Source organism: Camarhynchus parvulus, chromosome 14, assembly GCF_901933205.1.
Source record: "Camarhynchus parvulus chromosome 14, STF_HiC, whole genome shotgun sequence".
In the NCBI taxonomy this organism is placed as follows: domain Eukaryota; kingdom Metazoa; phylum Chordata; class Aves; order Passeriformes; family Thraupidae; genus Camarhynchus; species Camarhynchus parvulus.
Window position 1 is genome coordinate 6,316,793 of NC_044584.1, and position 284,282 is coordinate 6,601,074.

General features: G+C 48.9%; 6 protein-coding genes and 1 long non-coding RNA gene across 9 annotated transcripts; 3 read left to right on the forward strand and 4 right to left on the reverse strand.

The window, feature by feature from the left end:
• Nucleotides 1-2,568: 2,568 nt before the first annotated feature.
• USP22 (ubiquitin specific peptidase 22) lies at nucleotides 2,569-92,103 on the reverse strand. Of its 2 annotated transcripts, XM_030957862.1 has the most exons (14): nucleotides 91,367-92,102; nucleotides 59,885-60,017; nucleotides 51,014-51,127; nucleotides 50,423-50,467; nucleotides 45,667-45,768; nucleotides 27,027-27,196; nucleotides 20,229-20,376; nucleotides 14,196-14,301; nucleotides 11,844-12,002; nucleotides 10,336-10,462; nucleotides 8,920-9,011; nucleotides 7,421-7,483; nucleotides 5,405-5,554; nucleotides 2,569-3,471 (listed from the first exon to the last, which is right to left on the reverse strand). In XM_030957862.1, the coding sequence occupies exons 1-14, from the start codon at nucleotides 91,490-91,492 to the stop codon at nucleotides 3,429-3,431; spliced, it is 1,578 nt and encodes a 525-aa protein (XP_030813722.1). In that variant the 5' UTR covers nucleotides 91,493-92,102; the 3' UTR covers nucleotides 2,569-3,428. The 2 variants fall into 2 exon arrangements, with proteins under 2 accessions (XP_030813722.1, XP_030813723.1); XM_030957863.1 differs by lacking the exon at nucleotides 50,423-50,467 and having other exon boundaries at nucleotides 91,367-92,103.
• An 8,031-nt stretch (nucleotides 92,104-100,134) lies between these two features.
• Nucleotides 100,135-107,427, reverse strand: LOC115908922. Its single transcript, XR_004061132.1, has 4 exons — nucleotides 107,251-107,427; nucleotides 105,700-105,763; nucleotides 101,481-101,634; nucleotides 100,135-100,256 (listed from the first exon to the last, which is right to left on the reverse strand). It is a non-coding gene; the product is annotated as an uncharacterized LOC115908922 (long non-coding RNA).
• On the forward strand, nucleotides 107,330-119,070 carry DHRS7B (dehydrogenase/reductase 7B). Its single transcript, XM_030957868.1, has 7 exons — nucleotides 107,330-107,443; nucleotides 112,067-112,242; nucleotides 114,098-114,213; nucleotides 114,845-115,055; nucleotides 115,682-115,774; nucleotides 117,045-117,197; nucleotides 117,537-119,070. The coding sequence occupies exons 1-7, from the start codon at nucleotides 107,424-107,426 to the stop codon at nucleotides 117,740-117,742; spliced, it is 975 nt and encodes a 324-aa protein (XP_030813728.1). The 5' UTR covers nucleotides 107,330-107,423; the 3' UTR covers nucleotides 117,743-119,070.
• A 2,433-nt stretch (nucleotides 119,071-121,503) lies between these two features.
• On the reverse strand, nucleotides 121,504-130,464 carry TMEM11 (transmembrane protein 11). Its single transcript, XM_030957870.1, has 2 exons — nucleotides 130,363-130,464; nucleotides 121,504-122,424 (listed from the first exon to the last, which is right to left on the reverse strand). Exons 1-2 carry the CDS (start codon nucleotides 130,425-130,427, stop codon nucleotides 121,908-121,910), a joined length of 582 nt encoding a protein of 193 aa, XP_030813730.1. The 5' UTR covers nucleotides 130,428-130,464; the 3' UTR covers nucleotides 121,504-121,907.
• Nucleotides 130,465-132,288: 1,824 nt separating this feature from the next.
• On the reverse strand, nucleotides 132,289-143,077 carry NATD1 (N-acetyltransferase domain containing 1). The gene is made up of 3 exons (XM_030957871.1): nucleotides 142,858-143,077; nucleotides 136,333-136,451; nucleotides 132,289-135,620 (listed from the first exon to the last, which is right to left on the reverse strand). The coding sequence occupies exons 1-3, from the start codon at nucleotides 142,952-142,954 to the stop codon at nucleotides 135,504-135,506; spliced, it is 333 nt and encodes a 110-aa protein (XP_030813731.1). The 5' UTR covers nucleotides 142,955-143,077; the 3' UTR covers nucleotides 132,289-135,503.
• A 3,021-nt stretch (nucleotides 143,078-146,098) lies between these two features.
• On the forward strand, nucleotides 146,099-176,096 carry MAP2K3 (mitogen-activated protein kinase kinase 3). Of its 2 annotated transcripts, none has more exons than XM_030957866.1 (13): nucleotides 146,099-146,171; nucleotides 162,800-162,832; nucleotides 163,211-163,280; nucleotides 165,043-165,091; nucleotides 167,386-167,499; nucleotides 168,147-168,266; nucleotides 168,428-168,544; nucleotides 168,674-168,725; nucleotides 169,507-169,634; nucleotides 170,204-170,281; nucleotides 172,151-172,290; nucleotides 172,958-173,003; nucleotides 173,397-176,096. In XM_030957866.1, the coding sequence occupies exons 1-13, from the start codon at nucleotides 146,156-146,158 to the stop codon at nucleotides 173,478-173,480; spliced, it is 1,047 nt and encodes a 348-aa protein (XP_030813726.1). In that variant the 5' UTR covers nucleotides 146,099-146,155; the 3' UTR covers nucleotides 173,481-176,096. The 2 variants fall into 2 exon arrangements, with proteins under 2 accessions (XP_030813726.1, XP_030813727.1); XM_030957867.1 differs by lacking the exon at nucleotides 146,099-146,171 and adding an exon at nucleotides 157,908-158,259.
• Nucleotides 176,097-211,932: 35,836 nt separating this feature from the next.
• On the forward strand, nucleotides 211,933-240,743 carry LOC115908916 (ATP-sensitive inward rectifier potassium channel 12). Its single transcript, XM_030957864.1, has 2 exons — nucleotides 211,933-212,014; nucleotides 239,296-240,743. The coding sequence occupies exon 2, from the start codon at nucleotides 239,454-239,456 to the stop codon at nucleotides 240,741-240,743; it is 1,290 nt and encodes a 429-aa protein (XP_030813724.1). The 5' UTR covers nucleotides 211,933-212,014; nucleotides 239,296-239,453.
• The last annotated feature ends 43,539 nt before the right edge of the window (nucleotides 240,744-284,282 follow it).

A 284,282-nucleotide genomic window follows, 5' to 3' on the forward strand; every position in this document is an offset into this window, starting at 1 on the left:
AAGAGGAATCAGAGGATTTTGGCCTTTTACAGCCACTGGCCAGCAGCTCTGAATGATCATACCTGGAGATATCAGTTCCAATGTTATAGGGACACCATGAACAGGACACAGCAATTCCAGATGGGATGAGTCCAACCCCATTGGGATTCTGAGCAGGATCCCCCGCCCAGGGTTTAACCAATTCTCACATTTCTGCCTTTTCTATCAGGCACCAGCATCAGGCAAAGCTTTATCTCTACTCCAGAGGCTGAGGGACATGAAAATGTAGCTAAAAGCACTTTCTGGCTATTTTTGTGTCCCCTGTAGAGCTGTGTTCACTGCTGGCAGGTAACAGAACACACCCCACCGTGAGCCTGCATGGCTGCACCACTCTTTGTTTCCAGTCATTTCTGCAAATGCCTCCTCCCAACAGACCGAGCTGTGCCGACAGAAAATGTACCTCCAAATAAACAAGTCAAGCCCAAAGTGCTCCCCTGGATGAGGAGCTGTCACTGCTGGCTGTCAGCACATCAGGGAGCCTTTGCCTCACCCTCCCTTGGGCTGTTCCAGCGTTTTCCTCCAGGCGATGCTGAGGGAGTTCCACGGAGGAACCTCCCGGGAACAATTCCGTGCAGGAGCTGCGGGGCTGAGGGGGAGAGAGGGCTGTGTGTGAGAGAAAGCAGCAGGAGGGGCAGCGCTGCTCGTACGCCAGCAGCTGCTCTTCCATTTTTATAGGAAAAGGGAAAATGCCGTCCCCTCCTCTCGGAACCGGCGTGGATTTACTGCTGCTGGAAATAGAACCTGGTGTGATTCGGGCAGGGACAGGGGGGTGTGCTGCTAGGGGGGAGAGGGGGGAAGAAAAGAATAATAGACCTTTTAATACCCTAAGAATTCTGCTTTTGAAACCAGAAAGAGAGCCTTGAAAGCTCCCCCCGAGAACCATCTGCGCCGGTGCAGCCGCACAGAGCAGAAGCCTCTCCACCAGATGGGCGGGGAGGAAAAATTAAGGGTGATTTATACGGCTGCCTCGTCCCTAAACAATTTGTTCCTGAAGGCTTTAACAAAGCCGGCTGCAGCAGCTCCGCCGGCTGAGCGTGTGCTGTGGAAAACAGAATTCATTAAAAGGGCAGCCAAAGGCTCAGAGCTCGGCGCCACAAAGCGAAGGCAGCGCCGGAGTCATCCTCATCCTCATCCCCATCCATCCTCATCCCCATCATCCTCATCCTCATCCCCGGCTGCCGCGGGGTGGCAGTCCCGGTCCGGCCGGGATGCAGTGCAGCAGCGCTGGGGATGACGAGGGCTGGCTCGTTCCTGCCTCCCTCCGCAAGCTGCTGCATTATTCACCAGCACGGAAAGCATCCGCACGGTGCCGTGCTCGCTCGGGGAAGGAGGGGCCCCTCTCCTGCGGCTCCTGCTCAGGAATGCTCGGCTCAAAGCGGGCGGCACCGAGCACAAATGGAAATTAAATTGTTACAGGCAGGGAACGCGATGGTCTCGGCAGCGACGGGGCACCCCCACATCGCACCCAAGCTCCTGGGTCTGGCTCAAGATGTTCCATTTGTCCTTTCCTCCTCCGTGCCCTGCCACAGATGTACAAAACCTCATCGAACTGCTCCAGTCTGTGTGCAAATCAAAAGAATTCCACCTGTTCAGCTGGTAACTTAAAACCCAAACACTCAATTCCCTTATTTTCCTGTTTTATCAGACTGTGTTAGACACCTGTACCTCATTCCTAGAGCACAGAATGAAAGGCTTAGATCCCTCCCTGCCTTTCCACACTGGCAAAGCTGAGGAATGCTGGCTGGGGATTTATGCAGAGGTTAAAGATCAGAGCAGCTCTGGCTGCCCCTGGATCCCTGGAAGCGTCCAAGGCCAGGCTGGATGGGGCTTGGAAATGTGGAAGGTGCCCCTGCCATGGCAGGGGCTGGAACAAGACGATCCTGAAAATCCAACCCAAACCATTCTGTGACTTTTGGTGTGACACAATTCACACAGTGCCCAGCTGACACTTCACCCTCTCCACACAGGAGAACAAAGCTGGTTTTGCTCTTAGCTCTGTTCTGAAGGTTTCCTCTCCCAGGCTGCAATTCCACCCCCAGCCCAAGTTCCTGAGAGTGAGATCCAGCACGAGCAGCTCCTGCTGGTACCTCCCCACAGCAAGAGAGAGGGAGGAAAGGCCCCAGAGCTGAGCTGAGAACACCAACACACAGACTGTGCCACTGCAAGAGGAGAAGAGCACGTGAAGAGTTAATCCATGTGGGAGGACACAAGGAACCAATACCAGCCTAGCACATACCAGGAAAATGTGTTGTTTACTTAGAGCACTGCAGAAGGGCTCAATAGCAGCAGATCCATCGCTCAAAGCTGCCCCGGCAGCGACCATTCCCAACAGATGGTACATTTTTCACCACTGAGGTTCTCTCAAGTGTCAGATATATATAAATCCACCTTTGGAAAGCAGCAGGGGGGGGAAAAAACCAAACCAAAACCAGCAACAACAAAATAAGCGCTTTTGAGAAATTCAAACTTATTCACAAGATTAAAAAAAAAACAACAAAACAAAACCAAAAAGAACCAAGACCACTCTTACAGTATAAACACACCAATTCATTCATTTTTACTGATGGTTGCATTTATGAATTTCATTCTCGTGAAAAAAGGGAATAAAAGGAAAAAAATTAAGAAAATAGCTATTTATAGAAAACAAAACAAAAAAGGGCTCAAACAACAGAATCTGTGCTGATGCTTTTGGATGAGCAGTCCGATGGCATTGAACATTACCTGTGCAAGCAGGCATGCTTGAAAACCTGTCTGAGTACTGCAGCTTCAGTCCCACAATCCAGGATTTCTTTTATGGTTGTTGGAAAAAAAAGAGCCTAATAGTTTCATACTGTATTTATTTAATAACTAAAATTCACAAATAAAAAGATACTTGCAAAGTCCTTTAGTTGTCTCATCCCCTCCTCCTCCACTCTACTGCTTTCAGACCCATATGCATAAAAAAATGGGTTTGGATTTTTAATTTTAACTGTTATATGATTGGTCGTTGGAGCTGAAGCACCAAATGGAGAAGATGCTTTATGGAGATGAGGGTAGAATCCTTTGCCTTCCCACACACATTTTTGGAGGAACACAGGAGATGTACCAGTGCCCGGACTCCTCTGCTCCCATTTCCCCCACCCAGAGCATTCCTTTCATTTTATATTTCCTCTGTTAAGTGACTGACTGCAGCCTCTTTTCCCCCTTTCTGTCCTCGTGGGACTGCACACACGTTGGACATTGTTCATTTCTCACTCTCCAGGCTGTGAGTCAGTGTCAAGTAGGTCCTGTTACAGCTCAGTGCGAGTTGGTTTGTAATGGGTCTTTTCATTTCAGGTAGGTTTGTGTGTCGATTCAGAAGGCTTGAGTTGTTTCTTCCTTGTTTACATCTGACAAGCTGCTGGATAAGGCTATTCATACTCCAGGAACTGTTTGTGATAGAACAGCAAATATCTGCAAGAGAGCAGAGGGACAGTGGCAGTTCTGTGCCAAAGCAGATGAGTTTCCAATGATGCAACCATAAGACATGAGGGCTGTTAATTTTGGTTTTCTTTTCAATTTGAGGCAATTCCAGGGACACTAAGCAGGAATGAGAAGGAGGGAAGCCAGCTGACATAATTTTACCAGCAATTCAGGGAACTGAACAGCTGTACACCAAAGAGGAATCCCATGGATGCCCCATCCCTGGAAGTGTTCAAGGCCAGGGACAGGGCTTGGAGAAACCTGGGATAGTGAAAGGTGTCCCTGCCCATGGCAGGGGGTGGGAGTGAGATGAGATTTAAGGTCTTTTCTTAGCCAAGCCATTCTATGATTCTGTGAAAGAGTCAAACCTTGTAAAATCTACTCAGGACCTGAAAACTCTGGAAGATTGGATTCTGTTGGTGCTCAGACAGGCAGCAACCATTTAACACTAATGTGACACAAAATAAAGGTGCTTTTAAGGTACAGCTGTTGCTTCAGAGTCACACTACCAGAGATCACACCAGGATTACTGCAAACTGCCTCCCCTTTACTGGAACAGAAGCAAAATGAAGCAGCAGCCACGTGGGTGAACACTCATGTCCCAGTCAAATATCTGATGTGTCAATCTGCACTCAAATCTGGTGTTTTAAAGGATGAAGCTCTTCCTGACCCTAATTGCTGTGTGTGTACTGGTACAGCAGGGAGCCCAGCCCCTCAGCAGCCACACAGAACAGGGGACTGATCTCCACACAACCCTCTACCCACCCTGACACAGCCTCAGAGCACTTCTGAGACGTTCCAACTGCTATAATTCCGTCCAAGCCCTATGGATTCCCTCACAAGATGCAGAGCTACCGTGTCAGCCTTTATCTGAACCAGGGAAATGCATCAAAGCTCCAACCAGCCTTTATGGGCAATAGCTGTGCTGTACATCCTCTCCTCCGTGTCTCTGGCAGGTTCTTCCATGGGCAAAACCCCACCTGAGCACCAGGCATGTGTTACTGAATTACAACAAACTCATTTCTCTGCTCACCTCAAAGCAGAAGTTCCCTGTCAAGTCATTTAACACTAAAATTCAAGTATTATAGATTTCTGTTTTTACTTCCCGATTGAAGTTTAAAAAAAGGAAAAACGGGAAAATCTATTAAAAAAATTACAACCTGAACATTGTGCCTGCAGCAATCCTTGAAAATGTCATGAATAATTAAAACAAGAATGGTAAAGACTTATCTCTGCAGTACCAAGTCCATAGTGGAAAATGCAAAGTGAAGACTTCAGATTTTAAGTTGCTTTTTTCTTGGAACATACACCAGTCCCCAGTGCTTCCCTCAAATGAGGAACACCACGGTGCTCCCTTGAAAGATACTGCTCTGTCTTCCCAGAGCTTGTGTAATATAAATATCAGAAGCCATAATGTCAATCTGAGATTAATTTAAAGCCATGAGCTAAGAAACAGCTCATGTTCTCTACCTGCCTCCCATAGACCTTTGCTATTCAGGGTCACAGCACTTCCTTCATGGCTTTTCTTCCAATCTTTTGCACTCATCATAATCCAAAGGTTCTGCAGGCACAGACTGGATTGTGTCGTAGAGCTAAGCACTGCTCCTGCACTGGGTGATCACATCACTTTGGTTTTCTGAATCCCTTCCATTAGCAGGAGTTTGACACGAGCAGTAGCTCCAGACATTGCAGTCACCTGATGTCCCTTGCCCTTCCCCTTCCTTTCCTTCAGCAAATCCAGGGTTATAAAGCAATCATAGATAAATGTAACTGTGCAGTCCCCATGCTGAAGCACTGAGCATTACAGGGGATATTCAAGAGAGAAATGAGCCTTGTCTATGATTAAAAGGGGTTTTTTAAAGTAAGGAAAACCCAACAAAGGTCAAAATTTGCCTTCCTTTCCCCTTCCCAGGGCACCACTTACCCTTCACTGTCTAGCACATCCTTAATGCTTGCCTTGGTGATAATGGCATCATCACACTTGAACCACTGGTCCTTGTGCTGCCTGATGAAGCTGGTATAGTGCCCACTCTCCAAGGTTCCCTGGTGATTAACTACTGCAAACAAGGAATACCTGGGACAGAAAACAGACCATCAATATGTGCATCCAAAGGGGGAAAGAACAGACATTTCAGCCAGGCAGAAACTTTTGTTCATAAGCACATATAGCAATAGTAAAGGATCTGATCCATCATACAACACCAGCTCTAACACTAGCTGGGAAGAGGGTGGCCTTGCCCAGGGGAAAAAAAAGAAGAATTTTTCTCTTCCTGTCTTGCTATTTCTGCAACTCTCTAGTCTGGTGATCACTGTCAGCTTTACCAATACTGGCTACCAAATTTGCTTCTAAAATTGACCAGTATTGGTGCATTCCTGAAGAGGAACACTGATTATCCAGTCTGACCTTCTACTTCCCTGATTTACTCTAGTGAACCAGAAAAAATGCATTTGAAGTATGGGGAAGGAGGTAATCTTAGATATTTCTAATGATAAACTGCTGAACTGATTAACTGCCCTTAATCTGCAAAGCCTGTACTTCTTTTGAAATACTGAATATATTCAGCCTCAACTTCCAGCTCTCAGATGCTGCTGTGTATTTGCCTGAAAACTTGCAGGCCTACCTCTGTTCCAAAAAAGATACTGATAAGCAAGTTGCTCTCTTTTTTTTTTTCCTTCTCTTTTTTTAAAAGTGCAACACTGAAGTGTTTGGCTCTTTTGTTCTAAGGTAAGATTTTGTTTCCAGTCTTAAATACACTAGCGGCTCTTTTTCAAGCATTTTCCACTCTCTTTAACTCTTTCATAAAATGCTGCCCTCACACTTTGAATGTGATACAAGCACAGTTGCACAATGGTAAAATAATCTCTCTGATCTCACTTGATATTGTCCTACTCAAGTTGAAAATTCACAGAACTCTTTTGACACAGTGGTGCCACAACAAGGCACCTATTCACTGACTGCCTACAGAGCCACTGATTTAGAGCCACCCTCTCTAGGGGAGCCCTTGAAACCAACTGGGATGGACAGCACACTTCAGTCCCAGCTGGAGCCTTCTGACACTGCCCCAGCTCTTCCCTGGCACCCAGATCCCTGAGGAATCCAGACATCTTTGCTCTCATTACCTGCCTAATTTTTAACAATTTCTCCAAGTTAAGGCCTGTGCAAACCTCAAAAGTGATCAGCTGTGTTACCTTCAGACTTTTCTAGCACTACTGAACACTCCACATCTAATGATTCAAGCTGTAGGCCCACACAACACCTGCCTGGTACCTGCCTGGTACCTGCCTGGGTGATACCTGCACTAAGACCTGGTTAGTTTGGTTTTACATCTTTGTGTGATTCCAGTTTCTTACTGAAACTTTTAGTGGCAAACCAAGTGCCTTGAATTTAAATACACAACAGCAGAAATGAAAATTGTAATCTTATTTAACTGAAGAGGTAAGGTTTGTGTGACCATTTCTATTCCCATAAAGCAAAGGATACTGGGTTCAATTATGCCCTCTTGACATTCTTAAGCAAGTCCCACACCAGTCCATCATTTATTCTGACTGGAATTAATATCTGCCCAATAGACCTCAGGATAACTGGGATCATCTGCTCCTGACTTTGAGTGTCAGTGTTCTATTAACTTTCTTTGGTCCCCTGGAACTCCCTTTGCCATTGCAATAGGAAGAGGAATATTTCAAGGCAACACCCATCCCTTGTAATAAACATTGTGACCACAGCATTTCATTTTGCCCATGAACCATTTGAGGGTATCACCCTCAGCTCTGGAACAGAAGGGCAGGAACTGCGGTGAGTGAAGCTTTACTTTGCAACATTTCAGACTTACTGTGCTGGCAGATACGGTAATGCACTGGCACTGCAGCATATAAAGCAACACTATCTCCTTCTAGAAGGCAACTACCTCTCACAATAGGAGGCATGGAATGTACCACTTACTTATTATCGTTGTTTAGACTATCCGTCGGCTGCTGGTACTGCCCGTTCATTCTGCTCTCTTTACTGCAACACACACACACACAAAAATCCAGTCACTTAAAGCAGTGGCTCCCCAAACCCAGGAAATTGCTCTGACATGACACACAGCCTGTTTTCCGAATCCAGGTCCTAATTCCAGCTGAGCAGCAAAGGGCTGATTAGGATGCTAAAGATGCTTTATTTGCTCTCACAGCAGTGCTACATCACAAACATCATTTCTCCTCCTGGTCAAGGCTCCAGTGCTGCAAACACACATCTGTTTACGTCAAATGTTTTATCCAAAAAGCTTCAAAACAGGTTAAGAAAAGATTTGTATTTGAAACCCTGGAAATTATCTAATTACATCAATCCTTTATCTTGTAATGGGTCAATCATCTTGGCTCTGACTTCTGAATTCATTTTGTGTTTTGACAGCAGCAACAGGATTATGCTGTTGATTTCCTAGCTGGTGAAATTCAGACTACTGAGTTATGCTTGCTGATTATCCCATCTCTATTCCATTATGCTGGATACCTTTCATCAGCAGAGCCTGTTCTATCCAGGGAGAATTCACCACAGAGGAACAAGGAAGTCTCAGGAATATATTGGAATAAACCATATATTCTTAATATAACAGTATTTAACAAAGCTTCAGGGCTCTTCTTTCTCTCTTGGTAGAAGCATCTACTTTTTTTCCTGGGAAATAAGGAGTGCAGGCAAAGCTTGAAATTATAAGTAAAATTTCAGCATCAAACAGAGTCTCTCTGTTAGGAGATACCATGGTTTGGGGCTTTCTGCACTGCTTCAGATATAAATTAAATCTATATGTCCTCCTGCATATTTGCATGAATGTCTGACAAATACTTTTTAATTAAGCTGATTAAATTCCTTTCATAAAGGTGCATTTATATAAATGCCACGTCTTCCACAAACCTGGGAGGTGGGAGAAGTCTTGCTGTTTCTATTTTAACCAGGACTGGTTTTGCTTCTTGCAGCATTCTCTAAACAGAACTTGAAGGTACTAAACAAAAACCCCCAGATTTGCTTATGTGCAGGAATAAAAAGGAAGGATTTTTATAACTTGAGGAATACTGGTTAGGGATTAGGCTGGCTCTGTTCTGGCCAACTGCACAGGATGGCAGGTGGGTGGGCACTGAGGGGATGGGACCAAAGCAGGGATCTGAAGGCAGGATGGATCTTGGTCTATAAATTGAACAGGCAACCAGAAAGGTAACACACATTAATTAAAGAACCCCACCAGAATGTTTAAATATAAATCCTTTTCAGGCACATGAAATTGAACAGTTTATCTAAAAATGGGTTTAGACAAGCTACACCTTCCACAGAGAAGCTCACGGCAGAAGTGGCACCACAGACACTGTTCTGTACCCTCAAGTTTGCTCCTTGCTTTGTGCTGCACATGTGTGAAGTGGGAACCAGTTCTGCTCGGCTCTGTAGGGGGTTCTGGACTGGGAACCCACCTGGAAGCCATGAAAGGCGTCATGTCCAGCTCCAGTGGAAACGAGACATACGTAGTGATCTTCCGCCTCAGTTTGGCTGAGTGTTCAAACCGCTGCAGGCAAAGGCAAGAGGTTTCTTCTTTAGAGAAAGGGTAAATTTTATCTCTTTTATAAATGTCCTAAGCTTAGAAACAATAACATGAAAGCACATTAGCAGTCACTATGCAGGGACAGCCCCAGAGTTTTCCTACCAGCTCTGTGGGAATGTCCATGTAAATAACAACACTTTTCTAGCAGGAAAAAACCCATCATTTGTGGGCTCAGTGTTAACACAGTATTAAATTAGATTATTTACCTTGATATCTATGCATACAAACCTATTCCCACCTGACATCAAAGAAAAAATATATTAAACAAGGAGAGCACACAGAGCCTTTACCCAAAGCAGTGTTCATTTGCACCAGGGCTATTCAAACCCATAGCTGCTGCCTACCCTGCCTCACAGAACTGGTGATAACAGAGTTTGCCTTCAGATTCACATTGTGAATCCACCCATCCCATCATCTCAAATGACAGGAGTCAAGCCTACACAGGAATACCCATTCAAATTAAGGCAAAAAATGGAATATGCTAACAAAAAAAGCCTTGTGCCTCAGCCAAAAGGGGCCTGCAATACCCACCACCCTCTCCTGATCTCCTTCATTGAACATTAAATTGGATCAGGAACAAATACCAGAAAGAGATGAATGAGTTTCTATTTAAAGGCAGCTTCCCTCTCCATTTCTCAGAAATTTTTCTCTATTTACACTTCAAGTTAATTATTTTCCAATTGTGATGCTGTAACAATTCCCTAGCAACAGATCCAGATGTGAAAAGCTGAGACTTCTGTAATTCTTATCTTTTGTGTTTCTCTCTTGCGTTAACACACAAAATGAAATTTGCATTTTGCATAGATAGGACAACACAATTACTTAGGAAAAGTAATTTATTTCCCCAAAAATCTTCAGTCATTTGGAATAACACAAATACTGAACTAAGTATAGGAAAGGAGTGGAGCACATTTGCCCTGACTTGCCTCAGAACTTTTCCATGCTTTTCCTTCAATACAATGGCAATCTTTCAGTGAAAGTGTAAAAATTGTACCATGTAGGATGAGGGGTTGTAACTGGAGATTGGTTTCTGTGCTGGTTCAGGTTTTGGACCAGCCTTCCATTCTGTCTCTAGATTCAAGCTGGTTAAGTCCCCCCAGACACACTGCAAAGCTACATCAGAGATAACGTAACACTATCTTAACAGAAAACCTAGCTGGCAAGGCAAGATGTTCTTTGTATTAATTTATATCATAAAAGTTTAGTCAGTGAAAGCCAGAAGGCATGTCCAAGAATTCAGCTCATCCTTTCAGATCATCCTCTGCTCTGTTGGCCCCTGTGAACTTACTTTGAGATGAAAACAGGCCACAATGGGTAACTTCTTCATAGTGAGTTGTTTGGTAGATTCTTGGTAGCTATGGCAACCACTACATTTGATTTTGGCACTGCTTCCTAGATGTTCTGGCCTTGTAAACCTAAAAAAATATTGAAAAGCAAAGGAATGCACAAAACAATCAGATGGTTTTTGACATGTGCTGGAAACGCTTTCACTTGTGGGTCACTGGCATCACAAGAGACAAGAGTCAGTGCGTTTTATGCAATATTTTGGAAAAACCTACAATCAAACCAGAATAATGTAAAGTGCTATGGCTCAGATATCCAAATGTGACATGGATCATTGCTCTGACTTGCACTGAAGTGAATCAGTGGCTGAGAAAGGAGCTCAGTGTCAGCTCATCTCCTGCAGCAGAGCAGCTCATTTTCATACAGAAAGCAAAGAAAGATCTTTTGTTTTCAAACCCAAAAACATCGATATGGAAGACACTCTTCTGCAACACACTATCCTACCTTGTAGCCCTCCAGGGCTGGGATCAAAGCTCTGAGATGGAAAGGCCTGTAAACACAAAGTTCTTTTGAAAATACAGATACCCTTCTAAAAAACCTTTGTTGACAAAAATCTTTTTCAAAATTTTCAGACAGAACTGCTCAAAGGAGCCATGGGAAGAAATCATTGGGGAACAGGGAAGTGCTCACAGAAAATGGACTACCTCAATGTTCTCACTACAAACTAAAGCAAAATCCCTCTTTTCCAGAAACTCAGCACAGAAAGGCCAGGACCATGGACTTTCCTTTCTCAGTCCTCTCCTCCAAGTTTAGATTTTCAAAAAGCAAATCAACCGTTTCCCCAGAGGCTGCCTTGTAAGTAAGATTTTTGAGATGAAATATTTCCAAATATAGATTAAAATTTTAATTTTAAATTTCTTTATTAAATGAAGAATGTGAGGGCAACACTGTGTCAGTTTGTCCCTCACCCTCACTCTGACTCTGACTATGGCCAAAGCAGCACTAAATGACATCATGGCTTCCTGACTAATTAACAAGATTTTCTTTACCTGGCCAATGTGCCATCATTCTCTGGTTTTTCTTTTTCTTTTTTTTTTCTTTGTATTTGTTTAACCATTTGCATTTTGGGTATTCAATACTTGTATAGATAAAAGGACTCTGTAATCACCTGTAAATTGTGGTGTGTATTTAGGAGCTATCCCACAATAAACATACACTTTCTAACTTCAAACTGTTAGAGAGTTTTTGTCCATCACAGTTGGATATCGGTACTAGATCAATATCTATACTGGGAATGGGCTGTACCAGAGTTATCAATATGTATTTGTATTTTGGGTGTTCAATACTTGTATAGATAAAAGGACTCTGTAATCACCTGCAAACTGTGGTGTGTATTTGGAGCTATCCCACAATAAACACACACTTTCTAACTTTAAACTGTTAGAGAGTCTTTGTCTGTCACAGTTGGCTATCGGTACCAGACCAATATCCATATTTTTAATAAATCAATACCTTCTCAAGCAGTCTGTGAGGGTGGTGGTGCCCGACACGTGGCTTTCCCCGTTGACCACGCTGCCATCGCTGCCCGGACTCAGCGGCCAGAAGGGGGTGGAGGAGCCTGGCAGATCCAAACTGATGTCCCAGAACGGGTCTATCGTCGTGGAAACGCCACTGTGGGGGACACAAATGGTTCCACACATTGTCACCCTCGTATTTTCTGAAAAATCCTTTTGCCAGGATTTTGCTCCTGAGAAGCTGAGAAGCCTCAGAGAAAAATGAAAACAATAATTATCTGATTCACTTCTCCTGTGCTTTGCTGCTTTGGAATGTGGTTGGAGGTTGTTTATCCAACATGTGAATTGTTTTTACCTAATGACCAATCACCGTCCAGCTGTGTTGAGGCTCTAGAGAGAGTCACAAGTTTTTCATTATTATCTTTTAGCCTTCTGTCTGTATCCTTTCTCTATTCTTCAGTATAGATAGTATAGCATTCTTTAATATAATATAGATCATAAAATAATAAATTAGCCTTCTAAGAACATGGAGTCAGATTCATAATTTTCTTTCCACGACAGGGGCCCCAGAAAATACCACACACACACCCCTAAAGGAAGCCAAATGAACAGTTTCTTGCTTTGGGGTGCACTCCAGGTGCTTAATTTTAAGGACTTTGGGATCTCCATCACCCCTAGAGGGCACTCAGAGATGACAGAAAATAGAGCTGCTCCAGAGTGTTTGCCCACAATGGATCGTTTCCCTGCATATTTAAAAGCTGTATGTTTGAGGAAATGTACGTGATGTATGAAATGCAAAATAAAAGTATTTAAGACATTGAAGCCCTGAGACTCAAAGCAGAGCTGCTGTGAGACAGAAGCACCACTGACCAGTGTAAACCAGTTAACATCTGTGACAACAGCTACGTGCCATCCAACTAGTTTACAAACTGGTCTTGTCTGCTCAAGACACGGAAGATGGTGCTTGAGGCTACCTCAAAAAAGAGAAGGCTTTAAAAATACTCTTGCTGTCCAGCAGTGCACTGAATTCAGCTTTGCAGTTCCTCTCAGCATCTCCTACAGCCTTTGGGATTTGAGAGGCCGAAGAGTAACTGCAGCAAGCAGTAGCTTGTGTTCTCCATCAGAGTTCTCTAAAGACAGCTGAACATAAGTCAACAGCCAGAGTCTGGAAAAAGCTGCTCAAAATTTTAACTTCTATTGACTCAAATCTTTCCTTCTAGCATCCACATTTTTAAGTGAACTTCAGGGGTCTAAGCTCCTTGTTATGTTTATTTTTGAGTTCTCTCTTCCCCTAAAACCAGTGTCTTTCAATCTGAAATTTCATTAAGCCTTCAATATTCTGCCTTTTCCCTCTACTTCATTTTTGTGAAAGTTGTCAATTTCAAAAGAAAACTTCTTTTGTCAAAGTTTCATCAATGTTAATATTGTGTCATAACAAATCAAGCTTTGCATTATCACATAAGGATTCTGTGGCTCTACCAGGCAAAGAACAAAATTTCCTATGTTTTCCTTAGAGTAAATCTTTTGCAAATCCCTCCAGGAAACTGAGAATAAAAGCAGATTCAAACAAGCCCAGCCCATGTGCAGGACAGCAAGAATGTGAGGCAGAACAAAAAACAAGAACTCTGACTTCTGCACTATGGCAACACCAAACATCTCCAAAGAGAAGTCAGCTTGTTCCAGTACAGAGTAGGACAATAAATAAATTTTTCCATACTCTTGTAAAGGCTTTTTTCTGGTACCTGAGATTACATTAGGCATCAGCCTCTTTGAAACCTCTCCTGACAATACATGAGGCTCCTGACTGAAAGAAAATGTGGTTCTATATCAGAATTTTCTTCAAATGTATTTGCAATGATGTATTTTGAAATTCAAAGAGATCTTGGAAGTATTTTTTTATGAACTTGGAAAAAATCCACCTCTTCCAGACTAGTAAGAGGTTTGTGTGCATAAACCTGTAGTACTTCCCAGGCAGCTTTTTAGGTATGTCTTAATACATAACAGTTAACTGGTAACTGATTGCATTTAGCTGACAGAATTAGAGAATCTCAGGATGGTTTGGTTGATGAGACCTTAAACATCATCTCATCCCAGCCCTTGCCATGGGCAGGGACACCTTGCACTAGACCAGGCTGCTCAGAGCTCCGTCCAGCCTGGCACTGAACTCTGCCAGGGATGGGGCAGCCACAGCTTCCCTGGGAAATCTGTGCTGGTGCCTCAGGGTGCTGCACTACCACAGTTCTTGTCTTTCTGGAGTTTTGCAGTATTTATTGGTATTCAAGAGAGGAAAGGTTCAGTGCACTGCACTGGAAGGGTGCAGGTTTGAATCAGGATAGGAGAAGTGACTTACTGGCAGACTTGACAGGTAACATCCGACTGCAGTCCGCCTGTGAAGATTTGGTCTATGATGCAGTTACAGTGGTTGGGGTTGTTGGCCTTCTTCCCATTATCATCACCTGCAGGAATGCAAACACAGGCTCAGAAGTCAAAAATCCTCTGAGGGAACAGTGGTTTGTCTTGGACTGTGTCTCCAGTAACTCTTTCTAACTCCTACTGCAAGTTCACAAAGATAACACAGAACCCTGCAGAAGCTGTGCAATATAGAAAACAAGGAAACAAGATTGGAATTCCTTGAAAAATATAGAAGATAACCAAAAGCTGACTAAATGTACAGGCGAAGCTTTAAGCTATAGCAGTTCTTAGCTAAACCCTTGCTCAGGGTATCTCCCTTTACAGAGGTTTGCTTTGCACTGCCTGGCATAAAGATCAACTCCTATGACAAAGGAGTTGCCAAGGTGGTTCATGAAAATCAGTATTTAAACTTCACAGCAGCAAATGTTACTTTTTTACTTCTATCCCAGTCAACTTCTGTGAGTAGAATGAGGGGAGAGGGTTTGTTAAGAGCCCTTCACCCCCAGCCCACTGCCTCCATCAATGTGCACCTTCCATGCAGGTTTTCATCAGCGGGAAAATGAAAAATGTCCTGATCTGAAGGGAGGAGGTAATGCTGCGTCCTCCTCCAGCTTCTCCAGAGGCACAGTGAATACATTCCCATCTTTGAGGCATCACACACTGTCACTGCAGGTCCCAGGAGGAAAATGTCATTTTTAGGACTTGATTGCTGAGATTAGGCCAATTCAACTTTCTCACAATAACCAGAGAATTAAATAACCAAACACTTCTGCACACAGTTCTCAGCTTCAAAGCCCTCTCCCTTCATTCCCCAGGGTGAAGTAGGAATGACACTCTTTTCCTTGGATTTCCAGACTGTCCACTGCTTATTTTCCTTGGGCAGGACAGATGCAACTGGGCTTGCTTTGCAATCAGAGATGCACACACCAACTACTACACAGCACCAGCTAATTATTTTTTAAAATACATCTCAAGATGTTTTTCCATCTCCTTCAACAGCAACTGCTACAACAGAATTAAGTTTGGACAGGTTTCCCAGTGTACTTAACTTACTGGGAAGTATTTGATTTCTGAAACTGAAATGCTAAGATTGAAATACTGAAATACTCCTCAAATCTCTGCTACTTCTCAAAACCAATTATTTTCTACTCAAGAATGTCCAAAAAAACCACCTGAAGAAATGAAAAGTTTCTAAAAGCAGTGCAATAGACCATTTTCATGTGTTTAAGGTACTCTAGCTGGAGTTTTCTTGTAGTAGAAACAGAATTCTATTTTTTTTTCCAATGAAGCTTTAGAATTATGCTGAAAAGTATTATATAATAATCTGGCAAAGGTTCTACTGGATACTAAGTGTGGAAAAGCAGTCATAGGTGATACCTACTAAGCTGCAATGGGCCACTTGAGTTAATTAGATTCTAAATGCCTCAGGAAAGTTCTCCCTCAGCTGCCAGATTTAGGCTTTAGAAACTTTTGTTTGAATTGCCAAGAAAAGCACATTGTTTCCTTAAAAAGACTCTTGAAGAAAATGCTCTAAAATTAGACTTCAAGTGTATGAGGTTCAAGCTGGGGGTTATCACACCCAGTCTGAGGTGTTTCTTGATGGGAATTTCAGCTAAATCTCACTGAACTTAAGAGCTTTTAAAGGGCTCAATTATGCTAAGCTAATGAAGAGGGCATACAGGATAGAGACTGTGCAAGGCATCCTTCACCTACAGAAAAAGCTCCACTTACGCTTGCTTCACAAGCATTAAAGAAAAAATAATTCAAAATAGAATTAACTGGGTTTTAGCCAAAGCTCCACTTTTCCTTTTTAAAGAACTACCACATCCTTGTAATCTCCCCATTTCAAACATTGTCTCTGCTTTGTTTTGAGGGGGCAGGAGGAGGAAAACAGTGCTGAGAGCTTTTCCTGGATCACAGGTACCATCCCAGCTGGACACCTTCAGCAGACAGGCATTTCCTCCCACAGAGAGAACTGAGCTCTCCCTTTTCAATTACACAAGTCAATTAGGATCAGTGATGAGAGGGTCTCAAATGAATATCCTGCAAGCTTGTTCCCAGCAAAACAGAAGGGTATTACCCACTCAACATTATTTCCCATGACATTTGGTTGGAGAGGAGGGAAAAAAGAGTAAGATTACCACCTACACACACTTGTCAATATGGAACAGATGCTGAGGGGAGGTATATTATGCAGCTGAGAACTAGAAGCTGCTAGATTGTTGTGCTCAAGTTAAGGTTCCCTTCAATATTTCTGTCTCCCAAATGAGGTTTTAATTTCAGATATTTTTTTGGGTTTAAATCCAGTCCAGGGAAATTAGTAGCTTTTCAGAATGGTCAGCACAAGACTAAAAGCAAAAATTACAAAATACATCAATGTACATATTAATGTGATTATGAGAATGGCTGAAAATTGAGTTTAGGAGTTTGCATTCAAATTAAATGCAACTGTCAAAAAACCCCATACAGGTTACTTCTGTGTCTGTGAAATAACTAAGCATGTTAATCTATTTCAAAATAGGCATTTAATATACCACTAAAGGTAAATAATATACAGCAACAGTAAAAACAGCTTAAAAATGCACAACTTTTTAAGACTACTTTTGGTTTTGATATAAAAATACAAGTTTTGCCTCAATCTTTCATTCTGTATTTTAAATGAGAAATGGGAAGTCAGGAATTGTCAGATTTTTAAAAGAGGTATTTATCAAAACAAGACATTAATGTTATTATTTCTGCTTTGCTTTGGTCCCTGGTGTTCTGAACAAGTGCTTGTTATTTCTGACAAAGCAGTGTACACACAAATCTATATGGATCAGAGCAGATGACATGTTTCAAAAGCATATGCTCTATCAATTCCTAAGAATATCATACAGAATTCACAGAGCAGGGCAGTGTTTCCCTCCCAAATCTCAGTACACCATTCTTTTTCTGCCTGCAGATTTGTTTTGCAGCACTCCTTGTTAAAGGTGAATCCAAAATGCTTCAAGAAATCCAAATAAATGAGGAATAATCAGCTTTAAGGTACTACTTTTCCATTTTAAAAATTATTTAATAAAGTCTGGGATAAAGCATAGATTACTTCTGTTTTTTTATCTTGCTTTTTGAACCTTCCTGTACCAGTGCCCATCTCTGCCACTTGAGTGGTGTTGCTCCTGCAACAAGTACAGAAACCCCCACAGCAGTGATGCCACTGGACAGAACAGTAATTTTTGACTTGCAGTCTTGATCCTTTTAAGAGAACAGTAATTCTGGTCTAAGTTTCCCCAAGCTTGAAGATGTCTGAGACAAAGGTGGGAAACTAAAAAGTGTCTGCATGATTGGAAGCTCACTGGTGTGGAAGTTTGCAGAATTAGAACCCTGAATTTATCCCAGAGCACTGGGGATAAAGATGCATCTGTCATGTTGACTAAAAGCTGACTTAATGCTTTACAGCCTGGGCAGAAATACAGATAATTTACACTATTTCTTCCACTAAAATACTGCTTTCCAGTTAGATCACCTGCCTCCAGCTGTTGAAATGAAAAAGGGATGCAAGACACACTCGACTCCTTTTATTCAGAAATATTTTCTATTACTCCAGCAGCACAGAGGAGCCCATTGAGGGTTTAGAATGTGCCCTGCCCAGATGCTACAGCTCAACCCAACAGTGCCAGCACATCTATCACACCTCTCAGACAGGATTTACACGGACATCAGACAGGTATCCTGGCCTTCCAAAACTCCACAGATGCCACTAAAACAAAGTACAGATTCAACCACCATTTAAAATACCAACCAAATCAAAACAAAATTACCTGGGCCAGCCTGCCCACACAGTCATCTCAGGGCAGTTGTAGGATTACAAAATTTATCTTTAAATGGACATCAAAATCAGGTATTTTTCTTAATTTAGGCAGTGACAAATCAACAACAAATATGCACAGCTTTGTATTCACTTGCACTAAGACATTTCCTAGACAGCTGAGTACACAGAATGGAAAAGGGATAAATGACTAATGGCAGCCCAACAAACATCACTGGGTATTTATACATAAGGAATACTTTCATTTACTTTGGTGCCTGAAGCCTTGGTGATCATGAATAATGTCCAAAAACTAGAGCAAAATTTCCCCCATGACTTTATTTTATTTCACTGTGTGTTAATTGCAAAACTTCATTACTACTGACTGGAAGCTTTAAAAGCTTTTTTCGTTCATTAAAATAAATATTTAATATTGGCAGAGGAGGCATTATTGCTTACTGTAGCTGTAGGACATATTCTCACTATTAGTAATAATATTTTTACATCTGCACACTTCACATGCAAGTGTGGATACACAAGTGGGAAAACTTTCTCATTACACTGAAAACTAGTTCAGTCCAAATGTGGTTTTGCATGACTATACTTGAAATTCTGTTTTAGATTAACTTGTTTGGTTCCCACACAACTGCTCAACCACTTATTTTAAATTACCTTGATGTGGTATAGATTATTTACTATGATTTAATAAAAGCCTCTCGATTTCTTCAAAAACAGAAATTTGAAAACCTGGCAGAAGAGATATCAAGGAAGATTCTTAAAGCCAAACCACATTTTTTTTTCTAAAGTATTTTCAGATTCTTTATCAGTTTGAGAAGAGCCCAGGGACCTTTACTTTATTGCAAGTTTTTCTTTTTACAATTCTGAGACACAAATACTACTTCATTAATTAATGAGGATGTGTAGAAGAAATATGAGCATTATATCTTATATCAAAGATGACAAAAAAAAAACCTTCAAGATTTGTTAGGTCAATGGTTCATAAATTTAACATGAACAAAGAAGTGCTTCTGTTTGCAGCTGAATTTATTCAGTGTTAAGAAGTCAATATTTGGTTAGACTTTGTTCCTTACTGGACTTCCACACCAGTTTAATATGGATTATTGAAATCCAGTTAGTGGTTGTCAAATGATAGATATTAATAACTACAAAGGAACTGCTCTGTGTACTCCTGTCCTTAGCAATACTTTTTTGGAGAAGATTTTTTTGGAGGCACCAATTATGGATGTAAACAAACCCATCTGCTGCCATGCAGGACTACCTCAGAGATAAAAGCAAGATTCACAAGGGTTCAGAGAAGCAGCAGCACCCTTCCCTTGGACAGTCCTCTGATAAGCCAAAAAACTAAACCCTAAGTGCTTTTCCTAAGAGCATTTGAGCAAAGTTGAGAGCTTAAATCTTCTTTTTGATAACCAAGGACTTTTTGTTTGTTCTGTTAGTATCAGCCCTACTACTTTTCCCTTGGAGGAACAGTAAAAATTTCACTGCTGCAGTAAGTGAATCAAGTTAGAGCAAACATTGGCAGATTGGGAAATTTTCAGTTCAAATTTTGAGTTCAGCTAACAGACAGAAAATACATAATTTCATATGATATTACAAAATCAAGACATAAATACTTCATATCAAAAAGAACAACACTGAATATTTTTATTGTATTGTACAATTATGTATTGTTCTATACAGACTAATAAAACAAGATACCACAGCGACCCATTGCTTTTCCTTATTCACATTTCTGTAAGCAATTTGGTATCAGAAATACAATAGAATCATATTTAAGCAGAATAATAGTATTAAGTATTAAGATATAACCTCTCCCCTACGTTATTTTCATCAGTCCCATGACACACTGAGTAAGAGTTCTAACTACTGAAAGTATAAATAGAATTAAAATGACAATTTAAAAGAAAAGACAGTGACTCACAACCAATAAGAGAACATCATGATGGTGATTCAAACCAATGTACAGACTTGTCTGCTTCTAACTCTTGGTACTTTTTGACAGAGGGAATGGTTTATTTATTTCTAAATATTTTAAGTCTACCGAACATTTTTAAAGGAATTTGCTAAGAGTGCTGCACTGGCACTAGACTTGGTGTAAGAAGAGATGGTTCTACCTCCTTTGGCTGCAATAATCCTGGTTGATTGGAGCCTCAGGACAAGCCTTACCTTTGCAGTGTCTGTGTAGCACATCTAATGCAGCAATGAGGAACTCGTGTGCATCTTGTTGCTCGTACCCTGCTAAATGCCGTGCGTGAGTCCATACCAGGTGCAATAACCTATATGGAATGTGAGGAGATCGGTGCCCAGAGTAAAACTGCTCAAAGCAAAGAGAAGGACATGACTGTTAACAGCTTGCACAGCCTCAGTGCATTGCATTATTAAAAAGTCAAATTAGAGCAATTAGTCAAATCAATTTTAAACCGTTTAATTCTGATGGCCTTAATAATAAAGGGTAGAGACAGCTTTTGTCACAGACTACTGGAGAAGTAATCTCAGAACTGAGCAGCTCAGTTTTCTCCCCTGAAATTCCATCAATTTGTGATGGATTAGCCTGAAAAATGTGGGGGTGCAGAGAGTGGGGTAGGCAGACACAAACATCACTCACAATTTGCTTACTGATACCACTGGCTTTTATTAAAATAGCCTGGGGAGGAAAGAAAGGAAAAAAATCCTGCATTTGAAAAGGAGCAGCAATTTCATTCACAAATTATGTGAATGAAATGCCCCCCCCATATCTGAACAAACACTGAAGATGAGAATATTAGATGCTGACTGTCAGCCAATCCCTGACCCATGGCAACTCTGCATCCAAATGCTGTGCACATTCCAATTTTATGGAAAAATTTCTAAGCAGGGCAGCAGCCTCATGCCAGTACTGGCCTTTCACTGTAAAAGGCTTTAAAAACAACTTTATTGAGCCAGCTGTTTGCAGAGCTGAAGGTCCCCATTCAGTCAGTGATCCCCAAAGCCAGCTGCCATCCCTGCTCCAGCAGGGTGTCCCCTGCCTGGGAATCTGGTGCTGGACCAGCTCCTGCATCTGCTCCTTCATCTGCTCCAGTCAGAATCTGATGTACTGGCTCCAGAGTGACTAAAACTGCCCCAGGTGATTCTGCCAGAGGCACATTAGAGAGTGCAGAGATGAATTATTCAGTCAGCACAGCCTGACGTGAAACACTGCTGCTGCTGGGGGTGACACAGCTGGGGAGGGAAATCTGCACCGGGCAGGAGGACACTGCCCACAGAAACTTTTTTTAATTCAAAACTAGCCAGGTCCCACTTGAAAAAACCCAAACAAACAAAAATCCCCCCAACCAACCCACCCCAAAAAAACAAGTCAAAAAGCCACCCATGCTAAGGGTCTGTGTTTCCCTGGGTTGAGGTTCAGCCCTTCCTTTATCCCTGCACAGTAATACCAGTTCTAAAAGCAAAGCAGGGATGCTCGTGGTATCCCCTACAGGAGTCAGAAAAGGCCCAGAAGAGTTTATTCACTTGACAGAGTAACATTTTATTTTTAAGAAGTGAACATTTTTGAGTCATTTTGCCTTCCCTCACCTTCAGCAAAGGTGTCTGCCAGTAAATGCTGCCTGCAACACCACAATTATGTTTTCCCAAGATCCTACCAAATCCATGGCGGTTTCTTTTCAGTTACTCTTCCCAAACAGAAGACAGTAAGTGGCAAATACACAGAACAAAAAACAAGATTCAAACCCCCAGCAGTATATAATTCTCATCCTTATTGGAAAAGTGAGCTTCCTTCCCCAGCCCTGAGTTTCTCCCTGCACAGTCTCTGAGCATTTTATGTAAGTCCAAGTACAGGCACTGTGCTACAAACCTGCTGAGAGAAAACACTGTATTTTAAGGGACAGGTTGGAAAAGGCAGCACAATCTTAATCTAACCCTCATATTGGTGGGGTTTCCTACATGATTTTAGTGTATTTCCTCCCACAGAAATTTCTTCCTCACAAGCTCCACTTTTCCCCACCAAGAAGCTGCACCTCTGCAGCCAAGCACCATAAAATGCTCCTATAAATACAAAGATCAATAGTTACTCTGATGCCAACAAGGATGACACTGAGGGACTGGAGCAAGAGTGTGGTAATTGAAATCTGCTGATGCAGCTGCTGCTCAACATAATTCAGGGAACTGCAGCAATAAAACTTCCCTGTTCTGTCACTCCTTACAATTAGTCCCAGAGCTCTCTGGTCATTTTAACCACCAGCACTCCATGTAATTACTCCACTGCAGACACAAGACCTGCCAGCAGATTTTACATTCTCTGCTGCCTCAGTAGGATGACAAAGATCTGACATGAAGTTTTATCAAATTATTAATTATTATCACACAAAAAACTAGAAACCTGCCTGGTAAGAATGTGGGGTGGGGGAAAAGCTCCACTGCTCAAGTAAGTATTAAATATAACAAAGAATCTGAGCACATTCAATAACAATATTTTAACTGGAATGTATAAAACATCCATCCCATCTCTGTCATTTCCTTGCTGCTGAGAAAATCAGCCTATCAGAGCAGTTCCAGTCCACAAAAAGGAAAAGAGTCCATGTAAGTTTTATTCCAACCTTTTCACTGAAGTGTGCAAATATAAACAATGATGTATTTGCAAGTCACCTTTAAAACACAGCTGTTAAACAACTCCTAACTGTTCCAAACATAATTTAAACTTTTTTTTTTGTTTAAATTTGTTTTCAATTCAGCAGTATCAGTTGTTTATATTGGAGAGAACTGGTTTGAGCAATTTCAAAGTGCTGGGTAATACACTGCTTAATTGCTATTCCAGGAAAAAAAAAGGGAGGGGGGAGAAAGGAACAAACCAACCAGGATTCAAAGCCTCTATTCTTACACAGCCCAAGTAAAACTAATTTTGTTTTTCCACTTGAAACACTTGCTGTTGCATGATAGAAAGAATCTATGGAGGATTTAGAAGACTATAGGCTTTGTAATTTTCATTATTGTTACCAAAAATATACAGAAAACAGTGAGGCTTTAAAACAAAACAAGACCCCACTGTACACATCTGTACTTATTTCTCCTCCTCCTCCTGCCAAAAACATGCACAGAAGTTTCTCAATTATGTGAAAAAACAGATTTATAAATTTGATTTATCCTGCACATGTATCTGCTGAACAGTCTCTGAGCTTTGTAATTATGAGTTCATAGGCAGAAATCCTGTACCAGGTTCAAGTCTAATTTGAGAATTCAAAAACTCCTCTTGGAAATTGGTTCTCCGTAAAGACTTGAAATTTTCTGGCAATTTACAATGGATTAAAGGACTGGGCAACACATGGAACACATGCAAGAGAACACCTTCTGGAGGCTTCCCAAAGCACAATGGTTCAAACAATCACAAAATACATTTTTCTTGCATGAACTCTGTATGTTCTTCACTTCTTTCAGAAAAAAGTACCAAATTTTACTAAACCAGCACAAACTCTATTTTCCATGATAAAATTCAAGCTTCTGTCTATGTAAAGAGCCTAACTGCATTTTTCTCCCTTCTAGTACTTTTGTTGTAACTTATTTTATACATAAGTCACTTCAACAGCAGCACCTTCAAATATCAAAGCCACAAATCATCTCCTTTTCCCTCTTGGTCCTCACTTCTCAACTCTTCCCCTGCTTGTGCTGCGTGCTGTGCTAGGCTCACAGGGATGAGTAATGATGGGAAAAAGGAAGGGTTTGTTCCTTCCACCTCTGAGTGGTTGCACTGCATTCTGCTCCACTCCCATTCCATCTATTCCAGTCACAGAGCACGTGAGGCACAGATCTAATCCCACCTTCCTGAGTGGTCACTCTGGAAAGGATTTAGATAAACCTCAGGGAGTGGACCATCCTGAAATTCATTTTCATTGGTGAAGCAAGATTACAACACAAACACCAGTAGGTAAAAAGGAGTGCACCAACCCAACCCTTTCAGCCAAAAGGCTCAATTAATGGATTCTGTGTGTTCCATCTTCCCCCTACCCAGCTTCACCACTATCTGTTACTCCCAAATCCTTTTCATGCCTTTTCTTATGCAGTGTAAGTCATGTCATGATTCTATTGAGAAATGGGTTTCATGTAGCACAAAGAAGAATGTTAATTGATGCAGTCAGATATTTTTAAAACAAACAGAGCTCAATGCTTGGTGTGTCTGCCAGAAAAGCTACCAGGAAAAAAACACCTCAGTCCTGAGAACCATCTGACAGTCATTACTCACCACCAATCTACTTCAAGGTGGAAGAACTTTGTAGCTTCCTATTTATCACAGAGAAATCACTCAACCTATATAACTACATGATCTTAAAAAAAAGAAATAAAGTGGGATGGGTAACTTCTGTTTAAGAGGCAAAAGAGCAAAACTTGCTTATTTATATATAGTAAGTTTTATTTAATGTTCAAAACAGTCTCTCTTTTCCTCCCCAAGAGCTCCCACTCAGGCACTCTGCAGATCCCCTGGCATTCCATTTGCCTAAGATCACACCTTCAGAAAAGAAGGGTGGAGGGGAGATGAAATTAACCCTTGCCCTGATTGTTTGTCCCTGGGTAAGATGCTTTGGGATAACCACACCAGCTAATCCTGGTGGGAAAGCTATGCAGAAACAAGACAGAACCTGAATCAAAGTTTCCCTGGTAATTAAATTACAAAGGAATTCTCGGCCATAGCACTGAGATCTCCTGGTTTGCCCTCCTTTGCTCAGACCTCAGCTCTGCAAAGGCAGTGACAGACTCTTCACTACAACCACTGCAGAGAGCTGGGACATGAAACATAACCAGTCTGCTCCAAAAATTGCAAGATTTTTGTTTTAATTCTGAAGGCAAAGAAATTAAAACTCATTGGGAACAGAACTGTACAATGGGTGCTGACAGAGCCACAAGCACAACAAGGTATTTACTGCTTGTGAGTTAAAATACACCAAGTTGCTTACAGACCCAACAGCTATGCTTAGGAGGATTAAGCTCCAGTTTTACTTCTAGGAGGTTGAGTCACTTTCTGTGTCCTCCCACAGCACATGGCTGCAGTATTTAATGTGAAATAAGGACAGGGACTATTGCTGTCTGCACAGTCTGGTGTCACAGATATGGCTGTTCCCTCATCCATACACCCTCATGTTGCAGAACAATTAATTAATAGAATTAATGCAACTGTAGGCATGAATTTTGACTTGAAAATGAAGGCTGAGCTTCCCAAAGTTGTGTATGAAATGAAACTTGATTACAATTGAAACTAACACAATAACACAAATGCTGTGTTTAAGCCCCATTTTGGGTAACAGCCTGTTCTTTGTTCCATGCTCACAGTAGAGCAAAAGGCATCCTGAGCCATCAACAGGGCTCCGCACACAAAAATGGGAACAAAAATCATTACCTGGAGAGTCTTGATCTTTCCTGCCGCCTCTCAATCTGTAATGTAACACTCATTTCCCCTTTCCCAAGGGATTTTTAAAAAAATGCATGTGTAAATAGAGTGTGGTGATGTTCAGCAGTGTGAGACTTTATATCACTATTTGATGAAAGGATATTGAGAGTAAAATAGTTCCTTATTTTTAAATAAGGAAATAGGTTTCTCCATTAACAGTGTACAGAAACTGGTATTTCTATACCATGACTGATTTTTTTATCTAGGCATTGTGGTATTTCCCCACTTAACTGCACATCTGGTTTCAATAATCCTACAGCTGCTACCTATTGGTCTGCCTGCCTTTTGTTTTTACCTCCTTTCCTGACAGACTCAGAACAATTGAAAAATAGAACAAAAAATAAGAAATGTAGCATACAGCTAATGACTGATTAGCAGAATGAAATGTTGCAAATCCTCAGAAGTCTTGAGTATAAGCAGAAAACAACTTTTGTACTGGAACAACTAAGGGGGCTTTACATTCTTCTATATATGTTTAACTCACCTGCAGTGACCAAAAAGAATCATCTCTGGTGAAAAAGGCACCGGAGTAAAATCAAATTGAAAATCACAAGATAAAGGTAAAGCTATTTTATGTTGGTCCCTGTCAGAATGAACTTCCATGACAGCACATCCACAGAAAACCTGCTCTGTGTACAGACATCTCCAGCAATTTTAAATGCTCCATGACAGCATGTGCACTACAGCTCTTTCTGTTTTTTTGGTTGGTTTTATTTTACTTACCAAGAAAGCAGATTTACCACTGAGGGAAAGGCACAAACCTGGGTTTGTTTTGGATGACATCTTAAAACTAGGAGCCCGTGTCCACCCACAGTCCTTACAATACTGATGTGGAATTAAGACAGATAATAAAGCTCTTGGACTATTTATTAAGGAAAAGCCTGTGCTCGTCTCACACAGCAGGAACCAGACCTACAGAAAAAACACACTGCAAAGCCAGGTTCCTGAATGGGAAAGGGAAAGAAGTGCAGCTTGTACAGGGAAGACAAACTGTAGCAACACATTCACTTCTCTTAATCCTCCTTCCTGGCCCTTACTGGGTTTGCACATAAGAGATGACAGAAAAGATGTTCCTGCTGGTGAACAAGCACTAAATTGAGATCATTAAAATATTCATACAGACCTACATAATCCAGTACCTTAAACCACAAGGATGTATACTACTGCTTCCTTCTCACTCCCATTATCACCTGAAGAGCTCGTGACATATTTTCCAGTTACAACTTGCACCTTTAATTAAAGCACACATTCATCTTTAAGACTAAGGATTCCCAGATCAGTCTCAGAAGAACAGGCAGCACTGTAATTATTTCCCATACCAGCTTTGCCTAAACAAGGGTGACTTCACAATAGGACTTAAAAGCCATTAGTTTCCCTTTCAGCAGCTGGGTATTTTTGACAGCCAGGTCTCAATCTTTACTGCTTTGTATTACTACATTTTGAGGGGAAACACAACTTGCATTCCATTTATATTTGCAAATAGAACACAATTCCTTTTGGGCTAAGAAACAGCATCTGTGGCAAGGTGATGCTTTGTGGCAAACAGCACTCACCTCCTGAAAAAGCGTAGACATTTCACAGACCAGACATGAGCTGGGGCTTTGCATTTCACATTTGTGCCTGTCGGAGAGGAAGAAATCTCGCAGCAGTGGAGTGTGGGTAAGTGCCTGGACAATACAGTTCATAAAACATGTGTTCCCAAGATTGATTAGCCCTCGTAGACCTATAAAGACAGAAAGGGGGAGGGGATGCATAAGCATTATCAAGTTAAAAAAATGGTAGATTTGCATTTTTATATAGTTTCCGCGATATTGCCATGGATTTACTGTATTACATGCACAGCTCCAAATACAGTTTTATACTGGTTTAGGGAGGCTATTGATAATTTTGTACTCAAGTCACAAGAAGCTGTAGAAGCTTTCTGAACTACACTAGGATTTTTTTAAATTCTAAGAAATAAGGAAACCTAGAAGTTCAGCAACACCAATACCATTATTTTGCAAATGGCTGTCGTGCCACATGTCACCAAAACATTTCCCTCCCCAAGACTGATACCAAAGTGCAATGACAACAACTGCTAAGTCAGTACAATAAGAAACCAATACATTTAAAGAAACCAGTGAGTAAGTTTTCAGATTGCTTAAAAAGCTTTCCCCCATGCAGGTCATGAAGCCAGAACAAGGTTCTTGTACTGTTATAATCATCATCTTTCTAAGACAGGCAGCAAAGGAAACAGCCCTGACGAACCAAGTCAAACTGTGACATCCAATGCAGACTTCAGACATTTTAAACCCAAGATCTGAACAGAACAACTTTAAAAAAAAAGAAACTCTGAACAACACTAATTCCACACTTGTTTTAGGTAAATTAAACATTAATCTACAGCATACATCAAAAAATTCAACTTGGTATAAGAGGATTCATCACACCTTAAGTCAAACGTTCAGTAATGCCCAGAGACGATTCCTTGTGCTTGGAAACCAAGATGCTTAAAGGAAAGCTCTTTTGTTGCACAACAGAAGAGAGGTTAGGAGTGGGGAAAGCTTTTCAGTCATTTTGCAAGGTCTAAGTGAGAAGAAAAACATGCTCAAATCCTTGAGTATTCTTCCAAAATATTAACATAATACCACCATACAGGAGCACTAAACAAGAAGAGCATCAGGTGGCCAAGAATGCTTATTTTTAATCAACAACTTACTTTGAAATGAGATAAAATGCACCGATAGATACAACTCTGGTATTGATTTAAAATCAACACAATCCTCTTCTGCAATAAAAACAGGATTACTACAGAAACATTGAAAGAAAACACAACAGGATTACTAGTCACAGAACGAGGAATTTCCTAGTCATTCCATGGGATGAAAAAACCTGTCAGCTGGCAGTGCTGTGGTAATTAGAAGTGGTGCAGTTCCCGTGCAGTACAGCAGATAGTGCTCCAAGGGCTCTTTAGCATCCTGCAGCAGGAGGGGGTGTGGTCCAGTTGCTATGTTACCACTGAGAACAGGCACCACAGCAGCTTGAACTGCACCCAGAGCTGAAGGCAGGGACACAGAGCACTCCTGAATCCTTTTTCCTGTATCTAAAGCAACATCGACCTGCTTCCAACAGCTTCCTGTTCCTTCTGTGTACTCACAGGACAAAGTTTCTCATTATATTACAGTGACTTCTACTGGGCAGAAGCTTGTTGCAATTATTTGCTTGATTTTCATGCTGGGAGGCAGTAAGTGTGTGCACAACATTAGCAGAGTGTTAAATAGTTAATTTGTTGGAGCAGCTTGAAATACTGTGTGATGCTTCAGCTCGGTCCACAATCCTATTTCAATTCCCAGCCTGTGTCTCTGCAAACAATGTCACAACAGGAGGGGGCTCGTGCTGTGCAAGTGGAGAAACATTTTGGTACCTCTTGCTTACCTCTCCCCTCGTTTTCTGCCATTTAAAATTGACTGGATTTATTTAAATCACAGGCTGTGCTCACAGGAGGTTGGGAAGGCTCCCTGACATGCATTTTGAGAAGCACAAGATTCTATTCTCTCCCTATTTCTCCCTCTGGTTAGCACCAGATTTCAAAGCCAGCCTGTTCAGCACAGAAAACTAGAGGAAAACCACTAGTAAATCTAGAGATTCCCCCTAGCACTTTTTGGTGTCTAACAGAGCAGTCACAAAAGCAAACACATAAAGGCAGCTTTTTGGAATCATTTATTAAGCATCATTTATTACATGCCTGTGGCTGGACCGTCTTTCCCTGTGACCACAAGAATCAAATCTTCCTTAGAGTTGCCACCAGGAGACAGTTTCAGGCATCAAACTCAGAATGCTCTTGGCTTACTCTGCTTGCTTGGTCTTTGCTGTCAGTTTTTCATGGATCTAAATGGAGCAATTCACGTGCTGGGACTTCACTTGAATGAACCAAGACAAAGCAACCTGCAAAACAGACAAGGCTGAAATGTGAATACTCCAAACTCCAATAAAAATCAGAAAATGGTGATTTGTAGCAAAACATGAGAACTTACTCAGTTGAAATGGGAAAAAGGAAAGCATGACACATCAGTCTTATCCTTGTGGGAGCAATGACTGCAGCTGCTGTACAGTCTCTTAAACTGGTGTTTGAAATGAAACAGGTATGAGGAACTACAGCTCGGGTACTGCATAAGTAATTGCAGCACACTGGAAAACATCAGAATTTGATGTAGGTAAACTAAAGAGCTGACAGAACTCAGAACAAGACATCCTCTTGTGCTTAACTTTTATGAGGAATAATGAGTTTTGTTGGAAAGAAAAACAGCCAAAAATTAAAGCCTGTACAGCGCTCTGGTCAAGAACATACTGAGAATGTAAAAGCTTTGTGCCTGCCACACCTATTCCCTCCCCTTTAATAAAGCCGGGCAAGGTTTTGCTGGAACAGTCAAGCATTGCAACATGTGGGTCATAAATTAACAGAAAAATAATGTGCCAAAACCTCACATGCAGCAGTCCATTTGTGCTAGAGCACCAACAGTGGTCTCCACCAGGCTCTAATCAGAGCACAGTGTCACAGCCTAAGGATTGTCAGCAGGCTCCAACCTTGACTAATAGTAAAGCTCTGGTACTTTGCAAAATTCTGCTGCGCTTCATAGTGTTGTCTTAATTTTTGCTTCTTATGAATTGTTCCGAAATGAGCAAGGGCAACCTGTGAGATACTTAATATTTTCTACACATGCATGTGTGTTGTTGTGGTAAATGTATTTCACAGGAAAGAAGTTTTAGCTCTGAACCATGCTGATACAATTGTTAGTATTGGAATAAATTAATGTTGCTGAGAAGACAAAATTGTCATGTATGGTATAATCATAAAAGAAGGAAATATCCTTTAATCATCATGCATGGAATACAAACACTCCTCTCATTCTGCCAAAAGCTGGGCAGGCAGGACATAAGCAAAGGCAAGAAATCTACTTTTGCAATGCGTTGAGCACAGGGAAACCCATTTGGGAAATTCTTGGTACATTTGGTCTCAAGACTGGATTCTGGCTGGCTTACCTTTGTCAGCTTCAAGTCTTCCATCTTCTTCCAGGAATGGGTTCTGTTTTTCCACTGCTCAAAGCAATAGATCTGCAACACTGGGCAACAATGGTTGTTGGGATGCAGGGAGATCCAGAGCACTGGTCCTGCCAGTACATCCACGCAGGGGGGATGAGAAATCCAAGACAAGATAAGGAAATTCCACTTCTCCATGAAATGCAACTCTACAGCTATTAGAGGTAGGGAAGCAGGGAAATGAGAGGACCACATATGAATATAAAATACAGAAAACCCAGTCTTGCCCTCATTGATGAGGTTCTGTTTGCCTCTAAACCCAGGCTTCAGGCTGGGACTGGAAAGAGCAAACAAACCAGTCTGAACAGAAGTTCCCATGCAGAAACCTTGGATTTAGTGGAATGAAGGTTCTGGAAGGAAGAGCAGCAGTCACTGGACAACGCACCTTGGTGAGACAACCAGGAGATGATTCAGATGCAATGAAGCACAGCCAGCCTGAGATCCGCTCTATAGGAAGCCCAGGTTGGCAACACCTTAGAGCAATCCTTGTCCCCTACCCCCAGCTCCCCATCTGGTGTTGATGCTTCCCTGCAGCTCCATCAGACAGTGTCACAAGTCAGTGCAAGCTGAGGAAGAGCTCACTGAAATATTTAAAGACAGTTCAACATCACACTTGGAAACAAACAGTGCAGCACAGCAGTGAAGATTTCTAGAATAATTTTGGGTATTCACCCCATGTCCATCCAACAAGAACTGGCAACAACATTTAAGAGCATTTTTCTGAAAGTATTTCAGAAGAGGACTACCCTACTTCCCAGCACCTAAAACTACAACCAAATTCTCTCCCAGCTCTCAGGTTTCAGGTGTAGAACATATCACACATGACCTAAATGGAGCTGCCACAAACACTGGCCCAGTGAGACCCAGAGCTGCTGTTCCACCTGCATGCCAGGAGCAGCAGTTTTGCTAATGGGGTTAGTGACAGCAATTATTTTCCAAAGCTAATCCCTTCTGAAATGTTAATACAAAAATACTCATTTCAGAAAGCAGCAGTATACAGATATGTGAAATTACAAGTCTACACAGGAAAACTCATCACATTCTGTGACACCAGTATCACGTGAGTGACCAAAAAGCCCCAACCATGCAGTTTTGGTTAATTTATTCCCCAACACTTCAGCTAAGCATCCTTTCTCAGGGACTGAAACCCACAGTAACTACAGAAGCAGGAACACTGAGGCAAATGAATGATAACTTTTTCTTCAGATGTTCTTACAGAACATTTTTTACAAACCTACCAATAACACATTTAGGTATTAAATTGTTTTGACAACTGTTTAAGAAAAAGCTACAGAAACTTCTGCCACAGCCAAATTAAATGAAGAAATTTCAACCACATGATCTTAAAAACTAACTGAACAATTCAACTACTTCCAGCAAACACAGAACATGCAATCTACCCAGAAAGAAAAAAATCATCATGGTAGGGAGAAGAGGAAGCAGAAAATATTGGTTCATCAGTAGATCTTTTTTTCAATAGAGTAGTTTTGACAGCAATGCCAAGCAAGGGATTACATGACAGATCAAAGAAGTGGAGATGAACACTCAGGGCAATAATCTTCCCTTGTTGGGTTACTGCTGAACCAGGTGAAAACATGCTCATGCTCCCTCTTTTTTATTTTTCTGACTTGACTCCTTTTCTCCAGCTGTTCAGGGCTGCCAGGTCAGTCACTGCTCAGTTTGAATCACTGTAAATCCCCCTGAAAACAAACCACCTTCCCTGAGCTGTTCCACCAGCACCACCCACCCACCTCTCACCCCCTGAGCTATTCCATCACCAACAGGCACAGCCTGGAGGGCTTCACTCACTCTTCTGTTCTACCCAACTTTTAAGCTAAACCTTTTAAATCACAAGTCAGAATAGAGTTCTAGACCAATACATCTTAATTTAGAAAATAAGATCAGCAATATATTTTTTCAATTTTTTCTATATATGTTATATTCTAGACATGAATATTTCACTGTACCACTCCATTATCTAAAAATATTTCTTGAATATCATATATATGTGTGTGCATATCAAGATTCATAAGTCATGCTGCAGTTTTGGGAGGCTGAGAGGATGACAGGGGACATTGTATTTAAATAATATTGTTATAAAAATTTGGATTTTGTTTTTCCTGTTTTAACTATAAGTAAGTATTTTCATTTGTCACCGACAGGAATGAAATAAAAACCAGTCCCTTCATCTAAAAGCCTTGATAATACAGACAACATAATATAATACAGAAAAGACACTGAGTCCAGAAGCAGTCAGCATAAGACTATGAAAAATAACTCTTGTAAACAGAGAGAAATAAATTATAGGACTTTTTAGATACACTTCATTGTGCACTGCATCAAAACGTACAAGTTTAGCCACCCCTACACAGCAGAAAGGCAAATAAATCAGAAAAGGCCTTCTGGAATGAAAAAAAAAAGTCATTATAGGAAAAAGACATTTGAATTTTAAATAAAACCCCATCTTTTTCCCATTTTCAGCTAAAAGTTTCTGGATCACTGCATTTTTTCTATTGCTATTTAAGTAACAGATTGTTCAACAGCAAAAAAATTTGCCTTATGTGTACAAAAGGAAACTGTCCATGAGTTTGTATCTGGTTGAGAACCCTGGAGTCCAACTACAGGAGCTGCTACACTGGAGGGAAGAAGAATATGCCATGAGTGGCACAAGTATTGCAAAACCATTAACTGTAGAGAGAAAACAATATAGTCATTATTCCTCCTTGGATGTATCAGCAGCACCAGAAGACAAGGGCTGTTTATAAGGCTGAATCATCAAACCCCAAAGTTCTCAGTCTTGGTGTGTCACTGCTGTACAGAGTTGGAGGAATTCATCCTCATTACTGACCTGTTTCACTGTTAACACAGCTCTACCCCGAGGCAAAACCAGTTCAGGCAGTCCTTTTAAAGGAGTGATCCAGACACAATTCACACTTTACCTGAGCAGCTGACAAGGCAGACCCAAAAGGGGAATGTGTCCCAGCACTGAATGCAGGCTGGCACCTCAACCAGGTGCTTGGCATGTACTCACTTTTCCTAAGGTACTCGCTCCTGACCAAGGGTGGTTTTGTTTTTCTAAAAGAGAGTTAATTTCCCACCTTCCAGATTTCAAATGGTTCAAAATAAACAAAACAACACAGCCGTTCGTATTTCCCAGTCTGTAAGAAAAATCTTACCTTATGTGTTTTGATTTAAATCCAACACTTAAAAGCATGTTCAAATACTTTATTCAGGCTCACAGGGCAACTTCAAGTCTTTTTTTGGATAATTTCTGGCATATTTGTGTGCAACTGGGCAGTCCTAGAGTGACCTCAGCATTCCTAGGAGACTTTCCAGATTTATTCTTTATGTTGTGTTAGAATTGCCATTCAAAAGTGAATGTTTTTGTTCTTTTTCCTCCATTAAAATATCCATAAACCCATGAAAAGTTACCAAATGGCAACAACCCACCTACATTACATTGCCAGGAGAGATGCACAGTGAGATTTGCAGCAGTTCAGCAGCAGAGATTAATGCATTTTCTAGCACATCTATGAAGAGGACCTAGCTCATCCACACCACATGGAAACAACAGCACTTACTGAGACACCAAATATGTTTTTCCAGCATTTAGTTTGCCCCCACCCCTCTTAGTTGACAGGGAACTGATTGCATTCATTATTCTTATTCAATAGCTTCAGTGACATCACATAATACATACTTAGAGAAGGGACAAACCACATCAGGACAGTGCAAATGTAATTGGAAGACAAAACAATAACTCAAGAGCAACTTGTTAAAGGGGAGAAATGATCTGAAATCAATTAAATTCAATAAAAACAATTGTGAAGTAGGAAACAAGGAAAAATTAAGCGGACAAACAAAATAAGGAGCAATGGCTACAGTAACTCAGCCTCAACAACTTAATCTTGAGCTGTAGTTCTTCTACAAACAGCATTTTGGAACTGAGCAGGAATAGGAGAAGGCCTGGAAGTCATTCTGCTCTGGTGACAGGTAAACCTCAGTTACATGATGTCTGGAATTGAGCACCCATTTTAAAAAGAAATTATGCAATGTCAAGAACATGAGTAAAAATTTGTATGGAATTAATATCTGAGACTGGAGAAACAACTGAAAAATCCACTGGCTGAGTTAATTAATTACAACCAGATAGTGTTGGTGGAGGAACAGCCAGGCTGACAATTTTCAAGTATGTTACAGGCCACTACAATGAGGACTGTAATTAACTCTTGTGACCTACCAAAGCTATAATAAAAAAAGACTGAGCTCACAAGAAGTAAAATTTAATTAGATATTAAAAATAATTGTCTCAGTTAGAAAACACTGCAATGAGGGAGTCTGGGACTCTGAGTTGTTGGAGTGGTTCCAAAGGCAGCTCTGTCAGCCCAGTGCACCTAACTCACGAAAGGTGTTTGATATCCTTCCCTGTTTCTCACCCCGAGACTGCTCAGCCATTCAGACTGGTATTGCAGCTGGTACAAAGCACACAGACCAGCTCTGGCAGGAAGGGGAAGGTGAGGGCATTTCCACAGACAGCTCAGCCCACCTGATGCCAACTGCAAAGTGGTGTCACAGAAAGGATGAACTGCACTCACCCACCCCCTGCACACAGCAATGAGTGTCTGAGAGCTTCACCCAGTTCACAGCAGGCCAGGACACACAGACAGTGCCAGAACAAGAGAGGGATGCAGGAACTGTCAGAGCCTCCCAAAACCAGCCACCCCTCACCCCCTCTCCTGTAACAAACTCCCAATGCAAGCAGGTGGCTAAAAAAGCCACAGGCTGAGCAGTGAGCAGCCCTCATTCCTGGATCCCTACTCGGCCTCATGGCTCTGGAAACCAAAATTACCTGCCCTGCTGCCACTCAGGCAAGGTTGGAGAACAGGTAACAACTGCTGCTGGAATGAGGGCTGCTAACTCTCCTCAATGTTATTTTTAGACTGCATAGGTATTCTGTGCATGGGCTTCTGCATTTGTGGCTCAATGCATCACTCTCTCCATTTAGTAAAGCAAAAGAAGAGTCACAGGATAATGCAAAGAGATCCAGGGGCTCTGGTATTCATTACCTTTGTGTCACACATGCTACTGTGTGTCAAGGAAAATTTAAGTTTGCAACTAACAAGAAAGTTTAAAATCAATTCTGGAGGAGCTCAATGGAGTCCTTGTATTGTGCTGCACCTTCAATTAAAATCAACTCCACAACATTGACACAGCACTGGACCCAGGGTTCAGCATAGGAGATATGTGTTTGTAACTTATTTAAACAAAGAATTTCTAGCAATGACACAGAAATAACCAGCAACAAAAGGAGATGAGAATCAAGACAGGTTGTCCTTTGCCAGGTTTAGGAGCAAAATGACATCCCTAAGCAGTGACTACCAAAGATGGCTTTACTACAGATCCTTCCCCAGAGCAACAGCTTGGCCCCTCCACACATCCTACTCGGACACATATTGTTGGAAGAACCTAAGGGCAAGTGACATCGTTGGAGCAAACACATCAAACAAGTTACCAAGAGTATGAGGCAACACCGAGTGTATCATTTTATATTATTAATGCTCAGATGAAACCTCTGAGCCAGAAATGACTCCTGAGTGTGCACAGTGTGCCAGACACACAAAGTACTCTCCACACTCTACTTCCAACACGTATATCTTTGAGCCAATTCCCAAACTGATGATGCCAAAACAGGAGCCTTTCCACTGCCCAGATGAGTTCCCATTCCCTGCCTTAGGGCACACTCCCTGAGATTTCATTTCCTGGGGTTGCTCTGTGTGTTCAGCAGTGCGCAAGAACCGTGTTCCTGATCCTCTGAGGGCTACTGCTCAGCTAGGATTGGTTTTATTCCTGTTTCTCCAGGCTAAGAGCACTTCACACAAGGCAGGTGATCTCCCTGGATGGTGTGGGCTGTGAGGTTACAGCCTGTCACTACTTTGCAGTGGCTGCATGCCCAGATTAAGACCAAGCACACAGACAGGACAGGAGCACTTGATGTCCTTTAGGTTCTCCTCCTGATTTGGTGGCAATTGGCTCCTGTGTGCACACCCTCAGCTTGGTAAAATGAGTCAGCAATCCTAAAATATCTGGCAATACAAACAAACAAACCCCTTAAGGTTAATTTTTCATATGGCCTGTGTAAATAGAGAAACTGTTTCAAGCAAGACAAGGGATTGCAAGTTATCTCTTCCCTCTGAATTTAAATTAAGAAACGTGTTTCCAAAACAAAATAAAGTAAGGGGTTTTGATCAAGCCACTGAAAAGTGCATTGAATCTTCCATTAAAATCATAGGAAACAGCTGTAGAAGTTCTTGAGATGTCATCTGATCTGTCCCTATACCTCAATACAGATTTAACAGCACCTGTATTATTCCTGACAAATGTTTCTCTGAATTGTTCTTAAATCTCCTCAGTGATGAGATTCTGCAATATTCTCTGATGCCTCTTGTATTCTGAACTGCTCCAGGGTCTCATCTTTGTAAACAAACTAAGAACAGCAGCAACCTTAACATGGAAGATACACATACAATAGGACCTACAGATAAGCTCCCCTAGTGCTAGAGCTTCTGAATTAGAATGAATGTAATGCTGCAAACAGCAACAGCTTTACAAAAGCTCCAAACATGAGGGAGGAGATAACTTGTCCAAGATACTGGGTTATCACTGTTTTTTTCTATCTATATGGATTTACTGTCTCCCACAGCAAAGTTTAAGTTCAAAATAAATGTGGGGGAAAGGAAAAGGGGAGTTAAAGGAAAGGATCTCTGCATTATGTGAGAGCAGTTTGGAACCTTTTGGTAAGTCATTTCACAACATGAGGACCCAGGAGCACCCTACAAAAAAGGCTTTTTTTTTCCTTTCAAGGTCATGGAAAATGCCAGTTTTTGTATCTGTAATTTTGTATTTCAGCATTTTTATTGACCATCTGCATTGTGAAATTGTTTTTCTCTCTCAGGTGTCAGGAAGAAACCAATGCAGCACGTTCTCAAACCCAGAAACCTACACAGCATGTAATCATCCACAGCAACAATCTCTCTGTTTGATTCTCTCAGCTGAAATGAAGAAAGCTGAAAAAGACTTTAAGTTCTGCAGTAGAACTTGAACCAAACTTCTATGAATTCCTGTCCTGGCATATCAAGACCTGCTGAACAAATTTTTCCTGTCGTGCTTCAATTCGATCCAATCTCTGTCAGGATCTCAGCATTGAGCAAGCACTGGGGAACGTACACACAGGAGAAGGAAACATGTCACTGGAAATAACCACATCATCAAATCTACTACTAAATATCAAAGCATTATATGATCTCTGTAGAATATGAAGTGGAGGAGAAAGACAAAATCATAGAATCCTGGAATGGTTTGGGTTGGAAGAGAGCTTAGAGATCTCAAAATTCCAACCCCCTGCCATTCATTCCACTGGAGATGTGGAAGCATGTCACAACAAGAGCTTCAGAAACAAAAAGGCACCTATTCCTGAAAAGCAGAAAGAACAACATGAAATGTCACATTTAAGCATATGCATTGAACAAAATGCCTTCATTTACTGCTGAAGCCAGAGACCTTCTCAACGGTGGTGCTTGTTGTATATTCAGATATACAAAGCTGAACAAATTTAAAGTTGAATAAAGCTACGGAGAAGCTCTCAAAGCAACCAGGAGCTGCCCTGTCTCACAGACTTTATAAAGTTCAAGACATTGAAGTCCTAAGAACCAGAGCATGAAAAAAATGATTATTCTCATAATTGCTGGAAGGTCAGGAAGAATAGACAGAAGACATCCAGCATCAAAAAAGTAACAGTAGCAGGCAAAGAACAGGAAATATGTTTGTGAAAATGCCTGAATGATGGATCCAGAGCTTTATGACACCAGCCTTTAACAGCCAGTTAAGCTGTAGACCCTTCAAGGTGTTTTCCTCTGGCAAAAGAAAAGCTTTTACACAAAACAAAACACTTCAAAAGGTGGCACAGAATAAAATATTCTCTTTGCCCTCCCCCAAAGCAGCCAAAGTTAAAAGCTCAGCGAGCTCTTGTGTGCTCTGCACAGAGCACAAGGCTTGCAGAGAGAGCCTGGTGCAGATGGCACCCATAAAGAACAAGAGGTACTCCCACCAAACTGACAAAATAAAATTCACACCCGCAGCCGTCCTTTCCCCCCAATATCACACCATATGCTGCCTACAAGTTTTTACCCTTCCTCCGAACAGATTTCACAAATTAATAACTTAAGGAGCAGGCTAAGTGCCAATGAAATTAAATGCATCCAAATATATTAATATGCACAAATTATTGTTGATGAACTGGCACAGAGCTCGTCCAACAATCCACAACACACAAACCATGCCACATGCTGTTTATGCATATTCCTGTTTGCAGTATATACTGTATCTACCTTCTGGCCACATAAAGCCAACTCTGGAAGCAGACAGGAAAGAGCAGAATGGAAGGTCAGAGTAAATATAATCCAAAAGCAATCCACAAAAGAACAAAACTGAGATAGGGATGATTGGCCTTGTTGAAAACACCACGCTTGCTGTGCTGACACCGAGTTAATCAGGTGAAAATACAGTGGTAAATCAAGGTTTATTCAAATTCTTGGCTAGAGAGATCTATGGATGTCCCATCCCTCCAAATGTCCAAAGCCAGGTTGGACAAGGTTTGGCGCAATCTGGGATAGTGGAAGGTGCCCCTGCCCATGGCAGGAGATGGAACTGGATGAACTTTAAGGTCCCTTCCAACTCAACCCATTCTGTGATTCTATGATTTTTTTAAACATAAGAAAATGAAGATTCTCATGCTAAGGACACAGCTCTGCCCATAGCAAGACAACAGGCACTTGTCTATAACCACTGCAGCTCCATGGGCTAATTCTCAATTCCATATCTGTAACAACAAATACCTCATCTAAATAAGGTATCTGTTCAGAGGGCAATAAAGAGATTCTGGCCAAGTGCTGCTGTTGGGTTTTCCAGATTCTGATAAAAACCCATTCAAACAGATGACAAAGTCACTGACACCAATTGCATTTTTTATTGAAAGGCTGCTGTTTTGTCTGCATACTGAAGTTTACATAATGACTTAGCGAAGAAAACACGGCACAGGAAAAAAATTAACTACCAGTAGAGAAAGAGGTAAGACAAATAATTGAGTCAGAAAACATTTTACACTTGAAATCAGCATCTATGAGGGGAAAGAAAAAGAAGGGCTTTTTTGGGTGCTTTTCATTTAACTGGACTTAAGTGGTGAAGTTTCACCTGAAGAAGTGCAGAGCACAGTTTAGGAAAATCAAATCAAAACACTGTCTGTAAACTAAAAATAATGTGTCTGGACTAGTAACAACCATAGATCTACTTCTAAAAAGTCCAGAGCAGGAAAATCAGGTTTCAGTTAGAAGTTTGGAATATGATCCAAGCCCTGGATCAACAGCCTTGTCTTCTGAGGAATTTCCCACTGTGCAAACACACACAGGATATCTTCCTTTGCCTCCAATCCCCAAGAGCCACCTAGAGTTACAAAATTAAAGTATTTTCTATGCAAGTAGGAATGGCAATTTTCCAAGACAGGATAACAGAAAAATTCAACCCCAACTGCAATTTTCTGATTTCACATACAATTTGTACACTCTGCAGGGGTTTTAGCTGATGTGGAATGAAAACATCAACAGGACAGTTATACGCTGAGTGACATCAGCTCCTGATCTCCCTGAAAGAGGGTCTAAAATTCAAACAAATATTGAGGTAATAAGATCAGAACCCCCCTCATTCCTCATTGGAGCTGGCCAGGTGGCAACAAGGCATTATGAGGAAGTGTTCATCAGTCAGCTCTTCAGATGCTGACTGATCTTTGTCTAACAAGTTTCTACAACAAAAGTTTGCTCACTCTAAGCAGGAAAATGCTGCAGGGACTTCACTGATAACTCTGATGTTCCTAATCTTATTCAGGAGCAATTAAATCACAGATAATCAACTGCTGTGCAGATAAACCACACACAGAGACATTACTGCAGTGATGCAAATTGCTTTCTGGCACCAGCTTTGGAAAACCAGGTGACAAGTTCCCAGACAGTCAATACACAAAAAGGCAACTGCAGCATCCAATTTGGAATTTCTCCTCACAAAGCCTTTTGTAGAGGAAAGCTTCTATTTTATATTGATAAAGAGCTAAATTTAGGAAGTTTAACAAGATTTTCTGAAAGTACAGCTCTACAAACTTCAGAGAGCAAATCACTACTTGTGTTTTAGAATTCTTAAAATATTCACATCCCTCTAATTTTTCTTAGAATTCTCTGTAGCTTTAAGAGGAGAGGGCTTTTAAAATTTATTTTTAGGATCAGTTTTATCAATTTTAGACCTAAGAAATGTATTACACAATGGCCAGACATGCTAAGCTCGTGACAAAGTAAAACAGGAACAGAAGGCTCTCCCTATTGATATGAAAGTAACATTTTTTTTTATTTTACCAATCCAACCTTTCAAGAAACAATTTTTCATCAAGAAAACCATTTTAATAATGAAGTTAATACAAAGAAAGCCAAAGAGGAAACATTCACCTGAGTAGTCTTAAAGGTGGTTTTCTTTCCTTCATCACACAGCAATCTAAAGGAATTTAAGAATCAGAGATTTCTATTCAGGATGCACTTTGTGCAGTCATAACTTCAAATATCAAAGTATTACTCCTTACAAATCAGTAATTTAATTTTAAAGCCATAGCTAAAAATGTGGTGCTGTACCAAACCATATTTTTCAATCCACTTTTCCACTTGAGCTACCTTAAGTGCCATCCAAGGAGAAAAAGCACACCTGAGTGCTGCTACATTCACAGAAAACATCCAAGTACTACTGCAGCCTTCAACACTTCCAAGTTAGAGAAGCAAAAATGCTTCTGCTGGCTTGCCTAGAGAACAGAAATATTTTCCAGGTCACTGTTCCTCTTCCCTTGCCACCTTCACACAGGAGCTCTGCAATATTTATTCCATTTATGCTGCTCTTTGGCCCATCAGGCTGCTCAGCACTGCAGCTGCCAAACCCACCTCTAATCCCAGGCAGTTTTGGTTTTGCCACCTCTCCATCCCATCACCCTGGTGAAGAGGATTTGCTCAGTCTCCTGGAAAGGTTTGTCTCCCCTCTGCCTTTTTGCAACCCTGCAAATGGGAATCCCGGGTGGCTGCTGCTAATTACCCATGTGCATTGGGAGTCTAATTCTGCCTATTGTTAATACACCCATCTTTAGCCACAAAGTCACTTCATATGCTAATCAGAGAGCAGCTGATCCCAAGCTAATATTTCATACACTCAGGAGAATGGATCTGCTGGGGGTATTAATGACAGCACAGCAAGATGAGCTTGGAAAATAGTTCCCAAAAGATATTGTATCACTTCTGGTTCAACCCCCTAACAAATAATTTGCTTGTGAATGTGGAGCTTTGTCCCTTCCCTCTCCTGCAGAGGGAGGCCACTTTACAGACAAGAGGAGACTGAATAAATTAGATTTTTTTTTTCTTTTATGATGTTAGAATCTAATTTAATAGCTGTTAAGTCTTACCTAATTTTTCCATGTAAAAGTTTTTGTGTTTATGGGATGTTTGAAACATCAGTTTCAAGCCAAAAGCAAGATAAGCATTTCTATGAATATTGAATAATCCAGGACACTAATCAGTCCTGCTGCTGAGAGCAAAATAAAGTAACTTGGGAAATGTCTATGTTCCCCACAATATGCCATCCTTTCAGTCTGATCTGTGGAAAAAGCTGCGGCAACACAATGAAAAAAAATCAACATTCAAATGTTGGAGGTAGAACAAGGTCTGAGAATGTCTTGAGCTGACACAGCTTCCACAGAGCACATTTATGGTCTGAGTGGACGTGACATTCCTCCTGAATCTCCTGAAATACAGAAGCTCCATCAAAATGTCAAGTCAGGACACCAGAACATGCAATGTCCCACACAAAATCCACACTGCAAGGATTTCTCATCATGGCTTTTTGCCTGTAAGACAAGTCAATGTTTCCACTTGGTTAACAGTGTGTTCCAAGTCACTTTGAAGGTCCTTATGTGCAATATTGGGAACAACCCTGTACATCCCAAAAGACAGGAATCAGCACAGTTTCCACAGCCTGCAGAAGTGCTCAGTGTGAGTTCTCATTTCAAGAACAATTTGCTCAATGGCAAAATAGAGATTCAAGTCAAGTTACCTGCACTATCTTCTTACTAGATGGAAAAAGTATCTAGGAGATGGAAACACAGCATTTTAAAGAGAATCAAGAAAAAATTGTGGATTTCTGTTAAGTTTTTTCCTCATTTTTTTGAGGATGTGAATAAGAAATTCCTTCTTCAATGGGTTTCAAATTGTCACTCAAGTAGAAAAATCAAAAGCTGTGAGTTTTGCACATTATTTCCTCTAGTGAACTACCAGTTCAAGTCTCCATTATAAGATATTCATCTCATGTCTGAGTATTCTTCAGTTTTAATTCATGGTGCTGATCAAAGACAAAAAATCCTGCAGCTGTACAAAAGTTCAAACAGCTCAAAAAGCAGCAGACACATCCAGCTGTTTTGAGAAGCACCATGAGATTGCTACAAATCTGGGATAAAAAAATTCCCTTCATGTACCCAGAATGTTCAGCCATGGAGTAAACATCCACCTAAATGAGTGTCATGCACATAATACAGATGTGACAGGCAACTGCAACAAACATACTGTACCACCTAAGTGTGGTTTAGATAGGAAAAACATCAAGTTTAATGTATTTTATTGTCAGGGCTCAAAATCATACGCAGATCCTTCAAATACAAGTTCTGTACATCCTTTCAAGGCCACACCTGCCCAGGTTTCAGTCCCTTGTCCCATGTATTTTAGTTGTAACACTGATACAATTGTCTTACACAAATGCTGAAACAAATGTTGGCACAACCACCATTCCAGGTCATGGCAGAGCAGCAAATTGTTCCACACCCAAGTGATATCTGTGGATCTCTGGGGTAGGATAGAAAGCCACAAACCTCCCCCTGGCCCTCCTCTTAAAAACAGCTTTGAAAAGAGGATTTTATGCATAAAAGGCAGCTGGTTATGTTTTAACAGACTCTTGTGTAAACAGAAGTGCTCAACAGATGTGCAGCGCCTATCAGAGATGGTTATCAGCATCATTTTCATTTCCAGAACCAATAAAACTGGACATCATGCCTATTCTCTGAGCCATTTACCTACCTCAGAAGATAAACTAGATTCACTAATATCTGCTATGGGATTGATAAAAACCTGATTTCAAAAGAATTGAGTATTAGAAAAAGAGAGAAATGAGACTGTCCAGCTACTGCAGCATTTCAGTCTGCAAATAGGCTCTTCACTGATCTGAAACTGCAAACAGACAAGTCAAAGTGAGGGGAGGGAAGGCAAAAAGACTCTGAAGCAGATTTATATTTAGCATCAGGTTAGGTGGAGAGAAAAGGCTCAAGGACAATGGCAGGTCTTTTCTTCCTTGAGCTAAACCCCCAATGCATTTTTGTGAAAGAAAGCAAGTCTTCTGCTTTTAACTGCAGCCCAAAACTGCATTATGGCTCCTGGGTGCTTTGATTTTTTTCTTTACTTTCTAAATCTCAGCACACAGGCAGCTCCAGGGCTCAGGAGGAGAACTCTTAAAAGCAGGCCTGCAGAAGTGAGGAGATCAGTCACTGCCTTGTCCCCGTGCTCCCGGAGCTCCCCGCCCAGGCAGCGCAGATGAGATTTCACACCACCAGACATGGCCTTTTTAAACAGCCTGAAAGATTCCAAATCCTCCAAGAGCAAGCAGAGCAGTCCTTCTGATTGCAAAGAGAAACACTGAAATGTGCTTCAATTCTTCACAAAGGTCATGGTAACCTTCAAAATTTTATCAAACTTCTTCCCCCCCTCCCCAGCTCTATTATCTTTACGAATTTGTAATGTTCTTTACAAAATATACTGGAGTTTCTCAGAACACAAATCCCAATGTGAACTTGATGCAAGCAATCTTTGCTTAGTTAATTTTTCCTAGGCTGTTTAAAGTTTCCAAAGTCCAGATGTTTTTCCAAATGTCTTCCCTGTCCCACGACTGCAAAAACATAGGTTCTTTAGAATTACCATTTTATATACATTTTCAACTTACTCTGTGCTTCTCAGTCCATTTTTTTCCAAATAAATATACACAGACTTTGGATTAAATTACTTACTGCATTAGAAACATGACATTAGAAAGCTTTAGAAAGTATGTTCAGTGTGTTTTGACAAATGCAAACGTGCTGGAAGCGTGATATGTTCCATGAAACAGTACAGAGCTTTAAAACTGTGGAAAAAATTCAGTTTCCTGCTTGCAATGTCTATGGCTACACCTCCAACCTGGTACAATTAACAATCATGTACCATTAACCATTTTTTTCCAAACCTCACCATTAAAATGTTATTGTGCATTTAACAGCATAGGAAAATGCCCAATAATCTTAATTAGACCTTGTCAGGGAGCTAATTTTAACCCCCTGCTACCCAACCTAAAAACAGCAGGGAAAGCACTGGAAGAACTGTTAATTTTTATCACCTTTACCCAAATATTGTCCAGCCAGAAGCAGATGCACACATTTCAGAGAATTCATTGCTCCAGACCACTGAACTCTTAAGCATTAAACCTTTGAGATGCATTTCAAACCTGCTATTTGACACCACTGGAGAAATAAAATTACTTTCAGAGCTCATATGAAATTGAAGAGATCTCATTTAGAGTGTAAAACATGAAGTAGGAATGTGCTGCTTCTGCTAAACCAGATTTACCAATAGACTGCTCTGGTTAAGGATGCACCAGCTACAGGATTTCCCTTCACATCCCTGCACAGGATCTCTGATGAAGGCTGAATTGAGACAGTATCAGTGATTTCTCATTACAAGCATGTTGTCAAAAAAAGGATTGTGTTTTGTAGCTGTTACACAGCTCAATCATCAGCAGTACCTGCAGTGACAGAGCAGATATCCTTCCACAGCAAGAAAAAGGTAATGTAAAATAGACTGACTTTGTTATTCTAAAGCTTACAGAAATCCACTACAATTACCAATGGAAAAACCACACAGAATTTTGAACATACAAATCAGTGACAATTTGGCTCCAGGAGGGATTTCTGGAACTCACCTATGGTGCAGTTTGTGGTTATTTTTCTTCGCTTGGGGTTGTGTCGTAGCAATTCTAACTCTCTCTTGGTCGGCTCCCATGTTGAATACTTCTCTCCAATGCCTAAGCAGATAAAACAAAGTTTCAGGAAGTTCTTTAGTAAAAGGATGAAAAATTCTGTTCAAGTCAAAGCTTTCAATGTGCTGTCCATTAGGTTAGATTCAATTTATGCACAAGTTAAGGACACTGATTGCTTTTTACTCCTTCTCAAAAAATATGGTTTGAAAAGGTATCACCAAATTTTTGAACAAAGAAGAACTAACATAAGAAAACAAAGGTACTTCTTTACTTATAAAGAACAAATAGGCCAATAAACTTTCCATTATTGAATTATAGTCCTCCTTTCAGTTAAAAAAATAAATTCCAGTACAAGAATAAACTTGCTATTACTCAAAAATATATTTCTTTGTGCTCAGAGGAGGTTAAATGACACAACCAGCATTGATGAACTTGCCAAGTTATTTAATAAATCTAAACGGATCCAACTTAATGGACAGATAATCTTTAGAGAACAGCAGAATTTAATAATTCAAGATACTGAACAGTTACTACATGTATATGCTATTACACAGAATGACCTCTCCTTATACTATTAATGAAGGATTAGACAAGTTTTAATTTTTGACATTCACTTTGTTGACATATCTAATGTTATCTAAAAATGAAATTAGTAGTAGATTTAAACACCACCCTCCCTCCACCAACCAGTCAAAACTCTCCAAATATTAAACTACCATTTCTCATGAGCTAAAATGTGTCATTTTTCTTTTTGAAGACCAACACAGCACTTCCAGAAGATTTCTTTTGCTCAAAGGAAAGTGCAGTAGAAATGAGTCAGGTCAGTAGTATAGAGACCAGATTTTAAATCAGCACAGAGCTGTGTTCAGTGTAAACCTGATACAAGAAAACACAACAGTGAAGACTCATGTGCTGACCAGCTCAATACTGCTGCAGCTTTCTATGTAGCACAGAAATCACTGTGCAAGGTCAATTATTGTGAGTCACAAAGGCATCTTGGCATTAAAAATAAAGAATTATAAGATGGCAAGCAGTCTATTCTAAAACTGAGAATTAAAGTCAATTAAGAGTTATTTTTCACAGAATGCGTGGAGCAGAAGCAGCACTTTGCTACAGAAAATAAATTATAAATCATACATATGAAAAGGATAGTAGAAAAATATAGCTGGAGGCTTACACATTCTGCATAATATACATTAAATTTTAATAGTTCTTTGATCTTCATTTTCAGAAATAGCTATGCTTGTCAGAAACTACCCTCCCAAAAATGTTCAATTCATAGTTACTACTGACCCTCCAGGTTCTACTAACAGAAGGTCTCATTTTTAGATTCTCAAGGACTAGAGAATTCTTATTTACACAAATACACTCGTCTCTCACTTTATTTGATTCAACAACAGATTATGCAAGGAACTTAAGGAACAATACCAGAATCCCTTTCCTTTATCCAAGGTTCAGCATCAAGCTACACACCCAGGAAAACAGAAAAGGCAGGGAATGACTGAGACTGATGAGATAACACAGCTGCAATGCTTTGGACACACTGCACGTCTGCAGAGACCCTTTGGAGATGCACAGATGGACACTTCACAGGGATGGAACATTGGCTTCCAACAGCTTTGGCACTGGATGTCTCCAGCAACCCTGGTCATATTTGTAATGCTCCCTTAGGAATTTATATAAATTCATTGGTAACACCTTGTTAGTAGCAGCAATTGCATTGTGCAGCTGTAAATTGCTGTGCTTGTGTTCACTACAGTTAAAACATGGCCAAACACAGCCAGTCAGTGTGATGAACCCTGATAATAATTTAAAAATACCCTCTTGGATATGTTTAAATCCTGGTTTAAGTCAAATACAACAAAATTCATACCTGGAAACACATGTGCACTTTAGGCATGCAATAGCTCCATGTATATCAGCAGCACTATTCATATATATTTATATATATATATATATAATTATATAGTTTAAATACTGTAGAGGATGGGACTAAAGCATGTCACAAGAGCAACTCTTAATTAAGGTTAAACATGACAGACTGGATTACTTTTAAGGATTCTGGGTGAATGAAATATTTGTTCAATTTAAAAGAAATGAAAGGAAACAAAACACCATGTGCAATTAATGCCACAAACAGCAAAACAGACAGAAAACATTCTTGCAGAAGCCTTTCATTAGAAGGAGCACAAGTTAAGTCAGACACAGAAATTAAAACATGTTCCATTCCAACTATATAACTTAGCAGGAATGCTGAGGTTATATTACTCTTGAAAATTTGGAAAAGGCAGAGCCATTTATTAGGAATGGTTTGATGTTTAAAAATGAAAAACTACAACAAAAAATAAGCAAAAGACAGAGAAGGAAAGAGGTTTAATAAAAAGGTTTTATAACACTCACAAGCATGCCAAAAACTCCAATATAAACTACCTTAAACAAAGATTTGCAAACCATGCACAGGTCACCATTTACAATTAAAGGAAAGTAGTGTTAGATAAGTGAAAATTAGTAATTTTTAAAATGCTGCTATAAAATAGTCAGATTCAAGTCAGCACGTGAAATCTCCATCTAAGAAATTATTTTATTGGGTGAAATACTCAAATTGGCATTTCTCAGAGAATTCATTAGGGGCATAGGGATGAGTGAAGGAAAAGGCAATGAAGGCTCAGGTTTATGAAAGTCACAATTTTTCAAGCATTGTTTACTTTGCTAAACTTCAGCAAATTCCAATTTTTCCTCTCCCAAAAATTCAGACATTAATTAGAACAAAGGGCTCTGTGTATTCTTACCTCTCCTGTTATTAATAATCAATACCAAAGGAAAAAATACTGGCCAAGTTGCAACATTCAGAGTTACATCAGATAACCCTGAACTACAGCTGGACTGGGGAACTCAGCACACTGGGAGTTAATACTACAGGAGTATGAAATGAATCTCATGATATTTGGGGGTTTTCTTAAAGTTGTTTTTTTCTCCAGGCATCATGTTGTTATGTGAGCATCTATTAAAGTATAAACTAACACCCTTCAAGCACTGTGGAGAGAAATTTGAACATTTCTGCATTTACCCTTCAGTTTGTGAAGCCAATCAGTTTCTGCAGACTGGATTCACTTCTGAAGTTCTTAAAGTTGGCAACGAGCTCTGAGGTAAATGAACACTGTGGTAGCAATATAAACCCAAGACACTGAGTTTGGGGTTTATGCTCCTCTTGACACTGAGTCTGGAGCAAGAAGGGATCTTTGAGATGACAAGAGGGAGGGAGCACAGAGATTGGAACAACGGAGAGAGAAGGAAAAAAACCAGACATAGTTCTCCATTATTTTCTCCCATATACATGTCTCATTCCTTAGATAAATTTTGAGGAAACACATGGTTTCATAATAAAATGACATAAAAAAGAACCTACGCCACGACTTTAGAGAAAAAAAAGTCTACATTGCAGACTCCAGTAATTTGAAGTGTTGCTGTCTATTCCATGATTTTCTGTGTTCACTGGTCACTGCAGATTTATTCTCCAGGGACAGAAGATGGAATGTGCAGATTCACACAAATATGCATTTGTGTATATATTTAATGTACCATTCAATAGCCAGTTAATCACTACAGAGCATTCCTGCCTGGCAGTTCCTCTGGGTGATTCTTTGACCTTCTCTACACAACTCTGTGGTCCAAAATGACCAGTGGAACAATCCCGTAGCTGTAATTCCCTGGAATATAAATGACAGCAGGCTGATGTCCGTGGCAGGACAAAGTGGCTGCATCTCAGTCCACAAGGCACAAGTGTATCAATTGATAAGGACAACATAACAAAGACATTACTCTTTAAATCTGCATATTTAAAAGTAAGGAACTGGGGGAGGTTTCCTCTTCTATGGAATAATGAAGATCTGTTGTTGCAGCTGATTCATTTGGTGCCCCAAACACAGATTGAAGGAGTTTCTAGAATAGGTGCAGAGCTTGAATGAAAGGTTTTTAAATCTATTCCCATTTTGTCTTGCTTTGAAAACCAGTGCTTCGTGCTAAAAGATTTTAAGGTGTATTTCCTTGTTCTAGGACTCACTATCCTCCCTTTCCCCTGACTCCCTTCCCTCAAAGAGGGAACAAGCAGGAAGCAGGCTGGGATGTGTAGTAGGAACCAAGTGAAGGCAGCTATCTTTTGAGCCAGCAGAAAAGCTCTCGTTAATACGATGTTAGCTGCTATTTTTAAAATTGGAAATGAGGTTAAGAATGGTTTGAAGTCATATCAGCCCTGACTAAGGCTGTCACATTGAAACAGGATGCCATGGATTCCAGAAGAGACATTACTAGACAGAAGTCATCTGTCTTCAAATACAGACTTTCCCACTTTAAGAAAACATACCCCCCAGAGGCCACTGGAAATGAAAGATGACAAGCTTTTAAAACTGATGCTTACAAACTACTCAGTTTAGAATAAATGATATTTCCTTTCCAAACAAAAAAAACCAAAACAAAAACCAAAAAAAGAGAAAAGGTTTGTTTTGGAGGAATTCTATCAAGGAAAGAGCATATGAAATCAAGTCTGCTGCAATTATTCAATCACTGGAACATATCCAAACAAGAGGAAAACGATTTGCACGATAAAACTGGCATTCTTAACTGTGATTCATGTCTAGAATGGCAGGATAATCAGCAAAGGGACGCTTGTTAGTGAGGTGCGTCGCCAGCCCACGCCTCTTACCTGTCATTGTACACTGGTAGTGAGAAACCACTGTTGGGGTGAAGGCTAAAAAAGAAAAAATTAGGGAAAGCAAACTGAATAAAACAAATGTGTGTACATATATTTGTGTGTAAATATTTCTACATAGATACTGTGCGTGTACCCTGAAAGCACAGGTGTGTAAGCAAGCTGGCATGATCTATTTAAAAAAAAGTTAAAAAAAAAATCACACACAAGGGGGGCATTTCATGTGAGGGGAACAGATTTCTTGCCTGTACCACGTAAATAAGCCTAAAGGAGCAGACTGTTACATTCTCTACCTAATACAGATCTAACTTTTGATATTTTGCAAGTTTTTTGCAGGATTAATGTTAGATATTTCTGTATTTTTTTGCAATTAAAGATAAAATATTTTTGCTACAATTAGGTGTGGTGCATGTGTTAAACCCACAGTCTGACTGCTGGAAAGGAAGAACATCTCTCTCCCATGGCCTGCACTACTCTCTCTAAAGAACTCTTTCTTCCCCTTAGGTTTTTTTTTGCCACTGAACAAATGGGAGGGACAGGTATGATTAAAAACAGAAACAAGAAATTCAGGCAGGAAAACCAAACCTTGTAATTTCCAAGCTTTTCGTTGTTCTTCTTTGGCAATTTGTTCCATGTCTTTGTCGTATATGTAATCTTGACACATAAAGCAGTATATACCCCCATACAAAAGGTCTATGGCTGCAAAACAGAAGGGAAGTTGGGGAGGAGGAAAAAAGATGTGAGTTCATAAACCAGAAGGCATTTTAAAGCAGGCTTCCAAGTCAGGCACTCCTTCTTCCAAGCAGTCCACAAAAGAAGAAAAATCTGTACCTTAGAATCTGGAAGGGAAAAAAAAAAAAAAAAAGAAAAACCCAGACATTTTTCCAGTTTCAGTGTGAGTTATTCAGTTGCTTCTGGCACAGCAAGAAAACTGTGCAGGACAACAAAGCATCAGCTGCCTTTAGGCTGTTTGTAACCCACAAATTACCTCTCAAACACCTGAGTTACCAAGAGGCATCAGGACAGTGACTGACTAACACACACACAGAACCAGCCCTGTAAGAGTTGATGTATGAGTTTGAACTGTCTTCTCCTAAGACTTCAGCCATTTCTCTTCAAGGCCATTAAAATAATTAGGAAGCACCTAGTTAAAATACAGATGAAGGCTCCAACAGAAGACAGCACAACAAATTCAGATCTATTTCTCCAGGGAAAAGGTTTTCCAGGGTAGTTTATGCCACAGGTTACTTCTGTCTCGATTTTTCATTTCACACACCCTTTCAGAATAAACAAATGAACACTGACCAATGTTAAAAATATTTTTCTTGCACAACCTTAAACAAAAGAAAGCCAAGAAACAAAATAAATACCTAACTGAGAAATGTCATTTTACTCCAACATATACCACAGAAAAGGTGCAAAGTAATCATAGTAAACTGCTGATTTTCAGTACATAGATATGAAAAAAAGCCACAATCACAGGAAAGTTAAAAATCTGTGAGCACTAACAAATCTTACTAAAACACAATCTGCACCAGCAAACAACTAAGAAATACATCACCCTTCTCCCTCAAGTGCAGAGCTTTCATTTATTTTGTTTTTTAATTCCTTTTATTTCCAGATAATAGCATTATTAGAATAGTCTTACTGCAATGGAAACTTGTTTTAAACACAGGAAACCATTACTACATTAGGCAGCCTGCAAGAAACAGCATGGAATTACTCTGAAGTGCTCAATAAGCCAAACCACATGCCATGCAGCAGGAATTCTGCCATGGAGCTCAGCAGGCAAACACAGGTGAGGTCTCTGTGCTGCCCTGTCAGTGGGGCAGTGCTTGTGGTGAGGTTTTTTGGTAAAGTTCCTTTCTAATCCCATCTCCTCCATCCTTCACAGCCTCTACTCCCTCACAACCTGCTGTCCCCCTCTCCTTTAGTGTATTGCAAGCTGCTTTTTGTCCTCCTTCCTCTCTTTTAAAGTCACCTTTTCAATGATTATGGCAACTGTTTGTTAGTTCCCCTATTATTCAATAAATCCCAATTACTTTAAACAGTTTTCATCTTGCTGATGTGCTCCATTCTTCTGTTTGGATCACACTCAATTTGTGGAAGAGGATAAGGACTGTGTTACCTCATGTAAAGTCACAAACTCAGGATTTTCATTACCTTGTGTAATGTCCCAACACCAGAATATTTCACCCTGATGCCCAGAGGACTGAATAAACTCCTTTAGCAGAATACTCCAAAAGGAGAGAAGACTGAGCTGTGGTGGAGGATTAGTAATGAAACACTATGCAACTGCAGGGGTGGTATATCACAACAACAGAGTATTAAGAGTTCTACAATATTTACTCCATTACTTACTGCATTACCACTTCTGCACAGTTTTCTACAAAAAAAAAAAGCTTAGAAAATCCAAAATATTGGTCTTAAAACACAAACCCAAATATTGTTCTCCACATACTTTTAAGAGATCCCACCAACAGGCCCATAAATAACAGAACAGGGCTGGCAGAATATTGAATAAAAAGGACTCTGTGAGCACTAATAGTTATCATTTACCATCAGAACATGTAGGCATAGCTGTGCTCAGAAGATTCCTTACTTTTCCTTTCTTCTCCCTTCTTCCTAGATTTACATGCCTGAGCAATGAAACAGAGATGTCAAGATCTAAACCAACAAGAGAGCAGAAGGAATTTCTGGTGTAAAGGATCAGAAAGTTTCACAGAAACACTGGTGGAGTTAAAACTGTAATTGTCCAGCATCTGATTAAGGACTCTTGAGGAAATATCCTCTCTCCAACACACTTATGGGAACAATGCAGTTGTACATTTGCCAACACTTCCAATGTCTTTTTAATGACTGCAGGGGGTTTTGGACAAATTACCTCAAGCACCAGTGCCAAGGCAGCCACACAGGCCTGGCCACAGCACGGAGCAAAGGCAGGAGCTTCTCATGGAAAACACGAACACGGCTGCTCAGGAAAAGAGTCCACTAGGAAAGTTTGGGAGTTAATTGCTTCAGGTTAATGTAATTTGAATTTTTTCCCATTAAATACACTTAAACTTTCTTATGCTGGTTGTCTTGAGGTGAAGAAGAACAGAGAAGGGACTGTTTTACCGACAGAAACTCTACCCAAGCAAGCAATTCCTTAGCACTGACTGAAGTTACCACACCCAAAGGACAAAGTCCACACAAAACTTTCTCCCTCAGAGGAGTGGGGGGAATTAAACTAATTTCACCTCATTGTTAGGCTAAATCCTTTTTGTTTTAAACTAAAGTGTCCTGAAGCTCTATCCCAAACTGAAACACCTAGCCAGAAAATTCCATAAAAAACATGACAGTGAAGCATGAGAATGCACACGTAGCAAACTTCACCACTGGTATTTGTGTTGATATTTTAGATCACAAAACTAACAAAAAGGCCTCAAATTCATAAAAAGTTTGGGAACTACCAACCTAGGAATAGTGCCCAGGTGTTTTGGATTAACCCACTGCCAAGCCTGCAGGATGCCCCACATTCCTCACAATGAACATAATTTTAGGGAGCTCCTGTGGAATGGCTGCTACTCCCAACTTCCAGGATCTGCTTTTCCTACTCCAACCTTTCTCTCAGGAAGGTACAGAAAGAAGAAATCAGTGAACTTCAGTTTTAGCTGAATACACATGCAGAATTTATTACCCTTGGAAAATAAAATATACAGCAAGTAGAAATCTACCTTTCTTTCACAAGGAAGAACAAAAAGCAATTTAAAAGAATCACAATGTCATCTTATGAAATTTGATCAATCTAGATTCCTGGTTTAGGAATTCAAAATACCTACTTGGTGATCACAGGCAGAGCAATTTAAGAATGAAAAGACCTCTTGGAATGTAACATTTTTCTCTGCTTTTATACCTTCTGTCCTGACAACAAGCTTCTCCTCCTATAAAGTCTGATCTCCTTGGACTCCTTTACATCCAAAATTATAAGCAGCTGCAACCCAAGAGAGGAATGCAAATATATTTTATTTTTCATTTAAAAATAAAACTATCAGCCTGGAGAAACAAGGAGGCAGCACAGAAGATCATGCAGGAAAGACAACTTTATCTACGGTGCAAGGAACACTAAGCTTTAAAAAACAACAGCTCTGGGGTGAAAGTTTAAATCTGGCAGCAAAAAGTCTTCAAACTGCCTCTGGGAGCCAAGTAAAGTGTTTTAGTTAAGCCCAAGTGCTTTATTTTTCCAGCTATATCCACTGATGTCCTTGTGAAAAGATGGGAATCTTTTCAGAGATGATGGGAATACAACAAAAGCAGGGAAGTGCGCAACATCCAGAGTGTGAGTATCTCATCCAGGTAAAAAACCTTGGATGTTCAGTTTTTGAAAGATCCAGGTGAAAAGAACTGACTTTGCTTAGCTGGGAATGGGATACTTTACCATAATATTAGATACCATTCATCAGATAGGAGATATTTGTGAATCATGTTGTGGTATCATCTCCCTTGGATCACTGGGTGCACTCAAGTAGAACAAAAACCTCCAGCAGCAACTCAGAATTCAGGTCAGTTTTTACCTGTACTGAAATGAATTCCATTGTGAATTTCTGTGACTCAGTCTTGGCATATTATCAACCTCAAATCAACACTGTCTGTGTTCTATGCAAGAAACCTGCATTTCCTTCAACTTCTGTAACAAAAAGGCTAAATTTGCAATTCTTTCAGACCATTTTAAGCCAACATCCAAAGCTAATTCATGCTCCCTGATTTCTCACCTTGAGTGTTAATCATTAAACCCATTCCAGGTAATTGGCTCAGGTTCCCAAGAAGTGATTTGTTAAACTTCAGCCAGTTCTCCACTGGATCTTGTCTCTGATCTATCAGCACAAAGCAGGCATCTGATTGCCTTCCTCCTGATTTCCTGGCACCTGGAACCTGCACCACAGCTCAGAATTCCTGAACTGGTAAGAAGGGAGGAAAAGAGGTGGAAAAGGGACTACTGCTGCTAATTTATGACCCAGCCATTGAGAACTCCAGATATTTACTGTCAGAGGAAAAAAAAATAAACAAACAACAAAAACAAACCCCAAACTTCCTTCTGTTGCCAAAATCTTTTAATCCACATTAAAAACTATAGTCATAGTCAAGCATTATCCTTCCCTATCAACATTCAGTATCTTCTCCTAATACTCAAGGTAGAACTATTCCATTAGTGCTGCTTTTTCTTCTTTTTTCAAACCAGGAGCCAACAGGTGAGAAGTGTTTTTGTGGCTCTGAAGTCTTCAAGATGCCTGTTGGCCCCATATGGATCTAGAATTTTAATGTTTAAATTCATTTTGCCTGCAATCCAAACATGGCAAGCACCCAATATTATCCTGCAAATCACTTAACACCAGGAGCCAAATGGGCAGCCCCTGTGCTGTACACTCTGTGATGGTTTAGAATATCATCCTACAACTCCATATGAATCCAAGCCAGGAAAGATAAGATGAAAAAAAAATGTCCTGGTGTCCCTATGGAATCTAGATAGAAAATGTGCTTTTAACTGTTAATTTACAGGAACCACAGTGTGTCAAACCATTTTATGTTAAGTTGTTATGAGTGGAATATTAATTCCAGCTTCTTGACCCCATTCAGAAATACATGGATTGTAAGCCCTATAGCAGTGGGGTTTTCTGTATTAAAAAAACAACAACAGAAAATATTCACTCAGAAAGAATACTAAAACTTCATTTGGTGTCTGCCCAGGAATTTTCAGTCCCAGTCAGGAAAGTGATAAATTAATCACTGGTGCAGTTTTGAGATGAACTTTATTGTACCAAACTCTCTTCTCTTTTAGAGCTACTGTTCACAGACATCTTCCTGCTTCTGCTACTCTGGGACTAAGTCATTGTGTATTTTCCTTCACTGAGCAGTTGCAGAAAAGGAAGAGACTATCAATTTTTACAAGGATAGAATCCACCAGCAGATTCCCCAGGTGCTGAACCTGATTTGGAAGGATTATTTAGGAAGATGACAGAGTTTGTTGATGGCACACATTCATTTAGGATAATCAAAATAGCTCCAGAAGAATTTCAAGTTACTTAGCAAATAGGCAATAGCACCAAGAATGAAACTCCACCCAGTAAAGAGGCAGACAAGTAACACCAATCAGAAAAGAAGTCTTGGAGTCCCTGAATTTAACTCCCAAGTAACAATATCAGCTCTGTGTCGAACAGCAGATTAAGAAGCACAAAATAGAAGTCATGGAAGTATTAACTAAGAATGCAAGTCATTAGCACAGCAAACTGTCTTAATCCAAAGGGTTGGCACCAGAAATGGACACATTAGAACTGGAAAAGTGAAGTATGATGATGATATTGAGAATCATACAAGAGTTTCAATAAGAAAAGGTAAAAATTGTTCACCTTTCTAGAGGTGTGGAAAAGGAAACATCTGACAGGATTGAAAACAGGAAAAATCCCAGAGGAGCCCAGTAAGGACTTCGCTCTCACCATTTCACAACTCCTGACAAAAGACACACAGAGCCCAGTGGGAGTATCAGACTGTCCTGGAGGTGACTGAGAGGGACTGAGCAACGCAGAGATGATAAAAAGCAGCTCCTATAGCTGGATCTTACCTCACCTACCCATCACCCACATCCACAACTCACAGAATACATTAAATCAAGTCCAGCATTATTAATATACATTGAACAGGAAGGCAGATTCAAGAGCACAGGTATCACTGCAAAGTCAGATTGTGAGTGCCTAATTCAGATGGCTCAGACAGGCAGAGATAGCAAGGGATGTATTTAAACCCACTCTGGAATATGATGCTGGAGCCTCCTGAAAGACAGCAGAGAGCTGCAAACACATCCCTGCCCTGCTCAGACAGCTGTTACAGCTGAAATCCATGGTATTTCTTGCAACTGTGATTAAGTGTGCAGCTCCTGCCTGTCTCCATGGAGACTGATGTTGGCTCAGCAAAAAGTCACCAAGTGCTTTAAAATAATTCCTCTTCGTTTTGAAATTTCAAAGCACTTAACTTGTTTTTGCCTATCAGATGTTATTTTCCCAACTAAAACTGCAGCAGGAAAAGCAACCAAAAGCACTAGTAAAACTACAAAAATATTTTCAAAGCTCGTTTCACATGCAGCTGGAAATTAAACACCAAAATATACATTAAAAAATGGAGAAAAAGGAATCTCCAAAACTAGAAATCAAGCAGTCACTTGCACAATCTTCATATTACGTGTATTTGTGCACCAAGTAATTTATATTTAGCTGCAGAAGAATCCTTTTTGGGATTATTCAGTAAAAGTATTTTGTGCTTTGGCTTAATTAGCTCTTGCCCTTTTTATCTAAAGGCTATTCCTTTTGGGACATACCTTTTCTGACACAGCCTTAATTGTCCAATACCAGGACAATAACCACAACAGTCCCTAAGCAAGAGCATTTTTAAGAATCTCCCTCCTCCACCATCCAGTTTTGGTTTTCCTTTAAGGAAACACAAGCTAATTCACTACAGCAGACAACAGCAAATTCTGTCTTGCAGAAAAAATAACTTGAATTTAAGCTTCCCAAATACATAAACAGCAGCTGAGAATGTGTGCAATTATAAAGCTTTTTTAAAAGGTTCTCCATAAATATGGTGAGTTTAGTGGTAAAAATATTACAGTGTTTACAAAGTGTCCACAGATAAACAGGTAAATACTGCTGACAGTCTCAATTTAGCACAGTATTTTTTAAACCTTAAATGTGGCCATGAACTTGTATTAGCATAAAAGGTTGTTTATATAAATAAATAAATTTTAAAAAAATATATATACACCCACACACCCCTTTTACCAGAAATTCTTCAAGTTTACCTCAAATAATTTGCACTTCCACATTGGTAGAGATTCCAAAAAAATTCAGCTAATGAATTGACTTTAAAAGCTCTTTGAGATCACACTCTGCAAAAAGCAATTAAAAGATGTCACACAGGGTTGGGTTGGTATTTTCAGTTTTCAAAGAATGGCTGAGGTTGGTAGGGACCTCTGAGGTCACCTTGTGCAGCCCCTCCCAGCACATCCAGGCTGCCCAAGCCCTTGTCCAGAGAGATTCTGAATATATCTGGGGATAGACCCTCCACAACCTCTCAGGGCAGCTTCTTCCAGGACTTGGTCACCCTCATATTTGTGATAATCAGACACAACTTCATGTGTTTCACTTTGTCCTCCCTGCCTCCTGGACACCTCCTGGACACACTTTTTTAACCCCTCTTCCAGGTATTTGTACCCATTCATGAGGTTCCCCTGAGCCTCTCCTGTGAGCTGAGCAGTCCCAGAGCTCTCAGCCACACCATGATGGAATTTTCAGTACTATTTTCCAGTATTCTGTTTTTCAAGACATTTACAAACCTAAACTATACCACTACCTAGCCTCATCTTTTTCTTTCTTGACACATATGGAGGAAGAAACTATAACGATCTGCTGGTTTAAATAATCTTTTCCATAAATAGTAAATTTACACACCCGTTTCTTAAGCACAGGAGTACACAGCTCTGTTGGCCTTCTGGAGCTTCTCTGTCTTCATGGAAAATAAAGACAGTTTGTTCCATAAGCACTTTAGGATAAATTAAATTAGGAATGGTGGCCACGCTGGTCAAGAAGAAATTTATGCCATGAAATAATGCCCTTTTTTTTCCTGTTTCTTACATAACTCCACCAAGAATGTATTTTAATTTGGAGAAAAATTATATCCATCCATGTTAAAACAGAATTTTAATATAGATCAGGATTTTGCATTAGAACTCAATAATGTTCTGAACTGTAAGCAATAGGTAATTTGAAACAAAACCAAAGGCTTTTGGCTTTGAACATGAAATAGCACCAAAGCTGACAGAACAGAACTTGTTGGCCTTGGAACCAGCATTTTATGAGACTGTTGAGGGAAAGGTAATCCATATGAATTAAACTGTTTTGTTACTACTTAGGTTACTGACCCCAATAGAAACAAGAAGCCAACACAGAAAAATGAAGTAACTCCCCCCGCCTCCAAATTTCAGCAGTTTAAATAATTCTGATTGCTACTTGATTAGCCTTCTTTGTGATAGAAATGATGGGTGTTTTCCTCAGCAATAACAGAAGTGAACATGACCTCCTGAAAGAAAAAGTTTACTGAAATAAATGTTCTAGTTCCAGGCATCAAACCCACCATTTTTAACACTTAGAAAAAAAAGCCCAAAACTCTGCCTCCTCACATTTTTATATATGACATTAATTCATAAATACCAAGCTACTAAGGAAATTTTAAGCTGTGAAGATAAACTTAACAGTGATGCAATGGAAGTTTAAGCACCAAGTTTAGAATAATACCACTAAACTAACCCAAACCCCAAATAAAATTATCTCTCTGCCTGAGAATGAGGTAACTACAAGAAAATATCACTTTGCTGGCCTGGAATGGAGAGGGATAACAGTGAGGATGATGAGCACCACTGGGATGAGAACTCACCTAAATTGTGTCGCTTTGTCTTCGCGTGCTCGTGAATATGTTTCTTTGTAAAACAGCCAAAGAAGACACAGTAGAGGCAAGAGTGGAGTCTGTTCAGGTGGGCACCACACATATGACAAATGCACGACTTTGCCTGAAACAGCAAAACAGACACAGGTTGTGAGTGCCAGAAGCATCCCCAAGCCCAGGCACAGCTCTCATGGCCACCCTTCCCTTTCCCTCTGGAATGCTGCAAACAGCAGGGAAAATGTTCTGTCCTCCTGTGCAAAACCAGCATAACAGGGAAATTGTTTTGTCCTTGTGTGCAAAACCAGCAGCTGGACATAACACATGAAACTCCATTTGTCCAAGAGATTTGCAAGTCCTATCAGGGAGCAGGTCTCATGATTCCGATGAACACCAGAGCCCAGGGAAAGGAGCTGCCCAGCAGGGAGGGTAAGGGTTGAAGAGGCAGGAGTTGGGGTGGTGGGACCACTGCAAGAACTCTGCTTTTTCAAAGCACCAACCTCCTTGATGCTCTCAAAAGCTGTAATATGACTTAAACATTACAATGTGTGTGGGTATATGATATTTCATTTCTCTGCTGGGAGATTCTGCCAGATTGCCCCATTAGATTTTTCTACATTAGTCCAAAGAACAGTGGCATAGTATCAAATCCATACCAGCCAGAGTTACAGAAGTTGCCTTTGCCATTCTGAGACTGGCTTTGGACCAGGAGCTTTCTGAAAGCAATGGAAGTTTTCCCAAAACTGCCCAGAATGTGCAGGTCTGAGGAAAGTTGCCCTGATTCACTGGAAATTAATAAGCACACACCCCTGATATGACAGTCTATGATAGCAATATATTTTAGCAAGTGAGTTTTAAGGACTAAAAAATACCACTGGAAGGTTAAATAGACTTTTTGACTCCTAATCACATTTGAAGCACTCTAAGCCAACAGCATCCAAACTCATCTCTTAGCATTAAACTAAAGTACTTCAATATTTTTTTTAATTACTCTGTTTAATAAGAGACTTAAGAGAGTTTTGAGAGTAAGTCTTTTGCTCAACCACATTGAAAGTGATTTAGGTTCAATACCATCTGACTGGAAGTTACAGACAGGAGAAATTCCTTGCAGTAAATTCACTTTTCATCTCAGAACTGCATTCAGACCTATGTCTGAGGGCAACTGAACTTCTGTAACAGCTTAGAGCTACAAAGAACACTTAGAGCTGTGTCTGATTTTACAACCTAATCTGAAAATACTATTTCTTTGCTTGACAATATAGAAGGAACCATTTATCTTCATACTAAAAAAAATAAGAATTGGGATTACTAAAATCCTAAGATATCATCTAACCCAGGCAGTGCACTTCATCAAAAACAACCCACAAAATTCTTCAGTAATATTTGCCCAGTCTGCCACAACTTAAAATTACTGCTGAATAAATGATGCACAATCTTGTTCTCTAGTCTGGCATTTTTTCTCTCAGAATACTTTTGGCTTTTTAAAAAAATCATCAAAGCAGCTTGCAATATGTTGCACCATGTAATTTATTTTCAAGCTCCTACAAATTAAGACTTAAAATTCTGAATCTCACATGTTGTTTATTCAAAGTTATCCTAAGTTGTTAGGGGAAAATGTTGAATCGAACTCCACACACCTACAGAAAGAAATATTTTAAAGTTGGGCCAAAAAAAATTCACCACCACCAGCACAATTTCCATCTTTAGAAAAATGCTGCAGAACTGTCAAACTGTTGCCTAACGGCCGCTCGTTGGCTGCAGAAGCTAAATAGGATCAGCCTATCTGTTAAGATTGCTGCTATGACAACTCCAGCAACCAGCTATTTTACTGAGCCAGCTAAAAATAAATCTTTTAGCATTAAATGTATTGTAAACACATGACATAACAAGCATGTAAAAGCTGGTCATTTTAGGCTAAAAGGCAGAAAACTTGTACCTTAAAGAGTTTTTATTGCAATGGAAATTAAGAGAAATTGAACAATGTATAAGGAATTTAGTGATAAGTTGAAAGAGCAGTTCAATGACCTCTTGAAAGGAAGCTATTTTATCCATATCCTCTGTTTGTTCAATATAGCTCAAGGTGGCTTTTCAAAAGTTGTAAGAAAACAAGGTTAAAAGAGAGAGTGAGGAAAGAAATCAATATCAAAAACCATAGTGGCTATTCTTAACCAGATTAGCTGTCTCCTTGTCATCTGTCTGTGCTTTTAAACAATTTGCTAAGTTAAAACAAAGCTGCCACTCTCCTACCCCACCCCAAATAATCAAATTACTTTGTTTCATAATACTCCCACCCTGCTCGCATCTCTTGAGGCTACAGTCTTAAGATGAAACAGAATACTGCAAATGAGTAATGAGAAGCAGTTGGATCCATACAGTCACTAGCTTGTTTTAAAACAGCATTCAACTTTTTAAAAAGGCAAGTTAGGTCTTGCTTATGGCTGGATACTTTAGGGAACTCAACCAGGATTTCAGCTACAGAATCAACCTGTCACTTCTCCTCCCCTAAGATACAGGAACATCCCTTCCTTATCCAAGAGTTTTCCCCTTCCTTCACACTCCCACTGTTATTCTGCTTCCTTCATGTATTATCCTCACCCTCAAATACCCCACTCTCCATCTTTCACCCCATCACACACAATCCCTCATCTTCATGTCCCCAGCCAGTCTTCCCTTCAATCCACACTAGACCTCTGTCTGTCCCCTTTATTTTTGCTCTGATATTCCAACAAACCACCCACAAAAACCAGAAGAGGCCGTGAATGTTTTCCTTCTGGAAGATTATAATCACTTTTGTAAATGATAGGAAAGAATGGTCCTGCACAATATAAATGGTGTGTGCACATACACAGAGTTACTGATAGTTCTGACAACATCTCAATTCCTCTGCAATTGAGGAATTCCCTCAATTCCTGTATTGCTACCAGGGTTGGGAACCCACAGGCTGAGCCCCAGCAATGGTTTTGGACCCTCTACAGAGGAGGTTCAGCCCAACAAAAGAGGGTGCAAACATTAGTGCCTGACACACACAGGGGAACTGCCTGGGATCACCTCTAAGGCAAGGCAAGAGTTCAACAACTGCTCTCAATGCTGTGAACAGTCATGATACATAATGAGTTAAAAAAGAAAGCAGCAGGCATCACTTGGTCAAAACCCTGAGTGCTGACACTCCAAATCTTGCCAAATTGTCAGAACAGCTTCTTACTAGTTTACCATCAAACCATCAGAATAGCAGTGGAGAAAATCAACACATCCACTGATGTTCTGCTCTTGCACTTCTTGGTCCTGTCCTGGGCCAGCTCAGGCTCCACCTAAAGCAAGGAGGTCACACAGGGCAGGAGCATCAGTTGTTCTAAAAACCCATAAACCTGTTTCATCTTCATGTAATACTGGCTCCTCAAAGCAACCAATGGCAATGAACTATCCCTACAGAGCCAACAGTGCAGGGAAAGCAAGAGGCATCCAGCGACCTGAGCTATTACAAACTCTCCTTCCACATTTGCAGCTATTTCAGAAATAGCTTTAGAAGTACAATTTTTATTTAACTGTATACGATAAGAGGAAAACATCTTTTTAGAAGTTTTCCACTGTGGTACTTAGGAGTCTTGCCTCTTATGCTCACACTAAATATATCAAAGCACTTGGAGAACAGAGAGGTTTTTAGCTACAAGCTTGTAAGCCAAAGACCTCCTACCTTTCACAGTCTGCAAAACATCTCCACCACAAAGGTACAGGGGAAAAGATGATCGAGGTAACACTAACAAGACAGTGGGAGGCTTGGGGGGTTAAAAGATCATAAGGAAGGTGTTGCTACCCTGTAGGTGTTCACAAGTAACTCAAAGAAGCAGATTCTTAAGGCAGTCTTAAAGCAAACACGAGTTATGGATCCCTGCAATGTTGATCAGGTACAAATTTGTAGCATTAGGAAAGTAAAAGCTTCCCAAACCAAATCTACTTTATTTTCCCATCTTTTAAAGTAAGTCTTTTGTGTAAAACAGATAAAATGCTTAGACACGTCAGAAAAAAAGAGAAAGTATATAATTTTCTAACATGTTATAATCATTACTGGAAGTTTCTGGTGAGTATGCTTCATTTTCCAGCCCAAACCTTCTTCAGAAACAATTTTATTCTCAGTCTGCACAGATTAAGGTGTTTGTTGGGCAGGTCTACATATGCCTGCCTAGAGAATACAGTTACATGTGGGAAATTCTGCCTCCATGCCCAAGTTTGCCACTAAAACCTGCTTTGTTCTCCAGGAGCCATGTTTGTGCTCCAGAAGTGTTACCTCAGCTCTGCCAAACTATTCCTTACAAGGTTGTGCTTCAGAGGACTTGAAAGAAGGGGAAAGCAACACTTGTGTAGAGCCTTACGAATCTGTGACAGTTCCTGCAATAAAACTCTGCTTTCTTGAATCCTTAATCCCTTAGAGATGCATGAACTAAAGTGAAGAGACTGAGTTTAGGCTTGCAGTGTTCATTACCTTAATAGCAGACCAGGGGAAAGAAGAAAAAACAATCCCAAACCAGGAAAGTCAGAGACCTTAGACTGAAATTTTTTTAATATGAAGTGCAAATGCCTTCACCGGGCCACAGATCAAGACACTGAAGCAAAATTTAAACATTTTCTCACATATTCAGTGTTCCAGACCTTAATATTCACATTTTAGGAACAGTCAATCCTCTCTGGGAATTTTTGCCTATTCTATTCCCCTCACTATGTTTAGATCACAGCCTGGACACAGAGTTTTATTTTTATTCTTATTCATTCATCTTGCAACCAATTCTCTCCCAGATCTAAACCAGCCACAGCAGCTCACACTGAGTGATGAACAGTGTGCTTCCCTTGGCCTATTTTTTGAAAGGAAAAAAGGACAGATAATCACAAAAGGCCATGAAACCAACCACTGCTGAAGATGGAGACCCTACGGCTGTTCTAACAGTGGAGTTTCTTCTGCCCTGTGGGGGATAGAGCCAGTGTTAAAGCACAGCCAAGAGCATTTATTGCTCCTGAATACTCTGCACCTCAAGAGTAACAAAAATGGGTCAAATCTGCCTTACAACAATTCTGTCACTCCTTAGTCTGTATTTACTCCCAGACTCCCCGTGCTGTGCTCCTGACACCAGTCTGTCACAAATCCATCAAACACCAGTGCAGGGGCTGGGACATTTCAGATATTTAAATAATTAAAACTTCAAAGTCGTGTTCTTAAGAGTTGAAGAGACAAAAAGAAGGAATTGATTCTACAGTTCTCCATGATATGGCATATAAATCACTCCTCCACATGCTGATAGGATGATTCAGTTACTCTGAGTCAGTGCACTGCTCTGACACATCAGCTTTAAATAATTTAAAAATCAACTTAAGTATTGTTCACTCACTTCCTGCAACCAAGTCTTAATTAGAAAGATTGGAAATGTCAATTTTGTCTTTAAAAGAACATGCCATCAATATTGTAAATTTTATTTTCAGACCCACTGAGGTCAGGGGTACCCATAAAAGGTTTTATTTGTACAAGCAAAACTGTGCACTAGTTACAGAATTTTTGAGTTTGCTAAGGGCTCAGAATATCACAGGTAACTTCATAAACTGGATTATTTTAAATGTTTGTTTAGACAGCAGCAGAACCAAAAAAAAAGGCAGAGAGGAGATGTCTGCACAGCTCTCCCAGACTGAACAGGACACTTGGCTCTGACCATCTGCTTGAAGTTTGAAGACAACAATATCACAATTTATAATTAAAGATGAAATGGCCTAAGCTGTTAAATAACATCACAGTTCTCAGATGGAGTGTAAATAAAAATATACCATTATGACCATGTGAGCAGCTTGCTGCTGATTCCAGTGAGTCCTACTTCTGTCTGTAACTGAATAAACTGTGGAAGAGAAAAAGGAAACGGAACATGCTAGAAAGCAACTTGAGGAAACTTTTTTCCCTTTCATCTGATAGGGATTACATGCACGGACAATACTCAAAAGAAATACAGCACTTATTTCTGAATTCACTCTTCATTCACTGAAATGAAGACATGCTGTTAAATGAGAACCATGCTGGAGCCAAAGTCTATCCAAATTACAAAACCATGACTTTGGTTCAAGGGCTTTCATCAAGAGAACCCTGCAAGTCAATCAACAACTACACAACCCAGATGAAATTAATAATTATGTCTGGGAGCAAAACACAGAACTGAGAAGGTATCATTAATTCTACATACAGATTTTTCTCCAGCTCTCCTTATTCTGGATGATGTGTGTCATTTCAAGAGATGGATATTGAAACCCTGCTTTTTTAAAAGATTTTTAAAGTTTTTTAAAGATTTTTTTAAACTTTTTCCATTTTTTGTTTTACACAAAATTCTGCAACAGGTACAAGGCTGAAATGAAACCTGGGAGGAAAAGAAGAGGTGTGCAATTTAAAAGACAGCATGAGCTAGAGGAAAAAATAGGAGGATGCTCTACAAATGTAATTCTGCTTTTCCTGTACATAGTCACAGTAGTAAAAAGTTGTATTTCAACAAGAACAAGGCAATTCTCTGGAATTCAAATGACTATGCTGAAATTGCTTCTTTGCTTCTCCTTTGGTAGGTGCTCATCCCCTCCACCAGCATTTACAAACCTAAATGATTTCTCAAGTACTTTATAAAAGATGCAGTTAAGAGCCTATTGTGTTTTTAAACCATTTAAATAATGGACCTTATTCAAATTAAAACACGTGTCCTTCTATAGTAAGATTCTTTTAACAGTGGGAAGTCTATTTGCCTTGTGAAAACACATAAGCTTCTTAAGGTTCAAATGCACAGCTCCTTCCCTGGGTATATCCATAGCATGGATACATTCTGTGTGTTGATTTTTATCTATTTCCTGCAATGCACCACTGCAGCAGCAAATTCCACATGAGAACAAGGGCCCTGCCAAGACCGCAGCAGTGTGTGCTCAGATCAGTGCAAAATCTATTCCTTTCCCTCACCATTCCCCCACGTCAGCAAATCCTGGAAATGTTTTTAAATGTCCTATTAGGTAACATATTGATCTCTTCTGTGGGCACGTGACTGGGGAAGCAATTCAAGGAATAAGCTAAAGAGCCAAACCTGCCTGATGCTATGCAGAGTCTTATTAAACCCTGCCCAGGCTGCAGAGATTACTTTTTGCCCTGTGTAAAACTAAGAAATGGGATTCTTCCTATGAAAACAGGAATGCTCTTGGGAAGTTTGCCACAGAATTTGGATGGAAATATTCTAGATAGCATCCTTTCAGAAAGGCAAGAAAAAAGAAACTTCAGGATCAAAGCCCTAACAACTCCTACAGGCTCATTTGGAAAAGCACACATATTCCAGCTATCTTTTCCTTAACTACTCTGTGATAGCCATAAAAATACAGACACTTAATTAGCTCAGATCAAAGTCAGAGCAATTCTGCTGGTAGGAAAGATGGATGGGAGGATGCTACAACACAGATTCTCCATGGTGTGACTTACTAGTGGGACAAATATGGCAAAAAAAGGCAAACAGTAGAAAATGAGCAGCAGTAGAATGACAGAGGGCATCTGTTAGTGACTGGTTGTCAACCCTTCCAACCCAAGTCATTCTATGATTTTAAAAACCCCAAGGCCACACTGAATAGGGCACATCTATTGGTGATTTGTCAAAACTTAAGTTCTTATATACAACACATGTATGAAATTAGAAATTCTGCTTGTCTAGTTCCACTTATGATTTTAAGAAGTCAGCACCTGAGTATTTATGTCCAGGAAGACTGCAAGCCAACCTGCACATTACTGCTGAGGAACAGCCAGAGTGAAAGTGCTTGCACAGAACATGTTTGATATCCAGTAACCTGAAGCTTATTGTTTCCTCACACCTCAATACAAAACAAATTAATAATTTATGCTACTAGAGCTAAATAAGAGGTCTTTCATTCACTACAAAACTTTTATGCAAATTTGCAAGCCTGAAGTTATGGAGATAAAATAGAGGTAGTCAGAATTGCAATTCACCCTTCAGAGGGCAAGATTTAGACAGATGGATATTCTGAACTCTACAGACAGGCAGGTCAGCATAGGAAAAACATTATTAAAATATTATTAAAGCAATATGAGCATAAAATATGTTCTGGAAGAGAAAAGGAGCTTAGATTTTTCCTATTAAAAGTGGTAAGATGAATGAAAGCATCTTCAGAAAAACAGCTGGGAAAGAAGCATTCTCATGACAGGGATTTACTCCTTTATCCATTTAAAGAGTTTGCAAATTGCTGCAGTCTCACAATAATATAATAAACATTAATCACAAAGTATTTAGGAAGGTGGGCGATAGATTCTCAGCGAAGAGCTTCTGTCTTTTTCCACAGAGTGCACAGCCAACTATCTTCTAACACTCGCTGATGTATTTAGAACATGAACTTGTTTTGCAAAATATGTGCATTTTACCCTCCTCCCAAAGGTGCTGATAAACTGTGACTGCCTCTCAGGATCAGGGCACAGGGAATTCTACCTGCTGTGGTTAAGGAGGGCTCAGGAAGGGGTTCTTCCCACACAGAGAACTTTCAAATCACATATATGGAACTGACAAGCAACAAAAATGTCATCCAATGTGCCCCACTGCTATCAGGATGATTAAAGACACCACTTGGTTATTTTGTATTTTAACAAGGTTTCAGCTATAGGAAGAGCTGTAGGATGTAGGATGACAACATCATAGAAGCAAGTTCTGCATTCTTTCCTCACTGCAGTTTATTGACTACACCTAAAGAGATCTCTGATTTTTTTTCCTAGCAATATCCAAACACTCAACAACACTTTGTTTGTTTGTTTTCTTAATGCACCAATCACAAGTATTAAGTAAAAATCCATATATTTCCTTCTCACACCTGCCTGGAGGCCATTCATAGATTAGCTATATATTAGGGTCATTGCTTAGTTCAGGCAACCTAAACTGACAAATTTCTGAATTAAGATTTTTACATTGGAGCACACAGAAATTCATCCTGGTATTTTGCATAGTCTCTTCTGTAAATTACTAAAAGGGGTGCTACTAAGTGCTACTTTTTTACTAAGTAAAAAAAGTGTTTGCTTTTTTTAAGTCACAGGAAAAATCTACCCTTTTTAATAGTGCAAGTGCAATTATATGCGTCTTTCTGAGGTGTCATCCTCAGTAATTTTGACTCCAAAAAACTTACCATGATTCTGATCAGTCACAGTTTAATAAACATGAGGCAAACCTGTAAGTGAATGGAGTTGACATTCAGGCCCTAAATCTGTCCACTGACATTTGCGTAAAGGAAAAAAAAATAAAAAGAGGTCTAGAGCTTCACTGCAATGTAATTCTTCAAAAAGCAGCAAAAAGAACCAGCAAAGAGATTCAAACCTTCACCCTGACCCCACTCACACAGCTGCCCACAAGGACCAGAAGAACATTTGTGTGCAGGTTAGATGACACTCACCCTCACAGCAATGGGAGAAGTTCTTGCTCATAGCAGCTCTGAGCTATGTGAATTCACTAGAAAAAAAAATCTGCCCTTATATCTGTGAGAATAAATATACAAACAGGGTTACAGAGATATTTTGTTGGTAGTGGTTTTATTATTGTTGTTATGGGTTTGTTTTTTCTTTTTAATTTTATTTCCAAGCAGCTGCTCCATCATATTAAAAAAAGCTCCACTGAAACTAACAGCCAAGCAGGAATTGGCCAGAGCTTTGTATATTTGACGAGTACTATATGAAAAATGTTCATATTCAGCACAAAGTCAGAGCAAAAACATTATTTTCCACAAAGTCATGGAGAACAAACTTGCACAACAATTCCAGTGTCGCTGTTGTAGACTTGTAAACAATGATTCATGAGTATTTTGAAACAGATTTTCTATTTCATGCTTTACCTTCTAACATTTCTTCTGTTCATTCATAATTTGGATCAAATTGGAAAGATTTGGCTGAATTTCAGAGTGTTTGAACACTTTTTATCAACTCAAGGTAGCTGCAAGACTGCAGCAACCCTGAAAGTTAACCCATCAGGAGACTCCAGCAAAGTGCTACATGTTGATGACATTCATCATCACCTACAGCAAAAGATACGAAGATTTGACAAGAACATTTTGTGCTGACCAGCCAGGCCCCACTCTCTTCACTCATCTTCTGTATTTATGAGAGGAAGTGCTAAACCCTTAACTCAACGTAGACATTCCCTCCAACAAAGGCTGATCCCTTCAGCTTAGCCCCATTCACATCCCACCAGTATTATTTCCACATCTTCCTTTTTAGTAGGCTGCTTGGTTATATAATGCTACCCATTGAAAGCAAAAATTAGTAGATTATAGTGTTGGGTTTCATTTATGGACATTGTGCTTGGTTTGTCATTTAATGTAAAAAGTGTTAGTTTCATTTAAAGCACGGCTATAAAAATTAGTTAAGACAAAACAAATGCAGACTGCAGCAGCCAGCTGGGCTCAGTGGCTAGGAAAGCTTATTAGGCAAAGCACATGCTTTTAGCTAGAGCACACCTCTGCATTCCAAAAAGAAATCCCAGCAGGACAGCAAAAGCTTTTGCAACACCAGGATAAGAAAAGCAAGCAGAAAAACTCCCAGGCTGTTAATTACAGTCAAAGTCTATTTCATAATATCAACAACAGATCTTTCTCCCTATTTTCCTGTCTCTTTAAAGGATGGAATAAAGCAAAGCCAAGGCACCTCCTCTCTTTGCCATTTGACTTGCCATGTTTTTGAGAGAAACCTATCTCACCTACCCTCTGCTTCCCAAAGGAAGGGGTTGGAAAGGCTGCAGAGAAAGGGTCAAAATACGATTAAAAAGTGCAGGAACTAAACCAAGCCTTCCTTCCTTGATGTAAAGCATGAAAACATAATGTGGGCATTATATAACCTGTCTGTGTAAACACCAGTTTCTTTCTGAAATTATTAGTTTACATGAAATTCTAAAGCTTCTATTAAAATATGTAACATGAAAAAGGAAGATGATATTTCAGTTGGAAGTGCTACCCAGTCCTGGTGAGATAAAAATCCATCTGCCTTTATACTACCAATACATCAAATCCTGTGTCTTCAGGAGTGTGTGAAAAGTACAAAAAACCCCAAAAAAACAACAAACCACAAAACCCCCACCCGAACAAACCAAAAAGCAGAACAACTCCTTTATGCTGTACCCCATAGAAGACAGAGCAACTGGGGAGTTCCAAGAACCATCCCTGGTAGCCAGTTCCAAGCAGTTGTTAGTGATATTTCAAAAGGGGCACAGCTTTAAACCTAAATAATTGAAAATCTGAACTCAACTCTAAAAAAATATTAACACTATTCCAGCTCCTGAAACTGCTCAGAGTTCTGCAGAACAGGAACCATCAAGCCAGAACACTTCAGACACGATGCCACCTCTTCATTCACAGTGCATCTTTCTGACAGTACTTCAGAACTCATAATGTGCCACTGCCTCACATCCTCACAAAATGCTCTTTAAACCAGAATAAGAGAACTCCAGTTACAAGACAGCAAAGCAAAATGTTTAAAGATGTCAAAGAATATCTTGAACCTACATCCAAACCAAAAATGCTTATAAAGCTTAGTGACAAAGACCTGATTTTAAATAGAAACAGGAATGGGTTCACCTTCAGCAGTTTAACTCCTGCCCTTACAGGAGCCAGGTCAGTGGAGTATTCAAACACAACTTCTCACCTTCCAGGTGCTCTACAAGCCCTCATGTCTGTGCCCTGCCTGTAAGCAAGAAAAAGTAACATGCTACATAATACATAACATTTTCCACCTCTTTTTTTTTTTGTGAAGATATTAAGGTTTCTACTAGAGATTTAATTTTGTCCACTGCCAGAGAGTTAGAACAGTACTCTAATGTAAAAGACAATTTGCCTGTCAAAGTTAATAAATTAATCCAGTTATTCTTTCATTAATCACACAGAAATTAAGGATAAAATTAAAAGATTCTCTAAGAGAGGGGAGATTTTTCAGAAACTTTACAGGCACGTTCAAGTGGGTTTCATCAGTCTTGCAAATCCATTCCCTGGCACTTCTTCCTCAGTAATGAAGTAATTGAAATTAACATGCCAAAAGACTTAATCAGAGCAGGATTTCCTGACATCCCATTTCTGATAATCAAGTGATGGCAATGGTAACTGAGAGGGGGAAGGTGATACCTACACATGTTTAACCCAAAATCTGCATTAGGACTTTCCAGGTAAAACTCATGGAGAAAATATCATATCTATTAATATTCCACATGACCCTTTGAACAAATGTTTGCACAGCAAATTCATCACTGCAGTTCTGCTAGACACAAGTCAACTGACAACACTAAAAAGCAACAAGGAGAAAAAATCCAAATAGTGGACATGTCAGGAATACTATGAAGAAAGAGGGAAAATAGAACTCCACTCAATGTGACAACTTCCTAGACCAAAACTGTTTCAGCCCATTCAGCTCCCTTTTCTTTCATTGGCTCTTGGGAAATTCTGCATTTTGGAAAGAACTAATCTTCCTTCTCAAATGAAAATACAATTAATGTACATATATACACACATACAGGTATAATGTGTTAAAAAGTGTAACCATTTTACTTAGAAGAAAGAAAACAGAATTTCAATCTCCATTTCCTACAAAGATGGTTTCAGAGCACAATTTATATACTCTTAACATTCAGCAAATACCAAGTACCAGGGACACATTGGAATTTCTATTAAAAATAATACTTTAACACAAGAATTGTTTGTATAATGGGAAAATACATGGGGTTTTTGTAGAGGTTTTGATCTATTTATTAATGCCATGGATATTCAGTAGTTCACATTGCATCCTTGGACAGAAGCAGATTCGGTAAGAGCTGAGAGACCTTTAAGAAGAGAAAAAACGCAGAAGGAGAAACCATAAGCCATCAGTGGAACACATGCACCTGACAAATTAGGAGCACGTGGCATTTCAGGAATACCAGTGCCTGCAAAAGATGCTTGAAAGAAGAGAAGTTGCTTATGCATTCCAGGTGATTGCCAGCACCTCCTCGTGCACGTGGCACTGATTCATTCAGACACGACACTCAGAACTACAGCTCTGCCACATTTGTCAAGTACAAAAAGACATAACTTAGATTCTACCTGGCAATAGCAAATACTGAGCCCACACCACGTCCATTAACACTAATAATTAAGATAAGTAGTTTTTCATTTACCAAAAGGGCAAAAGCTGCAGACAGCTTCAGAAAAAGAATTACTCAGATATAATTTAGAGCTTATTTTATCAGGAGAGTGTGAGGGTACTTGGCACACGTGAACTTTTGTGCAAAGCAGAACACAGAAAACTTCAGTTGCATAAATATAATAATCAGGTGATTTAAATAACTTCTTTGGAAAGAAAAAATCAACTATCTGAAGACTCCCTACTAGAAAAAAGACACTAATGAAAATTGGAACAAACACTGGTGAAACAAATTGCTCTTTAACTCCTATCACAAACTAAATTCATCTTTTAATCAGAGAGTAAGACAACAAACACCAACAGCCAAACACATCCAAAGAAATTACAAAAAAGGATAAAGGGAAAAAACATCATCCATATGGTCTAGCTCTGCTGCTCTGACAAAACACAGCAGACCTTGAAGCCTCTTTAACTGATCATTAAATTAGTGAACCTGAGGCTTAAACAGGCAGAGAAAGAACAGATTCTGTACTACACTGGATACCACACACCTTGAAGCATCTCTTGTTACCATTCTCCACTTTTCCTGCCCAAGGTTAAGCAAATTACCAGTGACTATATGTGTGTGGGTTTTTAACATATATACACAGACCAAAAACCCCTAATTAAACTTCAAAAAAAAAAATCCACTACAATGGTTCTGTGCATTGAAATGAAGGATTAAAACCTCAAAATTCAAACTGAGACTTTCAAAAGTTAACATCTGGAAATGCATTTATACAGGGAAAAAAACCCCAAGCACTGAGCTCCACCCAACGACAACATCACAAAAATGAAATAAGTAAGTGCTCTTACAGGATTCTAAATAACAAAACACATTTTCTCATCATACATTCTGGTCTCTCATGATACAGGATGAAGTTTAATAGGAGCCTGTTGTGAGACACTGAGATTGAAAGAAAGAAATTTCATAACCACTTGCAATAATTATTGGCATTTTTAGTAAAACAATAGATGAAGTCACAGTATTATTAACTCTGATAGAGCAGTGACTGCTCAGTGGACCAGAACTCAGTCATTGAATGCAGATTGACTGGAACAACCTGAGGTACATTTTTTTTCTTTTATGATTAAGACAATACCATGGAGAATGGTAAAACTTTAGTACAAACAACTACTAAACCAGCCTTTGCATATATTTTTTTACTTTTTAAAATTAATTACTTGTACAATATGTACATATAAAACACCAAATCTATGTGAGACTGCCTGACAGATGAGACAATACAGTACAGAAAGTTTAATGAGCCACAGACTTAAGAAAGAACCAGCCACACACTTCAAACACACAGACTGCTGGAAAAACTAATAAAATTAATGCTTTGTTTGTTGAATGTACATGAATTACAATTACAGTTTTATTGCTCTGTATTTGTTCAAATATACCCCAGCGCTCCTTCACACAAACCTACGCTTCAAAATAATCAATGGAGTAATTAGAAACACTGTAGAGAATTAGTGCATTGAGTAACATTTCCATAATTTCTCCTAAGAAATGATTAACAGATATTAGATAGCATGAGCAGTGCTTTTGAGGGACTTAAGGATATAGTCATTTGGTTTTCCAGTTGAAGAAAAGAGTTCTCATTTCCCAACTGGCTTCCCATCAGCCAGTATGTTACTTCAAGACTCTCCAAGAATAAGGAGTATTGGTACAATCAAGGAATCTTACATGCTACTACAGCACCAAGTGAAAGGGTTTTGAGTTTCAGACTGATAGAAAAGGTTTGCTTTGTTATGTGGTTTTAAATTTGAATTTCAACATCTGCATTAAAAAAAGGACAAAAAAGCAAGAAGGTGCATCCACAGGAAAGAGCCATAACTTCCCTGTGAGCTGAATCTACTCTGTAATTTCTGCTGACTTTCCAACGTCCTTCAGGGAAATCAAACTTGGCCAACAGTTTCTGTGCCAAGGCCTCATGTTAACAATTGTGTACAGAACACATTGCTGGGATGGGCAGAACCAGCTGTGCCACCAAACACCATCCTGACAGAATCAGCCTGAAATCCCATTTCTTCCTTAAGGTCTGGAGGGATCATCACACCTGAACAGAACTCTGGGTTGTCCTACCACACTCAAGTAGTGAATTCCCTGCCATATCCTCATTCAGGGGGTTCCTAAACAACCAATATATTAAAAATACTCTTCCCTCATCATCCCCCCACTCAAAACATAGAGGCTTTGCCTCCAACTCTTCCACATTCCCTCACTATTTATGAGATGTTGTACAGGCTTCCATCTCCCATTATTTTTTGTTTACTTACTTCCCATACAGAAACTGAAAGCTTTGTTGTGTCAGAAGGTAATTATTTTTATCAAACAGAAGACTGAATTCCAGAAAAGCCCAAGTTCAGACAGCAGCAAGGGCTCTGTGGGTCCTGCCTTCCCTTCTCAATTTCAGTTCTCTCCCCAAAGGAAGGTGGATGGTCTGCTGGAACCCACAGCTTCCCCTTCAGCAGGGAATCCATCTGATGCAATCTCAGCAATTACCACATTGCATTCCAACAGGAAAACATCATCACAAGGTAGGACTCCACAAGCTCTGCCCCAAAGCTGTAAATGACTGAGGTCTGAAATCAATCAGTTCAAGCAAACAGATCAACTCAACACTTCTTGTCTCCCAGCTGAGCAACTGAATTTGGGAGGAGGCAACAGCTGGACCTGAAGATCTCAAACAGCAGACTCACTGGGAACGAGGGAAGTTATGTATTTATCATTTGATTTCCTTCTTCCCCATATCACACAAACCTTAACAGTTTTCAGAAACTTTAAATTATTTATTGCCCTGAACATACTAACAAATCTTCTTTGGCAGATGAGACACATTTTTACACATTCTTCCATGGATCTAGCCTGTCCCAGCTTCCAAAACTCAGACAGACTTCCCAACACTTACGGAAAACATTAACTATATACAGTAGAGCTCATCAAAGCTTCAAATCCCTCACCAAAGTTAACATAGCAGCAGACATTTGTGTGTGCTTGGCATTGCTAAAAGAAAAAAAAAAAAAAGACATTGTATTTGCTATTAAAAATAACCACAGTGCAATCTGAACGTTGGTATGAACAGAGAACTCATCTGTCAATTTGTTCTAAACAAATTCCTGTTCCTGCACTCACGGAAACAGTACCAGGAATAAATTCAACATCTATAATGCACAGATTGAGCCTCAATCCATCATTTGGATGTGGCAGTGGAGGCCACAAACAGAACAGGGAACTCAACCTTTCTCCCTTCAGCTCCCAAAGCTGCGCAGGCTACCCCAGCAAGAGGAACTGTCTGGGCTCTTAAAGCCCCTGCACATGGGAAAATGAAAGGCTGATACAAACACAAACCACAACAGCAGGATAAAGGGAAACACAGGAATGAGGGAGAGAGTGAATTATAAAGTCTTTTATCTGAACAAAAGCCAGAACTTCCTTGGCATATTGCACTTGAAAAACCAGTTAAGAGCTTGAAGGAAAACCAAGGGATTCTTCAGGAGAGTATTACAATTGCAAATCACCAGTAATCTCACATAGATTAGAGCAAAAATATTCCATGAGAGCCAGTACAGATTTATAGTCCTGATCTCTTGCTTTGTCTCCATAGTTAGAAGCATGGGTGGTGTTCTGGGGACAAATACATGGCCTTTATGCTTTACAGCAGGATTAAAAAAGCATTTGAGAGCATTGAGGCCTCAGGCCTTCTTAGAGTACCTGAAATTGCTGAAAAGCTCTCCCTGCCAAGCAAAGAGGTGATTTGCTCAGGTCTAAAAGAAGCCCTTCCTAGTTCTGATTTTCAGGGCAGTGTTTCCTGTGATCTAAAAGTGCAAAGAACTGAGGCACAAGGAATGAAAAGCAGGGGAGCTCTGCATGACACACAATGTGTGGGTAATAATAAACTCTCCAACACTGCATTTTTACCTGGATTTTGTCCTATGGGAACACATTCATAATAAAGTAACTTCTATAGCACCTTCTCTTAAAATACAAGAGAGGATAAAATTATTGGTGACACAATGTCCAGCCACTGGATATGATGAGATTTATGCTGGAAATACATTGGGAAAATGTATTTCTGTCTGACTAAACAGCCAGTAAATCTCACCTCCCTGGCAATCAGACACCACTGTGCCCAAAATGTAATGGATACCTTGGGAAAAAAAACCTACATAACTTGCATTTTTCTACAGCACATATATAAGAGCAAATGTTAAGCTGTTACAGGGGACTCAGATCCTGTACCAAAAATCCACTTATTCTCCTCTTCAGGGCTCTACATCTCAGATATAACTAAACCAAACACCATCTTTAGGCCAGTGCTGAGATATGATGATATCCAGAGTTCACAAAGGTTCTCCTGATTTTGAAAGATCCTAAGGACACAGATGGCAGAAGCTCCAGTTCTTCAGAATTGAGCCAAGCTAGTCACTACCTCTTAAAGAAAACACAAAATTTCCCCAGCACCCAACTATGGCAGAGAACCCAACAAACAGCAGGGGAGAGACTGTTAATTTCCTTTTTTTAAATTCCCCTCATCCTACCTTAAAAGCTTTCCTTCCTTTTTATCCCGAACACAAACCAGAACTTCCCTACATGAAAAACCAGAAAAATTAGCCACAATCAGAAGTTCATCCACGTCTTTACTAGTGCTACACAGGAATGTGTTTCAGTATATAACAGTTTTTCCTCCCTGAAGTCAGAGCAGCCATAAAAAGGGGGGAGGGGAGGTTGATTGCATGAGTTCTGCAGCATCTGGCTATGCAATAAGACTCTTGAAATAATTTTCTCTGGTGTAGCATATAGCCAACAAATCTGGCAAGAAGCAACTTTCAGCATGTGTTGCTGTGACAGCAATGAATTATCACCCCAGTCTGCAGCAAGATTAACACTTACAACCTTGGCATGAGGAACAGTCTGCTCAGACTCTGTGTCAGGAGTAGTGCTCTGTGCTTAGGCTCGAAAGGGTGGGCCCACGTTAAGAAATTAGGAGCACAGAAATGTAGACATTTGTCTAAACTGTAAACAAACAGATAATTTCTAGGGGGAAAGGCAGTGTACAGCCAGAGAAGTAGGAACACGAAGGAAAACTCATGGTATGGAAGAAAAAAGAATTTTTAAAAAAAGCAGCCATTGAAAACAAGGTACTGTCTGTTGTAGAGGATTTCTCCAAAGAACAGATACAGAACAAAAATCAGGAAAGAATGCACCAGATTGCTCCTGCTTAGCACAAAATCGTTGAAGTATCCAGTCAAACCAAGCTGATGTGAAGTAAGTGACACTGAAGGCTTGGTGTGATCACTGAGTCCAACTCAGGACATCACAAAGTCTGTCAGATCTTGTGTGCTCTGCAGCAGAACTCACCATTACTTGTGAGTTAAGGGCAGGTTCAAAACCAGCTTTGGCCTCACTGGAAGGTCAATTACAGAGAGAAAAATTACATCAAAACCATCTCTGCTAAGAAGTAGACTCCTGCTCATCCATTCCACTTTTCCAGCTAACTGACCACAAAGAAACCTGGAACCAAAGCTCCTTACCACAAGTTCTTAAAGCAAAACCTGCAGAAGAAGCGAAGGACAAAGCTGAAGAATACATAATGGAATCTCCTTCCTGCTTGAACACTCACCACACTTAAATCTTCTGCTCTGCAGAAGTGACAGAACTAAAGCATGACTTCTGCTCTTTGATCTGGTTTGCTAAATTTTTTTTTCAATATACAGTTTGGAAATTCCACCAATCATCAATTTCAATTCTAATGCAATCTCCTTGCTTCATGAACCAGAAGAAAAGTACATTAATGCTGGTAAGAGTTGATTTCACATATTATGTGTTCTACTTTCAAGACCTTAACTTGAAGGAAATACTTTAAGTAGTTAAGCAGTGTGAGTTGAAACATATGAATTGGTGAGGTTAAGGGATTCAGCACTAAGGAAGAGCAGGACAAAAGGATTTCATATCTTGAAAGAAAACGAATTCATTAGTTATATGGATATAAAAGTATTTAAAGTGAACGGAACAGTCTTGCAGGCATCACACTCAGCAAGGGTTTACATAGAACAGAGCTTTCTGCATGACAAAAGGAAAATGTCACAATTTCCTTGAAAAGCTTTATTTCAGATACCTGTAAGTAGATATAACACACCTGCAAAAAAGAGTATTAAGAGAACAGTATGTGTTGAGAATTTTGTAAGGAAGCTATTACAAGTCATTTACTACCTTGCTAGGAAATTACCTCCAATTCCCTGTGATTTGAAGTTTCTCCAAGTAAAAAGGTAGCAAAAATATTGTGTAGCAAAGAGGAACACACACTGAGTAAAAACAGTTCGTGCAAATGAAGGTCACTTTGAAAAAATTAGTTTGTAAAGAAATCAGGGAAATGCATCTAAAGCCTTTAAATTATTTCTCACCATACATTTCTTCCCACTGCTTCATTACTTCAAACTGGTGTGTCCTTCAAGATAGACTCAGCCTTAAATCATTGCCTTGCTAATACAAGACTGAATGATCACTCCCAAACCTCTCTCACGTACCAACAGATCTCAGAAACACCATCATTCCTTCTTCAAGAGCAGAGATAAATACTATTTAGGCTGGAATATGGTAACTACCATTTTCTGTGGTCCATTCTCCTTGTAGTTCACTCCTCTAGCACAATCATCAGGGCAAGGGAGCTACAAGACACATCCTTCCTTCCCCATTCCCACTCACATCCAGTTCTGGAGATTGTCAGGGAGAGTTGACTCAAAATATATTGTTCTTCCAGTAAATCCTTTGTACATACTACCAAGTTGGGTTTTTTACCTTACTTAAATCAGACACTTGAAATATCTGCCCAAAATAGTCTCATGTGCCTCAGCTCAGGGGGGTTTTCAGCTGAAATTCTGCACAGGGGGTTGCACCAACTACCTGTGCAGCAAATGCCACCACAGTAAAATCCAGGCTTGGCAGCTATTTTGGGTTCCTGGATTAGAAGTGTGAGCTGCATTAATGGGTCAATAAGAACAAAGCCTTCTGGGTCAAGAGAGTGAAGAAACACTGGGTAGGTTGGTGTATCTCAGCTCCTCTACAGAACAAATACCTGTTCGAGCAGCCACCAGGGAATTGGATTCTTCATAAGAGTTTCACCCATTTATAGTCCTTATCTCCACCAGATGGAACTATTCAAACACATGCGTTTTGTGGGGTACATCTTGTGCAGATGAGGTTAATCTACACTAAGATTGTTCTGGAATACAAAAAAGCCACAGGGAAGGGCTGAATACAATGCAGTAACACCAACAACTGATTTCAATGGTATTCTAAGAAATCAAATTTTTTCAATAAAAACTATAAAGTCAACTAGGCAAATGAAGGGATGCTTTTGTTTTTGAGCATATCTGAAGTTGTCATTTCAGACAGTGGAATGAAGGATTTGGGGTTTTTGTTTCATTTTAGTGAAAAAAAAATCAGCATGAACAAGCTTTTTCTAGTCTGAGTATCTTATGGATAACCGCATTTTTCGGTAGTGAGGAAAAAAGCAGGACAACACATCAGGAACCACCACACTTAATCAAATTGAAAAAATCTGTCTCAATATCAAGCATCTGTACATGCTATGGAATTGAACATTTCACAGATACAGTACAGAAGCATAAACCAGGAAAAAGGAGATGCTAACACATTGAAAATGTTTAATAGCTGAATATTGAATTATGAATCTATTCCAAAAAAAAACCAAGCCCAACAGATGCCCTAGCCCAGTCCTTTCCATGGCTGCAGTGGAGGAGTAACTGAGTCCCAGGACAGCTCTTGCCCAGGGATCCTGGCGGGGTTGCAGAGGCTGCACCTCTCCACGACCCCGGGAAGGGAAGCACGTTTGGCTTTCACTGGAGCGCTGCTGTCTCCATCTGGCACAGCGGCCCCCAGGGCTCCAGCCAGCTGGCACCGCTCGGAACAGCCTTGGGGCTGCTCCACACTGCACAAGGGAGGAGGCCAGAGGAAAACCAGCACCATAAAGAGATAATTTACAGTCCCATTATCCCATCATCCTCAACTACATGCAGCAGGAGCATGATCTAGGCACATGGCCCATGACCACATGCTTTAAACCAACAAAAAAGTTACATCAGCTTACTAGAGGTTGATTATAAAAGACGGAAATCTTAACTTAGAGACAGGCCTGTTTAAAGAGGGACACAAGTGGCTCATAACTTGATTACTTGGAAAAACACTATTAATTTCATTAAATTAAACATAATATGAAAAGTAGATTTACTGTAATAGCTGATCACACATCAGAGGCATTTCACACTCTCCGATTCATTTATTTTTCACAAGGAAACTGAGGTAACTTATTTGCATACAGGACTAAGTTCCAACAATCGCAGACATAAGACAAGTTTCATGTGTCAGGCTCAGCACACACCAGTGACAACAGCAGGTAGAAGCACACCACAGCAGCACTAACAGAGGTTCCTTCACAGAACCTTCTGGATGAAGTCAGTATTAGAAACTCTTTACAGAAGAAGCCACCATCAGGACAACACTCACACATGGTCTGTCACTGGCACAGTCCAGAGCACAGCAGCAGTTATTATTCACATGCAGCCTCCCAGTGTCACTACTCAGGTTGGTGAAATATCAGTAAGAGGAGGGAAAAAAAATAATTCATCTTTATCTGCTCTTTCTGGTTCATGGCACAACCACACAAACATGACACAGCAATGGTACAACAGCAGCAATGCACAGCCCAGAGCTGGTAATTCCTTACACTATTAAGGAAAGACACTTGTTCACCCAGAGCAGAAGAGCTGGATTTCATGCTCCTCACTGACCAGTCTCCACGATAATGCACAGAAAGGTTCAAATCTCACATCTCTTGCTTTTCTCTGGTAAATCAAATATTGCCAGTCCTTTACCTCATTGGCATTCTTCTCACCCAAACCATTTACCAATTCCATCATGTACTTGTGTCTCACAGGAATCCATATCTATAACTAGTTTCCAAATTTCAATTCAAGATTTTAAACCTTGTCAGATTTGCTAACTCACCTTCTCCTTAACATCCTTTTCACCACTGCATAAAACAACTTCTCTGCCAGTTTCAACACAAGGGTACAATGTGCTTACAGAATGAAACTGCTTGCTTTATAAAGAATTGCTGTAATAAAGTAATTCTTCAGGTTACTGCAAAATTGGAGTTCTGTTTTTCTATAGTCAGATTTTTGCAGTACATGGCCTAAGACAGACAAAGAAAACATCTCCTACTCCCCAAAATCTCTCAATAAGGACATAATTATTCCAAAGAGATGCAGAAAACAAATTTAATTAATTGGGGTAACTCTGAAACTTGCACAGCAAGAGAAGCTCCACGTAGCAGAACTACTATGTGACAAGGAAATACATCATGAAGGGCAGCAAGATAAAATTATGCTGAACACAGTATAAGATAAATTTCCTTGAGGAACAGCCTCATCATTACGGAGGAAAGTCTTATTCCTCTTTATGCACAGAAGTGCAGGAACTTTGAAACTATTTTCATGGCATTTCTCATCCTGTTCTCCACATCAAGATCATCCCGCAACCAAAAACACAAAATGTGTCATGAGTGACCAAAGAACTGAGTGTTCATCATGCAGATAAACATTTCCCATAATAATCTCTTGGGAGGGGATGCTCGCTGAGAGAGCAGAAGTCAGCAATGCACAGAGGCCAACGTGAGTGAGAGCTGCACCCTGGCCACCAGCTGCCAACAGGACAGAGATCCAGTTAGGGACAGAACTGGGCAGTAATATGAAAATAATGAAGTACAGCAAAGAAAAACAGAAAACCTTAAGACAAATTTTGCATCTGTCCCTGGAGGGCAGAGGGTCACAAAAGCTCACCTAACACAAACGAGGTACTGAAATCAGTCAGCTATCTCAGCTGTCTGCACTTACTGAGCTGTCATACATCTGCTGTGCAATAAATCTCACCTTTATTTACCAAGTATATTGTAGACAAGGTCCCTTAAAATGTGACTTGCAATGCAACAACAAGGCTGATTGCAGAGGACAGAAGTACAAACTGTAATTAGACAAACTTTGTGAAATAACATCAGGCTGTACAAAGACACAAGGAGGGAAAGACACTTTTTAAACAGAAGTTGGCAAGGGGGAGGTAGGCAAAAATAAAGCTTATAAACTGCTGCTTTCTTTCCTTGTGCTGATAAACACTGAAGTAATTCAAGTCTGTACTTGATTCAAAAACAAAAGCCCTTTAAAAACAGAAGCAAAACATACATATAAAAGCCCTGGCAGTCAATTCAGTGAGATGAATCCAAAGCCAAACCCTATTTAAAAGAGGCTACTTGGATGCATGAACTTCTGAGTGACAAGTGAGGCAAATGGAACTCGGTGCCACATGGGTGCTTGATCCTCCATCATCCCCATCACTAAACTACATTCAAATGCGGCAGGCTCTTTTATTTAAGTGTTTAAGAAAAATAAAGGGACTAATAACTAGGTGATTTTAAAATATAATATATTTTAAACTATGCATTAATACATGGATGAAAACATGGTTTAACATACTAGGGAAGAACTGCAACACAGAACTCCAGATGAAGACACTAATGACAAAGAGGAGATATTCCAATGATCTCTTGAATGAAATGTAGATTAATGATCTCTACATCTTAATTCTACATAAACACAACTCACTGAATGTATGAATAGTTACATTTTCTCATCTTACATGTATGTGCAGAAGAGCTCAGCTGTGTGTTCAAACCAACCATGGCAAAACCAGCATGGTACAAGGACAAGACCATTTAAGCTCAGTCAAATCCCAATTCTGACTTCAGACTTACTACCAAGCAGTGTCAGTTAGTGAGCTGCCTCTCACCACTACTTGAAATATGAGGATATTTTATATATTTGTCATATTAAATGTCAGAATTTGAAAACTTGCACTAGCCCTCAATAGTTTCATTAAAAAGACACTACAATTTAAGTAGTGTTGAAAATAACTCTTGTTACCAATATCCATTTTTTCTTTTTTTTTCAAGTTTCACCTTGTCTAAACCCAATTTTTTTATTCAATGACAAATTTAGTGCACTGTAGATCCTCACAGACATATTTCCCACCAGGGATATGCTGACATCACCAGTGATACTGTGCAAGAGGTAGACAAGAAGAGCCACGTTAATTTCAAGCTCCATTAAACACAGGAAAGGAAGAATAAGAGGAGGGGGAAAAGTTCTTTTTAGCAACTTTAAAAGTAGCAGAGACAGGCAAAAAAAAACCCCAAAAAACCGGTTTTACATTAGCGTTACTTATCACTGAGAGGTTTTAAGAAAAATAAAACCAAACCTTAAGGAGCATTCTACACAAGTAGAGAAATGGAAAATCTAAAGTAGAGTATTTGCTGTATTCCACACACAAAAGAATGTGACAGGACTGCTTGCTGCTAATCAGTTATCAACTGATAAAGTGAATCTCAGGTTACTTTGAGTCAACTGGTGTCTGGTAACAGTTCACTTTACAGATCCTCAAATAGGTCTTGAGACAGATAAAATGATTCTTTCTCTCAAATGAGAGAGATCAGCACCATGGCAGCTGCTCCAGCCCTAAAGTAAACCACGGATTGCTCTTGAGCTGCTGTGCCAGTTGCATTATGTGGTCCCACTCCCAAACAGAATGCAGGTCTATTTTGCAAGGAGTAACTCTTTACATTGATTCTATTACCAGCTAATGCAGCGAAGTTCTTAGCTTGAATTAAGCCGAGTGTACATAAAGGAGTGCCAAATCAATATGTAAGAGAATACAACTACCAAGACAGAGCTTTCATCCAGTCAGAACAGATCTATCAGCTTCTAGAACTGTTTCTGCTAAGGAAAGGTTCCCAATTCAGGCCTCTTGGGTAACATATGGCTCTCCCTACACTCCAACCCTGCTTGCTGACAACACAGCCCAGCGTAACAGAATAAACTGTAATGTCATTATAGCATTTCACTCACTTGCTCCATTGTCCACAGGTTAACGAGAGACTGGAGACAGTGGCTCTAGGCAGCTCTTTCTGTCCAAGTCTAGAAAGGTTCTAGCAATGGCTCTTTGCATGGTGGGAAAAAAAATAATTTCTTTTTTAATAATGCTTTGAACAGGACAGTGAGATGTGTATGGGTCACCTTCAGACTGCCTTTCTCCTGATGTATAATAAGAGGACATGAGTATCTCCTCACCTTGGATGCTGCTGCAGGCTACAGACACATTACAAACACTTGGAGAACCATGGGAATATAAGTAATGAAAAGCCCAAACCCACGGTTTTAAAGCAGTTGTCAGTCAAGTGAAACAGAAAGGTGTGGCTAATAAAAAAAAAAAAAGCCCTATATCTACCAGGAAAAAGAAAGAAACCAGTTTCTTCCTAAGATTTCATAGGACTGCACATGAACAGGAAAAACTGTGGGTGCTTGGTTTAATGTGGGAAACACAAGGTTTTAAACCGAGTTAATGTTTCTCTGGTTTAAAACAAATCAGCCACCACTGGGAATCAAACTAACAGTTGCAAGAGCATTTGTAATGAATAAGGATCCCCAGAGTCCATCCCAAAGGAAAACACTTTTTTTTGGCTCAGCTCAAGGAGCAGTAATTCAGGAGAAGGAGAGTCAGCAATTCACAAGCAGAAAACTTCCACTACCAGTCAGTAACATTTGCCTCTAAATTTGTTACACCAGTTACAGAAACAGAAAATCCTCAAATGAAAGGAGGAGAGTACAAGGTTTGCAAGCAATTTGCAGCTCTGGTTTCACCTTAACGCCACAGATTAAGGCTTGAAACAAAAATGAGGCTATCACCTAACCTTTGTTTGGGGTTTAAAGCTTTGATGGCTTAAAATAAAGCTCAACACATAGTCCAGCAAATCAAACAAAGCCATTCCACCCTGCTCACCTTCACACTACTCCCTGTCATTTCAGTTTAAAAGCTTTCAGCATTAAGCAAATAAAATCGTTGACTGCAGACAAAATTAAAGAGATGCTACAACTACTCTGACAAACAGCTTGGCTATGAGCAAACCTTTGACTGCTGATAAGACTACAGGAAAAAAAAAGAAATAAGCCTTCTTATCCAACATATCCCTATTTTTTCCTTCATCAGCTAGTGCAGATCCATCTTCTTGCTCCACAAAAGGGAACAAATACAAGTAGGAAGAAAACTGCATTTATTGTCTCTCCCATCCATGTTAAAAATCAGAGAAGTCCTGATGGTTCAGATCGCACAACTTAAAAATTGCTATTCACCATCTTCAAGTTCAGAGTGCAAGACTAATTCCTAACCTTTGGCCCAGAAACCAACAAGTGATTGAAAAAAAAAAAAAACCAGGATACAAAATAGGGCTTAGCACCACTAGAAGGAGGAAGGTCTTGTATTATGTTCTTCAGCACCAGAGAGGTAAACTCAGTGGAGCATTCTCAATCTGGCACATCCCATGTACACCAGGCTCTGCTGAGTACAGAGCTAAAATCTCATGTCTGGGCATCTCTCTCACCAAAGGTCATGTCTTCACACTGAGAATAAAGAGAACATTACCTTCAGCAGGTCTAAGGACCTTTTAAATCCTTAGTGGTTAAGAACTAAGGAAGATTGCTCAGGTATGAAACTGGAGACCTCCTGAACAATGAAGCTTGCAGTTGACTTTGACACTTCTTACGGGCTTTCAGGGAGAAGGCAGTTCCCACAGCACATGGCAAAGGAGAACATCCTTCCTGAGTCACAGTTCACTCAGGCAGCCACAGCAGAGTACACAGCTGAAAAAGAGACATGCTTCTTGAATCCTGGACTCCTCTTTCAAATGCTCCACAGGATTTGTAATCCAGAAGTTTGGTGCACATGCTAAAAACGTTAAAGAAAAACAAGCTAAGATTTCCTCGTTAATTTAAGCAATCCAAACACCAAGCCTGTGAAGATGGCACAGCTTGGTGAGGCTCCTGGCCTGTCTGTTACAGTACAAAGCAAATCACCTAAGCAACACCTCCCTGTTCCTGGACAGGTACATGGGGCAAGGCCCTTGGGAAGCAAACGTGCCTCAACAGGCATAAAATGAGAAGTTCCACCCGTAGCTTACCCTGAAGACTGCAAGGTCACTTTAGCAAGAACATGACACAGTGATGTAGACTGTGAACCACAATACTTGCTACTGAAAACATGACACGGCAGTTATCTGCCACGTTATTTTAACCTTTTTAACTTTGAAAGTTAGGAAATGAACCAAAGTCATTTCAGGTTTAAATCTAAGAATTGATTATCTGTCAAAATATTACAAGGAGCCACACACTGAAGTCACAAGTTCATGGGGAGAATGATACCTGACGAAAAGTCATCACCTATAAAAGCAAATGTTTCTTCATATCTGAAAGGATCAGTTGGTCTGTAGGACCCATGTAAAGAGAGAATAATGGGAAAAACAAGAGAAGCTCTCAAACAGGCAGAAATATGCCAGAATGCAGCTGCTGTCAATGAGAGTGCACAGCCCCTGACAGGCAATAATTCTTTGATCTATTGGCTGAAGCACTGAACAAACATTCTGAAACTCCACACAGAACCTTGTGCATATCACGACTGTGATCACAATGACCAGTTTACTTTTATCATCAAGAGCCTTTTCAGGGCAGTGATAGTAAGAACCATTCAGAATGAGACAGTTTTCCTCCAAGGCGTATAATCCAGGAAGAGGGAATTTAATCATAAATTCAGTTGCCCTTCCAGCAATGAAACCATTACTTACCAACTCCTGGACACAAAGATGCATCTACATGTGTAATTGCTCACTGATGGGGACAAAAGCTACATTCAGCACTGCAAAACAGATTTTTCTCATCTGTAATTCTAAAGGAATAAGCCAAGTGTTTCAAGTGTGACCCTACAGAAAAAAAATGGAAATAGCTGACATGAAGGTCTGGCACAAGCCTTTTCAGCATCCTCTGTCTGCTCCATAATTTCTGAATGGGGAGTAGTGGTGACAAATTTAAGGACCTCTTCTAGAGTGTTACTTAATTAAGTGTGAGGTAATTTTCAGATCAAAATATTCAAGGTAAAGTCCATGACCTACAGAAACACGAGCTTTGCCATCACGTTATTAAACGGATTCTAACAATGGCAAATTAAAACTCAAGAGTTACAAGTCAAAGCCCCAACAATGAAAAAGTCCACCCTAATTTTATGTCACTTTACACACAACTTGAGGTTTAAAACCTAGCTCCAACATTTAATCACAATAACTATAATTTCAAGAGTCAGTCTTTGTATTTCTCCCTCTTCCTCATCTCCTGTTCCACACTCCAGCGTGACAGCTTTGTCTTTGCTTAGGCTTCACCACCAGCAATACAATTACACCACGGCAATCCCTGTGCCTAGAACAGCTTGTACAAGTGCTGCACTTGAGTTTGGCCAAGATGCAGTGAGATGAGGCAAGTCCCAGCCTCGCTCCTCCGTGTGGATACAACTGCACCGTGATGACAGCTCAAATCCCGGCATAGCCAACAGACTCTGAAAATCTTCACCAGAATCCCAGTGCCTACAAAGACACACACATAATTATCTCTTGGTTCTGACTGAGGATTGAAATACACGTTCAGGAGACAGCTTTCCCACTATAAACCAGGCTTTAGAGCCATTCTGCTGGAAGCACTGGCTGTAAAGCAAACTGAACCTTGAGCTGGAGCTCGTAAAAGCTTATTCACAGAAAAGGTGCGTATTAAAACCGAACAGCACAGCACTAAAATGGTCTGCCAAGGCAGAACGCAGTGTAGGTACAGCGGGAGAACGGACCCTTTCTGCCCCCTGCAGTTCCCACTGCTCCCTGGATTTTCAAGACAGGCTTAGGAGGGATAGTAGTTATCATTCTAGAACCAGAACCATTTACATCTGCCTCTCACCAACAGCCAAGGCATTTTTACACCTACCTCCATCTGAGCAGCAGTTAAACTGCCCAGTGCACTCCATAAAGATCAATTATATATATGGAATGCTTCCTGTGATAAACATATAACGTGACTGTCCATGATCATGCAATAAAAAGAATATCACTTGCTAATAAACCTTTAATTTAGCCTCATCATTTTGATGATTAGGACTAAGAAGAATCTTCACCAATGAATAGGTGTTCTTTAGCAGTTGCAGTTTGCTCCTAGAATATAAATACACCTATACATAATATATGTGTATGTTAACTATTAAAGGACAAAGGATTGGTTTTGAGTTATATGGACTATCTAGGTAATTTTATTTCTAGTTATTAGACTATAAATACACCACCAAACAGAAAACACCCTTTTCCTAATTTTACATGTAAAACTGTCAGGCATACATACGTACAGGGCATTTCAGTGAATTAAAATTCTGTGGAAGAAGGTCTCATGTTCATATACATAAAGGGTGAATAAAGTACCATAACTGGTACTTTATAGACTTTCTTCAATCCTTACAAACATAGACAAGGAATTGAATCCCAATTTAGCTACCCAAAACGTTCCCCCATATTGATCATGTACACCCACATATTTCAGGTGGGCTGGATTCAGAAACCCAATTGTTTTCATACTGGCAACCTGCTTAAAAAAAAAGTGGGGGGAGAAGCATTTTTAGCATGTACTAGGAAAACTGGTGTTTTTCCTGGGCTGACAGATAATTTTAAACAATCCTGTTCTGCATTATGAGCCTGGCTGTGCAAAGAGGAAGTGAGAACAGATTGATTACAATGGAATATTCTGTATTTTCAGCTGTTTTCTTAAGCAATGATGAACACATCCCTGCATTAGATTTCGGAAGGAAAAAGCTGTTGCAGCACACAAGAGGTATGCAGGTTACACAGGATGCTCCATATTTAGAAAAAGGTAATTCAGCTAATGAAATTTTATTTTCATTCTTCCACATAGCACTTGCTTTATATTTGCCTGAGATATCTTCATACCTCACTTGCCATTTTTCTCTTCCACAGCACAGACACAATTTTTTCTCCATTTAAGCTGAAAGCACCATCAACTATATCCCGATTTGTATTTTAACATGCTATAGCCTAAATAAACCCAGATTTTGACTAACATACTCCATAATATTGACCCGTAGGGAATTGTAAGGTATTTAAAAACAAGTCTGGCTATACTTCGCAGGGCTATCAAGTAATTAAATCCATTTAAAACATATTTCTTCTGAGATTCCATTTTTTCCTCTTTAGGTAAAAAAATTGGGAAACTGGATTATCCTGAGAACATGAACTACGCACAGAGAAATGGTTTGGCACCTCACCCTTTAAGTCCATCCTTCATGCTCTAGTTCTATTATGAATAATAAGCTGAGCAGCTTAATGCAAAGCACTGGGATCACAAAGTTTTCAATGGGTTGTTCCAACAAAAACACAATCCGTGCTGTCCCAAACCCCAAGTTTTGCTCCGTGTAGCTGCTGCCTTCCCCTCCTCAGTCACCAATGCGACGACCGACAGAAATCTGCCAAGTCACTTTGAAGTAAAAACTAGTTGATTCTAGGGAAAAACAGTAATTAGTTGCACAGTACATAGAGCAGCCCTCCAGAAGCATACATGTGTATAAGGATGTTATTATAGGAGATAGGTGGGGAAAAGCACTCTTCCTGCTTTTTGCCTGGTTTACAGGGATTTTTCCCAGGCGCCAACCCCTCCTGCCCTTCCCTGTACTCCAGGCTGAGCCAGTTCCTTTCCCCACGCCCCACCAGAGCAGGAATCCCCTTTTCCAAGTGGATTATCAGCACGAGCAGCTTTTTTTTTTTTAAGGAAAACCACACACACAACCGAGCGAGCCGCAGCCCCCGGCGCCGGGACCCGCTCCCAGCCATTGTGCTCCGCGCAGTCACCCGGGCTCGGGCGCGGCCCCGCGGGGCTCCACAAAGCTCCGCCACAGGCCGGACGTGCCCGGTGCCCCGGGCCTCCCCTCCCCCCGGTATTCCGGGAAACCTCCGGGAGGAGGAAGAGGAGGAGGAGAAGGAGGAGGAGGAAGCGGCGGCGCTGCGGAACAGCCCCGCTGCGGAAAAGCCGCCGGGGCAGGTGGCAGGGAGGGAGGCCCCGCCGGGGCTGCTTCCCTCCTCCATCCCGGTGGCCCCCCTCGCCATCCCGGAGGCACCGAGCGCTTCCTCCTCCCTCCCCCCAGGACCGCGTGCGGGAGCTCGGGCCCACCTGCCCCGTGGGGAGGGAAGGAGGGAGGGCTAGAGGGGGACCGGACCCGTCCCCTCCCCGCGGCGGCGGCGGGTGGGTCGGGGAGGGAGGGAGGGAAGGAGGGAGGGAAGGGAAGGGGGGTGGATGCGAGCCGCCCCCGGTACCTTGCGCTTCCTGGTCTCGGCCGAGCCGCTCCACACGAAGCACTGGTAAATCGCCCGCAGGTTCTGCTTCCAGTTCTCCACCTTGAAGCCGGTCACATGGCAGCACCCGGCCGCCGGCGGACTCATGTCAGACCCCCCCACATCAATCCGCCCGCACACGGGCCGGGCCGGCGGGCAGCGAGCCGGCCCCTTCCCCCGCCCCGCAGCACCGACACGGGCCGGGGCCCCCCCGCCCTCAGGGGCTCCGGCCCCTCACGCCGCCGCCGCCGGGGAGCCGCTGGCACATAGAGCCGGGGCTCCGCCACGGCCCCCCGGCTCCGAACAAAGCGCGGCGGGCGGGCAGCGCGCACTCCCTCCCGCCCTTCTCCCGCACACACAAAGATGGGGCGCTCTGAGGCGAGGAGAAGGAGGAGGCGGCGGCTGTAGCGGCCGCTGCCGCCCCCGGAGTGGCCGCCGCTCCCTTCTACCTCATAGAGGCCGCTGTGGAAGCGGCGGGCGGAGGGGAAGGGAGGGGATGGGGGCGCTGGCGGCGGCGACCCCGGCCGCGGTGCGAGCGGGCGTGTGTGGGGAAGGGGGCGAGTCCCCGCCCGCCGCCGCTCCGGCTTCCCCCGCCGGCACCCGCACGGCTCTTGTCCCTTTAAACCGCCCCCCCGCCTCCTTCGCCGGCTCCTTCCTCCTCCGCCTCGCCCGCGCCCCCCCCGCCCGCCGCGAGCAATGGTCCGAGCCGCTCACTCAACCCAGCCCGCCCGGCCCGGAGTGGGATAGACCAACGGGGAAGGTGCGGGAGGAGCGCCCCCTCTGCCCCGCCGCCCGCGAGGGAGGGAGCGGCGGGGGGGAAGGAGCGCGACGATTGGTCCGCTTACCTGTCAATCTATCCATCTCTAGCGTCTCATTGGTTCCTTTCCCTTACTTCTCTCCCCCCTCCGCCCTTCTACCTAGCATTTCCCCCGCCGGAAAAAGGCGGGACATCCCGAACGATTAACAGCTTATCTGACCAACGGGGATAAAGGGTGTGGTCTATGTAGTGGGAGCAGCGTTATGATTGGTTGGGATGGACGTCAGTCACACTGCAAGCGGAGAGCGGATTGGCTGTATCCGCGACGGGGCGGCCCCTCCCAGAGCAGCCTGCGCTGCTGTCACATCCGCTGGTGCCGCTCTCGCCGTTCCCTCCGTGGCTTCCTGAGGGGAGCGGGGTCTCCTGAGGGGAGAGCGATCTCCGGGCTCCTGGGAGAGGCTCCGCGCCCCGCTCCGACCGGCTCCCAGGAGCATATATGGTCCCTCCATACCGCCAGGCTGCGTCCTGATGTTCCATAGGGAAGAAACAAAAGCGGTGTATAACCAGAACTGTTATTTCAGCTTTTTCCTATACAAGGAAATGGGAGGACGGTGAAAAATGTTGGAATCTATACATAGTTTTTAGCCACACGCACTATAGGGTTACATAATGGAGTGAGGCAGGGGGGAAAGGATGGGAATTATGCCGTGGTTTCTCAAGAGAGAGAGCGGAGGCTTTGCAGAGGCTTCTTAGACAATCACTGCAAACACTGTGCAACAAGGAAATAAGCGGCGAAGTGCCACCACATTATTTCACCAATCCCGTTTTTCAGTGCGTGCTAATCCCATTCCTCAGGAGCTGTAACCTTGAAATCTTCACCTTGCAGATCCCCCTATAGTGTCCCGTTTCCTGACCTGCTGCTGCAGCTTGCGAGAAATAAATACAAAAATTTGTGACGATCACCTGAGGACTTCCCATTTCCTGCAGAGCTGCTGCTGGTTTAAAAAGAAAGCAAGGTAAATAGTAGGAAGCTTGGTTTATGATCTGTATGTAGCTAGAAGGTTTGGTGGCAAAGCAGGGCTGAGCAGAGAGCTGGGTTTGTGCCCCCAGGCTGAGGCAGCAGCAGGACACGCTGTCCCTCTGCGTGGGACACCTGGAATTGCTGCTCCTCCTGCCTCACACTACTTATTAGCCTCTCCCAGAAATCCCTCTTCCACACAGTCTGGGGATTATATTCCAGTGATAAACCTGGAATTGCCCCACAGGTGGAAAAATAAAGGTGCCAAGAGCCAGGAGAGGGCCCGATTATCCCGCTGTGTACACAAATTGCACTGAATGTTTCAGAAGATTATGAGTGGAATGTGGAGGGAGGCTGTACCCTCTCTTTGACCCTGTGTAATCATTAGACCTATTAAGTCATCACAGTGCAGCCTACAGCTCCTTGGAATGGGAACAGGAATTGGTGCTGCACATCCTTCCCGTGTTAACCCAACTTCCAGGAGAATTAACCAGTTTTCAAAAGCAGGAGTCAGAGAGAGCCAGCCCCTTCCCTGAGAAAACCACCCTCAGAAAAGAGGGAAGTTAAGGATTACCAGCTCAAGGTGCATAGAAGGGAACAGGATGGGTGATCAGTGTCCTAACAGCATCCAATAATTATTCTCTGAATATTTCAAATTAAACAAAGCCTCAGATATTGCTACAGTCTAAATACAAGCAAAATTTATTCTTATTCTGCACCAACCTACTGTTACTAATCTGGGGCTTTTCTCCATGGCTACCACATCAAAACAGGAGATAAAGATAAAAGAGAGAATTTCTGCCAATGAAATTTAAGTCCATCTCGCTGAAAAAAACAGGATGCCAAAGAGACAATACATATGTTCAATGTCCTGCAGATTCTGAAATTTTCACGGAGATTTCTGTGCCACTCTGTCTTGCAGAGTCCCTGTGTTTACTCCCTTTAGGGTGTGCTGTCTTACGCAGAAATAACAAGAATTGTGAGTTCAAACACAATTGCTTTAAAAACACATTTTTTAGTGGTTCTCTTTCAGAGAACGTTTGAGAAAATACTGATCTTTCTCTCTCTGGCCACTTCCAGAACAATTAGCACAGTTACCTATTCCTGTCCTGCAGGTTTCTGACCCTGCTGAGGATGTGAGGAGCATCCTCTGAGCCACAAAGGACCCACATGGAGGACACCCATCCTGGACCCCACCCGGTGAGAGCCACTGTCACTTCCCAAAGGCAGCAACGTAGAAATTTATAGATCAATTCTTAGGGGATATTTCCAAAGTGTAGATGTTACCTTTCAAACTTAAAGCTCCCCCAGGGTTCCCTTGGCACCTTATTCTCCATAAAAGGGGTTTATTTATGCCAGAAATTCAACTTCTTGTGGTAAATTGGAACCAGAGTAAAAATTCACTTCGGAACGGTGTAGAAAACAGTGACTTTTGAGATTTTTTTGAGGCCAGCTCCTGATTTGGGGGCTTGAGGCAAAACTCTACACATGTCATTAAACCCTTTGCTTTCTGTCCTGTGAAGACACCAGAATCTTTCCTATGAAGTATAAAAACTTCCAGCTCTACAAACACTTCTTGCTTATTGCAGCCCACACACTAAAGGCGATACAACAGCACAGAGCAGCAGCCAAAACAAAATAGGAGTGGAAAACAGTGACAACATTTTGTCAGGTAGTAATTGTTAAATCAGGGCCTGCTTGTTGCACACACACACACACACACACACACAAGTTTACAAGTTTGCTGTAGTTTAATTTACTCTTGGGTATAGCTTGGGAATGTTTCTAGAAAAAAACCTTTTGGTGCAGCAGATAGCTTGGGAAAGGATTTGCCTCTGGGGGAAGGAAACAGTTTCATTCTCTCCTGTGTCTCATGGAAGAATTTTTAATTTTAAAGCATTGATGATTATGCTAATTAGTGCTTACCCTCAAATGCCAGTGGAATATAAATGTTGATAGTAGCTAAAACACACTGCAAATGTGCAGCAAAGTCTTCCTCCAGAGAGTCATCTGCGTTCCATGATAGCTCAGCTGGGGAGAAGCAGCATTCTTCACATGGAAAAGCAAAGTAACTGCCTCTTCTATCCATGTCATCCCAAGGTGGCACTTCTAGGCTCCTCTGGATAGCCATGAATCAGCTGTTACCTCATCACTTGGGCATGCTTTGCCATCATATGTGTTAAAATGTCCAATTTCATTCTCAGGTAAACAGGAACCTTTCCCTTTGTTCAGGTGTGTGAGCAGCATCAAGGACTTGGGTAAGATTCCTCCCAAAACCCTGGATTACAAGTGGAGCTGGCCTGAGTTTGGACCTGCAAGAGGCTGAAGCCCCTGGCTCCACAAGTGGATTTGAAGGGGGATGTTCAGGAGCTTTGCTCCTGCAAGCACAAGAGCTCTCCATGCTGATAACCAGTACAGAATACGTGAAGATTCCTCAGTACCTCTCCTGCATTTTTTCAGGCACTCTAAAAAATACAAGTTCTTCCACATTCTAAAAGGAACGAACTTACAGAAATACTCTGCTTACCAAAACACACACAGAAAAATATTTTAAAGCCTAAAAAGAGCACTTTTACCGCTTAAAAATTACCCTAATTTTAATCTTCAGGATTTTTTTTGTCTCCTGAGCTCAAGTCTTTTGTCATCCAAGCATTGTAAACTTCCATGCAAGTAGTACTGCCATTGCTTAATCCACAGGCTTTAAAGCAGATGAGCTTGAATGTCTGGCTGCAGGGCTAAAAGCTCTGGAGATACCAGAAGCAGAATCCATTGTGTGATTCTGCCTGAAGCTGATTGCTTCTGAATCCCTGTGAAGTTCAGCTGAGTTACCTCAGACACCTGAAGGTTTGTAGGGAAAAACAGGTACCTGACATTTATCTTGGGGAAGGAATACTGACCTTGCTACAAACCCAAATGGGTTGTAAAGTCACAGCTGTGCCAGCTTCTCTAAAAAGCCTGGTTTTCATCCCAATCCATTGGCAATAGCACCTGGTGGGTGCCAGAGCAGAGATTTCCACGTGGCTCAGTCTTAGCATAGGACACAGAGTGGTTTCTTGAATCCACAACATTCCATGATAAAGGAATGTTCAGCTGAGCAGATCCTGCCAGAAGGATGACTGTCAGTCCAAGGGCTGCACAGATTGGTGGATTTCAGTGGATAAAGCTGACTTTGGACTTGGTAATCAACTCTTGACATTCTCCTTTGGAATCATGGCCCCCTGTATAGCAAATTTAAAGGTACTGACACTAAAATTCCTTGTCTTTGAGATCTTTTGCAGACCTCTTCAAAGCAGTGCACAAGGCTCCAAGGATTCATGGCCTGTGGATTGAAAATAGTCCTAGAAAAACACAATGCCTCTGCTTATTTTTCTGCAGATCACTCGTTAGATTTCCCGTCAGTGCTGTCAGAGGGTGAAATCTTGGCCCCAGCTGAACTCAACAGGAATTTTGCCACTGACTTGAATGGAGCTAAAATGTCACTCCTGCTATTTGTCAAGGCAATTACATCCAGACAATACTTTTAACATCTGGCTTCAAGTGAACACACAGAGCAGTTCATTCCCTCAGTCTCTGAAGACAACACAGGACATTGGCTATCTCCATAAAAAATGAAACATTTGTTCTTGGCAAGCTGCTTGTAATGAGGAGGGGATCCATCCAGTGACATCCAGGAACCAAGTCCCTGTTCCTTAGCCTATAGTTATTGGCAATAGCATCAATAGATTTTCTGTCACTTTCTGGGAAGAATGTCAAAAGCACCCATCTACTGTTGCAAGTCATTCTGTTGTAAAAACTTTGTTTAGAACAGCAGATCTGGCCTCATCTGTGGTTTCTCACAGACGAGGGGGGTTTTCACCCAGTTCATCTCCTGTTTCCCAAGGCACTGCAAGGGCCCTTGTTAGGTCAGGGAGCAGCATTTCTATCTGAACCTTTCTCTGAGTATGGTGGTCAAAAATAAGGCTGAAGGACAACTGATATAGGAGAAAAAATGGTGTGAGCTCATTTCCTTTTCTAAAAACCCACCTGAGACAAGGCAATATTGATTTATTGCAAAATATAAAGGTTAGGTCAGCCTCAAGTGGGGCACACCTTTTCCTGGTAGGAAAAAAGAAAAATCTTAAATATAGAATTATTTGATAGTAGTGATTTAAAAAAATCTGTTTGAATGGGAAAAATCACAGGATCATAGAATGGTTTTGGTTGGAAGAGATACTGAAGATAATCCAGTTCCAGTCCCATGCTGTGGTCAGGGACACTTTTCACTAGACCAGGTGGCTTCAAGCCCTGTCCAACCTGGCCTTGAGCACTTCAGAGATGGGGCATTCAAAACTTCTCTGAGTCATTGGATGATGTCTGCAAGAACAGAGATGTACAAAGAGAGGGGTTTTTAAGCATCAGGTAGGCAGGGATCTGTTCCCAGCTGGTGAGTTGCTGCTGCACTGCTCACCTGTGCAAAACCAGCTTCCCTTGGTCTCCTTCCATCCCCTGGGATGCAAAGCCAAACTCAGTCCCCAGCATCTGATGCGCTTTAATTCCCATCACTTAAATAATTACCTTCTCAAATGTACGAAAACAACTCTCATTTTCTGGATTAATGAGGGGAGCTGGGTTCCACTGAGCACAGCTATTATGGAGCTGCTAATGCAGGGTTGGATTCCAGGCTGCCACTGAGCACAGAGCCCTGGGAGAGCAGGAACACGGGGAGAGCAACGCTGCAGGGGCAAAGTGGGAGCCAGCGGGGGAAACCCTGGCACTGCTTTGTGGGTTTATGCAGAGAGAGGGATGGTTTTGTTTCTGTGTCTGCTGAGTCTTATCTGGGTTGATGATGATGCCACATAGCCCAGATGAAGGCTGAAGCTCAGGCAGATGCTGAGGGTGGGTAGTTTGCTTTAATCACAGGCCAGGTAAAGGCAGTTTCTGAAGCTGGGTAACAAAAATGTGACACAAACAGAGACTTAAAGCTTAGGTAGTCACACAGCAGCTTCTGCCCAGTTTCTGTAGCCAGAGCAGTAGGGAATGGCAAGGAGCTGGAAGGCTGCAGTGGAACTGGAATGTTCTTGTCCTCTGTGTTCATTTGGCTGAGGTGTTGGTAGGAAATTGGTTGCAAAAAGTCAGTCTTGCCTCATTTTGCCAGGTACAGGCATCTAAACTCTCCAAAACAAACTTCTGTTCTCTCTTTGGGATCTTGGCACAGGGCTGGCAAGTTTGTTTTTCCCAAATGGAAGGAGAGGGGACTGAGGAAATGTCAGCCTGCAAAGGCTGCCTTGCTCTGTCCTGAGAGGTTTAAACTGGGGCCACAGGACATGGACAGCTCAACACTGTTGGGGCTGTTCCCTTCCTCTCTCTGTGTCCCTGCTTCCCTGCCTTGTACATGGAATAGGGACGACAGAATAATTACAACATCAGGGAATTTGAGATGTAACTGCAGCCACTCAACAAATTCATGCAGCTTCTCATAGAACTGGAGATCAAAAGGCCTGGAGTGTTGATTTCCTAAATTCTTAAGCCATCAAAGAGCCCTTCAGTACATGTCATTCTCCCCCACCCATTAGTACACCCAAATTAGTGGTCATGCAGCCCTGGATGTGGATTTGGGGCTAAATATCTTCTCACATTGAAGATTCTTCTCCAACAATATAGCCTCGAGCACATAATATCTGTCACATTTGCAAACCAAACCAAATCAAACCAAACCAAAGCAAACCAAAACTTTTGACCTCTGTAAGACAACTCTGAAATTGCAATGGAAGCCCTGGGTCAATCAAGAACCTTGGTGAAGATATAGCAGGAGTTGAGAGGTTAACATGGAAATTCATGGAGCTGAGATGGTTTATGCAGAAAAGTTTCTGTTTCGTTCAGTGCCAGGCACCAGGGACACCAGGGACCTGCAGGTGCTCAGGAATCTCAGCACCTTCCCAAAGCAGGAGCACTTCCCTGGAGGTGGCCATTCAAAATTAAGCTCTTTTGAAAATGCATGGATGCTGCTTCTCATGTCAGGGCTTGTTGGACCACTGACTTCAGAGGAGTAATTTAGCTGAAGCAATCAGGAAATAATTATTACAGTGGAGAGTTAAAAGACAGTAATTAAACTGTATAAATAAATAACTGAAGTGACTAAAAAAGTCCACCCAAAGCCTACTTTTGGAGCACTATTTAATGTAAATGAATCACTTAGTGGACAATACAACAATCATCTGTTCAGCTTCTATTCATTATCAAAAACAATACAGAAGGATTGGCAGGGAATAGCTATGTGCCAGAGGGAGCCCTTTAGGAAATACCACAGAATCTGGACTGGCTTTTGTCTGTTCTTCTATTGTGTTCTGACAATGCTCTGCTAATGAATGTCCAACGTCATTTCAGTTGTCTTTTTCTTTTTTTTTTCCCCCAAAACCAGATCAGTGGTAATCTTGGCCTTCCAGGGTTGCTTGTTCCTGTTGGGAAGACTTCCACACATTATGTATCAGTTCAGCCAAGGTCCAAGAGGCTGAGGATGTGTTGTCTCAGGCCCTCTGGGAAATCCCACTGTAGCTGATGAGACAAAATCCTTTGATTTGGGCAAAAATCCACCAAGTTTTAAAGAAATCATCACGTATCTCTGAAAGACGCAGTACTTCAGTGAGTTGTATACTCAGTAAATTTGTCTTTTGTTACTCTATTTGAAAGGACAATAACCTCATTCTGAGAAACAAGCTGCTTTTCCATAGGGAGTATTTACACTGATCATTCCCAGCATTATCATGGGAGTTATCTGCAGGAAGCTGCAGGCTAAAGGGAATCCCCATCAGGAATGTGGGGAGCTAAACCCAGCAGGCAGACACCTCTGCTAGAACAAACAGAGGTAAGATAATACCAAGCACTAAAATGCTGTCATTATGCCTCAGAATAGATAATCCACTGATATTCCCATCTCTTAGGAGTTACTGGTTTGGAATAGCTCCAAGTTCCCACCTGAGGGTGCAGCAGGTACCCAGAGGGGTTCTCTTTTCTGACCTGGCTCCTTGGCTCACTCCTGCATTGCTGCTGCAACTTTCAGCTCCTGCAGCGTTGCTGGTTGGACTCTGTGGAGCCCCGCAGTGCAAAATCACTGTGACAGTCTGAGTTAAGAAAAAAGAGCAACAGTGATACAGTTAAGAAAATAAACAGGCTTTTCTGCTGAGAAAATGCACGTGGAATAGCACCCAGATTTGACTTTTCAATGCTGTCTCTGAGGTTGTTTTATTTTGTATTGAAAATCTGAGGCTCTGCAGCAAATTTCTGCAGCCAGGGTTTTCTGTCAAATCCAGTGACAATGGAGGATGTGGGTTTCTAGTTAAAGCTATCTAGAATTTGAGATAGAAATGCACACTTCATAAAATCTTGCTCTGAGCTAAGTCTTCCAAATAAAGCAGAGATGGCATCAAACCCTCCAGGGCCTTATGCCTGCAAAATCCCCACCAAGTTCGCTGCAAGCTTGGTGAGCAATTTGGGAGTTTTACTCACAGCATGAACTCAGAATGCCACTGAAGGTGGGACCTGAGGGTTGACAGCCCCTCTGGGGGCTATTTCTGATATTCCTATTTCCAGCCTCTCCCTGTGCTTCAGCTGGAGATCACTGGGGCTGCAGGATGGGTGGCACATCTCTCTGTGTCACCGCAGTGCTCGGAATAGCAACAGAACCTGAAATGATTGCTGGCTTGGATTAATACCCTGGGCTGTGTGTGGGTATTAATCCAGAGCCCAGCTGCCACCTTGGGGCAGGACTGGGAACCCTGACAGCGAGCTGGGGCAGCAACAGCCAAAATCCACCCTCCTGGAACTGCTACAGCTCCTTGGGAGGCACCATTAGTGTTACAGCTTCCTCCAGACACACCGTTCTTGGTACCTGCAAGGCCAAGCTGCCAGCTGGTTAGAGCACCCTAAAACTGCAATCCTGAGTGCTGCCCTTTCACTAAAATAATCTGTCACTGGGCTTGGGCAGAGAGGGAAAACTGCTGAGCTTCTGATAAACAGTAGTTAATTTTGCAAGATCATTGTCACCATTTGCACTAATTGACACTTTTTTATAGTAATCTCTGTTAAAAGACAGAATTTCTCAAGTGTGCTTTTGGTAGGAAAAGAAAAGCTGGTTATGTTAATGCTCAGTATATTAAAGGCATCATCCTTATTTTGGGAGAAAGAAAACCCAAAATAATTACCCTTCCTTGTTTAATAAACTTCCCCTAAAATATATTTTAAAAAATTTATTCAGTAAAGTTCTGTTCCTCCCTGCTCTGGTAAAGAATTCTTTTTGTTAGTCCCTCGAGTGGATGCTTAAGTCAGGTCTCGCTGTAATTACACACCTCGCAGCAGTGAGGGAGACTTAATTAAGAGAGTCACTGGAGGTGTGTTGTCAGACAGATACAACCCAGGGCTGCTGCAGGAGGCACCAGCATCCAGCTGCAGTGGGCATGTTGGGGAAGAAAATTCAAGTTTGCAGAAGATTTTGAGATCCTCCTGAAAAAAAAAAAAAAAAAAAAAAAAAAAAAAAAAAGCACCGTGGACACACCCAGCAGCCTCTGTTCAAAGCCCCTCAACTCCATCATCAGGGAGTCTGTGGTTTTAAAAATCTCTCTGTACTCACCAGGAGACGCTCTGCCACACGGCAAGATTTCAGATTCTCTCCTCCCCTCCTCCCAAAAGTGTGACTCACCAGTTTCAAATGGTGACATTTCATTCCCAAACTATTCCGGGAGCAGCTGGCTCCATAGCACATGGGGATGTGGGGAGAAGGGAGGAGGGAAGGAAGAGCCAGCCTGCACAGTGAAAACCACTCATTCTCTCCCCCATACAGGTATGTTGCTTTTACATCTCAGAACCACGTAATGTGGGACACGCTGGCAAATTCCATCGGAGGAAAACAATAAAACAAGCACATTTCAGGGGAAAACAAAAAGAAAAAAATCTGCACATTGCAGTGATGCAATTCCTGGGTCACCAAGCCCCTTTCCTGTCAGGCAGGAGGGACTGGGAGAGGGGTTTGCTCTCCAGATGGAAGAGATGTGAGGAAATGTTCTCACTCTCCCTGAATCCCACAGTTCTGGGCGAATTTCTGTGTGATGCAGGGTCAGGGTTTAGTCAGCATCAATATCTTAATAACGATGCACAAATGCATGTGCAGTGGGACGCTAACAGGGGAATGACACAGAAATCCGTGGTAGCTCCCGCTCCCCAGAGGAGTTTTGTGTCCCTCGCAGTCCGGCAGCGCTGTGTCCCTGCTGTGGGGACACCGCTGCCATGAGCACAACATCCTGCATGTGAGGAGCGGGCTGCTGCGGGCCTGGCCAGCACACACAGAATTCTGCAGGCACAGAATCCCGGGATATTCCGAGCTGGGAGGGACCCACAGGGATCACCGAGCCCGACTCGGACGTCAACGGCCCATCCGGGGATCGAACCCACGATCTTGGCGTTGGCAGCAGCGGCCGGTGCGGTGCTGGCGGCAGGAGCGAGGTCTGGGGCTGTGACTGAGCGTGGCTGTGGGGTCAGAGCGGCCACCAAACCCCAGCCCCGGCCTCAGCCCCAGCCCATCCCCATCTCCAGCCCCAACCCAGCCCCACTCCATCCCCAGCCCCAGCCTCATCCCCAGCCCCAGCCCAGCCCCAGCCCATTCATCGATGTTCGCCAAAACGGGGAGGGAGCTGTGCGCGATGGGACCCGCCGGCAGCGCCGGGATGCCCGCGGGCACTGGCACAGCCGCCTGGCACCGAGGCGCTGGCGACACCGGCCTGCAGGGACCGTCCCCAGGGAGGCGACAGCCCCAGGGAGACGTGGCGGGGGCCCAGCCGCCGGTTCTCCCCGTGTGTGCCGGATTGGAACAGGCTGTCACAGCCCAGCCCAGCCCCGTGCATGTCTGCACAGGAAATGTTTGATTACAGCTTCATTCATCCCCTCTGCTGCCGCTGGAAAAGGGGACGCTGTTCCTGTGGATCTCTCAGCGGCTTGGGACCTTGTGCTGCCCAGATCCAAGCCTAATTCCTATTTTTTCCTTGGGAGAGCCCCACTGAAAGCAGCGCTCATTCACGAAGAGGAGGATGGCTCGCTGCTCGATCCAGGCACGCAGCAGCAATGACCTTGGCTAGGTAACCATCTCCTGAATACAAAGATGGATATAAAAGCAGCAATCCCCTTTTTAAAAAACACCCAGTTTTCTGCTAAGGTAGGGAAAGGCAGTGGTTTGTTAAATAAATGCGTCTGTCAGGGCTGGATTTCTTTCCCAGCTTCCCTAAATGCCCTTCACCAGCAGAGAGGGGGAGGGGACCTGCTCTTTGAAGCCTTTTCCTTATGGGAATAGAAAACACGGAAAGAATTCAATTCTCTGCCACAGCCCAGCAGCGCTGATCCACACTTCAAACCCCAAAGCCCGGGAGCCCGGCGGGCTGGTGGGTGCTTGGAGCCTGCAATACCACAGATTAGCCTTGTTCGATATCCAGCATCATTAAGTGTCCCCCGTGGTGTTAAAGCACAGAAAAAGGGGCAGGAATGGAGACTGGGGAAGAAAAAAATTAGGAAATTCTGTGCAGAAAGAACTGCGCTTATCCAAATCTTTGATCAAAGCACCATCTAGTGAAGAACAGGCTCCTTGCAGCTGGCAGCGCTCTGGGCAGCTGCACCAACATTTGCCTTTCACCACAAGTTTGCTGCTAAAAAACCCCAAAAATCACCCAAATATGCACAGCCCGTGCTGGACCTGAACGAACAGGAACATGCCCCAAAAATTGCTGCCTTCTCCTTAAATCTTTCTGAGTGGAAACGCGTTCCTGTGCTCCCCTCGTCTCCCACCAGCGAACCTCAGCCCCCTGAATCCCGCAGGGAACGAGGCACCACAGGAAGAGAAGGATTTCCATGTTGTAGTTTGGGAGCTAAGGAAAAGAAAAGGTAAGGGAGCGGTCCAAGGTCGTGCAGGAAGCCAGAGGCAGATCCGGGAATAGAGATCAGCCACCCTGGACCCAGGGATGCCTGAACAATAGCACAGCCTCTCCCTCTGCTGTCATTTAACTCCTTCCTGACCCACCCAAACCCAGACAGGGATGGGCTCTCCTCTCCTCTGCAGATGTGCCTGCACCTTTACAGCTCTTGGGGGCCCAGCCCTCAGCGTGGACCTGCTTTTCCTCCTCCAAACCAAGAAGTAAAGGCAGCAGAAGGACAGGGCTGAGTATCCTGAGAGCAGTGAAGCTGCAGGTAGGAAATACTTCTGTTCAGCTGTCCTCTCATCAATTAAAACAACCACAATTAGCATCTGTTTATGGAAATGGTGCCTCAGCTTTGCCATTTCTGTGTGTGACAAAACATCACTGTCTCTCCCCTGGAAGCATTCAGCTGCATTAATGTGGCTGTGGAGTGTGGGCATCTGCAGGAGGAGAGGATATTGCTGCCTCTCCCTCTTCCCCAGCTCTTGGGTTATCTGCAAGGATTGGGGATTTGCAGCACGATCACACATCAGAAATGCAGTTTCACTAAGTCTACACTGTTCTCACACTGAGCTTGGAAATGCTGCAGTGCAGGCTCTGGAGGAGACAGTAATTACAAACAAACCTTATAGAAAATAGCTGGGAAAGAAAAATAATACTCAGGTGGTGGAAAAAAACTGAACTGCAATGAACTGAACCTGCAGCAAAATTCTCCCAGAGACAAGAGCTGAGAGAAATAGTGACCAAGTACCCAGAAAGTTCTCTGAAAGGAGTTTGGTGTCCTTGAGTCAGAGCCCAGTTCCAAACCAGAACTACAACTGAGGCAAAAGATAAGAGCATCTTCTGGGGTCACTGTCTGGAAGGGACACAGACAAATCTGCAAAGGCAAAGAACTGGAAAAGCCCTGAGAAACCCTTATTTGTCTGTTTTCCATACTAGGTCTGTTTTTTCTCCCCCTACCACCTTAGAATGTTTTCATTGACTCAAATTATGGGAGCAGGGAGGGGAGGATGAGAGTCTGCACTCTTGTATGAGAGGCTGAGACAAGAAAATCTTTAATCCTGCCACAGCCCTTGGAACATTTACATCTCCCAGCCACAGGCACTGTGAAACTGGGAGCTCTCAGTTCAAACTAGTTCAAGGATGTTTTCCCTGGGGAAGGGTTTTGTTACCCTGTGGGGATTTCTGCCCAGATCTTTGCTCTTAGGGTAAGCAACCAAAGCTTTTCTTACAGAAAGAAGCTGCATCTTATACTCCTGGAAAAAGAAAAAGTGACAAATAAGAGCCCACAGGAACTAGGGCACAAAATTGCTGCCCTAGAGATTAGGGTTAAAAGGCTGCAGATCTGCACTCAGTGATTGCAGATGTCACCAAACACAAGTGCAAACTCAAATCCTTGAGTTTGGAGATTTTTTTCTTTTCTCCCCCTCAAGAAAGAGCTCCTGCACTGCAAGAGGGCAGCAACAGAACAGCAGGATGTTTGTCAAGGAAGTGTTAACATGCTAAAAGGATTCCAGCCCTCTGCAGTTGTGGCCTGACGAAATGAGAAAGGAAAGAGATTTGAGTGCAAATAAAACCAACAAGCATAGTTTTACAATATGCCAACATTTACCTGTTGGGGCTTGCCCAGTCTGCAAACCAGTCCTAGATGTGGGGGAGAGTCTTCACTGATGGTTCTGAGAACAAAGACATGTTGACATCAGTAAATCTTCTAATCCCAGTGCATGATGTATCAATGAGCAGCTTTAAATCAGAGGTGAATTTCTTGCTAATTACATTAGATTAACCTAAGGAAATGGAATCCAGTCAAAGCAACAAAGTCAAGCTTTACTCCACTGACTTTGCAGCTGCAGCTCCAGTCTGAGCCTTTGCTGTGGGACTTGGTTTCAATCAACTCTGCCAGCACCTGCCAGCCTGGGAGAGAGCATTTGAACAGATTCCTGTTCCAATAACCACCTGGGAGATGCCAGGGAAATGACCAGAGCAGCCTGGGCACAGCTCTCAGGTCACTGCTGTCCTGTGCATGAAGCTCCAGCCCTTGCTGCCCCACCTAGGTGGGGAAGAAGGACTGAAATGGCTTTTTCCAGCTCTGAACCAACTACAGCTGCCAGTAAGGCTGCCATGACATAAACTACCTTCTTCTGGGTTTTATTTTTCTATTTAATTTGTGTAAATAAAATTATTGATTCTCCCAAATCATTACATATTGTCCCTGAAGTCAAAAAAGTGCATTATCATCCTTCCTTTCAGACAGTAATTTTTAGGAAGATTTTGAATTATTTTCTCATCTTTTCCCTGAAATATTGATCCCTTACTAATGATGAACCAGCATTGAAGCTTTGAATTAATTTCAGTGTTTTCCCTATTAGAAGAGAGGAGCAGAAAAAAGTTACCATAAAAATGGATGATAAAACCACCTTTCAAAGAACTGCTGCAAAAAACTGTCCTTTATCTCTCTGCTGTGCACAGGGAAAGACATCTGGGATTAAATACCCTTGGAAACCTTTCAGTATTTCTGATTCCTCTGTAAATGGAATCACAAAAACTTCACAAAAAGCTTCACTAAGAGCAATCCCTTTGCCTTTCCTTCCTCAGGGTAAGAATCCTGACACATTTGGACTTTGGGATCACTGGGGCCAGGTTTGTGCCCTCATCAGTGCCAGGGGATTTACAGCTGCACATCCAGACCCCATTTCTGCACAGAGTTCTTGGAAAATCAGAGAAATCTGGGTTTTTCCCCATCACAGATTTGAAAAAGGCTCTGCAGAAATGTCTCTTTTCTCCTACAGGAATTTACTGCTGTTCCTCACAGGCACAGTGAGGACACAGCCCTGAACTGTGCCAGTGTCACACTCAGGAGGGGATTTTGGGGGTGTCCTGTGCCGATGTCACCGTCAGGAGGGGATTTTGGGGGTGTCCTGTGCCTGTGTCACCCTCAGGAGGGGATTTTGGGGGTGTCCTGTGCCGATGCCACAGCGCCCGAGCTCTGAGGGGAGAGCAGAGCGGCTGTGGAGCCTCCCTCCCTCACCGGCCATATTCCAGAGCAACCCTGTGTCGTGCTCTGGGACGGCCCTGAGCAGGGAGGCTGAACCCACGCCCCACATTCCCTTCCAGCCTGACCCCTTCGGGATTTTGGGATTCTGGGACTGAGGGCAATACTCACCGGTGGGGAACCCCGTGAGGGCGGAACCCCTGGTTGGCATTGCCGCTCCCCGGCCGGGCTGCACAGTCGGGAGGACAAGTGAGGGCAGCTGCTCTTCCACAGCCACTTCCGGTTGGCGTCACGGGGAGAGGAGTTCGGGCGGAAGCGGCCCGGGCCCACTTCCGGCGGTGGCCATGGTGACGGCGGCGGCCAGGTGGGCACAGAGGGGACAGGAGGGGACAGGGAGGGACAGGAGGGACAGCCGGGAGGGCCCGGGGGGCTGCGAGGCTCAGGGGAATGCGGGAGAGCTTGGGGGAAGGCGGCGCTGGGGCGGGCAGGGACGCCCGGCGCTCTCCGGGACAGAGTTCACCGCTGGTGCCGACATTAAAAACCCAATTACAGATAAATTAAAAACCCAATTACAGATAAATTAAAAACCCAGGTACAGATAAACCAGGGACAGGCGGCCGTCATGGCCTCACCTCATGGAGGTTTAGATGGTTCTTGATTTGGTAAATGTCCGCAAAACGCTTTATTTGGAACAACGAATGTTTGAGTTTTCTGATCAGGCCGCCTTTGTTTCTGTCCCGAACACCAACGGAGGAATTCCGTGTGGGTGGAATTACACTTTGGAATTACACTTTGTACTGAGTAAAAGGGACAGGAAGATAAGAGAAAACGATTTCATAGAATCCTAGGCTGGCTCGGGCTGAAAGAACCTTAAATCCCATCTCGTTCCACCCCTGCCAGCACCTTCCACTAGAGCAGGTGGGATTCCAGGTAATTCCTCAAGTCCGGGCTGGTTTCTGGGTGCTGCAAACACATTTTTTCCCTTTTTGCTGCCCCGTGGGTTGAAGAACTCAGGCAGGATGCACTGAAGGACTGCGGAGATCCAGCAGCAATCTGGATCTGGCTGGCTTTGGGAATTCCAGCTTTCTTTGGGAATTCCAGCTGGGTTGTGCTCTCCTCCTGCTCCGTGTTTGGATGAGGAGCTCTGCATTCCTCCTGAGCCGCTTTTTCTGCTTTCAGCCTTGGAGCTCCCTCTGTGTTGTCCGTGTGGGGGTTGAATTCCCCGTGCCCTGCAAAGGTCAGGGCTGTGTTCCCTGGGTTTGTTTTTAGAGGCAGCCCGGGCTGGGCTGGCATTGGACACTTGCTTGGATCGCTGCCAGTTCCACATTTAACTCGGGGCTGTCCTGAGGCAGCACCGAGGCAGCTCCAGCTCAGAGCCACTGTTGGTGAGCCCCTTCCTTTCTCAGGTAGGACCTTGTGCTTTCTTCACACTAAAGCCCTCACTCAAGCCCACGGGGGCTGTGCTTTTTTCCTTAGGAAAATCAGATTTTTTTCCTCTTCCTTTTATCCCCCCAGCTGTTGGGTTTGGGGTTGCAGCCTCCCAGCTGGTGCCACTTGTCACCTAAAGGACAGTGTGATTCTGGGAGCCTGGAGCTGCACAATCAGCTTTGGGGAAGCTTCCAGGGGTTTGGTTCTTTAGGATCTGGTCTCATCTTTGCATCCTTGACCTTATTAATGAATAATGAATGTTCCTTGTTCCTTCAGAAACCATTGTCCTGACTTTTACAAGAGAACACCCAGTTTTGTTTTAAGGGGAAAGTTCTGGGTTTATTTTTAATTGGATAAATGTGATTTATTCTATGGGAATAAATCACATTTATCCAATAAGTGGATAAATGTGATTTAAAAAGTTTCAAAAAAAGTTTCCTATCACCTGTATTTGCTGACATTATCAGTGTTCTTCTTTCTGCTCTCTGGTAACCTGCATGTTCCAATCCTGCCCTTTGGGATGGAGAATTGGGAATTCCAGGGCTTGGTTTGCAGTTAATGAGCAGAGGCTTCTCCCAGGCTGAAAGCCTGGTGTAAGAAACATTACCTGTTAAAAACAGAGGGGTTTTTTCAGCCTCAATACCCAAATTACTGACCTGAGGTGATGCTGGGGTCTCAGAGCTCAGAGCAGGAGGCCTGGGATGGTCAGTGCATCCCAGATGAGCTGTGACCCCCACGTGTCCCCCACCCTCACCCCCATTTTCAATGTGACACAGCATTTTCTGCTCTGGGCTGCCTTTGGCTGCTTCAGTGTCACCTAAAGTTGGGGTTGTGATAGAAGCACAAAATCAAAGCAAAACTTGTTGCTGGAGGTCTGAAGTGCTACAGAAGTTCTTCTGTCCCAAATGATTTACTCAGCTGGGTTGTCCTCTCTCTCAAGTCTGACTGAACTGAGATTTTCTTTGTTGTGGGTTTTTTTTAAGAGGCCATTTGAGCACCTTGGAAGAAGGCACTGCATCTGCATGGCCCCAAAAATATACATTATATATAATATTAATTATATAATATTATTAATAATTCTATAAGATTAACAATATACAACCAATAATATAATACAGATAATATATAATTAATAACATAAAATAATATTAATATAGTATATAATAAAGATGTTATATCCATATAATGTATTAATAATAATATATTTGTATATTATTATATATAATATATACTTAATATATAATTAATATATATTATATCTATATATCTATATATCTATATATCTATATATCTATATATCTACATATCTATATCTATCTATATCTATCTATCTATCTATCTATCTATCTATCTATCTATCTATCTATCTATCTAATATATATAAAAGGGATTTACATCTCTGATTGGCAACTCCTTGTCCCTCTGGCTCCTCTCCTTCTCTTCCCATGCCATGTTTCCCCTCCCCAGAGCTGTTACCTGTTGGCTCAGGCTCCAGCTGGGAGCTGCCAGAGCAGGCTGCTGCTCCTGCCTGGGTTCTTGGTTTGCTGCAGCCCTCAGGCAGAGATGGACAATCTGCCCAGTTCCTGTGCATAACATGAGAAAAAGGAAAGAAATACAATAAAAGATTAGAAATGTTTTTCAGATCTCAGTGTGCTTTAGTTAGGGGAGGTGTCAGGAAAGGCCCCTCTTCTCAGTTACCTTTGCAGCTGCATTGAAACCACAGCAGGGCCAGATTTTTCCAGTGCCCCATGAAGCAAGTGCCAGTGCAGCTGTCAGCTCCCACTTGGGAAATAATGAAAGGGCCTGAACGTGGGCTGAGGGTTTTTTTTCTGATTCCAGAATGTCCTGTAAGCCCAATGTCAGCACAGCACCTGCTGTCCCTGCCCACACTTTGTGCTGTGAATCTCAAGAGACTTTTGAGAGAGCAAAAAAGGGGAGTTGTAAAGAAGGCAGCTGCTGAGCATGAACCAGTCAGGAGAACCTTCTCATCCAGCCTGAAAATCCAGTGGCCTTGTGTCAAAACATCTCTTCCCCAGGAATTATTTCAGGGAAGATCCATTCTCTTATGTCAAATGAACTATCCCAGTCCCTGGCTGCAAACCAGTGCCAAACACACCCTGGGTGCACTCCCAGCACAGGGGTGCAGGAATAAGATGCTCTGCAGTGCCTGAGCTGAATCCTCCTTTGGGGTTTCTGCTTTCCCACTCTGGGCACACTCCCTGTGCCCTGGGCAGCTGCTGCTCTGGTGTTTCCCTGCATGATCCACACTGCATCCCACCAGGAAGGACTTGAGACACACAGAAATCACTTTGGGAATGGGAAGCTCCAAAGCACCCCAAGATTTGTTTTCTACCTTGGTGGTTTTGTTTTTAGACCTTGCCAAGTGTATTTAGAGCTGCCTTTATGTGTTATTTTATTGTGTTCCAGCTGTACCCCCAGAAATAGTTATTTTATTCAGTTCACTATTATTTCAGCAAGCTGTTCACTGAGCAACTATTTGAGGAATTCTCTCCAAGCCCCTGATGGGTATCTGGAAGAGCCTGACATTTTCCACATTAGCTCTGTTCCATGGCATGCAGAGCCTCTGCCATCCCCTCAGTGACACTGGATTCTGCCTTGGCATTGTAGTTACCTCTTGTTTTCTCTTCTCATGCTCTCCTTTTGTTGGAAGGAGCACAAGTTGTGTGCCCAGAATTTCCCAGTAAAGGCCTGTCTTGCAGTTCACACTGCAAGAGTTCAAACTCTGCCTGCATGAGAAAGAAGAAGGGAAGGGAAAATACTCTGATGTGTGGTTCTGACTTCATGTGTGACCCAGAAGATTTCAGGAAGGGGTTGTAATTAACTTTACTCTTACACCAAGCTTTGATAAAAGCTCAGGGATATACAGAGGAAAAATCAGTGGCCTTTTCACAGGAGTCCCACTTGCTCTTTGGCCCTTAGGAAGCTGTCACATAAACTACTCTCTTGAAGGAATGGCTTAGCAAGGAGATTAGGGCTATGCCTTGGTATCAGAATCCAATCCCAGGATGAGATTTCAGTGTGTTAAGCAAATTACTGGCTCAGAGAGAAAACCTGGAGCCTCCAAAAGACAGACTGGCTTATATCCATCTGGGATAACACACAGTAACTGATCTCTGGCTTGTAGATACTCTGGTACTGGCTGTTCTAGAGAAATCTGAACAGTTTTATACAATCAGAAGAATGTGGAGAAATATCCCAGCCCTGAGGAACTTCCAGACAAGAGGGTGAATTTAGGGCAAAACATGGGAACAGCATCCCTGAACCCAAGTTTGTGATGGGACAGCTGACAGGATGCAATGCCAAGTGTCCTGCTGGGATGTTCACATTACTGTTTCAGTGCTTAAAATTGGGTACTGATGTGAACTTTCCAAAACCTAAAGGAAGGCATGAGAAAACATGGTGAAGATACAGAAGTACCTTGGTGGTTTATTGGTGGTCTAAGGCAGGGTTAAGAAAAACAATTTCAAAGTCATTTTCAGGCCTTTGCTCATTTTCCTCATGGTGAAATGATCTCTTTCCTCTCACCCTGTGGCTCTAGGAAGACAGCTGAGAAAGGGAAGCTGATGGATTTCACCAGCACTGTCATCATCCCGCTGCTCTTCGGCAGCCTGGGCATCTTCGCGCTGTTCCGGCTGCTGCAGTGGGTGCGGATGCGAACCTACCTGCAGGAGGCTGTGGTGGTGATCACAGGGGCCACCTCTGGCCTGGGGAAAGGTATGGACACACACAGCCCACCAAGGGCAGCACAGGCAGGGGCTGTGGCAGGAGCAGCTCTTGGAACAAAGGAATGAGCTGCAAGTTCCTGTTGATTGAGTTTTGAGAGACGTGGCTCCCACCTGACTCATAACCACTTGGTTTGAATCAACTCTGCCAGCACCTGCCAGCCTGGGAGAGACCATTCCTGTTCCAATAACCACCTGGGAGATGCCAGGGAAATGACCAGAGCAGCCTGGGCACAGCTCTCAGGTCACTGCTGTCCTGTGCATGAAGCTCCAGCTCTTGCTGCCCCACCTGGGTGGGGAAGAAGGACTGAAATGGCTTTTTCCAGCTCTGAACCAACTACAGCTGCCAGTAAGGCTGCCATTACATAAACTACCTTCTTCTGGGTTTTATTTTTCTATTTAATTTGTGTAAATAAAATTATTGATTCTTCCATATCATTACATATTGTCCCTGAAGTCAAAAAAGTGCATTATCATCCTTCCTTTCAGACAGCAATTTTGATTGATTCTTCTTGTAGATGTATATGCAAGGAAATCTCAACATTTGGTACAAAAAATTTAAATTACCTTCTATAAACTGGAGCTCATCAAAGCAAGGAATTAGATGCTGTTCTTGTGCTGTCAGGGGTCTTTTCCCTAAATCCTGAAAAAGCCAGGAAGTCAAATTGTTTCTGTGAAACCTCCCAGAAGTTGTGTTCTGCCTTCATGTACTTCCAGCTGCTCTGCCAAACTTTCCACTCCTTCTCCTTGTCCCTCACCCTCAAGTTAAGGTACAAATCCATCCACTCTAAAGTCAAACTCTTGGCATTATTAACACCAGGGAGTATTTTTTTCCAAATGAAACTTATGTTTCACTTCAGTGGCTACATTCTCTAATTCTGCTTTCTATAATTGCTTTAAAAGCTGCTTGAAGAGAAGACAAGGTGCTCTCTGCTATTAAGGCCTCTCATTAGGATGAGTACATTTCTAGAACAAATAGAGCTTTAATTGATGCTGCCTTTGCATGTGAGTTTGTCCCTAAGGACAGGGGTGTTCAGGAACTGGCCAAAGGAGATGAACTGGTTCTCTCTGAATGCCTCAACCAAAGAGTGGGAGTGGCAAAGGATCTTGTACTTCTCATCAAGAAGAGAGGAAATTAGTATTCCAGGAGAGACCTTCCAGCTGGAGCTCTCTGTGCTCTGGGGTGTAGAGACTTCCACCACTGTACTGTAAAGTTTCCTCCCTTTTTGACTCATTTGCAAGATCTTCTACAACTCCCCTTACTCCTAGTTATTAATACACCAGACCAGCTCTAATTACTGTGTGTTCATTGCCATCCACTGTCATCCCTTGTGCAAACAAGCAGTTTGTCCCTCTGACTCCCAGGGGGGACAGGGACATGCAATTAGGAGGACCATAGCCTGGCATCCCTTCTCCAGGCTTTTCCCCATGAAGAGAATCACCTTGATGAAGGCCTTAAATCCCAGGCTCCCAGAACCTCTGGAGGTGTTCATTAAAACTGAAACTCCTAAGACCTGTGTTAGATGACACACACAGGGTAACTGTGGTCAAAAGTGAAGAGGCAAATGTGACCAGCTGAGGGGGAGGATGTGTGAAGAGCACACTAAGTGTCTAACCAGCACAGAATGTGTGAGCACAGCAGCTGCCTCATGTGTCTGTCACAGTCCCAGGAGAGGGGGACATGGCTGTGACCTCTCTGTCAGCCAGCCTGGCCACCACACAGCAGCAATGAAGCCGCCTCAGACCCTGCAGCAAACAGCACTTTGAGCTCTCCCCAGGGCTGATGTGGGTCTGTCCTTTGGCTGATATTCACATGCCTGCTTTTCTCTCTTCTTGCTTCTCCACAGAATGTGCCAAAGCTTTCCATGCAGCTGGCTCCAGGCTGGTGCTGTGTGGCAGAGACAGTGAGAAGCTGAAGGGGCTGGTGCAGGAGCTTTGTGCTGTCAAGAATCACCGCAAGAACGTGAGTGTGGCACCAGGACAGGCCCCTGGGCTCACCTGGCCTGGATTTCTGCTTGGGCTCTCACAGAACTTACAGAATTGTCTGTGAGTTGTTCTCTTGAGCAATAGGAAAAATACAGCTCTGTGGTTAGGGATGGATGCTGATATAGGAGTACACTGAGCTGGCTTGTCATTCCTTGTCAAAACCCCCAGAAAGAAGCCAGCTTGGCTAGAAATGGAAGTGAAAGCACATGAGGGCAGTGTCCTGACCCTTTACACCTGCACCTTATACACTGAATCTGGAAAATTTTATTTCTGCTTTTATTTTTTATGTCTATACTGGCTGACTGTGGCTAAGAAAGGTACTGGTGGCTTCTGCAGAAAACACATGGGTTAGGTTTTGCCTTTTTCAGATGCATTCCCTTTAATAAGAGAACAGGAAACTTTAGTACTTGAGGCAGATCTCCCCTGTCCCTTGGCTAGGCTCAGGGATAAGGAAGAGGCTACAGGAGCACAGCCTGTTTCTGCCATGAATTCCTGCCACATGGAACAGGGTCTGGATGGCCCTGCTCCTGTGCTTCCAGAGCTGGGGGATCCCAGAGCTGGCACACCCAGCACTGAACTGTATTTTGCTAACTTGAGTTTCTTCACAGCCACACGAGCCTCACACCGTGGTGTTTGACCTCTCAGACACCAAGGCTGTGGTGAATGCAGCTGAGGAGATCCTCAAGGCCTTGGGTCACGTGGACATCCTGATCAACAACGCTGGCATCAGCTTCAGAGGCACCATTGTGGACACAGGGCTGCACGTGGATAAGAAAGTGATGGAAACAAATTACTTTGGACCTATAGCCCTCACCAAAGGTACCTGTGACCCACAGGATTTGGCTGATGCCTCTGCAGACCAGCCCAGCTGAGCACAGCTTTGCTTGTGTTTGTCATTGTGCCTGGTTCAGCACAGGCTGAAGGGAGCTTTGGGGTTCTGGGCAGGCCTGAGGGCATGACTGTGTGGGAAATACCCCAGTGGAGATGATCCCTGCTTCCATCTCCTGATCCAGCCTGGCAGGGGCTTGGGAGGAGGTCCAGTTATCCTGTCTGCACTGACAGAACGTGGTGGGGGTTCCAGTGGAGCTGCAGCTTTCCTGGGAAGCTTTGGTCCCACAGAAAGCTCAGCCTGGAGTGTATCAGCTGCAGGAAATGGGAAGATGTTCTGGTAGCTGGAAAAGCAAATCCTGCTGCCCACTGTGTGGGAGATCAGAGCCACCACAGCAACCCTTGTGCAGCCTCTGGCACAAGGAATCTCCTCCCAGGTGACCCTCCCAGGCAGACACAGCTTCAGTCAGAGGCATCCCAAGCACTGTCCCAGCCCCTGCACTGAAGAGGGATCTTGTAATTCCCTTCAGCATTTCTGAGTGCTCTGAAAGCTTTGATTCTTGACAGCAGCAATGGCAGGACTGTTTTCTGAATGGGTCTTTTCTGTCCTTTGCTAGCACTTCTCCCCTCCATGATCAAGAGGAGACAAGGCCACATTGTGGCCATCAGCAGCGTGCAAGGCAAAATAAGCATTCCTTTCAGATCTGCATGTAAGTACCTCCACAGAAGATGGGAAAGACATATTTGGGGCACCAGGCTGAATAAATACTTGGCTCCTGCTTCCACATTTAACTTTCCATGGAATTGGCTGTGTGCAGGGAAGGCAGAGCTGTGCATCACCCTCAATGGGGTCACAAACCACTGACAGCCACTCTTAAATACAAAATCTTAGCCCTGTCCTAAAGTTGTTAAGGGATGGAGAATATGTTTTGAAAACAGCTTGATTGTCCTATCTTGAGTCACTGTAATTCCATAATTTTAAGGTACTTTGTCCTTGTCATTTGTCTGCATTATCTCCTCTAAGAAAGCAGGAATTTTTGGTTTTAATAAATTATAAAGTGCTGTAGTACAAACAATGCCAGAACAAAAGCCTAAACAATCTTGATCCAGCAAACTCTTCATGCTAAATCAGTTATGACAAGAAATATTGGTGGGATTACTGAAAAAAAAGCCCTTTAAAAGATGGATGAACTAAGAGGAGAGCATTTGGCACAGAAGCATCTGTAAATCACTGAAAGTGAACACCAAAGTAGAGTGGTGATGGCATACAGTGGGTCAGGAATGATGCTGAGTGGAAGAGAGCCTGGAATGTCTGAGCCATGGGGTTTTGCAGGTGATGTGGGTCCAGTTGCTGCAGGAAGTGTGTTCTGAGGAGCTCCCAGGGTGCTTCACAGGGACCAGAGCCTGTGGATGTGGCAGCAGGAGCTCAGCCCTTGCCTGGATCCTTGCAGGGTCCTCAGCCTGTGCTGAGCTGGCTCTGGTGCTCCTGGTGTGGTGGTGGCAGCCACAGGCAGTGACCAAGCACAAGGAGTCACTCAGCCATTTCATGGGGGAAAATCCTGCCCTAGGCCACGCTTCCCTGCTGTTCCTGCCTTTGTGATCTGCTGTTCCCTTGTGCAGCCAAGCCCTGAACCTGCTCTGCACGTGCAGGGCAGCCAGCTCTGCCTTCCAAAGGCTTTGGGTCTCCTTTATCAGGAGTGGGAGGCAGCTTGGGCACACTCTGGAGTGCTCTGGCAGAGCTGTGATATTAAGCTCAGGATCCCAGCCAGTTTTGAACTTGAGTTTACATTTTGTCTTCCTAAATTGCCTCTGACTCCCACTACCTGTTGCTGCCATTCACTAAACAAAAACAAACGTAGAGGCTGGAGAACAGCTCTCGCTAAGGAGTGGCTGCATTGCAGTGAAAAATCCATTCAGAAAGTGAAAATTCCTTCAGCCCTGCTCCTCTCCTTGGTGCACAGTCCTTTTCCTGTTTTCCAGATGCTGCCTCTAAGCATGCTACCCAGGCCTTCTTTGACTGTCTGCGAGCAGAGGTGGAGCAGTATGACATTGAAGTGACAGTTGTGAGCCCTGGGTACATCCAGACCAACCTGTCCCTCAACGCTGTCACAGCGGATGGATCTCGCTATGGAGGTGAGATACCTCTCACTGCCCTTTCTAAAGCATCTCCATGTCATTATAAGGTGTGTTTGCAACACATGGCCTCTGGTGGGGACACAGGTTAGCCCTGAAGGATCAAAAACCAACTCTGGATGCAGGGTAGGAACAGCAAGCCCCAAAATTGAGCCTTTCCAGACAGCAACTCTTGCCTTCAGGGCCAGCCATGAGGAACACCTGCCTGTGCTCCCATACCCAGCTGGAGTGAGAGCCAGAGCAAGCAGCCATGTGCAGTTAGAGCACTCCTAGGAAAGGGCTCAGTGGGGTTCCCCTGCTGCTGCTGCTGGTGGTGCTCACTCAGCTTTCCCTTGGCAGTTATGGACAAGACCACGGCCGAGGGACAGACGGCGGCCGAGGTGGCTCAGGTGGTTCTCAACGCGGTGGGACAGAAGAAGAAGGAAGTGCTTGTGGCTGGCCTGACCCCCTGCCTGGCTGTCTACCTGAGGAACCTCTGCCCCAGGCTGTTCTTCACCTTAATGGCATCTAAAGCAAAAAAGGAGAGAAAAGCAAAGGGCTCTTAGAGCTCAGCTGCCCTGAGCAGGGAGAGGCTGAGCCCCTGCAGTCGGCTGGGACATCACTGGAGGTGCTCCTGCAGGAAAATCCTTTCTCAAAAAGCTGTTTACCACTGCATGGAGACTGGGAAGTGGTTTTCTCCACACTGCTGGAAGACAGCACCTAAACCTCAGCTGGAGAAGGACGGGTGCTTGGACAATGGGGGAGAGCTGAGGCTGCAGGGAGGGCTCAGGGGAACACTGCAGCTGGGGAGGCCCCTGGCTGGGAGACTCCTCACCTCACTGCAGGCATGCTCAGCTTTACTGGCCTGCTACAAATAAAACCCACCTGTTCTGCCTTCACACGAGCAGCCCTTGGCTGTCCCCACCCCTGTGAAATACAGTCCTCAGCTGGGAGCTCTCGTGATCAGTGTCTCATTCCCACTCCTTCCAGTCTGATCCAGGACATGCTGCTTGCAGTGGGAAACTTCACAGCCTCTGCCTGTTAACGTGCCAAGTCAGCTGATAAATTAAGCTCAATCCAGTGCCACTTTTAAAGAAGTAACTGATGTACAATTTGGGTGTATTTGGCATCATTTTACCTGTCAGAATCATGCCCTACTAATGGACTGGGACAGTTCATTCTGCAGTGACAGCTCTGTGGATCCCAGCCCAAGGAATGCAGGGAAGCACTGAACAGGTAGAACAGCACAGAAGGGCAGCTGCTGCCAGGACACACTGCACAGGTGACAGCAGCACACCTGGGCCACCTGCAGCTCAGAGCAGCTGTGATCCTGTGGATGCCAGGCACTCTCTGGCACTAGAGAAGAATCCATGTGTGTAAGTGCAGAGTGTAGCAGACAGACCCTTTGTTCTCATCTGCTTTAAAGCAATCACAGATGGTGATTAGGATCACACCCAGTGGGGAATGATACCTGCCTGTTCAGGTATCACTTCAGGGAGCCTGACAGCCTGAAGGGGTGCTGTGTTCTATTCCTCATCCCTTCTCCTCATGTGAGGGATAGCAGCACCACTAGGAAAAAGGAACTGCTGCACAGATAGAGGACGGAAATAATCTTATAATTGAAATAATCTCTACTAATAGGAACCAAGGCTCAGGCCTCTCCTGCCACCTCCATGCACTTGCCAGCATTTTCCATGTGTCCTGCCTCACATGTCCTGCCTGGGAGTGCACATCTGATGACAAATAAATTACATTGCTATGAAATGAACCCCTTGGTCTACTCCAGCTCCTCACAGCACATAACATAAGAGGAAGGGAGAGCAGGAGGGGTTTGTTTTTCCTTGCATCCCTGCAAGGTGTTATTGTACCAGGAGTAGCTGCAGAACAACATGCTTTATCCCAGCCCTCTTTATGGACCTGTTAGCTTACACAGTGTGAATCCACACAGAGGATTAGTCACACAAACTCTGATATGGGTGTGCAGGCTCAGCAGGACCTTCTGCTTCCAAAAGCCTTTTCTTAACCAGTACAGATCTATAAATGATCTCTGGGAACCAGGATGTGTTTAATGATGACAATGCTGCTGCTCTGTCAGGACATCCATCCTCTGCCACGTTCCCTGTGTCACAGAAAGGCCTGGGCTTGGATTGACAAGGTGAAGCTTTCAGGTGTAGACACCTTTTTTCCTGTTAAGAGAGGAAAGCAAGGCATTACCTTCTCTGCTCTCCACAAGGGGAGTGTTGGTGTTAGTTGTGCTTTTCCTTTTGTTTCCCATGCTCAGCTCCTCAGTTCCTTGGTGAAATGCAATGCTCCTGCCAGGCTTGTTCAGCTGCTCCATGTTCTGGTGTTTCAGGTCGTGGGTCCCCAGGAAGGACCAAGGGGCTGCTTTGCATTTCTGTGTTCCCATCCAGGGCACTGGGGGTGAAACACATCAGGCCTGAGGGGAAAATGATGTGTAGGGAGTTCCTGTAGTTCCTGTGGGAGCTACAGCTCCAAGGCAGAGGTTGCTGAGAGTGCAGCCATTCCCTTTGGAGGTAAATTCCCTGTCTGTGATGAGGGGAATGCTGCACATTCCAGAGCACATCCACAGTGGGCGGGGGGGCAGCAAAGTGTGGGGGATTCTGAAGGGAGGTTTGTCCCCAGTCACTCATGATTCCAGTGAGCTGATGGCACTGGGGACAGCAGATACAGCACCACTCCACATGGATGGGAATTTTTGGAAGTTGTTTTACCATTTCACCATGTACTAAAATATCCCTCCAGACCCCTCTCATTCTCCCAGGTCACCTTGCACAGTTACAGCCCTGACTGACTAACAACCAGAATGTTAAAAAGCATTTTAGCTACATTATCACTGAAATTCTTTGGAAAACAAACTCCCCTGCCCCTCCACCTCAGAATGGAGTGACAGCTGTGTTTTTCAATCAGAACTACCCATTGTGGCAGCTAAGCTGACTTTTCACCTTTCCTCCTGCAATAAGAGACCCCAGGAAAATTGCTAATTTTTAACTCAAGTCTCTGATGCCAGCCATGCATTTAGGGAACCTGCCATAGAGATCATTCCAGACCAGGGGAAGCTTAACACAAAAAAGCACCAAGACCCCAGAGGTTTGGTGCAGAAAAGGAACTAAGAGCTCTGAGAATTATCCTGCACTGAGTAAAAAAAGATCAGGAACACCTCTGGTGTGGCCAGCACAAAGGTTATTTCAGGGCCTTCTGTAGCAATAAGCAGTAGTAGCTGTGGCAGATGTGCCACTGGCTTCAAATCCATCCAGCAGGACTCTGGAAACACGTCAGGGTGGGAGGGCAACCTGCCCAGCCTGGCCTGACCACTGAGAGATGAAGTAGCTGCATTTCTTTGCCTCCTCTCTGCCAAGACAACTGTACATTGTTGCTATAAATAGATGCTCTGGATCCCAGCTTCTTTTAACCTTGGAGGGAGAGAGCTCAGCCACTGTACAAGGGCTGCTGCCACCCAGAAATATCCCAGTGCCACTGGAGCTCCTCCAGCCCCCTCAGGTACAGCTGCCTGTGCTGGAGCTCAGGGCTGGGGCACCCAGCAAACCCAGTTTGCCCAGCACACACAGAGAATGGGCTGTGTGTCCTGCTCAGCAGAGAAGCAAAGGTCAGAACCGCGGTCAGAACAGCCCATGGAGGTGAGGACAGGGAGACCTTGGTGCCTGCTGTGGCAGTTTGGAGAGATGAAGACAGAAAGGCAGAATTTGGGGTCTGACCCCTGTCAAGGGCAGTGTTTCAGCTGCGAAGGTCAGGCTGCAGCTCCCACTGGAGCAGGGAGCACACGGTGCACGGGCAGCTCTCACTGCAGGCCTTTGCTCTCCTATTTCAAATGTAACACCTGGAGCTGGGCCAAGCTGGCCCTGCCAATGCCAGCCACACCTATTCCCCATGTGGTGGGAGGAGATTACAGACAGCAAGCCCTTATCTTTTAAAAATAACTGGCAGATGTCACAGAAGAGTAAATGCTTCCCACTCCAAGAACAAGATTTTGAGTTTAGAGCTAAAAAATGGAATAATGCACAGGACTGAATTCTAAGATTTCAGGTAACAGTTACAAGGTGCGCTCGTGTGGATGCCTTGCAGCAGGAGCAAGCAGCTCCTGTGTTCCAGGCAAAAGCAGTGGAATTGTGTGGTCAGGGCACAGCACAAAGGTAGGACAGGTAGACTCCCACCTTGGCAGCCCCCAAGGCATTTCAGAGATGTATCTACCTTAGGAAGAACTTGTACAAGAACTGAGCAGAATATGCTTGTACCTGGACACTTCAAGTGATATCACTTTGATAACAGTGACAAGAGAGCGAGAGCATTTGAAATTCTCATCCTTTAATGGTCAATGATAACTTCTGGCTGGTTCTGTGTAATACAATTAAACAATATACTTAAATGTTTCCCAAAAAAAAAAAAAAAAAAAAAAAAAAAAAAAAGCAGCTCTCACACCCCTTCTTTCTATTGCTTTCTTTCACTGACATTCTGCTGCTGGATTGGACTCCCCTGGCCTAACATACGGATCTCAAGTCACCACACATCCACATCTCAAGTGTAACGAAGAGCTGAAAAACCTTGGTGCACCAGTGATACGTTATCTGAAAAATAACAGCTCTATCAAACCAAATCCTTCCCAGTCTCCACCGCTTCTCAAAGAGGAAAAACAAAATGTTACTGTGGGAGTCTTAATACACTTGTCTTTGTGGGTTTCTCTCTTCCCTGCTGAAGTCATACAGCATAGAGTTCATAGATCTTCTTTACACAGTACACCAGGGCAGCGAGTGCTATCGTGTTGTGCAGTCTCTTTCTGTGCAGGTCGTCCTTCCTCACCAGCACCACGGGAGTGGACGAGGTGAGCGTATGCAGGGGCAGGCGCGAAAGTTTATAGGCATCGTACTCCACCTGGTACTTGCAGCAGGGATCAAACTGCCACGAGATCCCGTACAGGGTGCAGCAAGCCACGCTCAGCACTCCAGCAGGCAGGGAGATGTAGTGAGAATAATCTACGGGCAGTGCCAGGGGGGTGAAGAGGCAGGTGGTGCCTGCCAGCACGGCTGTTTTGTGCAGGCAGTTCCCCACGGTGATCCAGCGCGCCGTCTCGTCCCCGATGCGCGTGGGCTCGATCACGATGTACTTGTACTGCGCCTCCAGCGCCTGCTCCAGCTCGTACTCAAACTGGTCCTGAGCGTTCTCCCCGTTGTAGATCTCGTGCACAATGTAACAGTCCGTGGAGGACAAGGTCACCCTGGTGAGGGGAAATGAAGAATTAAAACTACAGGGCTGAAGGACGGGCTGTTCACCCACCCGGATGGGAGAGCGGGACAGAAGTGCCCCAAGTGAGGGCAGCCCCTCAAGGTCACGGCCTGTTTCACAACCAGCAGCTTCTCAACTCAAGCTTCATTTCACATCAGCTGATTACTCCTGCTGTACACTAATTCATCCCAAAAGAAGGCAACGTATTTTTCTTACCTTTTCCTAACTTGGAGGATCTAGAACAATTTGCGAAATAGGGTCTTGTAGCAGTCCTGAAATGGTTTCTCACACTGATACCCAAGCAGAAGTGTCACTCGCACCTTAGTGACCACAACACATCACTGAACAAACCCCACAGACTTCAGGAGCTTTCACAGAAACCAAGACAAGCCAGCTCACTGATCAGGAGGACACGCTGCTCTGAGAGGTTTGGAGAGAGGAAGCATCTCCAGATGAATACATTTGCCTTCTGATGCAATTTTGCTATGTAGTCCTCCATATTAACACAGCCTAGTAAATCCATGGTAAGTCCAACAAGGACGGCCAAGGAACACTGCTGAAAGGGAAGGTGAAGAAGACAGCAGAGCATTGAGTTTGCAGCTTCACTCCCTCTCCTGAAGTGGGATGCAGCAAAGCAAGACATGAACAAATTTTTAACCCAGGCACTGCTCAAACAGTGAAGAAAGAGCTGCTCACTTCACCTGGGAGCACATTTCCTACTCCAGGGATTGAGGGAACTTGTATTAGAGCAGCAGCTTTCAGCTACTTAATGTCACATCAATTTCCACCTTCCCTCCACCCCCTTCACCACATCACCTTATATCTGCAGCTACATTCATGTACAAACTGCTAAGAAATAGGATTATGACTGTTCACCTGCTCTGACAAAGGGTAAAAACCTGTCCATCAGAACCAGGCAAAATCCTCCCTTCTATGCAGAAATGAATATTTCTGGCATACTTGTGCTTAACCAGAGCAAAACTGAGCACGTGGCCTAGCAAAGATAAAAATATCTAGCAGATTCCTTTAGCAGAAGGAGAACAAATCGCACATCTGACCTAATCACAGCAGACAAAACAGCCTCATCCCAACAGCATTCAGACCCCTGTGATATCAGGAGGAACACACTGCTGATGTGGAGAACAGAACGAGCACTTTTTGCTCCATTAGTGCAGTGGTACTTATGTGCATGCACTGGAAAATAAGGGAGAAAAATACACATTCACAAGCTGCTGTTGCCAAACATTATCCTTAATGTGCAGCTCCACTCAGGCTGCACAGGGGATTGAGCAGTGGCCAGCTGTAATCAAGAATATTGTTAAATTACAAGCTGTTGCAGACATGGCTGGGTTTGTAACAGCAGCAAACATCAACCAGCAGGACCTGAGAGGCACCAGCCTCTCCCAAAGCAGAGTCATAAGCAGTTTCATTAAAAGTCCAGCTGGAATTTATATAACCTGCAAGGAAAACTCAACTTACAATGTAGTTATTGAGTTCTTGCAGTACATTTGCCCCTTGGCCTGTTCATGGGTAGAAAGAAAAATAAAATTCCAGCTTAATTCTGTGCATGCTGGGGGGCTTCTTTAGGGCAATGAGTTGTCAGACATTGTTGGGAAAATTACCATTAACCCTTTCAGCACAGGATGTGGTGGGCTCTGATGTTCTGCAGTGAATTGAGAGGTATTTAGAGAAAAAAATTTAGGAACAGGATCTATATAAGGAATTTCTAACAAGAAACCAGTTAAGCAGGTGTTACACTGACACAAAGGACACAGCTGGTCATGGTTTCTGCCAAGGATTCTTTTCCCTGATAACAGCTGCTCCAAGTGCAGCTTCTTCCAAATCAAAAATTCCAGTTTCATTGCAAAAGACATATAGAGGCTTAAGGTAACTGCACACCACCACCCATGACTCTGTGAAACCACTTGCTAGGGCATAATGACTTCATAGAAAAGCTATTGCTGAAAGGCATTTTCAAGCTGGAAGCCAACCCAGTGCTAACACAACTCTCCAGACAAAATTAATATTTCCAACAAGGAGCACTTTCAGTGTTTTGTAATACCTAGGAACATGCAGATGGGTGGGCAAAACAGAGAGACAGAATCCAAATTCAACAGAAGAACTTCCCAGAGGCTTAGGCACAGCACAGTTGTCATCCCATATCTCCCTGTCATCACTGGGAAAACAGGGATGAAGTGAGGCCATTCCTTCCCTGCCTGTACAAGAGCCATGGGAACTGAGCTTCTAACTCTAGAATTCAGTATCTACATGGGATTTCTCCAGGCTCAGCACCAGGACAGGTGGCACTAACCCAATCAGCCTCGTTTCTCCTTGCTCAGCTCTTGCCTGTTCTTCCCTCTGAACACCCCTTTTTTTCCTTCCACCATCACTGCACAAGCAGAGCCACACCACAAACCTGTCAGCAGGAATCCAACAGACTGGCCAGAGGCAGCACTGTCCATCTCCCCTGGAATTTTCTGGCTTGCCAGGCTCTGGGGCTTTATAACAATAAAGTTGAGAAAAGCACATGCTTTTTTTTTTTTTTTTTTTGGCCTCAAATGCCAAAACAAGCAGAATTTAAAGTATGTTCTGCTGGGAAAAATAAAAATTTATTGGGAACTGAACAACACAAAGGCTCCATCCCTGAAAGAGTCTGCCCCCCAACTGTGCTGTTTCTCCAAATGAGTCCTCTAAAATCAGAATAAATCTCTATCATAGTGCTGAAGCTGCAAATGGCAAAACAGCCAATCCAAAAAAGATACCTGCTTAAATAGGACATGTGGAGAGTCAGCAAGGCAGGCAGCAAGTCTCAATTTCTGCACAGAGAAGTGGGGTATCAGGTATTATTTCCACACAAGAACTGGCTGCCCCTGGAGCATGGAAAGCTGAAAACTGTTTGGATTTCAGATGATACAGAAAGAGACACAGATGTGTGGGCTTGAGGAGGTTTCAGCTGAGGACTTCACAGAGACAACTCTCCTGACACAGCCTTTCCACTGAACACAGCAGCTGCACACCAACAAATCCAGTCAAAGCAACTGCATTTGCTCAAACACTGGAGTGGAGTTTGCCTTTTGGAGCTTGTCACCCACCCTGGCCATGACAAACACAACTGCAGAGCTCTGCAAGAACTCTGAGCTAGCATCCACCACTTATCAAGTGTGGGGATCTGATACAAACTCCATTTTACTTGAAAGAATACTAAATAACCAGAGAGCACCTAATGCCAGAAGACATAAATTGCTGCCAGGTGTTCAGAAGCCTGATAGGCTGTTTACCAGACGGACCAAAGCCTAAAAGCAGTTGTTAATATTATTCAATCAAATTATTTTCCAGGCCTTGTCTCCCCACTCCAAATAAGAGGGCACAGTTAAAATGTTGTAGAGCAGTTCTGTAGGAAATAGTTCTAGGCCTTATATCCAAATATTTGTTCTACTGCAGCTTCAGGCATTCTATATTTGAGAACTTTCAGTGTCTCATTCCTGGTGCTGAATGAATGCCTGGATGGGAGGATGTGACAGAACTCTCAGCTATTCAGCACAGCAAGATGTAGATCACTTAAAACTCAACGATGTCAAATTTTGGTATTGCCAAAGTTAAAAATAAGGAATCCATTGTTAACAGAGCTGCAGCAGCAGGAGGGGCAGAAGTGTCTGCTAGCTATAGAGCAAGCTTCAAATTACATTTGGATTGTCTTCCTAACATGGGAATATGGGAGAGCACCAGGAGAGGGTGAACAATAGCAGCTCCAGCAGTTCATCAAATCCTGAAATGGTTTGGGTTGCAAGGAACCTCAAAGCCCATTCAGTTCCACCCCCTGCCATGGGCAGGGACACCTTCCACTGTCCCAGGTTGCTCCAAGCCCTGTCCAACCCCGCCTTGGACACTTCCAGGGATCCAGGGGCAGCCACAACTTCTCTGGGAATCTGTGCCAGGGCCTCACCACCATCACAGGGAAGAATGAAGTTCCAGTCCTCAGAGCAGTTCCATTTCTCTGCCTCCACCTTTGGAAGCAGGCTCCTGAAAACAGCAGTCTGCCTGGTAAATGGAAATTTCAGTTGGATAGTCTTTATGGATGAAGAAATAAGTAACATTCCAAAGAGGAGGCACAATGTCACTCCATGCTTTGCCAGGTGCCAAGTGGCAAAAGCAGAAACAAAGGAAGAGAGCACTGAGAACAAGGCAGGGGAAAACATCCTGGGAGAACCCTCAGCATCCTCCTACCACTGCCCACCTGCAGGGAGAAGGACTGAGCCTCCTGAGTTTGTTGCCTTCAGCCTAATGGCACCTGCCAGACAGACTTTTTTGGTGAGGGTTTCAAGTTATCCAACTATCTCAGTTCTGCAAATGCTCAAAATCACACTTGGAAACAATCTTAAGCTGCACAAGTACAGTTCTGGACAAAAATAAAAGTTCTTTTGAGCCCCTCCCATAACATGCAGGTCAAGTTTTGGTAAAGTTTTCTTTCCTGGGCAGGAGTTTTGCTCAGAGCACCAAACAATCAGATTAACTGAAAATGGAGACCAGTTTGATAAGTAGTTAAAAAAATTAGAAGGGAGAAGCTTGCAGCAGTGTGATAACACTTGGTCACAAACAGCACACACAGCCCAGCTCAGCAGTGCAAGAGGGGTTTCGTGCTGGCTCTCCAAGAAAAAGCACATTACAGATGGGCCAGAGCATGTCTGGGAGCGTTGCTGGCATCTCAGGCAGGCTGGAGGAAGTCAAGGGTCAAGGCATGACAAATCCAAACACTAAACTTCCCTCCCTCCAACATAAATCCTTCCTGAAATTTAATTTAATTTCAAGATTAAGAAATGAGCTGTGGCCTGGCTTTAATTCTCAGTGGAAATATTCCACCTCCCAGTCACATTCCCCAGTGTATGTTTCTACTCAGGATACGGTGCACAGAAAGCACTAACACATCCCACCCTAAACACCTGGAGAATTGTTTCTCTGCTGAAGGTCCTCACAATCCACCAGGCTCAAGCCCTAAGCCAGAGATGTCAGGCCTGGGGCTTTAAGAAGGGCACTCAAGCAGAGGAAGAACAGGAAATGCAGAGCAATAAAGCAAGACCTTGAATTCAAAAGATGCACCTTTAATTCAAATAGGAAAAAGGACAGGAGAACATTGGGAAGCTCTTCAAGCAGCTTTAGGGAGGGACAGCATTACCTGAACTCTAAGGAAAACATCACCAGACCATTACAACAAATCCAGCCCCAGACAACAAGGAGGTGTCAATTTTAAGTCAACTAATGATTAGCCAGGCTGATGGAAATAGGTCAATCATTGCTGCAAGCAGAGCACCAGAAATCTGAGCAGGGCAGGCAGCGAAAGGGGAGCTCTGTGAGGGCACAGAGCAGCCAGGGCAGGCAGTGCTGATGACATGGAAGCTGTTCTTTCCAGAGTTTGTCAGAACATCTCCCAGGGGAACAAACGACACGCTGTCCACTGCTCTGGTGGGCACCAGGCTGCCTTTTATACAAAAACACCCAGCACAATCCTGTGTCTGTTCTGTATGAGAAAGTTGTTTTGGTCTACAGATTAACAATTCCCTTTAGACAGGCTCCATTAAAGAGTCTATCCAGAATGAAGAAAAACAAATATTTAGTTGGTTCCCTTCAGTGTTTTTGGTTATTTTGTTTAACATTGTTATTTCACCACCAGAGCCAGCTGGAGTTCACAGTCAACATCCTTTGAAATTAATGTCCTTACATTCACTCTGAGCAAGGAAAGCACTTTTTCACCAATTATAGCTTTCTCAGTATCAACAAAGTCACTTATGAAGGGACTCAGTCTCCACAGATATGCTCGTCTATTTTTTTTTTAATAATTTTAAATGAAAGCTGCTGTAGTCTCGCAGCAGACAGGATTTTATTCAGTACTGAGTCTCCTCACACCACCTCCGACACACAGATGCCTTTTAGAGCGGCTGGCTGACAACTACAAACCCTCCTTGAAACAGCTCAGCTACCAGGAAAACTGGATCAGCACATTCAGTTCAAAGGAACGTGTCTTTGGACAAGAATCCTGCCCAGAGTAAGAAAACTGTACTCAGCCTATAAAAAGCACATGTCATCATGTGATGACATCAGGTCTGTCAGCGCTGCCTTTGCTCAACCGGTGCTGCAGCAGCCTGGCAAGACAGGCAGGGGTGGTTTGGGATCAGCCACCGAGGGACAGGCAGAGGCCCAGTCATGCACAGCTCCTGCTCTGCAGCTGCCAGGAAGGAGCAGCACCTCGCTGACATCACCCAGCACCTCTTGGAATTATCCTCCTGTCACGTTTGTCCAGGGTGACACCTAAAGAACCACCAGCTTTTGATGGAGATTGTGAAACGCTGCTCAGGGGAGGATGTGCTGTTCTGTTCTCTTCCATACCCTTCTCACTGGCAAAGGAAAAATAATAAATGCAGCAGGTTCATGGAGTGACTCGTGTTTAGGAATATTTTTGATCATAAGATCAAGAGCAATCACAGCTTTGAAAGAAGATCACCTCAAACAACAATTAGATTATTGTACAGGTTACAGATGAAGTTACACAGTAACAACTCACTTTTAAGTCTGCATCAATTTTCACCCTGGAAGAATAATTGAAGTTATTAAGTGTTCTTTTCCATATTCTGTTTCTTCCCTGCTGCTGGGAGGACACGTCTGCCACATGAAAACTCCACACCTCCCATGCTGGGGCAGTGCCAGCACAGGGTGCAGACAGTTTTACCACTGTGGTATTCTTAGCTGTTTATTTAAACCACGCTGATGCAGGAATTCCATTGGCCCTTCCAGTTCAATTACTTTTGAATTCCCTGAACATAGGCAGCATTCCTGCAGTTCACATTAGTGCCAGAATTTTCAGGGCTACTTGTGGCTCTCCTTGGCCGGGTAGATTCAACAGCATCAAAGCAAACGCTGCTGGATCACAGCAAGGGAACAAAGTGAAGCAAAAGCCACGAGACAAATGAAGGGGGATATCAGAGCTTCTAATTAAGAGGGATATCAGAGTTTCGAGGCGAGGCAGCAGGACAAAGGAGAACTCAGAGAACACTGCAACAGCTTTCAGCAGCTGCCGGTTACATCAGTCAGCCCTGGGGCAGAACAGAAAAATGCCAACGCCAGGAAATGCGGGATAAACCCAGACATTTTCAGCAGGTGGAGGGCTGTGCACACAGGTTTTAAAGTAGCTCGACCAGACACTGTCTTAAGCTGTGCCAGGGGAGGTTCAGGTCTGACATTTGGAAGGATTTCTTCACAGAAAGGATGATTAAATACTGGAATGGGCAGCCCTGGGAGGTGGTGGAGTCACCGTCCCTGGAGGTGTTTAAGGAAGGACTGGGCGGCACTGAGCGCTCTGTTCCGGGTGACGGGGGGAAATCGCTCCCAGGTTGGACTCGATGACCTCCGAGCTCTTTCGAACCTAATTGATTCTATGACATATCCCTCCGTCTCTTTTCCCCATTTTAAAGTTGCGATTCCCAAACTTCCCCCGCTGCTCCATGGGTATTTCCAGCCTGTGCCGGCCGCTCCTCCGCGCCGGCCGAGGCCGGAGCGCGGTGCCGAGCTCCGTGCCCGCCGCGGCCCCGGCAGAAGGAGGTCACCCTGGAGGACTCGCCGCTCCCTCCCCGCCTTTAAAAATAGCCGTGGACGGAAGGAGCCTCCCGGGGCCGGCCCTCCTCTCCCCGGCCCGCAGCGCCGCATCCCGCCGCGGGCAGCGCTGACCCGGACACGCCGCGGGCCGCGCTGACCTTCCCCGGGCCCGGCCCCGCCGAGCGCCCCCGGCCCCTCCGCGCCTCAGCGCGGCCGCGTCCCGCGCCCGCCCCGCCCGGCCACGCTCCCCTCGCGGCGCCCCCGCCCTTGCCGCGGGGTCGCGGGGCCGCCGCGGGCGGTGCGGCCCCGCAGCCCCGCCGCCCCTCGCCGCCGCCCGGCCGCCCCTCACCTGTCCCGGCCGCCGCCGCTGTTGGTGCTGCCGGGGCCCGCGCGCCTCCTTCCCCACGCCGCCATCTTGGAGACACTCGCCTCGCAAATGTCTCCGCCGGCGGCCCGCGGGCGCCGCCGCGATGCCCGACGGAAGATGTAGTGCGTGGGGGCGGTGGCGGCCGCTGCTCGGGGTGGGGCTGAGCCCGCGGAAGGACTACAAGTCCCACAGTACCTCGCGCCGCCGCACGGCCGCGGGGAGCTCTGGGGGGTGTAGTCCCCTGGACGGGGGCGGTGGGGCCAGGCGGGCCCCGCGGTGAGAGCCCGGTGGGACCCCCGGGCACAGCCCCGTCACCGGCGGCGGAGCGGCTCCGCGGGGCTCGGCTCGGTTCGGCCCCGCCGCCCGGGATCCTCCAGCCCGTGGGAAGAGCGCGGCGGCGAGTCCCGGCCTGCCCTGCGTAAGGGGATGCGGCTGCCCAGGGTGGGCAGCGCTCAGCATCGCCTCCTGATCCCGAAATCCCAGGGGGCTCCTTCCCTGCATGTGATTAGGGATGGAGGATCTCCTGTGCAGCACTTCCCTGGAAGGATAGGCGGTGCGGTTTTGGGGTGAATTTCGCCCTCTTGATCAATCTCGAAAAAGGGGCAGTGAATGGGGGACTCCCCTGCTGCATCTCTGAGGAGGAATAAATCACAGAATCACTTAGGAAAGACCTCAAGATCATTAATTCAATATAAAGTTTAATACCAAATGCTTCTCTAGAATTGCAGTGTAGGTTTGGTCCTGCCAGAGGTTTCCCAGCTCCTGTGGATCCATCAGGAGGTTTTGTGCTTGGATGGTATCTCCAGGGTGCTTGAGCCTCTGGCAGGGCTCCCTCTTGCTCCTGGCTGGATTCCTCCCAGAAGAGAATCCTTTTTCTCAGCAATTTTAAGTTTTCCTTATCAAACAGCAGCTCCTTGCTCCACACCCCCTCCTTTCTCAGAGCCCTCCTCCAGCCTGACAGCGCTGCCTCTGCATCTCCCGTTCCTACAAAAACCCTCTTTTTGACAGCATTATTCCCAAGTGATGCAATGTGACCCAAGAAAACAACCTCCTGGCTGCCTCCACGTCCCCAGGCATCCCGAGGCTGCTCCTGCAGCCTGCAGGGCCCTCCCAGCTGTGTTTTGGGGGGCAGCTGTTTCAGGGGAGGTGAACGCTGCATTCACAGGAACAAGGAGGTGTTTGGGAAGCGTGCCCAGCCCGGCAGAACGTGCAGCAGCGCTGGGACAGGCCGGAGCACGGACTGTGTGGAATGTGGAATGTAAACAGAGTGTGTTACCAGCAACAGCCCAGCCACAGATCCCAACGGGCCGTGCTGTCCCTCGGGAGCAGCAAACCCCAGCTCCTGCTGCAGCCCAGGGGCAGCTTGTCACGCCAGATCAAATCTTAACTGCCCCCACACCAAGCTCCCTGGCAATCTGAGTTATCCAAACTCAGCCTCTGCAGCCTTCTCACAGTGCTGGGAAGTGACAAATGCCCTGCTAGGATCCTGAGTGCCCAGGCTGTGCTCCCAGCCTTGGGAGTGCTGGCTCCAGGAGGGAAGTGCCTTGTGTCCCTCTGAGTCACCTGCCTGCCCACCTTGCTCTGAGCAAGCACAGCAACTGGATATTTAAATATTTTCATGCCCATCTTAAAGCAGTGGACACAAACACTGGGTGTCTGCTCACTTGCAGGACAACTCCCAAAGCCTGGCCTGAAATCCCAAGAAGGAATGATGAAGGTGAGCAGGGCTGGATCAGCTGGCAAAGGAGAGGAACCAGTTGTGATCCTGCTCACCCTGAGCTCTGCACAGTCATCACCAGGTCAGCCAGCTCTGTGGCCTCAAACAAAACACAATAATTTCACCCCTTACCTACTGATCCTTTGCAGTGGGAGCATGTGGTCCCCCCAGCACAGCACAGCCACTGCAGCTCAGTTAAGCCACACTTTTATTGTATTGTATTCCATGCATTATGTTCATGTTTTATAGTATGACAGAGGGAGGGGTCAAGATAAATGTTAAACATAAACAAGAGAAGAAAGGTCGTTTGTAACAGGTCCTGAGAAGGAAAGGCACATCGTAACCACCGAATCCAACAGAACGGAAACCTTGGACAGAGGAAGACAACGCTGGAGAGCGGATGAGGGAGGGGGTGTTTCAAGTTGGGGGCTGTGGAAGCAGGTTTGACAGCCACCTGCATTCCCCCACCCACCACAGGTCTGTAGTTCAAACGGGTTTGGGGAGCTCAGTATTCAACCAAACCACTTCCACACTCCTGTTGCCCGGGGAGAGTCCAAAATCCCAAACTCCTCCAGGCTTAATCAGCACCAAGGGGCAGCACAGGACTCAAAGCTCCTTTCTGCAGAGACCAGCTGGGAAAAGGCAGCTGGTGGGGAGGCAGGGAAGGGTTACCCAGCACCGAGGGACCCCCAGGCAGGTCCCACCCAACCATGCAGGGTCACAGGAGCACCGTGGGCTCATTGCTGGTGAGCTGCGGGTATTGCTATTCACTGGCATCCAGGAGGAGGGGAGCTGGAACAGAGCAAGGACACAGCAGAGAAAGGATTGGCACAGCCACTGGCACAGGTCTCTGCCAGCTCAGACACCAGGGGGTTGTAGCACCTCGAAGGAAGCAGCAGCAGAACCGGGAGTTGTGCTGATTTAAGGCAGCGATCGCTGCGGGATCCAGCACTGGGAAGCTCGAGGTTCCTGCCAGAGCAGCACAGGGGCTCCAGAGCCAGGCTGGATGTGGGGCTCTGCCCAGACACTGAGCACAGCACACCCTCCAGTGAGCTGACACATCAGGAGGCTGCTGGAGACTGCTCACAGTGGAAATGAGCACTAAAGCAGGACAGAGCTCAAGCATCGCACCCAGCCCTGCTGTGGCACAGACACAAGTGCCTGATCTTGGCTTCCAGGGGACAAAACAGCTCAGCTTCACCTTGGAATCAAGGGAAGGGATGGTTCAGCCATCACAGCAGTACCAGAGCCAGCCTTGCTCCTGTAACTATGTGTTGAAGTGTGTTTTGCATGTTAAAGAAGGAACATTTAGCAGTCCACGTTTCTTCTTGAGCCCCTTCAGTTTGTTACCTGCCACCCTTTCCCAGTCCCTCAAAGCCACCCTAAAGGTCACAGCCTGGGTGAAATAAGCAGCAGGAGGGCAGAAATGAAGCAGAGGCAGGGCTGAGCTTGAAGCCTTTCCTTAGCAGCACAAGGCAGAGGTGGCTCTGCCCCCTGGCACAGGTGGTGGGCATGGGCAGGGGTCTCACAGCCTGCAGTGTGCAGGGCAGGGATGGAGGTTGGGAGTTCTGGGAGCCTGAGAGGGCTGTGCTGTGCTATGCTGGTGATGGGCAGCCCAAAAGCAAAGGCAGGCAGCAAGGGTTCCCCTCAAGCTGGTGGCCAGGGACAGCTCAGGCTAAAATCCTGGCACAGGGTCTCCATCTCTGGCCACCCCAACCAGGAGAGAAGTTTGTAGGAATTTTTGCCTTTGCTGCCATGGATTTTGTGCTGGGCTCTGGGAAAGGGCTGAGCTGCCTCTCACCTGGGGCTTCAGTCACTCCGTGGCACAGATTGTAAACTTTAGTCCCTGCTGGGCTAAGCAAGGTCTGGGTTTGGTCTCCAGGTGAGAGGCTCTCCATGTCCTGCCTGGCTGCAGCCCCCAGTGGCCGCTCAGGGCTGGGGGTGTTGAAAACAAATCTCTCCCTCACCACAGCCTTGCCTTGGGACACTACAGAATCCCGAGAGCTCAGTGTGAGATGCTCTGAGGTGAAACTCAGGCCCTGGAAAATGCAGGCAAGGTAGGACAGGCAGCAAGCTGGAACCTGGCAGTGCCCTGCCATCGTGGTGTCACCTCCACCTCTGAGGGTGGCAATGCTGGGTTGTGCTACAGAATCATCATCCACCGAGGTAAGAGCACGAAATGAGGGTGCTCCTGCTGCTGGCCAAGGTCCCCACGATGTTGCCAGTGCCCTGAGCTTGGAGCTGTGAGGAGGCCCTGAGCAGACAGGTAATGCCATGAGCCAGGGCTTCTTCCCATAGGCTGTAAGGAGGAGCCATTGGGATCCACATGGATGCAGGCACCTCTAGCACTGAACTCTGGAGATGGGCCAGGAGCAGGTCCTGGAGGCCTCACCGTGCTGCTCTCAGGATGTCCTGGTGGGGCTGATCTGGGGCACTGACAGGGATGCAGAGATGGAGGAGAGGGAGATGAGGGAAGCCTTCCTCTTCAGCTGCAGGAAACCACCCTGGTGCCCTGGGATGTCCCTCACCGCTCAGGCCAAGGCTGGCTGTGGGGCTGGTCTCTTCTCCTGAGCAGGCTGTGTCCACACCAAGGGCAGGGAGACAGGAATAACAGTCCATGACCCTCTGGGATGCCACTTCAGGGTTGTGTACACAAGCTGGGCAGGAGCTGGTATCTCCAAGGGAGCAGCATCTGCAACTCAGCCACGTTTCTTCCTCTGCACAGACTCTGCCACTGCCTCTGCAGTCCAAGTCCACTCCTCACACGGCTCTTGTCTCCAGGCTCGAGGGTGTCACCATCCCAGTGTCTCCACAGCCAGGGCAGCAAAGCCCCCGAGGTGCCACCATGGTCCACATGTTCTGGTGTGTACTGCAGGTGGCCTTGGACACGGCCTGGTGCCCACCAGGTGCTGCAGGGGATGAGCCTGACACAGGGCTGGGGCTCCTCCAGCACCTCCCTCTGTCCCACAAAGCTGAATCCACAGCATCTCCCCAGCTGCCAGGAGGAAAGGGGGGGTGGTACCCCATGAGCAGCCCTAACCAACATCCCCCAGCAAGTTCAGAGCTGCTGCCAAGCAGGGGGGAGAGGATGAGGTGCAGAACAAGTCATGCCCTGGCCTGGCAATGGAGTTTGGTGGAAAATTCACCCTCTTCTCTCCGCTGGCTTGGGAAAAGCACTGGTGGGCACCCTGTGTGCCCAGAGCAGCCTGGCCCAGGGGCTGTGGTCATGCTCACACGTGGGCACAGAGGAGGAGGAGGAGGAGGAGGTGCCCACACTCACACACCGCATGGACACGCTAAAAAACCGGGAATTGCCAGTGTGGGAAGGGGTTCCTGAGACTGCAGAGAAGCCAAGGCCGCCTTGAACAGTCAGGGCCAGGTGTGCTGGTGAGGGAGCAGTCCTGCCTTAAGGCTGCAAATGTTCCAGGTACTGTGGCAGAGGGTTCTCCTTGACGTATTTCTGAATGTACCAGCACGTCAGGTGCGCCTTCAGGTCCTCCTCCACCACAAAGTCCAGGGCTGCCTGCAAGCAGTGCAGATCAGATGGGTCACAACCAACACCCCCAGCCTCAGGGAAGTCCTGCACCCCTCACCCAGATAGGGGAAGCAGCAGGAGTCCCTCAGGTACCCCCTGTGTGAGGCAGGTGGAGGGAGAGGCCCGAGGGGAGAGCACAGCCACCAGCTCAACACAGAGTCCCCAGTTTAACCCTCAACACATCCAGCCCCGTGGATGCTGTGCTGCAGGTGACACAGCCCATCCTGTGAAGGCCACCTTCATCATCCCTTTGTCCTTGTTTACAGGGCCAGGGAGCAGCTGGACCCCAAAGCAGCACCCCACTGTTGTGCTCATGGCTCCCCAGCTCTCCCTCACAGCCCAAGCGGGCAGAGGGCTCACGAGGGCAGTGAAGGTTTGAGAGGAGGGGTCCAGCTTGAGCTGAGCTGAGCCATCAGCCCCTGCACAAGGGATTTTTGCTGAGAGGGGGAATGGGCTGAATCTGGGTGAGTGCCTGGATTTGCTGACACTTACCCAGCTCCTCTTGCCACAAAACCCAGGAATGTCTGAGCCCAGATTTCCATCTGCCCCTCCAGCCACCCCATCTCCCATCAGAGCAGGATTCCCACAGGGCACACACACAATTCCAATGTGACAGGGCCTGGTTCAGCCAGGATCTTTACCCACAGCTGGGATGGCAGCAGGATGGGCACCTTGCCCTTCTGGGGGGCTGGGGCTGTACCTTTGCCAGGTGCTTGGCAATTCCTCTCCCTCGATAGGCGTCCGGCACCTCTGTGTGCTGCAGGTCCACGATCCGCTTCCCCACGTACTCGTAGAGCAGCACGGCCTTGTCGTGGCAACCTGAGGGTGGCACAGAGGGGACAGGGCTGGGGTGTCACCAGGGAGCCCACAGTAGGGGATGGAAGAGAGGATTTAAGGTTGGGATGTCCCTGGAGAGAACCCACAGCAGGGGATGGGACAGAGGATTGAGGGCTGGGATGTCCCCAGCAGGACAGGCAGTTTTGGAACTGCTACATCACCCCTCGTGCCATGGGAGTGGCTCTGGTGCTGGGTTTCAGTGGTGGCTTTGCTTTCAGTGACACCTGGATGTCCTCACTGGTCCCCCCAAGGTGTGAGCAGAGCCTTTCCATGCCCCAGGAGCAGGTTTCTGACCCAGCTCTGAATCAGTGATGCCAGCACAAAATGTTTAGGGTGGGAAAGCAGCTGTGGCGAGGGAGAAGATGTGTTGATGGTGGGGGAGAGTAAACAGAAGAGAGGGAAAACCAACAAAGCCGACCCAGGTAACAGCCACTTAATTTCTCCTCCAGCACAGGTTTTTTTTTTTGTTGTGGCACATAAAACAGGACAAGACTCCTTGGTCTGGTGTTGCAGCATTGTCTAGACACGTTTTGGGAAAGGTGAATCCCACAAACACACAGGAAAGCACACACAGGTGTGCAAGGGGGGCTGTGCACACAAATTTACATGTACACACACACAGGCTTCCTGTTTCAACACCCTGACCTTTCTCACAGCAGCTCAGTTACAGGAAAAAAGAAGTTTCAGCTCATGTATAAATCAGAGGAAACCCTCTGGTTTCATCCACAGAAACTGAGCCTTCAGTGCAAAAGTAAATGTTTCATTTCTAGAGAGTTTCTGTCCTTAAAAGTGAATTTCAGAAATGCAAGATCCCAGTCAAAGAGACAAGTTTGATTAAAATAATGGGAACTTTTCCTTCTTTCCAACGGTTTTATAGGCTGAAGGGCTGCAAAGTTCACCTGCATTCAGGATCTGCTTTAGCTGGGCTCAGTACACTCCATTTCACTGCACTTCAGCTGACAACTCCAGCCCAGCTTGCCTCACGCCTGTATTCAAGAGAAACTAGAAAGGAGCCCATTGGAATTTTGTGTTTCCAGAGAAGCAGCTCAAGCTTTTATTCCTGCTCCTTTTATGCAGACACTCAATTCTCCTACACTGGATGGAAACCTTCACATTTCCAGCCCGAGTTTATTCCTGCTGGTTTCTGCCCACTCCTCCTTGTGCCAACATTGTTCTTGGGTGGACATAAATAATTTCCCTCTCTGCCATTCCCCCAAGTATTTCTAAGCTTCAGTCCTGCCCCTCTCAGCTCTGGCTCACCAAAAAGCTTTGAGTTTTCCCCCAGACAGAAAAGAGGGAGCACTGCAGTGTTTCTCCATGCGGATCCAGGCACCCCAAAAAAGCCAAGGAAGCAGGTGAAGCCCTTCCTGCAGCACAGACCTGACCAGGCTGGGGCATGAGGTGCCCTCACCCTCACAGAGCATTTGGTGGCAGCTCTCAGGGGTGGCAAGGGCAGAGTTGGCAGCACCAAAGGCTGTAAAATGATCTTATAGCAGCAGCTTTCACTCGTTCCAGCCCTTCCACCCCACTCTCCTCCCAGGCTAAAACTTTCCATAGCCTCTGCCTGAAGCTTTGAGAAGTTTAAAACTAAATTGACCACAGAACAAAAGATCATTTTTCTTTAAATACACTTTAAAAAGATATGATCTGTTTAGAAGTATCAAAGACACAAATGCATTTTAAAGCAGGAGGTGATCAGTGTTTGGAGGATCTCAGACATGTCCTGGACAGGCTTTTCCTGGATATTCCCTGTACCACAGCAGCACCACAAACCCCCAGCCGGGACAGGAGCTGCAGAGTGGCACCAGATGAACACACACAGAAAGGATTTTACAACCAGCCTGATTTTACAACAGTCAGTGCTGCTGGAAACTGAGCCCAGTTCAAAAAAAGCATCCCAGCTCAGCCAAGTGCACGATCACATCCACACACCTCACTGGCACAGCACACGAAACCAAGGACCCTCAGGGTGCCTCAGGGTGTGGTGTGGGCCCTGCAGGTCCCAGCCATGGCTTGGAAAGAGCCAGCCCTGGTGCTGTGTGCTGCCCTGGCCATGGGAGAAGCTCCTAGGACAGCTGGGGGGGCTGGAAGCAGCGCTGACCCTTCCAGTCCCAGCTTGGTGCAATCCCCCCCAAAGAGAGGGGGCACAAGCAGAAAACCCCCAGAACATGGCACAGGAGACACCTCCTGCCAGCCTGTGCCACCCCTGGGCTCTGGGACAGGAGTTTATCAGCCTGCACAGAGAGCCTGCCCTGGAGTTTGGCTCACTGACACTGAGGAAGTGGAGTCGATGCAAACCAGCACAGCCAGAGAGGAGCAGGATGGCAGCAATGGCAGCACAGCTGGTGGCCTGCTCACCCCCTCACAGGGGGCACAGGGAAGGGGAAGCTTTTCTGGGAGCTGGGCAAGGGACCAGCTCTAACCTTGCTCCCCATGGAGGGTTTGCTTCCACCAGGAGCAGTGGTGGCTCAGCCCTGAAGCCACACACAAGTGCCCAGGCTGGGTGGCTCAGGGGCCTGGGAGAACAGCAGGGAGCCCAGTCCCAGCTCCAGCCCAGCTGAGGAAGGGACACCTCAGGCATCTGGCAGGACACAGACACCCCAGCCCAGCCCATCCTTCACTGCCCCCCTCTCCTGGCACACACAAAGCACCCAGCAAGGGGAGGCTGCAGCACTGCAGGACTGTCCCTTGTCCCTGTCCCCTGCACCAACCCCAGCCCACGATACCCCTTGTGTGCCCAGGACCAGAGCAGGGCCCTGGCTGCTGCCTGCAAGGCCAATTTCTGTGCCCCAGCCCCCTTTGGACACTGCTGCAAAGCCATTCCCTGGGAGCAGGGGGACAGAACAAATGCCAGCCCCATCTCCCAGGAGCAGGAGGCAGCTCAGGTCTTCTGCTGCTGAGCCAAACAGTGGGAAAAAAAAAAGCAAAAGCTGCGTGTGGGGTGGGCTGAGAGGACAAGAAGTGCTGAGGAGCTCATGCATCCCAGGCTGGAGCTCTGCCTGCCATGGGCTGGCCTCACTCCCCAGGGAGCTACTGGCACGTTACTAGGGAGAGAAAACACAACAGAGCACAACAGCCAGAGTGGAGACAGCACAGGGCTCGTGGAGGGGCCTCACTGGCAGGAGTGGCAGCAGGGGGGGCTGGTTTGGAGCAGTTTCCTGTTTAGGAGCTCTCTGGAGGTGCCTGTGGCACGGGAGGAGCGGGGATGTCTTTGATGCAGGGCCTGGTGACAGATCCCTTGGTCCCTGCTGCAAACTCAGCACCTTCCCCCCCCCCCCGAAAGCATCTGCTCATCAGGCAGGAAAGCTCCAATTTTCCCAATAAACCTGAGCCTGGGCTCCTGGACAAGGAGCTCCTGAGACTCAGATCAGCAGTGGGCAGAGCAGGAGCTTCCAGCCAAAATCCTGCCCTAGTGCAGCTGGGGAGGAGTGGGAAGTTTGGGAAGTGTGGTGTGCTGCAGCCAGCAGAAGTGTTGGAGTAGGAATGTGTGAGAAGCCCGAGCATCCCTGAGGAACTGGAGCTGCTCCATGCTCGTGGTGAGCCTGATGGGTGTGATGGGCATCAAGAAGAGACAGCAGCTGCTGCTAAAAGCTCTTCCCCTGCCCCAAACATCTGTGCCAGCAGCTGGACCAACCAGCCAACTGCTTTGGCATGGGGGGGGGGTCCCTTTGGGTTTCTTGTTTTGAGCTGAAATTTCATCTCGGACCCAAAGAAATACCCAACTATTCCTGACAAAACCAGCCTATATGATTCCCATGGAAGCTTTTAGCTTTGACAAATTGATGTTTTCCAAGAGAGTCTCTGCACAGGGAGGTTTCTGGCTGGCTCAGGCTGTTAGTCACATCCTAACCCATTACAAATCCAGTTGGGCGTCTCTCTGCCCTCCTCTCGAGGGATAACGAGGCTCAGTGAGGTCTGGTTATAATCAGCTTTACTTTCAGCTTCTAAATGCTCCTTCATTTGGGATGCAGGGGAAAAGGGAACGTGTTCAAGTGAAGCAGCTGTTCCTACCAGAGATTTAGCAGCTACTGCAGCAATGACAGAGGGGAGGAACCAGCAGAGAAAGGAAAGAAAGGGCAAGCCCCAAAAAACTCAAAAAACTCGAGTGCAATTCATCTTCCTGGTGCACAAGGAGGAAGTCCTGACACGAGGTCACACAAGGGCAGAGGCAAACACAGGATGATGCTGAAAATGAACACTTTCACAACCAGTTCACAGCTTTCACTGCCTCAGCCTCCTGCTCCAGGGATTTCCAGAAATTCATCACCATGCAAAGTTTTCTACCCAGCATCACACCACCATACACCACCAGCTGTCAAAGTCTGGCTGCTTGGTCCACGTGCCTGGTGCATCCATGTTTTCCCAGGGCATCATCCACGCTTGACATTTAGCAGAAATTAGGACATCACAGGAAAGTTGACCCTGGAGCCCACAAACTCTGCTCATCTCTCAGTGACAGGAAACAAGAGTGCTCTCTGAGGGACGTGGAGGTCACTTTGATGCCAAAATCTGTGTCTGACCCATTTCTTGTCATTCCCTGCTTGCTGCAGGGAAAACCTCCCGGGGCATTCCACACCAGTGATGCTCATGATGCCAGGAGGGACAAAGAGCAGTGCAGGAAATAAACACCCTGCCACGCACTCCCACAGAGATGCTATCTCCTGAGCAGCTTCCAGGGCTTGGCTGCTACCAGCAAGGGCCTAACAAGGAGGAGGAGAGGTGGGTCACCCACTGCACGTGGGTGTTAGTCAGCACAGCAGCACGGACACCAGCACAGCAGGACACTGCTCAGCCTGGCGTGGCTGAACTCACAAAAAAGGGCTCAGGCTCCCTGAACTCCCAGAGAAAACACAACCTTGATCATGGGGATTCACCTGGGTGAGGCCATGGCCACATTGGATGGGGCTTGGAGCAACCTGGTCCATGTCTGGACACACAGAAGGCGTCCCTGCCCAAAGCTGGAATGAGATCAGCTTTAGGATCCTCCCAACCCAAACCACTCTGGGATTCTGTGACTCCAGTACCCCCTCCTGAATCAGGAGGTTCTGTGCTGATTCACACACGACTCCCACAGCTGAATTTCTCCCTCTCAAAGTTCACCCTCTCCAGTCACGACTCATCCCTGCTCAGCCACCAAACGCTGCTGGGCCCGTGGTGTGGCTGCCAGAGCTTTTATCCAGAAAACCACAATAAAAGATTATGTCTCCCTAATAACTGTTGACCCTTGGCTGTCCCCTCTATTTCCTGCACACACCACCTTCACTGGCTGGGACAATGCTCTGCTGGTGGCAGTGGGGACCCAGCACCTGGGCTCTGGTTTGATCTCAGGCTGAAATAAGCAGTTGGTGAAATTGTTTTCTCCGCACCCGTCTCCTCCTTCCTCGCTCCACCACTGCCGAGCTCCAGCCTGCACTTTGTAATTAGTGGTTGAAATGAAAATGGGGTGGGGGGGGGGAAGAAAAGTCTAAAATAAAATCTGGACTATTCTTGTTGTTTTATCGACAAAGCCTCCTGCATTCCCTATGATTTCTGAACTACACATTTTATTTGTTTTTTTTTTTTTTTTTAAGGCAGCTACCCTGCAATTTCTGCAGGTCAGCAAGGCAGTTTCACCCAGAGTAGTTCTCAGCATAACAAATGGATGGGGAAGAGATGCTGGGATCATTGAATATCTGTAATTAACCACCAAGATGAAGGCTGGGAAAGAATCAGGGCACCACAGAGAAATTTTAGTGGCACCTAATTTTTGTTCCTTTTTTCACTCCACCCAATATGTGACAGATCTTTTTGAGGGTCACTGTGTCACCAGAGCTCCACAGGTGGCTGTGGCAGCTTGGATCCGTGTCGTTGCTCCTACAGAACCGTGGCACCCCCTGTGCTGGAGCTCCCGAGGGGTTTCCCTGAAGGAACGTCCCCAGAGCTGGCACCCCCACATTCCCCCAAAGGCACCTGCTGGGGGGGACCGCGGCAGTGCCCCCAACCTGCCCGTGCCACCATCGGGCTCCACAGCCCGAGCGCAGCCGGGGGAGCCGAGCGGTGCCCACATCTCCCTTGGGAGAAGGTTTTGGGGGGCAGGAAGGGTGGGGGGCACTGGGGGGGCGTCACACCGCGGCAGGGTGGAGAGTACGGGGGAAAGCGCAGCGGGACACAGGGCACGGGAGGAGGAGGGAGCGGGGGAAATAGGTGAGAACCGGAAAAAGGGGAGGAACAAGAAGAAAAAAGGGGGGGAGGAACCGGGAGGGAAAAGGGGGGAGAGACGGGAGGGGGGGCGAAGGGGGGGGGCACAGCGAGAGCTGAAAAGGAACGGGAATCTGGGTCCCAGCGAGGCGGAACCGCGGGCGGAGGGCAGCAGGTAACGTCCCGGGGAGCCCCGAGCGCCGTCCCTTACCGTTGAGCCGCACGGTGAACTGCCGCCGCTTGCGATCGTGCTCCACCTGGATGGGGCAGCCCTGCTCCAGGAGGCCGAGCGGCGCCGAGTGCGCCATGGCGGGCCGGTGTCGGTACCGCTGTCGGTTCCGGTATCGGTGCCGGTGTCGGTGCCGGAGCGGAGACGCGGGCGGGCCCGGCGCGGCCCCGGCCGCAGGAAGCCCCAGCTGTGCGGCACGTGCCCGCCCCACAGCCAATGGCCGCGCCGCGCTTTTGTTTTGGTACGGCCGCGCGGCCCTTAAAGGGGCAACGCCGCCACCGCCGTGGGGACCGCAGCCAGCGCCCGGCGCCCCCGCGCGGGCGGGCACCGCCACCAGCGGCCGCCAGAACAGCACTGGTCCGGCACTGGTTCTGTACTGGTCCGGCACGGGGTCTGTTCTAGTCCTGTACTGGTTCTGTACTGGTCCGGCACGGTTTCTGCACTGATTCTGTACTGGTCCGACACTGGTCCGGCACTGATCCCGCACGGGTTCTGCACTGGTTCTGTACTGTTCCAGCACTGGTTCTGTGCTGGTCCGGAACGGGTTCTGTACGGATTCTGTACTGGTCCTGCACTGATCCCGCACGAGTTCTGTACTGCTCCGGCACTGATCCTGCATTGGTTCTGTACTGGTCTTGCTCGGGATCTGTACTGGTCCGGCACGGGTTCTGTACCGGTTCTGTACTGGTCCCGCACTAATCCTGCACTGGTCTTGCTCGGTTTCTGTACTGGCCCCGCACTGATCCTGCACTGCTTCTGTACTGGTCCTGCACTGGTTTTTACTGGTCCTTTACTGGCCCTGCACTGATTTTCTGCTCTGGGTGGCCGGGGCTGCTGTGCTGGGGCTGGCCGCGGTGCCGGCTGCTCTGCAGCAGGGCCCGGGCTGGTGCCCTCCTGTGCCCTGTGCTCTGCCCTGCTCTGCCTGTGCTCTGTGCCCTGTGCCCTGAGCTCTGCCCTGCTCTGCTGGGGCTGCGGGGAGAAGCCCCAGGACATAGCTCCTGTGTGATGCTGTCCCAGGTTACTCCAAGTCCATCCAACCTGGCCTTGGACACTTCCAGGGAACCACGGGAAAGCCACAGCTTCTCTGGGCAACCTGTGACAGGGCCTCCCCACCCTCACAGGGGAGAATTCCTTCCCAATATCCCATCCATCCCTGCCCTCTGGCAGTGGGAAACCATTCCCTGTGTCCTGTCCCTCCATCCTTTGTCCAAAGTCCCTCTCCAGCTCTCCAGGAGCCCCTTTAGGCCCTGCAAGGGGCTCTGAGGTCTCTCTGGAGCCTTCTCTTGTCCAAGCTGAGCACCTCTGTCTCTCCCAGCCTGGCTGCAGAGCACAGGTGCTCCATCATGTATCACACACACATCACATATCACATCTACATCACATCTGTGACCCCAGAGCTCTCAGTGACAGGAGCTGAGGGTGCCCGAGGTGGCTGTGCTGGCAGCTGCAACAGGAAAAGCAGCAACACCTAAATTCACAATAAGGAACAGTTCACCAGCAGCTTCTCTGCACCTGAACACCATCTCATGTAGCTTGGCCTTTGTTTACTCATCCCTTCAGCTCCTGCTGCCCTGTGGGAAAGGGATTTGCAAAGAATTCAAGGCCATAGAATAGAAGGCCATAGTGGGGAAAAAAAACCAAGTGATTTGTGGCAAAAGTAATAGCAGCATTGTGTGGCAAGAGCTAATAGGCTGAAAAACATTTATAAAGTGTTGTGACCAAGAAATAAATTAGCTTCTGATAGGATGGCGTTGAGTTTTACATCTCTTGTGTCTCAGTACTCATCGAGACTGAAAACAGAATAAAATCTCTTCAAATGCCTCTCAGTTGCCCCATCTCTGGGTCAAAAAAAAAAAAAAAATTATCCAACACCTGAGCACGGGCTCAGCCCAGAGCTGTGTGGATCACCTCAAACCCTGCTGCTGATTCCAAGATCAGCAAGATCTTTTATCCAAGATGTGGATAAATGTCAGAAAAGGCCCCTCAGCTTGCCCAGCCCTGCAGTGACACCCACAGCTCTTGCATCAGCTGATGACCCGTGGCTGGGCTGCAGAGCGGTGGCTTTTTTTTGGAAAGACTCCTCCTCGTCTGTGTTGAAAGACTTGAAAGGTGGTGAATCTTCGACGTCTCTGGGGAAGGTAATTGCTCTCCCCGTTAAAAACCTGTAATTTGTTTTCCATTTGAACTCTTCCACCTTCAGTGTGCAGCTGGATCTGGGGCCGTTGGTGCTGGATCACAGCTCTGCCTGAGGCACCCGTGCAGCCACGGATCCCAACCCTCCAGCTCCTTCCCTCTGGCAGCGATTCCCTTCCACTGCCTGGCTCTGAGGAGGTTTTTCCAGCCCTCAAATTTATCCCAAATGCTGCGCAAAGCTGAGCGCTGGCTGTGGCAGAGCAGCTGTGATCTCACCAGCGCTGTCAGCAGTTGCCACCCCTCCAACCCCTCCTTTGCATCTTTACGGATCACAATAAGAATTCCAGCCAGAAAGTGGCACTTGGAATCTCCTTTTTTTGCTTTTTCAACTGAATGTCTGACATTCTGCCCAGCTCGGGGGGCTGTGGGAGCATCCTTACCCTGGGATGGGCCACGTTTGGGAGGGATTGATTCCTCAGTGACTCAGAGAGGAATTAACCACAGAGTCACAGAGTGCCCTGAGCTGTGAGGGACACACCAGGGTCACCCAGTTCCACTCCAGGCCCCGAACTCACCCTGTGCCTGCCCGGGAGCCTTGTCCAAACCCTGCTGGAGCTGTGGCAGCCTTGGGGCTGTGCCCATCCCCTGGGGAGCCTGTTCAGTGCCCAAACACCCTCTGGGGGTAGAACTTTTCCCTCACACCCAACCCGACCCTCCCCGGCCCAGCTCCAGCCGCTCCCTTGACTCCCCGTCCATTTCCCAGCCGGACACACCGCTTCCACCCGTGAGGGACCCACGGGAGATGTGGCGAGCTGGCCATCCTTAGCTGACAGCTGGGGTGCCGGGTCGAGGAGCAGCATAGAACGGGGACCCTGGGGGATGTTCCGCCGCGGGGCCACGCCAGCGACGGTGACACCGAGGCCACCTCTCCTGAGGGGAACCAACGCCCGCCCGCCTTACTTCACCCTCACAGCCGCGCCCAAGAACCGCAAAGCCGTTTCCGCGCGGGGGCCTTAGCCCCGCCCCCTCGCGGCGCTGGCCAATGGCGGCGCGGGGGCGGGCCCGGCGGGGCAGCTGCCGGCGGGGCCGCGGCGGGCGGGACTCGCGGGCTCCGCTCGGGCCGGGCCCGCCGGGCTCGCACAGCGCCATGTCCCTGCCCAGAGGTACGAGCGGGCTGGGAGGGCCGGGGGGGAACCGCGGGGCCGGGGATGGTGCCCAACCCGCCGGGTGTGGGCTCCCGGCGGCTTCCTCAGCGCGGGCCCCGCTGGTTCCGCAGCCCGGCGGCGTCGCTGGGGCCGGAGCCGCGATGCGCGGGGCTGCGAGCGGGGATGCGCGGAGGGGACTCGGGGGGGGACGGGGCGAGGCTGCGTTTGGCGTGGGGACAGCGATAAAAACAGGCGAGTTTTGTTTTCCCTGCCTGGAGCTTCCGCTCCTCGGGAATGCTGCGCTGGGAGCCCTCGGCGCGGCTCAGCCGGGTGGGAAGGACCGGGCTGGGGTTCCGGGCTTGGGCCGTGTCGCCTCGTGTCGCCTCGTGTCGCCTCGTGTCGCCTCGTGTCGCCTCGTGTCGCCTCGTGTCGGTGTTCGGGCACGGCCGGGGGCCGATGCCGGCGTGTGCCGGGGGTGCCTCGCTGCTTTCCCGCGGTCCCGGCCGGAGAACGTGACCGTGTGTCACCGGCGTTATTTGTGGAGCACGGCCGTGACTCAGGTGTCCCCATCGCCAGGTGAGCACCGGCCGGCAGGTATCGGCCTGGGATGGATGGATGGATGGATGGATGGATGGATGGATGGATGGATGGATGGATGGATGGATGGATGGATGGATGGATGGATGGATGGATGGGGACAGTGGCTTTGCCGGTGTCCCGGTGCTCCCCGGAGCAGGGAGCGCACGGAGTGTGGCTGCCGCCTCTCGAATCAACGGAATAAAATTCGAGGGGTTTTCCCTGATGCTCTGGAAACTCGAAGTCAGGAGCCATGTGAGCAGATGAACGCGCCTCCCGTGACTTTTTTTTTCTTTTCCTCCCCCCCCCGCCCCCGGTTTTAAACGATCCGTGTCTTATCCGGAGGGAATGTGGACCTGAGTTTCCTGTTTGCTGTGTAAGCAGGGGGTGAATCAGCAGCGATTTTCGGAGCTGCTGAGTGGAGCTGCTGACTCACAGGTAGGAGCACATGCCTCCAGCCATCCAGCCTTGGAAGGGATCATCCAGGCTTCTTAAAAGGCTGGGACACCTGAGCTCGCACCTTTCCTCGGCTGCCTGTGCCGGACCAGCGGATGTGTGCATGGAGGGACGAGGTGAGCCTGGCCCAGGGACCACTTGTGCCCCACGGGAGATGATGCCCGAGCTGAACCTGGAGGATTTTGGGGGAAGCAGCAAGAGGTGATGCCTGGAGGAGCACCTGGGAGCGTGGTGCTCTCCTCAGAGGAGGTTTGGAGTTGCTCTGTGTGTGCAGGTTTTTGTTGGTTGTGATAAACTGGTTCATTCATGCAGTTAGCCTGGTGTGCTGTGCTGGAGGGGTCACACATGTGCTGGCAGCTCCGAGTCCCTGTGTGACCTGAGCTCCTTTGCTTCCATCAGGGCAGCAGCAGCAGCAGCACGAGGATGGATCCTGAGTGTGTGGCACACATCTGCCTCCTCTCATCCTGCCTCTCCTTGCCTTGCACCTGCCTCCCAGGGGGTTTTTCCAGGGATGCTCGCAGGTCTGGCTGTGTGCACCTGCTGCTCATGGCAGCTTCTTCCCTCTCCTTCAGTCAGCCTGAATTTAAGCTGAATTTCCCTGGTTTTCCTTAGGGAATTTCAGTGAACAATCTCAGGTTTCCTTGCTGGTTCTCCTTGGGTTTGTGTTGCTCAGGGTTGTAAACAGAGGCCGCTCTGTTGAAGCTCTTGGTTGGCTCTTTTTGTGACAGATGCCTTCCAAAACTCACCTGCCATCCCTTTGGTTTAGTCACAGGGCTGTCTCCTGCCTCGGGAGGTTTTTGGGACACGTGGCTGGCCGTGACACCGGCGATAGGAATGGTGCTGTGCCGGGGCTTTGCTCTGCACTAAACATAGCTTGGGAAGATAAACACCTTCTGGGGATTTTGTGGAGCTTAGGGAGCATTTTGGCTTTCTTTCTTCCTCTTCCCATTGCTCCTGTCTGCTTGATCCAAGTTATCTCGCAGGATCTTGTATGTGGGAGAACATCTCCTGTGTTATCTTGTGCTGTTGAGGCTGATGTTTACTCATGTATGCAAAATCTCCCTGTTTCCTCAGGTCACCCGAGTTCCCTTGAGCTGTGTCTCATGGCCTGGGTGGCACTGTAGGAAGGAACTGGGAACAAAGCTCTGGAGCTGTCCCTGTGTCCTCTTTGCAGAGCTTTGCAAGGGACACAGCCTCTGTCTGCAGCTTGCAGCATGTGGCTGGGCCTGGGTGTGATTTTCCAAAAGGTTCCACCTTTTGCAGGGAATGGAGATGCTGTGCAGGGAGGGTGTTGTGTCCCAGAGGTTAAAGCAGGAGGGGATTGAAGCCTCAGGGAACTTTCACCTTTTGTGTGGGTGCAGAAACTCAGTGGAGGATGCAAGGTCTGAGACTCTGGGGATACCAGAGTCTGCTGCCTTTTCCCTGGGCCTCAAGGTGTATCTTCTGCCTGCCCTGCACAAATAAATCCCTGTGCCCATCCCTGGGGCTGCTGGCTGTGGCTTGAGTGGCCCCTGATGCCTGGGAAGCCCCTCCTGGAGGGACAGGCAGGAGCCTGTTGGTGGGGAAACAGTTGTTTCCCAAAATTTTTGAGTTTGCTGGGAAAAGCAGCTGCAGGGAGGGAGGGAGAGTGACTGCATGGATGGGATCTGGAGGGAGAAGACCTGCTTGTCCTGTCCTGGCTCACCCAGCACCGATGGCTGAGTAATTCAAAACCAAGTGTTTTTCCTTAGCAGGGAGATTGTCCTTTGGGAATAGAGGTGCTGTTGGGGAGAGGGATCAGGGTCTGTCTGGAGCCAGGCTGTGCCTCTGGGGAGGCAGCTCTGCTTTACCACAGAGGCTTGGAAAAAGCAGCAGTGAGAAATGCCAGGGCCTGGGGATGAACTGGTGCTTGTTCTCGTGGCACATCTATTCTGGGTGGGTAAATAAGTGGTGGTGCCTTGTCCCTGCCGTGCCCTGGCCGTGCCCTCCGTGGGAGCACGCCACTGTTATGCAATTCAGTCTGTGAATCCAGCACTGTCTCATCTGCCATTCACACTTTTCCAGCTGCCATCCCCAAAAAAAGGCAGCTCTGCCAAAAATACACGTGTAGGTTGTGACCTGCTGAAGCTGGACTTTGGCCCTGGGCTCCTGTCCTGTCCAGGCACAGCAGCCACCAGCCTGGTGCTCCCAGGGTGTGAGTGCTGGGAGAGGTGGGAGCTCTGATCCCAGGGAGCCATTATTTAATTTGAGTTGAAGCATCATGGAGCTCGAATCCAATTAATTGTAACGATCCTGGAGCAAGCACAGCACTTTGCTCCTGCCTTCCTCCTCTGCTGCCACAACGGTGGGTGCCTGGAAAATATCATGCTGGACGTGATAAATATTTAGCTGTGCCTCAGAAATCCATTTCCCTCCCTGGAGGGATGCTTCCCTGCTTTTCTTTTAGTGGATAATGAATCTCACTGCAGGCTGATCCCTTTGTTTTCCAGCTCTGAGCTGTGGTGCAGGGCTGAGCCTGAGTTTGTTTGCAGAGGTTGTTGTTGCTGGAGAAAACTCATCTGTGCTTTGTAGAGGCTCCCATTGGGAGCAGCTTTCTGGTGCTGGTGATTTTGTGCCCCAAAATGACACCTCTGCAGATGTGGGGCTGGCTCTGTGGGTTTTTGGGCAGAAGATGGTTTTTCCTTGTGTTGGTTAATAAGGCACAGCCTGGGCTGGCTGTTTGCTGGGCAAAGAGCTGGGAGAGGAACTTGTGTTGGCTGGGGAGGTGATTTTACTCTACCAACAAAAAGTTTGGGGTTTTGCTGGCATGACTCAGGATGGCTTGTGGGTTCATGTGGAGCTGGATCTACCCGCTGCCTCTTGCTGACAAACCTCTGTAGCACAGGTCAAGTGTTAGTCAGGGATTTGGAGTGGGGGAAAGGGCAGAGAGGATTTTTTTTTATGATGGAAACTGGAAGTTTCTGTTGGTTTTTTCCACCTGGGAGATTTTTCAGCTCCTCACAGCCTCTTATCTGTGTGGGGGCAATGCTGCAGTGGTGCTGTGGCAGTGCTGTGAGTCCCAGTGTTTGTTGTGCTGAGGAACTCTGGAATTACTGGGCACAACTGCAGCAATCTCAGATGTCACAGTGCTGCCTTGTGGCCCCAGTGGGCCTCAATTTGCCCTGGATCTGAGTCTGCTCCTTTTTTTGGAGCTGGGACAGGACTCCCTGTGTGCTCCTTTCCTTTGCAGCCATTTCCCTGCCCAGCAAAAGGCTGGAGCAGAGGTGCTGCTTGTGTGGAATGTGGTGGGTTATAGGATTTGGGAAGGGGAAGGGCAGGATTTGGGGGTCCCAGTGGGTAGGGGAGGAAGGAAATCGTTGCCTTGTGCTGGGGACCTGCAGTGGGGCGAAGGTGAGGATGAGCTGGACCCCCTCCAGCACCCACAAACTCCCTCCTCTTGCCTGCACTGTGCCCAGGGAGGGGCACTGCTGAGTTGATCTGTGCTCTAAGCCTTAGTTCCATCATTTCAATTGAAATGATTTAAAAAAAAATTAAAATATAAATTTCCACTAAAAGCATAATTTGTAAGAGGAGGCAGGATGAGGAGGAGACAACACTTACCAGAAGTTGTTTGTGGAGCATTCACCCTTCCTCCCCCCTCACCACCACCAAAGACAAATCTGGGTTTGGAAAGGAAGAAACCTCCAGAGTGCTCAATACAAGTAATTTCCCATCAGAGGCTGCTGACCTTAGCTGTGGTTTGGCACTGGCATCAGCCAAGCTGCTCGTGCCTGATGGAGCTCTCTGGGAACGGCTTGGACCCTTTTCTCCCTGGGATCTGCCTGTTGAGCACCCAGTGCCCCTTGTCACCAGCGTTCATCCCTGCTGCCTCCTCTCCTGCCGTGGTAGTGCCTTTTAGGAAGTGTAAAAAAGCAGCTTTTAATTCTTGTGTTTAGTTCCTAAAGATCTTGGAGGTTTCTCATGAGGAATGCATAAATCCCTGCAGCTGGGATGGGGTCCTGCCAGCATCAAGAGCCACATCCTCCCTCAGCATCCCTGGGTGATGGCTGTGGATGGGACCAGCAGTGCAGGACAGAGGGGCAGGAGGGGAAGGAGTTGTCCTGCAGGGCCTGGCAGGTGACAGTCATGTGTGTGACAGATCATAAACACGCAGGGCTGGTTACGTGGATGGGCTGGGGGTGGTTGAGGGGAGGATGACGGGGTTATCTGGGGTGTGTCAGCTTGTCTGGGCTTGCAGGCCAGTTAGAAACTGCTCTGTGGTGTGTGTGTGTGTGTGAATTCCCTCCTAGCTGGGGTCCCGTGGGGATGGCTGACACAGCAGTGGGCTGGCTGCTGTGCATGTCTTCACTGGGCTGTGTTAAAGCAGCTTGGAGATGGCAGCAGCCTGACCCTGCTGGCTGGAGGGCGTTTGGCACAGCTGGAGCAGATGTTCCCTCTTGCTGCGCAACAGAGACTGCTCCCTGTTCAGGCTGGTGAAGGACAAACATGCTGCACCATGGAGGAGTTTTCTGCTGTAGCACCAAGATCTTGTTTTACTCGGTGTGGGAGTGGGAAAGTTGAGGCTTGAGAGGGAGATGATGAAGCAGCAAAGTGTGCAGCCCTTGGGATGGCCCCTCTGAATCAGCCCTGAGCGTTGGGGCATGGCTGCAGGGCTGCAGACACGAGGATGTCTTTGCAGCTCGTCACTCAAGGTGACGTTGCTCCTGTGCTGAGGGCCAGATGTGCTCATGGTCAGGGCTTTTGAGGAAAGCTGCTCTGCATAGTTCACAATCCCCTGCTGCTCTGCACTGCTTGGTTTCTCTCCTGACCTGCTGCCAAGTTGCAGCCCGACCAAAGCTGAGATGATCTCGTGCTGATTCGTGGCGTTGGCTGCTCTTTGTCATCTTCAAATACCTCTGAAAGGTGCTTGGGGGTAGGTGACAGGCCCAGCCCCACGTGCCTGTTTGTAAAACCCCCAGAAAATCCCTGCTGGCATGGGGCAGGGCAGCATGAGACACCTGTGTGTGTGTGCACATGTGCTCAGCTGACTTCTGAGGTTTCCCTGGTGTCCCCAGAACTAAAATCCTCCACCCTGTGCCAAATCCTGGTGCTGACTGCCTCCCCTGTGGTGGTCAGGAAAAGAAAGAGAAGATGTAATTGTGCAGAAAGAGGGATGAAGGTGCTGGTGGGTGGTGTGATGCTGCTGGAGGACCAGCCTGGACCTGACCAGCCCCTGTGCCAAGCTCTGTCTGTCTCTCTTTGGCAGCACCTGTTTTCCTTAAGTCTGGAAGCTGCTCCACACTGCTTTAAGGCTGCTAAAAAGAGGGATGTGGTGGATGTTGTGATGGTCTGCTTGTACAGCTCCCTGTGTTCACTCCCTGCTAGCATCTGCAGCCTGCTTCCCTCAGGTTTTTGGTTGATCCCTGCAATTGTTTGGCTTTGGGCATCAGGTGCCAGAGATGGCTGGTGCCAGCCAGGGCTGGGGTTGTCCTCAGAGCCCAGGATACCTGCAGGGCTGCCTCTTGTGCTCTGCTGATGCTGCTTTCTTACCCAAGAGCAGCTTTTTGCAGGTATTAATTACACCTGTCCCTGCCTGGTTTCTTGAAGGGGTGATGAGAGTGAAGCGAGGGCTGGAGGAGGTGCCTGCAGGAATAACCAAGCAGAAATTGTGGGTGAATTTCTAATTCCTATCAGCCTTGTGTGTGCTTTGCTAAGGTGCTTGAAAACCACTCAGCTTTTCCTCCAGCAGCTCCCCTGTAGGTGTGATGTTTTTGTGTACATTCCAGGTACCTGCGAGAGTTTCCCCTTAATTTTGGATCCACAAAGGGTTTTGTGTTTGCTAACTGTGGGTTTCCCCAGGGGGTTTTACAGCCTCAGCTCAGTGAGGGACACCATGTGTAAGCATCCCAGGGACAGGAGGCAGGGTGTGTTTCCCTTGATCTCAGACAGGTTTGATGTTTCACACATCTCCTTCCAGCTCCTCTCCACACATCACCCTGCAGAGAGAGCGCTGCTCCTTTCCCCAGAACACGAATGTGAGGCTCGCTCTTCTGAGACAAAGGGGGTTCTTAAAAATTGATTTTTTCCTCTTACTCAAATGGAAATGATTCTTGGAAGCCCTGAGTGTGCCCTAAGACAGCTGCAGGCTGGGCTGGGCTGAGTCACTGCGAGCTCTTGAGCTGGGATGTGGAGACCTCTGCCTTCCTGGGATGGAGAGGCAGCTCTCTAATCTGCCTTTACCAGGAAAAACCTGCAACTCTCACTTCCCTGAACCCTGGAAAAAGTGCAGTGTGATAGGGTGGATGTGAGAGTGTGACAGAAGGAGAGGAAAGAAGATCAATCCCACCCAGAGGAGCAGCTGTGGTGGCAGAACACCGCTGAGCTGCGGGCACGTTTCCTGTGGAGCTTTTCCTTGTCATGAATCAAAGCTGCCCTGTGGGTACTGGGCAAATCCAGCAGAAAATAAGTGTTTTCCCCACACAGACCTGGTCCAGCCTTTGATAAGAGCCAGGGTGATGCTGGGCAGTGGGGCTGGCAGTGTGCTGGTGCTCCAGCCTTTAACTGGGGGGCATTTTTTAAGCTTTGCAGCAGGGAGTGTGATGGAACAAAGGAGAGAAATGTTCAGAGGTGATTTCTCATGGACCAGCTGGATGTGGGGCTTGTTCTGAGAGTGTGGATGCAGTCTGTCCTGTGGGGCAGAGGAGCAGTGGTGGGAGGGAGGGCAGGAGGTACATGGTGTGGGCCATAAGGAGGGATAGGTGAGAGAGGCAGGGAAGAGGGCTTGCACTGAATATGGACCAAAAAGAGCAAAAATTTGATGTGGGACAGCAGGAAATGCGGGGAATTGTACTGCAGCACTCTCCTGCTGCTTTCTGTGAGCTGCTGGAACAGCACCCTGCTCCAAAGGGAATAATCCAAGGTTTCCTCTGCTCCTGCACCTCAGAGATGTGGTGCTGGCTCAGTGCTGGAGTTTTCCTCTCAGGGAGCACAGGCTTTGTCCACCCGAGCTGTGGTGGCACCCTGGGAGTGGGAAGCATTCCAGGTCCCTGGGGAATAATGTCACTGTGAACCCTCTGAGCAGCTGCTTGGCTGCTCCCCAGTGCAGATGCTGCTCTTGAAAGTCCTGCCTGAAGTCTGAGGGCCAGGGAAGCACCTGGGTCAGTCTCTTGTTTCTGCCTCTCTCCCAGAGCAGGCAGCTGGGAACATGAAGGGTTTTTTTTTCACCTCCATAAATTCCATTTTCATAGCAGGTGTCTGCTCTCTTACATCATTTGCAGAGATGACATGACTCTGTCCCTGCCCAAAGCAAATGGGAGAGAGGATGGTAGAAATTTTTTTTCCCCTAATTTTTCTTTTTTTAAGAAGCAGAGAGGGGAATGCTTTGCTCTCTTGATAAGTTTACAAGGACACCTGGAAGTACTTGAATGATGCCAGTTTGGGTAGAAAAAGTGTCTATTGATGCTGGAGTTGAGTTACTGCTGACAATTACAAAGTCAAACTATTCCCTTTCCCACTGTGCCTCCTGTCAAGCTGATCTATTCCAAGGACAGTTTGAGTTTTTTCTCCCATCAGGAAACTGTCACTAGCCAGTCACATCAATTCCAAGCAGATTTTATTTTTTCATGGCTTAGCCTATGGAGTGAGAAATCAGAGAAAGGGGTGATGCTGGTACCTGCTGGCAAAGAGAGGGGCACAGGTGATGACGCTTCTGCCTCTTCCTTTTATTTTTTTTTTCTTCTAGTGTGTTCTTTGCTTTTCTCTAAGCATTCTCTCCTTTGCCTTCCCCTAACAATCCCAGGGCAACAGGGCTGGGATTCCTTCCAGATCTTTGACTCAGGATAAAGCTGAGCTTTGAAGAGGTGCGGCCTCAGCCACTGGTTTTGGGGAGAAAATCCAGTTGGAGCAAGGGATGCAAAGGAGGCAGTGTCCATCCCAGAGGATGCTCTGCCTGCCCCCCAGCTCAGTGCCTGCTCTGAGTAGCTGCCCCTGTGACTGTCCCCACCTTTGCACAGGGGTTTTGCACAAGCTCTGGTGCAAAGCACCACAGCTCTGGGCATGTACCTGTTGTGTCCTGTAATGTCACCGTGTCAGCATCAGCCAGATGGGGCTTCTCAGCTTCCTGAGGGGAGTCTGGCCTCTGGTCACAAGTGGGAGTGGAGCCCTTGTGTTCCATTGTCACGGGGCTGGCTGACACATGGGGACAAAATCAAACGTTTTTTCCAGCCCTCGAGGTTGTGCAGGTAACCTAAAAATACACCAGGAATGTGGCTGGGCGGTGACATCCTCCCGGGGCTGCCCCGGTGTTATCTGGCTGCTGCACCGAGCCCGGGCGTGGCTGTGAGCCCCAGGGTGGCTGTGCCAATGCCTCTGCTTGTCAGACACTCTGGCTGAAGTGCCCATCCCCAAATTCCTCCCTGGACACTGGCATGTCACATCCTGCTCCCTTGCACAGTCTCATCCCGAGCTGGTGGCACTATGGCTGTGACATCCTGCCATCCTCTGACTGTCCCCAGCCTCGTGGACAATGTCATGCCCCGTCCAAGGGGATGAGAAGGATAACACCGTTCCCTTTGCACCTGGATTCAGTTCCAAGGCTCTGTTTTCAAGCAGAGTTTCCAGCCTTTGTGTCCTGTGCATAGTGGGGCACACAAGGCATTCCCGTGGGATGTGTGGAACAGTGAGCACATCCCAGACTGGGGCAATGCCTGCACTGCAGCCTTGACCAGGGGAGCTGCTGCCATTCCTGGGAGATGTGGGCTCATCAGGCAGTGTGTGCTGGGATGGGACAGCCAGCTGCTGCATGGGCTTGTCTCTGAGCAGAGGGAATGAAGTATTCCATGAAAATCAGACTGTGCCCGTGGTTAGGCAGCACCTCTGCTTAGGGGACAGGTGAAGTAATTTTGTGGTCTATCCCAAACACACCTATAAAAAGCTCCTTTCCAGCCCCAAATGGAACACTTCTGCTGCTCATGGCAAAGCAGCTCGTCCCCTTCTCCACTCCCTGGCTGTGATGGTGACCCAGCCTTAACTGCAGTGGCCTCGGGAGGGGCTGTGTGTCCACAGGGGAAGGGTGGGGAGAGGGGCCCAGCGTTGGCAGGGCACTGTTTGAGCTCATTGCTGTTTTTGTGGGTGTGCTCTTCCCCTTATTCAAGCCAGCCCCCTGGCAGGAGGCTGCTGGGAGGGATGGGAGCCATCCTTGTCCCCGGCTCTGCCCTGGCATACCCGACCCTGTGCAAGTACCTGAATTCTCCCCAGGATTTGCTCTACCAGCATCTCTCACCTGTTTTGGGGTAACATCCCTCATGGGGAGGCTTTGTTAACATCACCTGGTGCTTTTTGTTCCCCTGGGGTTACCTGTGCCCTATAAAGGATTGGATAATTTCTGGCAAATGGTGCACGCCTGGTTATTCCTACTGCACCAACAAACCTTTGAAAGAGTTCCCAACAGTGAAACTTGAAAGGATGGTTGGGTTTGTTTTTATTTTTTCACTTTCCCCCCATTGTTTGTTTGCTTTTTAAGATGCTTTTGAGATGTCAGGAAGCTCAGCTTTACACCACCCCTGGTCCTCAGGCGCTGAAACCCAACGGGACAAACTCAAAGGAAATCTTCTTTCCCATCCCACCTGCTGGGTTAGGGACTTTCTGCTCCAAAGCGGCTCTGACTTTGTGGGTGTCTGTAAAGATCCTTGGAGTGTCTGTGTGTCTGGGTGAGAGGGAATTAGCTGTTAACAGAGTGAGTGATGGGAGGGCAGCACAGCGCTGCTCTCCCCAGGAGTGCCGGGGACGGGTGCTGGTGGCTCTCAGTGCCATCTGCAAGAGCAGCTCCTGCGTCAGCATCCTTTATGTGCTGATGATCTGTGCCTGAAACTATACCCTGGGAGTGGAAATGAGCCTGAGAAAATACCTTCCGCAGTCCTTCTGGGGCTTACATAAACACTATTTAAAATTAGAGCCACTCATTATGTTGGTATGTGCGTTTACCTTGACCTCTGACTTTTCAGCCTGCAAATGTGCCTGGTCCAGCACAGCCTGGAGTTGGGAGACAGCTCAGCAGCAAAGCACTGGTAGATTTTCTATAATTAGTTTAAGGTAAAGAATCTGGTACAGTATCTCCCCTCCAGGCTGACAGGGAAATCGAAAACAAAACTGCAGCCTGTCAGAGCTGAGCCTGGCTTTGATCAGGAACATCAGCATTGGCTTCTGCTGGAGTGGCTTTGAGGGAAAGGGGAAGAGCAGCAATTCTTGGCCATGGCTTCTCTTGCACGTGCTTGCAGAGAAATGAATGCTTTTTATTTTCCCAATCTCCATTGCTATTTCCCAGCCAAGTGCATGCAGCAATTAATATTTTGCTACCAGAGATGCCATCTCGGTTGTCACCCTGGAATAGCTGCTGAGCTCCGAGCTGGCATTGTCATGGAACAATATTTCTACTATTTGTTGTGGTAATAGTAGTTAGTGGCAGAGCAATTAATGTGTCACCTGCAGCACAATGAAACGTGACCTCTTTCCATCCCAGCCCCCCTTTGGTGCCCAAACCAGCGAGCCTGGGCTCTGCTGCTTGATGCCAGGGCCGTCCTGGAGCAAGGGTCACTCCGGTGGGATGCCTGGGCCTGCAGGCTGGCTTGGAATGGTTGAATTTGTGGGAAGAGAACATGTCCCACCGGGATGCACTTTAGCAATCCAGCGCTTCGGCAGCTCCCGGAGCTGGAGTTTGGCTCCCCACCAGTTTCCTGTTGACGTCACCTGCTATTTCTCTGCTGCAGTTTTTACAACTGTTGAGCTTTCAAGGGTAATCGGAGCCGAGTCCGGCCAACCTCGGCAGCTGCCGATGAGGGAACGCTGCTCTACCTTCCCCAGTTCCCCCCGCTTGCCTTGGCTGCTGCTCCCAGCCTTGGGGACCCCTGGGATTTGGGGACACCGGGCTCTGCGAAGCCAGCGGGTGCTTGGGGCCATGCATTCCCACTGAAAGGAATCAGCGGTGCTTGCAAGAAGTGCCGTGCGCTGGATCCTGCGGGAATTTTTTCCCCTCCCTCCTCCAGTCCGCCCCCATCCCTCTCTTGTGCCAGGCGTGCAGGCGCTGCTCTTCATTTCTGGGAAACCATGGACAAGAAGCAAGGTAGATGTTGCAATTTCCAAAACACGTGGTGGGGGAGAGCAAAGGGCTGGTTTTGGTGCTAAAAGGGGCTGTGTAACTTTCTGGGGTCAATCCACTCGGTTTTGTTTCTCCTGGCTTGGGCAGGGGGTCTCTCTTTGCAGCTGGGGATCTATTTTTAAAGCGCTGGAAAAGTTGCATGTTTTGTGGGGTTAAAACTCTGGCGTCTTAATTGTAAAAAAAAAAAAAATCAAATCCAGCATGTCTGAAGGAAAATATGCAGAGGGTGAAGCTGGCTTCTGGCTCCGGTTTGAGTCGCATTCCTGGGACGCAGGGTTTTCCAGCAGCTCTTGGTGGCTGTCCCCTGCCTGTTGCATGGGCAAGGTGGGTGCCCACGGTCCCAGCAGTCAGCAGCTCTGATTCAGCACAGGCTGAGTGGCTGTTTTGGGGCTGCAAGGGGCTTTTTGTGCAGCGTGGTTTTTTCCTGCTGCTCGCTGGCAGTTTTGCAGAAGTGCGGAGCGCGCTGACCCGCGGGAGCCCCTCTGCAGAGGGACCTCGGCGGCTGATGAGTGATGGCTCTCAGCAGGTTGAGAGCCCTTTTTCCACTTCCATGGATAGCTTTTTCCACTCCCAGCAGTGGAAAACAGCACAAAGTGTGCCTGTGAGGAGCTGGCTCTCATGACCAAGCACCCAAATTCCCCTCTCTGCTCTGCACCCTGCCTCCAATTTATTTCCTTTCTTTTCTGCTTTTTTTTTTCCTTCATGCTTTTTTGTTCCAGCTCTTTTTTTTTTTGCAGGGCTGGGATCCACCCTCCAGCCTTCTGCCCTATCCATGGCATCTGACTCTCCTCCTTGGATCGAGGAGAACCAGGATGCATCCAAAACATTTCCCCCAGCACTAACAAAGCAGCACAGCTCTTAGAACAGCCTCCCGTGCCCAGGACTTCACCTGGGGCTACAACCAGAGCCCTGGAGAGGCAGTGGTGAGGTTCAATTTCAAAGGTCGACTCAGGCAAATAGTTTTATTTGCAGTTCTTTAGATTGTCCTGTTCATTTCTCTCCGCCCACGCCGGCAGAGTGGGAAGGAAAAACCTCCCGCGGAGAGGTGCAGCTCAGTAGGGCTGAAGTTGGTGGTGGCAAAAATGAGGATTCCGGTGTTGAATTAAGCAGTTCCAGGAAATGTCTGGTGGTTCTTAACTGGTGGTGGTTATAGCATGAGAAAAAATCTCGTTGGGCTTTTTTTTTTTTTTTTTTTAGGAGGAAATGGTTCTTTCTTAGCATAAAGGATGCAGTTACGTGCCTGCAGCATCACGTGGGTTGCAATTTCATCCACACCAGGAACTTCTGTCAGCTAATTTTCCCCTGCCTGGGTGCAGGGCACTGTGCTGTGTGTGTCTGTGGCTGGCAGCCCTTTGATGTGCCCAGAATGGTGCCCTGCCATCCCATGGGCTTGGGGCTGGCAGCAGAGCCCTGGAGCTTGCAGGGAAAACCAGGACATGTCCCCAGATCGCCTTGTCCTGCTGGTGCCTTTTGGCTTTTGCAGAGGGGTCTCTTGAGGGGCACTTGTGCTTGCAGACACCCCTCTTGCAAGAGCCCAGTGCCCTGGGAAACAGGAGCATTTCCAGGTGACATAAGCAGTTGTGCACATTCTAGCAATTCCTCCTGCAGGGACCCTCGCGGGATCCCAAATGTGGGAGCGATTGTGCTGAGTCTCGAGGGTAGGAGAGGCAGTGCCAGGGACTCTCCAGTGGGAAGGAGCTGACAGCAGCTGCCTGCGGGGGCTGAAGGGCTTGAATTGCAGGGTCATGTCATGCCCATCCCACTGCCTTTCTGCTTCTCTCTTTTTTGCCTTTTTTTTTATTCCCTTCCCCGGTTTTTCCTGCGTTCTCATTCACCCTGAACAGGGCATGGGCTCTCTCTGGGGAGAGGCACTGGTGCCACAAGCAATGGGAGAAGCTTGCAGCAAGGAGTAGCTCAGGCCAGCCTCTGGGAGCTGGAAATCTCATGTCAAATATCAGAAGAGTTGTAACAAACGAACCCAACCTCTGCCTCAGCTCCCTGGCTGCAGGGCAGCATCCTGGGTGATTTTATTCCTGCAGCCATGGGCTGAGCTGGGTTTTCTGCCCTTCACAGGTGGCCCAGGCAGAGTCTGGGAGTGGTGGTGTAATACCTCTGCTTTAATCAGTGCTTTTTCGTGCTGGAGCTAGGAAATGCTTTCTGGGGCTAAGCAGGACAGGCTGGGAAAGGGATGGTTGCTGGTTCCACCTCTGGGAAGTCAAGGGTGGTAGTTTGGGAGTACAGGGTGCCTGTGACAGCAGAGTTCATGGCCAGTGCACATCAAAAGACTCTCCTGTACAGAGCAGGGGGTTTGGAACAGGGAATCTCTGTGTCCCTTGCTGCCCTGATAGCCCATGCTGCAAATCCTGCCTGCAAGCTCGGGCTCCACTGGACAAGGCACCCTGTGATTCCCAACCCCACGCTGGGTGCTCCCAGCTCCCTCCAACCCCAGAAGGGCTGAGGAAGGGCTGAGGCCATCCTGCAGAGGATGGCTTGGGTGCTTGTGGACCCTGCTGCTGCCCTGTGAGTCACGGCCACGGTGCCAGGGGAGCTGCCGGTGGCACAGAAGGCGCTTTGTGCCGGCTCTGCGGGGTTACTATGGCAATTGGGGAGAGGGAGAGCAAACAGATGGAGCAGAATCCCAGCCAGCATGGGGGGATTTCAGGGCTTCGTGTGGAGGTCTGGCTGGTAACTGCTGGGAGGGGGGGCCTGTGTGTGGAGCAGAGAGCAATCTGAGTTTTGGAGCAGCTCCTGGGGGTGAAATGCTCAGCACGGGCTAAATCCATCCCTGGCATAGGATGGGTGCCCACAGCAACTCCTCAGCTTGCCTGGGTGCAGAAGGACCCAGGGGACCCCAGTTTCTAGATTCTGTTCTTGGCGTCCCCCACTGAGTAGCAAGAGGCTGGGAGTGGAAAAGGGAGGCACTGCTGAACCCACAGACAGGATTGTTCCTCTGGCTCCGTTTTGTGTTTGCTCCCGTCGTTGCTCCACTGGGTATTTTGCCAAGTGCCATCCGTGGGTGTGTGGGGCTATTCACAGTGCCCCTTCCAGCCCTGCCGGGTGGGCAGTGGGGAAGGGAAACTCTGCAGGCTCACAAATTAGAACTTGTGACTGGTCAGGTGGTTTCCATCCCAGTGGGATGGGTTTGGGGTGGAGTGGCTCGTGTGCTGGTTTCACTGAGCTGGAAGTTCACATCATGGAAACTGTGCTGGTCTTGGAGCCTTTGGCTCAGATCTGATGCAGGAAAAGTGGCAGATAAGGTGGGGGTGTGGGCTGATCTGTGCTGATTCCCTCAGCAGGGAGGGATGCTGCTGGTCCTGCAGGTGGGACCTTTGCAGTAAGCTGCAGACCAGCTTTAACCCACAACCTCAGTGAGGTTTGCATTTGGGGAAGGACAGGGCAGGAGAAGTGAGTCCCTGTTTTGTCATGGAGCTGGCAGGGCACAGGGCTGGGGGCTGTCAGAGCTGGGGACACGCTGGGCATGTGTCTCCCTTCTGTCCTGCTACAGCTGCAGGAGCTGTTGCCCGGTGCTGTCTCCTGCTGAAATTCCAGCTCCTCGCTCTCCCCTCCCTTCCCTGGCAGCCTTTGGAGTGCTGGACTTTGTCCACACGCCTGCTCCCAGCAGCCAGGCAGGTAGGAGCTGCTCTGAAAGGCTGTCCAAGGCCACGCTGAGCTGTCTGCTCCCAGCCCCATGCCTGGAGCACACCTTGGTATTCCTGCTTTCTCATGGATCCTCCAGCTCTGTGCAGCCACAGCAGCTTTAGCTGCACAGTGCAGCTGCCCCCTTGTCTCTCCTGGGGGGATCAGGATTCAATGCTCCCAGCTGCTCCACTTTCAGCCCCTTTGGGGTCAGTTTGTTTTCCCAGGGATGGAATTTTTACCTGCCGGTTTCTGGCCCTGCCTGAGCCCCATTTCCCTCTGCAGCAGTGGGTGTTGTTATCTCAGGGCTGTTTGGAGTTGAGAGGAGGGGTCAAGAACATCTTCTTGCCAGTCACTCCTGGTGCCTTGTCCTGGTGCCTCAGCCTGTGCAAACCCAGGTTTGTGAGGGGTTCACTGCTGGCTGGCAGTCAGCTCATGGCCGGTTTTTCCCTGTTTTCCATTTGTTGTGGATGGGGTGTCCCCTGTCCTGCTGGGACCAACCCCTTGCTTTTGCTGGATTTTGGAGTGCTTTTGTTGGATTTTTGCTGGTTGTCTCGTGGTCAGTGCTCTCCATGGCAGATCCAGCTTTGGCTCTTCCCAGGGAGGCCAGGCTGGGGCTGAGGCCCTGGGGATCAAGGAGCCTCTGGGCAGGGAATGTTTTTTGGGAGCCCTGCACATCACTAATGGCATGGGGACCTCTTGTGGCTGGAGAAACGGGGATGGGGCCAGGCTTGGCTGTGCTCCCAAGGCCCAGCTGCCTCCCTCTCCTGGAGCTCTCCTGGGTCCATGAGCCATGAGGGATACAGGGCTGCTCTCTGCTTTGGCTGGAGCATGGAGGCTGAGCTGGTGTCTCGTTGTTCTCTTTCAGATTCCAAAGGATCCTTGGAGCCGCACAAACCAGGTAAGTACCCAGCAGAAATTGCAGCTTTCACCCCTGAAAGGGTTTAAATCCCAAAGAGAGGGGACTGTTAATGGCCATGAAGGGTAAAGAGCTCTTTTGGGGTACAGTGCTTGGCTGCAAGACCTGGAAAATGGCCTGTTAGTGCACCCTTGGCTACTTCTACACAGCAGTGTTCAACAGTGGCATTGAGACTCACTTGTGCTCTGGCTCTTGCCTGAAATTTTGGGCAGGTGGTCAGTGTGACCTTCTTGGCATTTTGCTGACCTTGGTGAGGGGTCCAGGCCGTGCATTCCTGCCTAATGGCTGCTGGAAAAGGGTGCTTGAAGGAAAAAAGCAAAAATCCATTTGCTCGCCTCACGTGTGCATCTTCTCTTGCAGTGAAAGGCAAGAAGAAACGGGACCTGAGGATAACATGTGTCCCCATCAAACCACCCGTGGCCAACACCACGTAAGGATCTCTGCTGCTTAGAGCTTCTCCAGAGCTGCATTTGGCACTTCCTCACAGGGAATGGCCTGTGAAGGGTTCCCAAAATCAGCATAGTTGTTCTTTTCTCTGAAGCTGGGGCTCGTGGGGGATGAGGAGGAATTGCACACGTGTGTGCAGACACGTGCACAGTATGTGTTGCTCTGGGAGGTGCCTGTTTGATAGGAAATGTCCTAAAGACAAAGACTCAGAATCCTCTGGGGTGCTCTCCCCAGTCTTTCTGCCATGGCTCTGCCAGTGCCAAAGGGCAAAGATGTGGTAGAGAGAGTAAATCTGCCTGAGGGAACAATTTTCATGCAGGGGAAGAGAAGTGGTGGTAGCTGGACCACAAGAGAAACCAGAGGCACAAAGGTTGGGGAGTGTTTTACACGACCTGAGTATCAGGTTTAGTTTGAGTTGTTTGCAGCTCCTTACCCTGCTAAAAGGAGGACACAGACATCTTGAACTGTTGTGCTGTTTGGGGCCAGTGCCCAGCAGTATCTCAGGGCACTGGAATTTCTTCCTGCCCTGTTTGCTTTGAGCTGCTGATGCTTTTTGTGCCATAGGGGAGAGCCCAGGGTAGCAGTGCTTGGTTTGACAAAGAGCAGACTGCTAAAATTCCACTTCCATGGTGCTCTTCCAAAACACTTTGGACTGCATCACCACTGCTGAGCCTTGTTTGCCCCAGAAACCTCTTCTAGAGAACTCCAGGAGAGCAGTGAAGTCCCCAAAAGGGAAATACCGCTGCTGAAAACCCCAGGTAGAAAGGGGGAGGCAGGGGAGCTCCCCCATTGATGCTGTGCAGCCTCACACAGCCCTGCCCTGCCTGTGACAACCATCTCCTTCCCCCACGGGCACATCTGCCTCTGCTCCTGCCAGGGTTTGAATTTCCCCTGGAGAAGGCCTCATGCTGGAGTCTGCAGGGCTTTGCATGCCCAGAGGCTGGTGCAAGCTGCCCACTGCTCCTTTTCTCCCTGCTTTTCAAGCTGCAGTGCAAATATTTGCACAGCGCAAGGCTTTTGCTCAGAGCCCAAAGTACTTCCTTGAAGCTGCAGGCTGCTCTGATGGGAATTGAGACTGAACCAGTTGGGCAATCTCTGCTCTTTAGATGCTCCCAGGGGATGGGGAGAGCCCAGAAGTGAGAGGCACAAGGGGCAGAGCACTCATGGTGGCTCTAAAAGTACCGTGCTGCCTGGAATGGGAAGTGGGCAGCAATAAGAAAAAAAGCCATAAAGCACAACTTTCACCTGCCTGGTGTTGTGCAAAGGGTGACACCAAAGTGCTGCCTGCTCTGCCTGCCTGGAACAGGCAGCAGAGTGTACACAAATGACTCACAGGGGAGGAATTACCTGTTGTTCCCTCGCGTGCGTTTCGGGCTACGTGGCTGTGCTGGTACAACACCTGCCTGTCAAAACATGACAGCTGAGCTGCTCTGCCACAGAAACGGCTCATCTCAGCTCCTCAGGCTGCTCTCCCAAGCAGGAATGGTTTCACAGCCTGGTGGTTTGGTGCATGTCTCACCTGGCTGATTCCCTGGGGTTCTCACTGTGCCCCGTGGGTGTGGGGTGAGGCGTTACTGGCATGATTTAAGCATTTGTGGGTGTTTGGAGGGGGCTGGTTGGAACCTACAGTGAGGCACAGGAGGGAAAGCAGCAGCTGAAAGTGCTCAAAGGAATGTGAAACCTGGCTTTGGCCAAGAGGGTGAATGAAGCTGGGCTGTCTCTTGACTTTGTCTCATTTCTTGCAGGCCTCCGAGGAACTTGGACTCCAGGGCCTTCATTACCATTGGAGATAAGGTACGTGTCAATGGGGTTTCTTTTTTTGCTTCCTTCCAGTTTGGCTTTCCCTGGGCATGGAGAGCTCTGTGGATTGTGCCTTGCAACCTGTTAGATCAGGAGTGCAGCCTCATGGGGTAGAACTTCCAACATACACCATTCTAGGATGATCCAACCCGTCTGTCCTAAATGAGGGTGGCCTCACCAAGCTCTCAGACTGCCCCTAACAAAGTCCCTTTATCCTGCCTACCCACGGGCCTGTGTTGCTGCTTGAGGCCCAGGAGAAGCTGGGCACAAAGTTTCTCTCTGGTTCTCCAAAGTCTTTCCTAGTGACCTGATGAAAAGCACTGCTGGAAATAGCCACTGTCCCTCTTTTATTTTGTTCTCTTGTTATGGGCTCTCTTGGGGCTGCAGAAGCTGTTTGCAAATGAGCTAAAAATACCCTGCATTGGATCAGCCCTATATCTAGACCCTTCCAGGCTGGGAGGTGGCTTGGCTGATGGGATCTGGCTCCCTTGGCCTCAGTGCAAGGATTAGGGTTGAGGAGAGGAAGCTTTGGCTGGGTCCAGGGAGCATTCCTGCTGCCTGTGCTGTTTTCTGGGCCTGGTGTTGTGTGTGGCAGGAGCTGTGGGAGAGATGCTCTCTGTGACAGCCTGGGCACTGTGTGTGCAAGGGGACAGTGCTGCAGCCTAGGGAAAACTCTCTAGAGTCACTTCCTTGCCTGCTCCAGTGTTTGCAGGAAGGGTCTGGTCCGGGTATTTTGGAGTGACATGGTGGAGAAGAGGACTTGGGCAGGAGTCCAGCTTCAGGAGTGGAGGTGGGTGGTGACCTCGAGTCCCTGGGATGTGCACAGGCCATGCCATGCATCCCATTGTCCTGGGAGGGCTCCGTGGGTGCATCCATCACCTCTTGTTGCTGGGCAGGGCAGCGCTGGTTCCTGGAGCGTGCTGGGAGCCTCGGGGCAAATGTCAGGAAAGGAAAAACACAATTACCAGGAACAACTGCAGAACACGTGTCCAAAAAGCACCACCAGATCCTTCCTGGAGGCCCCTGCGAGCCTGCACTGCTCCTCTGCCTGCTGCCCGTGCTCTCCTCACTGCAGGATCCACGTCCTGCCCAGGAAAGGGCCGGCACCTTCCTGTGCTGAGCTTAGCCCTCCCTGCCCGCCACATCTGGCTGCAATCCACAGCCACATCTGGCTGGAGCCAGGGCTGGCAGGAAGGTCGGGCAGACCTGGTGGCTGCTGCCCGTGCTGAGGGGACAGGGCTGGCCAGAGTCTGGCAGCCACATGTCCCAGCCAGGGGCCGTTTCCTCTCTCCCTGCTCAGGGCGTAGCTCCGTATCCGGAGCTGTGCCGTGCTCCTTTCCCACCCTCGCCGCCTTTGTGGCCACTTTGGCATCCTGGTATTATTTTCGTTCCCTGAGACCGGAGGAAGGCAGGAGGCTGGATAAAGGCTGGCTGGAAGGAGGCTGTGACTTATTAGGAGCCATGAATGCAGCATCCAAAAATAGCCCGTGTGTCACTGGGCTGGTGCCCTGCCCAGCAGAGCCAGCAATTACCGGGGAACGTGGCTTTAGGGAAACTTGTTTGTGGCTGGTGCAGGAGCTCGCTGGCTCCCTGCAGTGTCAGCCACTCGCTGGGGTGAGCACTGGCCATGGTTTTTTAACAGCTTAGGTGGTTGTTTTCTTGGTGTTAACTCAGGTTTTACCTTGCTGGCAGCTTTTGGTGGTAGAAGAAGGTACTGAAAGTGGGTAAAACCTGTGTGAGCTCACTGATAATTAGAAATGGAGTTGCTGTGTGCAGCCCATCTAAGAGAGGTGTTGTTAGACACACAGAGGGGTTTTTGTGACTGATGATTTTTGGGATGTGGGGAGAGGTGAGGAGTCCCTGGCTGCACACAGGGGTTTGGAGCATGGTGGAGGCTCCTGACTGCTGCTCATGTTGGCACAGGAACTGTTAAAATCCTGCAAATAGTTCAGCAACTGCAGAAATACCCTTGGTGGGTAATCCCCCACAGGCAGAGAGGCACCAACCTTTGGTGCCCTTTCTAGTGGAAATGTTCCCTGGGCTTAAAGGATGAAAGTCCTGATCTCCAGCTGCAGAGGGGGAATTAAATGAACCCTGGTGAGTGTGGGGTGAGAGGGTTTGGGCTGTGATTCAACAGAGCCAAAAATACCCCCATCCTCTCCAAGCGTGGTGCCTCTGGAGTCCTCCATTGTCTGAAACACTCTGCATCATTGAGCTGGCAGGATTGCTGATGTCCTTGCTGATAAACCTCCTTGTCCCTGATGCCATTTTGTCCTCTCTCCCTAAAGAACTTCGAGGTGGAAGCTGATGACCTGGTGAGCATTTCAGAGCTGGGCCGTGGGGCCTATGGCGTGGTGGAGAAGGTGCGGCACGCGCAGAGCGGCACCATCATGGCTGTGAAGGTGAGCACACCTGGCTGGGCTGGGGACACCTGGCTGGGCTGGGAACACCTGGTTGGGCTGGGGATCACGAGGAACACCCCCAAGGGAGCAGAGGAACTGCTGAGCTCCACTGGTTGTGGCAAAACGAGGATGGGTTTATCTGGGTTTGGCAGCCTCTGGAGTTCCTGGATGGTTTGGCCAGTGCAGGGTCTGTGCTGATACTGGCTGGGCTCAGTGGGGTTGATAACAGGCTTGGCAATGCAGGATTGGTGCCTGCAGTGCAAGGCTGGCATGGCAGAGTGCCTGTCCAGGCTGCTGGCCTGGCCCTGCACCCGCTGCAGAGCGTGCCAAGGGTTTGGCATTCGTTAAGGTTCTGTCTGGCAGAGGCAATTTGGGCGTCTCCTCCTGGGTGCTGCTGGCTGCAAAAGAAGGATAAAACACCCTGGCCCCAGGACTGCAGGTCCTGAGTCAGGCTGGGGGATTCAAGGAGCTCAATCAAAAGTTATGTTTATGCCTTTTTGCTTTGCTTGCTTTTAGCCATGCAGATTGGCCAGTTAGCCAACCTAAAACAAATGTTTGGATATCTACTAATATCTCCTATTGTTTGAATATCTGATACCTGGTTACCCCACCTACACCAAACTCTTGTTGTTTCATGTTTGTCTCAGAGGATTCGAGCCACTGTGAACACTCAGGAGCAGAAGAGGTTGCTGATGGACCTGGACATCTCCATGAGGACAGTTGACTGTTTCTACACAGTCACCTTCTACGGAGCCCTCTTCCGTGAGGTACTGACCTGCTGGCTGCCTGGGGCCACCTGGGGCTGTGGGATTGCACTGGAGGCACCAAACTGTCCCCAAAACACCTCTCTGTGCTCTTCAGCCCAGCTCTTTATCTCCCCTCGGTTTCCAGGGAATTCCCTTCTCAGCTGCTTTCTCTCCATCCGCAGGGTGATGTTTGGATCTGCATGGAACTCATGGACACTTCCCTAGATAAATTCTACAAGAAAGTACTGGAGAAGAAGAAAACCATCCCTGAAGACATTCTGGGGAAAATGGCTGTGTCTGTGAGTGGCTCTTGGGTTCTTAGATGGGTTTGTTCATCCCCTGAGCCTGCTGGGGGCTGTGGTGTGTTTGCAGTGAGAGGCTGCTGCTGCCTGTGACTGATGGGTGCTTTTCCACTCTTTTATCCCCAGATTGTACGAGCTCTGGAGCACCTGCACAGTAAACTGTCTGTAATCCACAGAGGTAAATGCTGGATGGGGTTAGTGGAGTGTGATTGGAGATCCAAGCTCGGGGAGGGCTCCTTTCCAGCTGTGCTGTGTCCCTGTGGGATGCCTAAAGTGGAATCTGCTGGTGCTTAGGACTGTGGTGAACAGATTTAGATGCTTGTTCCTGAGATGCTTCCCTTCCTGCAGGATGTTGTTCTCTTCCTCCTTTCCAGATGAAGGGTTGAATGTAGCAACAGAATTCCTCACCACCTGTATTTTATGAGCATCTCTGTCCCTCTTGGAGTACAGAAGTGCCTTGAAGGCAGCTCTTGGAGATAAAAATCCCCAAATCCTCCTGGCTGGGTAGTTTTAGTAAAGTGAGGGCTGGAGGAGACCTTATAAAATCACAGATGGGAATTTTAACACCCAGGTCTTGCTCTGCACCCTGGTGAAGTCCCTTGTGTAGTTGTGGACAGATCAGGATGTGCATGACACAAACTCTCCTGAAGATTTGGCAGAGCTGTGCTTTTAAGGCTGTGCTGGCCACATAAATCTCTCTTAAGGAGCTGGGGAAAAGCTCAACACTTTACTTCAACCTTTTGACCTGCCTGGTTGGAGAGGGGACTTGTTCTCTCTGAAGGACATGGTTGTCCTGTGAATAACTTTTATTGCAATAAGACTGATGGGGCTTTGTCTCCCTTCCCCTGTGTTGGGGCCTGCCTGGTCCCTCCCAGGCCTGCAGGGAATTGCCAGTTTTGTCTCAGACTCTTCAATACCCCTGCAAACACCCAAATTTTCCCTCTTGCATTTCCTCCTAGATGTGAAACCTTCCAACGTGCTGATCAACAAGGAGGGGCACGTGAAGATGTGTGACTTTGGGATCAGTGGTTACTTGGTGGACTCTGTTGCCAAGACCATGGATGCTGGCTGCAAACCCTACATGGCTGTAAGTGCAAGCCCTGTGCAGCTTCAGCCCTGCCTGTAAGAGGCTGCTGCTCGGAAATCAGTGTATTCCACCTCCAGCCTGAGATAAAAGCCACTCAGGAGTGCTCTGGTCTCCCTGACTCAGCAGAGCCTCCCTTTAAGCCCAGCTCTGTTAATCCCACAGTGACTCTCCCTCTGCCCCTTCCATTTGCAGAAGGACACAAAACTGGTTTGTGGCACTGCTCCTTGTTGGATAGAAAGTGCTGAGGCTTTTCTTGGCAGGATTGTTTAGTTTCATCCTCAAGTCAGTATGAATTTCCCTTTGCCATCTGTGGCATCCATGTGGGAAGTGTGTGCTCCTGGGGGAGGGATCATGCAAGTCTCACTCTCCTGCAGAGAGGCAGAGTTGATGTGAGTTGTGTGGAGCAAGATGTGGCTTTCATCAGGGCTAGATTCAGCCTCAGACCCTGCCTCCCTGGGGACATGAGCCAGGGAAATCCACCCAGCCTGGCTTTTGGAGCCAGAGATGTGCTCTGTGGGGTTTGCACTGGGAAAGCAGGAGTGGTAACATCTCCCATTTTGCTGTTACAGCCAGAAAGAATAAACCCTGAGCTGAACCAGAAGGGCTACAACGTGAAGTCAGATGTCTGGAGCCTTGGGATCACAATGGTAACACCAAGGGCTGGGATCTGGACCTGCAGCCCCGGGTTTGGGATGGGGTTTGGGCAGGTGGGGCTGTACCCTGCTGGGAGCACTGGCAGCTGGGTGGGTGCCCATCAAGCAGGACTCAATCTGAGCATGGGCAATGAGGTTAATTACCCAGGGAATTCAGCAGACAATATCAGGATGACAATGAGTATCCACGCTGAGTATCCAAGAGTCTGGCTTTTAACTGCCCTGCAGCTCCCTGCGTGCTGGCTGAGGGGTGGTCAGTGGAGCAGGGTTTGCTGCAGCTGGGGCTCTGCCATCCTGCTTCACCCCCCAGGTCACCAGAGCCTTGCAGGGGATTCCAGTCCTGCTGCAGTGAGAGCTGCTGTGTGTGGTTTGCAGCAAATCCTGCCTGCGGGGTAGCTCAGAGCAGCCAACAGGAAGGGGAAGTGCTTTCAGTTCCAAAATTGCAGCTGCTTGGGATGGTTTATCTGCCTCCTGCAAGAAACAGATCTTGCAGAAAGCAGCTGAGATCCTCTGGCGCCAGTGGACAAAGGAAATCCCAGCTGCTGGCTCCAAGGGATGCTGCCTGAAAAACAGCTCCTGCTTTTCAGGAGACTCTCTCTGAGGGTAGATTATTTTCAGGAACTTTTCCTGTGCCCTCTTAGGCTTTTGTTTTGGGGGCTGCATCCCTGTGTTTGTGCATGCTGTGTCTTGGCAAATATTCCCTCTTCCCCAGCGTGGTCTCATCCACACCCAAGTGCCAAACCCAAGCGCCTCTCCCTGGTGTCCCCATGCCAGTGCAGAGCTGGTCTGGCTGACTGGAAATGTCATCAGGAATGTCATCTGAGCTGTGGGATGGGACACTCTGAGTGATGGAATATCCAAACCTTTCCAAAGCTGGAAGGGAGAGGACACCTTGCTGGAAGCTGGCCAGCCTGCAGCTGAATGGAGCCCCGGAGTGTTTGGTTCCTTCTTGTGTCTTCCTCCTGGGCTGGCTTCCTGGGGTTTTTTAGGTTCATTTTCTTTTTGAAGGGGTTGGATTGGTTTCAGACCAGACAGTTTGTGGGCCATTGAGTTGCAGGGCTATTCCAGGCCTTCCTGGGCTGGTGGCTTCATTCAGTTTTGCAGCAGCAGGAACTGAGCTCCCCTGACCTGAGCCAGAGGCAGGGAGGGACACTGGGCTCTGTCCCAGTCTCTGTCCTTTCAGGTTTGTTATTCCTCCCATCCCATCACACCCTACCAGGCAGGTCTCAAGGTTCTGTTGCCCATTTTGAGACAGGAACTGATCCTTGGCATGAGGAGACTACCCAAGAGCTGTGACAGACTTTTTCCTGCTTAAATGAGGGATGGAGCAGAGGTGACTTGTAGGAAGAACCCAGTAATTGAGGTGGTTTTGGCAAAATTATGTTCTAGCACTTAATTTTTCTTGGATTTGTGGACTTTTTGTGTGTTTAGCTCATGCAGTGCCAGCCCAAGGCCCAGAGGCTGCCTTAGGGCCAGCAGAGCACTTTGGAAGCCAGTGCAGAAACTGTGTGCTGTTATTATTATCTTTTTAAATAATCCCATTTTGCATATCTTTTGTGACTTCCTGTAAATGCATTAATATGCTGAACCAACCTCAAAAGGAAGTATTTTTGGCCTCTGGGTCTTTGTGTTTAGGAAAAAAAAAAAAAAAAAAAAAAAAAAAAAGGTGGTATGACCCAAATTGAAAATGGTTTGTAAAGAAAGAGGGTTTTCCTTTGAGTCTGAGCAGGCTGGGCATGGTGGGGCTGTGCCTGGTGTGTGTCTCACGTTAAGGAAAGAGGGTTTTCCTTTGAGTCTGAGCTGGCTGGGCATGGTGGGGCTGTGCCTGGTGTGTGTCTCACATGTCCCTGCCTCCACCCGCAGATCGAGCTGGCCATTCTCCGCTTCCCCTACGAGTCCTGGGGGACGCCCTTCCAGCAGCTCAAGCAGGTGGTGGAGGAGCCCTCGCCCCAGCTGCCCCCTGAACGCTTCTCCAAGGAGTTTGTGGACTTCACAGCGCAGTGGTGAGGCTCCAGCAGGGTCTGCTGGCTCTCCCAGCCTGCCTGAGGAGCAGCCCTGATCCGTGGCGGTTGCAGTGAAGTGTGGGGCTGGCTTTGCTGTCCTTTGGGGGAGCCCATTGCTGCCCTCCTCGCTCTACCTGGTGCTCAGCATGGCAGGAAGTGCTGCCCAAACTGGTTTTGCTCTCAGCCTGACTCACCCAAGGCAGGCTGGAAGGTGCAGAGGTTTCTCTTCCCCTTTTCCTGTCGCTGCTGCTGAAATATTGGTGTTTTCTGGCAAAGTGGCAGTGAAACCAGAACCAGCCCCTGGCAGCCTCTGGGTGAAAGCTGCTTTGTGGTTTTGTGGGAAGCTGTTCCCCCAGGGTGTCCCCTGCTCCCTGGGTGCTGCCAGGCAAGGGCAAGCTCACCCTGCAGGTGCTGGGAAACCATATCCTCTCCTTCCCAGTTGTTCTGCTCTCTGTGGGGCAGACTGCAGAGCTGCTTGACTTGTGCTTTTTGTGGTGCATCCCCAGTTACCTGCCTGGCTGCTTTGCTGGTGGTTCAAACCTGCTCAGCCAAGGAGGGAGAGGGATGGGTGCAGCCCATGGGAAGGGGAGATCCCCTATGACAGACCATGTTCAGCAAAAGAAAAAGATCCTACAGCCTTTCTGTCCTATTTTTTTTTTCCTTCCAGCTTAAGGAAGAACCCAGCTGAGCGAATGAACTATTTAGAACTTATGGTGAGTGCAGAGCTGTTTCTGCTGGTCTTTATTCCCAGTTTTGAAACTCAAGTCAGTGGTCCAGCAGGGAAATGGGACAACTTGTGGGTGACTTTTCAGGCATGGAGTGGGATGGGTGTAGTGTGTCAGAGGTGTGGAAGGGTGTGCTGATTTCATGGGTGTTAAGGTCAGGGTTTCCAGGTGTTTTCTCCCTCTGCCCTGTCTGCTCTCGGAGAGTTTAGACCTGGAAGGATGGCAGTGCAGCTGCCAAGGTGGGGTGTCCTGCTGGGGCTGAGCTGAGAAATGCCAGAGTTCATCTTTTAGCTGAAGAATGGTGTCTGGGGAGGAGGGTGCTGTGTGACATCTCCCGGGGTCTGTGGTGTCAGCTGACGTTTTCTTTGATCTCGTTGGCAGGAACACCCTTTCTTCACCTTGCACGACACCAAAGAGACTGACATGGCCTCCTTTGTGACAGAGATCCTCGGGGAAGACTCCTAACTCCCAGCTCCCAGCTCCCTGCAGTCCCTCCATCCCGGCTTCCCCGCAGGAGAGCGAGTGAGGACTCGAGTTCAGGGTGCTTTGCACAAATCACAGATCCACCTCCCCGGCCTGGGGGCATCTCTGGCCCCATCAAAATCTCTTTTCTCTTTGCCCTGAGGGAAAAAAAAATTCCCCAGGAGGAGCCTTTTGAAGCCAGCACCTTCCCAGCCAAGCCAAGGACTCTGAAGGCTCAGGAGGTGCCTGGAGAGGAGCAGTGCCTGAGCAGGGTGCCCGAGGCCACCTCCCCTCCCCAGTACCCACAGCACAGCACAGGGGTTGTGTTTCTTTGCTGTCAGGGGAAGACAGAGAGAATCAGTGCTGCTGTGCTTCTCCCACTCCTCTCCTGCCTGCCCAAAGCCCCTTCCCTGGAGTCTGGTCTCACTTGCCTTCTCTCTGTGCCTGGCTCTCTGCCCCCAGGAGCCCACGCAGCTTTAGGGGCTCATGGAGCTCCCTGGGCTGCTGCTCACACCAGAGGAATGTTTGAATGTTTGAATGCCTTGCTCAACACCCTAAGGAACCTTTGAGGCAGCTCAGGCATCCCTCTCCCTCAGTCAATGCTGCTCTCTTGAGGAGAGGGACAAAAAAGCATTTTTCCACGAGCCCACTGTGCCACAAGCTGCAGCCCACCTGCCCGTGGGGCTTCACCCAGCATCCATCCCTTCCCTGGTGGGCACAAGGGGATGGAGACACAGCAGCTGCCTGTCCTCCCTGTGGGCTGGGGGTCACATCCCTGCCCCAGGCATCGCCTTCCTCAGCCCTGGCTGCCTCCACCCTGCCTGGCTCCCTGACAAGTCTCTGCTCCATCTGCTGTCCAGCCTGGAGCTGCTGTCAGACCTCGCACTGTGACACTGTTCCAGAGGCTGAACTCGCACCCCTGGTGTCCCAAACTGTCCCCAAGCCCTGCGGGTGCCAGCGAGAGCCAAACCCCAGGGACTGGCCCGGGGCTGTTGTACATTTGATGTCTATATATGATGGACTTTGTAACTCTGTGTTTCCTAGGTTTGATCTAACTCGCTATAAATTAAAGCCCTTTCTGTGTGGGAGGAGGGAGGAGCAGTTCCTTCTCTGCTGACAAATCCACTGTGAAAACCTGATGTGTTTCCCCAAGCTCCCAGCCTGAGGAGCCAGGGGAGCAGGAGGGGTTTCTGGCTTCTACTGTACATGATCACGGATAAACGCACCGGCTGTGGATTTTGGTTTTGTTTAATTTTTTTTTTTTTTTTTTTTTTTTTAATAATTGAGTTTTTCTGAAGGATTTTTTTTTCTTTTCTAATATATATTTGTGTGTGTGTATGTGTGCTCTATATATATTATATATTTTTAAATCAATGATGAATGTGTGGATGTCTATGTGGCCAGCAGATCTGGCATAATAACCTTTTTTCTGGCTAAATTTGGGCAGGTGGGGAAGGGGTCACTAGAAAACACTCTGGCCTAAGATTACTTTTTTTCCTTTCTTTTTTAAAGAAATGCATCTATTTTTTAACTGAATCTTTTAAAAAATGTTATTCCTGAAATTCATGCCCTGGAGGTCTGGATTTCAGGGTGAATTTCCAGTGTTCAGGGTCCCCCTCAATGAAGAATGATGTTCCCTTAAATTCATTATCCCCCGTCCTGCAGTCCAGGGTTTGATGCAGTGCTGGGGACCCCCTGCTTGGGAGCTGGGGTGCTCCACACCACCTATCCCCACCAGCTGCTCCTGGGAAAGCTGCTTTGGGGCAAATGGTTTCCAGCCCTTGATGCAGCACACAGCCAAGGCTTTTCCTGTGCCATCCCTCTGATCCCCCTCCCCAAGTCAACAAACCCTGAGGGACCCAGCCCAGGTGGAGCTGCACAAACCCTGTTCGGCTTCAGTTCGACCCTGACCCCCCAGCCCACCTCTGGATGGAAAATAAGGAAGTGATTGATGTTCTCCATGTCTCCCTCCTCCTCATCCTGCTCTGCAAACCACCCAACACTCGCCCGTACCTGCTTGGTTTGACAGCTTTGCTGCTGAGATGTACAGTTGTAATTTTTTTTCATAGTTGGTTACTTTGGATTATTTTTGTTTTGAGTTGAGCTTTGGGGTTTTCTCCCTTCTTTCTTTGTTTAAACTCTTTCCCCCTTCCTTTATCTCACCCTTTTTTGGTGCTTTGGGGAATGGTGTTTATTTTTGTAAAAAATTTTTTTGCATGCTTTTTATTTTTTTCTGCATTGCTCCTCCTGGAGAGAGTCCTGATTTCTGCGTTTTGGGATAAGGGAGCATCTGCCCTTTCAAACACGGGGGGATGGCTCTGGGGATGAGCTGAGGCTTTGCTGAGGAGGCCAACACACCACACCTCCCTGTGTCATCTCCTCTGCTTCATTCTACACAGGTTTACTTGTCCAAATCCCGTGTCCCTTTCCACCTCCCTGCTTCCCTGTCCCACCTCATTCCCTCTGCAGTGGCAATTCCCTGGGGAGAACCAGCTTGGCTTTAAGGTGGGCGAGGATTTTGACTCGCATGGGAAGTCCCTCTCCCTTTGTATTTTTGGGAATGGTCTGTACCCCTCAACCCCCATCCTTATTTCCAATAAAATTCACCCTCAAACCTGATTCTTGTCTCCTTTTGCTGTTTGAGCATCAGCTGGGGGCTGTTTGGGGCAGCAGCTTGGAGGGGCACCCTGCTTTTTCCCTATAGTTTGGGGTGATGCTGCTGCTGATTTGGGGATTGTACAAGCCGTGACCCTTGGGATGGGCTCCCCTGGGACTGGGGGTGCAGGAGCCTGGGGAGGGCTTGCAGAACGCGGGAGCCCCAACTCAGCATCCCAGGAGCGGCGCCCCGGGAGCGCTGCCGGGGGCTCCCCAGGGCTCTGCTGCTCCTGCGGCCGGGCAGGAGGGTGAGGCTGTGCGTTTCTGGGGCAGGGGGAGGCTCACCATGGACTGGGGATCCCCTGGAGTCCAGGTCCCGGGGCAGCAGGCGCTGCCCGCGGCCGCGAGGGGGAGGCAGCGCCCGGCGCCGGGACCCGGCGGGACCGAGCGGGATGAGCCTGGACCCATGGAGGTGAACATCCACCGGGACCGAGCGGGATGAGCCTGGATCCATGGAGGTGAACATCCACCGGGACCCCGCGGGATCCGCAGGGATGAGCCCCCACCTGCGGCCGGACCCAGAGGAGCCCCCCCTTTCCATCCCAAGCCCCCCTCTCAGCACTTCCCAGCCCTCCCTCGGCCGGGATTAGGGCAGGGGGCTCCGGGAGATCGTGCCCACGGGCGATGGAGCTGCAGGTTTGGCAGGGGACTGGGAGTAAGGAACAGCTCCCTTCCCAAGTGTTTTCCCTGTCAGCCCTCTCCAGGCAGGACCAGGTCGGGGTCACCGCGTCCCTCAAGCGCCGGGATCTTGGTGGCGATGCTTTGCTTGGAAATGGGGCTGAGGAGGGGGTCAGCGGTGCTGGGGAGAGCAGGGACCCCAGGAACACCCATCCGTGTGGTGTGGGGACACGCCCGACCTGCTGGGAGCTGGAGTCTGCTCTGTTCCAATTACCAGCTTAATAGCTACATCGGGACCATTAAAAATGCATCAGTGCCTCCGAGGAAAGAACTTCAGGAGAAGTGGAAAATTCATCACTTTGAGCTCCCTTATTAGGAGAAAAGGTGGTTTTTTTCCCCCCCATTTGCCTCAAACAGAGGCAAAAAGAGGTTATTTCTGCCTGGTGACTCCCCCGTGGGGCTGTCACAAGGTGCAAACCGGCACTGCCCAAACCTGGGTGAGAAAGACACAGCTCCTGCTGATGAGAAGGGAAAACTCAGCACATCCAGCACAGCCAGGGGACCATGGGTGGCAGCAGCTCAGTCCTCCTCAGATGAAGAGCCAACAGCTCTCCCTGCCCTGTGCTGAGAACACGTGTTGGGAGCAGGGTGTGATAATGAGCAACACAGGGACCCCAGGCAGGTGTGAAGGACGGCTCTTCATGGCCAAAAACCCCAGGCAGGTGTGAAGCAGGGCTCTTCACTGCCAAAAATCCAGCCTTTTTAAGCAGCTAGCCAGTTGTCATGGTTTTAAGGCACAACATGGTTACATGGGTACATGGTTTTAAGGCACAACAAGCCCAAGTCAACCAACGACCACAAACCATGAAGTGGAAATGATGTGGGCTTGTGGCAGTCATGTCTCTCACATCTCTCTCATCTCTGTACTCCTATTCCAGCCAAGGCACTCCCCCATAGCTCCCTTCTCCTTAGCCTAAGTAACAGGCTGGAGCCATCTTATGAGGCCTTCCCTTTATAAAGCCTTACAAGCAGTCCCTCTAAAAGGGCAGACCCCAAAGTGCTCCCCCAGTACAGTGCAGGTGTTTGTACTGGTCATACTGGCCCCTTGCAGGGGTGGTTCATCAGGAACTGTAGGAGAAGGAGTAATGGGTTCAAACTGAAAAGGGGAAAATAAAGGTTTGAAACACATAAGAAATTCTTGGTGTGAGGGTGGGGAGGCCCTGGCACAGGGTGCCCAGAGCAGCTGTGGCCGCCGCATCCCTGGGAGTGTCCAAGGCCACGTGGGACGGGGCTTGGAGAAACCTGGGATAGTGCACAGTGTCCCTGCCCATGGCAGGGGGCTGGAACTGGGTGATCTTTAAGGTCCCTTCCAACCCAAGCCCTTCTGTGCTTCCATTCTGTGGTGGTTCTCTCCAGGAGCTCCTGAGCCGGAGCTCACGCTGTTCCTAAGAGCCGTGTGCGGGGGAGGGCTGGCTAATGGATTAGCAGGGGGTGTGATGATGCAGCCAGTTTTCTGGGGCTGAGGGTTATTTATTTTGCTTAATTTTTCTTTTCTTTTTTTTTTTTTTTTCAGATGGTGGCTGAGCCCGTATCTAGGACAGGGGTGGCTTTTTTTGGTTCGGGTGGCCTGTGGGCACCTTGTCGCTCGATAGTGTAAATTAGCGAGTTTAGCCAGGCCAGGGGTTTGTACCAGACGTGTTCAATCCTCCCCTAATAGCCGCCTCACCCAGAAACTTCCAAAGCTCTTGTAGCACCTAAGCACTAATGAGCTGAAGCTGCAGAATAGCAATGAGGCCTCAGGAATATGGATCAGCCTTTCCTGGCCCAGCCGGAGGCTCTAAAATTGTTTCAGCCGGCGCCCAGAGGGACCAGTGCAGGCCAGCTGGGAGGGAATGGTTTAAATGAGGTGCCTTGGGTGGAGAAGCCTTTTCTGCCCATGAGGAGCTGCTGGGGATGTCTCCCAACTCTCCTCTCCAAACAGAAGTGTAGGTGGCTTGTGTTGAGGTGAGGAACTCAAACTCTGGTTGAACCACTGGTATCCAGGTGTGCTGGTGCCCTGCTTTTTCCCCCTGATAATTGATCATCCCTGGTCGATATAAGTTTGTTTCTAAGTTTTGTTTTTACTGCTGGCTTGGACAAAGCATCTCCAAGCTCCTTCTGCCTGTCCCAGCACATCCAGCCCCAGAGTGTGTGTATTTACGGAGTGAGTCGTGCCACCCATCCATGCACAGCTGCTCCATCCCCTGGGAATTCTACATGACCAACACCAACGGGGTGCTGGAAAGCTGGGGTGATTTCTGCTGGAGCCCCAAACCAAGGGGAAAACTCTTACCCAGCAACATCAACCTCCACCCAGGCTTCCCTCTCAGCTTGGAGCTCCTATTGATTTTTCCGAGGTGGGAACGTGGGGGTGGGAGGAGGAAGCCTCAGCAGAGCAAAGCCTGAAAATATCAAAGCTCGACGCCAGCGCTCCGGGGGTGCCCGGGGGGTCACCTGCCCCGCAGGGAGCCCCGGTTCCCGGCGGGTTTCCCGGAGCTTTTCCAGCCCCGGAGCGGCGGCTGTGCCCCTCTCACGCTGAGTTAACCTTTGTGGAAATGCCAAGCGGAGCTGGAACGGGCTGTTTGTCTCCAGAGCTGCAGGCACACAGGCAGGGGGCTGAGAGGAGCCTCGGTGGCTTCTGCGCCTGGTTTACATCTCGGGCAGCTCGGGTGGAGCTGGAGGCACAAACCTCGGTGAGCCAGACCTGCTACCTTGGTATCAGCTGTGTTTTCCTCAGTGCCATTCCCCGCTCAGGGCCGCTTGTTTCTCCTGGAGGGATGCACTCCTGATTGAAGCTGGGATTTCATAAATAAACCCCGAGGTTTCGGACAAAAAGCTCTGGCTCGGGTCCGAAGCTGCCACGAGAGGTGTGTGGCTGCTCCAAGCACCAGTGCTCCGCTCAGTTAATTAATTAGCGATTAATTAGCGTTCCCCAGGTCATGCCGACCCTCTGCTCGGGCTCTGCAGAACATCATCCCTGCAGCAGGTCCCGTTCCTCGCCGGAGCTGATGGACGATCCCGAGCATCCCGCAGGATGTGCGGGCGGATCGGGGAGCCCTGGCTGCGGCAGGAGGTGCTCGGTTCCTGCGCTGCTGCCCCATCCCCGGCAGAGGCAGCCCAGGGATGATGCTCAGTGCTCGCAGTGGCTCTGCAAACACCCAGCAGCTGCCGGGAATCGATCCGGGCTGGCTCGGCTCGCTCCGGGCACGGACCCGGCACCCCGGGCGGGAGGGGTCGGCAGCGTTGTTGGGAGGATTTTGGGAGCCTGGGGTAAGGAATGGGGAGGTGCTGGTGGCTCCCAGGGCTGGGAGCTGGCACTGGGATTCCTCAGGCCGTGCTGCCTCCAGCTTGTCTTCTCACCCCGCTGTTTTCCATAGGGGTTGTGGGGTTTTTTTGAAACTTACTCCGTGCCTCTTTTCAGGAGCCTCTCCAAACAGCCCCGAAGTTGTCTGGGGGTTCTGCTGAGTGCACCCCGCTTCCCAAATTTTTCCTGGGCTCTGACCTGGCCCCTTTTGGCTCACAGGGGGTGAGCTGGGGTCAGGACCTTCAGCTGAGAGGACCCTCCAGCCTCTCCCTCTCCTTTGCCATAGCTCAGAGTGGAATCCACAGGAATTCGGGTTTGCTGCAGCCTGGAGCACCTGATTGCCCTGTGGGAACCTCAGCCAAGAGTGGAAGGTTGTTTTGGGGGTGCAGGGCAGCCTCTGTGAGCTGCATTTGGGGGATCCTTCCCCTCGGGGAGGGGGGCAATGATGGGGGGTCTGCCCTCCCTGAGCCCCAGCAGCAGCAGGACGTGCCCTTTGTCACCACCCTGCCCCACCCTGAGCTCCTTTAATTACAGCTCTGAGAGAGATCTTCCCCTTTATTCCCCCAAATCTTCTCCTTAATTAAAATCTCCGATCTGGGCCAGCGGGAAGCAGCTGTTGCCTCTTTGCAGCGTGCTGCAAGCTGCCAGCCCGAGCGTGGGCCAGGCAGGGGCAGTGAGGGGACAGCACAGGGACAGGGGCACTGCCATTGTCACTGTCGCACCTGCTGATGGCTGCCGGGAGCCTTGCCCTGCTGAAGCGAGGGCTGAAATCCTCTGAGCTGAGTGGGGATCAAGCATTGGGTCCCTCTGCACCTTCCTCACCACGGAGCCCTTCCAGTGAGGGTGAGAATGGCCCGAGTGCAACGAGCCCAAACCCATTTGGGGCTGCCAGCTCCTGATCTGGAGAAGGGCTGGATGATGCAGGTGGATGAAGGTGAAGGTGAAGCTGGGGCTGTTCCTTGACTTTTGTCCCTGGGATCCACGATGTGCCTGGCCAGGGGCAGCTGTTTCTCATTCCTCCTTCAGAGGAAGCCCATTGGCCCCAAATCCACGGCTGGCACCTCTCAGGGCTCGTGGGACACCCCTGCCACCCCCGTGTCCCCATTCTCACCACAGTTTGGGGACATTCCCTGCCATGGCCTCGCAGCCTCCTCGCGTTTTCCCCCAGGATGAGCCCAGGGAGGGGATTTTACCCTCCCTGCCCGCTCGGGGCGGGTGTTCCTGCAGCAACCCATCGTCACAGCAACGGGGAAGCGTCAGGAACAATTAGTGAGCTGGTGGTGTCAGCTCCATCTCAGCTGATGTGTCTCTTCTTAATGAAACTTGTGGAAGAGAAAAGCGGGAAAAAAAAAAGGAAAAGGCTGCTGACAACAGATGTATTATTTCTATTTCACCTCAGATTTACTGGTGCATGCATTTTTCATTCATGGAAGAGGCTGATATGCAGATTTATTCAGAGCAGAGCAGGTACAACCCTTTGTGGATCAATTCCTGCAGCAGGCTTAGGAGAAAAGGGCTTGGCTGAGCAGACAGCCATGCGAGGCACTCCCAAAGCCAGCCCCAAATTTTGTGCCCAAGATGGGCTAAAAGGCCAATAATTTATTTTTTCTTTTATTTTTTTCTTTTTCTTTTTTTTTTTTTCCTCCAAATCCACGCACTTCAGCTCAAATTCTGTTCCTGTTTTTGGCGAGGGGAAACTTCCACTGACAGTTACAGTTTGTGTTTCCCGTGTACTTCAGCTGGAGGGGCCTGGGTTGACTTTGTTCCTTCTTCCAGCTCTGCTTTACTGGGGGCTCAGTGGCCCCAGGGTGGCTTCACCCCTACCCTGTTTTGGAGAGGATGAATTTATATTATGGACTATATATATATATATATATATATATTAAAAATTGTATTATTTATATCGAGATGGCTTCTTCAGGAGACCCTTCTTTGTCCTGGCTCCTTGGTCACCAAAGTCATACCTTGAACCTCAACACCTGAGCCAGGTGTGTCTTACTGGTAGCTAAAATTTGGCTTCCAGATGTATCTGAAGCTCTTCTCCTTCCATACAGAGCACATTGTGGTTTCTCTGTGATCTGGGGGGCTCTGCTGCCCTGGGGGAGAACACCCTCTGGAAGCCAAGTAGAATTTAATCTCCCTGCAGTGATGAAAGTGAATCCGAGAAAAGTGTTTGAGGTGTTTTTCCCTCTCATTAGGAATGGAAGACAGGAGTCTTCTGTCTTCTGGGTACTATACAACCAGCATGAATTATTTAGGACCAAGCATCTCTCCGATAAATAATTTTTTTATGTGGGGAGATTAAATCTGAATTTTTTAAAAAATATAATAACAAAAGCAATTTCTCTCTCGTAAGTCCTCATATTTCACCCAGCAAAGAGATCCCAGGCATCCATTCCTGTATTGATCAGCAAATAGGTCCTTTTATAGATTTAGTTCACCCAACCTTGTTTAATTTTGGATTCATTGATTCAATGCAAAGATCTAGATGAAAAGCAAGTGGGCTGTTTCCAGTGCTGGTGATGCTATTTTTAAATAAATCTAGTGCATGCTAAAATAAATATGCAAAACATTTTGTAAGGCCGCGTACTGGTGGGGAGACCAGCTGTACTAAAATATTTAACAAACTTTTCCCTGATTTCTCGAAATGCATGTTTTATTTACTAAACACCAGTGGAATTTAATCTCGCCCAATGTTTGCTCCGACCCATTGTCTGGGGTGAGCAGGAACGTGGGACCTTGGAGGAGCTGTCTGTGCAGTGACATTGGTGGCACATTTAAATGCAAAGCTCATTAACTGTGTCTGGGATTTTTTGTTTGTTTCTCCCTTTTTTTATGTTCACGTTCCTTACAAGAGCAAGAGATGAAATACCCATCTACAATTCCCTTTCATCTCCAGGCATGTTTGGCTGGGCTTTTTTTTTTTTCCCCTCTTCTATTGCTCAGATGACAAAGTTTCTCATTTGGTATTTTATTTGATTTCAGGAGATGAGAAAGAATTAAAAGCCTCTTCAGGAGGTTGGGCTCACCTTACTCTATCCAGGATCCTTCAGGAGGAGGATGAGTGACTTGGCAAAGGCTCCTGCCCCCAAAGGATGGAGTTCATCCCAGGGTCAGAGCTGCATCCTGGCTTTTCCTTCCCCTGGGGTGACCATCCTGCAGATCCTGCAGATCCCAGCCTGATTTCCTGGGGCATGGCATCCCACTCTGGGTGTTTGTGCCTGTCTCCTTCCAACCCTCCGCTTTCAATCCAATCTCATTTAATTGAATTGTGGTTTTGATCACATCTGATGGTGGCAGAGATCTTGCTGACAATCAGATTCCCATGGGAGAGGTGGAAATGGGGCTGGTGGAGGAGGGAGGAGAGACAGGGGCTTGTGTGATGCCACTTGGTCCTCATGTGCCACCAGGGAGGTGACACAGCAGCCAGGCTCTGTCCATTATAGGGACAGCCACATTCTGGGGACAGGTGAATTAACTGAATGTCCCAGTGGGGCCTGAACCCTGCAGGTTGTGTTGGTTTTGGTTAGAAAAAGGCAATTTCCTTGGCAAAACCTTCCACCTTGCTGCAGGTTGGAGCAAATGCAGCATCCCCCAGCGCTCCTGGTACCCAGCCTGGCCTCACCCTGCCCTGCCTGGAGTCTGTGCAGGGATGTGCTCAGCTCTCTGCACATCTGCAGCATGTGTGGTGGCAGGTGGCAGCAATTAATTGCAGAGATTCATGTGTGATTTACATGAATTCAGCTGGAAGTGCAGCCCCTGGCATGGGGGGATATTCCTTGCAGAGCCGTGCTGCCCCCTGCTCCAAGTGCCTTTCTGCCAGCCAGTGCTTCATGGGGTGTTTGCTGTGTGTGTGATTTTGGGGATACCAGAACAGGAGGGGCAGAGCAAGCAGCAGCCCCTCCTCCATCCCTTGGTCCTTGCCAGGGGCTTGGGCATGGCAGGGAAGGCCTTGGGTATTCTGAGACACCAGGAATTTCCCCCCAGATTGGGATGAAAACAGCATCCTCCACCCTGACTCAGCCTCTCCCCTGAGATGCTGGAGGGACACTGTGCCCCATTCCAGTGCCCCATTCCTGCTGACCCAGGGCAGGAGAAGATGAGGGTCCACAACCCAACCCAACCCCTGCAGTGCTGTGATGTGCTGCTGCCATTACATGAGACTACCTTGCACTGGGTTTGCAGGCTCAGGACAGAGGCTTTGTGCCCCTGCTCTGCCTGAGCTCTCCCTGGCCTTGCACAGCTCTGCTTCCCTTGGTTTGGGTGTTACAGCAGTTTTTCCCATCGAGCTGTGGCTAATTTACCTCCTTGCTGTCTGCAGCCCTGTGGTTTAATGTACCCAATCTCTTTGGGTCAGAGAATCCCAGAATGGTTTGGGTTGCAAGGGACCTTCCAGATCATTCCATTCCAACCCTGGGACAATTTCCACTGGGCCACATTGCTCCAAACTGCATCCAGCCTGTCTTTGGACACTTCCAGGGGTGGAGAGAGAAGAGATCTAAGACAGAACTGCCAGAGGAAGATGCAGGGCTGTAGCTGTGGGTGTACATCAGGAAAGAGAGACTCCTGCAAGGACCCTGCAGTGTGCTGGCTTGGTCCAGGAGAGGTAGCAGCAAGCCAAGAGACTCAGATATCCTGGCCAGAAGGATGAGACAACATTGCCAAGACAAGCAGGTGTCCAACAGAGCAGCTCTGGGCCTGGAGGAGACGGGGGGAGACTGGAAAGGAACAACGAGGAAAAAAAACCCTGAGGTGTAAGGTGACAGCTAGAAATAGAAGGGAGCAAGTGATATTTGTATCAGAGGTATCCTGGGGAAGGCATGAAGGAATCCAGCCCTGAGAGCCCAAGCTCCTCTGTTCAAGCCTTTCCTCTCAAACCCAGCATAAACCATCTTAAAGGCTCATCTCAGCTCACCACAAGAGAGGATGGAGCTGCCCATGGCAGCCAGGCACTTCCACTGGTCCACTGGCTTGGTTCTCACCTCCACTGGTTTGGTTCTGATCGATAATGAGCTAATTAGTTGCTATGGAGATGTAATGTGGGAGAACTTTGGGGAGGAGAAATTATAGGTAATTTTTATTTGTTTGGGCCCTGTTCCTATAGCAACAGGAGAACTTGTCACTGACTACCAGTTGGTTTCCATGGAGTTGGCTGCTAGTTCTGGGTTATTAATGCCTCCAAGCATAAAACAACTTACCTAGTAGGGCTGGTGGATTGTCCTCCATCATCCATGGGAACTTTGCAGTTTGCCAAAGTCAGGGCCTGGCTCTCGCAGCAGAATGTGCACGCTCCCAAAAGTTGGGATGGAGTGTTCATCACCAACAAACAGCGTGGAAGTGCTGGAAGGATCGATTGTTCTGCCCCTCTCTTGAATTGAAGACATCGTGGAATGAATAATCCATCACTTCATGGCTTGTTCTACTCGCAGCGTTGCCTGAGTTTTAATTGGATTTTCTCCGTCTTTGGCTTCCAGATGCTTGGCGTTGATCTGCCTTTCTCTGCTAAATTAAAAAGTCTTTTAGCACCTGGCAGTTTTGCTGTAAAGGGACTCACTGTAATTAAGTCCCTTCTCATCTCCCCAGGACTGGTTCTCCTGAATGGAGCCGTTTGTTTTCCTCCAGCCCCTCACCTGACGCGTTCCCGTTTCCGCGCTCCTCCGAACAAAAGGGATGTGGTGTCTGCTCTGCAGAGGGCTGCAGCTCTGTCGAGGGACCTCTCAAACTCCTCCAGAAGCCTTGGAACCAGACCAAACACTCCTGAGCACTGAAGAGACTGGATTTGGGAGAGATTGGTTTTGTGATAGGTTGTAATTTCCCTCCCACCAGCTAACTCCTCAGCTTTCCACGGGTGATAATTACCCAGTAGGAGCTGAAATGTCTCTCCTCACTCCCCCTTATCAACCCATTCTCCACTTTGAAGGCATCACCACTTCTTCCCAGAGTGTCCTGGCCAATCTCTCTCGGAGTGCCTGCTCATGCTCTGCTGTTTTGGAAGATGGTGCCACATCCACCACCTCTCCCCTTGGAGACCGATCTGGCTCCAGCTTTGGAGGCAGATAAGTTGATCAGCGTGTGGATAAACCTTTAATGGTATTTGGCTGAGCTCACCAGGCAGTCGGAAGGGAGGCACGAAGCAAAGGGCAGCTCCTCACCAGCAGCCCTTCCTCGGATCTCTTGGCAAGCTCTGCTGCTGGCCCCCAGCTCTGCATGCTGTGCTCGCAGCTGCTCCGTCCCCGCTGCTGAGGCACAGCCCAAATGTCTCCAAGGAGGCTGCAGATGGGGGTGGAGGATGAGTCTGGGGATGAAGGCTGGCTGTGGAGACGGGAGGAAAGTCCTGGGCCATCCAGGTGGGGTCTGGCTGGCAAAGCCAGCAGAGCCAAACCTTCGAGGTGGAAGAAAATCTTCATCCAAGAGTTCCTGCATCTCCTTGGTGCCGCTTGATTTGCAGATAAATTATGTGAGAAATCCCCCTGCAAACTCTGTTTGTTCTTCTGTGACTGTGTTCATAGGGGTCTTAGGATGAGGGAAGAGAAGAAGATCTGACTTTGTTTCAGAAGGCTTGATTTATTATTTTATGACATATATTGCATTAAAACTATATTAAAGGAATAGAAGAAAAGGTTTCATCAGAAGGCTAGCTAAGAATAGAATAGCAAAGAATGATAACAAAGGTTTGTGACTCGGCTCTGTCCAGCTCTAGCTGGGCTGTGATTGGCCATTAATTACAAACATTTAACATGGGCCAATCAAAGATCCACCTGTTGCATTCCACAGCAGCAGATAATCAATGTTTACATTTTGTTCTTGAAGATTCTCAGCTTCTCAGGAGGAAAAAATCCTAAAGAAGGAATTTTTCATAAAAGATGTCTGTGACATTCTTCCGTGTGTTTCTTTCCAAGAGTGGTGCCCATGGAGGGAGAGGCTTGGGAAGATCTGTATTTAGGCAGCTGTCAGTGATGGCTTTAGCAGAGGCTGGCTGTTGGATGGAGATGCTAGCTGGGTGAAGGGGGCACATCCAGCACACCAGAACGAGCTCTGGGTTGGGAATCCAGGCTGGGGACCCAGGAGATGGGGGCAGGAGGTGACATGCTGGGAATGCACCACATTGTCCCTGCCCGGGGCAGCTGCTGGGGTCTCTCTGCCCACATCAGGGTGGTGGCTGTAAATAACAGGGATGTCCTGGGTGGTCACCTCCAGCCTGGCTGTGATCCATGACTCACCAGCTTCCTGTCCACAGCAACGCTATGGATTGACTCATGGCTGTGGGAGTGTTTCACCCTGGCCCCACAGCCCTTTGATTTCACCAGACACCCTTGAGTGTTTACAAACCAGAGATCTCCATTTGATCAGGGCTGTGAAAACTGGTGACATCCTGCAAAGCCACGCAGCAGGTGATGCTTCATCCTGAGCTTCACCTGGTTCTCCTCCTCCCCTTCCCTCATGTGTGGCTGGAAAGAAATTCTTCCTGGCTCGCTTTGAGCTGCAGCTCTCCCAGGCTGGGCTTTGCTTCACCTGTGTTGGTGCAGTCCCTTGAAAAATCAGTGTTTTCCCACTTAATGTCTCAGCCTTCCTGAGCCTGGAGCAGCCAGGGCTCTGCACCAGAGCAGGCATGGGGCCTCATGGAGGTGTGGGAAGGCAGATGATGTGGCCCTTTTGAAACAACATCTGAAGAGGGGTCTGAGCATGGAAATTACCTGGGAGGGTGAGACCAGCCTTTGGAAAATGGCTTTGAGTCACAGAATCGTGGAATGGGTTGGGTTGGAAGGACCTTAAGATCACCTAGTCGCAACCCCCTCATCATGGGCAGGGGCTCTGTGTCCCTGATGCCAGTGGAGCTGTGCTGCTTGGCTCTGAGCATCTGCTGCCAGCAGGGGAAGGGGTGGCGAGTGCCATGTCACGAGGTGAGGCTGGTGCCAGCTGAGAGAGCCATCCCTCGGGGCTGTGATGGCTCCTGGCACGTCCAGGTGGGGCTCCTCTCCTGCAGCATGCTCCGAGGGACGTGGTGCAGCCTCCTCCTTGGGGTGTGATGGGAAAGGCTGGCGTGGCTGTGGCGAGCACTGGAGATCCCGCCCGGCTCTGCGGGGCCTGTGGTGGGAGGAGGACACAGGGTTTGTTTGGATGACACACGAGCACATGCTTTTACTCTGAGTAACCTTGTCCTGGCAGAGAATGGAGCCTTCTACCATGCCCTGTGCTCCAGAGGGCAGGCACATCAAGCACCTGTCCATGAGAGTGTCCATGGCCAACTTCTGGCAGAAGAAGGTGGCCATGGAGGAGCTCCATGCTGGGACAAGCCTGGGTGGCTGCTCCTTGTCATCCAGCAGCTCTGCCATGACTCTAACAGGCAGGTTTGGGCTGTCCTCCACAAAGTAGGCAGGACCTGTTTGGGTACGATGTTGTCCCAATCTCCTGCTGCAAGTTTCTGCTGTCCCCAGTTCTTTGTGATGCCTTCAGCCAGCTCTCCTGGGAGGTTCTCTAGTGCTGGGGTGTCCAGATGGGCTTATGGTGAAGCCTGGGGTCCTTCCCAACACCCCCAGGATTTGTCCACACCCTAAAGGTCAAGCAAACTTTAGAGGATCTGAATTAACCACAGAATGGTTTGGGTTGGAGGGGATCCCAAAGATCATCTCATTCCCACCCCTGCCATGGGCAGGGGCACCTTCTGCTGTCCCAGGTTGCTCCAAGCCCTGTCCAGCCTGGCCTTGGACACACCTTCACAGTCCACCCATTTTTCAGCCCTGTTGGTTTTAACCAGCCATAGCCTGGACTTGGAGCACACTGTGAACCTGCAGATCCTGGTCCTGGAGCTGCTCAGGAATGGGTAGGGAGAAACATTTCTCCAAAACCCTCACGTGTGACCTCACAGCTTCAGTCTAAAATAAAACTGAGGAGCACAAAGGTGCATTAGAGCACCAGAGCTACACTGGGGCAAGCCCAGGCTGGATGAGAAAGCCATTTTGCCTTCAGGAATGGCCACAGCAGACCCCATCCTGCACAAAGGCCTTGCTGGCAGCCTCCTCTCCTCACAGCTGTGGCCAAGAGGAGGTTGCATGTGCCAAGGGGTGGATCTGCAGCCTCCTGTCACTCCCTGCCCTGCCTCACTAGGAACATGTCATTCCAGGTGAGCATGGCAAGGTGTTTCCTGTGGAGCCACTAACCAGTGGTTGAGCAAGCGTTGCTGGCTTGAAGGGAGGTTCTGGAAGGGAGGTTCTCCTCCTTCCCCAGCCCTTTCCCTGCTCTGGGTCCACCCGTGGGGAACGTCCTCGCTGAGCTGCTGAGGCTCCTCAGTTCCTCAGCCTCCCCACGGCAGGAATGGAGGTGTGGTGGTCTCCTCTGGGCCCCAGCAGCAGAACAGGGCGGTGAGGGCTGGCTCCAAAGAGGTGAGACCTTCCTCCACCAGTGCTGGGGAGGTAGGAGCAAGAGGAGAGCTCCAGGAGCCATCTCAGGAGCTGAGTGTGAGTCTGGGATAGGATGGGATGGGATGGGATGGGATGGGATGGGATGGGATGGGATGGGATGGGATGGGATGGGATGGGATGGGATGGGGGGCGAGCCTGTGCAGCTGCTCCAGCCTTGTTTCACCTCCCACTGAGGTCCAGAAGGCTCCTTGATTGCCAGGAAGGGTCATTTGGAGGTTCAAAGCAGTGATCTACAGCAGTCCACTTCTGCTGGAAGTGTTCTAGAGGCTCAGGGGACGAACCAGACATCTCCTGTGGGACCTGGAAGAGTTAGGAGGAAATCTGGGAGTTTTTCTCCAGGCCTGGCCTCCTCATCTGCCCCCAGCAGTGAAGGGAAGAGTGGATGTGGTGGCCTGGGGGTCACCTCAGTGCTTGAAGGGACTCAGGGTGGTTTTCTGGTCTAGCTCAAGGTGCAGCAATGTGCTCCAGCCCCAAGCAGGGCTTTTCATCCCAGCTGGGCAGCCAGGCCAGAGCTGGAGTCTGTTTTTGTAGGAACAGTTTCTGCAAAGGGATTTCCTTGCTCTGTGCTCCCCCACCTCACCACAGCCCTCTCCATGGGTGTTCCTGGGGGTTGTTTCTGGGCTGCCTCTGAGAGGACTCCCTGGACCTTTGGACACCGACAGGGATTTTGTTCTCGGTGTATGGACGGGTCATTGTGTGTCCCTGTAACCTGCAGGGCAGGTTGTCCTGGGGCTGGTGGCTCTCTGGGGGTGTCACCCTCTGTGTCTGTGCCAGAGAGGTGCTCACAGTGTCTGGGGTTCAGGGGGTGCTGCTATTGGGTGGGACCCAGGGGCTGTGTTCCATCTCTAGGACACCGTGCTCCGCTCTCCCTTCTCCATCCTGTTTAAACTTCCACCAGCCAATCAGATCCTGCAGCAGAGCAAACATCATCTGGTGATTAATCTGCACAGATGGGCTTTGTTTGAGCAAGCTGGTGTGCACTGGCCTCAGAGGAGGGTGCAGCAGGGCCCTGGGCTGGGGGCAGCTCACACACCCTGCTCCAGGCTCTCCCCATGTCCAGGACATTCCTGGCATCACCAGACCTTTTGTGCAGTGCTTGGAGCTGAAGGTGGTCCAGGACATTTGGTTTTGTCAAGGGAGAGAGACGTGAGAAAATAGGTTTTGTGGTTTGGAAACCCTGATGGAGCCAGGGAAGGAGGGAGGGAGGGAGGAGACTCCCACTCCCCTCTCAGGGGCTTCTTGAGCTGCTCCATGTCCTGTGATCAGAGCAGCTGGGTTTGGACATGGAAAACGTTAAAATGGAAAATGTTCAAATGGAAAATGTTACAATGCTGTCAAAGATCTCACCTGGAAAACATCAAAGTGAATGGAAATCTGCATCTCCCAAGGAAAAAAACCTTTTGGAAGCCCTCAAGTGCTTCAGTACCCTTTCATTTCTGCTCCCCTGGTAATTATTGCCTCAGTTTGTGCTGAATTGGCAAAGTGCTGCTGTTGCCCCAGCACCTCATTTTTCAGGTGAATCACTGTTAGCTGATGTTTTTTTGCTGCAGTGGTGGCCACAGGGGCTCTTGGCCACAGCTGAGGGCAGAGGAGGAAACTTCCCAACCCCACTGGCACCAGGTCCAATCCACGGAGCACTCAGGGGCCTGCCTGCCCTGCCCTGCTCAAGGAGGGCATTTCTGGGGGCAAACTGGGAACATGGAGCTGTGTCCTGAGCCCTTTAGTGACTGAGCCCAGCCAGCCATTAGGGAGGGACACCTGGAAGGAGATGTGTCCCTCCATGTGTCCCTCCATGCGCTGGCTGCAGGTGACAGATGCCACGGGCAGCTCCATGAACCACAGCAGAGCAGAGCAGCGCTTCCAGCCTCAGAGACTTCACCTCCCTGGCAGCAGATCCCAACCTGAGCTGCCCTCCTCCCATTCTGGGTCACTGCCTGCAGCTGGGGCTGCTCCTGTTTTTAATAGAGCATTTCTAGATTACAGCGAGTGACAGCAGAGTGATTTGTGATGGGTCAGGTTTCCTGCCCTTTCTCTTATAGCCCTGGCTTATAAAAATATCCTCCCTCTGGGATTGCTTTGGGTCCATCTTTGCTGGCCAGACCAAATCCCTGTGTTTTATTTGCATTAGGAGGGCCTTGGGAAAGCTTGATGCCTCCTGGTAGCAGTGCCCAGCACAGCCCAGTCCTTGCCAGGGCTCCAGGGCGGGGGAGGCTGATTCCCATCTCTGTGGAGATGAAGGGAGGTGCCCTGGGGCCCTGAGGCAGGGAAGGATTCACCTTGGCACCCCTTGGGCATCTCTCCATGGTGCAGTTTCACAAAGATTCATCTCATGTGCCCTGTGTGTGGTCCTGGTCTCACTGCCTTATAAAAATCCCTGGCTCAGGAGGGAATCTGTTGGTTTTGGTGCGTGGCATGAGGCTGGTTTTGGTGGGGATTGGTGTCTCAGCGGGCTGGGGTGGCCAGAAGCTCCTGCAGATCCCAGAGACATCAAATGAGCAATTAACTGAGGCTGATGAAAGGATCTGAGGGAAGAGTTTGATGCAGGAAGCAGCACAGATCACATCCATGGTTCCCCACCACCCCATTGTGCCCCACTCTGCCTCCCCATGGCCTCTCCCTGCTTTGGGAGATCTCAAAGGGCCTCACAACCACCACTAAATGAGATTTTTTTTCTTTTTTCTGGGCAATCAAGACTGTCCCTGCTTCCCAGACAGGGAAACAGGATGGGATGAGATGAAGCTGTTCACCCAAGCCCATGCAAAACCTCAGCAGCAGATCTGAGCCCCAGCCTCCAGCATGGCTGCAAATCCTCCTGCTAATCTCTGCTTTGCTGAAGAGCTCAAGGGGATTTTTAGTGGTCCTGTTGAGATTACTGTCATTTTTCTCTCTTACTTCCACTCCACCTTGGCAGAATCGATTTCCTTCACTTGCTTTAGGCTTTCACTGTGGCAACAAAGCTGTGAGAAGGTCCTTTTCTTCTTCAGGACCCCTCTTAAATGACCCAGGAAGCCTCCTTAGCACTCAGGAGTGGCTGCAGCTCTGTTTCCCAGCGCCAGAGGTGCCAGCTCTTCCCTTTGAGAGCACTTCAAGCACTTCCACTCCAGCTTGTAAAGGTACAGCACAGATCTCAGTGAGAGCAGAACATTTCCAGGGCCTTCAGGAGGACAGAAGCACGGCAGGACAGGCAGAGGAGACCCCCTGGGACATGCAAGGGGAGGAGAAGGCACCTTGCAGGATGGGCTGAGCCAGGGCTGCATCCATCCCAAGCAGGCTGGATGTGCTGGCTCCATCCCTGGGCCGAGCTGGAAGGAGCCCAGGGAGAGAAAATGGGCTGGCAGAGGATCCAGTGAGCAGCACAGAGCTTGTTGCTCAGGCAGGAGATTGCTGTGTCCCAGAGCCTCTGCTGCAAGTCCTGCTTTGTAGGAGCAATGGGGGTGGGACGGTCGGGATGGATGGAGAGCAGAGATCTCTGCAGCCAGGGCGTGGAACTTGGGGTTTATTGCAAAGGGCCTGGGTGCAGGGCCCTGCTGGGAGCTGCCAGCCACAGCTGGAGCAGTAAAGAGAGAAGAGAGGGGTACAGAGGATGAGAGGGTAAAAGTGTAAGGGAGTAAAAAAGGTAAGAGCGTAAAAGCGTAAGAGAGCGAGGTTCCCGTTACAACACAGTAAATCTTCTTCTGTGTTCAATATCCTAATTCTCACTAACCAATCTGGTACAATATACAAATCCTATAGCATTTACATACAGCCTGTAAGAATCATTACATTACCATACTGTGTTACATTTTAAACCCTAAAAACTCCTCTTTGGACCCCTTCTGCCAAGCTGTAGGGTCTGCTCTGACCCTTGGGCCTGTCTGCAAGCAGAGGGTGTTGGGATTACCTTCAGCTGCCCACACCATTGTTTTCCAGTTGTTCAGTAACTGAGGTATCTCAGAGCTTGCTTTCATTTCAATCTTGCCCATAGTTTCTATATTCTCAAAATCTTTTGCCAGACAATCATGTTTATAAGGTTTCCTGTTTCATCTTCCCCAACACCTCTTGCCTGGGGATGGTGTGGGCAGAGCTGTGGGACCCAGCCCTGCAGGACCTGCAGACCCACAGTTAAAATCCAGCTGGGAATCACGGAAGTGCAAGGCCAGGCTGTTGTCACCTGCAAGGGGACAGTGCTGCAGTGTCCCAGCATGGCACAGCCCTGAGCTCAGCTGCTGCTGCCTCTGCCCAGGCTCCAGGGCAGGGAATCATCCTCACTTGCAGCACTTTGGGTGCCTGAGACACTTCTGCAACAGCAGTAACTGGCTTTGAGTCTGATCCTGACCCCACAGAGCCCTGCTAATGCAGCTCCTGGATCAGAGCCAGCGAAGCCAGGGTGGAATTTCACCTTTCTCCACACAGGGAGATGCTCAGACTTGGATATGTGCAGGCAACATCTCTCTCCTGCTCAGACACTGCTCCCATTCCCAGCCAAGCAGTGATGGGAGCTGCTCTCTGGGGTGGGATTGCCTTGTGGCACAAACGTGGTCTCAGCCTCCCAAAATCACTCAGGAGTGCAAATCTCTGCCTGCTGCAGGCACAGCATGGATGGGTATGATGAGCTGTTAGTTGGGATGGAGGAAATAATCTAAGCCATGGCAGGGTGGGCGGGCAGAGGAAAATGTTCAGGGTCTGGTTTGAGACCCAGAGCTGTAAGCAGCCTCTTCTCTCCCTTTGAGCTGTTCCCAGCCCGGTGAGGTTTTTCCCTACCTGCACTGCCTTTTGAGGATTTTATAGAGAAATGGGGAAACTGAGACAGGGAGATGTGCTGAAACTCATGCCAGGAATTCATCTGAAGTGCTTGGGCTCCCTTGGCTTATGTGTCCCTCTGTCTTGTCCCTCCTTCTCTGGACTAAAAGGGTCAGGGAAAAAGTACAGTCCCATCTTCATGAGGAAAATGGAGAGCTCCATGTCCATAGCCTGGATAAGCAGCAAAAACATTAGCAAGATGGAAATGGTCTGAGAGGCTGGTTCCAGGAGGGGCTCTTGGATGCTGAAAAACCCAGAAATGCAAAAAAAATCCAATGGCTGCAGCAAATCTAGAGATCCAGCAGGTTTGCAGATGCAGAGGTGGACCCTTTTCCAAAGGGAGGGAAGGGAATTTGGGGGGTGGGAAATCTCCCTGGCAGTTATGCCATCCCTTTAGGACACAGGGTGAAAGAATGGGCCCCAAACTCACTTCCACCCCCTGGATTAAGCAAGAGGAGACAATAAAAAAATCACAGTGTCCCGACAAATATAATTAACAGGAAAAAAAGGAGAGATTTTTCAAAGTTTGGGTCCTCAGCAGCGATGTTTTATTCATGGCCCGGCAGGGAAGTGCTGGCGGTGCCATTAATTATGGGAGCTGTGCCTGCTCTGGGGAGCTGGGCTGGGCTTTATCATCCTGACACCTGGAACAGGGAACTGGGGCAGCCTGGGCAGCCTGTGGGGCCCCCACGCTCAGGGACACGAGCTTTGCTTCTCCTCCCTGCAGCCATCCCCGCTGCTGGGTGTCCTCAGGCATCCACAGGGTCCCGCCACCCCTGCTCTGCTTGGAGCACCACGTTCCCCAAAGAGCAGAGGATGGACAAACAGCCCCAGGGATCACCACCTTCCCTATGGTTGGGAAGATCTTGGCAGTGCCACTGAAGTCATGGCTTGGTCAAAGAACCAAATCAAAAGGGATGATGATGATGTAAAGAAGCACATTCAAAGCACAACTGAAGAGTGGTTGGAACCATCCCCGGGCTTGCTGCACCCCCCAGGAACAGCTCACAGCTCTGATGATTTCCTATTCTGGGAAATCTCCCCAGTAACTTTCCAGAGAGGTAATAAATAAAATATTTAGTGTTCAGCAAACTAAAGCAGGTGCAAGAACAACACAAGTGGGAGAAGGGACCTGGGAAGGGTCCCTGTGGGAGTTGGCTGCAGCTTCCAGGGATGTGAAAGAGAGGGACCAGCACAAATGGGGCCAGTCTGGGGGAAAGGTGACCTTGCAGCAGGACATCCCTGTGCATCTCATTTATACCCCTGGAAGTGTCCAAGGCCAGGCTGGCTGGGGCTTGGAGCAACCTGGGATAGTGGAAGGTGTCCCTGCCCGTGGCAGGGGTGGGAATGAGGTGAGCTTTAAGGTCCCTTCCAACCCACCCCATTCTGGGATTCTATGAAAACACTGCCATGAAAGAAACTTCTCCAAAAAATCCCTTTGAAATACAAAAGTGGTGAAACAAGGCTGGAAATTGGGATAACAACCTGGGGGTAAAGAAGAGGGTGACCTGTGGCATTGTTAGATGCAGTCCAGGGCTGCACCCAGGGCTGCTGGTGCACCTGGTTGGTGGCGTTGCACAAGAACAGGATCTTTTGTGTCTGCAGTGCCTGAAAAGGCAGGGGACAAACCAGGAGAAGCTCTGAAATGGCAGGAGCATCCTGAGAGGAGCAGATGCTGGATTAATGAGTGGAACAACCTCTGGCTGCCTGGCAAGGAGGGACCATCCCTGGGAGTGTGGGATGCAGGTGGGACCCGCCAGGCTCCTGCTGTCACCTGTGACTGGGGGAGCTGATGGTGGGGGACAGGCATGCCTGGCTCTGCTGGGACCCAGTGCTGCATTCCCCCATCTCTTTTAATCAAGGAAATGCTCAGTTGTGTCCAGGCCCGGGCGGTGTCACCGGAGGATTGATGGCCTGGCACACCCAGCCCCGGTGGCAGCCCGGGCTCAGATGGCCCCGCTCATCCTTGCTTCCAAATGCAAACTGCATTTCATTTCTGCAGGAGAGGCAGGAAGGGAAGGGGCTGGCTGAGCACTCCTGCCTGCATTCTCAGCTCCAAACCTTTCCTGGCCCTGCTACCCCATGGGCAGGGCCCCACCAACCCTAAATCTCTGCTGCTCCGTGGAGGGATGAGCTCTGTTCCCAACCTGATGGGTTCTGGTTGGGTTTAGGGTTTTTTTAGGAGCAAATAATGTGTCTAAAGAGTTTCATCTGGGGGATTCCATCCTACAGTCAGGGGCCTCATATCCCCCGAAATACAGAGGGACCCAGAACCCCTGGGCTGTATGATCAGGGAACCAGCATCAGCTACTCAATTAGCTTAACTGGTGTGAGTATTAGAGGGAAGATGGTGTACTCTTGCCCAGCTCATCCCAATGAGAGGAGAGGCATCCTCCTCCCAGCCTGCTGGTTATAAATAGGAAGGAAACAAGAGGGGTGGGTTGGATGCTGGGCAAGGCTTGCCTGGTGTGGGGCCTGGTGGTGGTGGTGGTGGGATGAGCTGTGCCTGTGCTCAGCCCCTCGGTGCCTCCCCCAATTCCCTCGAGGGGGTCTGGGTGCAGCATCTCTGGGGGAGGTGGCGTGGGACAGTCTGTCACCGCAGCAGGGCTGGGCTGGCTCCCAGGCATGGCAGCTCCATCTGCTCCTGCAGAAAGCCCTCCTGTTCCCTCCTGTTCCGCCCCCACAGCCAGCCAAAGGTACCTGGTAACCCTTGCTCGGAGCTGGCTCCGCGCAACGCCGTGTGCTCTATAAAAAGCCAGGCTCCCTGGGAAGAGCCCCCCTCTATTAGGATTTTTTTAGAGACACCCGATGATGAGCAAATCTCCCCTACAGACTGGAGTGGATGCTCTTGGAAAGCGGATTTGGGAAGAAAGGGTTTGTGAGGAGAAAAGGACACATCCGTGGGGGCAGAGGGGCAGGGAGCTGCTCCTCATGGTCTGAGCTGTTCAGGGCTAATCAGCAGCAGCACTTGACTTATCCCTGAGCCCTTCATCTTGCTCTGAACGTGTCAGTCCCTGAAACTTTAATGCTTTTACACCGATGCTTTAATTATTAAATGTGGAGGTAATGGAGGAGCCAAGCTGGAAGAGGTGGCTGCTGTGCAGGGGTACAATCCTGCGTCCTGGGCATGCAGGAGGCTGCAGCGTGGATCTGAGCATCCCAGGGCTGCTGTGCTGAGCAACACAGATCAGACACTGCTCTGGCTCCATTCTTAGTGCTTTTTGGAATTTCCCACATTATATTCCTGCTCTGCAGGGACCACGGAGGGTCTCGGTATCTCCTGCTCTCTGCCCGTGGTGTGTTTGTCTGGTTAAGTTTGCCAGAGGGGATGGATGTTCTCGAAGGACTGACAGAGGAGATGTTTGTGATCCCTCTGAATGAATGTCTGTGCCTTGGTTGTCTGCAATTTGGGAGAGAACTGTGAGCTGTGTGGCTGCTTCCAAGGTTCTTTCCCAAAGGGAACTGTGTCAGATTGAAGTGGAGGGGAATGAGCTCGTCTGCAGCCACGATCGGAGCCTGATGGTGCTGGGGAAGAGCCTCCCTCTAGCTACAAAACTGCACCGTGCTTGCCAAAAAATGTAAAGCTCTTGTGCTAACAGGGTAATTAATTAATTACAGCTCATTAGAAGAATTACAATCCCATTAGCTCCTTTGGATCATGATGGGGGGGAGCTGATCCTCAGAGAATGAGACTGAGGGCACTCCAGGCTGCTGAGAGCTGCACTGGGGAAACTGGGGGTGCTCTGATTTGTGGGGATGGGGTCCTTCCTGCTCAGACCACCCCCAAATGAAGGCCATCTGCTTCCAGGGAAGCAGACACTGAAATTGCTCCTGCCTTCCCGAAACAGAAGTGCCAGCACTGCTGTGTCCCAGTCTGCCCCCAGGAGCTTGTGCTGGTTGTCAAACTCTGCTCTGTCCTCCCGTGCTCTGCCCACATCCCCGTTTAGAGATGGCTCATGAGACTCTGCCTGAGGAGGGATGGATCAGGATAAGTATCTGATCCCATGTGGGACAGGTCATGGGGTCCTGGCACCACAGCTCTCTGCTCTCTCTGGGAGCAAATCCTCCCTCCTGCCCTCCTTCTACCCCTTGAAATCCCATTAACGCTTCCTTTATTCTTTGCCTCACTTCGCTGTCGCTCGCCGGTCGCTCGGTTCTTTGATCCCTTTAATTTATTACTTTTATTTCACAGGATTTTTTATTATAATTTTTTTTATATATCTATAAGAAAAAGGCTCTATCATCGAGGCTGGGTGAGAGGGGACCTCTCTGATTAAATATAGCAACGAGACGTGCTGCTCACTGCGTGCCAGCCCTGGGGTGTAGTGCTTGTCCTCCCAGAACTTGGGCTGTTTCCCTCCTCCTCCTCCTCCTCCTCCTCCTCCCTGCTGGGACATGGAGGAGTTCTAGGGCCTGCCACGAGTCCAGATAAATTGCTCCAGACCTTAAGCCCTGACTGGAGCAAACATCCAAGTTTCCTCAATTTCCGTTCCCTGAGCCTGATGCTCAGAATCTGGGCGTTTCCATAATGCAGTAACACACCTCATGAATAAAGATTAAGTTGATTAAAAAGGAAAACCCAGAGCAAGGCTGAATAAAAGTGATTTGCAGAGATTAGATGCTCCAGCACATCAGGAGTTCCCTAAAGGGCTGAGCTAACATGTTCAAACATAAGAGCTTTAAGCCCTCTTCCCTGTTTTGTAATTAATGGCTGTGGGTTGGGAAGACTGACACTCCCACTTGATAATTGTTCCTGTGGGACACACTGAAGTTTTATGCACTGCTCCAGAGGCCAGCATCCCCTGTAACCTGTTCCCTGCTTTCCATGGGATGTGCTTTGGGCAGTAGTTGCACAAACAGCTCCCTTCCCAGTGGCCAGACATGGGGAGAATGGAGCAAAGCAGGGGATGAGCCTTTTACCCCAGCAGCCACAGCTTCTTCCATGCTCCTGGGTCCCCAGACTGGGGATAACTGCCCTGTGTGGCTGAGTCTGAGGAAGAGAAATAGTGAAAATTTTTCTTATTTGTGAAAGTGAGGTTTTCTTATTTGTGAAAGTGAGACTGAATATGAAGTGTGTTCATGTGATGCCCCAGCAGTGTCGTGTCTCAAGTACCTGGAGCAGCCAAGGAAAAACACCCAGCTCCTTTTGCAGTGCATCAAATCCAATGGGCTGCTGCTGTCCCACCCTGAGCTTTTCCTCTGCCACATAAAAACAAAGCTACATCCTTTCTGAAAAATGGGAAAAATGGGGGGAAAGAGCCCCACAGTCTTTTCTTTCTCCAGAGAATCTCATTCCCTGGATAGCCCTGGGCCCCAAAGCTTTGAACCTGCCTCTTGCATGCCTGGGGTGATGCTCTGGGAAAGGGGCACTGTGTGTTCTTTAATGGGACAGCAGGGAAAGGAATGTGCATACGTAATCTGGAAAATCTTTCCTCTGGGATTTGCAGGGGTAGATATACAGGCAGAATCCACCTCGCTCCATTTTAATGATGCAACCTCTGTCTTCATCAGAATTTCCCATTTGTGCTCAGGGCTGCAACAACATCACTGCTCTGGGCCAGGCCAGTGTCTTGCTGTTTAAGTGAGTGAGACTATTCCTGTACCTGAGAGATGATAATGTAATTGGCCTTTTTAATTCTGACCTGAAAATGGGAAGTTTTCCACGCCACTTATCCCAGTCCCCTGTTCCCATTCCCTTTCCTCTCTGGAGATGCTGTCACTGAGTTAATGCTGGTGGTGCCTAAGGGGGAAACCAGCCCCAAGGAGAGGCTTTGTGTGCCCCAGCGTGTGGGGAGCCCACCCTGAGGTGAGCACACCTGGAGTGGAGCATCCTTGGGAGGCAGCTCCAGAGCAGGATGCCAGCAGCAGCGAGGGGTAGAAAATGGAGCTAATTTAAAGATTCCCATGATGGATTTCTGAACTTGATTATGCAGCATGGCAGGGTCTGAACTTGGCAGTTCAGGGTCCTCTTCTTGTCCCTGCACGACCCAGGAGCTGCAATTCCTGCTGGAGTATTATGTTTTGTGTGTGTGTGTGTGTGTGTGTGTGTGTGGAATTCCATCACGGGTAATTACACTCAGTCTCTTCAAACTCCTCGGGGAGCAGGGAGGCATTTGCTGGTCCTGTGCCTGCCCGAGGAGTCTCAGGTGTCAGGAGCTGCAGCCTGGAGGTGGCTGCATTGCAGGCGCTCGCGCCGCCGCGCTGCTGCTTCACTCTCTGATTCCTTATCCGAATGAAATCCCTGCCTTCCTCCGGGTTCCCCAACAGCAGTGGAAGGAGGGAGGCTCCAGGGGTGCATTCATGTGCTGCCAGTGCAGCTGGGACAGTTGTGCTTTGATGCTGGGGGATGCTGCCTTGGGAAGGTGGGAAGGGCTTTGAATCCAACTGGAAATGCAGCTGGTGGAGCAGCAACTCCCCCCTGCTCCTCTCCCTTCTCCCTGCAGTCACAGCCATTCATCCCAAGCAGTTGTATCCAGCGCTGTGCTTCAGCAGGAATTGCTTCCCCATCAATCCAGCTGCTCTTTCTTTCCCCCCCCCCGAGGCTTCCAAAGGCTGTAAGTCCGCAGCAATGTGCAAATACTGGAGAGCTGTGCGTGGGGGATTAGTGACTTGGCAATTAAAATATTTGACCTACATCTTGTTGAGTACCAGCAAGGTCAGATGGAGCCGTGCTTCTTCCCAAAACTTCTTCCCAAAGGAATTTCAGTGTTGCTGTTACTTCTGCTGGAACAGGCTGCTACTGAATATAAAAGAAAGGGCTCAGGGTCCAGATCTGTGGGGCTGTGTGAGGGCTGGACCCCCCAGCAGGGATTTTGGGGGTGCTGGGAGATTCTGAGGGTGGGTTGGAGATCATCTCCACAGCACAAACACCCCATAATATTTACAGGACTCTTCCCACAAACACAGCAGAGAGCAAGCATCTCCTTTTGTTCCTCAGATTGTACGTGCTGAGAATCCTTGTCCAAACAAATGAGTGGGTTTTTCTTCCAGCAAACATCACAGATCTCTGGTTGTTTTTTGGTTTTTTTTTTTAATTTTTTTTCCTCTTCTCCTTTCCACGTGTTGTTCTCTCTGTTCTGCAAACAATGTTCTTTTTAAGCCAGGGCAGAAATGTCTGTGTGTGCGCAGAGCACGATGTGACGGCAGGAGCGGCGATGTCCGCTTGGCAGGGAGAGGGAGAGGAAGTCTTTTATAAAGCTCCTCTCATCCCAAAAACACAGCCCCCCCAGTACTGCTGGGTTTGGATGGTTTGCTCACAGCTGGGGCTACAGGGACAGAAGTCAGAGGGTTCCTGGACACCCCCAGGCTGAGGTCAGGCACAAACCCTCCTTGGGTTTGGATGGTGATGAGTGGCTGTGACAGGGCTGGAGGAAAACTCAGAATTTGCTGCTTTGGACTGTGGGTTGTTGATTGTTTCTCCAAAATCCACTTGTATAGCTGGCATCCCCCCTTCAGCAACCTGGGGAGGATGTTTTGGGCTGTAGTTTGAGCTGTAACAGGGATCCCTTGTTGTGACTGGGTCCAACAGCTCTGCCTGTTACTCCTACCCTTGGGAAAGTGTCTGCTCTGAGCCTACCGGCTCCAGGCAGGGCTGCTGAGACACCGGCCTGCTGCCAATCTAAGGGACTTTGGAGTTCCTGCCTCCTGAAGCAGAGCAGAGGAGGCTGTTGGCATATGCTAAATGAGCCTGGAGGTGATTGCAGCCCCTTGGGTGTGATCACAGGGAAGGGCTGTGCAAAATCCATGTGGCTGCTCTGGGAGTTGCTGCTGGCTCTAACGCTGGGAAATCCCAGTGCTCCTTCCCCTACCTGCTGAGCAGGTGCTCCAGGGTGCTGCCTCAGAGCAGGAGAAGCCCAGGCCATTGTTGGTCCCAGCTGATGCTCAAACCAGAGCCCAAAAACCAAGTGGATCCTCACTTCCCAATGAAACCCTGACCCTGAGGTTTTACCTGTTGGACCCAAGAGTGTGAACCTTTACCAAGAGACTCCAGTAACAGCTTTATCCAACAGGAGCAATGCCAGATTTTGGCAGAAGAACAGTTGGAAAAATTGAAACACACAGGTTTGCATAAATCCCCATGGTCTGTCATTCCATATGGAAGTCACTCACCCATTCTTTCCATGCTGAGGGGTGCCCCATCCTTTCTTTTTTTTTTTCAATGGGGCTGGGATGAGAAATTCCCAATTGCTGCTGGGGACTCACCTTAGTGAAGGTCACTGATGCTGTTTGCAGTTGTGCTGCCTGCCCTGGTCCTGCCTGGCTTCCCCTGCCTGCCCAGGATCACTCCAGGTGGGATTTGATAGCTTATCTTTATTGAGTCGTGCTGTCCTTGGAGTCTGGTAGCAAGGATTTCTTGCAGAGCCATAAATGTCTTCAGGGCTACCAGTCTGTGAGCCAGCAGGGAGCAGGGAATTGCTGAGTTTGGGTAAACTTGTCATTAGAGAGAAAATAGTTCTTCAGGTTCCTCCCTGAGCAATGCACGACTTAAAATAAACCCTCAAAACAACAACAACAACAAAAAAGAAAAATCCAACCTCTTCAACAACATACACCTCAGCATGGCTCAAAAGAAAAAGAATATCTTTTTTTCATTCAACGAATTTTCCTGCAACCTTTCCCTGATTTTCTGATTTTCTTTGGGAAATGAACTTCTGGCTAAACCTATTCAATCTCACAAAACATTTCAATTTTGACAAGAGTGCATATTCTGAAGGAACGTGGTTTCATCAGAGTTCCTCCAGCCAGCTCTAATCCCAAATGCCTCGCTGTGACTAAACCTCATTTCTATGTTAAGTACTTGAGCTTGCCTGTAAGGACCAGGTAAAAACTCAATCAGTGGAGTAGCCTCCCTGCAGCTGCCTTGTTAAACAGTGGGCTTTTAAAACTTTTCTCCTTTTTATCTTAATGGAGAAGAAGTGGAAGATCCCCTGGGGAGAGGCACAGTTTGATCCCTGATAAACCAAGCCAAAAATTGACACTGGAACCCTGCTGACATCCAGGGAGATGTGGGGGCTTGGGGGTCGCTCAGGACTGGGCTCTGGGAAGGTTTTGCTGCTTTGTTTTTTATCATCCATCATGCAGAATGGAGGGGGAGAGAGAGGAAGAATAAAAGGAATTCTTAAGAAGCATCTTTGTTGGGAAGCACAAAGTGCTGGCCTGGTAGGCAGTGCCCTCCTGCTGCTGCAGTCCTCAGGGAAGGACATAAATAATTTCTGCCCTGCCATGGGCATTTACAGCTGGTGACAGCCAAATTCCCATCCCAGTGGCACTGGATTTGAGGCAGGGGCTGCTCTAGCAGCAGGAGGAGTTTCCTGTCCTCTCAGAGAGCTGGATCACACCTTGCCTGGGTGTTCCACCTCACCTTGCTTTGGCATCCCCACGTGTGGTGCATGTGCTGCCTGAGCATTGCAGAGGGCTGAGCTCCCTTCTGCAAAGGGGGGGCTTTAGGAAGCCCCACAGCAGCTCCATGAGGGAATCAGCCCTTCTGTGTCCTCTCTGTGAGCATTGGAGCGCCCCAGAGCCGCAGGTATCACCTGGTGGGATCTGCTGTGCCACCCCTGCATCCCAGATGGAACTCCCTGGCTCACCCCACAGGGATGAACACCCCAGAAAAAGGGAAAGGGTATTTCCCCAGCCCTTTAGGAGCTCCCTGCCCCGGGCTTTGCTGGGTGCAGGGGCTCTGATCTGGGATGTGCTGGCAGCTGTGTGTGCTCAGCACTGGCACTGCAGAGCCTGGCACCCATCCCAAAGTCATGCAGAGCTCAGGAATTACATGTGACTGCACAAAATGGGGGAGAGAAACTACTGGGAACACCACGGTGCTTTACCTTGGCTTTTTGGAAATGGGAAGTTTTCAGGGAGAGTCAGAATGCTCTGTTTGGAGTTAATTTGGTTTTTTATTTTCAATTGCCTCTTCTGCTTTGGAAAATGTCTTTTAAATTATCTAGAGGAGAACTGTGATTTACAAATGAGTGCAACAACCTGGTGGGGAGTTGGTGCCTTTTGGATTGAACAAACTGCTTTGAGTCTCATGTAAAAAAACCTTTATAATTTAGTCTTTCACTTAAAAATCATTTGTTTCCATATGAATGTACAGTTTTATTTTGCTCTACAACCCAAAGAATACCTCAGCCTTTCATCTCCCTGGCCCTGGGCACTACTGAACCTCTGCTTTCTAAGACTCCACCCTCCAGAAACCCATCACAGGCAGGTGATCCCAAAATGCAGCTGTTTCAGCCTGGCCTCTTGGCTTCCCTGACACAGCCCTGGTGTCTGCTGCGAGTCCTGCTCGAGGCTTTGAGCAGGGGGTGAAAACTGGGGGGTTTGTGCCAGTTTTGACTGTTTCTTCACTCTATAAATTCCAATTCCATTTGGCTCTGGGGCCTGCAGCTGGCCAGTGTCACTTAGTGCTGTGTGCTTGGGGACAGGGCTTGAGCAGTCCCTGAAGTTTTACCTTTATTGCCATACCCACATCCCACAGGCAGCTGCTGCCTGGACCCCTTTGCCCTCTCCCAAACCCTGAGAGCTGCCAGCAGTGGGCACAGAGGCCTTGCCAAGAGCAGGACAGCACAAATATTTGTGTCTGTGTTCCCCTCTGCCAGCTACAGACCCAAATTCTCTCTCTGCCTCTCTTTTCCCTCCAGCCCGGCGTTGCTGGTGGCACGGCCAGCTCAGCCTGGAGCTCCAGGGCTGATGGAGAAGCTGCTGGTGCTGACTCTGCAGGGATGAATTTAACCTTGCTCCGTGCCCAGCACTGCCCCGGGAGGTGCAGCAGGGCTGGGGATGCTTTATTTAGCAGCGGGGGCGGGTGTGAAATGCCTCTTGTGAAAGGCAGGGCGGGTTTTCAGTGTTTAAGTGACCTGTCAAACAGAGCAGGAGGCTGGGGCGGGTCGTGTCCTGTCTGATCCCTCGGCCTCCTGCTGTCTGTGCCTCCGAGCATCCTCCAGCTGATGTCTGAACCCACCGAGCTCGCTGTGACCTGGTTTGGCGCAGGAGGGGATGGCCCAAGCATGGACAAGTTCCCCAGGGCTGGTGCTGACAGGTGAAGGCAAAATCCCACTCGTTTGGGATTTCCTTTGGCCAAAACCACCGTGGGTAAATCCTTTGAAGATGTGAGCCTGGAGAGAGGGAGGAAATTGTGTCTGCCAGCACAGCCCTCACCTGAGTCTTCACCTCACTGAGCAGCCTGGAAAGATGCTTCAGTGCTGAAGATGCTCCCAGGTTATCCATCCTCTGCATCCTGCTCATGCCCCAGCCCAGCTGGTTTTACCCCTGCTGGGTCCATCCATGGGCTCTCTCCAGCCTCCCAACTCCAGCTGTCTCCAGAAGGCTGCTCAGGACAAAGAGGAACCTCTCTCTCTCTCTCTCTCTCTCTCTCATGTCTCTGGCAGTGCTGAGAAATCTGGGGGAGACTGACATGAGAAATTCCCCACGTGGTGGGAGCTGAGCGCTGGCAGAGTCTCCTGGCTTGGTGTGGTGTCTCCATCACTGAGCGGATTTATGGTCCAGCCAGCTGTGGCCGGGCTGGAGGTGCTGCCCTTGTAGGAAGGGCTGTTGGGCTCTTCCCAGCCCTGCCCTCAGCTACCAAATCCTGGAGGACAAATAGCTTGGGAGCAGAAGTGATTTGTCATTTTGATCCCCTTCTTCTGGTGTTTTTTTGCCTCTGGGGATGGGCAATTCTTCTCCACACACCAGAGTTTTTCTGGAGCCTCCTCTGGGTCACCAAGGGGGTTACACAGGCCCACGATGGGAACAACCCCTTCAGGCCCCCCAGATCTCCTCTAGTGCCTCTGTCCAGGAGGGAATGGCTGTGACACGGCTGCAGTGGCTCCAGCCAGGCCAGGGGTGCTTACATAAGATATTTACAGAGTGCCCCAGGAGTGCCTTGGGAGGAAGCCAGCACGCTGATTAGGTGACGTCTGCCCGGGCGGGTGGATTTGCCCTGGGAGCATCTGCTGCCTGTGCTGGTGGTCCTGCAGGCCCTGCCCTCAGCTCCTTTATGTAAGCAGCCAGTTGGGCTCTGTGGCTGCAGCCAAACCCCTGGCTCGTGTGAGGCGCCTGTCTGACCCACAGCGTGTCCAGCCAGCTCATCACTGCTGCCTTTTCCTCCTCCCTCACCCTTTGGATGTGGGAAAGGGGAGCTGAGCGTTGGTTGTAGAGCGAGGAGAGCTGAGACGGCTCCGTGGTTTCTCCTGGGTGCTGTGAGCCCCCAGGGAAGCTGCTTTTTGCTGAGCATCCCGTGGTAAAAATCCAAAGCTATGCTCGTAACAACTGGCCCGGGCCATGGAGCTGGCAATGGGATTGTGCACAAAGTCTAGGAATTCCCACCTGCTGCCCCAAATCCTCCCCCTAAACACTGCAGGCCAGGACAGCAGCAGATAAGCTTCTTTCCTCCTGCTTTTTCATGTTTTTTCCAGTCAGGATCCCAAAGTGATGGAGTCTCTGGCCTGGTCTTGGAGTGGTGGCATGCTGAGGGTGCATGATTTTCCCAAACTGGCTCAATTTTTGCTCTTCAGTTGTGGATAAGGAGCAGGTTCCCACCTCTGGCCATGATGAAATGCACTGGCCAAGGTCTCCTCAAGTGTTTGTGCATGGGCTGGACCTCTCTGCGTGCAGCAGGGTGGGGTCAGCACCTTTCAACTCCTAAAAAATATCATGGCCAGCTGGGAAATCCTCTGGGACCGTGCAGGGAGGTGCAAGTTTTATGGAGGATGTGCTTGTTTGGACCAGCACTGCTCATGGAGGAGCAAGGCTGAGCCATCCTGAGCTGAGCTGTGTGCACAGGGAGAAGAGAAGCAGAGGAAGAGTCAGAGGAGGATGCTGGGGAGTGACACTCCCTCGGGACCCTGCTGAAACGAGCTCTAATGGGTGAAATTAAGCTGAGTAGAATGGGAAAATTTCCCAAGATGTGTTAGAGCCTCCCAAGGGACACGGTTCTATCCCAGCAGCACGGTCCCCAGGGCAAACACAGGGGAGCAAACCTGGCAGTGGGATCTGTGTTCCTGCTGTGGGGCAGAGCCTGGGTTTGCAGGGAGCCTGAGCTGTGGCACCAGCGCTGGGATGCGACGGGGATGCTGCCAGTGTCCGTGTTGTGGCTGGGGCTGGGATCCAGCTGGAAGCTGCATGGAGCAGTCCTTCATTAGCAAAATCTGCAGAGTTTCACTGGCTACAAGTGGCATTTCATTTTGTCAACTGGCAGAAATACAAATGTCTTTTTCTTCCCCCCCCTGTGCTAGCCATTCTGGGGAGAAATGGCTCACCTGCTCCATAGCTTTTCATGGAGCAGATTATTGCTCCTGGCTGATGGTTTCTCAGGCCCAATCCTGCTTTTGCTGTTCTTTCCTGGGTGAGTGGATACAAAGGTGCTGAGCCAAGAGAGCAAGACCTGCTGGGCATGATGCAACCAACCTATGGAGAGGTGCTCCACATCCCTGCGTGGTAATGGCCAATTCTTGTCCCCATCAGCAGTTTCTGGTCCCCAAGACCTCAGTCATAGTGCCAGAAATGCACCACAATCAAAAGACCTCAGCTGCTGTGCTCTTCCTGCTGCTAGCTGGGCTCCTTCCCTGCCCTCCATCCCTCCTGGTCTTGCTGAAGCACAGCCAGAAACCAGAGGTGCACAGGGATGTGCATTCCTCTATTTCCAGAGAAATCCATGGCAGTGCCACAGCTCCCTGCTCCTCACACCCTGGGGTCAACCTCCCTGAGCTCTTTTGTGCTCCCTCTGTGCTGACACAGCCCTTGAGATGCTCTGGACGTGGAGGGCATGGCTGAGCATCCCTCTCTCCATCATCCAACTGCTCTTGGACATCCTTGCCTGCTCTCCCAGGCTGAGATCCCCTGGTAACACAAACATCTCTTCTCCCCTGGGCTCTCACTCCTGCTTTCTCCCCTGCTGAGAGCGCTCCAGGGGTGAGAGCAGTGCCCACAGACCCGTGCCATCCCTCCTCCCCTCCGTCTGCCGCATCCCCTGGCCCGCTCTCTTCCCAAATCCCACCAGGACTTGGCTCTCTGCATCCCTTTGCTGGCCAAGAGCGTGGCCTGGCAGGGTGGGCACCCCGTGCCCGTGAGCAGATGGCACAGGCTGGGAGCTGGGGGTCTGCCTGGGCAGGAGAGATGGAGCCGGCTCAGATGGGGCAGCAGCGCCAGGGCGAGGCGTGGCCGTGGCAAAGCTCACGGATATTTTTAACCTGCATGGATGAGGGTTTGTTTCCTGAGCTGGCACCTGTGGCTCCCATCGCCCAGTGGATGGGGGGACGTGTTTTGTGTCATCAAAAGCCTGCAAATGGCCTTTTCTAGGAGCAGAAGTGGGAAGGGATGGGGTGCTGGGAGAGAGGAGCTGGTATTCCATCGGGATATCCTGCCGTGGTGTCGTGGTCTGCTGTGGCTTGGGTTCTGCATGTTCTGCTGGGCTCTGGGCTGGGTGCTGCATCCATCAGCCTTGGGCCTTTGTCAGATTGTATTTCCAAGTCCCACTTAGCACACTGGAGCCTTCGATGGGGCTCCAAGCCTATTTCCCCCAGCACCCCACCTTCCTCCTGCTGCAAAACCCATTGGAGCAGGTGGGCGAGATGCCCATGGGAGCACACCCCTGCCCTGCGGGATTTGTGAACAACCCTGCACCTTTTGGGGCTCAGCAAACCCAGTTTGCTTGCAATCCAGCTGCTAGGTTTTCAGAAGGGCTGGAGGACAGTGGGCTGTGTCCCCAGGGTGTGCAGGACGGGCTGGTGGCACCCGATCCGAGCGGCCACCAGCAGGATGGGTGACTTAGCACGTTTCCCCATCCCCGCCTCCTCCTCTGGGAGCCCTGACATTAGTGCAGCGGGAGGGGGGGGATTTATGGACGGCAGCCCTCCAATCGGGCCATCCATCCTGATTAAATTAGCCCTAATGGCTCAGCGCTGACTCGTGAGCTCACGGCCCCGCGCAGCCGCGCTCGCTCGCCTGCCAGGGCTCGGCTGCACCCTCCTTGCAGCCCCTCATCCTCCTCCCCTCACCTGGACAATTCCTAACAGAGTGGCTTGGGGCAGGGGGAGCTTGGATCCTGGCTGAAGCTGTTCCCTGGCTGGGAGCCCACGGGACATGGGGGTCCCCAGGGCTGCAGTCCTGTGCTGACAGAAGGGGACAGTGAGCCTCTCCCCAGCCCTGGTGGGAAAACACGGGAACTTCTCCCCAAAAGCAGAGGGAATCTGGGGCTTACCAGGATGGAAATCCCAGGCTCTTCATTTGCATTTCTTGTAGCAAACTTGGGAGGGAGGGATAAGCCACCAGCGTGGGCAGGTGATGGGAACACCAGCCTGGCCAGTTGTGGCTGCCCAGCTCCACCCAGCCCTCCCAGCCAGCCCCAGCCTTGGGCTGGGGACCCTGAAGCTGCTCCCCTCACCCCAGTGGGGGCCCCTGGCCCATGGCCAGTCTCCCAGCCCAGGAACTTTGGTCTGGCACTTCTGGCTGGGCGCTGGGGCAGGGCAGTATTTGGGAAGCTTTCCATGGGTGTGGTGGGGTGACAGGAGAGGAGGAGCAAGCTGGCATGTGAGGGGCTGCCTGGCAGACAGAAAGGAGCAGAGTTTTGGGGTCAGGATGTCCCTGAGTGGTCTTGCACAAAACCACCATGCCCAGTGTGTGAGCTGGTGTTCCCTCTGACCTGCAAATCCCAAATCCCTGCTGTTAGCTGAGTATCCATCAGGGCTGGGGCAAGGCCCTGCAGTGCTTTCCATCCTGGGATTTTGGTGTTGGTTGAAATTCAGTGTTTCTGAGGTTTGTGGAATGGGGTGAGATGGGACAAGCCAAGGTGGAGAGGGGAGGGGAGGCAGTGCTGGGAGCATTGCCCTGAGGTGCTCTGGGGTGTTTGGGAGCAGTGAGGGAACAATCTCCGTCTCTGGAGAGGATGGGAGCTGGGCATCAGGAGAGTCACTGCTCCAGGATGCTGTCGAAGGGGAAAAGGAGGAATTGCTGGTCCCAAACTTGTGGTGGGAACCACGGAAAAGTGAGGGAGAGGCTGCCAAAGGGCAGGGGAGGAGGCAGCCTCTTCATGTGCCGCGTTCTGTGGGGCTTTGTGCCTTCTCTGTGACCTGCCAGCTCGTGACAGCCACGCTGAGCAGCGCCGAGCATCGCTGGCGAGGCTGGAGGTCTCCTGGCTGTGATTTCTTTCTTTCTTTTTTTTTTTTTTTTTTTGAACAAAGCCTGTGAATCCCCAAAAAAGGAGCAGGCAGCAGCCCTGGGATCTCGCGGGTGACCGAGTGTGGAGGAAGTGTAGCAAAAATTACAGACGGTGGCTGGTTTGCATCTCCCTCTGGCTGGGAGCCAGCCGAGGTTGTGAGCCCACTGCAGCATCCCTGTGCCTCCCGCTCCCCTCCACAGGAAAAGGTTTCACTTTGACCCTCTCCAAAAAGGCCTCGCTGTTATAAGGATAGTGTGACCCGGAGGCACCCAAAGCCTCCCAAACGGCTTAAAATAATGCTCAGCACCAAAGAAACAAACTTGGACTCCAGTCAACCTTTCAAAAAGAAATAAAAATAATCCCCGCCTGCAATAAAAAGAAGTGGCTCCAATTCTCAGCCCTCCCTCTGCTCCCATCTGCCCTCCCCACACAGGCAACCCCCTGCCCTCAAACCAGCCCAAAGTGAAGCCTTCAGGGACGCTGTCCCACCATCGATTTTCCATGGAAGGTGCCCAGTGAGGATGGTGATGGACTGCAGGGCTGCTGCCCCCCGAGCAGCGCGGGGGAGCTGAGCTGGATCCATCGGGAAGGGGCTGTTGCTCCCCGGCTCTGTGCCTGCCGGGCTAGAAAAGCCAGCGGAAGCCATCAAGGTAGAGGAGAGGAAGAAGAAGAAGAAGAAGAAGCAGCAGCAGAAGGGCTGAAGGGCTGGGGCGAAGCAGCCATTAGGAAAGTGCTGATGCAGAGGTTCCCTCGTGTCTACGGGCAGAGTTGGAGGAGTTGCTGTTCGCGGACAAAGGCAGCAGGAGGGAGTGGAGCTTTGTAGAAGCCGGAGCCTGTCTCACTGGGTGTCTGTGTTTCATTCCCTGTCAAAAGCCTGGGAGCTGGTGGGGGAAAAAGCAGGGAAGCGGCGAGCTGCAGCGCTCGCTCAGGATCAGATAGCAAGGAAACCAATAGCGGCGAGAAAAAAAAAAAAAAAAGAAAACCAACCCACATCAACCAACCAACCCACCCACCCTCCACGCTGAGGCTGGAACAGGCAGGTCCCTGCCAACTCCACAGCACGCAGCAAGCAGGGAAGAAGGGAAGAAGTCCACCCTCCCCGGGCAGGAGCGGAGTTGAGCCCAAAGGATATTTGATGACACTTTGGCTACCATGGGTCCCCCAGCATCTTCCAGAGCCCATTTGAGGGTGAAGGCTCCGAAAGCACAGAGGGAGTTTGAAGCTAAATTCACCTGAGTCTGGATCTCTTGGTCGCTGGGATTTATCTATTTTTCTTTTTTTCTCCACGGGGAAACCGAACCAAGAAAAAAAGCGAGTTTGCTTTTTTTTTTTTTTTTTTTTTTTAATCTCCCTCCTTTTCTTTTTTTTTTTTTTTTTTTTTTTTTTTTTTTTTTGGAAGAAGATATTTTTTTCCCCCTGTGGTTGGAATGGAGGGGTTGGGTCTGTGCCTAAGAAGCAGCAGCCGAACGTCGGTCCTGGGAGAAACCCGAGTGGATGTGGGGTCCCCTGCCAGCTAACTGTCCAGGAGCTGCAGCCCCACGGCCCGAGGGGCTGGATGCAGTGAGAGGTAAGTGCCGGCTCCGGTGCCTGCCGACCAGGGCTCCTCCAGCTCCGTCTCAATCCCAAGGCAGAGGCAAAAACAGCAGTCTCATAGTGAGTCAATCACTTCCACCTATTGCAGCCCTAATGGAGAAATAAGACGGGGAAGTTTCGCAGCGCCGGCTCCACGGGGGAAGTTCCCCCTCACCCCTGTGCCCCAAATGCCAGTTCTGGGGGGATGCTTTGCCAAGCGGCGTCACCGTGCCAGTGCCATGGGCCCCCTCCCTGCCCAGCCAGCACTGAGGGTATTGCTGCTGCTTTTTGGGTTCCTCTCCGTGCTCCTGCTCCCCTCTGCCTGCTTCCCCTGGCCAGCTCGCTTCCTCACCCAAAACTTTTGCACAGCGGCTGTTTTGGGCGATGCCCACGCGGGGTTGTGCCCCTCGGTGCCCACACAGGGATGTTCACATGTCTCTGTGACACACACACACAGCTCCTGACCCTCTTATCCCCAACTCCCCGGGCCCTGCCGGCGGGGACACGCTTGGGGTGAGCCCGGGAGCTGCGGGGCTGCGGGGGCTTGGGAGGCAAACTGCAAAGCACAGGGGAAAATCCGAGTGAGCCGAGCCCGGCAGCAGCAGCAGCAGCAGCAGCAGCAGCAGCAGCAGCAGCAGCAGCAGCAGCAGCATAATTGCATCACTGTAATAGTATCGGCGCTGAGCACGAGCCAGGCGAGTAAAATTGTCCAGAAAATGAGCTGTACCAAAGCGCCTCCAGTTAGCAGCACCTGCACGCCTTCACTGGGTGCTCGAGGCCGTTTGTATTTTTAGAAGTCTCTCTTAATTATAGAGCAAAGAGTGTGAGAGGGAAAATGGTGTGTATTTAGCAGCATTCCCGGACAGTTTTGCAGTGAATATGAGCACAAAATCACCAAATAGGGTTTATTTTCTCCCCCCCACTTTGCACTTGTGATTTTGAACCACCTGTTTTGCTGCGGTGTCAGCAAACCAGGGCTGGGTTCCTTTCTTTCCTGTTCTTAGAAAGCGTGGCGTGACTTTGCTCGTGAAAAAGATGGGAAGCAGTCCTGCTGCCTTCCCTCTGCACCCCAAAACAACCCCAATTTCTGAGACCTTCCCATTCCCATCCCAGGGGTGACACTGCTGGGGACAGGGCGCTCGCATGTCGGCGCCAGGTCTTCTGCAAGCAGCAGAGAGCTGGGGATGTTTTACAGGTCACTGTGAAAAAAAAATCCACAACAAGCCCTGCAACAACTCGTTTTGCTTCTACAAACCTTCTTCCCCTCATCCCCTTCTCTGCAAAACTTTCCAGGGCCTTTTTGTTTGGAACAGCAGGTGAAATTCCCTTTGTGTGAGCACAAAGCAATGAAGCCACCAGAAAATAATGAAAACAAGACTTAAAAAAAAAATAAAAAAAAAAAGAAAATCCTTGCCTGCTCTTTTCAGGCCTGGAAGAACAGCGAGCGTTCCCATCCATGCCAGATAAGCTTGATAAAGCTCTGGCTTTGCTGGGAAAGGCACCGTAAAGGCCACTTTACTTCTTGCCTCTGATCCAAAACACACTTTGAAATCCTGTGTTGCCTCTGCTGCTCTTTACCCAAAAGAGTTGCTTTGCCTGTGAAGTCAGAGCAGATTTTTCCTTAGCGCTGGAATGGCCCGGGGTGGTTATGGCAATTCCCGTGGGACCAGCTGGGGTGGGATTTTGGTGTCACCCTGACTCTGGTGCCGTGGTGCTCTGTAGTTTTTGGTGGTGTCACAGTGGGGTTTTCCCCTGTCCCTGCTGGCTGGGGCAGCTCCACCAGCAGAGCAGCAGAAATGCTCCTGCTGCGGATAAACTTTGGAGGAGCTGCCGGGGGAGCTGCACCCTGAGCTGAAACCTGGAATTTCCACCCAATTCCTGTCAGCTTTAGGGGCTTCTAGGGGTGAGAATGTGCTTGAGAGACACGGGAGCCTCACCCAATCTCCGTGCAGGGGGAACAGAGCTGGGTTGGCAGTTTTGGGGGTGCTGTCTGCAGCAGGAGTGGGACAGTCCTGTCCTGCTCTCCTGTCACCGCTCGGGTGTGTGGCACTTGGAGGGGACACCTTATGTAAGCAGTGATGGCAGCGCCGTGCCCCGGCCGTGCCACCCTGCTCTGCCACTGCCAGGCCCCGTCCTGAGGGTCCCCTCGGGCTGCAGGAGCTGCTGGATCACTGTGGCAGGAGCACAATCCCCTGTCAGGACAAACAGCCCCAAGCCCAGGGTTTGCCTGTGGGTTTTGCAGAGTTCATGGCTGCACCCTGCCCGGTGCTGGCTCTGCCATCCCCAGCCCTGGGGAGGTGGCACCGGGCTCAAGCCCCTTTCTGGGCTCTTTTGCACCCCTTGGTTAAGTGCAGCCCTGTTTGGGTTTGGCAGTGCAGGGCAAGGGTTGGCTCACATGGATGAGGAGGGAGAAATTGTCCTCTGAGTGTGGGGACACTGCTGGGCAAAGGACCTGTGTCCCTGTCCCAGATCATGAGCCTGTCCCTCCATCCTCCTGAGTGCCCTGTGCATACCCAGCCACCTGCCCTGGCCCTGGTGTGCCTAAAATGGGGGAAAGGAGAGGAAAAAATGAGCATCAAGGGTCTTGGGAAGCCCCTGTGCCCCAGGGAGCAGAGCTTGGTGGGTGTCTCATCACTCCAGCTCCGCTCAGCTTCTCAGTCAGGGTGCAAGGGAGAAAGGTGGGAGTCTGGTGGCAGGGAGGCTCCCAGGGCTGCTCTGCACAGCTCTGGGTGACTGTGGGCTTGTCACCTCACAGGGATGTGCCCCTCTTTCACCATTCCTGGCTCGTTCCTAGCTTGTTCCCTGGTCCCAGCTCGGTCCTGCAGTCCCAGCTTGATCCCAGTTCCCAGCTCTCTCCCTCGTTCCCAGCTTGCAGTGAGGCAGAACTGCCGGTGGGCGATGGATTTCTTGCAAAGCTCTCTCAGATTCCCCCGTTGGACTTTTGAAGCATCTGGTATCACTATCTCAGCGTCATTATGAATTAATTAACATTAATTTCCTGCTCTGGTATCTCCCATTGCTGGGACCTTTAGCCTGGGCTTTTTCCTCCCCCTCCCTGACATCCTCAAACAGAAATGGCCAGATCCAGGCCTGTGCCTGACAGAAAACCAGAGAGAAATCACCTACCTGGGGTGCTGTGGGGGTTTGAGCTCCCCATCCTTGTCCCCATCCTGCACCAAAGCAGGGGATGCTGCCGGGATCCCGAAGGTCTGGTAGCCAGGATAAGGCTGATCCCAGGGGAGCCCCGGTGCTGCCAGCCCTGCCTGCCCCTGGGATGGGTGTTTGGGGATGGGTGTTTGGGGATGGGTGTTTGGGGATGGGTGAGCCGGGTGATGCCGGCTGTGCCGCCCCTCACCTCCGTTTCCCCGACAGGGATGCAGGGCAGGTGGGGCCGGGGCTGTCCCACAGGGGAAGGATTTTCCCTCCAGCTCTGGGAAATCCTGCTTGTGGCTCCCCAGCCTGTGCTGGAGGCACCAGGGCTGTTCCTCTCTGGGATGCTGCTCCAGGGACGCTGATCCCAAGGAGGTGGATGGCAGGGATGCTGTCACAGGGATGCTGGCCCCAGGAAGGCTGTCCTTAGGGATGCTGCTGACCCTCCGGATTTGTGAGGATGGGGGTGCAGATGTAGCAGGCTGGGATCAGGATTGGATCCTTTGCATCCTGCTCCGTGAGTCACCCCAAGGGAGGCACAGCCCGGGAGGCACAGCCTGACCCTGGCTCCTTCCCTGAGCCCTCACCTGCCCGGGTGAGCCCTGGAGAGCCCAGAAATGCTCAGTGGGATGTGGGTGCAGCACCCGCTGCCTCCCAGCCCCATCCCACCCCACCCCATGCCCCATTCCCTGCCCCACAGCGGCCCAACCCTCCTGCCCCCCCAGTGCCACCCCCGTGCCACCACCGTGTGCCCCACGGCAGGGCCACAGCAGCCCGAGGGCCACCCCAGCCCCCCTTGCAGTGTGGGCTGAACTGGGGGGGGGTTTCCCCCAAACTCCCAAGCCCCGGGGTGGGGGTGGCAGCCCCGGGGGGGCCCGGGGGACAACCCTGGTGTCCTACATCCCCCGAGCTGGCTGGGCTTACGTAACGGCCGTGCTGCAGTGTGTGCTCTGCTCAGCGCCAGTGCCACCGGCGGAGCTGCAGCGCGAGCCCGGCTCCCTGGATATTTGCTTTTTGGGGACAGGGGGGAGGGAGGGGGACACCTGCAGGGCAGCCGAGCCTCGGGGAGCGGCCAGCATCTGGAGGGGGTGGTTGGTAGGGCTGGCTGGGCGCGGGGTTGAGGTGTCTGCTCGCAGCCCCTTCTGGCAGTGACCTTGGGGGTCAGAGTTCCCCCTGGGGGGCAGCAGGGAGGAGGGGTTGGGGATGGGGACAGCAGAGAATCCTAAGCCAGAGGTGAGGTTGGAGTGCCTGCTGCACCCCCTGCCACCCACAGTGCTGCCTCTCCCCTCTCGGAGAGCGCTGAGCAGGTGGGGAAACTGAGGCAGAGGCTGTGCCATCCTGTGGGGAGCAGGTAGCAGGAACTCTCTAGATAGAGAGGAGATGGGGAATTACCAGCTCCTCGGAGAACCCTGGGTTGGAGGTGCCCCAGAGCTGCCCCCAGAGCTGGTGTCCCCACTCAGGGCTGGCGCTGGGGGCAGCTCTGGGTGTGTGTGACATGCCAAGGGCCACGGGGGGACACCAGGCTGGCTGCAGCACCCTTCGTGTCCCCTGCTTGAGCTCCCAGGAAGCCACAGGGTGCCAAGGCCGTGGTCTGGCAGGGGACCAGTGTGTCACCAGTGTGTCACCAGTGTGTCACCAGTGTGTCACCGTGCCTGACCTCTGCCAAGTGCCAGGGTGCCCCTGGGATCTGACCCAGCCCTGGGGGCTGTGGGTGGGCTCAGGGTGCTGACAGCAGCCCAGGGGCTCAGGTGGCACCTGCTGCAGGTCCTTCTGCAGCTGAAATGTCACCACAGTCCCAGTCTGGCCCAGCTCTGCTCCAGCACAGCTCGCTGGAAGCAAGAGGAGGGTTTGTGTCCCAGGGCTCACCCGGTGCTGTGAGGACCTGGTGGGTCCCTGTCCCATCCTGCTCATGCAGGACCACCCAGTGCCACCAGCAGCTGGGCTGTGCCTCTGTGGTGCCTCATAGCAATGCCACCACCTGTGAGTGCCCCCTGCCCTCAGGGGTGCCTGGCAGGGCAGCATGGATGTCACTGCAGGGCTGTGGGAAATCCCAGTGTGATCCCAGTGTGAAATACGTGGTGTCATCCATCAGTGACAGCCAGGGTGGCCCCAGGGACCGAGGCAGTGGGACCACTCTTTTCCCTTCCCCTTTGCCCCTCGTTCCCAGGCTCAGCTGGCATTTCTGCCAGGGCTGGCTGGGATGGAGCCCCAGCACCCCCAGCATCCTGCTGAGTCCCCTGTGCCCTCCTGGAGGGCCCACGCTGTGCTCGGCACAGGCACCCCACTCCCCGAGGCCAGGGGGAACCAAGGACACCAGTGAGCTCATCCCTCCTGCCTGGGCTGGGAAAATCATTCCATTGTGCTCCCTGCAAGAGGCTCAAAGGCCTTTGGTTCCCTTTTAGGACACAGCTGGAAAGGAGCCACCAAAACAAATGCCAGGAAAAATGAGCCTTCAGTAGTGGCCACTTTCTTCTTGGGGTCTGAATGTGGGTCCCTCACCTCACTTGGGGAACCCCCAGTGCTTGGGCTGTAGGGATGAAACTCACCCCAACACAGGCCCTTCATTTCTGCCAAATTCCAACCTGTTGGATGATCCAAATGTTCGGGAGAAATCTCAGGATCTGCTGCCCTTTGTCCCAGCAGCAGAGCAGGGGAGCCCTGGCACAACCCCCTGGAGGGCTGGGGCACCTGGCACGGTGGGATCTGCTCCCCAGCCAGGCTGGGGTCTCAGCTGGGCTCAGAACACCGTGCAGCTCGTCACACCCATGGGCCAGCTAATCTGCATCTGACAGCGAGTCATCCTTCCCACCGTGCTGAGGGCTGCACTGACAGTGTGCCTAAAGGGGCTGATGAATTAAGTGCATCTTATAAATACACCAGATATTAAAATTCCCGTGTAATTACAGTGCAATGGATTGTGTGTGGTGCTGAAGGGGAATCAATTCAGCAGAGCAAAGGAATTGCAGTGAGAGAGGAGAGGCAGTGAGGCATCACTGCACTGCTGGGGTAGAGCAGGGGCTGCTTTGGGGCTGCAGTGGGAGTGAGGCTGAGAGGCCCCAGAGCTCTGCTGGCATCCAGGGCTTGTCTGGGCCTCTGCAGGGATTGGGGACATTGAATTGAACCTGCAGAGTTTCGTGGGGGGGAGTGAGAGAGGGCTGTGCTCTGCTTCATCCCTTGCTCTCCCAGGGAGGAAGGCACCCTGCTCCCAGTCTGCCTCTGGCCACTCAGATCCACAAGCTTTGGCTACTGCTCACTCCAGCATCCCACTGCTCCCAGTGCTCCCATGTGCTTGAGCAGATCTAAGACAAGAGACCCTGATTCCCTTCCCTTCCCTTCCCTTCCCTTCCCTTCCCTTCCCTTCCCTTCCCTTCCCTTCCCTTCCCTTCCCTTCCCTTCCCTTCCCTTCCCTTCCCTTCCCTTCCCTTCCCTTCCCTTCCCTTCCCTTCCCTTCCCTTCCCTTCCCTCCCTTCCTTCCTCCCTTCCCTCTTTGCTACCTTCTTTCCTTTCCTTTCTTTTTTTCTGTCTCCCCCCTCTCTTTTCCCCTTCTGGTTTTTTTCCCTGCTTTTCCTTCTCCTTTTCCCCTTTCATGCTCCAGGTGGTCAAACACCCCATCCCATCACTCCCATCCCCACATTCCAGCACCGGTGGCACAGAGGGGAATTTTTTGGTGCTTTCAGCCCCCGTGCCCCAGGGAGGGGGTGCCACCTGCGAGGGACCTTGTGGTCAGAGTGTCCCCAGCGCGGTTTGGCTGCCGGAGCAAAGGCTTTGCCTTAATGAGCCGGTGCCGCTTGGTTCGTTAATGATGTGGAGCGGCGCCATCGGCAGACAATTAGGGAGTGTTGTCCCGGGCTCTAATGAGGGCACTGAGAGAGCCTGGGGGATGCGGTGGGAGGCTGTGGAGTGCTGTGGGATGCTGTGGGATGCTGTGGGATGCTGTGGGATGCGGTGGGATGCTGTAGGATGCTGTGGGATGCTATGGGATGCTGTGGGGTGCTGTAGGAAGCTGTGAAATGCTGTGGGGTGCTGTGGGGTGCTGTAGGATACTGTGAGATGCTGTGAGGTGCTGTGGGGTGCTCTAGGAAGCTGTGGGGTGCTGTGGGGTGCTGTGGGGTACCACATGTGTGGGCACAGAGCTGGGCTGTGCCAAGGCACCCGCCTGGGAGCCCCAGTGACCCACCCCACCACCACCCACAGCGCTGCCTCCCCCACATCCTCTTCTTCCTCCTCTTCCTCTCCCTCCCCAGAAGGGCCAAGAGTCACACAGGACATTGTCCCCATCGTGTCCCCATCCCACACTTGGTGAGGACACGGGGCCCTGTGATGCCTGCCTTCACTTGTGCAATGGTGTTTGTTCACTAATTAGCACAATCTGGCAACCCACACCGTTCTCCCAGTCATTAATTATTATTAATTATTTGTTATGCAAATAGGGCTGAGGAGCACAGCGCTGAAGGCAGCACAAACACAAACAGTCCCGGGCCTGGGTGTTTATGTAAGGGTGGGCAGGGTGGGAGGGCCTGGAGCCACCCTGCCTCTGTGAGCTGGCCCCTGCCCAGGGTGCCCTGGGAGCTGGGGACATGCTGGTGGCATCAATGGCCATTGGTGTTGCAGGGCTGGTGCTGGAGGGGACTGCAGGAGTGCTGGGTGTGGGCTGCAATGGGGGATTTTGTGATTTCAGGGTCCTGGGGGAGGAAGGTGGTGACCCAAGGGTGAAAGGGGGTGTGTTGGTGGTGGGTGGCTGAGGAAGGTGCTGCTGGCAGAGGTGGGAAAGGTGATCTCTGTGTTTTGTGGGTGCTGAGGATGTCCTGTCCCACTCTTTTCCCTGTGGTCCATCCCTAGGAATGGTGTCTGGGGAGATGTTGGGATGTTTCACCAAAGCTGGTTCAATAAGTGGCAGTTTCCTGTCTCCAGCCCCCAGCTGGGTGGAGGATGGGGCTGGGACCTCCTGTGCATCCCTCCCAGCCCACTGCCTGCTGCTGATGGGGCTTTATTTTGGTGCTCCCCACCTCCCCCTTCCCCTCCATCTGGGGCTCTCTGCTCTGTCCACGGCTCCCTTCCCTTTGCATGCCTCTGATCTCACCATCCACCCCAAATGCAGCCCCCCATCCCCTGCCTGTGCCACAGAGCAACAGCCCCAGTGGCACCGTGCCACAGGGACAGCCTGGCAGCAGCAGGGCCCTACCCAAGCCCTGCCTGAGCAATGGGAAAGGGAACTGAGAAAAAATGGAAATTAAAGAGAGGAAAGGATTAATAAGGATCCTGCCTCAACCACAATGGCTTTGTTTCAGGAGAGCTGATACCACACGCTGGCTAACACTGCTCCTCAGAGGGTTTTGGGAAGCTGAGAGGTTTTGGCCATGCCCAGGTGCAGGTCTGGAGTGCTGTGAGTGTGGTCTTGGTCCCTGCCCAGCCACTGATATTCCCTGGTGTCCTGCTGCTGTCCCCAGCCAAGTGCTGCACCATGAGGCCAGCGTTGGCATAAAGCAGAGCCCTGGCAGAGTGGAGATTTTGGGGGAAGAAATGTGTTCTCACAAGGCACTGCCTGTCCTGCTGGGTGCTGCTGTGGAGCCGTGCCCTGGGACATGGGACAGCCTGGAATCTGGAGGGCTGCTGGCTCCTGCTGCACGGGGAATCACCCCACAGCCTGTGTACAGCTCACCCTGAGCACAGAACCACCTGTGTGCTGCTAACAACTCCCTCCTCCAAACACCAAGCTCCATGTGGATCAGCTGTACGTCCGTGTGTGTCCCTGTACATCCCTCCCCAGCCCTGGTGTTATTTACTTTTTGCACTTCCTAGATCCCTCAGTCACTGCCCCATAAGGCTGCTTCCTGCATTTCCTCCATCCCGGGGTATTTGCCCTTTAGAGGAACATTTCTTTAGAGGCATTCCCAGCAGGGATGGGAGGGGAGCAGCACTTTGCCCAAGCTGTGCTCAGAGCTGCAGCGACGTCCCGACAAAGCTCTCCCATTATTCCTGATGTCCGTGGGGAGCTCAGCCTCTTTTCTTCCCTCTCCGCTGCAGGAATCAGCTCTGGCTGCCGCCAGGGTTATCTCCATCCTCCAGCTTGCAGCACGCTCTGCTGGTTCCCCGTCCCTCCGAGGGCTGGGGCTCGACCCCGGCCGGGCAGCTCAGGCTCCCGCAGCGGAGCGCCAGGGCTTTTTCTCCCATTGCCAATAATGAGCTCGCAGATAAAATCAGGAATTAAACCGGGGACTTGTGGAAGTTCCCTGCCTGCCGCCTGGGCACTGGTGCGTGCTCTCTGCCCCATCCCGATGCCAAGGCTGAGCCGGGGCTGCGGGGAGGGCTGAAGCCAGATGCCAGTTTCTAATAAAGCTCGGCTCCCGCCGTGAGCCGCTCCAGATGAGAGCGGCGGGGAAGCCGCCGCCGGACGGACCCGTGAAAAGCAGCTGAAGGTGAAAGGATCTGTGCGCCGCCCGTGATTTGTGGCATGAGGATGCTCTGGGGAGCATCGTGCCCCGGCCCTGTCCCCCGTGGGGGGCTCGGGGGGCTGCGGGGTCCGGGGCGCGGGCGGAGGCCGGGGCGCTGCGTGGAGCGCAGCAGGAAGGAAGCGCTCGGCGAGGACACAGCCAGCACTGCGTGCACGTCCTTACATGTGTGCTATTTTCAGCTTGACGGGGAGCAGGCCAAGTTCTCCAACAGATTGAGTTGGGAGCTGAAATCCTCCTCTCCTCCTCCCCGCTGCCCAGCACCCACTGCCGGCAGGCGCGGCGGGTCCGGGCGCGCCGCGGGCACCGCGCTCTGCCCCGCGCACCCCGCGCTCCCATCCGGAGCTGAACCCCGCTCCCTCTGCCAGTGCTGCCGCTGCCCCACCTCGCAGCAAGGCCACGGGGTCTGTCCCTGCTCAGGGACCAGCAGCTGTAGCTTCTCCCTTCCCTTCTTTGGGCTGGTCCGGACGCCGCCACCAGCATCCTCCCAAACCCAGCCCCATCATGGATCTCCAGCCTCACCCGCCTTTGGCTTCACTCATGCACATTCCTGCCTGCTCCATCCTTGCTTTTTTCCCTAGCAGAAGATACCCCTCCTCCCCTCCTTCCTCCCTTTCCCAAATTCCCCCTTCCTCACCCCCATCAGTGTGACCCCTCCAGAAGTGCAGCCATGTCCTCGCCCTGTTTGAAATGCAGGAAAGAAGCCCATGTGCACCTTAGTGTCTCAGCATCCTGCAATCATCTTGTCAGCCAAAAAGCACTTTTGTCGAACCCCCACAGGTAAACTGGGAGAGGATGGATTGGGAAGAGGCATCTGACACCATTCCCTGCTTTTTTCCCCCTTTTCCCATCCGGAGTTTTGCTTTACGTGCAGGACAAGCGTTGGGTTTTTCTCTCCTTTCCCTCTCCATGTGTTTCAACAACTGTCTAGAGAGAGTGAAAGGAATAAGGGAAATGTTACAGGAAAGCAGCAAGGCTGGAGAAAATGTATTGCCAGAGGCTGGGTCTGCTCAACAAAGTGCAATTACGCAATGGGAGGAGAAAGCTGTTCAGGGCCCAGAGAGGGATTTCCAACCAGGACTAATGGAGCCCCAGGCCTGGTCACCTGGGATGGCCCCAAAGTGTCCCTCGCCCCTTTCAGGTGCTGGAGGGGCATTAAATGGCTCCTTCTGTCCAGCACATGAGCTGCTCTGGGGGTTTTACACTGGGAGGTCAGCGGCATTGGTTTGCTCCATCCTCAAAGCAACAAACTCAGTGACAGCGGCTGCCTGGCCCAGTCCTGGGAGCCCAAACCTTTCTCCATGGCCAAGCCCCTAAAGGAGCCAGGGTTGTCCTTGATGTCATCTCTCCCATTGCAGCTTCAGGAGGGGTGTCCCTTTCTCAGCCCCTTCATGTTCTCTGATGAGAGTCTGGGGTCATAGCAGCAGCTGACAGCAGCGCTTTCCTCCAGGAAAAGGGTGGAGGCACTTGGAGTCAGCATTTCATGCGGCCTTGAGGACAGATGGGCTTCCCAGGGACAGGCAGACGGTGTGGGGGGAACAGGCTCTACTCCAAGTATGGGGACCTCTGATTTGGGTTCTGCAGCCTGGGAATGTGGCTCTCCTTTTCTTCCCTGCTTTTCTTTCGGCTGGCACTTGCCTGAGCAAAGGGGTGAGCTGCCTTTGCCAGCCTGTGTCACATGAGCACCACGGGGAGTTTGCACAGAGCTGATCCCCTCTCCCTAACCTTTCCACTAATGAGGAGGCAAATTCCTGGGATGGCTGCAGAGCTGGAAGGTCAGAGCCATCGAAGCCTGGCAGCCCCATGGCTCTGCCCATGCTCCCATCCTCCTTTCCCACATCCTTAGTGGTTTGGGGTGTAAAGAGGAGCTGGGAACGGGATGCTCCAAGGAAATCTCATGTCCAGGATGGCACCATTGACTGGAAAAATGAGGCACCACAAAGCAAAGCCGAGCCCTGCCTAACGAACAGGCGGTCGTTAACTCTGCGCTGAAGTGTTTGCAGGTCTCCAACACAGAAACAAAAATATAAATTCCCAGAACACACTTGCAAATGCTGCTCATCTAATTAGGGTACCAGGAAAGGCTCATCCATCCTTATGTGTCCAGCGTGTCCTCAAACACGCACGTGAAATCCGGGCCATCAAACACTCGGAGCCGGCGTCGCAGTGAGACGCTCCCGTCCGGAGACAGGTCTTTAAATCATCCCCGAGCTCTGGGAAAACTGCAGACAGCTCCAGAGCGGAAAATGAAAAGGCAAAACGTTGCTCCTGGAGCTCTTGCCCTGAATTATTTGCTCAGCTTTAATAATAAGTTACACACAAGCCAAACTGAAGCTGCTCAGATGGTTTTGTGGGGAGAACCAGCCCGGTGGATGCTGTGGAGCAGTGCCTGGGCCCGTGCTCCTCCATCACCTTTGGGAATTGATGTGCTCTGGGAAGACAGGCTGGGAAAAGAGGGGAAGAAAAATCCCTCTTTAATGGGCTTTTGTGCAGTATGAATGTGTGGGAGCTGGGATTGAAGATTTTCATTGATTGTCCTGGAGCTGGAGGGGACAGCGGTGCTGGGGATGATGTTCCTCTGTCTCCTCTTCGCTGGCCCTGTTGCTCCCATGGGTGAATAACTGGCAGGTACCAGCAGGGAAAACTCTGGGCTCTTTCCCTGCCTTATTCTAGGCTAGTTTGACTAAATCTGGCTCGTTTAGGATGAATCACTCTAGCACTGCTGGTTGTGACCTGCTGGCCACTGTGCTTGCTGAGCTTCTGCAATTTCTCTTTTATTGGTGAAAATGAGAAGTTGCTTTTTCTGCCCTTTCCTCTGGGATCACAGATTGCAAATAATGATTGCCTTAAACACAGGCTATTTCCCAGCTTGCTGGGGATGGGATTGCTGGGTGTTCAGTGCCGGTGGCACCAGGAGCCAGGCCAGCTCTGTGTTAACATGGTCCAACAAGCATCTTAATTTAACTCTCTGTAATTTAACTCTCCTTTATTTAACTCTCTCCTTTCTCAACTTCATCTTTCCTAATGGAGCAGAGTGGATGAGGTCTTGCCACGAGCCATGTGTTGTATCCTGCACACCGGGCTCTGGGTTGGTTTCCATGTGTTTCTCATGGAAAGGTGATGTCTGGGCTGGATCCTGCTCTGTTGAGCTGCAATGGATCCCATTTTCTCTTGTGCCTGATTCTATGGGATCACATGGAGCACAAAGAGCTGTTCACACTGAGTGCCTGTAGCTGAACACATCTCCCTGGATTTATTGGTTTCTGTTTGCTGCTTTTCCTCCCGTTTCCTTTCCATGGGATTGTTTATAGCCGGACCAACTCTGCTCCCACCCTCCTCTCCCTCCGAGGTGCCCAGGTGTTGCCTTGAGGAGGCAGGTACCTTGTTCCCAGTGGAAGATGCTGTCAAGGCTTAGCCCAAGGGCACAGGTATAAAACTTCCTGCAGGAACAATTTGCTGCAGGAATTGTGCTGAACCAGCCAAACTGGGTGGTTTCAGGGGATCAACCAGGACTGCGCTGAGATGATCTCACCCGCTTGCTTCCAGCCTGATCCCGTTGCTTGTGTAACTCAAACGTGTTTTGTAAGGAAAATCTAACCTGATGATCCTTCCCCATATGGACTAATCCAGGATCTGACTTTGGTGTTTCCACCAACAGCAAAATATAAATTTTTCCCCACGGCTTCTTCTTGTTGTGACTCCCATAAGAACCCTGAGGATTCTGCTGATGCCCTGAGACAGCAGCAGGTCTGGGCACATGGTTAAAGGTGCAAATGAGACACTTAGGGCATAGATTAGTGGTGGCCATGGCAGTCCTGGGTTAACTGGGTGATCTTAGAGACCTTTTCCAACTCTAATAATTTTGTGTGGTGCAGAAAGGCAGGGAGGTCTCCAGGAACCCAAAGAGTGGCTCCACATTCACCTTGGGTCTGTCAGGACCCAGCAACCTTTCCCCCAAATGGAAAATGTGCTTTTGGGGTAAAAAACCCCAACAAAACACATGAAAAAAAAAATCAGTAGCTGTGATGCCATCTGTGTCTGCACAGCAGGGACAAGCTGTGCCCAGACTGCTGAGCACCTATGCCAGGGAGCTGAAAGAGGTGGCACGAGCCTTCCTCCTCATTTTCTCTCCCCTGGGAGAGGAATGTCCTGTTTCTCTTGGGAACAACATATCTCCTTGGCATCTCTCTCTTTAGAAGCTTTGATTTCTTTTCCAACTGCAGCTCTCTAGCCTCAACAGCGTGTCTTGGATATTTTTTTCTCCCACTGGTCCCCCTCCTGTTGATCCCAGGGGAAGGCTGGTTGGAAACCTCTCCAGCAGCCCAGGCAAGAGGCAATGGAGGGCTGGGGGCAGCAAGTTGCCAGTTCATTTGTTTTCCTCGATGGGGTTTCAAAAAAAAAAAAAGTGATGGGCTGATGAGTTTGGAGTCTCAGGGGGGCAATTTCCCTGGCAGCATCCAAGTTGTGTCACCTCTCTGCTTGGCTCTGTGACGACAGTGTTGATTTGAATTCTTCCAACTTAAGACTGATTTAAATGATGGTGAAGTTGGGGGGTGGCGTGTGGGAGTAGAGCACTGAGCGCTATTCTTTTTCGGTTGTCATATGCCTCCATAAAGACTTCTTCTGCCTTGGGGATTTGCATAGATCCCTGGTCCAGATTGTGCTGCAAAACCCACCGGTGGTCCTCAAAGCTATGGCAACGCTTCTGTGCTGGCTCCTGAGGCAGATGAAGCTGGGAAGTTTAGGTGTGTTTGCAAGTCTTATGCCATCATTGTTCCTTTTTGGGGTTGGGGGATGCAGATGGGGCTTGGAGTGCAGCTGGGGGACCCCACTCCCCTCCTGACCAACAGCTTTCCCCCTCCCCCTGGGGAATGTCTGGCTGCATCTCCTATTCTATTCTATTCTATTCTATTCTATTCTATTCTATTCTATTCTATTCTATTCTATTCTATTCTATTCTATTCTATTCTATTCTATTCTATTCTATTCATTCTATTCTAATTCTATTCTGATTCTATTCTATTCTATTCTATTCTACTCTATTTCTCCTCAACGTGTTCTGCTTTGCTGAGCTCTCCTAGCCTTGCACTCCAAACCACTCTAATTTGATGGCAAGATGGTGAGGTCAGAAAAAAAACCCCAACATTCTCAATGTTTTTGTGAAAAATAGGTGTTTGGGTAATGACCTCATGGGGAGGGAGGCTGCAGAGTGAGCCAGTCTCCTACCAGTGAAACCGCAGGAGGCGAACGAGTGGGATTGTGCAAATGTCCCAGCCACAGGGAAAGCTTAATTCGGTGCTTGTAATAGCTGAGGACACGCACATCTGTAGGGAAGCAGGCTCCCTTCCTCGCGCTGCTCCCAGAAGGGCTTGTTTGTTTAATTTTATCTCGCCGAGAAAATTATAAAAGGGAAAAAAAAAAAAAAACAACCCATACAACCACCACTCTGTGGTTTTACTCAGCTGCAGCACAAAACCAACCACCCCAGCGGAGCCTGGAGAGCGCCGGGAGCGAAGCCCTCGCCTGAGCCCAGGTATTTCCGTGGGGAAGAGGGGCAGCGAGGGGCCCCCGCGCTCTGCCAGGACCCCGCTGCCTGCTGGCACAGGGCCAGGCAGGATGGAGCCGGCTGTAGGAATCGTCAGAGCTGGAGAAACCCGCACATCGCACTCGCTAACCATAAACCCCACTGCCCCGGGCAGCGGTGCCCTGGAAGGAGGGAGATGTTTTTGCCCTTTGAGAGGCTGGAGGAGGATGGGGGTCTCTGGGGCCCCCAGCACAACAGCCTGGCTTGCCCAGGTGTCACCAATGCACCTTCTGGCCGAGCAGAGTGGGCAAGGTCGGATTTTGGGGCAGAAAGTTGCGATCTTTGTGGTGGTTGGCGCTCTGCAAGCTGCCATGTAAACCCCGCCACAGAGATGGCTGGTGCGGCTGGATAACGTGGGAGCGCCTGTGCTCTGGTTTCAGCTCATTTTCCTCGCTGTCATTAGTTTAAATTTCCGAGGGAGCCTGGGCTTGGCATCAGACGCTGACATCCTTTAATTTAACAAATGTAAAAACGGGACGGTTTCCAAGCGGAGCGATTAAAAACGTCCCGCTCCGTCCCGCAGCCGCGGTGCCGGGCGCTGGCCGGGCTGTCCCCGCCAGCCCGCTCCCCCCGCCGGCGGGGCTGCGGCTGAGACCTCCCACACTCGTCACACGGGTGTGACACCCATCCTCACCATCCCTGCCCGCTGCTCAGCGCTGCCATCCCATCCTCACCCTCCCTGCCCGCTGCTCAGCGCTGCCATCCCCATCCTCACCCTCCCTGCCCGCTGCTCAGCGCTGCCATCCCCATCCTCACCATCCCTGCCCGCTGCTCAGCGCTGCCATCCCCATCCTCACCATCCCTGCCCGCTGCTCAGCGCCGCCGGGAGCTGCCGATGGGCCCGGCTGGCGAGGAGCTGCAGCGGGGCTGGGTGCAGGAGCGCAGCTCGCCGAGGGGAGGGACGGGCCCGTGCCCCCCGTGCCACCCCACAGCACCCCCCGAGATCCCATCACCCCTTTGCCCTGGCAAGGGCCTCCTCCGCCTCCGGGTTTGCGTAGGAGGGCGCGTGTCCCCCCTAAGCTGCTTAATGAGGGTTAAGAAGCTAACGGGTTTATTTCCAGCAATGGTTTCCACAGCTCTGCAGGTGTCCCTGGAAGCAGAGTGGCCCTGCTCCCACCCGGGAGCATCCTGCTGGTGTTCTCACCAGCCAGCCTGTGCTGCCATGAGCTCGTCAGCGCTCAGCCAGCTGCCTGAGTCAAATCGGTGTCTGTTTTCAGGGTGTTTCAACACCCTGTGACAAAGACCCAGGCTGTGGTTTGGGTGGGGAAGGGGAGTAGGGGGGTGGCATCCCTATGGATACATCCCCCACCGCCCTGGTCCCTCTCGCTCTGCCTCCAGAGCATCTCTGCAGCATCCCTGGGCGGTCGCCTGGAGACGGCCGCCGCGGGTTGCCACAGCGACGGAGCCTTCGCTCAGCATCCCTCCAACTCCGCAGCCTTGGCCGAAGTTGGGCGAGAGGAAAATATCCCAGGGAAGGGATGTTTGTCTGTCCTCCTCTGGGGTAGCAAGTGCAGGGCTGGGGAAACTGAGGCACAGCTGGTGGAGTTGGAGGCAGTCGTGAGGCGATGGAGAAGGGTTTGGGAGTTGCCTGTGAGGTTTAATGGGGTAAAGAGTGGTGGAGATGGGGCTGGTGGAGGGCAGGGGGTGCCTGCAGCCAGCACTTTGGGGGGCAGGTGCTGGTGCAGCACCTCCACACGAGTCCTCCCAGCAGCATCCATTGTCACCATGGCAATGCCAGCTTGCTCAGGTTGTCATCTGTCGTGACATCCAGCCCGTGCTGGGGTGGGCTGCAGGGGTGTGCACACCATGGGGGGCTCAGCCACCCAGAACCCAGACAAAAACCTGGGGTCCCCTACACAGGATGGGGAGACTGGCCCCAAACCATCAGGGTCCCTCAGGGATGGGGCTCCACAGGGTGACACGGTGGCACAGGCTGGTGCCTGGCCCTGGGGACTCTCTGTGGCGAGGGAGAGGAGGGTGAGACCCTTTGGGGTGACCATGCAGTGGGGCCCCCACCAGCCCCACCCATGGAGGGGTCCCCCCAAACCAAGCCTATAATTGAAGGTGATGTCCGTGGAGGGCGAGGAGAAGTTACGTAACTTTGGCGTTTGGAAAATTCTTTCTGCTCCCTTATCAGCTTTATAAATATCTCGACCTGGGGCCAGGCCAGCCAGGGGGGAAGGTGATGACAAAGGCTGCTGCCAGTCCCCACGCTCGGGCCTCTCCAGCCACCGTGCCTCAGTTTCCCCACCTCTATGGACAAAAGCATCCCTGCTTCTCCCGCTGCTGTGCTGAGGGAAGGGCTCCTTGCTGCCTATGGGAGCAGAGAGTGTTTTTCCCCTCCAACAGAAAAAGAGAGGGATTTTTCTTCCTCTCCTGAAATAGGCTTGAGGGTGGTTTTGGGTAAGAGGCCTCCTTAAGTGGCAAGACCAAAGAACCAAGGTGCTGCGCCTGCAGCACCTACTGCCTTGCCCTGATCTGGTATCACATCCCCCAGGTTTGAATTTGTTGCGTCCTTCTTGCTGGTCTTTGATGTCCTTAAAAGTCCCTGGGTGGGAACCACGCAGTGCCTTACCCACTGTGTTTTCCCAGCAGGATGCTGGGGTGGGTGCCTGCCCTGTTCCCCTGCTCCCCACAGCCCTCCTGACTCCCTGCCACGGCACAGCCCAGCCAGGGGACAGTGGGATGCTGGTGCGTGGCTGCTGCCCACTGCAGGAGCTCCAGGCTTTTTGAGGGGGGCTGAGCAGGTCCCCTGCTCACGTGCACTCTCATTTGTGCCGCTTGCAGGGCTCTGTGCCCGCGGGGATGTCGGAGGGCGGCCGGGGCCGTGTCGATAGGAGCGCGCACGGCACACACAGCCAAGGGCAGCGTTGTGTAACTCTCCGTGAGGCTCTTCACCAGGGCCATGTCACCCTGTCCCAATGCCACCAGACTTGTCATCCTCCCCAGTGCCACCAGACTTGGCCCCTGCCCCAGCCACGGGGTCCTTTTGCTCTGTGCCCTCCCATTGCCATCACGGCCACCCAGCCGTGCCAGGATGCTGTGTGATGTCTGTTTGTACCGCTCAAGGGATGCTGCTGGGCAGGACCAGGACCCCAGGGGTTCTGCAGGCTGTTGTGGGTGGCAGCAGCATGACACCTCTGTTACCTCCCCAAATCTTCCTGTGACAGCATTTTGGGTTTGCCTGCTGGTGCCCTTCTCCTTGTCAGCCCATGTGTGCACACAGCAGTGCCCGGGCTCGCCAACGCCGGGCTCTGCACTCGCCTTGTTCATTGTAGGGTTGCACAAGGACACACGTGGGGGTTGTTATTTTAGGGCTGGCCAAAAAAAAATAGGGATCCCTTCATTGCTGTTGTGATCTGCAGTGTGTGCCTGAGTGAGCCACCCACCAGTGACCTGCTCTGTGCAAAGGAGCAGGGGGGGAACACAGGCAGATGTGCACCAAACCTTGTTTTAAAAATGACCTTTTAAATGCCTTAAATGCCCAGATCTCTGCCACAGGCTCTGTGTCTGCTGAGCCCCTTAACAACAGAACCCGAGGTTGGGGCTCAGAAATAATGAATCATTTTAGGGATGTCTGTCTGGTTCCTTCATGGCCGCCTCAATTTGAACAGGGCTTTCCAAGCAAGGTGGGTGGCCTGGGAGGGACAATGGGAGCCCTGGGTGGTGGCAATGGGTGCCCTGGGATGTGGCAGTGGAGTGTCCCACAGCACAGCACATCACCCCCAGGCTGTGGGCTACCAACATCAGCGGATGCTGACGTCGGGCAGAGATTTGACTTCTTGCTGCCAGGGCCAGGCTGGGAGGGCACCCATGGCTGGTCCCCGTGGGCAGGGAATGAGGGAGGATTAATTGAGTCTCTGATCTCTGACGGCGAGAGGGGACGGGAGCAGTGACCCCCCCAGCGTTACGCAACGCCTGTGCTAAATCTTCATGCAGCAGATAAAGACGGTCCCCAAAATACCCTGCCCTGCCTCTGCTGCCCTTCAGCTAATTGGGTTTGGGGTCATGCCTGAAGTTTGGGATTGTCCAGCTCTCCAGTGACAGCAAAGGAGCGTTGAAAAGGCAGAAACATTGGGACAGAAACCTGTTACCCCCCTGGGAAGATTATTTCCTCCCAACAGGCTTTGCTTGAGGAATGAGAGATTTAAAAGGAGCCCTTACAGGATTTTGAAGACCCTGAAACTCATGAGCTGCTGTGGGCAGAGCCATGAGCTGGAGGAAAGCTAATAGCTGCAAAAACAGGGCAAGGGCCTTTTTTGTCTTGAAGATGCTGGACAGCATCACGAGTATGCCAGGGGAGCTGGACATCCCCAGCAGAAAAGGAGGGTGATTTTTCATCCTCTCCTGAGAAGATGGGGTTTGTGTCACGGCCATCATTAAACAGCAAGAACAAAGTGGTCTCTCCTTGGAACACCGACTGCCTGACTCCGCTGTCTGATCCACCAGCTTGGAATGTGTCTCATCCTTCTGGCTGGTCCTTCGCTGCCCAAAAATCTCTGAAATCCCCTCCAAGCTGCTTCTCTTCCACCACCCCTGGGACCACTAAGGCATCGTGGGTTGCCCACCATTGTCTCTCGGCCATTCCCCTCCCTGCCCCTTGGAAATGCCGCTGAAGGTGCACATCCCCCTCGCTGGCGGTGGCTCCCCGGGGAGCCGAGGTGCCATCCCCTGTACATGTAGGGAAGAAGCGAGGCTGTAACCTGAGCTCGGCAGCAATTAGGCAGGACATCGGCAAAGTCCCCGCCGCTGCCTCGGCCGCCGGCTCCGGGCTCAGCATCCGCGGCTCTCGCTGCCACCGCGGGGTAAGTAGAGCCAGGAGGGCGGCTCTCCCCGAGCCTGGCGTGTCCTTGCTCCCCGTTCCCTTCCTCCTGGGGTTACCGGTCACGTTTAGGGCTCTGCTGACACCTTAACCCAGGTAGTGCCGAAGGGCGCTGGAGACACAGCATTTCAGAAATGACAGCTTTTCCCTGGCACTGCCATGGAGCCAGGAAAAGTGCCTGGGACGGTGGGACACGGGCTGGGTTTCTCGCCAAGTTGAGCAGTTAATGTTTTGATGGAGCAGGAACCATAGTGGATTTAAGGTCCGAAAAGGGGTGGAGGGTGCTGATGAGCAGCTGATGGCTCAGCCTGGCTTACATCCCACCTCTCCTGGCTGGGAGGGACGTGTGTGTTCTGGTTCTCGTGGTCACCCCGCTCCTTTCCGTGCAGATTCCCAGCTGGAATGTCACCGCAGGGAGATGCCATCGCTCTCCCCACAGCCCCTGGCTCTGGCTGGCAGCTCCATGGCTCCCAACCTGCCTGTGTTTGTGCCTTCAGGATAAACATTTCCTGGGCGGGCTCTGCCCACACCCGCGATATACCTGGAGTTGTGTTAGGTGAGAACAACTGAAACCTGCCTTGGGATTAATGGGATTTGGGAAAGAGGACTCCACTGGAACTGGGCAAGCAGGAGGTACAGGGTTAGTCTTGCTGGACGAGGATGAATGGATCCAGATTAGTCATCTCCTGGCTCTGACCCTGAGGTGTGAGAGGACTCTTGAAATAATCCGTGTCTGTGATATCCCAGGGATGCCTCCCACCACTGGTGCTACCTTCAGGATAGGAAGCCCTCAGCACTGTGGCCCTCAGCTCGTTTCTGTCTGGTTGGTGACAAAATCCACTTGGAGACATTTGCCCTTTCTTCCTGGCTTTTCCCTTCCTTCCCACGGTGGTTTTTAGCAGCTGGATGCTCCCACTTGGTCAGGGCCAGGGCTGGGGCAGGGCTGTTGCCTCTCCCCTGAGCTTCTTGGCATGTGCTGGATGGGAACCTGCCATTCCCAATGGAAATCCGTGTCCCTGCAGAGGCCCCAGCTGTGGCAGGCAGGAGCGTGGCCGATGGATTCCAGCCCTGCCATCATCTGCCTCAGCCCCATCCCTGGGAGCTTTGGGGCTGGAGCTGGAGCCCAGCACGTGTCCGGATTTGGGAGCATGCAGGAGGGACCAGGGCCATGTGATGGAGACGCCCCAAGGTCACCAACCCATCCAAGAACATCCTCTGGCCCACACGACCCAGGGATGGTTTTTTGGGGAGGGCGGCCACCACCACAGCCTGACCAGGGAGCAGGACTTGCTTGGGCACTTGTACAACCCTCTGGCACCTTGGGCACGGCTGGGCTGGGTGGTATTTCAGTTCTGAGCCCTGAACATCTCCCAGCCATGAGTCCCACCCAGTGGGGCTCCTCTTCACTCTCCAAAGACCCCGCTGACCCAGCCCCAGCCGTCTGCATCACCAGAGTCCCAGCCCCACCAGCTCCTGAGGCTCCTGGGACACTGTCACCATGGCAGGACACGGGGACAGGGCATTGCTGCTGCAGAACTTTAATTTGCAGGGCCCTGGGGCTGCTGGGAGCAGAACTCTGACGTCCTGTGGGTCAGATCCTGCCGGGTGCAGGGTCTGGAGCATCAGCAGGCTGGGAAACCTCCCCTCCCCCTCGCTAAATCCCTTCCCAGGCACAGGACAGTAGGTTACGGGACTCGACCAGAGGTTGGCTTTAAGGAGATTACAATTTCTCCCCCAGGATAATCTAGAAATTCAATTAAAACTCTCTGTCTCCTGCCCGGGCTGCAGCAGGGCCTGGGGCACCCTGTGCCCTGCAGCCATGGCCGGGGAGCGCTGGGGTCCCCCCGGGCACACACCAGGTAAGGGCTGACACCCCCGGGATTGAGCTGAGCCCCCCCTGCCTGGGGAGGAGCTGGGGCTCTGCCCCTTCCCAGGCTGAATTCCTGGGATATTTACACCCACCTTCTGAGCCAGGGCAGCTGGGGGGGCTGTGGGGGCCTGCAGGGGGTGTGGGGAGGGGTACCCCAGAGGTTTGGGTGGGAGTCATGTGGACAGGGCAGGCTGGGTGGGTTTTGGGACATCCTTTGGCAGCCCCTGGTGCAGGTGGTCCCTGAGACACCCTCGCCCTCATCCTTCATGTCCCCCTGTCCAGGTGTGTGGATGTGAGGGATGGAAAAACAGCCTGAGTTTTCCAGGAGAACGAGATGGGATTTCAAGAGCTGGGGGGCAGCAGGGCTGGCTGGGGTGACTGTGGGTGCTGTGGCATTCCCAGATCCCCCTGGCACTGTCCTGCAGCCGGGCAGGGGACAGCAGCAGGAGCAGTGGGAGGCAGCAGGGGTGGCTGTAGAGCCCTGAGGCCCTGTCAGTGCAGGGATGGGTGCTGGAGCAGGGATGGGTCCTGGAGCAGGGATGGGTGCTGGAGCAGGGATGGGAGCTGAGCTGGAACAGACACAGCTGGACTGGGGTACTCAGTCCCCACATCATGGAGTTTGGGGCCAAATGAATGCTCAGTGCAGCCTCTGAAAGGCTCTTTCCCAGGATCTCTCTGATCCAGGGCACAGATCAGGAGTTTTAGGGTGCTTAAGCACAAGCGCATCACCCCACAGAGGCCACCTGGCCCCGGTGGTGACGAATGCTGCACGTGGCCCTTTTTCCTGCTCCCCTACCCGTGGCATCCACACGTGGCTCAGGGGGCAGGGATGAGCCAGCGTCTCTCCTGCTCACCAACGGCCTTCCTTGTCCCACGTGCCTCAGTTTCCCCTCTGTATGTGCCACCAAGGCTTGCAGACAGCGATTTCTCGACTGCTCGTTGGAAATGGGGAGTACATGGGTGTTCTGGGGAGGGGTGTGTGCCCGGGGCTGTTTCCTCCCGTGTCCTTGCCAAAATGGAGCAGTTTTTTCTCATTAGGGATGCACTGTGGTGGGAACCTCTTTCCCGTCCTCCCTGGCAGCGGAGGGGAATCAGGGAGCCATTTATCCTCATTTATTCTTTATATGTCCTGACCTGGCCTGCCTTGTGCTGACCCTTCATTTTGTGGCAGTGCTCAAAGACAGGGCATTGTAGGAGGGAGTTATTCAAGCATCGCTGCTGCCCCGGCATGGCTGGGGGAGCCTCCAGCCCCTGAGCTGCCTCCCCTCGGTTTGTGGGTGCCCGGTGAGGGGTGGCTTTGTCGGGACGGGGTGAGCAGGGGATGTTTGGGCTTTCTCGGCCGCGCACAGAGCTCGCTCCTCGCCGCTGACATTGCTGCGCTGCTGCTGGGCCATGAAGGGCATCGCCGCGGGAGATAGCGGCGTTATCTCCCGGCGCGGGGCAGCGTTATCTCGGCTCGGGGCAGGCAGCAGCGCCCAGAGTGACCCGCTCACGCCATCCCCTCTCCTGCCCCTCCAACGGGGGACCTGCAAACTCACCATCCCCCAACTGAGCTCCTCCGAGCCCCATCTGAGCCGTGTCACACTCCCATGGGAGGGAAAATCCACGCTGGGAGGGTGCGAGAGGCGGGTGCCAGCCGAAACGCGTCCTCTCCGGAGGAAAGGTGCGATGATAAATCGCATTGACACGTTCGGCCGGCTCTAACTAATGACTTCCCCGGCACCCAGCGCATTTTCCCAGCGTGCCGGCTGTCCCGAATATTGTTGTAACATTTCACATCCCCTTTTAAAAAAAAAAAGTGGAATAAATAAAATTAAGCGTGCAGTTGGCAGATTGCTGGAGACGCTCGGGTTCTCGGCGCGGATCCGCTCCGCGCTGGGAGCCGCGTTGCTGCAGTTTCGTGGCAGGAGTTGTTCCTCTCTTGTCAGCCCATTAGCTGGGGCCGCTCGTTCCCGAAACTCGAATTATGAGCCTGGTTTGTTTCCTACACGTTAACGCTGTTAGCTCTGCCCGGGACGCGTGGCACCGACAGCGGGGGATGGCCCCGCTCCTGCCCCGCACCCTGCGGGGTTTGCCTGCGCTGGAGCTGGGCTGGGATTAACGGGACCGGCAGGGAAGTTTTCATTTTGTTCCTGTGCGGGAAAATCGTGATGGGCAGGTTCGTGGGACTCCTGGGAAGCCGGCAGGAAGGGGGATGCAGCTCCAGGAGCACCTCTGGCAGCCCCTGGGGCAGTTCTGGCTGTGCGGAGGTGCCAGGGTGGTGCAGAGGATGCGCTCCGGAGCCAGGGAGGTGCAGAGTGACCACGGGGCTGCTGTCCCCCGGCTGGTCCCCTGTCAGAGCCCGTCCAGCCACGGCTTCCCGCGTGTTTGCATGAGCCCTCTCCCAGCCCGAGCCTCCCGCAGCGGCAGCGTGGGGCTCCAGCCTTCAAATTTAAACCAAACCAGAAATTCAGCTTTCAGCGAAGTCGAGAAAGTGTATTTCCAAACAAAACCGTGCTAAATAAAGGACGAGCCGCAGGCGGCCGCCTGCTCCGGCACATCCACTTTGCTGCCTTTATTTAGCTGCTTTATTTGTCTCCCCAGGCTGCCGCTGCCGGCCCGGGACGGGGGGGTCTGGCCCTCCCAGGGAAGAGTTCGGGAATGTGGGGTCCCAGATGGGAAAGGGGCTGTGTTGCAAGAATGTCCCTGTACCCAAACCAGAGTCGGCTCCTGGGGTCTGTCCTGGCATCACCCCGCGGCAGAGGGGTCCCTGAAACTCTGTGTGACATGGAAAGGGAAAAGGGGAAAAGGGGAAGAAGGGAAAAAAGGAAAAAAAGGGAAGAAAGGAAAAAGGGAAAAAGGGAAAAATGGAAAAAGGAGAAAAGGAGAAAAAAGGGGAAAAGGAGAAAAAGGGAAGGAAGGAAGGAAGGAAGGAAGGAAGGAAGGAAGGAAGGAAGGAAGGAAGGAAGGAAGGAAGGAAGGAAGGAAGGAAGGAAGGAAGGAAGGAAGGAAGGAAGGAAGGAAGGAAGGAAGGAAGGAAGGAAGGAAGGAAGGAAGGAAGGAAGGAAGGAAGGAAGGAAGGAAGGAAGGAAGGAAGGAAGGAAGAAGGAAGGAAGGAAGGAAGGAAGGAAGGAAGGAAGGAAGGAAGGAAGGAAGGAAGGAAGGAAGGAAGGAAGGAAGGAAGGAAGGAAGGAAGGAAGGAAGGAAGGAAGGAAGGAAGGAAGGAAGGAAGGAAGGAAGGAAGGAAGGAAGGGGAAGGAAGGAAGGAAGGGGAAAGGGGTGCAGGCAGGGGGGAGCAGGGCTGGGGACGAGGAGCCCGAGGGTTTCTGGAAGCTCCACCACAGGTGAGGGCAGCTCTGCTGCCTCTGCAGTCACCCGGGCACAGCTCTCCTGCCAGCACAGTTAATCCAGACCCCAGCTAATCCTCTCACAGGTCACTGGGGGCTCATTGCATTTTGTTCACTTCTCAAATGCATCTAGAATTAATTAAAAAACCCCAACTCTGAATTCCTCTTGTGGCAAAAGCATTCAGTATATTGTCCTGGGGCGAGCCAGAGGGGTGATGGCAGAGCAGCCTTTTGTGGCCCAAAATGCTCAGATCTCATTTAAAAAAAAAGAGGAGAAACATTAATGGATGCAGCCAGGATGGACAGGAGGAAGACTTGGGGTGGGAGACCAGGTTGGTGCTGGGCAGCTGGCCTGACAGATCAGCTCTGCGAGGCCACTTTGGTCCTGTTTCAATTCCAGGGACTATAAGATTGTAAATATTTACTATTAATATTAACTGTTTGTGCCTATTTTACTCTCCCCTGTGGCTCCAAGGAGGGTGAACCTCTCATTCAGTGTGTGAGCAATCCCTTGGTCTGCTGAGATGCCAACAAGCCACTGTGGCTCTCGAAAAAACAACTTTGGTGATAAAAATGCTTGTGCTTGTATTGCAGCAGGGGGAAATGTGTTGTTTGGTATGAGGTGGTGGCACACATGGGTCTATGTCCAGCAGCTGGGAGGTCTGGGCAGGCTTTAGTGCTCCTGGTTGTGGTGCAGTGCTTCTGGAGGGTTTCTTGATTCGGAGGCTGGATTTGGGGAACATTTCAGTAAAAGGCAGTGCAGGGTATCATTGCAATGATGCAGCCCGAGGCAGGCTGTGCCTGGCAGTGCTCCCTGGCTCTGGCTGGCCCTGGACACTGTGTAATGGAAAGGGTGTGCTTGTCCCAGCGTGTCCCCGGGCACTGGAGCTGATTGCAGGAATCGAGCGCATCGATCGGGCCAGGCGGATCCGGCACAGCCTGTCCAGCCCAGCGGCTTCTCTGTGCTCCAGGCACAGCTGGGCTCTCACAGGGGGCTCTGCACCCACTCCACCCCTACCCTGGTGCCCTGTGCAGGTCTCACCACCAGCAAGGCAGCTCCATCCTCAGTGGCACGTCCCATGGTGCTAAATAATAGGGTGGCCTGTGCCAGGGGTGGTGTGTGGAGAGTTCCTGTGGTGCCATCTCTTTGAGGTGCTTGGGATGTGCCACATGGCTTCTTCACAGTCCTGTCCACTCCCCGATGCAGCCCCACAAGGGGCTGGGGGGGTCCAGCAGCCTGGTAGAGTGGGTTCCCCCACCACATGCTCACCTCCAGCAGGGAGCCCACCAGGCTTGGGCCACCTCTCCCATGTCCATGTCACCTCTCTCCCAAGCAAAGCTGAGTGTAGGTCTTTGACCCTGCAGCTGAGCCTTCCAGAAGGGACCAAAACAGCTCCCCATTCCCAAGTGGCAGCTGTTCCTTCATGAGACTTGGCCAGCTAAACCCATCTGTGGCCGTGGATGGCTCCATGTCCCAATGGATACGTTGGGAAAGTTGCTCCTCAGGACATCTGCCCTGAGCAAGTACCTTCCTGGGGCCTTCTCCAACCAGATGCACGTTGGCTGTGTCCTCTCCCATCCCCAGGCAGGGGGACAGAGGTTAAATCCACATCTCCCTGTGCTTTCCCTCGAGCCCAGAAGAGCTGGTGCTCTGAGGTCGGCGCTGGGCTGGGCACCGATCCATCTGGCACGGGCAATGTGAACTGATGGAGCTGCTTCCAGGAGTACCTTTATTGGTATCTGTGTCCCACAGAGAACAGCTCGGCCTCTCTGCTTTCCTCTCTGGTGGCAGAGCTCGTGGGAAAAGCGAAGTGGAGAAACTCTCCAGGTTTTTCCTCTGCTGGAGATGTTGAGTGTCCCACAAATGCAGTAGGATTTGTTCACTCCGTATCATGAAAGAAGAAACTCTAACACCTTCTCCCTTCCTTGGTGTGTTTTTTGAGAGCAGCCCAGCCAAGGAAGGGAGAATTAGAGCAGTGCAGGAGGTTGTCACTCATCAGAACCATTGGCCAAGCAGCCCCTTGGGTCTCTGTGCCATGAGTGGTAACGGCCCTGTCTCTGTTTTCTCATTGCAGAGCCTCTCACAGGATCCACGTGGTGACGTGGCAGCCAAGACGTGGAAGTTTGGGACTTCTCTTCCACCGCAGCAGAATTTGGGGGGTGGGCAGGGGTGGGTCAGGGGGACACTGGGAGTCGCAAGACCCTTCACCTTCACTGTGGGCTTGGCTCAGGGATGACAACGGGCAGAGTCAACCCTTACAGCATCGTGTCCTCCGAGGAAGACGGGCTGAGGTTGACCACCATGCCAGGTATCAACGGCTTTGGCAATGGGAAAATCCACACCAGGAGGAAATGCAGGAACAGGTTTGTAAAGAAGAATGGTCAGTGCAACGTGGAGTTCACCAACATGGATGACAAGCCACAGAGGTACATTGCAGACATGTTCACCACGTGCGTTGACATCCGCTGGAGGTATATGCTCTTGCTCTTTTCCCTGGCATTTCTGGTGTCCTGGTTATTGTTTGGGCTGATTTTCTGGCTAATTGCACTCATTCATGGAGACCTAGAAAACCCGGGTGGAGATGATACTTTCAAGCCTTGCGTTCTGCAGGTCAATGGCTTTGTGGCTGCTTTTCTGTTCTCCATCGAGACCCAAACGACCATTGGGTACGGCTTCCGCTGCGTGACCGAGGAGTGTCCGCTCGCCGTCTTCATGGTGGTGGTTCAGTCCATCGTGGGCTGCATAATCGACTCTTTCATGATTGGTGCAATAATGGCAAAAATGGCCAGGCCCAAAAAACGGGCCCAGACATTACTTTTCAGCCATAACGCAGTAGTGGCAATGAGAGATGGAAAACTCTGCCTGATGTGGAGAGTTGGGAACCTACGGAAAAGCCACATAGTAGAAGCCCACGTACGAGCTCAGCTAATTAAGCCCAGGATCACAGAGGAAGGGGAGTACATCCCACTCGACCAAATAGACATTGATGTGGGGTTTGATAAAGGCTTGGACCGTATTTTCTTGGTGTCTCCCATCACCATTCTCCACGAGATCAACGAAGACAGCCCCTTGTTTGGGATCAGCCGCCAGGACTTGGAGACAGATGACTTTGAGATCGTCGTCATCCTGGAGGGCATGGTGGAGGCCACAGCCATGACGACGCAAGCTCGGAGCTCCTACCTGGCCAGTGAGATACTGTGGGGCCACCGCTTCGAGCCCGTCTTGTTCGAGGAGAAAAACCAGTACAAAGTAGACTATTCCCACTTCCACAAAACCTACGAGGTCCCGTCCACGCCCCGCTGCAGCGCCAAGGACTTGGTGGAGAACAAATTCCTGCTGCCCAGCACCAACTCCTTCTGCTACGAGAACGAGCTGGCCTTCATGAGCCGCGATGAGGAAGAGGAAGACGATGACAGTCGGGGTCTGGAGGACCTCAGCCCGGACAACAGGCACGAGTTTGACAGGCTTCAAGCCACAATAGCGTTGGATCAGCGGTCGTACAGGAGGGAGTCAGAAATATGACTCTTGGTCCTTCCGTTGACTTTTCCAAGGGTATTTTTTTTCCTCCTCTAATCTCTTCCCCTACAACCCGCTCAAATTATGCAGAACAATGCAAGTGCCATAGGAATGCTTGAGAAATTAGTATCGTTCATAGTTTTCAGTTTCATCGCAATAACCACTGAGCGGTCTGCAGAGGGGACGGTGGCAGGCCACGGCGCGTCCCCCGCGCCCAGCGCCCACGGCAGGGCCCACGGCTCTGGGGGATGGATGGATGGATGGATGGACAGAAGGAAGGATGAGGAGAGGAGGGTCTGTGGGGCGTGGGCAGGTGCTCGCCCCGCTCGGCCCCGTGGGGCTTTGCTCTCCCTGCAGGGAAAACGCCAGCGTTTTCCTGGAGGCGAGCACTGCAAGATCCAAAAAGAGGAAATATCAGGAAACAAATCTTAGTCTCTCTCTTTCTCTCTTTCTTTTCTCTTCTTTTCCTTTTATTTTTTAACTGAGCAGCAACAACAAAACAATTGCTCCTTCGGCAGGCAGTCTGGTTCAGTTGCACAAGAAAAACACTTGAAATAACATGCAACATTAATGTACTTCTTTTTAATTTGGGAAAAAACGGGGGAGGGAGGTGAGAGGGTTTTTAATATTTTCACCACACCATTTGGGAGACTGTTTACCAAAATAATAATAATAATAATCATTATTATTATGATTATAACAATAATAATAATATTGAATCTGAAAGAAGTCATTCAGTATTTTTTAAAAATGAACAAGGGAACGAAGAAGCCACCGGGGTCCTTTAAGGGGGTGACTTGTTGGGTAAATGCAAGAGCTGAAAGTTAAGATTGCATCCAACTTTGGGGTGGTTTTTTACCACTGGCATGGCTTCATATGCAGAAAACAGATGTAAGTGACTGTAGGTTTGTGGCAGTGAAAGAAAGTAGTGGAATTATTGACAAAGGAAGTAATAAGGATAAGCAGGAAAGTGAGAGAAAAAAAGCATTGTAAACATGGTAATTAGCCAATTTCTGGAAATGTTGGATTTTGGGGTGGAAATGGGGCCTGGAACTTCAGCTGCTGAACTGTTGGGTCTCCCCCAACATCTCTGATGGGGAATTCATAAGGTTCACCATAACAGGGACATAACAGTGAAAAGCACAAAAATGAGAGCGGAGAGCTCTCAAAACTGGGTATTTCCCCACTTTTCTGACCAATTTGGTATTTTTCTTCCTTGAAGAATATTTTCAAACATGGAAATCAACGGGAAAGTCATCTTGTTGGGCTGCACTTCTAGTCCTGGATCTGTGTCCGTGCCAGGCTGGGCTTTATGAATTCCCAACCCACCAGAGAGTCCTGCTTCAGAGGCAGATGTTCTCCCCAAAACAACAGATGCCAGTTGAGAAAATCACCCCATCTTTTGCTTCAGCCCATCCCTGTGTCCCAGCCTCAAGGTGGATTGTGCCTTAGAGATGTGAACTCATCCCTTGTCCCAGCCCTTCTCCACAGCCACCATCCTGCATCCCCCCTCTTGCTCTGCAGCACCCTCATCCCATCATCCACCCACCGCCTGTCAGGCTGGCCTTGGTGACAACCTGCTTCAGCTTTGGCTCTGGCGCAAGGCAGAGCACCCCATGCACGGGAAGGGTGCTCCCCTCTGCTCCTGGCCTCCTCCCCACAGAGGGAAGGAGTCAGGCAGGTGCAGTTTGTGGGTCCCTTCATCTGGCTGTGCTGCTCGTTGGTGCTCTGGGAGCCAGACTCTGGCTCCCTGCTCCCTGTGGCCATGGGAAAGGCTTTGTACCCATGGGCATCCCTCATCTGACCCTGGGCATGGAGCCCTTGGGGACAGGGCTCAGCAGTGGGGTCCTCCACAGCATTTTGGCTGGGGTGGGCTCCTGGTGCTTTTCCCCCCACAGCCCACACCAGGGAAGCCGTGTCTCGGGGTCAGGACTTGCTGTGGTGTGGCAGAAGCAGGATTTGTCCTGTGTCCCCATCCCCATCTTTTCCTTGCCAAGGGCTCTGGGGAAAGGCTGCCCTGAGTGTCCCCCTGCCCTGTGCCACCGAGCACCGTGCTGGGGACCAGGACATCATCCCTGCAGAGCTCCCTCCCACCAGTGTCTGTCACCACCACCCCACACTGCCCACCAAGGGGCTGCTCTGGTTTTGGTTTCCTCTAAAAACCACTGGGAGAAAACCTTCTCCAGGGGCAGCGCTGGGAGGCAGCTCTTTCAGCACTGACTGCCCCAAATGTGTTGTCCCCACAACTGGGGACACGTAGGGACGTGCCATTGAGCTCCAGCCGTGACATTTATGTTTCTAAGGCAGTGAAGGTGGATGCCATCCCATCTCCAATCCCTTTGCTCCTGGGGGGATGCTTTTACCCCCTGCTTTTTGCACCACAGCATCTGGGGGGTGGGAAGGATGGATGGGGGTGGGGGGCAGAGAGATTTTGTGTGAGCACTACTTATTTATTTTTTTAAAACAAATGCTTTTAAGTGGTTTTAGGTTCTTTTGAATAAATAATAATTATTAAAAAAAATAAAAGGTGCACATCTTGCTGCTGTAGAGTTCTCAGAGGGTTAACTTCTTTTATATATATATATATATATATATATATCACAGTAAATATTTGTATAAAAACGAAAGAGAAATAGAGATGTCTTTAAGTAAATTATTGCTTTTAAAGAAACTTCTATGATTGTACAGTGTTACCTGGGAGAATAGAATAATATATACAGATGTATTTTTAAACTGCTGTGTAGGAGGATGTGAACTGGGACAGGGAGGGCCTGTGGCTGGCACAGTGAGGGGATTTTGGACCTTCCCTGGCCCCTGTTCACAAACCCCTGCCCCAAGCCCTAGTGAGGGTCTAGCTCTGGTGAGATGTCCTATATCTACTGTATAGTCCTTGTCCTGACCATGGACCACGCCGGTACATAGTGTATAAATATTATTTTTGCCTACCTGTGAGAGCGCAGAGCTACTGGTCTTTTTTTCCTACCACCAGGGAGCAATGGGAAGGCTGCCCAGCCATAGCTTAAATCCCATCAATTGTCAAAGAAAGGGGTAAAAAATTAAAAATTAAACAAAAAAAAGGTGGGAAAAGCCCAAGTTCAACACTTGGGTTTCCTTAGGGGGCTGGGAAGGCACGGGGATGCTTTGGGGGTGTGGGTTTTTGTGGAGTGGAATCCCTGTGGGAAGGGGCTTGGAGAGGATCAGGGTGAAATGTGCCCCCACCATGAACAGCCGCCGGCCATTTCCTGCAGCCAGCTCCATCCCCGGGGCTCACTCCGGTGTTACACCTGATCCTTGGCAAGGAGGGAGCCGCTAATCCCTTGGCCAGCATCCCGCAGGGATTGCCCCGGGCCGGGGCTCCCTAAGCCGGGGGTCGGGGCTGAACCTGCTCCGGTTTGGCCTCACCCTGAACAGCTCCCCAGTGAGGGCAGCAAGCAGCAGCGTCCCCACACCCCAAATCCACCTCTGGGAAGAGCATCCTGTGCCCTGGGGGCTCCTCACTCGGCCGGGGGAGGGCTGGGGGCCATCGGGACGAGCCTTAGCTTCTCATCACCGAATTTAGTGCACTTTGTCTTTTAGGGCTGGGACAATCACTTAGCGCTCAACCTTTCGCGATTCGGTGCCTGCTTGACCTTCAAACCTTTTGTAGGAGATGATTTCAGAGCCACCTTTTCTATCTTTAATAAGGCAGAACAAATACGTTTATTTTTAAACCCTCCTGCTCTTCCCTTTCCTCTCGTGCTGACGACCAAAAGAGTCCCCTCTGTGTGTGTGTGTGTGTGTGTCCCCCTCTCTCATTTATTGCACACAGAAACGAGCGTGTGGCAGCTGTGGCTGTGTCCAGCACTCCGGCCACATCCTGCTCTCCCACCCCCCAATTCAGGAATGCTGCCACGGGGGGTTTGGCACAGGGCAGGATCCAACAGGAGCAGGGACGGGACGTGGGACAGCGCCCAACCCGATGCCACCCATCCCCTCGCCCGCCAGCTGTGCACATCTGTCCTGCTGCCCATCCCAGGGCACCTCGTCCCCTCCATCTCCCCCAAACACACCCAGTGCTCCCCCAGGCTTGACCCCACTTGGGGTGGAGACCGGGCACCAGTTCACAGGGCAGGTTAGGAACTGGGAGCACTGGTTTCCCAGGGATGAAATGCCGAGTCTGTTCGCTGGGGCAGTGGTGGTAGGGAAGCTGAGGGATGCAATGAAGCATCTGTACCTTTTCCACCTCCGGTGTTTCTCTGTCTCATTGCACATATATTTGAGATATATGTGACAATGTATATATATATTTGTAAAATGTATTTCAGATGACAAAACTGGCCAATTTTATGTTATTTTAAATATATTATATATATTATATATAAGAGTCTCCAAAAGATATAAATAGACTAGAGAAAATAATATAAATATGTAATAAATGTATTTTGATCTATTTAAAATATCTCGCGTCATGCTGTATATTTTAAAGATCATAGTGAAGTGTCTGCCTGTAGCCAACTTCCAACGTGTTTCCAAGTCTGTCAGTTGTCACACACACAGGATATGTGGAGCAAACTTTGAGCAAGTCTGGGGCCAGCACGGCAAAGAGAGATTATTTTTAAGAGCCTTTTTAGCAAATATCCATCCTGCTGCCTCTAGGCAGGAGCAGAAAACACACATCTGAATTTTTCTGGGGAGGATAATTTTCCTCCCTGCTGCAGGAATGCTCAGAATTGGGGGGGTTCTGCAGAGGCAGCCCCTCCCTGGGTACCACTCGCTCCAGTGGCTGCCCACAGGAGCGGAGTGCAGCCATGCAGGGAGCCCGGAGATGGGAAAATGTGCCAGGCAGAACGAGCCCAGTCATCCAAAACCAGCCCAACAAATCTTCCCAGAGTGACCTTGGTCCCCTTGGGCCCTGGAGGATCTGTTTCCTACGGCACTGCCTCCTGTGGGGACTTCAGGGGACATCACACCATGTCCAAGTGACAGTTTGAATGTCTTTAATGGTCACGGCTGGAGGAAAGAGGAGACAGTGTGAGATGCTATTTGCAGAGAGGTTAATGGCCTGCTGGACACACAGCCTGGGTTTGCCATCCCGGATTCTCCTCCTGGCTTTCACACCTGGCTGCCACAGGGAGTGGGGCCCATGTACTGGGATAACCTGGGGAAATTATCCATCATCATTCCTCAGGCTGGGCAGGGGCTGAATCCAGTTCAGGTGACCGCTGGCTGATAATTCCATCAGCTCCATCCCTTTCACCATAAGGAAGTTTTTTACTCATTTAAAAAAAAATCCCAGCCACTCACTCTAATCATCACAGAGGGGGCTGGGGCTAAGCAAGATTTAAGAGCAAAGCCCGTTTAATTTAGCAAAGGGGGAGACTGAGAGGTGACTTGATTACAGCATTTGTCACGGGGAGGATACACTGGTACAAAGAGGTAACTTAATCTAGCAGGGAGAGCCATAATAACCACCTCTTCCTGGAAGCTGGAGCCAGACAAATCTGTCTTGGAAATAAGGAGCGATCTTTTAATAATGATTAGCTATTAGAACAAGCCACCAATCTCTGTCTCCTAATGCCTTTAAATCTGGACCAGATGCTTTTCTGGAAGCTTTTCTGTTGCTGAGGAGAGGAGCGGGGGGTTCTCAGGGACAGTAATGGCCTGTTAGAGGCAGGGAGGAGAGGAGATGGGAAAAACTCTACTCCAAACCACGGGCTGGATCTCGGCAAGGAAAATGCCAGGGAGGAGGTGGGGGATGCTCTGGCAGCATCTCCTGGGGACACGCACGGGCCCGTGCAGCAGCTTCCCACGGCTCCCTCCTGTGCCTCCACTGCTGGGGTTTGCTGTGCCATGAGGCAGTGACTCCTCACACAGCAGAGACTCCTCTCACAGCATTGAATCCTCACACAGCAGAGACTCCTCACACAGCATTTGCACTACAAACCCCAGCGCTTCATTTGTGGAAGCATTTAATGATTCAGGAGCCGGCAGCTCCCTGGGGACGGCTCCCACTGCCTCCAGAGTTCCTCCCTCGGTGGCTGCTGCTTGTACAGAAATCCCCAGGGAGCTGAGCTGGTGCTGGCACCACGGGAGATGTGCTGCCGGGGTGTTTGGTCCTTGCTTTATTTGCAGTCCAACCATCCTCGCCTTCGAGAGCTGAACCAAGGGTGGGAGCAGCAGGGATGGGAAGGAGTGAGTAGCTCTGAGGGGAATGACCTTGCTTACACCTTACAGGCCTGGCTGGGAAGTTTTCAGCAGGGATGGGCACCAGTGTAATGAATCTGGGGTTGTTTCTTTGCTGGCAACCTCCACTTCTAATATTCAAGGTGTCTTTAAGGGCTAAACCCCTCTCTGACCTCAGCACTGCACCAGCCCTCACTGGCTGCCCTCCTGCCTCTTTCCCTTCAGATTCAGGGGATTGGAGCATCTCTCTGTGCCCTTGCAGATGTTTTTGGCCTCCCAAAAATCAGGGTGTCTTTTCATCAGCTTGGATGGGTTTGGCTCAAACCCACTGAAATGTGGCAGAGGGGCTGGGAACTCTGCATTCCCACCAGGACCTCACCTCAGAGGGATGAAGGCAAAGAACTTTGCCCTGGCCCCACTGGAGATGCTGCTTCTCCATCCATCCTGCATCCATCCTCTCTCCAGGCTGCTCCAAGAGGCTCAGACCCTTCAGACCCCTCAGATTTGCTCCCTTGCCCCAGGAGTTGCCCCAGTGCCATTCCAGTTCGGGTACCTCGGGTACCCAGGGATGCTGGGTTGTCTCTGGGGGTAACCATAGTAACGGAGCAGCATCTCTGCTCTCCTGCTGGCAATTTGCTTTTTCATCCTACATTAAGGTGGACCCTCTCCAGCTCCTTTTTCCCCCTCCATAAAGGCAATACAAGAGCTCTGCCAGAGGGGCAAGCTTTTCCACTCCATCCCACACCAGGTTTCATCCCACTAAAAGCAGGATCCAGCCAGGGAAGCAGCCTCCAGCATCCTGCAGGGAGTCCAGGAAGGCAGCAGCTGGAGTTTCTCCTTAACACAGATTTTTAATTGTGAATGGGACAAAATTAGGGGTTTCCTTACACTTGTTGTTAACAGGTCACCGTCAAGGTTAAAAACCTCAAATATTTTAATTTTTTTTAATTGTAAAATGTCTCTACTAGCAATAACACTCTGGCTTATTAATATGGATTGGCTTTTTTCAGTGCAGAATGTAATTATCACCCGCTAAGTACTTTGTTCACCTTTCACATTTCTCCTCACTCGGGGAAGGCAAACACATGAGTCAGCGTCCCTTTTTCTGTCTCTTTTAGGCAGCTTTTCTGTGACAAGCCATTGTGAATCAGCACAACACTGCAAAGTTCAGGTCACAAACGCTCCCGAGGTGCTGCTCACTGGGAAATTTGGTGATTTTCACGAAGGAGGTGAAGGACACCTCCTGTCTTGACCCTGGGCTTTGGTGGAAAACCCCAAATGAATAAATTTGGAATCAAGCTGGGCTCGGTGGCGCTGATTTCAGGGGAGAAGTGAGAAGGGTTTCCCGTGGGATATCAGGATGGAGAGGATGTGCTCAAGCTGACAGATCAGCATCCCTTCCCCAGCCAGCCGACACTCCCTCTCCTCTTCCCCTGCAGCTGGCACATTTATTTTGGAAACACCTCATTAGGATGTAATTAAGCCTTCCCCTCTTTGCCTGACGACCCCCAGCATCCCTCCCGCCCCCCGGGCTGGCCCGTTCCTCGCTGTCCCCTTCCCCGCTCCCACTCCGGGGTGGCACCGGCGGGGGGATGGCCCCAAAATCGCCTTCCCCGTGGGTCGGCATGCCCGCCTCGGGGGTTTGCTGTCCGTTCGGGTTCGCGGCTGACTCAGCCCCAGATGGTTCCGCAGCGCTTACATAACGCGTGTTGTGGCGGGGGCCGGGACGCGGAGCGCGGCGAGGAGGTGGGCGCGGGGGCGAGGGAGGGAACAGAGCTAAAGATAAGCCTGGCAGCTCTGACAGAGCTTTGCCAGGCCCGGCGGGAGCCGCCAGGGGAAAGGCTGCTGGGATCGGGCACCGAGCTCGCAGCCAGGTCCCGTCTCCATCCCCGCTGGCGCCTCCCTGGGACCCGCCCGTGCCAGGGTCACCTCTTGCGCCTCTCGCAAACAGACCCAAAATCGCCCCTGCTGTTGCACAACAGGTTTTTCCCCCCTGGTGTTTCGTGATCCAGGACTGAAGCAAGCTGGGTAAAGATTTCCCAGATTTCGTCCCCATCCCTCCTTCCCTCCCTCTCCTCTGCTTCACCCGTGACTGCTGACCAGCACTGGAGCTCACAGTGAGAATAGAAAACTGATGATATTTCTGTTGAAGGGATGTTTTGGGTGACCTTTGACCTCTGTAGAAGTCTTCCTCTTTTTCTCAGTTTACAACTTCAATGTGCACACAAAGATGAACCTTGTTTTAGGGGAGTTTTATTTTCATGCTAAATAAAAACCATTCTAATACACAGGATGTTCTGGGTGTGATGGCTCTTCTCAGCTGGGGCAGCTGTGGGGTTTGGGGCAGGTAATTCATTACCTGAGACATTGCCGCATGTCTTTTATTGTTTATACACGGATTTTATTTGTCTGGAGCTGCCCCAACAGGAGCCTTCCCCAACCCCACTGATTTCATTCCCAAATCCCTTTTTTCCCAACCCTGTGGCTACAGGGCAACCCCAGGGGCTGCTTGGGGGTCCTGGAGTGAGGCAGATCCCTTTGCCCTGGAGGGATTCCTGGGTGGCTGAGGGTCCCTGCTGCAGGAGGGATGGAGAAGGCTCCTGGCTGTGTTCTGGGGTCACCTCTGAGCGCCCCACACTGACACAGCTGTGGGGGTGACAGCAGGAACAGGCTCTGTCAGGAGAAGGAGCACTGATGGTGGCAGGAAGTCCCCAGCTCCTGATAATTAGGAGAAAAACCAAATCAATCCCTCTGCAAAAGACAATGTGCAGGGAGAAGCTCAGGCCTGGGCTCCTGCCAGCCCTGGATTTGCAGAGCCGCCCACGCAGGATGGGAGCAGAGATGGGCATTGTCCCCCCAAGGTCAGGGGGACAAGGGTGGCAGGTGGTGGCTGCAGCCTAGGTGGGGGGGTCACTTGCAGGTGTCTGAGGGCCCCTCGCAGGGCAAGGCTCCATCCCAGAGCCCCCAGCACAGGAGGGGTGGATTTATGGGAGCAGGAATCTGGGGATTACGCCGCCAGGGTCTGACCAGCCAAAAATTGTTAAAAATCAGAATATCCGTAGCTCAAATCCAGCTTAAAAGTCAAACCAATCATCCAAACCATCTGCCTCACCACTGAAGATAATACTACTTTTATTGTTTCCATAAGCTGCTAAGCAGCTTTTCAGCAAGAAAAACCCTCTCTGCTGGGACATTTGTGACCGTGGGACAGCATGGGGCCTGCCTGGTGGCAGCCAGGTCCTGCTGGGATGGGGAAGCAGGGGAGGATGTGGGGACCTGGGGGGATGCAGGGCAGGGATGGTGCTGGGGGTTAAATTCTCTGTGCCATGGTGCAGATACCCACTGGCAGCCACCTGCTGCCATCTCCCTGGAAATCCAGCCAAGGAGGAGGGGTGGCACTGCCAGCTCTCCTCCAAGACATCCCAACATTTTCTGGAGGCTCTGGCAGCTGAGGGCGATGAGTGGCAGCCTGTAATGGGAGCTGCCCGTGCTGCTGCCCACCTGACCTTCTCCCAGGGGTATTATTAGCCCATCAGGAGCAGCCAGCCCCAGCCAGCCCTTTCCATCTGCAAGCCCTCCCTGGCTGTGGGCCAGAGAAGGGAGCTGGGCACGATCCTCCCTGTTTCCCTGGGGAGATTTGGGTTGGAAGGGGCCTTAAAGATCTTCTCATTCCAACCCAGGGGCAGGGACACCTTCCACTAGACCAGCCCCATCCAGCCTGGCCTTGGACACTGCCTGGGCAGCCACAGCTTCTCTGGGCAGCCTCTGCCAGGGCCTCATAGTCAAGAACTTCTTCCCAATGTCCCAACTAACCCTGCCCATTGTTAGTTTGAAGCCATTACCCTTTGTCCTGTCATTCCAGGCCCAAAGTCCCTCTCAGGCTCTCTTGTAAACCACCACACTGAAGGCTTCCAGCCACTCTCCAAAGTCTGCTCACCAATTCCTGCAAGATGTCCATGCCCAGCAGAGAGATCAGTGTCCTGCCCCTCCTAAACCCTCCCTGTTTCATCCCTTGGAATGGCTGCTGTGCAGTTCAGCCTCTCCCAAGACCTCACTCTGCAGCCCCTGAGGTGAGAGGAGCTGATGTCTCTATTCCCACCTACAGCTTCCCTGGGCAACAAAAGCATCACCTGTCCTGTCCTTATCTGACACCCTGACAGACAGACAGACACCCCCTTGACCCATGGATTTCCAAACAGGGCATGTACAAGGAGGAAAAGGCCAGGCTGGATGGAGCTGGGAGCAGCCTGGCCCAGGGGAACATGGCAGGGGATTGGAGCCCTCACTGGTGTCTGTGAGTCTGCACTGATGCAGGGAGAGCACAAGAACTCATTAACTGAATCCCCCTGGAGCTGCTGACACTGTGCATTGGTGCTGCTGACTGCCTGCTCCCCCTGCCTTCACCCAGGGTGAGTTGGGGACATTATTATCCCATGGGAAGACACCTGAAACAAAACTTTGTTCCTCATTTGGAAATAAGGAAGGAAAAAGAGCTGATAGATCAGCAACCAACAAGCCAAGAGGAACCTGCTCTTCTATAGATCATCCAGCTTTTATTATGTCTGATTTTAAATGCCTGGCAGTGAACTGGCCCTTCCTGTCCCCTGGGAGAGGCAGAGCATGTCCAGCTCACCAGAGCACCCTGGGTTTGCTGCCCAGCTCCACGTGGCACTGGAGCCACCACTGCCACCTGGAAAGGGACTTTGCAGTGACACAGAGCATTTCCCTCCTGCTCCCCTCGCCTGCCCCACCTCTCTGGCAAGGTGGGCTCTGGTTTTGTGACTCCTCAGGAGGGCTCTTCTGGATGTCTGGCTCCTCTGCAGCCCCCAGCCATGGCAGGGCATGTGCCAGGCTCCAGGGATGGCTCCATCCTTCTCCACCTCCCAACCCCTGCCCCGGGGTCGCCTGGGGGACCTGACCTGCAGCTGCCAAAGCCACATCACTGATTTTTAATTAGGGAGAGGTGCAATTAGTGAAACACAGCAGAGTGAGAGGAGAAGCCCTGGCCTGTCAGTCTTGGCTGTGAGGTCCCTGACACTCTCCCTAATCAGCCCAGGAAGACACATTGCCTTGACTGTGACAGTCCAGAGAGGGGGGGACGCATCAGACCTTGCTAAATCCCAGCTGGATTTAGCTCCTGCTAAATGTCTGCAGAATATCACCCAGCAGAGCAGCCTGCAGGTCTTCCCCCTCAGGTGACACCCACGGCTTCACTGCTCGTGTGTGTGCGTGTCCTTTGTCCACAGAGCAAGGTAAGGGTTGAAGAGGGCGGTGCTTTGTGCCTGCATCCCTTCCACCGTGTGTTTCCAGCCCTCTGGATGGACACAGGCTCTTTGATCTCAACATCAGAGATGTCCGGACACTCCCAGGGATCCAGGGAGACACAGCTGGGAGGCACCAACAGGGTCAGACCTTTGGGAGCTGAGTTAGGCTCAGTGCATCCATTGCCATTTTTCCACATGCTCCCACATCATCCATCCTTGTCCTGCTGCAGGAGGGATTTGCTGCTCGGAGCTGCAGCTCCTCGAGTGCCAGAGCTGTGCTGGGGCTGCAGATCCCACCAGGGCCATTTCCGAGATGCTGGCAAAGATCCCCTCGAGAGGAAAGGAGCTCAGCCAAGCCTGAAATGACCTGCTGGGGCAGGGCAGGCTCCTTCCACTCTGGCACCATGTGCTGGGGTTTATATAAAAGGGGATTCTTTGCAGGATGGCCTGCAAAGGGGGGGTGTTTGCAGTGTGTGGCTCCCAGACCACAGCTGGAACAGCCCCAGCCTCTGCCACAGAGCACTTGGCTCCTGTGGAGTTCAGGCTGGGCTTGTGAGTGGAGTCACAGCACCCTGGGCTGTGTGGTGCTGCTCAGGGCTCTGAACGGTGATCACACGTGTGATGCCACTCATACCTGCACCCCCAGCTGGGGCACAGCACCCTGGCCCCTCACCCCATACCTGAGAAATCCATGTCTGTTCCTGTGCTCCCACAGAGCCACTCTCTGAGCAGACCCCATCCCTCTGCACCCCGTGGCCCCAGAGCAGCTCTCCTCCCCCTCCAGCACAGACCCTGTGAGCTCCCTGCAGTCACAGCTGCTCCCACACACTTCCCAGGCTTTGATTAACTCCAGGCTCCTCTCTTTTCTCAGCCCCTTGGGAAATAAAACTCTCCAGTGCTGCAGATTGTGTTCAGGTGATGTTCAGCAGGGGCTGAACCCTCTGGCAGTGCCACACTCACCTCTGCTGAGGCTGGGGAGGGATCCAGGATGGATTCTTGTTGGAAAGATGCTCCTGTGTGGCCAAGGACATTGGCAGATTTGACTAGCTTGCCGAATTAGTCACCTCAAGGTTTATCACAGCCACATCTGCCAGGCTGGCTGTTCTTCTGGGACAGCACCAGGAATGAACTGGGCTCTCTGGCGCTGCTCAAACACAACCCAGTGTGGAAACCAGAGGGGAAATGAGGCAAGCTCAGAGATGGAGACATTGCAGTGCTTCCTGGGGAGCTGGGCTTCCACCACGGTCCTTTCTGTGTCTCCTTGCTATGCCCATGACTCAGTTCTATCACAAACTGGTTTCCAGCTCCTAATCCCAGTCCAAAGCACCGCTTTGATTCCCCCAGACTGGACTGCAAAGCTCTGAGCCGTCTCAAGTGGGAGCATCCATGGTTCCCACACTGTGAGAGCATCCCCTCTCCCACGGGGGTCTCCAGGGCAGGCTCATCCAAGAGAAAGGATCTGGTGAGGAGGAGCAGCCACCCTGCCCGCCCAGCCCTGCTCCCTCATCTCTGCCTGCTCCGTTCCCCATCCCTGCCTGTTCCCTGTTCCCTGCTCCCTGTTCCCTGTTCCCTGCTCCCTGTTCCCTGCTCCCTGTTCCCTATTCCCTGTTCCCTGTTCCCTATTCCCTGTTCCCTGTCCCTGTTCCCCGTTCCCTGTCCCCATCCCTGCCTGCTCCCTGTTCCCTGCTCCCTGTTCCCTATTCCCTGTCCCTGTTCTCTGTTCCCTATTCCCTGTTCCCTGTTCCCTGCTCCCTGCTCCCCATCCCTGCCTGTTCCCTGTTCCCTGCTCCCTGCTCCCTATTCCCTGTTCCCTGTTCCCCGTCCCCATCCCTGCCTGTTCCCTGTTCCCTGTTCCCTGTTCCCTGTCCCTGTTCCCTGTTCCCTGTCCCCATCCCTGCCTGTCCCTATTCCCTGTCCCTGTTCTCTGTTCCCTATTCCCTGTTCTCTGTTCCCTATTCCCTGTTCCCTGTTCCCTGTCCCTGTTCCCCGTTCCCTGTCCCCATCCCCGCCCGCTCCCTCTCCCAGTGCCATGTGCTCGCACGGTGGCAGGACAGGCGATGCCAGGCGCTCCTCGGGCGCTGTCACCTGATCCCCGCCGCCCCCGCTCCGAGCCCGGACAGAAATAAACCCGGAGCTGCGGTGGAGCCGCCCTGGCACGGCCGGCCCGGGCTGGGCCCATCGTTCCCTGCTAATGCCGCTTCCAGGGGCTGATCCCACAGAAACGCAGATATTCCCCTTGCTCATCTCCAGCCTCCTGCTGCACACAAACCATGGCTCAGGAGCAGGTGGAAGAGAAAGGGACACGGCTTTCCCCCCTATTTTGTGAATTTCTCCCTATCTTGTGAATTTTCTTGTTGATAGAAGGTTCATTCTTTGCGAGGCGAGGATAAAGTTTCCACAGGAATTATTTTTTTTCCTTGAAAGTTTGGATTTGTTTAAGAAGAAGAGTAAAAAAACCCTTCTACATTATATCCTGAAAATATAAAGCCTGAAGCTCCATCTCCCCAGGTCCTGGCAGGGCCCAGTGTTCCTGCTGGGCAGCAGCTTTTTGCTATGTAAAATTGGCATCTCCTTGCAGCTTCCATGGTGCTTCCAAGCATGTGCAGAAATACCTGTGGAAGGGCGTGCTGGGGCCAGCCAAACTCATTTCAGTCGTGACCTGAGCAGGTGCTGGGCTGGAAAGGTCCAAAGCTGGGGCAGTGGCTTTGGCAGGACAGCACAGGAGCTGTGTGGTGACAGAGGGGACACCAGAGTCAGCGATTTGGGATCTTCTTCAGCACTCAACCTGAGACAAACCAGCCTACAGAGAGACTCAGCATTTCTGCGGTAAGCCCTGGGCTCTCACATCCATTTGTGTGGCTGGAAAGTTGCCTTCACATCCCTGATTTGCCCTGTGGTGCAGAAATACCAGAGACTCTGCCCCAGAGGATCTTTACTTGCAGCCACCCCAGCCCTGGCTGAGCTCAGGATGTGCCCCAGCTCTGCAGAAGCAGCCCCAGGAAGGTTTTGCCACAGGACACCCCACCAGAACCAAAAATTGGGCATCAACTGCATCGCCTCATGCTCCAGGGGTCCAAGTGGCTTCCAGGGCCCCTGCCCTGAGCAGGAGACATCAAAGTCTCTGGCAGGCAGAGTAAGGACCAGGCTCCTTGCAAGGAGCCCAGCGTGCTCTCAGCCTGGCAAGGTGATCAAAGGGGAGGAACAGACAGAGCTGAGCAGAAAACTGAGAGAGAAGGCAGCAGCAATATGGTCCTGGAGAAAGCAGGAGCACAGCCCTTTGGCTTCCATGCCCTGCTGCTTCCCCTTGCTTCCCAGAGTGCCTCCAGCTCCGAGTGCCTCAGCTCTGCACAGAGCTGAGCTCCTGCAGCTCTCTGGGCTGCAGCCCCATCCCAGCAGCTTCAGCTCTGGAGCATCCACCAGAGAGGCTCCTGCCCTTCCCAGCAACGTGCCAGGGAAATCACAAGACTCTGGGCTAACCAGCAGCCCAGGACAGACCCTGCCTCTCTGTCTGCATCATGCTGGATTTTGTCCCTGTCCCCAAAGCCTGTCTCCTCTCACCCCCTCTCCCCAGGCCATACCTGGTTCTTCCAAAGGCATCATGACTTCACTGTCTATTTTTACCCAGCTCACTGCTAAGTAAAAGCAGAGTTGACACTGGCTTTTGGGAAAAAAATAAAAGGAAAAAAAAAAAAAAAACAAGGCATTTTTCTTATTGTGTGGGAAAAGATCCATGGGCTGGGTTTTCTTTTTCTTCCCCCTTAACTTGGAGATCTCCCAAAGCAAACAAGTGCTGTTAACTGGAAAATAGGATGATTCACCAGTCCCCTGGGCAGATGGTACCCAGGCCCTCTATTCTCCAACTCCTGGCAAGGGAAAATGCCCCCTGTAAAACTTAAAATAAACTGATGATCCTGTATCCATCAGGGCATCTCCAGCGAGCTCCTGCGTGTGCCCAGAACCCTCGGGTCATCCCTGTGGGTGTCCTGCCCCACAGGGGCACTTTGGGGCAGGCAGGATCAGCTCGGGGGCACAGGAGGCTCCCAGAAGCTGCAGCCTGCCTGTGGGTGCTGGAGGCTGAGGGATGGGCTGGGTTACAGCCCCAGGTGAAGGGATGGAGCTGGAGCAGAGCTGCTGCTCCGTGACAGGGTGTCTGTCCCTTGTGCAGCATCTGCCACACGATGCCCTTGCCCTGGGGTGCTGAGGAGATGCTGACACATGGGAAAGCTGGCCAGGAGATCCCTGTGGGTGAACAAGCAGTGGGGCCAGAGCAATGAAGCAACATTATCTTCCCTGCAGCCTCTGACATGTGTCACGGGAGGGATCGTTCTCTTCACGATGTGACTCAAATCCCATATGGACAGTGCAGGAATCTGCTGTCCTTCCCAGACAGCAGATTTTAAATGCCCCCAGTTCCTCCCTTCTGCAGGCAATGGAACCTCACATCCTTTTTGCATCCCCCTTCCAGATTCCCAAATCCTGGCCACACCAGCAACAGGGCTGGCCCTGCAAGGAGGCCTCGTTCCAGGGATATAGCAAAGTGAGGGGCTCTTGAGGTATTTTGGGGCACCATGCCCCCTGAAGCACATCCCACGTGGAAAGTGCCCATCACCTGTGTCCTTTCAGACAGAAGCTGTGATGGTGGTGCAGGAAAAGACTGGGGTGAAAAGAGGACCTTGAGAGAGCCTTGGGGTGACCCAGGAGTGTTCCCTGTTCCCTGCTGGGATGAGGGTTCCTGGACCTCAGGAGCAAGGCACTGTTCAGGGTCTGCCTTTCCCTTCCTGGCACATTGTAACAGCAGAGGAGCCCCAAGCACAGGCTGAGAGGCCAAATTCCCAGCACTTTAAAATTCCCCCTTGGAAGCTTTTTGGCTGCTGGAGGCCTGGGTTATTTCTGGATGCACTCGGCAGGAGTGTTTTTCTCTTGCTTCAGAGCAGGGATGAACAAAGAGCTCAGCTCTCTGCCTGCACAGAGACAGCCCCAGTGCCCTGGCAGCACCCACAGCAGAGTGTGCCCTGTCCTCTCCCCGCTCTCCAGGACAGGGATGAGCTCCCAAGAGTGGGGATCAACCCATGAACTGCTCCCTGTATGAGCCAGAGGCACAGGACAGTCTCTTCCTTCCTCTCACCTTTAAATCAGACCTTTTCAGCCCAAATGTGGGGGCAGCAGCCCCCACTCCTCACAAGAGGTCTGTCCTGCTCCCTGGGCTTCCTCCTGCATCCCTGCTGGCAGCAGGCCAGAGAATTTTGGGCTGCACAAATGCTTCAGCTCCTCAGAGGGCTCCTGGGACAGAAAAACAAGGTTTCTTAAACAAGGTTTCTTAAACCAGCCAGGGATGCTAAGCCTCAAAATAAGTGACAGCCAATTGTGGTGTCACCGCATTGCCCACACTGCCACAGCTGCTCTGGGCATTTTTATCAGCATTGCCCTCCTCCTGTTGCCTTTGTGTTTTATTGCAAGGCACCCACTCAGCCCTCACGCCTTGGGGTGGGCAGCAGCCTCTGCCTGGAGCCCACTCCTCCACCTCTGCCTGGGTACGAGGCTGTGACAGCCCCCAGGTCACCTCTGGGTGTATCTGCAGAGGGATTAACAGGAGAAATCCCTTTTTTTAAAATGCCAGATACATTGAATAAATTGTGCTGTTACAGATTTAGGAAGGAGATACAGCCAGCACCCAGGAGCTCTGGTTTGGCAGCAATGTGGGCACCCTGCAGGCAGGAGGTGTTTGGGTTTGGAGGGTGAGGAATGGTTTTAGGGCTATGATTGCTCCTCTCAATTACCCCCTGCTCCCAGGGAGGGGGCTGGGAAAGGCTGGCTCTACCCTGGAGCTGTTCAAGAGAGCCAGGCTTGACCTGGAAGGGTTAAATTCCCCCAGTTCATGCAGCAGACTGGTCCCATTCCCCTCCCCACCACCCAGCCCTGTGGTGTCCAGCTGCAGAGCAGGAAGGAGGGGTTGTAGCCCCTGCTCTGACCACCCAGCAGCTGCCCTGCCTGCTCCTCCAGCCAGCTGAACAAGCTCCCAGCACTGGGGGATCGTGGGCTGAGTGGTCCTGAGGGGCAAGGGGGGGGTGAGGGAGGTGGGAAAGGCGCTGGGTGAGGGAGATGGGGATGAAAGATGAAGAGGTGACCTTAGCCCTGGCACCTGGAGCGGGGCAGGTGGCTGGGGTGAGGTGGGTGGTCTCTGGTCCTCATCAGAGAGGTCCCTTCTAAGCCTCCATGTGTGGGGGGCTGGCAGAAGAACAAACACCCCAGAGCTGGGATTTGGGGCTGCCAGCGTTCACTTGGGCCACAGATTTTCCTGGCCTGGCTGCAGCTCAGAGAGAAGTGATCTGGCACCTGGGGCCCCCCGCTCACCTCACACCCAGCCCTGGGCACTCCTCTCTTGGATCCACTCCCCCGCTGAGCCACTGGGATGCACCTGTAAAGATCTTTCCAGAAGGCTCAAGGCTGCTGGGGGGTCCTTTTGGTGCCATCCCAGTCAGGGCAAGGTGGCAGCTCCTGGGGACAGGGGTGTGATGTGGCTGCTGGGGTGGGCAGGCTGTGCACAGGGCAGCCCCAGGCACCCTCATGTCGCTGCAACCCCCCCATGGAGGTTTCTCCTGCACCTTTCCTCTCCCAGACCCTGCTCAGAGGGGCAGTGGGAAGAACAGCCCATTTCAGACCCTGATCCCAGTGCAGACACACCTGGAGGAGAGGAGACCATTTCTGCCACAGCTTCTCACACAAGGACCCTTCTCCTGTAACAGCCCTGAAATCTGAACTGGGAGCCAGCACCAAGGGGCCAGCACACTCTGTCCTCGTGCCCCCTCTCCTCCACAGCTCCTGCCCTGCCCTCAGCTGCTGCTCTCCATGGAAATTTGCCCTTTTCCCCCCTGACAACCAGCCCTGCCCACGCTGGGCCTGGCCCTGCAGCGCTCCAGGCTCCCAGCATCAATCCATCTGCCAGCCTCGGTGTCACGAGTGCATCATGGAAAATGCAATCGATCCACCAAGGTGGGGACTTCATTCGAGGGCTCTGATGAGGCAGGGATTTAACCTCATTACACAAAGGTAAGGGCAGCTGCTGGGTGCCCTGGCCAGAGGGCAGCTGGGGGTGTTGGTGCCCAGCTCCTCGTGTGGGAAGGTGGCTCCAAGGACACGTTGGTGTTAGGGAAGGGCTGGGCTGGTGTCCAGAACTCAGTCAACATCTCCTTGTGCTGGGGTGTCCGGGCTCCTGGTCCTGCCCAAAGTCACAGGGGAGTTCAGAAACCAGATGAGCTCTGAGCTGCAGCTCTCAGCATTGCTGTCTCCAGTGCTCCCCTCCATCTCCTGGCTCCTTCCCTCCCATCTCCTGGCTCCTTCCCTCCCATCTCCTGGCTCCTTCCTCCCCTCCCATCTCTTGGAAGCCTCTTAGTGCCTCGAGTTAATGTGCTGTTTCAAAACAGCTTGTTCTGGCTTCACAAAAGGGTAGAAAACTCAGGGGAGAGCACTCATTAGGAGACTTCCAGCCTGCCACCGATTCACTTTACATCTCTGATGAAGTCCTTTATTCCAATTTCCTCATTAATGCACCACATTAACATGATCACTCCTAAACTGGGGTGTATTTGCCCTCCCTTCCCTCAGGCCATGCAGCTTAGCTGCCTGGACATCTTTGGCTCTCCAGGGCCTTTGGGACACAGCCAGGACAGAACTGGATGTCCCCAGGACTAAAGCAGTGCTGTGGGATGGAGCAGAGAGCCCAAAGGCAGCCAGGAGGGTGATGGGGCAGCAGAGCACTGGCCGAGGTGCTCCTCACCCGTGAGCAGCCAGGCACAGGGAGAGCCCTCACTGACCCACGGGCTGGGGAACGTGTCCTCTGTGGCCCGGGGCAGCTCTCAGTGCCACCAGCAGCTCAGTTTTACAAACACCAGGGTGATGATGACAATTCTGAGTCCTCCCCTGCGCACAGCAATGATTTTTCCAGTGTCAACCACGAGCTCACAGCATCAACCTCTGCTGTGCTGAGCCCAACAGAGCCCTGATCCCTCCTGGGTTCCTGAGATACCACCACCACCCTCTGCTCCCTCCAGAAGTGTTTCCTCTCCTCAGCTGGAAGCAGGTGCAGGCTCCTGATAACTCTTCTTTGTGTCCACAGAGGAAATGGGGCGTGAGAACAGCCCTGCACACGAGCAGGATGACAATCCTGCTCCCCCTGATCTCAGCTCGGGCTGCAGATGACTCTTCCCTGCTCTCTGCCAGGCCTGGCAAAGTGAGACACTGTGAATAGAAAACAAAGGCTTAAATGTCCCTAAGCCAGTGATCCCAGTGATGTCCCAGCACACCCTAACAATGAGGATCTCCTCCTCCTCCTCCTCCTCACAGCTGGTGGTGGCAGGACACGAGCACACGGTGGAATGACTGTCTCTGTTTGCAGGACTGTTGTTTTCAGCACACAGAGAGGAAGGTGTTAGATGCTGGAAGGTGTCCCTGCCCATGGCAGGGGGTTGGGATGAGATGATCTTTAAGGTCCCTTCCAACCTAAACCACTCTGTGATTCTGTTCCTCTGGGCATTCACTGGTATCTCTGCAGAGCTGAATTGTCCTGATTTCTTGGTGTAACCAGCCTCAGCATCAGGTATCCTGATGGTCTCAGGAGCAGCTGGCTGGAAGCAACATCCTGAGGTTCACACACTCTTCCCAGCTGTGTATCAGCATCTTCCCCGTCCTCCCACTCCAGAAGATCCAGGCAGTGAATGTGGATTGCCACAGAGAGGTGTGGTCTGACCCACACGTGAAGCAAAAACATCAAAGAACGAAAAGAAACAAGCCCAACAACAAACCAGAAAAGCTTTTGGAAACAGGGAAAGAATCACAGAGTGATGAGAAGGAGGGGCAGTTCTTCAGGCAGGCCTCAAGCCTAACAGACCCAGATCTCCTCTCAATCCTGGATGACTTCAACCCTTCCCACACAGGAGAAGTGGCCAGAAGTGCACCAGGAGGTAGGAGATTTTTTCCAATCGCCAATGAGGATGAGGAGAGGTAGAGATCCCTTAAATCCTGAATATTACACAGTGGCACAAGAAGTGCACCCAAGGGGAGGGTCAGGGAGGGATTTCCCCTTCCTCCCACCCATCGCCAGCAGCTGAGGATGAGGAGCAGGGTCAGTGGGCTTCCCCTGAGAGCGGGGCCACGCTGCGCTCTCACCCTGCCAATCCCACTGATGTGTGTGTGCACACTCAGCAAGCATCAGAGCTCAGAGACACGTTCTCCCCAGCATCCTCCCTCCCTGGCTGCCTCCCTCGCCGCCTCCTGGGAGCCTGGTACGTCAGTGCCTGTGGGGGAGAGCCGGTGGGAGAGCTGGGGAGCAAACTCTGCTCTGCGGGGGCAGCTCCGCACGCTGCAGCGAGGGCCGGGCTGAGCGAGGATCCTCAGCGGGATCCAGCAGCTCCAGGAACCCCCAGATCCCTGCCGTGGTGGCTGGGAGCATTAACGCAGCAGTTAGGAATGCCAAAGGAAGGTTGGGGGGCTGTGGGGAGAGCAGGGGGATGAGGAGAGGATAAATAAGCTGGAGAAGTGAGGACCCCGGTGCTTTCTCACTGTTTGACATGCAAATCAAATTTGCCTTTCAAAACCTCTACATCTTGGCAAGGTTCAGAGAGACAAGGCTAAGGCAGAGCCATGGAATAAGTGCCTCCTGCAGCCAGCCTGAAATTGTACCCACAGTATCACACACTCCTGCCCACGCCCCAGCCACCCCCACTTTAAACCCAGTCAGCACTGGGATTCCTCTGCAACCATGGCTTGGAAATAGGTTGCTGGGAGAGACAGATGCCAAGGGAGAAAGGTTAAACAGACATTGTGCTCCAAAGGGGGGAAAGAGAAGGATCCAATTCAGCTTTGCAGTTTCTAAAACAGTCTCATGAGATCCTGAGTGAAGTGTGCGCAAGCAGTTTTGGCAAGGAGAAACAAAAGCCCTGAGAGGAGCGAGAGGAAGGATGAATGAACAAAAGACAGGAAAGCTGCACATGTTTTCAGTCCCTGAAGTTCACTCATCTCTCTTCATGCCCAAGTCCTTTTCTTCTTGAGGCACCTTTGGGAAAGGTAGGAAATGGGGGGTGGGAGATTTACTGCTGCTGGGTTTAGCACTGGATCCTATTAACTAAAAAGAATTGGAACAAGGAGAAATTCCCAAGGTGAGGAAAAAAAATCCATCATTAATTGACAGGTCCCTGGGGGGCTGAAGCGGAGATGTTGAGCTGAATTCAATTACAGACCTGGTCAGAATCAGGCAGGAAGATGTGGCTTCTTTCACTGTGTCAATTAAAGAAGCGACTGGGAACGATAGACTTCTCTGACCCATGACTCAAAGCAAGCCTCCATCCGGCACTGCCTGATGGCCCCGTGGCTCCCACTGGGAACAGATGGGCTCATGGGCAGTGCAGGGATGCCAGAAGGCCTCCTTGCAGGCTGAGCACTCGACAAAACCAAGCCTTGTGCCCGCTGCAGAAATTGCTGTTCTCTGCAGGAAGGTGGCATCGTTAACAGTAATTAATTTGCAGCCACTGTGCTACCTGAGCAGAACCCAACACAGCATCACTGAGCCAGCAGCTCCCTCACCAGATCTGGGGGCTCTCTTCAGCATTTCCCTTAGGGAATGAGGAAATAAGTGGCCATGTGAAGAGGGAAAGGGCAGATAAGCTTTCAGAAGGTACCTGGGCACTAAAAGCTCTGTGTCAAATCTGCATCACCCCTTTCCTGGCTGATGGAAGCAGCTCCCCTCAGACCACCTGGTTCTGCACAGCCTAAACCCTCCAGCTCTCAGTCCCTGGTACCAGAGCAAAAAAAAGTAGATGTCAGTAGAATATCACATCCTTTTCCCTTCACTGTCCTCCACTTGGGTATCCCTAATTTTCAATTTTCCCTCATTTTCCCTGCAGCAAGGCTCAGCTGGGCAGGGCTCTGAGAACATGGCCCAGATAAGAGATGGGGCAGAGCATGGTCACATTCCCCGCAGCCTGTTCCAATGGAAGGTGTCCCTGCTCATGGCAGGGGTTGGAACCTGGTGAGCTTTAAGGTCACTTACAACCCAAGCCATTCTAGGATTCTGCGCTTGATTCCTGCTGGGCTCAGGTGGGCAGGAGTGTGTTCTTCCTTTGTAGGATCAGAAAACTTCAAAGGAAGCTCCCTCTGCTCCATCACCATTGGGAAAACCTGCACATCCTCCCATTTTCAGCTAACTGCTCTCTTCAAAGGAGTAACAGTACTGTGTTCCTACTGACACCATTTTACACCTTAAAAAATCTCTCTTTCTCCAGATTCCCCTTCAAGTGTTGAAAACATCCTTTCTTCTGCTTGTTCCTGCTACTTTCCTTCTCCTTTGAGGATGTTTATTTTATTGAACAGTCTCCTTTGCAGCACATGCAGCCTATTTCTTACCATCCTGCATCTTACCATCCTGCCTGGCCTGATCACAGGATGCCATGGGTGACTTCAAAGCCTTTCGGGCATCCTCACACAATCCCTAAAACAAAACAAACAAAAAAAAAAAAAAGTGAGAAAACTGATGCCAGAAAGGTCTGGTTCCACTCTGGGAGCACAGCCCAGAATGCAAGGATAAGCTGAATAAGGGCTGATCCTGAGCTCTCTGTGGACCAGCTGAAACCAGGAGTACCACAAAGTTATGAAGAACAAAGAGGTCCTATGCAAACATCTCTGTATATTTATAGCTCTTGAATGCTCCTTTTCCTGTTGGTGCTTAAGTGGCATTGCCAGCACCTGGGGAAAGAGATCCTCAGGGGATGGGCAGATTGATGGAGTCATTCCTGGTAGCTGCTAACTGGTGGGAGAGGCTGAGCAGGGGGGCTGTGCTGCTGGGAGAACTTCTCTGAGGCCTTGGGAGGGAGGAAGAAGCCAAGAACAAAGGATCTGTGCAGTGTCAGGCAGGGCCTGGAACGGCAGGAATTCCTCTTTCTCGTGTTCTTGGCTTATTTACAAAGATTCCCAAAACTCCTGCAAGGAGGGAATGAGCAGGATGAGCAATGCTTCATTCCCAGGCCCTGAGCACAGTCCCAGCAGCAAAGGGAGAGATTTGTTACAGTCAACAAAACCCAGCAGCGGGTAGGGAAAGGAGATTTTCTGCAGCAGCTCCTCAGCAGACCCTCAGCTCAGGGGACCCTGAGGGTGTGGGGAGCACAAATTGAGGTCTGTGAATTCCACCAGCTCTGGGAAAGAGCAGGGAGGGAAGTGTCCTGTCCTTCTGCCTGCAAGCCTTTGGGCTCATGCTCGAGTCACTTCTCCATCCAACAGAGCATCTCCATGCTCCAGGACACTTCCAGCACCCCTCCCCTTCCTCCCCTGCCTTTCTCAGCTCCCTCGAGTCCAGAAGGTGTTGACAATCCTGGAGGTGAAAGAGAAAGCAGCCTCCCCTTGGCATGGTGAGAAAAGCCCTCCTGCCCCAGTCCTGAGGCTGATTCCTGAGGAGAGGCTCCACATGTGTTCAGGGAGCTGTCAGCAGCAAAGAAAGGAGGGGAGAGAAGGAAAGAGCACGTGCTGTACCCGCCAGTGCTGACTAAACCCTCAGGCTTTGTTTGCTTGGTCTCTCCAGCCCCATAAAAGTCAGATGAGCCTTTTAGGCAGGAGCCTGGGGAGGAACAGAGAGGTCTGGGATAAGTGCAGCAGCGTGAGCCATTCCCTCCTGTGCCTCCCCATCTGGGGGGCCCAAGGGAGCCATTCCAGGTCCTTTGGTCTTACAGGAATTCCTTGGTCTGGATCTCATTCTCCTGCAAATTTCTCCTTTTGGGAGCAGTTCCATAAGGCCATAAAAAGGGCTGGACTTGTGAAGGGCTCAGCCTGAAGCTGAGCAGGGACTGAAGACAGAGAGAGGTTCAGCAACTCCTTCATCTCAGCCTTCCCTCCCCACAGAGACATAAGCCAGGACTAAAGGGCTCCCAAAGATGAGGAGAATTTTAGAGCGACAAGGCAAAGAGCACAAGCACTCCCAAAGCCATTCCTGCAGCCTGGGAAGTACCACAGCAGCAGCTGGAGCAGCAATTATCCCTGTGAGGAGGAAGGGAAGGAGTGAGGAGTGCTTAGCAGGGAGGTGTAAAGGGAAATCCTACTTTACAAGGGCCCAGTCAGTCCTGCTTGTACCAAGTGACAGACCTGACAGGAACTTGTGACAAAACACACACAGTGTCTGGTGGGTACAAAACAGCAGCAGGGACTCATTGCTCTCTGCCCCAGCAGGTGTTTGGATGCTGAGAGACAGTTCCCAGGTAACACGTGGGGCTCCTTATTTGAAAACTGCTCCTTTTATGATTATCTTTCCTCCCACTGCAAAAGGCAAAGAGAAAAGAGACAGGGAGAGGGAGAGTCGTTTGACAAGCTGAAAACTTCTCTGAGGGGGGAAAATGAATAAGTGGGGAAAAAAATGAATAAGGGGAGGAAGAATAAAAGCGCAGGTGAAGAAGGAAATACAAAGTCAAAAGGCTCAGGGCTGACTCAGTGTGGTGCAGGGTTTGTGAGGGGACACTCTGCCTTTTGGAAATCAGTAATCCAAAGGGCTCTGCATGTGTGCATAAAGTTATTGACTGACTGCATTACATCCACTTATCCCCCATTAAGCAGCAGGCTTCAGCTTGATCCCCAACAGCAAGGAATTAGAGTAACTCTACCCCGCGTTTTTAGAAGGGTTTCCATCTCCCAGGAATCCAAAGTGCTTCAGCAGCCCTCCAGGGAATGCAGGACTGACATCCAGATCCTTCTGGGGTGGAGACTGGCAGTGGGACAGGCTGCTGTGTGCAGCAGGGCTGGGAGGGAACCCTGGTGCTTCTGTACAAAGCTATAGGATCTCTATTATGCAAGCAGAGTAGGAAAGGGTTGGCTTCCAAGGACACAGAATATAATTAGCCTATCTCAGAACAAGTAGTGATTCCTCCCCTGCTAAGCTGCTCTCAGTTCAGCTTCAAACAAATCATCTCTGCTCCCTGGCTGTGTCTCCACACACGAGAACCAGACAGCTCTTCACGTCTGGAGGGGACTGGAGAGGCTCTAGGTCTCCATACAGTTACTGAACACTTTCAAAGCTGACTTAGAAAGTTTTTGTTCTCTTTTCCTGCCCCCACTTCAGTTTTCCACCCCCTCAGCTGTACTGATGCAACTGCTTGTGGATCTATGGGGAAATGAGACCACAGAAATTATTGTTTAATTGTTTTTTTTTTAAGACGTATTCACTTCAGCAGAGCTGCAGTTTCCTCCTCCTTTGGAGCTTCCCAGTTCCTCTTCAGCTCCACCAGAAGCAGCAGCTCCATGCAGATGTCCCTGCAGCTGGCACGGGGGGACACTCACATCTCCCTTGTTTCAAAGCTGCCTCTTTGCTCTGTGTCTCTGGCCTCACTGCCGTGCCCCAGCTGACTCCCCACGTGGCAAAGCTGCTTTGTCACGGATGTCACTGGAACTGCTGCTTCTCCTGGAGCTGAAGAGGAACTGGGAAGCTCCAAAGGAGGAGGAAACTGCAGCTCCCTCCAGGGGAAACAGAGACAAGTGAAAGGTTTCCAGGTCATCCCAGACTTCTAGGGCAGAACTGGGGAAAGATCTTGAAGGAAGAGATGAAATCAGGGTGTTTAACCCCTGCCATGACAGCAGCCATGGAGGACCCAGCACCTGTGAGGGTGGGAGCTGGGAGAGTTCACTTGTGCTACAGCAGAGAGCAGTGGTCCTCAACTCCTCTGCCTCTGCACCACTTCCAAAAATCCTCCAGATGGGAGCTGGGGATGATTCTGATTGTTGCCTTGTAAACAGCAATGTCCCCATGCAAAGTGGTCAAACAGGGAGCTGTCAAACTTCCCTTTACCCCCTCTGCACCCTCCAGACAGTGCCTGAGAGGCACCTTGTTTATGGGCTTGACACTGGGTATGACTTAACCAGCTTTGACAGGGGTGATCCTATTTATAGGAGGAGCTCCTAATGCCTCTCATTCAATGTCATGTTTGGGAAAAAGTGAGAAATGAAACAGAAATGACCCCTGAGTTTCTACTTTCAGTAATGGAAATTTCAGCTGCTGACCTGGGCAGGTTGGGCAGCACTGAGCCAGTTTACTCAAGGTCACTGAGAAGTTCACATCACAGTCCAATTTCCCCTATTTGAATGTCCTTCCTGGCTTGGCTTGGCACTCCCAATGCATTTTCAAGTCTGGATCCCTCTCATTTTGGAGCCTTCCAGAAATTCAACTGCAACTGAGCCCATTCCATTAGGATGGGAATGTGAGGAGCCGAATGAGAGGTGGCACTTCCTAGATTGCCACTCAGGAGTTGCACAAATGCTTTGCTAAACACTCCTGAACACAGGTCAAGCACAGGAACCAACCACTGTTATTGCTCCTTACACACCAAAGGCTTCAGCAGAGGTCAGATCTCATTGGGGCCTGCAGCTCCTCCCAAGGTTTAGGCTGGAGATCAGGAAAGGTTCTTCCCCAGAGGGTGCTGGGCACTGCCCAGGCTCCCCAGAGAATGGGCACAGCCCCAAGGCTGCCAGAGCTCCAGGAGTGTTTGGGCAATGCTCTCAGGGACAGGGTGGGATTGTTGGAGTGTCTGTGCAGGGCCAGGAGTCGGACTGATGATCCTTGTGTGCCCCTTCCAACTCAGGATATTCTATGATTCTACAAAAACCTCCTTTTTTTAGCCCCTGTAAGTCTTCCTGGCACCTCAAAGGATGGCTGGCCATGCATTTGGCCACCAGCCCTGGCCCTTCTGAAGCCCTCTGGTGAGCCCCTCCTCAGAGGGAGCATCCAGAAGTGCAGTGCTGTGTGCTGAGCCGTGCCAGGAGACGGCACGTGTGCGAGGCATCCTGAGCTCCACCGTGACTCAGAGCCAGTCGCCTTTCTCCCTGCAGTGCAATTGTACCAGGCCCTGACAGCATCAGCTGGCTTCTATCACTGCTCCACATCAGAGCTGTCAGTCCTGAAGACAATGGAAGGTGTGTGGAGGGGGAGGAATTGAGCATCTCTGCGCTCTGTTGGCTTCCCAGAGTGATGCCAAAGTGGCGAGCAAAGAGGTTTTGATGAGCAGCAGCAGCAGCAGCAGAGTGTTTGATTAGCAGCCTGCTGCTGCAAGAGGCTCAGCGAGGACGTCAGTGAGTGTGGCAGCACTGAAATAAAGAAGCAACACTTCTGGAGCTTCCTCTGCTGCTGTTTTGTGGGGAAGAGCTCGGGTGGTGCTGATGAGCTCTGGAGGGCACACAGCCACTGGATGGTTCATCCATGCTCACAGCTCTGGGGATGGAGGGCATCTGTCTTCAGATCTACTGGCTCCAGTGGGGTCTGCAGAGGATTTGAGTCATTTCCTCAGTGCAACTCATCTTCCCCACGTGTAACTTCTCAAACTCACCTGTTGCTGCGGCGGTGACGACGACAGAGAAGGAAGAGACTTGAAAAGCAAAGTCCAGGGGGCATTTAGTGAACAAACAGAAGACCCAAGCGAACAAAAAGATCAGATCTTGCTGAGCCCTCTGCCAAGGAGGCGGGGGGTGTTTGTGCCTCCTTCAGGGTGTCTCCCGTGGCCAGGTTTGCAGGGAAGATCACCCACGAGGATTCTCGAGCCACCCCTGTCCCGTGCCTCTCTCCCTCGCGCTCGGGGGCCGCTTCCTGCGAACGCCCACGGGGAGATTCGCGCTCTCCCTGCACGTCCCCGGTGGGATGTGATGGAAAAGCTGACAGCAGCAATGCCCAGGGTCTGTTTGCCTGTCAGCTCTGCCTTCTTTCATTCCTTCTCAGCAGACTTGCACCTGCCCGCTGTCCTTGTCTTGCACTTATGCACCAAAGTCCCCCAGCACAGAAATCAGCTTTTTATTCTGCTTCTAAAGCACAGAACACAAGGACTTTGATGCCAGCTAGATATTATGTTTATCCTAAAACCAGGGCTAAGGGAAGTTGTTATATTGATTATTTTCCAGACTCAAAGGTTAGGTTCAAAGCAGGGTAAGTGATTTGGAAAAGGTCCAGGGAAATCTGTGAACCCTGTCAGAACAGGGTCTGTTTCTCTCAAAACTCAATCTGAAACCTAAAGCAGAAGTCCACCCTTCCCTTCAGGATGGGCTTAAGACTGATTCCTAAAGTGCTGAGGCATTATGTAAAATAAATTAGCTTGGTCTGTGCAGGCCCAAGTACAATAGCTTTCTAAATTAAGCCCTTGTAAATGGAAATGGTAAGACAGGTGTGAGAGAAGATACCTACAGGCTGGAAAGCTTAATCAGAAATGAAAGTTGCTGAATGGACCAGCTGGTGATTTCAGCGAGTATTACGTGGTGTTGCTGCAAAACAGCAACAAAATGGCCATTGTTTTATTGATCCCACACCACCTGCTCTGCCCATGCTACTGCTGCACTCGGGCACTGTGTCACCGTGCCCCTGAGAGCTGCTGCAGTGACAGAAGTCACCACTTGTCCCTAGGCCCTGCATGGCCCCAGCCTGTGAGTTTCCATGCAGCCCCACAGGTGGAATGCCCTGTGATGACCAGCTGGCATTTCATCTCCACAGTATTCCTCTGGAAGTGACACACGGGGAAAAGAGCACATCCAGCACCAGGACAAAAGCTACAAAATAAGCAGAAAGGGAGGAAGTTTAAAAATTAATCAGGGCTCAAAGTGCTGTCAAATTTTTCCTCCCCTTCCCCTTTCTGGATACACAGCCATCATCAAAGATTAAAACTGATTTGACTGACCAGGTCAGGGCAGAGCAGATGTGATAATAGGAAAAAAGGGAATGACTTCAAACTGCCAGAGGGCAGGGTTAGATGGGATATTGTGAAGAAATTATTCCCCGTGAGGGTGGTGAGGCCTTGGCACAATTTGCCCAGAGAGGCTGTGGCTGCCCCATTCCTGGAAGAGCCCAAGGCCAGTTTGGACAGGGCTTGGAGCCACCTGGTTTAGTGGGAGGTGTACCTGCCTGTGGAAGGGAGGTTGGAACAGGATGATCTTTAAGGTTCCTTCAACAAAAGCCATTTTAGGATTCAGAACATTGTGTTAGACTCTCCTGGAAAACAATTTACAGATCTCTTCCTCCACCCCCTTTCCTCTGTAGCTCATTCCTGTTCCCTTGCTATGAAAAGTTTGGTTGTCTTCTCCTTTTTCTGTCTGAGTCTTTCCATGGCAGTTAGCTGCCATGGTGATAGAAGTTAGAGAAATTAGTAAGAAGAAGAGTCATAATTAACAATTGACTGACAGTCCCATCTGACCTGAGACAGTAGCTGAAAGCTGCCTCCCACTTCAATCTGCTTGCCACGAACCAGCCAGGAACAGGCAGATCCACTAGCCAAGGTGGTCTGGCTGCTGGCTCCATTCCTGCAGGGGCTGCCCTCAGTGGGTTTGGAGCTCAGAGCCTCGGTGAGGATGTGTCACCATTGCCCTCTTCTGGATCCACAGCCAAGCCTGCTCCAAAGATGGGAGATGTCACCATCCAGTGATGGCAACACGTGGTGACCCCAAGGGAGCTGCTTCACAGGGGACCACTGGGACCTCGTGCAGCTGCTTTGCACTATTTCACCCCAAGAGCTTCAAGTTCTTTGTGTTTCTCCTTCCAGAATGGTAGGAGAAGCCTCCCTCCCTCCCTACACTGCAGGGCAGGTTTACAGCAGATGGTGGCTTCAAAGGGAAGGAGATATTAGAAAACAAATTAACGCTAAATATATGACTAATTCAGGATCTTTGTGAATGTGTACCACTGTGAAAGGTGGGTGGTTCAAAACCTCCCAGGAAGAGGGGGGGATCTCAGGTTCAAAAGGAAGGAGATGTGGTTAAGCTGAGGAACTCCTTGCCACAGGATGCTGAAAAGGCTAAAAATATATATGAACTTAAGAACCTGGAAAAGTTCGTGGAAGAGAAATCCAGTGAGCCTTACTAATTACACAGAACTTCTAGCCATTTATATAAGTTATATTTCTACATTAAATACATATTTATGTAAGAAAAGGCTTCCTAGTATATTTGAGGTACCTTCTTTTGGGATCATAGGACATGATCCTGAATCAGCCCTTTGCTGACCCAGTATAACTCACTCCTGTTTGTATGAATATGGAAAAGCAGGGGTCAGGTCCTCAGCTGCTCCCTCAAGGTTTTATTCAGCTTGAGGCAGGTGAAGACTCAGTAATTGCTGCCCAACACACTTGGGGCCTGGCCCACCATGGAGCCCTTGAGATGTGGTGTTTTTGTAATGCACAAAATTATGCAGAAACCTCACTGTTTTGTACAGGGAGGAAAATTAGCTCAACTCAACAAGGCACATTACTGATGGACTGAGCGAGGCAATTTTTCACACTCAGCTGGAAAGAATTTCTGCACTTGTCTGTCTGCTGGAGATCGTGCAATATGGTAACACAGAGAACCAAACCTGACACTGGAAATTATGGGGCTGTTGTCAGCATCCAAGCACTGAAAATAGGCAGGAAATAGGAATCTGGTGAGGAGTTTCAACAGCTTGACCCGGCTCTGTAATGGACTTTAGAGTCAAGAGCAGGTTGATGACAGTTGTTAATCCCTTCTAGCACAGCCCTCCCTCACAGCTCTGCCTGTGCTCCCTGCTGTTAAATAATGTATCTCCCAAACAGGGAAAAAATCGGAGCGGGCATCTCCTGTTTCACCCGGCATGGGGGAAAGGAAAGATGGGGGAATGACTGTCCCTGACAGCAGGGAGAGTGATGGATCAGGGAGACAGGGGAGGCGCCTGGCCCATGGAAAGAGAATGGTGTGTCCAGGGTGAAGGACAGAACACAGGGGACATCTACCCCTGAGCCAAGGGTTTAGGGGGAAATTGGCACACACACCTCTTGAGTCAAGGGTGGATCAGTGAGGTAGAGTGGGATGCAGGCTGGGATTATCCAGGAAAGTAAGAATGGAAAGCAAAATGCTCCTAGTCCAGTGCAGTTGGTCCCAGCACTGGCTCTAAGTGTGAACAGTGTGACAGAAGGGACAAACCCACAGCTGAGGTATCTCAACATTGTCTCCAGATGGTTTCTGCCAAATGAAGATCCCAACACTGAACTGCAGAGGTCTGGAGAGGAACCTGTGGGACAGAGGTGTCCAAGGGTGATAAATGGGACACAGAACACGCAGCACACAACAGGCTTAAAAGAAGCTCCTCAGGGCCTGGGGGACAGAATGCCTGGAAGATAGATCAGGGACTAAAAGTCATGATTCCTGACCCATGATTCAAGTTTGGCACATGTTAACTTACACTGGACAAAAGACACACTCTGCCCCAGTTCCCTGCTTTCCAGCAAGTGTAAGAGTCATTGTCTGCCCTAGAAAGACAGCATTCTCCATTCATGTTTGGGAGGCTCCTGAAGAGCAGAAGCTGTGCCAGTGCAGAGCATTATCTCCTCAGCATCCTGCAAGAACATGCCAGCAACATTCAACCTCCCCTCAAATCCAGCGGCAGCTCACAGCGATTGGCGGGTCTCGCATGTGTGTGACTGTGAGTCACCCAGGATTACTGATCTTCATATTAATCTATTGTTGTAAATGACTTGGAGCTGCCTACAGACAATCCTTCAAAGTATGGAACAATGGAGAACCTGCACATCTGAATAAAGCCTCCTCTGCATGGCAACTTATTGCCATCGTAACCAGCATAAACAAGAGCAATTAAGACAATTTCAGAGCATCACCTCCTCCCTCTGGGGTCTTAATGAGAGCACGCTCAGAAGGGGGCTGGAGCAGAAGCAGCAAGGGCTGGGAGTTAACTTGTACTGGAAAAGAAGGGTAGGGAGAGTGCTGGATCCAGAGGATTGCTCCTCTCCACTCCATAGTGTAACACAAAGGGCAAGCAGGGGGAGAGATTCAATCAGCTCTGGGGTAGATAGAAAAGAGAATCAGAGCTTTTCTGCTGTCTAACCCTCACACCAGCTGTCTCTGCAGCTCTGCAGATTCTGCCGACATATCCAGGTGACCAGAAGTAGCCAGAAGGGGTGAGAAAAACACAGGAACCACACAAAAGGATAACAGGGTTTCGAGCCGTAGTTCTGGTAGACTCAGGATTGGACTGATGGCCTTCTAGGAACAATGTGTTCAGGAAGAAGCTCTTCAAAAGATGATGATTATCCATCCCAGAAAATAAATACAAGCCTCCACACAGTGCTGTTGGATTAGTGTATAGGCTGCACATGCTCCATAAACCTTTGCTATATGCTACTGATCTACGAGCACTCAGACAACTGAGAAGCTGTTTGTGGGTGGCTGTGCAGTGAGGAGAGGTGGAAAACTGGGAATTTCTCCTTTGAGGAATCTGTCAGGAGATGAGAGGGACTGACCTGTACAAATACTCCAGGGAAGGAAGGGAGATAGCTCCTATCAGCTTGGTGATGGCACCTCTTTCTTTGGAAATGTGTTCCCTTGCAATGGATGGGGCTCTGGAGCAGAGCTTTTGTGAAGGTTTTCATAGGATTGAAGGAACTACATGATTTTCAACTGACTCTTTTCCAATTTAAGGCAGAAGTCAAAAACGTGGTTCCTGCACTGTCACAGTGTATAAATAGCCTGATGGAAGCATAACAGCAGCTCAGTTTGGTATGTATCATGCACTCAAATAATTTTATAAAAAATCCCACAGAATTCTATCCAGTTACTCCTGCAAGAAGCTCACCAGCTTCTGTTTAATGTGTGTGCAATGACTGCTCCCCATACTTCAGGTGGATCACAAAACTCACCCTAGAACCAAAATGGTTCTTTCCATTCTCTGCAGAGACAATTTTTTCCTTTTAACTTGAAATTTGCTATCATAGATTTGATTGTCTGTTTAAAAAAAATGAAGAAAAGTGGCACATTAACTTGCAAAGAGAAGAAAGGAGCTAAATCTGAGACCTCTTATCTCAGTCTTTCCAATGCCTAAGTGCTGGATAATTGGAATTGCTGTCTGAGCCATAAAATGCAGTTTTGCTCAGATGTTCCTAACCCCAGATAGTCTTCTCCTTTCTGCTTCTCCTTCAGAAGAACCCTGGTTCTAAGATCTCAGGAGATATGTGAAATCTGACCTTCAGTGGCGAAAGATCCTACTTAAACTTCCTAGAAGCCAGCCAGCATGAGATAAGTGCTTTGCAAAATGAGCAATCCACTTTTTTTGGAGTCAGAAGTTTTTTGGAAGCACAGGGTCACTCAGCCAACCACATGGACCAGTTTACCCTCAGCTAAGAATTTTCACAACTATCCCAGCCAAAGCACTTCTTATCACCAGGTAGGTTTTTAGGAGGGAAATAGATGGGAAATAGTCACCTTTAGGAAATTGGGTCTATCTGCTGTGCTCATTGCCTTGTGCTTATTCTATGAGTGTGCAGAGCTGGAGTCCACCTGAAAAACATAGAGGCGTCTATAAAGAGAAATAACTATTAGTAGTTGCTGATATTCAAGACAAGATAGCTTTCCCCACGGATTTCTTGTTTGGGTACTGCCTGGAGGGCAACTAGTGAGGACTCAGCAATTCTGAGCACCAGCTTACATATTTAGGAACGTCATGTCAAATGCATCTTAAAATACAGGGAAAGAAAAGGCCATTTGACAGAGAAAAATGGGGAGAGGTAAACAGCTGGATCTGTTCTCTGTCACTGACTCACCAAGGGACATGGAGCAAATCACTTTATTTTTCCATGATTCAAATACCCCCTTGCAAAATGAGGCCAACAGCAAAGCAGGTCCAGCACTTCCCATAGCGCTCAGGTTTGTACCTGGTGGGGTATGTGTGTCAGCTGGGGAGCACCAGAGTTTTCAGTTCACAAGGAAGGTCTGTAGAGAGACATCAGTGTTTGTTAATCCATGCTTTATAATGTTCTGACATCTGGAAGGGCAGAGCAGAATCGTTATCGTTCTGATGATGACCACTGTGTCCCTTATGAAGAAGAAATTAAAAATAGGAAGTGGTTATAATTACCATTTTGGACACCATCCCAGTGGCATCATTCTCAACACAGTGCTGGGATTATAAAGTAATATCTGAGAGAATGTCAATTTACAATTCCTTTTTTCAGTGCAGCAGAGTGTGAGCCAGTCCGATCCCTGCTATCTCCTTCCCTGACATCCAGCCGTGCATTTCCCAGCACTGCTCGTTCGGCTTTCTGAGGTCCATTGTAACATTAACAAAGGCAGCCCAGTGATATTGTTACATCCAAATGATCGACAGAGACAGAGAAAGAACTCCTAGTACCTCTGGAAATGAAAACAATAATCTTGTTCCATTCCAAATGGGAAGAGAATTTCCCAGCTAAAGATTTACCTGTCTCCTGCTCTAAGGCAAAGTGCTGTTGCCCGTTCCAAGCTCACTGGCTTTGCTCATGGAAGCGAGAACCTGCCTTTGGAAACTGCTAACCTTTTCCTGCATGGGAAACCAAAGGAAAGCACTTTGTTTGGGAAAGGCTTGCGCTAGGATTCATAATAAGCCATCACTGACGTGACAGACCTTGTTGTTGACTTGGAGCCAAATCTTGAGGTCCTTGCCTGAAGGATCAGAAGGATTTGACCCCAGGACTGTTATTAGCCTTGACATCACCAGCTCCTGACATGGGATAGTTTTCCAGTGAACTTGCTTGAGAATGTTTAGAAATGTCAAGTGGCCGAGCCACGAGGACACAAGAACGAGAAGGTATCAAATTCGGCCAATTGAACGGGAGAATTTCAGTCCTCCCCCTGCTCCCGCTGGCGATGGCAGCGCTGCTGACAACGTATGTCAGGGTCACACTGACTTATCAGGCCCCTCTCAGCCCAGCACCCCTCGTCAGCACAATCCACGTGTGCCATCCCAAGCCAAGCGAGAGCAATGGGATCCCGACGTAGGCTCAGAGACCCGTGAGAGAACTTTTCCAGCACTAATTGTGTTGTGGTGGACAGAGCTTGTACCAAACGGTTTACACAGAGGATGGACTCTGTGCGAGCTGGACAGGAGCCTAAAAGTTCTGGTTGTGGTGTGGTAGTATTTTCCCAAAGGATTCCTGGTGTCACGTCACGCTGAGAGCTTTGAGGGTGGGGAAGGAGAGGGGCAGAGGAGGCTGAAGAAGCCACAGAGTTGTAGGCACTGATGAGCTTGTGAGGTGCAGCAACTCATACATTTACTTTTACTCCATATAGGCCAGAACTCCACTATGAACTCCAGCAAAGAAAAGGCCGTGTGTTAGGTAAAACCCCTATCCAAACTTTCTTCATCCAGGGAATGGCTACAGCACTCACTTCAATACTTGCAGAATAGCTCTGCTCACCATGGTTTAAACCAAACTTCTCAACAGCCTTTGCCTTTCCCCATTGTCTTCTCTGTGTTCAGTGCTGCCAGCTTTCCTTGGACACATCCACAGCACAGTAAATCTTCCTCCTCTGCTTCTCGACTCTAGCCACCGTTCTGGTTGCTGAAATTAGTCAAGGTCTAACAGGATCTACTATTCCATTCACGCCTCCAGAAGATTTGTGCCATCCAGATGCCCTTACTGAGCGAAACTCCCATTGTTTCATACAGCTAAAATCAGTTCCACTAACAAAAATGATAAGGTGTCAGAATCCGTATCGATCATATATCCACCCATCTCTCTTGCCATCTCTCTGCAATTTCCGCAATCCTTGAGAGCACCACTTGTTAGTGCGCTGCAGGAACTCATCCAAAATGCTTTAAGATCCCTAAATTAATCATGGAGGATTCACCTTCCCTTCCATCAGGGAAAACAAAAGCTTGAAATTCAAGGGGAGGGCTGGAATCTCCCTGGCTGATTGGCTGGAGGATGCCTTCTCGCCCACACGTCCCGACTCAGTAACATTTCCAAATATTTTTGAGCAAGCTGAAAACAATTGTGTTGGAGGGGCAGGGGGGCTGCTAATACCCTATCGGTTTCACATTCCTAGGAGAGTTCCCAGCCCACCAATCTGCCATCCTATATCAGGCAATGAGCCCTCAGCTGGAAACTCTACCCTGGCTCTACCTATTGTCCAATGTTTTCCTTCCTGCCAGATGATTGGAATTGCACCAGTTGTTAATTTTACACCTGCTGTTTGTGAATATCCCAGAGTGACCTTTCCGACAACAGCCACCCCAGGGGATTTCTTGGTGGAGAGATGCACACACATGCATGCAGGAGCAGATAGAAAGGGAACAGGAAGGGGCCTCCTGATGAATGATGGGGGATTAAAATAGCTCTTGCTGGGGCCATAGTGGGATATTGGACGGCAGGAATGATGAAGCGGATGTTTAAAACATAGCGAAGTGTCAATCTAAGCACAGAGGGCAAAATAGTGTTAGCAGATCCCTTCCTCTTTCCAGCTCTCTCCTTGTGCCCAGCTGGCTGAGCAATGCAACTCCCAGAGCCTCTTACAAAAGAAGAATGGCTCCCTGAGACGCTGAAGCCAAGGTCTGGAGAGTCTGAACACCCTTTTATTTGGGAATCTGAAAGGAATATCTGCCCTGTGGCCCCATTCATCACTTCTTACCTTGGTGTAACTGACCCTAATGCCAGCTCTGGAAGGTATCAATCACCCCAAAAGGGATGTGTCAGTACAGCACAGACAGGAAAAGCCATTGGCTTCTCAATCCTGAACTCTAGCTGGTCTGAGGAAGTCACAGGTGCTCAGATATCACTGTGACCAGTTTTAATACTCAGATTAGGTTAAACAGATCTAGCCCACTTTAGAGTAGATTAAGAGCACTCTGGTTATTAAAAATGATTTGTGGTGCCAGAGATGGAATCAGAGGAGAAACTGTCCATGGGCTGTAGCCACATAACCTCGACATTTCCTACAGCAAGATGGTACTTGGCTGTAGAAAGTGGAGTGGTATACAAATAGGAGCAGGAGATGGCAAATTTTCCTTTGAAAAAAGACTGAATATTGGATAAATAACACAGTGGTGGATGTCTGCTGAGTGGTAGCAGATGTTCAGGGACAGGCAAGCCTGACCCTTGTGGAGGAGAAATCACTGATGTGGATATCAACAGAATTCTGTGTGTACAGTGCTCGGTCCCAGGCATCCATTCCCCTGGTACAGCAGGGATCCGTGTGCCAAGCAATCCCTCTCCCAGAGATCTCAGCTCAGGATAAGGCACCCTTTTCCTGGAGAATGGCTCTGGCTTGGAACAATTCCATTCAGAGATATGAGGCAAATCTTGCCTCCATCCTCTAACCGGGCCAAGCACAACTCAAATGAAAAAAGCCTTCTCAGATCTGAATCCCAGGTCCAAATCAAGCTTCCCCCAACTCCTGTAACTTCTCACTACAGATTGAGGGGACCCCATGCTGTTCTAGAGGCTCCTTTGCAAGTGAGGCTCTCCCCACATCTCAGCGAATGAGCATCCCATTGTATCTTGAGCAAAATGGGAGCTCCAAATGTTGGCCAGTTCCCAGTTTTGAAGAACAACATTCTGACAATCTAAACTCCTGCTTTAACCCCAAAAGACATTCCTCATGTCTTCTCCTGATCAAGTGAAGAAGACAGAACCATTTCTGCAGAGAACCTGTCTAAAAATGCCAGGGGAATAATGTCAACACACCTCTAAAAGAAAGGATGTCCCTAATGCATCATTTTGCTGTGGTGTTCTTGTGAGTCCTTCTTCTGAGACGTTCAGGCCACCAAGCCACCACTTTCTAAATATTCTTGGTCAAAAATTCACTCAAATGAATGGACAGCTGCAGACAGTACCCCATGCTTTGGGCAGCATTGGAAAGGGTCTGTGTGTCAGGTATCTCCAAAATCCTGGGAATCAAGGGAACAACACTTGTAATCTCCAAAAAAAGAATTCCTTAAATGAGTGAAATCCATGGTGGAGGAACAAGCATGGCAGATGAGCTTCTCTCTGCAGCCTCATCAACATATTAATGGCCATCTGCATCTCTGGATTCAGCTCTGTCCTTGGCCAACTCAGTTTAGAAAAGGTTTTGTTTTTCTTGGGCTGGTTTTGTTTACAGCTGCTTGATCGAGGCAGAGAGGTCACCAGCAGCTGAGTGCAACCCAGGCTCTCCCAAGTGTACGTTCTCCAGTGAAACATCTGGTTACAAGGCAAGGTCAAACGGGCCTGAAATGGGAGAGGACCACAGATTCTGCCCGCTGAGATGCAGCCAGCTGGGAAAAGAACAGGCTTTTCTGGGTATGTTGGAGGATTTGGCTGGGAAAAGAAAGGAGAAAAAGAAACATACTGCAGAGAAGCTGAGGATCAAGAGGCTGGTTCTTTCATCAGTTAAAAATCAAGACCACCCTAGTTGTCACACGAATTGCTGAGTCTTATTTAGCAGGAATTCTGGCTGCTCCCAAACAGACAGAAGGTCTCTTCAAATCCTTCATTTATACATAGTACCAGTGTATGTGTATGAATACCTCTATTCCCCATTACCCTGGGATTACCTCAAACACACATCTCAGACCTTCTCACTCTGTTCTTTCTAATTTTCACCTCTCACAAGGCATGGAGCCGGAAGGATGAAGACAGATCCGACTTGCAGCACGTTGCAAACCTTGATTTCCTGAGTTCCTTGGGACAAGGACCACCCAGCTGCTCAGTGTTTGTCCAGCACCTGCACCACTGGTGCCCAAGCCAGGGTCTGGATGCAATAATGACACAAATAACAACATTGTTCAAGACCGGTGTGAGAGCTCCTGCAAACCAAAGAAACCATTCAGGAAGCCCAAAGAACAAATCCTTCCATGCAGCCCTGGGGAATGCTAGCAGCAAATATTTAGGGTTTCTTTGTTTTTAAAGCAAGGCTTGTTCCTCTGAGCAAGAATCAGAGAAAAACCCCCATGTGAATTGGATGAACCAAGCACACAGAACACCAAGAGAGGAAGCTCATCATGCAGACACGGTGGGAGGTGTTTGGTGAACTGGGATTGATTCATGGACAACCAAAAAACAGTGGAAAACACTAAATTCACATTATGGTGTTTATGCAGCATGAGCTGACCAGCCTTAATAACACTAATGCTTAGTACATGATTTCAGAGAGAAGCAAGCGAAGAATAATTGTCTGAGCATGGGACCAAGCACTGTTTCTGAGCTGTGATTCTTCCTTCTTCCAGACTTCCACTAAATATCCTGACCTGTTTGTGCTTGAGCATCCTTCTCTAAAAGGATAAGGACAACAGCAGTCACTCACCTACTTTGGTGGGTAATGAATGACTCAGAGAGCTCTCACCGACCTCTTGAAGTCCTGCACACAATACCTGATGTGTCATGCAGCACCTCACAGCAGCCAGAAAGCTGTCACCTCTTAATGGGCCTGCCTTGCCAGCGTGATGGGCAGGGCAAAGCACACACAAGGTCCTTTGGCACCTCTCTCCAAGCTGGGAATGGTTTGCAGAAGGATCCACTGTCCCATGGAAGGGGTACAGAGTTGGGGAACAGCTTGAGCAGGGTGTGTGCTGCCATTCCATCGGCTCCTGCTGGAATCCGGACATTGCGGGCAGAGGCATCTTGTGAGGCTCAGCACATCAGCTGCTGCCTTCATGCACCAGAAATAAAGGACTCCAAATCCAAACCTGGAAGCCAACCAAAATACCAGAACATCGTTGTGCTTCTCATGTGCATAATCTGATGCCTAATTTGCATGCAACGCTTGTGTATCTTAATCCCAGCTTTCCAGAGGATGCTGTCCCATCCCTGATCCCATCAACAGATGGACTCCATCTGCCCAAATGAAAGCTACAGTTTCACCCTGCTCAGATTTTCCCACCAAACTGCTGGATGCAGCTGTTACCCAGGCCCCTGCCTTATGCAGCCCTTGGTCTGAATGCAGAGGTTTTCCTTCAGAAGATTGTTACCATTTCAGTCACCCTGCAGGCTGCCTGGACATGAGCGAGCTCTGTGCTCCAATAAACTCCATCAGCACTTCCCAGCACACAGCCCTGGCTGGAATCTGCCTGGCTTGGAGCACAGATCCAGAGTAAAACTCCACACAGAGCAGCCAGTTACTCATAGCAGTCTATACAAGGCACATCTGGAGTGGGACTTAACTCACACACATCTGGCAGTGCAAAAGCAGCCACTGCTTGCTTGAACACAAACATCAACTTTAAAAACTTCCTTAAAATCCTTTTAAAAGCCAACCATGTGATTTTGGCAACTTCATGCACCCCTCATGCTGTAGGTAATATTCAGTTGAAAAGACATGTTTGCTCTGACCCCCTGGTATCTGCAAATATTGAAGGGATAAAATGGAACCTGGTCCCATGCTTTTCCCAGAAAGACATAAGTGAGGCCCTGGCACAGGCTGCCCAGAGAAGCTGTGGCTGCTCCATCCCTGGAAATGTTCAAGATCAGGTTGGACAGGGCTTGGAGAAGCCTGGAAGAGTGGAAGGTGTCCGTGTTCATAGCAGGGATTGGAATAAGATGAGCATAAAGGTAACATCCAATCCACACCATTCTATGATTCTATCATTCTGTATTTCATTCCCCAAATAACAAGCATTAACAAGAACACAAAGTCATATCCTTATTCCTGTCTCCCAAAACTGAGGCAGGGGCATTAGGAAAAGGTGCACTGGCAAACCCAGAGAATTAGATTTGCTAGGACACACTGAAGAGTTAAAAGGTTGAAAAAGCCAACTGGGAGTGCTGAGTATGCACATGTGGGAAGACGCTGTAGAAACTGGGCTTGAGAAGCCACACAGTTAAATGTTGATTCATCCTCACCCCTCTCCTTCTCTTCTGTCTTTTCTCTCATGATGGGAACAGTCTCTCTAGAAAAACCTCATTGTGTATTTCAGTTGTGATGAAAGGACCTTCCCGCTGCCCACCCCAAACCCATGTCTGAGTGTTGTAAGAGCATAGTTTTGTCATAAGGTAAAGGGTAAAATAGTTCCCCTCTCCCTTTACTCATTTACCCCATGGCAGGTAAATTTGGGTCATTCCCAACCTCTAATGGGCACAAGGGCTTCTTTGCCTATTGAGGCTGTACCAAATTAGCCAGCAAAGTTTTTTGAGGCCTCCCCTCTCTATGCTGCCAGGAGGGAGGGAACCACACTGACTGAGAAACTGTCTGGGACTTGGGCACTTCCCTTCCTTTTCCTTTCAGAAATGTTTTGATTAAACTAGTAAAACCATTCATTCTCTCTATCATTCCTTAACTTTATTTTTGCTACTTCTAGACAGCTCGGAACACCCTTTCCTAGGAAACGTTCACTAAATCTGTCTCACAAGCCAAACCTGCTGCCTCCCTGCACCTGAGTGACAGAGAACTCCCCTGCAGTTGGAACTGGCATCACCTGGGGAGCACCAAAGAACTCACCCACCTCCATTTCTCTGTCCCCTGGTTCTGGGAGGTGCCATCCTCCAGCTGGCAATGATCCCTGCCTCACTCCCTGTGGCTCTCAGTCAGGAGGTGCCACCCCTGAGCCCCTGAGCTCAGGGGACAGGGAATGCTGTGGGGGCACCTCCGTGGCCTCCCCATAGCAGTGGTTTAAGGGTGCTGACTGAAAGCATCCGCTGTGGCTGGGCAGCCATCCAAGCATGCTGGATCCCAGCTCAGTTGTGCTTCCACAGGGATCACACTCCTGGATCTCCAACCCTTGATTGCAGAGGGGCAAAATCCTAAAGCAGAGAAACTGCCCTTAAAGCTTGTTCCCTCTCTAGTTGTTCACAGCAGGGATAAGTAAGGCCTCATCTATAATCACCTAAAACCATCACATGATTCCTGCTCTGGCAGTACAACAGCTGAGCACGCTGCAGGATACACAGCAACACACATTGGTGATGCACCATTACACATTCCCCAGTGCAAGCCCTGTTGAAACACTGCCATCAAATTATTTCAACTGATCAAATCAGGAAAAAAAATAGAATATTAAAGCCCCAGATAACAAATTAATAAGAATAAAAGCATGTAGGTGAGAATTAAGAAGGCATTAACATTCTGATGGCATCTGCTGCCTAAATTAAACTACAGGGAAAAAAAAAAAAGAGTTCAGCTGACGCTCAGGATCAGGACAAATAGTTCTCAAATGGAAATTACAGTTTTGAAAATTATGTACCAAAAAAGGATCCAAATTAGGACATTTCTGATTTGTGAAGTTCTTTCTCCAGGTGGGGATCTCAGGCTTGACTGGAGGGCTGGCAACATGATTGGCAAGATGCTGGAATTGCTCAGTTCCTGTATCCCACAGCAGGACCAAACTGGCCCAGAGCCCAGCTGGGACAGTGTCTTGTCACTTCTCTGATCCCTCTGGGGCTCTGTCCCTTTTTGGACTTGGATCATATGGATATGGTGTGTAAAGTGTGTTTCATTCATGCAGACACCATCTTGGAAAAGGAGGAGGAATTAGGCCTGGATTTCCAAAGGAGTTCAGTGCTAAATTATGTGAATAACTGCATCAGTAATTTACATGAGCAGTTACTGTGACAACTAATAGTGAACAACTTAAGTAGCCAGTTGAGCATGTAATGACCTGAGTTATATGCACTATCATGTCTCTTTGGCACACCAAATTAGGTGTGCATACACATTTTGCATGCCCTGAAGGACTTCTACCTCAGCAACAGCCTTAATTTCACAGCACAAGCCTGATCTCAGCAGCCTAGCACAGCACAGCCAGTTTATGCAACACAAAGAGCTGGCACAAACTCCACAGCCCAGGTCAGAACGGATCCTCAGACAGCTAATTAATTTTTACTGCTCCTTTGTGAACTGTAAATTACCCTTCATTTCCTAGATTTCTGTCCCATTTTTTGCCTGCCTTTCTCTAGCGAAGCAGTAAAAAGGGAAAAGTGCCAGTAATGGGCTCTCGTTGTGATAAAAGCAGCCACGATTCGCTCATGCTTTCAACAATGCTCTGCTTATGACCAGAATATAAAGGCAATTGGGTTTCAAGAAACTGTCCAGAGATAATGACTTTTCCTGTAGATGGGAGGATAGGAGGAATATTTTATAAAAAGAAGGGCGGGAGAAGTGTCTGGTTTTACAGGACAAACACAACTGAGTTCCTCTCCTGCTGAGGGTTAAAAACAAGATAAATGATCTTCACTTAGAGACCAAGTTCATCAGTATTGCCTGCACAAAAGAGAAGGGAAACTGCTTACAAGGCTGAACTGCCAACAGCCTCCCCTTCTCATTCAGACAGGAAAGAAGAGCCTCTTCCAGAGAAAGAGTGACCTTCAGACCACACACACACACCCCCCAGTGTCTTCCGAGAGCAGCCCCTGAGCGAGCGGTGCTGGAGCAAGCACGGGCGGGG

Excerpts from the sequence above, each read along its gene's own strand:
- MAP2K3 (XM_030957866.1), top strand. Across the intron at positions 165,092-167,385 it reads TCATTACCATTGGAGATAAG|AACTTCGAGGTGGAAGCTGA; the intron begins GTACGTGTCAAT and ends CTCTCCCTAAAG. Across the intron at positions 172,291-172,957 it reads GTGGACTTCACAGCGCAGTG|CTTAAGGAAGAACCCAGCTG; the intron begins GTGAGGCTCCAG and ends TTTTCCTTCCAG.
- USP22 (XM_030957862.1), bottom strand. The coding sequence starts at position 91,492 with ATGAGTCCGCCGGCGGCCGGGTGCTGCCATGTGACCGGCTTCAAGGTG. Across the intron at positions 14,302-20,228 it reads GCTACACAGACACTGCAAAG|GTGATGATAATGGGAAGAAG; the intron begins GTAAGGCTTGTC and ends GCATTCCTGCAG. Across the intron at positions 3,472-5,404 it reads GATGTGCTAGACAGTGAAGG|ATATTTGCTGTTCTATCACA; the intron begins GTAAGTGGTGCC and ends GCTCTCTTGCAG.
- DHRS7B (XM_030957868.1), top strand. The coding sequence starts at position 107,424 with ATGGTGACGGCGGCGGCCAG. Across the intron at positions 112,243-114,097 it reads CACCTCTGGCCTGGGGAAAG|AATGTGCCAAAGCTTTCCAT; the intron begins GTATGGACACAC and ends GCTTCTCCACAG. Across the intron at positions 117,198-117,536 it reads GGATGGATCTCGCTATGGAG|TTATGGACAAGACCACGGCC; the intron begins GTGAGATACCTC and ends TTCCCTTGGCAG.
- TMEM11 (XM_030957870.1), bottom strand. The coding sequence starts at position 130,427 with ATGGCGGCGTGGGGAAGGAGGCGCGCGGGCCCCGGCAGCACCAACAGC. Across the intron at positions 122,425-130,362 it reads AGCGGCGGCGGCCGGGACAG|GGTGACCTTGTCCTCCACGG; the intron begins GTGAGGGGCGGC and ends TCCCCTCACCAG.
- NATD1 (XM_030957871.1), bottom strand. The coding sequence starts at position 142,954 with ATGGCGCACTCGGCGCCGCTCGGCCTCCTGGAGCAGGGCTGCCCCATC. Across the intron at positions 136,452-142,857 it reads GTTCACCGTGCGGCTCAACG|GTTGCCACGACAAGGCCGTG; the intron begins GTAAGGGACGGC and ends TGCCACCCTCAG. Across the intron at positions 135,621-136,332 it reads TTGCCAAGCACCTGGCAAAG|GCAGCCCTGGACTTTGTGGT; the intron begins GTACAGCCCCAG and ends CACTGCTTGCAG.
- LOC115908916 (XM_030957864.1), top strand. The coding sequence starts at position 239,454 with ATGACAACGGGCAGAGTCAACCCTTACAGCATCGTGTCCTCCGAGGAA.